The sequence below is a fragment of the Heptranchias perlo genome, chromosome 34, assembly GCF_035084215.1.
Source record: "Heptranchias perlo isolate sHepPer1 chromosome 34, sHepPer1.hap1, whole genome shotgun sequence".
NCBI classification, from domain to species: Eukaryota; Metazoa; Chordata; class Chondrichthyes; order Hexanchiformes; family Hexanchidae; genus Heptranchias; species Heptranchias perlo.
The window spans coordinates 10,821,480-11,097,499 of NC_090358.1; the positions used below are offsets into that span (position 1 = coordinate 10,821,480).

At 42.7% G+C, this 276,020-nt stretch overlaps 2 protein-coding genes across 2 annotated transcripts; one reads left to right on the top strand and one right to left on the bottom strand.

Annotated features, from left to right (window-relative positions):
• Positions 1-34,895: 34,895 nt before the first annotated feature.
• On the bottom strand, positions 34,896-201,103 carry LOC137301780 (cytosolic carboxypeptidase 4). The gene is made up of 23 exons (XM_067971410.1): positions 200,977-201,103; positions 187,705-187,768; positions 184,897-185,043; positions 183,749-183,880; positions 181,995-182,088; positions 176,170-176,207; positions 174,567-174,775; positions 173,066-173,240; positions 172,178-172,260; positions 167,955-168,071; positions 158,910-159,583; positions 154,302-154,379; positions 152,062-152,154; positions 151,429-151,577; positions 139,028-139,115; positions 129,884-130,028; positions 127,583-127,733; positions 122,029-122,209; positions 91,517-91,646; positions 86,316-86,447; positions 83,866-84,042; positions 65,666-65,835; positions 34,896-40,469 (listed from the first exon to the last, which is right to left on the bottom strand). The coding sequence occupies exons 1-23, from the start codon at positions 201,031-201,033 to the stop codon at positions 40,322-40,324; spliced, it is 3,432 nt and encodes a 1,143-aa protein (XP_067827511.1). The 5' UTR covers positions 201,034-201,103; the 3' UTR covers positions 34,896-40,321.
• A 47,316-nt stretch (positions 201,104-248,419) lies between these two features.
• On the top strand, positions 248,420-251,317 carry LOC137301781 (gonadotropin-releasing hormone II receptor-like). The gene is made up of 3 exons (XM_067971411.1): positions 248,420-248,938; positions 249,645-249,846; positions 250,398-251,317. The coding sequence occupies exons 1-3, from the start codon at positions 248,420-248,422 to the stop codon at positions 250,823-250,825; spliced, it is 1,149 nt and encodes a 382-aa protein (XP_067827512.1). The 3' UTR covers positions 250,826-251,317.
• The last annotated feature ends 24,703 nt before the right edge of the window (positions 251,318-276,020 follow it).

A 276,020-nucleotide genomic window follows, 5' to 3' on the forward strand; every position in this document is an offset into this window, starting at 1 on the left:
AAATGTGTTGCTGCAAGGCAGCTTTCATAATTATCTTTGAAAAAAGAAATGAAGGTGCAGCCTACGGCTGCTGTGTGACTATAAGTGAGTGAGGAGATAACAGACTGAGCTCCTAATTTTTATACTAATCAGGCAACGTGATTGGGAGAACCAGCTTTGACGTATAGTCACACACAAAGGGGTGGAAATTGCACAGCACCGGCAGGAAATAGGTTGGCCTGAGGCTCCATTGAAATTGGGCCTTGGGCCTCATTTAAATTAGACCGGCAAACTGCGAACATCTATCGCGCGTCTCCAGGCAGCTCGCTGGTGAAGCAGAAATCAATTTCAGGCCTCTGCAAGGCCAGCAGTGGCCATCAGGAAGGTCCTGGGAGGGTGGGCAGTGGGGGGGGGGGGGGGGGAGGAAGGCAATCGGGAGGAGGCCAAGAGGGGGGGGCCGCCAACAATTTTTGGCAGCATTCCTGCTCGTCCTGGCTCCATAGGAAGGGTTTTGTTTTACATAAAATTTTATAAACTCACCCGTCATTGGTGGCTGCTGAGACTGTGGAAGATTCCTAAGACTGACGCCTGCCCCACTTGTTGATGAATTTTCAAAAAGGGTCCTTTAACAGGCAATAGGCCCCTAATTTATATATTCAATGGGGCCTAATGCCTGTTTTAGGCATCCGCCGGGACACCTATAAAATGGGCCCCACAAATTTAGCAGTGGGACCAATGCCTGTGCAGATTGGCCCCACTGTTAAATTGGTATGCTTTATGCCTGTGGAAAGGGGCAAACACATACCAACTGCTACCCACAAAAACAATTCCAAATAGTCTATACTTTATTGATACAAAACAGTTTGCTATCGCAGTTGTTTTCTGAAATAAATTTTTGAAGGCCTGGATTCAAAGCATAGGATGTTAAATATTTAATCACAGCTAAAGAATTTAATGGTGCGCCACATCACGACAGACAGAGCCAGAAAACTACAGTAATAGAGAGATGCAGCTGGTGATTATACTCAGAGAGATAGTATTGTGGCTGCTTGCATTTGGAAATGTCTTTTGTACAGCAGCCACAACAGCCCAATACTGGCAGTCGTTACTGCTGCTGCAGGCCTCTTAGGGCTGGATCAGAGGCTGCATTTCTGCACCCTTTTCCAGGCCCAGGGCTCTTCCAATAGATGTGATTGGGCCTAAAGGCATGAACCTGTAAATACGAGCAGGTTGAGGTCAGTTGGAGCAAAGCGCAGGTGTCCAGTGCATTGGGGCAGGAAAACCGACCCTGTAATGTTCATAGGTTTCATTAGTCTCTCAAGTACAAAATGAACAGCTCCATATCAGACTTATCACCTCTCTCAAACCTAAGATCTTCAGATATTATCAGTGTTCCTCTGCAAGTGCACCCATACTGGCAAGTAGTGCAGCAGTTTTGGTATATTTTGGCTGCATAATAAGATGCAATGCAATCACATAACTGTCTAAATTTCTCTTTAAGCTAATTTGTTTATCTGCCATTATCTAGGTTTGCTGGGAATGGTATATTCTGAATAATAGATTCAGAGCACTGTACAGTGGCTATATTCCCGATGCTTAAGATTTCAGTTTTCTGTTTTAACTGACTATTTGGTTGCTACAGTCCCACAGAACAGGATGGTCAATCAAGAATGATACAGGGTCTGCATTCAATCAGTTTAGAGTACTGAGCTGAAAAGCATATGGAGCTGTAGGAAGCTGCCTTTTACAGCTTCAAATGGTACGTTTTCTTTCTCTATTTCCTTTTATAACATTCTGATTGATTCAGAGAGAGTTACTTCACATTCTGACATCATGCAGCGTTTGTTATTAAGATCAGTCCGTAACAAACAAGAAAGGACTTCAGAATTTGCAAATGTTTACCCGTGGCCTTATGAAGCCTGCTGCTTGATTGAAGAAAGCACATGCGATCTTCCTGATGTTTTGAGTCCTTTAAGCTGGTCTAGGACTTCCTTCTCAGTTATTTCAGTTATTCATTTTGCTTTGATTATCTTTGATTGGAGCAGGCACCTTTACTCTTATCTTGCCTAGTGAATATTTGGAGAGAGAAATCATTCAGAATAATTACTATTTTGTGCTTATCCTCAATTCAATTCTGTTTACATCTTTTATGGTTCTCCGATTGCCCCCTTACTATTGTACTATGGAAATGATTTTTACTGTTATGTTTTGCCTCTGCAGCTATGTCTTTCTTCCTACGTCTTTGTTTGCTCCTCTAAGCAACCTTTTAACTTGTTTCTGCGTGTTGCTATACTCATCCCAGTGAACCACTTCCTCTTTCTCCTTGCAGGATTCGTAGAGATCATTATTCCTTGTTATTTCACCTGTAATTTGTTTGTTAATTAATTTAGGGTCTTGCATGTTTATTCCGGGCTTGTTGGTTTTAGGTATGTATTTATCCTGCTTGCTGAGCATTATTTCCTTAAAGGTGTCACACTGGATTTCCACTGGTATGTTGTTGAACGTCCCCCTCCAATCTATTCCCTCATTTCAATGAATTTAGTCCTGGTCTTGGATCTGTCCAAATCCCAGATCATGATAAACTTGATCATTCTGTGGCCACTGTCCCCAAAAGGTACTAAAAGTTTAATTTCTTGTACATTGTCAAGATCATTGTGAATATCAGGTCATCTCTTTACATATTCTTTTGTTCTTTTAACATCTTCCTTCATCTCACTGATGATCCTTCATATCACCTAATGGTATTCTGTTAACAATTTGCAGGTTATTCAACTCATTAGCTCTCTTGATGATTGGGCTATCTATTGATTCTCTCCCCTCCTACTTTTTCCTCGCTATATTTTCCAACATTATTAAAATGCCCATTTATCTTTCAGTTTTCAGCTCTGACAAAGAGCTACAATGAAATATAAACCTGTCTTTTCTCTTTATATTTACTCACTAACCTGTTGTACACTTCAGCATTTCCTGTTTTTATTTCAGATTTCCAGCATTTGTATTTTTTTTCTTATTTGTTTAAGACTGCAGCTGTTGGTGAGTAGATATAGCTTTTAACTTTATGCTCTACAAAGATTTGTGCTGTACAGGCAGCCCCTTGTCCCTTGCTGGACTTGCAGCTTCATAGCAATTATTGCATGCTTTCCATCTGTGAATCATCCATATCGGAGATGGTGTTAATATTGTTGACAAATTTGCTCTATATTTTAAGCTTTAGTTACTAATCTCCTGCAGGCAACATTTGGAATTGAGCACCTTCAATGTCCTTTAGACAGAAGAAGAGGAAAGGCTTTTGGCTGCAGGTTGTCATCTACCATCTGTTGATCCCATTTTTGCCCACCTCAAGTATCCCCAGCGAAGCTTACTCATCTATCCCAAGATGCACTATTTTCTTGATCGGTGGCTTTACTTCACAGCTGGGATACAAACCATGCCACCTTCAGAACCAGCTGTTCCCCAACCACAGGTGACATCTATTGAAAATTTGCACTGATTATCTCCTTGGCACCTGAACGCATTCAGCAAAGTACCAGATGGCTATCTGATCACCCTCCAAGCAATTCATTGGTATCGCGCAAGGAACACAAGGACAAGGTTTGGATGCATGACTGGAACGGTCTCAAGCAGAACATTGCTAGCTCAGAATGACATTCCATCCACTTATCAAAAATCCCAGAACTTGCCTGGGTTCAGATCAAGCAGGTTATATAGCAAGTCCAGAGGGACTGAAAATCCAATCTCGTGGCAGGCACCCAAAGCACTTCAGTGTCTGTTCCAAACGGTGCACTGCTTGGGTCCTCCAGCCACATCAAGGGGCAGCCCCTAATTTGAATAGAAGTTGGGGACCAAATGAGGCTTGTGCATAACTCGCTTCAGCACATTGGGGGCCTGCTCCCTGTATTATCGGGCTTGGAGGTGTGAGACCAACATCATACCTGAGACATTCAGCGTGTCCCAGTGAAGGAGGTCAGCGCTGAGGACACTGGGACCCTGCGTATAAGCTGTGTCCACGGTTCATTAGGCCCCTGATTTCTATTCAAATTATGGGATCGCCCTGAAATGCAACTGAATTGCCTGAGCAATAAAAGTTGAATCCTCGCCCGTTCCCCTCACCCTGAAAACTGCTCCACACTGTTCTTTTTACAATGTCCTGGTTACAATCTATGAGGGATCAGTCCTGGTTACAATCTATGAGGGATCAGTCCTGGTTACAATCTGTGAGGGATCAGTACTGGTTACAATCTGTGAGGGATCAGTCCTGATTACAATCTGTGAGGGATCAGTCCTGATTACAATCTGTGAGGGATCAGTCCTAATTACAATCTGTGAGGGATCAGTCCTGGTTACAATCTGTGAGGGATCAGTCCTGGTTACAATCTGTGAGGGATCAGTACTGGTTACAATCTGTGAGGGATCAGTCCTGGTTACAATCTATGAGGGATCAGTCCTAATTACAATCTGTGAGGGATCAGTCCTAATTACAATCTGTGAGGGATCAGTCCTAATTACAATCTGTGAGGGATCAGTCCTGGTTACAATCTATGAGGGATCAGTACTGGTTACAATCTGTGAGGGATCAGTCCTAATTACAATCTGTGAGGGATCAGTCCTAATTACAATCTGTGAGGGATCAGTCCTGGTTACAATCTGTGAGGGATCAGTCCTGGTTACAATCTGTGAGGGATCAGTACTGGTTACAATCTGTGAGGGATCAGTCCTAATTACAATCTGTGAGGGATCAGTCGTAATTACAATCTGTGAGGGATCAGTCCTGGTTACAATCTGTGAGGGATCAGTACTGGTTACAATCTGTGAGGGATCAGTACTGGTTACAATCTGTGAGGGATCAGTACTGGTTACAATCTGTGAGGGATCAGTCCTAATTACAATCTGTGAGGGATCAGTCCTGGTTACAATCTGTGAGGGATCAGTCCTGGTTACAATCTGTGAGGGATCAGTACTGGTTACAATCTGTGAGGGATCATTACTGGTTACACTCTGTGAGGGATCAGAACTGGTTACAATCTGTGAGGGATCAGTACTGGTTACAATCTGTGAGGGATCAGTACTGGTTACAATCTGTGAGTGATCATTACTGGTTACAATCTGTGAAGGATCAGTACTGGTTACAATCTATGAGGGATCTGTCCTGATTACAATCTGTGAGGGATCTGTCCCAGTTACAATCTATGAGGAATCTGTCCTGATTACAATCTGTGAGGGATCTGTCCTGATTACAATCTGTGAGGGATCTTTCCCAGTTACAATCTATGAGAGGTCTATCCTAGTTATAATCTATGAGGGTTCTGTCCTAGTTACAGTCTATGAGGGATTTGGCCTACTTTCAATCTGTGAGGGATCTGTCCTGCCAGTTTCCCCTGCTGCACCCCATTACATAATTCAATATGCAAAAATTAAACTCATTAAAGTGTAAAATTTGAGATTATTCCAGTAAACACGGAGTCTAATTTGGGAATATCTTTTATAGCTGATCCCAGTCGCTGAATATTCTTTCACTTCCGAGGGACAAGCACAATGCAAGCAGCCTGCACAAAAATTGATTTTATGTTGATTGAGAGAAACACTCGCAATATTTGAACTCTCAGTGCACATCATGTAACGGTTTTTTTAAAATTAAAAAACCCACAGAAGCTTGATTTACTGCAGCCTGTAGATTGTCTGTGTGTGTCTGTGTCTCTGTGTTTTTACCATCACCGTCTAATTACGATTCAAGAAAATCACCTTCCCAGGGACACTACTTGAGCTGAGTGGCCTGCAGAATGGAAACATAACCTTTTGCGAGCACCTGGTGTAGGTTACAGCCTTTGGGATGTTAAACTAACTGTACATATTATTCTATTTATTGAATGTACACAACCTGCATTAAAACTGCAAGTGCTGTTTAGGTGAGCTGCACGTGCATTTGATGGTGAGTGTTGGGAATGGCATCTCCAATTTTCCTGCTCAATTCTCCAGAATTTATCACGAGTGTTTTACTACTTTCAGATGTCAGTTCAGCTCTGAGCCCCTTGTGACCAGGCCTTTCTGTACATTCCATGACTGCCTTCGGCACAGGTCGGAACAAATTCCTAACCATTTATTTTTGGTGGAGCCTCCATCAGTTATGCAATTAAAACTAGAACCAAAACAGGAATTTGCAAGGCAGCTAGAGCCTGTGTGTGGGTGAGTCCATGTAACGCTGCTCAGATTGGCAAGTACAGTTTTGTGAATGAAACCAGTTCATACTGTTGGAGCTGCAATTCTTACATAGCAGAATGTGTACTGCAGAGACCTTGAGCAGGCCTCTTTCAGGGAATGACCTGATTCATTTATGATTTGTATTTTTTGAAACTAGCTGTGAGTTAAATTGAGACTTTGTGTTATATGAAGATAATACGGGTGAGCTGGCCTCCAAAGGATTGACTGCTGTAGAATCTTGTCATTTCACAACAATTTCCAAATTGGTAAGCACCTGGGTATTATACAATATTGCAATGGATTTTTATATTACAGGATTGATTTTAACCCAGAGGAATAGGGTGGCCAGGGAGGGGGTGGGGAGGGGGGGCGTTAAGATGGCAGGGGTGACTCATCAAGTTCCTGACACATTCCTGCCCCCCACCATCTTAACTTACATCAGATCGGGCATAGGAGGGCCGCCCACCTCAGGCAGGCAGGAGCCTACTTAACATGGAAAGGTCGCGGCCCCAATAGGGCCAGCGGCACCATGACCCCATTTTAATAGGAATTCATGGGAGCCTTATCATGCCGCTAAACCCACCAGTGAAACCTGGCAGGAGGCCGCAGAGTGGCCAGAAGAGGCCAAGGTAAGTTTTATTTATTTAATTTTTGTGAGGATTCCTTGTGGGCCAGGAGGAGCAGGAGTGCATCTCTGGGCCTCGCAAGGAATCCCTGAGCCCCCAGCCCTTCCTCTCCCTCTCCATCCTACCACCAGCAGCTTTTTGCAGACCCCTCCAACCCACCCAGCACTAACCTTATGGCAGTGACCATTCTCTTGGGTCCCCGGCAGCTTCAGGGCCCATTTTCCGCTCCCACCCATCGGCTCTCACATCATTCCTGCTGGCGTCGACGGGGAGACAGTGCATACAAATTTAAATGAGGCCGGGAATTAAAATGGCCCAGGCCTCACAGTGAGGAGTCTATGGAGGACTCCAGCGCACCCCACCTGCTCACCCATTCCGATTACACCCCCGGGTTAAAATCGACCCTTAAATGTTTTCCTACAGTGGGATGAATTCAATTAAGTGCAAAAATGAAAACAATTATATATAAACGAGTGAATTATCATGAGCATCACATTTTGTGCATTGCTGCAGAATCAATTTAAACTTAGCAGACTGATGTTGACCCCTCTGTATAACCACAATGTACCTGTCTATCCAACAGTATTAGAGCAGAAATCCCTTCTAAGCTGCTACCAATGACAACCTTCTATTTGTGCCCGAGAGAAGCAGACGTGACATCAGCCCCATGGAATATTGCGATTTACGGGTTAGAATCATTGAATTCTCCGTGAGTATATCATTTAATTATTGTGCAATGAGCTCCAATTGAATAATGAAATATTAAACTAAGGTACATTAATACCGCATCTTATCATGTCTCTCAGAAACATCTCAAGTTGATTCATGTACATTGATTCATTGGAAGCATTCACTAAGATGCAGATTTATTTTGGCTTTATCATCGAGATTCTAGCCAACCTTTGACTGATTAAATTGCCTTTTAGCGGCAACTAAACTATTATGACAATTGAGAGACCAGCTCCTGATGCCTTGTGAATTAAAAGAGGAAATTAGCTTAAAGGTGTAAGAGTAGAATTTCTCCACGGATTCCTCGATCTCCTGCTGTAATTTCAGCAGAAACCCCAGACAAATAGCATATACAGCCATTTATACCATTTCTCCAGGGTTTCCACCAATCTTCCGCTGAAGTTATGGCAAGAGATTGGGAGAAGCCCCATGGAAATTACTGGTGATAGAATTAAAGCATGAACAGATGGCTTCAAATTTGGGATAAAATGGGAAGAGATCAGAACTGTGCCTGTAATAATATAACTGTACAGATGCCATACCAAGCACATTGACAGGTACCCAATCATAGTAGGAACACTCTGGTGAAACATGGTCTCAAAGTCACTTGGTCATCCAGTAGGGTTTCCTCTCAACCTCTCTCACTGGAACCAATTAACCCCCAGCCATGATCTCAAAAGACAAGCTTGCTGCCCAGTACACTACGTCAATTTGGATGAGGATTGCCAAATATAAAAGTGCAAAAACTGCACTTTTGTGTACTTCACTATTTCCTTTATAATACAACTGATGAAATATTGGGTACAGGTGCAGCTTAAGTCATGATAAATTCATGTTCCACTGCAATCGCACTATAACTACTTTTTGTTTGTCACAGGCAAGACCATTGGGTTTCAATTTTCACAGAAAAATAAACTGAATTGTGGAATGTGATCCCAAAAAACTACGAAAAATCAGGAAATCCAATGGAATTAAAAAGAATTTAACTTATTCAATCACCTGTCAGCAGTGGCCTTGGTCATGGGCCCCTAATCGGGGCTGTTTATCAATTGTGTGTTATTTTTCGCGTGATCAGTTTTGTGGGCACTGCGTTAGCTTTTTTGAAGCTGTTCATCAGCTTTTGCAAGTTTTGTAGGTTAGTATGTCAGACAGTGGAAGGTAGTCTGATTAGGGCGGGATGTGTGCTGTTATCACCCATACCACTGACATTATGGGTTAAAGGTTGTCTGCACTTCAAGCTGACATTGAGCATGATGCATCCCCAGTGACATTTGAAGTGGTAAACCTGTTATATAGACCATATGCACAGTAGTAGTGTCTCTCATGAAAGCTCAAAGGAGTTTCAGGGTCCAAACTCTAAGATGCAGGCATGGCTGACTTCAACTAATTTGAAAAACAATTACAGGTACCCAAGAGGAAGGGATCATAGATATTGCTTTTCATTGTTCACACAGATCAGTGGATCTCGTGCGCAGCACAGGAGCAGTCAATTGGCACCAATTCTCAACCAGATTTGGGGGGGGGGTGATGGTGGGGGGAGAGGGGGAAGGAGGCAGAGATAAGGGCCTAATGAGGGGCAAATTATAAACTGGAAGATGTGAAACATCAGGCGATGAGTCAGAGAATTTCTTTATTGTTTGCTAATAGGTAGCCAATTTCCAAATGTTTACTCAGCTGACTGACCAACAGGGGAAGTGAGATATTTCTGCAATAAAGAAGAATGATATCAATTTGAATTTGCCTCTGGTATATTTTCCTCATCTTTCTTGGTTCCTCCTACTGACCCCCCACCCCCCAACACACACCCAGCACCATTCCCCAGCCATCAGAAATCTTAAAACAATTTATTTCTGCAGGTTTTATATGACCGAAGACATCTGAGCATTTTGAATCTCCCAAATCCATATGTACACAGAAGTGTAATGCTTTCAATCCCACTGTGATGCAAATAATAAACCACGCGTGATACAGCAGGACAGTTATTCACACTTAAAGCATTTACTTTTTTTTCATTACAAAGTCGTTTTTAGTATAGCTGCAGGCAGTGTTTCCAAATCTCCCTTATAGCTACAGGTACTCTTAGTGATGAATTTCGTCAATATATAGAGTGCTGATATGATTATGGAGCCAGCATTCTGTCCTTAGGAAATCAATCTCACTTACACTAGAAATAAACCTGAGCCATAAACTACAGAACAAATGATTTGATCGTACTATCCTGTTTATCTCTCCTTTCAGCAATGCTTCACTCCTGACACCATTTTTTTTGCAGCTCCTTGCACTGTGTGATGACAGTGATTATAATGAGATGAACTGATAGAGCAATGTCCCTTTCTTATCTCCCCAATACTCATCAAAACATTCTCTTACCCCCTCACATTAGCACCTCAAAATTGTGGTAATCCTTCCCTCCCTCTTCTTTATACAATCTACAGGATTAAACCCAAGTGTGGTGTCACCTACCATTTGATTTATCTCATCTTCTTTCTGTTACTTAAAAATCCTAGTGATACCCTGCACTAGTGATACCCTGCACTGTGGGCCTTAGCGCTTCACCTAGGCTTCGCAATAAAAAAAAGAAAAGCAAAAGAGAGACATCATAACTGCACCAGTAAAAGTGGTTGGAAATCCATTTTGTCTAGTTTTGTGATGTGGAGATGCCGGTGATGGACTGGGGTGGACAAATGTAAGGACTTGCACAACACCAGGTTATAGTCCAACAGTTTTATTTTAAATCACAAGCTTTCAGAGCTTTCCTCCTTCGTCAGGTGAGTGAAGGGTTCTAAAAACGCATAGCATATATAGTCAGAGAACAATGCCTGGTGATTACAGATAATCTTTCCAACTGCCCCCATCACACCTCGGCTGGGAGACGATCACAGCAATCAAAGGTGTCGTTGGTGTTCAGACAGGTTAGCCACGGAAAACATTACATCCCAGTATACTGAATACACAATTGGTCAGATCACAAAGACAGAGAGAGAAAGAGACCCGAAAGGCAGAGAGAGAGAGAGAGAATGTCCAGTTGTATTAAAAACAGATAACTTTTTTTCGCTGGTGGGGTTATATGTAGCGTGACAAGAACCCAAGATCCCGGTTGAGGCCGTCCTCATGGGTGTCGAACTTGGCTATCAATTTCTGCTCGACGATTTTGCGTTGTCGTGTGTCTCGAAGGCCGCCTTGGAGAACGCTTACCCGTAGATCGGAGGCTGAATGTCCTTGACTGCTGAAGTGTTCCCCGACTGGGAGGGAACCCTCCTGTCTGGCAATTGTTGTGCGGTGTCCGTTCATCCGTTGTCGCAGTGTCTGCATGGTCTCGCCAATGTACCATGCTCCGGGGCATCCTTTCCTGCAACGTATGAGGTAGACAACGTTGGCCAAGTCACAGGAGTATGAACCATGTACCTGATGGGTGGTGTCCTCTTGTGTGATGGTGGTATCTGTGTCAATGATCTGGCATGTCTTGCAGAGTTTGCCGTGGCAGGGTGGTGTGGTGTCGTGGACGCTGTTCTCCTGAAAGCTGGGTAATTTGCTGCGAACGATGGTCTGTTTGAGGTTAGGTGGCTGTTTGAAGGCGAGTAGTGGAGGCGTGGGGATGGCCTTAGCAAGGTGTTCGTCGTCATCGATGACATGTTGAAGGCTGCGAAGAACATGGCGTAGTTTCTCCGCTCCTGGGAAGTACTGGACGACGAAGGGTACTCTGTTGGTTGTGTCCCGTGTTTGTCTTCTGAGGAGGTTTATGCAATTTTTCGCTGTGGCCCATCGGAACTGTCGATCGACGAGTCGAGTGTCATATCCCGTTCTTACGGGATATGACGTTTTGTGAGAAGTGAGGATTACAAAACGAATGGGACTCAGAAATGCAGTAAACTGTTTATTAGTTAAACTTTAAGTTAAGGCTGTTAACTTTTCACACTCAATGCCAACTCGCCCCATACATTGAATACTGACTCATCTGCTACACTGAATACTGACTATGGAACTGTATCTCAGCAAGAGGCAAAGCCTTAAGGAGAAAGGGGAAAGGTAGAAAATTGGTTGGAGAAAACGGAGGAGAAAAAAATTCTACATTTGCTGCTGTGCAGATAGCTTGCTGATCTCTGTAACCTCATTCAACCCTACAATCCTCTGAGAACTCTGCGTTCCTCTAACTCTAGCCTCTTGTGCATCCCCCACTTCCTTCACCCCACCATTGGCGACCATGCCTTGAGTCGTCTAGGTCCTAAGTCTGGAATTCCCTCCCTAAACCTCTTTGCCTCGCCACCTCTCTCTCCTCCTGTAAGACACTTAAAACCTATCTCTTTGACCAAGCGTTTAGTCACCCGTCCTAATGTCTCCTTCTTTGGCTCGGTGTCAATTTTTGTCTGATTACACGCCTGTGAAGCGCCTTGGGACGTTTTACTCCGTTAAAGGAGCTATATAAATGCAAGTTGTTGTTGTTGTACCATCCTCACCGCATGAAAACAAGATCTTTGAGGTCTCAATTGATAAAATCAGTGAAAGTCTCACTCCCAGGACTTCTCCTGCCTCCACACCACCCTCTCTACATTTCACCCAGCTTCATTTGGCTTGAATGAAACCAAGGGAAAGGAGCGGCACATTTCTACTCACAGAAGGTCAGAGCCCCAAGTGGATTGAGTTCTCACAGTCTTGCCTAATGATTATTCATAGACCCGCATTCTGATGATCAGATGAAAGAGTTTGGAAGCTCTCTGTGTTCTAGCAGAGTAATCAGTGTTGTTAGTGAGGCTCCCCACTGAGCTGAGACCAGTATTACACGTTTCAACATTATTACTGTCTTAATCACTAACTCCTTTCACACGCAATTAAAAAACTCTTTCTGAGACTCATTTAAAAATCCAATTAATATAATGAAGCTGCTATAACGATAGGTGAAGATTCACAAGGAAGAGGCAACATCTATCCCATGAGCAATATCTTTAATCTTTTATATCCAGTCAATTCATTGGAATAACTGCTGTGCACGCACAATGATGGAACTTGTTAAATGTATATTTACACTATCTCTATTTATCCCTATATATCTAAAGATTAAAAACGATACAGCTGAGACACATTTCCTGTCACATTTCAATCATTACACTATAGCATCATGCTCATTGCATCACACTCTGACATCACTCTCTGACATCACTCTCTGACATCACGCTCACTGCATCACACTCTGACATCACACTTCCATCGTCGTGCCCTCATTAGGCAAATTTCTGTGTCACACTTATAATTTATTTCATCTCAGTTCGAATTTCTTTAACCTGATTGCCAAATATCCAGATGTATTAATTATGCAAATCAGTCAGATCACAAAGCATTTCTTGAAAAGAAAATTCATTTGCCATTTTTCCCCTGAGCCAGCTGACTACATCCAAGTTAAAAAAAAATACAACTGACATGTAAAAAATCAAAGAAAATTAACTTTTCCACTAAATTGCCCAACTCCTGTCGGAAATGTGTTGATTAAACTTTTAAAACAAAAAGCAAAATACTGCAGATGCTGGAAATCCGAATTAAAAATAGAAAATGCTGGAACTACTCAGCAGGTCGGGCAGCATCTGTGGAGACAGGAGGGAGTTCCTCTAAATACTTGTTGAAATTTTTCTTCTGTCCCCCTTTCTCCTCTCAGCCTCCTTACTAAAAACGAAAACCTTTACTTTACATGATTCATAATAATTAAACTTAACTAGGAAATTGTACCTGCTCCTCCTGGCTCCACAAAAATAAAGAGGTATCTTACTTGTGGGCTCCTCTTAGGCCAGACTGCCATCTGATACGGTGCAGAGCGCGCACAACGCACAATCCACCCAGTTCAGTCCTGAAATGGCATTGCGGCCCAATTGACGTCACAGGCACCCACTTTCAATCTATTACATCGTGCTGTGTATCCCAGGGGTTTAAAAAAGGCAGGAGGTAAAAATTAAAAATACACTGCTAAAAGAACATATTGCAATAATCGAGGCTACTCATTTACAGTTTTCACAGAACAACAGAGTTGCATGATTCAAACCCAAAACACTGAAATTTTACTTATTCAGTTACCATAAATCAATGGCCCTGATAATATATTGTGTGTTACGTGGCCTAACACTCCTATTGTTATAAAGCAGCATATCCTCTGAATCACTGTGAGCAACCTCTCAGGAGATTTACTAATTATAAAAATGGTACATCAAGCACACACTTTATCCATTACATTTCAGCCTCTGTCATACTTTAGCATCCATCATACTGTCTATATGCAAATTGCCATGTCTGACTTTCCATTTGATTGGTCAAATTTCATATGTTCCTAAAAGAGCATAGAATCATAGCCCTCAATACTTACGGGGGAGGTGGGGAGGGGGAGGGGGCGGGTGGGTTTCAATTGCAACTTGTCGTCCGCCTCCTGCCTGGCAGCTGGCCAAATGGACAGCCTATCCAGTGGGCGGGAACGCCGGGGGGAGGAGGCCCGCAATCGGTTGGGCTGAGGGGGAGGAGGCTGGCGATCGGGTGGGCTGGTGGGCTGGTGGGTGGGGGAGGGAGATCATAAATGAAAATAGATGGAAACCTCCCTCCCACCTGGTGAATTGCAGGACAAACCTGTGTCCAATGAAGTGCTGGAAGCTGACACGGGACTAAGGAGGACCAAATTCGGTTCCCCATTGCTGTTAAGACTTCAACTAAGGAGTAAACATCTACACAGTCACACAAGAAGGGGGAAAAAATAGGGACTGGGAGCAAAAAAGATCAGAGATGACAGAATGTGTAAGAATTTATAAACTAAATCATCTGACATCAGAAATAAGCTGTGTTAATCCCATCAAAATTGTTCCTATCTCCCCATAATGTGCAGGAAGGACCAAGAAACAGAATGACATTCAAAATATTTATCCTTCTCAAATTTTTGTGTCTCTATCCCCACCCATCTCCTGGGAAATGTCGAACGGGTGAATTTTTGAGGCACCAGGAAGCCTGCAGTGGACAACATTTCCAATTCTTTATCAAGGAGAGTTTGTTAATATAGTGAACACCAACTTCATCTGAAATGGTGGAAACCACAATGAAGAACTTTACACTTGTCGGTGAGGTTTTCCATTAAATCACTATTTTTGTACAAAAATGGAGTGCAATGTTCCAATGTCAATTTATGTTCTCAGAGGCAAAGCTCATTTTTGGCAGGCAAAACGACATGCTAATTATGCACAGGATCCACATGTGATTTGAACACTGGCAACTGTCCAAAAAGGTTTTAGAGGAGAGTGGTGACAAACGATGCAAAATTACGAGGTCAGAATAGATGTCCCCATGTGGGCGGCATTTAGGAACAAAAAGAAAGTCATTACACAGCCAACACCAGCCCCCCAACTCTACACTCAATGCATTCTCCAAGACAAATACCCAGGGAATGGGATGAGTTCTGGGGAAATTTTAATCATGTATGAAGTTCACTTGCAAAAAAGACATTTAGGCCCAAATTAATGGATGTGAGGCTAGGGTTCAGCCTCACTTCCCCCCACCACCCCCCCCCACCCAACCCCCAACCATTCCTGGCCAAAAGATAAACCTACACCTGCCAAGAGGATAGGTTTGTTCATCACAAGGTGTCGTCTGAATTCTGAATGAAATGGATTTGCCAGATAGAGATGAGTAGAATTGTAGACACACCTCCCTCACAATGAAGAATTTAAACAAACTATTTAAAAAGCAACTTCTCCATTTAAAAAGTAAACCATAACTTTTTGCCAGACCTAATGTGAACTTTTCTCGGTGGGTGATAGTGGGAAACAAATTGCATAAAACTTACTTGTTCTCTCATTTTGTTATAAAGCCGGGATACTAAGATGTAACTAGAAACTCAGGACATGCCACCCTCTTCAGGGAAATAGATCAAGTTTCTCACACTGAAAGTATTCATCTGTGCAAGATCCTCTGGAAACTGCAGTCCTGGATCATCTCTAACATATCAGGCACTAGAAGTGCTAAAAGACTCAAGAGAGACATCAAAGCTCAAAAGGCAGGGAGAAGGAAGAGAGAACAGGGATAAGATTGCTTCTTCAGGGCACCAGGGGCCAGTCATCATTAGGTAGAGTCCAAAAGGAAGTCCATCAGGTGTCTGCTTTGGATGCCTTTGCTCCGATGCTTATGACCGCCCACGCTGTGCGTATGACAAGCAAATCCGTGCAGATGAATCACCAAGTCGGTGAGGAATATGTAAACCAGTGAAACCAATGCTGGCACCCTGGTGATGGAGGCAAACCAGTTTAACTGTATTTTTCCACACCCTCTGCAGGGTCAAAACTCTCGTTAATCTACCCGAAGCAATCTCGGATTAAAGACAACTTTCTGCCTGATGCAAGAGATGAGCTTAAATAAAGTTTCAGTATTTATTTGTACAGCTGGAACTCACAGCTCTGGGAAATCAATGTCGCAATTAGTGCTTTCAGTATCAATAAGGGTGGGAAAGTTTCAATGAAACAAGTTTTAAAGACATTGATGGTGATTGGAGACAAGAATTTTTTTGTCAGCTAACTGTTCAGAGAAAAGAAGCTTTGCAGGTCTGACAAGTCTTACAATATCAGGCAGTGTCACTGCAGCATCAACAACCCCAGAGCATTCCGATTCCTGCTCTATCACTGGGTGCACTTGTTATAAAAGCTCAAAAAACATAATTTGGTTTTATATTTAATGTATGAACTCAAATTGACAATCCTCTTCAAACTTTCATTAATTAACTGCTACAGTTGGACCTGCCCTCCCCTGAACACGATGATTGTGTACTCACACTGCCCTCCCTCTTCACGAGGATCATATATTCACACCACCCTCCCCTCTTCACTAGGATCATATTCTCACACTGCCCTCCTCTGAACACGAGGATTGTGTACTCACAATGCCCTCCCCCTTCATGAGGATCATATACTCACACTGCCCTCCCCTGAACATGAGGATTGTGTACTCACACTGCCCGCCCCCTTCTCTAGGATCGTGTACTCACACTGCCCTCCCCCTTCTCTAGGATCGTGTACTCACACTGCCCTCCAGAAGCTGAGGTTAAGATAAGAGGTAGGCAATCTGGTCGCACAGATCACGCATTACTGAATCTGATTGCCTTGACCAAAACCTAAAACAAGTTAAAGAGGAGATATGATTTCTTCCAGCTTATCTTAGATCCTATCCGTGTGAGACATAGTTTAATTGTGGGCTAACTGCAGAGCACCACACCATTAAATTAAATTGCTCTCATGACAAATTCATTTTTCTAGTTATACTAATTATGCAAAGCTCAGTATGTGTCAATGCATAGAGTGCTAGGGCTCACCAATTTCATATCAAAACGTAACACTGAAGACATCTTCACCCACATCATCAGCAAGTTTGGAAAAGCAAGCAGGAGGCCTAATAAAGAAGAGAAGCAAGAGCAAGGCAAAGGAGATTATAGTGTGGATGGCATCTCAGCACTCATACAGAAGGAGACCCACAGGAGAGATGAGTGTGACTTGTGTCACTTATCCCACTTACCTGGATTAATAAGCTTCCTGTATCCTCGGTGAGGCCAGCAGTGAATTGCCAGACCCTGAGAATAGCATCAACCATCTTTTGGGTCAAGGACAGGGCTTCGGAGTAGCAGTGGAAAGAGAGTGCGTGATGGCCTTAGTGCAGCTAGAGGCTATACTGGTCAGGGTTTACAGTTAAAGGAATTTGAACTGAAATAAATGGTACACAACTATGGATAAGGTATACAGATTAGACTCTGGAACATACTGTCAACTAGAATTTTGTTGATAGGGTTAAATGAAGTAAAGTGGGAGGAGGCTCGTGTGGAGCATAAACACTGGCATAGACCAGTTGGGTTGAATGGCCTGTTTCTGTGCTGTAAATTCTATGTAACTTCCAATTGTAGGACAGAGCACGTCGATACTGCTAACGTTATGAACACTGCCCCCGCTATAATTTCTGGGGTCAACGTCATTATAATATCTTAAGTACCAGATGTCAGAAACATCTGATTGGGTGCTCGTCCAGTGTGCAGACAGAGGGGAGGGCGAAAACTGCCTGCTGCAGGTTTTATAGGCTTACAGCAGCTTATAAGTGCAGATGATTATTATTGTGTTTGCTAAAATAAATTTCAGAGAAGATGTTTGGCAGGTCTACAGAAGGGCAGAGATCCCCAAGGTTCACAGATGCAGCAGTTGAAGTGTTCTTGCATGGAGTGAGGCAGGGAAGGCGATCCCCTCTGTTTTTTTTTCAAAAAATATACTTTATTCATAAAATTTGCAGCAGTACATACAATACAGTTGTCATATCACTTTCCAAACGTACACAATACAGATTATACAATTTGCAGGTTACGTCAAGTGCAGTACAATGAACACATTGGACATAATTACAGTTCATGACACTCTAGGGTGTCTCATTGCATCATACTCAACACAGATTATTGCTTACAGATTCATTACAGGTACATTACAGCAATTTGAATTTTACATTCTGCCCGAGGGGGTTTTTCCCTGATTGCAGCCCCTCGGTTTACAATGGCAGGAAGGCTCTAAACGGTTGCCTTTCCCCACAGGGCCTTTGCGGCGGCCGCACCCATCCTCAGTGCATCCCTCAGCACGTAGTCCTGGACCTTGGAATGTGCCAGTCTGCAACACTCGGTCGGGAAGGCGATCCCCTCTGGTACTGAGGGGATCGCCCCAAGGAGTGTTGCCAGCACGTCACACCACCTGCCATCACTAACTCTATCCCTCTCAAGCACCACCTCATGAGAGTGGGGGAGATAGAGAGTGAGACAGAGAGAAATGTATTGGGTGATACTTAAAGCACGGGCAAGCTGGAGGAACTGCTGGTAGCAGCTGAGGGAGGAGGTGTTGCTACTTGAAGGGTCAGGTTGCTTCGTCCTTGGGGTCATTCCAGGCTGCCGCTGGGAAATCACTAACATTAACCAATCAGCTGTACACAAGTGCATTAAGCGAGTGATGGATACATTGTTTGATTTCTAACCACCAGATTCAGCATTTAATTTGATCTCGATGGCCCAGATGGCATTTAGTCATTCTGGAATTTTCCTGTACGTACTGTGCAACATTAAGGAGCTGCTATGGACAGGAGCCCTTGAACGAGACTGCCTCTGTCGCCCTGCATATCGCAGCCACTAATTTTAAACTAATGAAATTCTGACTGCAGCCAACATCAACAAAACCACGAAACTCCACCAGGGACTGCGGCTGACAGGCCTGCCTAATCGTTGCCATGGCAGCTGTCCATTGGCATTTTCCATCAACTGTTTCTAATGCAGTTTTAAATTTATAAAATCTATTACGTCGGATCCTCTGATCTCACTAATGGGGCTGTAACAAATGCATTTAAACCAGACATTTAATGGAAAGGCTGAGAATCAGAAGTTGCCAGCGACTCAGTAACCTACTTGTAATATAGGTGTCATACCTGCTCCATTTGATCAAATCTGCCATATTTTTATTTGTATCCCGTAATGCCAAACAATGCTTCACGTGGGTGGAAGCTGCACACCAGGAAACAGGTACAAACAGCAGAGTTGATGTTAGCCTCCCATCTCCAGGTGGCACTGCAGCTGGAGATTTGCTCTCATCATTATTTTAAAGTTAGAGCACAGACTTTTATTAAATATTTTTGCCAGATGTTTAGGGAGTGTATAATGGCAGGCAGGTTTTGAGGTCAGAATTGGAGTTTAAATATTATACTTCCATATAATTTTGATGAAAGTTTTCTTTTTGATTTGATGAGCATTGATGGTTATTCCCCAAGTGGTGGGAGCAACTGTCCCGCCCGGGGAGGGTCTTGCAATCAGGGAGGGGAGTGTAAGTCCACGGCAGGAGAGGCCTTGGCCCCACAAGGAAAGTAAAAAGAAAATGTTTAAAAACATACCCTTGCTTGCCTCATCTGGCCCCGATCTGCTTCACCACTCGGTTGGTTTGGTGGGAAACTCACCGCGGCTTCCCGCTCGGATTGCCAAGTTAAAATTGCAGTCAGGTCCCAATGTCGTCATATGTAAATAAAAAGTCCTCGCAGGCTGTGGCCAGGTATCCTTACCACCTTCTCAGTTGAGCAGGATAAAATTGCAATCGGTTGGCTCCCACCGCCTCCAGGGCAGGTAAGTAACCTGAGCGATTTTAACTGCCCACCCACCTGGTTTCCGGCTACCGAGTAGGGTTAAAATTGCCCCTTTTATTTCCTGTTTGAATAATAGGGAGTTGCAATTTAGCTTCTTGCTGGTCCAGTACGAGCAGTCGGTACCCAAGTTCCCTGATGACTCACTAGGTGTGTGGAAATTCAGTTCCCAGCAGTGTTTGAAGAGTGGTCTGAGTTCTCTAGTAGTACAATAGGGATCCAGAGCATTCCTTTCTTTGCTGTGTGGTGGATAGGATGCCCATAGGTGCTCGAGGTATTTTTTTCCCTTTACGTCTTCAGCTGGCTTTTTTAGACTGGATCAAAATTTGTCTGAAGACTCATCGATGCTGTGTGTTCCACCCATGTCGTAAAAAACAGATGTTACATTGTATTTGTAAATATCTGCCAATTAATATATTGAAACCAATGAAGTAATAGAATTAACAGAAATAACATTCAAAACAACAAGGTTAGCAATAATAGCCTCCCTTGATAGCAGAAAGGTGCAGATACATACACTAGCAGCCTAATTAACACTTCACACAATAGTCCCTTTGCACAATCATAAATTATTCATAGGTTGAACATGTTATACCAGTGGAGTTCCTGCTCCAAGACTTCAGATAATTGCACATTCTCATAAAATATTTTCAGAACCACTTCTGAGAGGCTCTGCATCCACCAGATTGCAAGGAAAACTTCAGAAATCTCTGGCTGTCCACCATTCCCAGCAAAGCAGCCAACTTTGTTCTTGAGATGTGAGAATTCAATATCTAGACAGATGGGTTCTTGGTTTCATTAGAAACGCACAGTAGTGTTACACTGTGACCCAATGTCATTTGCAGAGTGGGGCTGGGCAAAATCAGGAATTCAATTATGGATGGAGATAGAAGTAACAGAACAAAAACTTTGCTCATGAACAACCTGATCAGCAACACCACAATGCAGCTAGAATTCCACAGTGTCACCTAACAACCATGGATATAAATGCACTGGCTTTAGATAGATTCAGACGAGGAAGCCTACTCAGCCAAACTTTGCTCCTCCATCTAGAAAAAGACATAAACCCTGCAATCAAGCCTCACTTTAATGTTGCCTGAGACTCTGAGGCAAGTGTTTGGTAACAGAACCAAGAGCAACTGCATTCAGGAGGGTCCCACCTCAACTTTCTTTGGGCCTGGTCATTACTAGACAACATCTTAGCCAGGGCCATTCATTGGTCTGTCCAGGTCTTACAGTCAGGTAAGATTCCATGGGGTGTGAAAAGCATAGAGAACATGGAATGAGAAGCAGCCGCTCCTTCCCCACAACATTCACAATCTACCCCATTACAGACTCTACCCCCATCCATGTAATCTCCTTTTCACACCATGTACAATCTACCTTATCATTGACTTTATCCAACCAACTCATTAAATCTCCTTCCCACTCTGTGTATAATCTATCCCATCATGGACTCTACCCAACCAACTCATTAAATTTCCTTTCCACACTATGTACAATCTATCCCATCATGAACTCTACCCAACCAACTCATTTAATCTCTTTCCCACATTATGTACAATCTACTCTATCATGGAGCCACCCATTTAATCTCCTTTTACCGAAAGTTCTGTAAAAATAATTTCTGCTCTCCAAAGGTAATCAAACAAAATTCCTGACTATCTATGCTGACCTGAGAGTGCTGATCATACTGTGTGGAAAGTTTTACTAAGCTTCTAACCAGGTTGTGAATGACCAACAACATTCAAGAAGCTTGACACCATCCAGGACAAAGCAGCCCGCTTGATTGGCACCCCATCCACCACCCTAAACATTCACTCCCTTCACCACCAGCGCACAGTGGCTGCAGTGTGTACCATCCATAGGATGCACTGCAGCAACTCGCCAAGGCTTCTTCAACGGCACCTCCCAAACCCACGACCTCTACCACCTAGAAGGACAAGGGCAGCAGGCACATGGGAACAACACCACCTGCATGTTCCCCTCCAAGTCACACACCATCCCGACTTGGAAATATATCGCTGTTCCTTCATTGTCGCTGGGTCAAAATCCTGGCACTCCCTACCTAACAGCACCGTGGGAGAACCTTCACCACACGGACTGCAGCGGTTCAAGAAGGCGGCTCACCACCACCTTCTCAAGGGCAATTAGGGATGGGCAATAAATGCTGGCCTTGCCAGCGATGCCCACATCCCATGAACGAATAAAAAAAAAATAAGGAATTGGAATTTTATTTATTCAGTACTCCTCCAGTTAATTAGAACATGGCTGATTCCCAGACAAACTAAATCTCCTGACATTAATTTAAAATGAATGAGGAGATCCCAATATCCTTTCATTGAGGGGAGATTGCAGCACCAATATCGGACATGGACAGTGTCAAATCCCAGGGTTAGCTGGGTTCCCCATGTAATTATCCAGAATAACTGTGTAGCTGTTGAACTACCTGAGCTGATGATACCGATTCTTTGAGTGGGGAGAAAAAAGGGCCACAACCTTACCCTGAATAACTCCAGATAAAGAGACCTAGGAATTATATAGGCTGAGACTTTGGTTTTTTTCACTTCTAAGTTCTGCCCAGTGTCTTCTCCACATGCAGATTATAACATCTTGTAGTGCCTCACACAGAGCAGGGAGATTTTTATCTCAAATATCTCCAAATATTTTAAGGTGACAGTACTTGGCTCCATGCCGTCAGTGTAGGGAAGCACTTTATCGGTTTAGGACTGTCCAGTGTTGAGCCGCTCCTCATTGAATGGATTGATGATCCATGGTACTGACCCCTGTGAGGTGATTCGTACCAGTGCACTCATCATTTTCACTGTGCAGTGGAATTGTCCAGGGTTGGCTATGGGATTTGCACGCTTGCAGAGCCAATAACAGCGCAGAATTGGGTGACTACAGTGATATTAGAATGCAGCAAGCTGTTTGGTTAATTCCAGATTCTTATAGTGCAGTGCAATGTCAGCATGGCTCAGTGGTACAATTCTTGCCTCTGGTTCAGAAGATCTTGAACACATAATCTTGGCTAGCACTTGCGTGCAGTAATGAAGGAGTGCTGCATTGTTGGAGGTGCCGTCTTTCAGAAGAGACATTCAACTGAGGCTCCATCTGCCTATCGAGGTGGACCTAAAAGTCCCATAGCACTAATCAGAGAAGAGCAGGGGATTCTCCCAGTGTTCTGGTCAACATTTATCCCTCAACCAACACCACAAAAACAAATGAACTGGTCATTTTTCTCATTGCTGTTTGTGGGACCTTGAGGTGTGCAAATTGGCTGCCACCTTTGTCCACATAACAACAATAAAGTCATTTCAAAAAGTAATTCATTGCCTGTGAAGTGCTTTGGGACATTGTGAGGATGTGGAAGGTGCTATATAGGTGGAAGTTCTTCCTTTGCAGTACAACCAATTTCCAGTCTGGGTCCTTTTCATCATTTCCCTCTCATTAATGTTAACAAAGTTTGCAAAAATATTTTGAGAGATAATATTTGAACGGTATTGTTCCTGAGCTGAATGAGATAAATGGCAGTACATAGACTGATGGATTTTTCATTGTAAATTAGACACACTGCATTACAATATACAGCAGCTTTAATTTCAGAAGTTTTGGAACATTGTTCATCTCGTCCTCTTAATTAGTGGCATTCCATGTCTGGTAACTTTCTCACAAATTCTGGTGAAGTTTCCCAGTGACTAGCTTTGGAAATGGGACCAAAGGGAATAGTTTGCATTAATTATGGAAGGCACTGATCCATAATTTTATCACTGTGTTACAACAAACACCAAAAGCACACACAAATCCACACTTTCCCACTGCAGGGGCTGCCCAGGGGATTCTCATCTTTATTTCACATTGTAATCAAATTCACTGAAGTTGAGAGAAATTAGCACAGGCCAGTAAGATCAGCCATGATCTTTCTGAATGGTGGAGCAGGCTTGAGGGGCCATATGGCCTACTCCTGCTCCTACTTCTTATGTTCCTAAGAGGTGCTGAGAATCTGCTGTTAGCTTCGCTTGAAACAGATTCAACAGACTCACAAGGTAGATGTCTGCCCATCCATCTGTGACTGACCTCAGAGGCGTACACATTGTAAGGAGTTTTGAAACAAACAGAAGTTGTTTCACCCAGAGATGAATAAAACCTGACTCTGAGTGATCAGACTCAAATCTTACAGCAGATGTTTGTGGACTGAAAGTGAGAACATGCTGTTCATTGAATGAAGGGAAGGTTTCGCATAATAGGGAAACACCAGTGAATCGAACAAAATGATTCATGGGCTGGAACAATAATACTAGGAAGCAAATGGATATAAATAAAGCAGCCAAACCCACCCGCTGCACAGACAGTACTATTTAATCTACTTATGGAGGCTGTAGTGGATGGCCAAAGACCGGTATGGTATTATCCCATTTACAAATAAAGTAATGGTATTATGATCATATTGCACAACTGATGAACACTAGAGGTGATATTGAAGGATTGGGCAATATCACTCTGATGCATTGGTATCTGGTACTGAAGGATCGGATAGGATCTATCTGTGGCACTGGTGGCAGAACTAGATTCATAAGAAGATAAGAAATAGGAGCAGGAGCAGGCCATACGGCCCCCGAGCCTATTCCGCCATTCACTAAGATCATGGCTGATCTTTTACCTCAACTAGTAGCATAGTGGTTATGTTACTGGATTAGTAATACAGAGGGCTGGACTAATAATCCAGAGTCTTGAATTCAAGTCCCGCCACGGCAGCTGGGAAATTTAAATTCAATTAATTAAAAATAAAATCTGGAATAAAAAAACTAGTATCAGTAATGGTGGCCATGAAACTACTGGATTGTCGTAAAAATCCATCTGGTTCACTAATGCCCGTTAGGGAAGGAAACCTGCCGTCCTTACCCGGTCTGTCCTATATGTGACTCCAGACCCACAACAATGTGGTTGATTCTTAAACGCCCTCTGAAATGGCTTAGCAAGCCACTCAGTTGTACAATCTCGTTACAGAAAGTCACAATAAGAATAAAACCATCTAGGCACTGCACACGACAAAGGCAAACCTAGACCAGTAGACCCTGCAAAGTCCTCCTCGTTAACATCTGGGGACTTGTGCCAAAATTGGGAGAACTGTCTCACAGACTAGTCAAGCAACAGCGTGACATAGCCATATCTTTCTTTCAGTCAACGTCCCAGACTCCTCCATCACCATCCCTGTGTATGTTCTGACCCACCGGCAGAGGTGGCGGTACAGTGGTATACAATCAGGAGGGAGTAGCCCTGGGAATCCTCAACATTGACTCTGGACCCCATGAAATCTCATGGCATCAGATCAAACATGGGCAAGGAAACCTCCTGCTGATTACCACCTACCGCCCTCCTTCAGCTGATGAATCAGTCCTCCTCCATGTTGAGCACCACTTGTAGGAAGCACTGAAGGTAGCAAGGGCACAGAATGTACTCTGGATGGGGGACTTCAATGTCCATCACAAAGAGTGGCTGGGGAGCACCATTACTGACATAGCGGCCAGACTGGGCCTGCGGCAGGTGGTGAGAGAACCAACATGAGGGAAAAACCTACTTCACCTCATCCTCACCAATCTACCTGTCGCAGATGCATCTGTCCATGACGGTATTGGTAGGAGTGACCACCGCACAGTCTTTGCGGAAACGAAGTCCCATCTTCACACTGAGGACACCATCCAACATGTTGTGTGGCACTACCACCGTGCTAAATGGGATAGATTCAGAACAGATCCAGCAGCTCAAAACTGGGCATCCATGAGGTGCTGTGGGCCATCAGCAGCAGCAGAATTGTATTCCAGCATAATCTGTAACCTCATGGCCTGGCATATTCCTCACTCTACCGTTATCAACAAGCCAGGGGATCAACCCTGGTTCAATGAGGAGTGTAGAAGAGCATGCCAGGAACAGCACCAGGCGTACCTAAAAATTAGATGCCAACCTGGTGAAGCTACAACTCAGGACTACATGCATGTTAAACAGCGGAAGCAACATGCTATAGACAGAGCTAAACGATTCCACAACCAACGGATCAGATCAAAGCTCTGCAATCCTGCCACGTCCAGTCATGAATGGTGGTGGACAATTAAACAACTAACGGGAAGTGTTTGCAACCATCTTCAGCCAGAAGTGCTGAGTGGATAATCCATCTCAGCCTCCTCCTGATATCCCCACCATCACAGAAGCCAGTCTTCAGCCAATTCAATTCACTCCACGTGATATCAAGAAGCGGCTGAGTGCACTGGATACAGCAAAGGCTATGGGCCCCGACAACATCCCAGCTGTAGTGCTGAAGTCTTGTGCTCCAGAAGTAGCCATGCCCCTAGCCAAGCTGTTCCAGTACAGTTACAACACTGGCATCTACCCGACAATGTGGAAAATTGCCCAGGTATGCCCTGTCCACAAAAAGCAGGACAAATCCAATCTGGCCAATTACCACCCCATCAGTCTACTCTCAATCATCAGCAAAGTGATGGAAGGTGACGTCGACAGTGCTATCAAGCAGCACTTACTCACTAATAACCTGCTCACTGATGCTCAGTTTGGGTTCCGCCAGGATCACTCAGCTCCAGACCTCAATACAGCCTTGGTCCAAACATGGACAAAAGAACTGAAATCCAGAGGTGAGGTGAGAGTGACTGCCCTTGACATCAAGGCAGCATTTGACCGAGTGTGGCACCAAGGAGCACTAGTAAAATTGAAGTCAATAGGAATCAGGGGGAAAACTCTCCAGTGGCTGGAGTCATACCTGGCACAAAGGAAGATAGTAGTGGTTGATGGGGGCCAATCATCTCAGCCCCAGGACATTGCTGCAGGAGTTCCTCAGGGCAGTGTCCTAGGCCCAAACATCTTCAGCTGCTTCATCAATGACCTTCCCTCCATCATAAGGTCAGAAATGGGGATGTTCGCTGATGATTGCACAGAGTTCAGTTCCATTCACAACCCCTCAGATAATGAAGCAGTCCGTGCCCGCATGCAGCAAGACCTGGACAACATCCGGGCTTGGGCTGATAAGTGGCAAGTAACATTCGCGCCAGACAAGTGCCAGGCAATGACCATCTCCAAAAAGAGAGAGTCTAACCACCTCCCCTTGACATTCAACGGCATTACCATCGCCGAATCCCCCAACATCAACATCCTGGGGGTCACCATTGACCAGAAACTTAACTGGACCAGCCATATAAATACTGTGGCTACGAGAGCAGGTCAGAGGCTGGGTATTCTGCGGCGAGTGACTCACCTCCTGACTCCCCAAAGCCTTTCCAACATCTACAAGGCACAAGTCAGGAGTGTGATGGAATACTCTCCACTTGCCTGGATGAGTGTAGCTCCAACAACACTCAAGAAGCTTGACACCATCCAGGACAAAGCAGCCCGTTTGGTTGGCACCCCATCCACCATCCTAAACATTCACTCCCTTCACCACCGACGTACCGTGGCTTCAGTGTGTACCATCCACAGGATGCACTGCAGCAACTCGCCAAGGCTTCTTCGACAGCAACTCCCAAACCCACGACCTCTACAACCTAGAAGGACAAGGGCAGCAGGCACATGGGAACAACACCACCTGCACGTTCCCCTCCAAGTCACACACCATCCTGACTTGGAAATATATCACCGTTCCTTCATCGTCGCTGGGTCAAAATCCTGGAACTCCCTACCTAACAACACTGTGGGAGAACCTTCGCCACATGGACTACAGCGGTTCAAAAAAGCGGCTCACCACCACCTTCTCAAGGGCAATTAGGGATGGGCAATAAATGCCGGCCTCGCCAGCGATGCCCACATCCCATGAACGAATAAAACAAAACCTCCACTTTCCTGCCCTATCCCCATATCCCTTGATTCCCTTAAGTGTCCAAAATTCTTCTTCATTCTAATGATAAATTTAAACGTTTTTATATAAAATGTTGCTGGGTTCAAATAGGACAAATTTGAATTGGCTCTCTGGTTACTTGCTGAGACAAGGTAGCCTTGGTAGGAGTGAATGAGATTCTTACATTTGTGTAGATATTCCTAACTGTGGACCAACAAAATTAGATGGAAGGGTTCTTGCGCCATTGGTTAGGAGGCAATGATGGAGTTAGGCTTTCTGAAAAACAGACCAAATTGTAGTCATTAATCAGATAAGGGATGGGAAAAAAACAAGTGGCTTTTCATGCTCTTTCCATCCAGTTCCAGTGTCTATTAGTAAGGTATAGATGCCTGTAATTAGAAGGTTGGGTGGAATCGCTCTGAGATACCGATGCCTGATAATGAAGGATAAGCTAGATTTTTTTTCTGAGGTACCCGTGTGCTTTTTTTTTAACAAAAATATGTGTGAGATAGTGTGCGTGCCGCACTAGTGTGAAGGAGGAGCTCATGCAACTGTGGTCCTCGTGTGAGTGTGGTCCTAGTGTGATTGTAAGACTAGTTTGAGTATGAGTGTGGAGCTCGTTTGAGTGTGAAGTTAGTGTGAGTGTATGGCTAATCTGAGTTTAAGTGTGGAGCTGGGATGAGTATGACACTGGTGTGAATGTAGGGCTCATTACAAACAGGAGTCGCTGCACAGGTCCTGCACACTCTTGGCCCTTGGTGTCAGTGAACAATGGACACTGAGATCAAAGGCTCATCAGGAACCCATAAAATGATGCTGAAACCCACAGCACAAAAATTAGTTATCATCTGCCATTTATTTTCTTACTTGCAAGCATAAAATATACTTTGGATAAATGCTGGTGTGTGTAAGAATGTTGCTGCATGATTGGCATAATGTTAAATTTTCATCATGGTGAGAGAGACCTAAAGAGAGATTCCGAGAAAATCCATAACAGAGAGACCCTGAGGAATGTACGAAAGAAACAGAAAGAGAGGAACACAGAGACTGACCATGGGTTGGATTTCCCTCTGCTATGCTACCCATAGTAGATCCAGTGCAAGGCCTTCATTGAAAAAATTATTTGGGGCATTTCTTCCCCCTTTAAATGGGCTCCCTCACCTTCTGATTCTGCAGTGGGTGTCCCTCTATAGTGCTGCTGAATCCTCCTCTTTGACAGTAGTGGGCTCCATCTTCATGGTGGGGATTCCTCCTGGAGCTTGTCCTGCCTAGGTTATGGCCCCCGACCTAGGAAAGTGGGTCAGGGTAGCACCTAGGAGTTGCACCCTGACCCTCCACAGGCATGAGGAAAATCCAGCCCCACGAAAGGGAGACACTGAGAGAAACAGACAGACTGAGAGATGGGAGTAGCTGTTAGCTTTATTCTTTTTTAGCTACACACAATGCCAGCTGTTATTTTAGTTTTATTCTGGGTTTGGTTTAGCTCCAGGGCTGTAATCAGTTGCCTGCAAGGGCTTTGTAAATAGAGGCATAGAGTACAAAAGCAAGGAAGTTATGTTGAACCTTTATAAAACACTGGTTTGGCCACAACTGGAGTATTGCATCCAATTCTGGGCACTGCACTTTAGGAAGGATGTGAAGGCCTTGGAGAGTGTGCAGAAAAGATTTTAGAATGTTCCAGCAATGAGGGACTTGAGTTACGAGGATAAACTGGAGAAGCTGGGGTTGTTCTCCTTAGAGCAGAGAAGGTTAAGAGGAGATTTGATAGAAGTGTTCAAAATCATGAAGGGTTTAGTTAAAGTAAATAAAGAGAAACTGTTCCCATTGGCGGAAAAGTCGAGAACCAGAGGACACAGATTTAAGGTGATTAGCAAAAGAACCAAAGGCGACAAGAGGAAAACCTTTTTTAGGCAGCGAGTAGTTATGATCTGGAATGCATTGCCTGAAAGGGTGGTGGAAGCAGATTCAATTATGGCTTTCAAAAAGAAATTGGATAAATACTTGAAGGGAAAAAATTGCAGGGCAACGGAGAAAGAGTGGGGGAATAGGACTAACTAGATTGCTCTTACAAAGAGCCAGCATGAGCTTGATGGGCCGAATGGTCTCCTTCTGTGCTGTAACCATTGTATGATTCTATGATCACAGAAGAGTTGCTCAGGCTTTTTTCCTAGATTTAACAAAGATCATTTATCTGTGGTTTTACTGGCCTCAGGGACTGATTTTCCTCTGCTGTGCACCTGGAGAATCCGCAGTTCCTGGGAGCAAAGCAAAGGAAAAGGGGTGGACCATGGTAACCAGGAGAAAACAGAATTTTCTTTGCGCAGCCTGTAATAAGTGGACAGAAGCTTAGCAACTCACAGCACTCCAGAAGGATGGGTTTAGTTTGTATTTATCTCAATTGTAACTGCTTCACCATGAGTCCCTTCATATATAGACAGATGTGACTCATCAACAGGTCAGTTAATTACTTTATTGTATAATTACATAGACCATCATCAGTGGGAAAGGTGCTAAAATAGTTGAAGCAGGTGCCCTGACCAGCAGGGGGTTGCTTCTCTTTCTGTGAGTAAGTGCTCTGCTTTAATTTCAGTAGGATACAGTTTTAGCTCTGAGATTGCTGATGGTATAGAGGTTGAGTCAGACACTATAACAGTGAGGGTACGATCTGTAGGAGGGTGAGATACAGAAGAGGCACCAGCTGTACTGAGTCAGCAGGAGGAACACACGCAGTTGTAAACTCATGTACTCGCGCTGTCGGAGCTAGTTTCTTCTGTAAAAGCAAAATGTTGAGCAGGCTGAGTCAAACTGTGATTTGGATGAGTATTAGGAAGCAGAAGAAATTGGAACAACAGCAGTTGAAGCAACAATGGAGGGGGTTCACAGACTGAATACTCTTTGAAAAACAGTTGCTTTGCCTCAGGTCCTGCCGGAAGCCAGAATCACAGTTTTACGGGTAACCTCTACATCCTTGCGGTCCACCTTCTGGGCCTCAGGGATCTGGGCGGTTTCTTTGGTGAGGCTGTGAAGGTGGAATTTGGATTATGTGCAGCTGATGGCGATGCTGGTCATTGTTAATGCTTGGTTTCATTAATGTATCCAATCTGATAATTTGTTTATTTGTGGATGAGCAAGAGGCAGAAGAGTTGGGGGGAAGGAGAACCAGAAGAACCAAGGGGAAGGAAGGGAAGAGATGCAGAGGAACTGGGGAATGGGAGAAAGGAAGCCAGCAGGGCTGGGATATAGATGACAGTCTGAGGAACCAGGAGAGCGATGACAGCTGGAAAAGTGAGTTGGAAGAGCCAGGAATCATTGCTGCCAATGGTGATGGGTTTAAATGGGTTTGGGATTAGTCTCCTAACATTTAAGAATCTCTCTCCTAGCACTTGATGGCTCTGCATCATTAGGGTAGATTTTCCTGGCCCTTGTGCTTGAGGAACTGAGCATTCCCTGGGCACAAGGTCAGGAAAAAGGGGCAGAGACCCGGATTGCTGGAAAATTGGCCCTGTTGTGCTACTAATTTTCTTAAGTGGCTTAAACATTCTCTCAAGGATGATACCACCTGTTGTGCTACATGTCCCTGATGGTACAATGGCACACTAACCCTGAGCAGTGTTAGGAAGTAGCTACTGCCTCTCATTAGTGCTGCCTGCCCAGTTCACTTACAGCTAATTAGCTATGCCTTGATCATGGAAAGGCATCCTTCCCTTTCCCAAAAGGGTAAATTAGCTCCTACAAACGCCCCTCTCATTTCCCTGAGGGTGGTAGATCAAATTTATTAGTGTGTTCTCAGTTTACCATAATTTATTCATCAATATTATCCTTAAGATGTGTACAGATTGACCAAAACCCTTGGATTTGCACTGGGGGTGTGTAGGAAATTGTGCATTTTCTTTAAGTGATATAATCAGCTCAAATAAAATCTAAATTATTGGACTCAAAGGTCTCGTTAATCAGCTGTCTGTCTTTCTCTGTCTTTTTGCCCTTGTTTATCTGTATATTTTCTGTCTGGCTCTATCTTTCTGTCTGTCTCTCTACATCTTAGCATTTTCACTGTCTCTGGAGCTTTTAACCATCTTTTGGTTGCTAGGTGTCTGATGCAAGTGGAACCCATCACCATGTTTGAGTCTCTGTACCAAACTACGGAGAGTTATACACACACGCACGCACAGACACATGCCATAGTTACACACATTTACCTAACTCCAGAGAGCTTAGATACAAGTTGGTAGAACCAAGGCCTGGGAACTGCTGGATTTTAACCAGCTAAAATCAGGCAGCGTCCCAGCACAGAACCACGGTAAATTTCCTGCTGCTTGTCCAGACAGGACCAACCTACCCATTGGGGCATTGGCTTGTAGGGCTATCTGGAAGTGAGTGAGAAGAATGACAGATCTATCCCTGCAGGCTTTGGCAATCATCGACTGTGCACCTGCCTGGTACAGGCATCAGATCATTGAATCTGCCACAGAGGATTGACTTAGTTCCAAACTTCCATCTCAATGAATCATTCTATTGCCACCCTGACACCAAAGAGATATCACTTTCCTTCCACACCCACCCCACCCTGCCGGCAACGGACAGTCACTGGTTGGTCAAAGCTTTAAACAAAATTGCAGCACTCTGGCAGATAACTGAGCTGTACAGGGTAAAGGTTGTCAGGATTAATTGTGGGGTATCGCGCTATGAGAAAGTACTTGCCCTAATGATACACAAATAGCAACGGGTTTGAGTTTTTTAAAAATCCGATAAGGTTGCTTCATTTTCTACACTGCACTTCCACATCAGGTATAGCATATATGCCAACCTAGAAACATGGCAAAAGCTGACCAGCTCCCAAGAAGTTGACAAAGCAAGAACAACTAGACCATAAGCCTATTACATGTGAAACCAAGTAGTTACCTGGGCTGGTAACTTAAGGTGCAGGTATTCATGACATTCCTTCACTTGTATTCAAGGACTGAAAGCCTGAAGGGGAAAATATAATTAATGAAGGTATAAAATAATCAATAAGGCTAATGGAATGCTGGGCTTTATATCTAGAGGACTAGAGTACAAGGGGGCAGAAGTTATGCTGCAGCTATACAAAACCCTGGTTAGACCGCACCTGGAGTACTGTGAGCAGTTCTGGGCACCGCACCTTTGGAAGGACATATTGGCCTTGGAGGGAGTGCAGCGTAGGTTTACTAGAATGATACCCGGACTTCAAGGGTTAAGTTATGAGGCGAGATTACACAAATTGGGGTTGTATTCTCTAGAGTTTAGAAGGTTAAGGGGTGATCTGATCGAAGTTTATAAGATATTAAGGAGAACAGATAGGGTGGATAGAGAGAAACTATTTCCGCTGGTTGGGGATTCTAGGAGTAGGGGGCACGGTCTAAAAATTAGAGCCAGATCTTTCAGGAGCGAGATTAGAAAACATTTCTACACACAAAGGGTGGTAGAAGTTTGGAACTCTCTTCCGCAAACGGCAATTGATACTAGCTCAATTGCTAAATTTAAATCTGAGATAGATAGCTTTTTGGCAACCAAAGGTATTAAGGGATATGAGCCAAAGGCGGGTATATGGAGTTAGATCACAGATCAGTCATGATCTTATCAAATGGCGGAGCAGGCACGAGGGGCTGAATGGCCTACTCCTGTTCCTATGTTCCTAAAATTGGTAGTGCATTTCCGGGAAGGTGGGGAGGGGAGGGTCCCTTAGAAAAATGTGAATTTTTATATTAAAAATAATGCATTCTGGTTAATTTTAATCACCTTCCTACTTCACAATTCATAGATTTTTTAATCTAAAGAAAGGAAAAACAAGGAGACCAACCAGCCCATCACTTCCCCAAAAGTTACCTCAACAGTCACTCTCTCACATCTCAAACCCCCACTCCAGTTCACAGAGTGACTCTACTCCCTCTGGTCCCTGATCAAGTCCACTGTATCCTGCCCTTTACGCTTCCATAGATGCACTGGCCTGGATTTTCCTTTTTAAGCAGAATTGAGGCACATGTTGAGCATTGCAGGACTTCCGCCCACCCCACAGATTAACCTTTGACCCAAGCCTATTTTATGGCCTCAGGATCACTTGAATGATTTTGGCAACCTCCCTAGGTTTCTGTTGGGGAGTCTGCCTGCAGTGGGAGTGGAGACGAGCTGCAGCAGACCAGTAATGTTGCGACAGCCTCCAAGCTGCTGGTTAAACATTGTCAATTTTTTTTAATTGTTCAAAATTCCCAATGTAATCACAGCTTTTTTCCCTTTAAATTTTAAATCCTCATCGTGGTGCCCATAGTGATGTTACGTGCCAGGAACTAACAGGCATCCCTTGTATCCACTGTTGCTATGACTCAAATGACGGGAAATATGTTAGATGATGCATTTTGCTCATTTGCTTATTATTACAATATACCTACTCATATATGGGCAGATGTGTTGAACATCTCCTGTCATTTCTAGTAGGATGTCCCGGAAGCGACCAAGGTGTTCAAGGAGCCAGTCGATCAGCTCCTGCTCTGTTTCCTGCCCCAGGAGACCCGAAGTTATGCTGGGGAGCTGCTGTAACTCGAGCTTCTGCCCCCTTCTCTCCTTCATTGCCATCCGTTTCCTCTTCCCCTCACCTCAGTGATGCTCCTATACAAGTGCTGTTGTTAATGGAAGGCTGCACTGCCCCAATATGTGTCTTAACCCTAATCGCAGAAGAGGGTTCTCACTCAATCAGCATGTATTTGTTTTTTGCCACACCTACCAACCTGAGGCTACTTTGAGGGAAACAGCCATTTTGAACTGTTCTATGCTGACAAGAAGGTGTGGAAGGTGTCCAAACTCATCTCATGTGGGCCCTTTACAGCCAGCAGACTTGCATCCCAATAGTCAGGGCTAGATCTGAACCAAGGTTTCAGGGGTGAAAGGGCAGTATCTAACCCACTCCACCTTCCAATTGCCCAAAATGATCACCCCCGCCCCGACAGTGGACAGTGCCCCACTATTTTTGGAGGCTGCTAAAACTGGAATTTGTTTCATGTAGTAACGTTGGTGTGGCAGGAGATGGCAGTGTTGCGCTCTGTGAATCAGTTTGTGATTGGTTCAGTCCAAACATTTATGGGATTGGTTAATGCAATAAATGGTTTAAAATTCGATGTGAAAAAATAGGTAATTAGGGAAAATTCACAAGAGGATTTGGAGAAGTTGACTGAACAAAGAAACAAAAAAACAAATGAAAGACAAAGGAGACTGACAAGAAGGGTCAGTGTCAAATAAACTTATTAGATAAATGACAGGAACAAGAGACCTATTAGGTGGGTCTATGGAAGGTTTGTTTGAGAAGTTCACAGAACAGTAATGAGGATTAAGACAAGCAGAAATGTGTGGAGCAAGAGGGGAGGCCTGAATGCTGTGACTGGTTTGTTTAAAAGATTTTATTGAAATTTCCAATAATGTACATTATTGTGAGTGTTCTATAACAAACCTCGCGCTGCATTCAGCTTCTGTGACAGTCCATCACATCCTTACTGGAAAATCTTTTAACCTGGTAAATGTCCACAGCTGGTAAGATCAGTATTACCAGGCGCTTCTCTCAACCCTTTCCACTGCATCAATGTCCATTTAAAGCAGAAGACATACAGAATTGTGCATTATATTGCAAACCTTCTCACCAGCAAATTACATAGGCTTATAATAACCAGCTTCAGTTCACACTCAATGGTCTTGAGGTCTGTCCCACTCCATAATTAGCCCAGCTGTTAACAGCTTCACACTGACTAGACACTGTCAGTGACTGACTGACTCACACCCATACTCTTATTCTTTTCACTCTTTGCTAATTGACACCCGTACAAACATGTACAAACATTTCCTGTTTCAAGTCCAATAGCCTGTCCACTTTTTTCCAATGTCATCAGTCTCCACGTGTATATAACATTTCGAATGTGTTAGTCCCTCCATGGACAGAATAGTTAGCAAACACGGCAACAGATCAGCAAAAGGCAATCTTCAAATATGAGATGGGTGGAGTGCAAAATAAATATACTCCTATAAGATGATAAGGAGGTGCAGCAAATAATTCTATAATTAGTTCTATGGAAATGTAGAGATTAACGCCAAATTGATACTTAAAAGGAAGACATCGGATAAAACTAGAGCTAACAATACTAAAAAAAAATCAAAAGGAATATAGAAAGTGTAGAGAGGAGGTGAAAAAGGAGATTAGAAGGGCTAAAAGGAACAAGGAAATAGTAAGCAGTTACAGCATATAAAAAGTAAAAGAATAGTTAGAGAGTAGAATTGCTGATGGATGAAGGGAAATCTAGTTGTGGGGGATGAAGGGTATGATGGCAAGAGTAGGCCCAAACACCCATGACTCCGCCGCTGTGACGGTGGCAGAACGAAAATGGTGATCCGCCGGTGACCTGTACTTTTGACCCCACCGAAGTATCTGAGGTCAGCACGGGGTCATGTAATTTAAATAAGTCTGGCCTTCCCCATACCACCGTGGATGCATATTGGGCACTTGCTAGAAGAGGGGGAGCAGAGCATGGTGCAGGAGAGCCGCAGAGCATTGAGGCCGCAGCCTGATTTTAAAAATGCAGCAGTGGGTGAGATCAGCCCCTGTATCTGAGGGTCAATCGAAATACTACTGTTTTTATTATTAGTCCAAGACCCAGGCGCCTCTGTGGGCCTCACTTCCGCCACTCCGTTGACCTGTATGTTGCCAGTGTCCAGATCACTTGGGGAAAGGGAGGCAGATGTTGCAGGAAATCCAGCAGGTGACACCATCACACTAGCCCTGCTTCCTTCTGGGCATCAGCCTTCAATATAGCAAATGGAACTTCTACCCACCCCCACTGGGAATTCCCAGCCTTCGATCTTCAGCGTGTACACCCAACATTTCTTGGTCCTGCTGCATTTACCACCCCACCTTTCCTCTCCCACCCCTTTTACACTAGAACTCTGCCCCAGGCTCTGAGGAAATTTGGAGACTTTAAATAAATATTTTGTGTCAGCTTTTACAAACGATGGAAGAGAGAATGTAGGTGTACTAGAGAACGGTATGGAACAACTGTTAATGATAAGTAAAAAAGGATTGGTACTGAAAAAATTAACAGGTGGACAAGTCAATAGGCCTTAACTGCATGCACCCTCGCCGACTGAAGGAAGTCAGTCAGGAGGTAGCAAAGGCTCTGACCACAATTTTTAAATTCTGATTAGATATGCAAATTGTAGAGGGACTGGATGATAGCCAATGTAACACCTTTGTTCAAGAAAGGAGATGTATAAACTAGGTGACTACAGATTACTTGGTCTAATGTCAGTTGTTGTCAAATTGTTTGATTCTATAATTCAAGATAAAGTAGTTAACATTTAGGAATGCATGGGTGGATCAAAGACAGCCAGCATAGATTTGTTGAATGTATGCCGTGTTTGACAAATTTAATAAAGTTTTTTGAAGAAGTGATGATTAGATAAAGTGAATTCAGTAGATGTAGTGCCTAAACATTTTTATAAGGCGTTCAATAAGATGGTTTACGCAAAGCTTGTTACAAAGATCTATGCATATGGATAGAAATTTGGTTGATGGACATGAAACAAAATGTTAGGGTTAATAGGTGTTGCTCGGATTGGCAAAGGGTTGGAAGTGGTGTACTCCAGGGGTCAGCGCTGGGTCCAATTTGTTCTCGATATATATAGATGATTTGGACTTAGGCATAGGGAGCTCAATATTGATATAAACTGATGACACAAAAGTAAGCAGTTTGGCAAACAACGAGAAGGACTGTAAAAGACTTCAGGAAGACGTAGATAGGTTAGTGGAATGGGCAGAGATGTGGAAGATGCAATGTATAGAAGTTATAACATGGAAATAGTGCTTTTAGCCCAACCAGTCCGTGTCGGCGTTTACCATCTATGTGAGCAAATACTTCTAATCACATTTACCCAGCCTGTCCCCATATCCCTTCAATCCATTTTCCTTCATCCACCTATCCAATCTAATCTTGAACTTTGACAGTTTCTGCCTCAACAACTAACACTGGAAGTGAATTCCACAGCCTCACAACTCTGCATGAGATAATATACTTTGAGAGGAAAACCAAGGAATGGGAGTATACACTCAATGAAAGATGCTGAAGGGTATGGATGAACAGAGTACTAGGGAGTTCAAATACATCATTTTCTGAAAGTGCAAATGCAGGTAGATAATGCCATTAAAAAAGGCCAACAGCATTTTGGGTTTCATAAATAGGAGCATAGAGTACAAGAGTAAAGAATTAATGATAAATTTGTACAAAGCATTGGTTACACTGCAGTTCGAGTATTGTGTGCAGTTTTTAGTGCTCCATTATGGTAAGGACATTAAAGCCATAGACAGCATACAGCATAGATTCACCAGGATCCGGCCCCTCTTATTTCCGCACTTAAAACATTTGTCACAATGAAGCCTTTTTTACCCAGAGTTAATTTGAAGGTTACTTGATTGACATCAACTGCTGCACATAATAACAGACTCAATAATGGGCCCCACTGAAGATGCCAATGGAATTGATTTTAATCCTACCTGTCCGAGGGAAACCGGGCAGTAGGCAGTTTAAAACCACAGGTTACTTACCCACTCGGAATTCAACCCTTTCACACCATCTCCAATATTAATTGCAAGGAATTTATGCAAATTGGGATCGTCAATTGGGCCCTGATGGCATTTTAACAGGGGCCGTCAGCTTCCCCGCCAGGCTGAAGCAGATGGACGGCTGGTGGGAAGGACGAAGAGGACCTCCAGCTAAGTCAAAAAATTCTGCGCTCCTCCTGGCCCCACAAGGTCATGCGCAGCCTGCCCTGCCTGGACGCCTCCTTCCCCTTCCCTCCCACTTGACCCTGCAAAAACCCCCTCCCCGTTACTGACTTGGAAGGCAGCGGATGGCCAAGGGCTGCCCGACCTCCACTTGCCGGCAACCACTCTACACCCTCTTCCCACCCATTCCAGGCATAAAGTGGACGGGCAGCATTTAAATGAGACCCGGAAGTTAAAATAGCTGAGGCATGAAACTTAGGCCTGTGAGTGTGTTTCACGCTCGTCTCCTCCCCCACTTCCCTGTCTACCTGGAACCTGCGTCGGGTTAAAATCTATCCCTCTGTGTCATAGTTACAAAATAATCTCTTGGGTGGTTTCTCAACAAACTTTCCCTATAATTGCCTCCAGTGCCAATACCTCAGCTACTTGAACTTCAAACTCAGGCCAGAAGAACATAATGGTAGTTTTATATCTATGAAATAGTGAGTTTCAGGGGATAGTTGGTGGCTCCTTCAGTCACTAATATCAGGACAATGTCTTCTGGGGACACATTGCACCCTGGGGTTTTGGTGTGAGCTATGATACAGCTATCGAAGGGATTGTTCAGGTTTACATACTTCATCTGTGGGTATGTAGATTGGACAGTTAATGACGATTTGTGATTGATTGACTAGAAGGACAGAGTTAAAGTAGGAAGATCCAGGATAGGCTTCTTCCTCCCTTATCAAATACCAAAGTGTCCCTACCTCTCCATCCAACCCTCTAATCAGGACCTGACAAAACACCAAACTCAGGCAGACTGATAGTGGGGCTTGAACCACAACCTGCTGGTTCATCCTCTGATCTGATCTGAGCTGGACCTGGGTGATTTCCTTCCACAAGGTCAGGAGAATGAGCGTCTATAATATAAAACACAGGGTGCAAGGAGCTAGTGAGAGACATCCACACTTTGTCAAGAAATCCCTTTATCAGACTGAGGATTATGGGGTAATTCAACTCTGCTGACGAGACTGCAGGGTCAGTGTTAAATGATTGTTTCTGATATTACAGAATCGATGCTTTATGGAAAATTAAACTTCCAATGAATCACCCAAATAAACCACTCAGCATTCAGGCTTTACCCCCAACCCTAGTTTGTGATTTATTTACATTAAGCCTCTATGGGCCATCTTACATTCTCTGACTCCAAAATCCGCAGCTGTTCCGGCAGACTTCCACTGTAAGGCCGGCAGAAGTCTGCCAGAACGGCCAAAAACTCAGTTAGGACCTGGATACGCTGAGTTTCAGCCTTGTGCCAATGTTTCAGTGATGGCTTTGTGGGAGCAATTTCTGCCCACCGTACATGGCCATCAACATAAGGGGGATGAGAGCCAGGGCAGGGAGTCCCCAAGGCCCTCAGTCAGGAACCCGTCTTAGCACTGGCATAGGAACATGGAAGTGAGGCTCACCTCGGGGTCCAAGCAGGGTCAGGGCCTGGATCACTGAAGATAACAGAGGTCAGTAAATTTTTTAAAGCAGTTCCTGAAACTAGAGCAGCTTGGACCATAATCTAACTGGCATCCTTTCCCAAGTTGGCCAACTTCCTCCCCAGTTTCCAGAAGCTTCGGACAAGGTGGGGAGGAGCGGGGGTTGGGGTGCTGTAGATGCGTCCCCATAAGTGCCAATGGCTCATACAGGCCCTTCCCCCTGAACACCGCGAACCTTGGCGGGGTAGGCTATGGAGTGCTGGGTTTGTGATCCCCACTGATTTTTGGGGCCTCTATGTACAGCCGAAATATAGTGATAAGCAGGATTCTGCAAAATAACTAGGAATTCAAGGACAGCAAAACACTGTGCAACATGCTAACATTGTCACAACTGAAGCAGTTAGTGCGGATAATGTCGAGATCGTCTCGGGAGAGTGAGAGATAAACTGCATTCACAAAGTTTTTGTTCTGTTCCAAATCTCTTTCTGTGTGGTATCACTGGTGTAAGGAATGGCTTTGGGGCAGTAGATCTTTTACCCAAGGTTGGGAGTCCATTCCCAGATTCTGTAATGGACAATCACTTCTTATCAACCTCAAGTTCATCCTCAGAGCTTGCATTGAGCTCGGCGGCAAGGTCGATAGGGTCATCATCTTCCTCGGTGCAGCTGTCTGTGGAATAATCAATCTCCTCTGGGCACGGGGGTTCATCATCTACACTCACATCGCTGTACAGACAAAAAATGAAGGAGAGAATCATTAGTTTCCTTTTCAATTGAAGAAGTAAAACCAAGGTTGCATTTGGTTGTGTGAAGCCTCTAGTGATGTTCTCTCCGTCACATTGTCAGGGTACCAATGAGAATGACCTTGGTCGATACTACAGCAGGATTTACTGAGGCTTTTGCAATAGTTCCAGGATTCCACAAGAGAAATGTAGAGTGTGTGGAAACTCACAGTGTATGTAGGGCAGCTGTGCCTTCCAAGTTATTTAAAAAAAATTGAAGTACCTCATTTTCAAATAGACCAGTTTCCATACTGCAATTGATTGCTCTGAGAAACTGATCGTTAAAATATGAAATGCCTTCCTCCAATGCCCTTAGCAACACCGGATGCCAGGGAAACACCGATGTCCTTTGTGCCCAGCATGGCTAGGGCACAAATACATCGTAAGGTGCATTTCCCTCACTTGCTTGACTTAATAATACCCCCGCGTCCAAGGACAACATAAACTCTAATGGGTGGGGAAAGGATATTTGATGTAGTAGACAGAGGGTATTCAAAGGTGCAGGCAACGGGTATCTGATGTGGTAGATAGAGGGTATCGAACAACAACAAGCATTTATACTTGCTGGCTGCTCCTAGTAAACTTAAATGAGCTTGTTTCTCTGATGGTAGCTTACAGGTTCTTTTAAAAACTTCTTCAAACTTGTATTTTGCAAAGCACTTAAACTACGTCCTTAATAAAACAAAATCCATGCTGTCACATTACTGTCAAATTTTGTAATAAAGTTGCTACAAGGGACAATCTTATTTATTACAACATTCATACGTTATGTTAAAAATCTTTTATTGGATTTCATAACTGCATCTGATGTTAAAAATAACACTCTGCTCCCTCATGGGTCTGGTTATTAAAGGCAGTTTGTAATTTGCAGAACAGGACGGTGCCAGGTCCCATTCCCAGCTTGCGCTGTTAGTTGATCTTAGCTATTGGGGCATTGCCCCTGGGTTAGGAAAAGAAAAATCAATCAGTGTGGATATGTGGGTGTTGGGTGAGGACAGGATGCTCCCACAGTCACACAGCCTGTCAACATTCATTAGACTCACATATCTAGAATGGCCATTTCGATGAGGTGCTGGAGGGTGACTGCTACCAGCTGAACCAGCAAGAGTCAGCACTTCAGGAGAGGAGAGGGAAATTGGTCAAAAAACATAAGGCTGATTTTCCTCCCACCTCCCCTCACGCCGGGTGTTATTCAGGCAGAGCGCACCCAGTGTATACTTCACCTGACCTGATAAGAATCCGCTTTTATTTCCAAATTCAGGTCATTTTAGAAGGCCAAACGCTCCCCCAGTGCAATGTTTGCCTCCTGGTAAGGCCATGTGCCTGGATACAGGGGAGGAAAGTCAATCATTGCTGCAGGCCTCAGAAGCCTGCAACAACAGCGATGGCTGTTGCCTATAGAGTTTTCTGGCAGCTTTCCAAAAAAAGTAGCCAGAAGATCTGCAGCCTCAAAAATCCAGTGCAGTGCCTGCAAAACAAACAGGCCAGTTATTTGTTTGGGCCTTTCAAGTCCTTGCTGCCTGCACCTCTCAGATCCTCTGTGTGAACAGGGCTGGGTGGAAGGCCTAAGTTGCAGTACGTGTGGACGCTTCACAGAATGGTCACCCGCCCTGAGCGAGCAATGCAAAGGGGCAAGAGACCCAACATCAAGGGTTTATGGCCCTTCTTCCTCTGCTTTGCACCCAGAAAACAAGTGTTCCCCAGGAGCATAACAGAGGACTGTTGGCTCCAATATTCTTTCAAAAATTGTCTGCACCAGGATGAGGGATGGCTGACACAGAAATTAGTCATTAGCCATTAGACTTCTCTTTCCATAGGGCCAGCAGGGTGAATATCTGGGCTGTAGGCCTTCTGGCTATTGTTTTTGGTCTGCAGCCAGAAGGCCCAAAGCTGTCAGCCATTACTGCAGCTGCAGGCCCGGGGTACACCAGACTGATTGAAATGGCCTGAACCCGCAAATTCAGGTTAGGTAAGGCAGAACCCATTAGAGCTGTGTTCTGCCTGACTTGCACACAGACTGGGAGTGGGGAAAGTTAGAAAAGTGGTCTTTCTTAGCTTATCAACAACCGAAGTAAGACCAACTAGCTTCTAACTTCCTGGCTTATCCTGTCTCCTTTTTTGAAGAGGGGAGTCACATTTCCTCAGATGTAAATCATCAAATCCCAGTGACTTGTCTACTTAAATTTGAGTAACTTGTTTAGTACCATCTCTCTTGAATAATAATCTTCACTAATTGTTCTTCACCCACTTCTATTGGTTCTACAACCCAATATCCAACTCCTCTGTGAAATTTGAGGGTAAGTTCTTATTTAGTATCCTGAGGCTTTTTAGTAAAGAGACAATGCCTCCTGTCCCTATAATTACCTGCATTCTAGTGCTCTGTGTATTACCCAGCATAACCCCCTTGTCCTCACTCTCTAGCTCCCCCAGGAGTGGATGTCTCTGAGTTTGAGAGAGATGGAGCGAGTGAGGTGCATGCTGCATAGTACTGCCATTGTTGGTTGCTGTGGGCCCTGCTTCTTGGTCTTGCACTACATCTAGAGGAGGCAAAGAAGAAGATAGGTTAGAATGGTTTTCTGAGAAACCGAGCTGACATATTACTTTCAGTAGGAATCACAAAAAAGAGTTTCTTGATATGGTTCACTAACAATTAGTAAAAAAGCACAGTAGGAAGAGATGCAGAACATCATGGAGAACCCTCCTACTTCTCCATCTCCAGCACCCTTGAAGGCCTCCCTCTCCAGGAAATGCAGCACATCCTCCTCACAAGGAATTGACGTCTCAGATTCAAGGGCCTACCACTTGTGGCCAACCCCTCCCTGCTGTAATGAACTGCTTTATCCTAGAAAAAGAAAGCAAAAGCACCAAATTAGCTACAACAACCATGACATGCAATAAAACCCATGTGTTATGCGCCTATTATAGTGTGGTGACCGGTGAATGGAATGCAACAAGCAACTACATTCCATAGGTGGCTTTTCATGGTATGAATGCATATCAGGTTGTAAGTAATGAAACTCTTCCAAGTGAAGACTGGGGGGGGGCAACTTTGACTTTGGGTGATAGAGTAAAACAGGTGATATTGATTCAGCCGCCGGTGGTTCACCTCTCCTGATTTAAAGCAGGAGAGATGTATAAGGTGTGGCTAAATCAATATCACCCATTTTACACTACCACCCAATCAAAATTACCCCCTGGGGATGTAAAAGACACTGCACCACCTTATGGTTATTGATGGTAAGTTATTGAAAGGGGGAGGTAACCGTAAGTGACAAACATGCTTAGTACACTGCATTCTTGGAAGTTGCGGTGGGCTTACCTTGGCTCTGTGATAGCGCTTTTTTCTCTGAGTCAGAAGCCCCACTCCTGGACTGGAGCACAAAATCTCGGCTGATACTTCAGTGTAGTACTGTGGGACTACTGAAATGTTGGAGGCTCCGTCTTTAGGATGTGATGTTAAACCAAGGTCACATCTGCCTGTTCAAGTGGATGTAAAAGTTCCTATGGTACTATTCAATGAAGACGTCCAACATTTTTTCCTCAACCAACACCACCAAAAAATACATTCACTGGTCATTTATTGCAATGCTGTTAGTAGGACCTTGCTGTGCACCAATTGCCTGCTGCTTTTGCCTACAAAAGAACAATGACTACATTTCAAAAGTAATTCTTTGGCTCACAGCTCTTTGGTACATTTTGAGAATGTGAAAAGTGCAATAAAATGCAAGTTCTTTCTTTCTTTTGCCTTGTGTTAAATGGTGGAATTGGCACTGCCTGACCTAGCTATAGGTAGACTGAGGCTAAATACAAGTGAGGCAGTTCAGTTCGCTTGACTGAAGGCTTTCCACAAACAGAAGATACAATAAAGAGACTGAAAGATACAGGTAGTCACCCCTAGTTAGATTCAACAGACAATGAAGAGTGATGAAATGAATAATCCAATTTTTACATGAGTTTACATTTTCCTGCCTTGCTCCCATGATGCTCTCACTTAAGACCAGGAATGTATCACTAACAGGAACCTATGTCTGCTATTGAATTGCTTAGTCTTTTCTACAGCTGATTTACTTTTGCAGCTTTTAAAATCACTTGAAAGATTCTACATGGGTTTTTACTGCTGAATAATAATCCCAGACAGGTCAGTAATCTCTGATTCTAACCTTTTCAAATGTTGTTTTCTGATGCATAAATTCTCTAAACTATGTAAATTCTACCCTTGTCACTATTGTATTTATCCAGATAGACCAGCTCATGTCAGTGAAGTGTTGGGCCCAAGGAGCAGGGAGAGCCTTTTGTAAATCTCATATCCTAGCACAGCCCTGAGTGCGCCCGACACTGCAAAGCCTGAACATAACTCACTTCTGACAGTCTCTTTAATTATGACATTTTCAGTAAAGCGGCTGACAGCATTAGAACTCTAGGTAAGAAGGGAAACCATTTTACAGTGTTTTGTCTTCATGCTGTGTGCAAGGGGTGCACACTCTGAGTGAGATTCAGTATTTAACAGTAATGAACTTGAAACCTTTAAGGAGTTTGATGCCTAATGTGATGTCATTAATTTCTCAGAGCTCAATGATCTCCTAAATTTACTTTGCATAATTTTTGTTCTGCATCCAAATGTCGGGGGCAGAAGTGGAGCATTGTATATTTCATAAATATTAAACAGTTGGGATAAATTTCCATTATTTGCTGTGGAACTATTAACTCCAATCACCTCAACTGCTACAGAATTCTAAACTTCACTGACCCATGTCACTCAGGCCCTGCCTCATTGGGAGCACCGACGCCATGGATGACTGTTGAAAATGCACCACCTGAAATGTTAACTTGTGGGGATGTAATCTTCAAATTAGAGCTAGGCCATTTAGGAGCGAAATCAGGAAGCACTTTTTTACACAAAGGGTGAGAGAAATTTAGAACTCTCCCCCAAAAGGTTGTGGATACTGGAACATTTGGGAACTTTCAAGACTGAGATGGATAGATTTTGTTAGGTATGGGTATCAAGGGATATGGAACAAAGGCAGAAAAATGGAGTTGAGGCGCAGATCAGTCATGATTTAATTGAATGGTGGAGCAGGCTCGAGGGGCAGAATGGCCTCCTCCTGTTGCTAATGTTCCTATGTTTCTCTATTGGGTGCTGTTTGGCTTGCTGTGTATTACCAGCAGTTTCTATTTTTATATGTCAGAGAGGTAGATCTGACCATTATCTACTGTTTGATGAAAATCCACAACACACAATTACTGCAAGGAACTCTACACAAAATCAGTTCCTGAACAGCAACTTAAAATCATAAAGACGGGGAAATGGGATAACTCAGAAACACCAGAAAATACATCTCTCTGATTTATGATTACATAGCTACCCAGAACAATTCAAGTCTAATAACTTGCTGGTGTTTATGTGACTGTTTCTATTGACAGCTTCATATTGTTGGATAAGGTGACTGACGTTGCCAAAGAATTTGAAACCAATCGTGTTTCTCCATTGTAGATCGGCTGCTTCAAAAGTCGCCGCAGTCAGGTCCAGGTCCACGCATGGGGCAGCAAGCGATGTTCTGACATAACGTGTTGACAACTGGGCGTGTGATTATCTCATCATAAGACCAAACATCTTTAATGCTGATGAAACAGCCTTTTTTTTTACAACCTGCTCCCAGGCAGCTCTGATCAACAAAAAACGCTAAGCAGCAAATTACCATCATGGCTTATGCTGGCATGGCTGGGGGGAAAATAAAGCTGCTGGTGATTGGAATAGCAAAAACCCTTGATGTTTTCCTGATGTTGTTACTCTGCCTGTAACCTACAGAAATAACAAAAAGGCATGGATGATTGGTGCTGTATTTGAGCAGTGGCTGCATCACTTTGCCTGAAGCCTAACATCACAAGGCAGAAAAGTCATCTTATAGAATCATAGAAATTACAACATGGAAACAGGCCCTTCGGCCCAACATGTCCATGTCGCCCAGTTTATACCACTAAGCTAGTCTCAATTGCCTGCACTTGGCCCATATCCCTCTATACCCATCTTACCCATGTAACTGTCCAAATGCTTTTTAAAAGACAAAATTGTACCCGCCTCTACTACTGCCTCTGGCAGCTCGTTCCAGACACTCACCACCCTTTGAGTGAAAAAATTGCCCCTCTGGACCCTTTTGTATCTCTCCCCTCTCACCTTAAATCTATGCCCCCTCGTTATAGACTCCCCTACCTTTGGGAAAAGATTTTGACTATCGACCTTATCTATGCCCCTCATTAGTTTATAGACTTCTATAGGATCACCCCTTAACCTCCTACTATCCAGGGAAAAAATTCCCAGTCTACCTAACCTCTCCCTATAAGTCAAACCATCAAGTCCCGGTGGCATCCTAGTAAATCTTTTCTGCACTCTTTCTAGTTTAATAATATCCTTTCTATAATAGGGTGACCAAAACTGTACACAGTATTCCAAGTGTGGCCTTACTAATGTCTTGTACAACTTCATCAAGACATCCCAACTCCTGTATTCAATGTTCTGACCAATGAAACCAAGCATGCCGAATGCCTTCTTCACCACCCTATCCACCTGTGACTCCACTTTCAAGGAGCTATGAACCTGTACTCCTAGATCTCTTTGTTCTATAACTTTCCCCAACATCCTACCATTAACGGAGTAGGTCCTGGCCCGATTCGATCTACCAAAATGCATCACCTCACATTTATCTAAATTAAACTCCATCTGCCATTCATCGGCCCACTGGCCCAATTTATCAAGATCCCGTTGCAATCCTAGATAACCTTCTTCACTGTCCACAATGCCACCAATCTTGGTGTCATCTGCAAACTTACTAACCATGCCTCCTAAATTCTCATCCAAATCATTAACATAAATAACAAATAACAGCGGACCCAGCACCGATCCCTGAGGCAAACCGCTGGACACAGGCCTCCAGTTTGAAAAACAACCCTCTGTCTTCTGTCGTCAAGCCAATTTTGTATCCAATTGGCTACCTCACCTTGGATCCCGTGAGATTTAACCTTAGGTAACAACCTACCATGCGGTACCTTGTCAAAGGCTTTGCTGAAGTCCATGTAGACCACGTCTGCTGCACAGCCCTCATCTATCTTCTTGGTTACCCCTTCAAAAAACTCAATCAAATTCGTGAGACATGATTTTCCTCTCACAAAACCATGCTGACTGATCCTAATCAGTCCCTGCCTCTCCAAATGCCTGTAGATCCTGTCCCTCAGAATACCCTCTAACAACTGCACGTTCCCCTCCAAGTCACACACCATCCCGACTTGGAAATATATCGCCGTTCCTTCATTGTCGCTGGGTCAAAATCATGGAACTCCCTTCCTAACAGCATTGTGGGAGAACCGTCACCACACGGACTGCAGCGGTTCAAGAAGGCGGCTCACCACCACCTTCTCGAGGGCAATTAGGGATGGGCAATAAATGCCGGCCTTGCCAGCGACGCCCACATCCCGTGAACGAATAAAAAAAAACTTACCCACTACAGATGTCAGGCTCACTGGTCTGTAGTTCCCAGGCTTTTCCCTGCCGCCCTTCTTAAACAAAGGCACAACATTTGCTACCCTCCAATCTTCAGGCACCTCACCTGTAGCTGTCGATGATTCAAAAATCTCTGCTAGGGGACCCGCAATTTCATCCCTAACCTCCCATGACGTCCTGGGATACATTTCATCAGGTCCCGGAGATTTATCTACCTTGATGCGTGTTAAGACTTCCAGCACCTCCCTCTCTGTAATATGTACACTCCTCAAGACATCACTATTTATTTCCCCAAGTTCCCTAACATCCATGCCTTTCTCAACCGTAAATACCGATGTGAAATATTCATTCAGGATCTCACCCATCTCTTGTGGTTCCGCACATAGATGACCTTGTTGATCTTGATGGTTAATAACAGTGGTACTCTCATGTGCCTACATCTAAATGCAACACAATTAATACTTTTACCACCAAACATGACGTCCTTGATACAGCCAATGGATGCTGGTGTGATGACAGGGAATATTTGGTGTGAAAAATCATTGCCAAAAATGATTCTCACCTGTCATTTTCATTAGATGTTCTGCAGGAAATCCACACCATGCCTTCATCATGGAGATTCCACTGCCAACTGCTTTTGGTAATGCAACTTCATCCCACCAGCAGAGGAAGCAACTGCATCTGACACAATGAAGGATATCATACAGCACCGACAGCTAGCATTGAAGCAGTAAACCTCTGATGGCTTGAGTTCTCTTGTGACTGACAGCAGTTATGATTTTTGAATCCATTGTTGGTGTTGATAAAGAAGTACTGGGGGTGAAAATGGTCAAGGCCAGTAGCGTAAAATGAACTGATAGCGAATTGGCAGTTCAATTGTCTTTAACATCGAAGCCAATGGAAAAGAAAATCAGGGATAGTTTAAAATGAGCTGCTGGTTCGCTTTCAGCCCGTTTTTGAACTACTGACATTGATCAATTTCATTCCCCAGATGTCTGGATTGCTGACCAACTGGAAACTGTTGATCTGCGCAGAAGGATACAGCTATTACTGGGAGTGAGGGTGAGAAACAGGATCAAGCAAGTGGATCCAGTGAGCAGAGGAACCAGTACCCTCCATGGTTGTAGCATCTAATTATGTGCAATTACTGTGGAAGTGGATGACAACTAAGTCAGATGTCCTGATGGAACTTATCTCTGTGCTAAACAGAGCTGACAATTTTGTGGACTAATGTGGACGAAAACTACAATCACTGAATATTTTGCGAAGTGACTGAACTTTGCAAAGTTTGCACAGCACTCGGCATGGACACGACGGGCCGAATGGCCTCTTTCTGTGCTGTAACTTTCTATGATTCTATGATTTGCCTTTCAATAGTTGCTTTGATGTTTTATGGCATTTTTGAAGTGTTTCTGTAGTGTTTTCATGTGCAATTTCATTCAAATTGCTTATTTCAAACCACTTGGTAATTCAAATTTTTTTGAGCAAAAAGCTACTTTGAATTAAGAGAGGCAGACTGAGTCCATGAAATCTAAATGCACTGATCACTTCAGTAAAACATGCCTCGCAGCCAAGTCTTGAAGGTGAAAGCGTACAAACAGCAGCATCTGGCCACCAGCCCACACAAATATTGCCACTTGTTGAATACAGACTCAGCAAATATTCTCATCTCTCGTATAATGCAGAGAGAGCAATTTCATTCCTCCGTTTCTTCAATTATTTGTAGAATTTGTGGATCAAACAGTGCAGAGGATCCAATGGATTTCTATTAACCTCTGACAGGGGCCAATCCAGCTTAGCAACCATCTGCATGCTTGTAAAGAGTTAGAAAACAATTATTATTTTGCTCAGTGCCAGTTCATGGGAGTCCTTAGAATAGGACCTTAGACTCAGCTTAGTGCTATGTGGTAGGAGTCCCCGGAATGGGGCCTTAGAGTTGGCTCAGTACCAGACAGTAGAAATCGTTGGAACGGGACCTCAAACTCAGCAATTCTGACCCAATGTCATTCTATTGAGCAGGAGTTAAACAGATACTGTCACAACTTTCATTCATTTGTTTTACACATATAACAACTCCTACAAGATGCTTTGTTCCTGTGAGGTCTTTTACTCCAAGAAATACTGCATATGTGTGGGCTCTTCTACATGATAAATGTTTGATACAGCTCCTTTGATATTTTTGTGAATCAAATTTATGAAGCAGTGAAATGTCAGCAATTTCTGGAGCAAATCAAAGTAACAGCATCGAACCTGGATCTCAGGATCAAACTGAGCTGCATCTGAGGCCCCCAGGCTCTGAATCAGGAGGAATAGGGTTGAACCAAGTCTGAGACCACTCTGGCACTGAATTGGGAAGGTGATGCTGAGCTGAATCTACATCTTCAGGTTCCAGATCAGGGGGATGTGGCTAAGCTGAGTCTGAGCCCAATTGGTGGATGAAGCTGAGGTAAGTCTAAGCTCCCAGGCTCCAAATCAGGTCCAATTTGGAGAAATTCAGTTTAGCTTTGATTCCTTCTTCAGAGAGATGCATCATCCCTTCGCATGCACATGCATCCGTATCTTCTCTTTATATACACACCCATACTTCACACCACCTCAGTTTCCTACTATCATGCAGGCACCAGTGTCTAAACTCACACCATCAAGGACAAGTTTCTGCTTGCTGTTTTCAGTGTCTGGATTTAGTCTGATATCAGCAGAGATGAATGTTTCCAATCTTTGGTGGGCTGGAAATGCATTGATAACTTGAGTGTTGGTCATTTGATTGCAAGTGCCATCTGTGCAGGATCCTTTGCAGTGTCTGGTCACTCGCAGTCGTATCCAATCCCTCAGTAGGATCAAGGTTTGGTAGTTATATGCTCTCACCACTCACTGACGAAAAGCAGGAAGGTGCCTGGATCGAACCCAGATATGAGATGAATATCACTCTCTCTCGCTCTTTTTCTCTACCTCTCTCGTGTGTCTATCTCTTCATGTAGGGTAAATTTTCACTTCTATCACCTGGCGTTAATGGGGCGGTAATGGCTTCAAAATGGAGTCAGTAGCCCTACCGCCCCGTCAATACTGACGAAGAGGCCGGCGACATATTGAAAGGGACCTACTGCTGGCCGCCTAAAGGGCTTGCCTATCTCAGGCATTAGGCCCATTTTAATATGTAAATCGGGGTCCTAGGATCCTGATTGCCATTTTAGGTCGGAACTGGTCGAAGCATGCGCCATGCGTACTCCGAGCAATTCAATGGGCGACAGAGCTGAAGAAGCCTAGCCAAGGTAAGTTTGGAATTATTTTTGTAATCTGGGCCACTGCCACCCCTGGACTCCCACACCCCCGCACTCAAGTTGCTGGCAGCAGGGGTGGCCCAATATTCGGGGGCCTCAATCCGGCGATCTACATTGTGATGTCCGTTTAGTGCCCTGCAGCTCGCCGGCCCAATGTTAATGATGCTGGTTCCTCAAAATCGCAGCGTCCTCTTCACCAGAGGTTCAGGCAATTACTGATTGGTCGCCCAAAAGTCAAAATCAACCCCTCTCTTTCTGTCTCTGCACCTGTCATCCTATGTGTATATGTCTCCCTGTGTGTCTCTTTCTCTTTCTATCTCTGTATCTGTCTCTCTCTTTGTGTGTGCCTCTTTCTGACTCTTTGCATCTGTGTCTGTCTCCCTGTGTGTCCCTCTCTGTCTTTATCTTCCTGTCTGTCTGTCTGTCTATCTATCTCTCTCTGGCAGTTCAGAAAAATCTGGAGATATATTAGAGTAGGCACTTTATGCAAGGCTACAGTGTGAGCTGAGTGGGCTATATGCAATAAAGCCATGGCACTGCCCTATTCAAACATCAAACAACATGTTATAAATGAGAAAACATGGTGACAAGCTAGAGAATAAATGGATAATACATTAATAAATCTAAAAATATTTATTCGTCCTCGTGCATCATGATCAATTAATGTCCCCATATCCTAAATTCAAATTTAACCTGTCTCGTCAACATTCAGCTGCTGTGATTTGCTCCTTCTATTGAATAGTTTGTCTCTGTCACCACTAATCAGTGGGGTATATAAACATAAAATAAACTGACAATGACATCGATACAGTACTGGCAGTAAAAGGAGGAAACACATTTATTTGATACAAACGATCACCATGAGGTTTTGTGACAGGTCCTGGTTTATTCTCCAACCCAATGTACGATTAGAGAAGAATCTACGTGCACCAACAAATTCATGTTAACTTCTAAATTCACATCTGCAGAAAAGTCATGTGTTGCTCACTCATTCCAAGGCACACAAAGGTAGATGGGCATTCAGCAGGAAGTCTCTAACTAATCTCATAAATCTGCATTATTGTCTTTCTCCTCCCAATGAAACCCATTCCAGAATTACAAACATACTTCAAGTCCCTTGCTCTGTACTAGCCTCAGGAAAGCAGCTCCACTCTTACATAAAATGCAGTGGCTGAGCAATGTTAGGGAATGATTAAATAGATGCATCATTTTGTAATAGAACACCTGGGGCAGTGCATGACACACACTACAGCCAATTACATACTAACCAAGGTAAACACGCAATGTCTCAGATGTATGCATACTGTCCTGGGTGTACACATGCTGTTGTTCCGAATATACACCAACTGTTCCAGGTGTACACATGTTATCTTGGATGCATACACACTGTCCCACATTCTCCCGGGACAGTGCATGTACATCTTGGTGTGACCCTTGCACTATCCCAGGCCTTTCTTGGTGCGGTGACTCCAATGCGGATAGCTGACTCTGCCCTGAATGATGAGAAAATCTGAGGCACCCCCCCTCCCCACTACATTAAGATTCTTTTAGATATGGTTTGTAAAAACTCAGAGCAGCTCAGCTGTTAAGTTAAAGAGAGAGAGTGCAACCTTGCGAATATGCTGATTAAATGCAGTCTAATCAGGTCGTTTATCAATGACCTGTTACTCAGTCAAGTGAAAGTTCTGAAGGCAATTGCATTAAGGAGCCTTTAATCATCCATAGGCCTTGTGGGACCTGATCAATGATCATGTCTTTGGGGCCCCATAATCCTTCCATCATCATGGTTTCTGATCGTACAGAACTCACTTCAAAGGCTAGTTCCATCTGAACTGCCCTGCATGTCAGTGGAATGACTTTGAAGGACATATGTTTGAAGTTAGCTGAACCCACTTTCTGAAAATGTTGTCTCTTTCCTTCCTCCCACCTCTATCTTTTCGCAATCACAGATTTCTGCCATGCACACAAAAAGAAGAAATCTAAGAGCAGACACATACACACAGAGTCTACATTTATACATTTTCTTTCCCAGGAACACTAGCAATGGTACAATTAGTAACACCATCACCTCTGAGTAAGAAGGTTGAGGGTTTGAAGTTCACTCCAGGAATTTAAGTTCATAATCTAGGCAGACACTCCAGTGCATCACTGAGAGTGTGTTGCATTGTCGATGGTGCAGACATTCAGATCAGATATTAATCTGAGGTGCCGTCTGCCTGTTCCAGTGTTTCAAATAATGTTAAAGATGTCATAGCACTACTTGAACAGGGAGTGAGCCTTTGGCTTAGTTGTAGCCTTCTTATCTCTGAGCCAAAAGGTGCAGGGTTTGAACCCTGCTCTAGACAGTCCCAGTGAGTGGAGACTGGAGTTCTGGCCTTAAATTCAGGGATGGCATCCAGACGTGTCTGGTAGATGTGGATGGCCCCCCTCATCATATGGGTTGTGGGAGCCCATAAAATCCTTTCCACCATACAGGACGAACCACCCTATCGGCTGGTATAAAGATAGTTGTGGTCATGGTAGAAGCATTCACGTTGCGTCTATCAGACTGTTAATCAGCCTACGGATCCTTCCACTACTTCACACTATTCTAAAAGGGAAAGTGTGAAGATACAAAAACAACTATTTAAACAATTCAATGCAAAGTTATGCAAAATATGTGAAGGGCTTTGGTGAACTTTCTGAGAGATGTGATAATGTGATACCGTATACAAATGCAAGTCTATCCATTAAAACAATAATAATTTGAAATAACAATTTTAATTATTCACCTGGGTTCCTACAATTCTCTTCAAATAATCTGAGATATAATACTGTTCACGATTTGCCAGCCTAGGTCCCTGCACCCACCTCTGGGCTGGTGGCTCACCCTAGTATTGGAAGTTCCAACTACAATCGGGGCACTGATACACTAATCTTGAATAGTCAGAGCACCAACTGTAATCAGAAATACCCTCTGAACACTAGGACAAACTCCTTTGAGTTTCCATTTATTTTAATCCATCTGAGATGTTGCTTTTAGGAGTTAGGAGTCAATCCCAGTTGTCCATTACAGTTTAATGTAAATTCAGGGGTCGACAGTTTTACTGACCCCAGGATCGATATTCACAGGTGTGAAAATTACAAATAACAATTCACACACGTTCATGCAAAGCCCAAAGGAAACATCTATGCCCAGGAAGCAGTAGAGAGAAGGGCCAGGAGGCTGATCCCTTGTGTCAGAGGATAGACTTATGAGAAAAAGATTTTAAAAACTTGGGACTCTTCAGTCTTGGAAGGTGATGAATGAGGTAGAACCTTATAGAGGTATATCAGATACTAAGTGGAATAGAAAAGATAACCATGAGCGCTATTTCAAGTTAAATAATGACTGCAAGACAAGGGTATATAAATACGAACTGGTAAAAGGCAAGTTCAGGTCTGTTGTCAGGAAGCATTTAACAAAAAGAATGATTAGACCTGGAATAGGTTCTGGGTAGGGTAGTGGAGGCTACAACTCTGCAATCATTTGAGAGACAGTTAGAGAGTGTGATGGGGAGACTATGTAAGTTCCAATGGAAGGATGAGCTGAATGGGCCAAAAGGCCTCCTTCATCTGTACTTAGCATTGTGATTAATAAGAGTTAATCAGCAGCAGCATGCTGTAATTCGGAATGAATTTGAGAACTTTGCCCTGAATTTAACTCACACACTGCTCCAGAAATGAAACCAAGGGTATTTTAACTTCTGGGCCTCAAATAAATCCGGCTAGCCGACTTCCCACCGGTGCCTGCAACCCTTATGAATTATGGGTTTCCACAGAGCCAAATACATTGCTGTAACTCATTACTGCTTCTGAGGGGTCCTCAATACAGTTTATCAAACATTATGTGCACAATTTCATATGATCTCTGAAAAAAATTGTGCTAAAAGGTTTTGTAACACCTTTATTAGCACAATTTTTTTCAGATATTATCTGAAATCATTAAATAAAATGGGTGTTATTTCTCTGACCAGCTCAGTGTGTGCAGATTGTTACAAAACTTGTTTGTTGCAGAGATGTTCAGGGTTTGTGTATCACCACAATAAACAGCTGCAGAGATTAATGTCTCTGGCATCAAGAAAGATAGATAGTACATAACAGAGGGATTCGTACTGAGACAGAAACAGAGATTCACAAGAGTTTAATTTAGCAGCTTGAACGATTTCTATGAAACAAATCCCTCTTAATTCTTAATTTAATATGTAAAGAACAGCAATCTGTTATTGGATTTTTGTGTCTTATGTTGATTCTCTAACTGTTTGTGCTCTGCCTGTGTTTTGGGGCAAAGTGTAGGTCAAGGAGGCTGATGTGGCGCTCTCATCTTAAACTCCACAGGGTGGGTGACAGGGGGCTATTGTAGATTCTAGGGGGAGGAGGAGGCTCTTACTGTAAATCCCACAGGGTGGAGTGCTTCCATTATAAATTCCTTGGGGGCTGGAGATCCTACCACAAACTCCATGGAATCCCACCATAAACTCAGTGATGGGGCAGGGGGAAAGGAGTCTTCCTCCAAAACTCCCATGGGGAGATGAATGAGGGCTCCCACCATAAACTCAATAGGGAGAATGTAGGTCTTCTGCCATAAACTATGTAGGAGGAGGGGGCTACCATCATAAATTCCATGGGGGCAGAGGGGATTCTACTTTAACCTCAATGGAGAGGGGAACGAAGCTGTACCATAAACTTCATAGGAATAGGAGACTCCCACTGCAAAGTCCATTAGAAGGGAGGCTCCCATCAAAAACATCATTAGGAGGCCAAAGGGGGCTCCCGCTATAAATTCTTTGGGGTTGCAGCTGTACAAAAAACTCCAAGTGGGAGTGGGTTGTTCCTGCTATAAACTCCCTGGTGGATGAGATTCCCTTAATAAACTATGGAGAGGGGCTGAGGAAATTCTGCCATAAATTCCATCGAGAGGGGGGTGGCATCTCACGCTACAAACTACATAGGAGATGGGGATGCCTACCATAAACTCCATGGGTGGATGTGTTTTCCCACCATAAACTCCATGGGGAGAGGCATAGGAATATGCCATCAACTCCAGGGGCGGGGGGATCTCCCACTTTATTCTTCATTTAGGGAATGGGGAATGGAGCACCCCCCCCCATTACTATTAACCAAGTGGGAAAGGGGAGAGGGTTCTATCATAAACTCCATAGGAGAGGCTGGGTTCCCACTATAAACTATATGGGGAAGAATGGGGAATCTATGTGGGGAAATGGGGTACATCATGAACTCCCTGGGGACTGACATCATAAACTCTATGGGGACTCCCATCTTACACTCTCTGGGGATTCACATCTTACACTCCATTGGGACACATCATAAATTCCATGGGGACTCACATCTTACACTCCTTGGGGACTCACATCTTACACTCCTTGGGGACTCACATCTTACACTCCTTGGGGACTCACATCTTACACTCCTTGGGGACTCACATCTTACACTCCTTGGGGACTCACATCTTACACTCCTTGGGGACTCACATCTTACACTCCTTGGGGACTCACATCTTACACTCCTTGGGGACTCACATCTTACACTCCTTGGGGACTCACATCTTACACTCCTTGGGGACTCATATCATAAACTCTGTGGGGACTCATATCATAAACTCTGTGGGGACTCACATCTTACACTCCGTGGGGACTCACTTCATAAATTCCATGGGAAGGATTGCGTCAAAAATGATTGTCTCCCACCATTTGTGTCCTTTCTAGACCCGTATAGGGTAGATTTTGATTTTGTGCCATAGTGTAAAATAGATGATAGCGAATCGGCTTCAATGGAAATAAAATTCGGGAAAGATGTAAAATGGGCTGCCGATTCACTATCTCCTGTTTTACACTATCGCAGAAAGTCAAAATCTGCCCATCTGAGGTCTGCATCTCGTGCTGTGAATAACTATGTGAATCATCTTACACCTGAAAATTGGGTACGATTTGCACTTGACCATAGTAGGGTTTTCATCTGTTTTTAACCGTTTACAACTGGTTTAGATCTGAGCCTGAAAATTGGCCCCAGTAGCTTGCGATGCAAGCTCTTTTTGTTTTTTGAGACCAGGATTCTAACATTCATTCTTTTTCCGTCATTGTAGGTGTGAAAGAACAGCTTGTCAGCATTGCCCGTGGCCCAGAACAAGGTGGTACCTAACAGCATCCTGTGTCCCTATCATCAACGTTTGCACACACCAGCACAGCTACACAAATCCTAGAGGATGCGGGTAGTGAGCTTGAGAAGGTACCACCAGGTGAGTCACAGTGTACAGGTGAGGAGGTCCAGTAGTCTGCTGCCCAAATGGCCACGTGGCTGCCACTACTTGCTCCTGTAGTTTGAGAAATGCAGCAGTGCAGTGAAATTAGGTCACCATGTCACGTTACTGTTGATATTCAATGGAGACAGAAGCTTGGGACAGGCTTCTGGGATACATTAACAGGAGTTCGAGACAGTGGGATTAGGTGCCTAAAGTGGGGATAAGAACCCAGAACATGGAGACTGAGGCCTTGGACAGGTGATTTGGACACAGGCACGGGGTCTTTTGCACGAGAAAAGGCATCTTAAACACAGAAATGACAAAACAAACTTCCACAAGAGGGATAGGACCAGCTGTCTTGTCCTTATAGGAAGCAGGAAATGCATTAAGTATAGCCACCATCCCAGCATCTGGTGATAGCTCCCAATTATTGAAAAGAGGGAAAATTCAAAAGCCTGCAGTAGTACATTTCGCTGCAATCGATCGGTCAAACATAGTGCTCTACTTTCGGTAATATTACTTCAGCTAACCTCTGCTGGCATCACCAGCTGCATCTGACCTGCACTTGTGCCGCAAGCTGTATTTAACGTATGTTGGACCCAAACCCCAAGTGATTGATGATATCACAGAGAATAAAGTCATATCATTACAACCCCCATCCCTGATTATCAAAAAGAATTATAAAGAAGAGTTAAATAAAGTACAAAGCTAACACTCCAGCCATGACTGGAGATGGGTTGGTCCCTTTAAGATAGAGTCTTTCAGGAACAAACAAAACAAATACTGTGTCTTTAAGACAGAGCGTAAGACAGATGTTGGCATTACCACGACTCACCGAGGTGTCGGATAAATCAATCACAGCCCCGTAAATTGATCACACCTCAAACAGCCTGCAGCTGATTAATGAACTTGGGCCCTATCCCTCTGCAGCTCACTGCATGCAAATGGCTTTGATATCATTTATCTTCTGTCAGCGCAGGTGATCAATGAGGTAATAGATGGCACAGCTGGGATTACCTGCACAATAGAAATAGCAGGCAGTATAATTCTAAAACACCAATGGTAAAGAAGAAGCAGGGAAATAAATTACAGCATCAAAGAGCTTACTATACAATAAAAAGCACTAGAATGACTGAAATGTCTTCCTTTTGACTGAGTCAGATCAAGTGTTCTTAAATGACCGAACTGTGAGCAGCTGCTAACTTCCAAACAAAACTCCAGTTTCCAAACATTCTGAAGCTTGAATGACGTTGTGACAATCTCTTTTAAGTAATCTGCTTTACCTGTAACTGGGAGTGTTTTAAATGAACATGACTACAGGTGTGTTACCCTCCACTGTCAAATAGTCTGACATCATTCACTGTGTAGACTCACACATAAAGAATAGCCTTTTGGACACGGTACTGGAGGGCTGTTGGTGTGTAATGGGCCAGTCCCCGAACTGGCGTCAGCATTGTCAGGAGAAATAGAGCTGCAAATTGGCAAAAGGATGTTTTAAATATTTTAGAGGCACACAATTATAATCGGGAAATAATTTTGCCAACAAAACTCTTGGCTTCAACACACCATCATAAAGGGACACTCCATCTGTAAGAACATAAGAAATAGGGGCAGCAGTAGGCCATCCGGCCCCTGAGCCTGCTCCGCCATTCAATAAGATCATGGCTGATCTTCGACCTCAACTCCACTTTCTCGCCCGATCTCCATATCCCTTGATTTCTCTAGAGTCCAAAAATTTATCTATCTCAGCCTTGAATATACTCAACGACTAAGCATTCTCAGCCCTCTGGGGTAGAGAATTCCAAAGATTCACAACCCTCTGAGTGAAGAAATTCCTCCTCATCTCAATCTTAAATGGCCGACCCCTTATCCTGAGACCATGCCCCCTAGTTCTAGACTCTCCAGCCAGGGGAAACAACCTCTCAGCATCTACCCTGTCAAGCCCCCTCAGAATCTTATATGTTTCGATGCGATAAATTGAAAATAAATTTTTATCAGTTTATTTAACACACACACAAAAATAAAGAAGAAAGTAAAGGAGTGCAACCTAACACAAGCTGCGTGACAGGCTGTCCGACTAAGACAGAGGTCCTGATTTCGAGGGCCTCTGCTCCAACATTTGCAGCAATACACTTACTGCCCTGTTTCTGGTCGCTGGTATATTTGGTGGGCTTTTCCTAGGGCAGTCCTGGCTCCCGCCTGTTTCAAGTGGGAGACTACTTATAATATGCTAATCGCAATCATATCATTTATGTAGGACCCCACTGTGATTTTGGGCGGAGTGTGCATCACGCAAGCTTCGCCCATTGGTGCCAGGCATTGAGTGGCCTTAAAGGGACCGCTGCAAGCCGCTCAGAAAAAGGCGTCTCTGCGTTTTTTTTTAAAGGTTTTTATGGGGCTAGGCAGAGCACAAATGCTCCTCCTGGCCCCATAAGAATCTTATGGTCCCCTGCTGGCCTGTCCATACCCATGATTGCTGCTCCTTCTTGCAGATAAAACTTCTGATATGGCTCCACATTAGACCGGCTGAAATTCTTGTCTCCCACTCGATCGGCAAACTGCCTGTGAGCACTGGTTTTGCACTTGCAACTTGCTGGTCGTAAGCAAATGATGCCCAGTGCTCAAAATGGCTCGGACCTAGTTGAAAGGCAAAGACTGAGTGATAGATAAAGAAAAAGAGACAGAGAGAAAGTGGAAGACTGACAGACAGACAGATAGACAGGCAGGCAGAGATGCCAACAAGCTCTCCATTATGACACATAACATTGGAGTGCATGCTTTTGGATTAAACCAAGACTGACATGGTTTACTTCTTCTTTGGAAACTTATTGCTATTTTTTATTTTTAAAGTATAGACATCCTCACATCCTCGTGTATTGCACGAACTGACATGATTACTGTCACAGATTCAAATAAAGGAGTATATTTGCCGGATCTTGTAAACCATTAGGAACACTGTTACATTTCATAAATTCCTTTAACATTGTGTTACTATCACTGAAGGTGATTTTTCCCCCCCTTTACTAAAGTACTGGTACAAAAATAATGAAAGTGGAAAAAATGAAAAACCTCGTTAAGGGCAGGAAAATAGGGCCACCCAGGATTTATTGGGGCGTCCAACCTGATGCCCACTGCAACACATCTGCACTCAATCGTGGTCGTCGGTTCAAACCCCACTGGCTGTATGGAGCTGCGGCTTGATGTGCAGTACATGAGATGTTAATGTAATCTCTTTGCAGAACTAACTTACACTATCAGCATAATAAGGTATAGATGTGGGGCAAACCTCTGCTACGTCCACACACTGTAAATCATACTGTCAGCACATTGATTGTTAGTGCTTTCTTTTTTAATATATTAGTGGTAATTTTCTGACTTTTGACAGGGAGTCTCACCCCTGAAAGCGCATGTCGAAAATCTTAAATAATTCGAAAAGCACAAGCAGTGTGTTCCAGAACATCTGATATGTACTCTCAGTGGGCGAGGCTCCCATCTGGGCCCACAGGTTGGAAATTTACCCAATTGTAATATGGTACTGCACTACAGTGTGACTTCTCGGCAATGCTTTCTGGTCGCCCTTACCTCCAGACCAGTCTTTTTTTTTAATTCATGGGATGTGGGCATCGCTGGCAAGGCCAGCATTTATTGCCCATCCCTAATTGCCCTTGAGAAGGTGGTGGTGAGCCGCCTTCTTGAACCGCTGCAGTCCGTGTGGTGAAGGTTCTCCCACAGTGCTGTTAGGAAGGGAGTTCCAGGATTGTGACCCAGCAACGATGAAGGAACACGATATATTTCCAAGTCGGGATGGTGTGTGACTTGGAAGGGAACATGGAGGTGGTGGTGTTCCCATGTGCCTGCTGTTCTTGTCCTTCTAGGTGGTACAGGTCGCGGGTTTGGGAGGTGCTGTCGAAGGAGCCTTGGTGAGTTGCTGCAGTGCATCCTGTGGATGGTACACACTGCAGCAACAATGCACCGGTGGTGAAGGGAGTGAATGTTTAGGGTGGTGGATGGGGTGCCAATCAAGTGGGCTGCTTTATCTTGGATGGTGTCGAGCTTCTTGAGTGTTGTTGGAGCTGCATTCATCCAGGCAAGTGGAGAGTATTCCATCACACTCCTGACTTGTGCCTTGTAGATGGTGGAAAGACTTTGGGGAGTCAGGAGGTGAGTCACTCGCCACAGAATACCCAGCCTCTGACCTGCTCTTGTAGCCACAATATTTATATGGCTGGTCCACTTAAGTTTCTGGTCAATGGTGACCCCCAGGATGTTGATGGTGGGGGATTCGGCAATGGTAATGCTGCAGAATGTCAAGGGGAGGTGGTTAGACTCTCTCTTTTTGGAGATGGTCATTGCCTGGCACTTGTCTGGCGCAAATGTTACTTGCCACTTATCAGCCCAAGCCTGGATGTTGTCCAGGTCTTGCTACATGCGGGCTCGAACTGCTTCATTATCTGAGGGGTTATAAATGGAACTGAACACTGCAATCATCAGTGAACATCCCCATGTCTGACCTTATGATGGAGGGAAGGTCATTGATGAAGCAGCTGAAGATGGTTGGGCCTAGGACACTGCCCTGAGGAACTCCTGCAGCAATGTCCTGGGGCTGAGAAGATTGACCTCCAACAACCACTACCATCTTCCTTTGTGCTAGGTATGACTCCAGCCACTGGAGAGTTTTCCCCCTGATTCCCATTGACTTCAATTTTACTAGGGCTCCTTGGTGCCACACTCGGTCAAATGCTGCCTTGATGTCAAGGGCAGTCACTCTCACCTCACCCCTGGAATTCAGCTCTTTTGTCCATGTTTGGACCAAGGCTGTAATGAGGTCTGGAGCCGAGTGGTCTTGGCGGAACCCAAACTGAGCATCGGTGAGCAGGTTATTGGTGAGTAAGTGCCGCTTGATAGCATTGTCGACGACACCTACCATCACTTTGCTGATGACTGAGAGTAGACTGATGGGGCTGTAATTGGCCAGATTGGATTTGTCCTGCTCTTTGTGGACAGGACATACCTGGGCAATTTTCCACATTGTCAGGTAGATGCCAGTGTTGTAGCTGTACTGGAACAGCTTGGCTAGAGGCGCGGCTAGTTCTGGAGCACAAGTCTTCAGCACTACAGACGGGATGTTGTCGGGGCCCATAGCCTTTGCTGTACCCAGTGCACTCAGCCGTTTCTTGATATCACGTGGAGTGAATCGAATTGGCTGAAGATTAGCTTCTGTGATGGTGGGGACATCAGGAGGAGGCCGAGATGGTCATTCTGCAATCACTGATGATGACATTATAGGAACATAGGAATTTGGGAACATATTTAGCCCTTCGAGCCTGTTCTGCCACTCAATGAGATCATGGCTGATCTGTGACCTAATTCCATATACCCGCCATAACCCCAAATCCCTTAACATCCTTGGTTAACAAAAATCTATCAATCTCAGGTTTAAAATTAATAATTGAGCTAGCATCAACTGCATATGCGGAAGACAGTTCCAAACTTCTACCACCCTCTGCGGGTAGAAGTGTTTGCTAACTTCACTCCAGAAAGTCCTGGCTCTAATTTTTAGGCTATGTCCCCTAGTCCTAGACTCTCCAACCAAAGGAAATAGTTTCTCTCTATCTACCCTATCAGTTCCCCTTAATATCTTGAAAACTTCAATCAAATCACCCGTTAATCTTATAAATTCCGGGGAATTCAACCCTAGTTTGTGTAATCCCTCCTCGTAATTTAACCCTTGGAGTCTAGGTATCATTCTAGTAAATCTACGCCGCACTCCCTCCACGGCTAATATATCCTGCGTTTTCGATTCATTAATAACAGAACACCAAAATAATTACAAAAAAACTGAAACTAGGTTTGAAAAATGCAGATTGTGTGACAGGTTAGCTGTATTCTTTGTTTAAGAGAGAAAATTACCAAATGAGCACAATGCAAAGACAAACAAGCACAGCTTTCTGAAGCTGACAGACTGCATCTTCCAGAATGCAAAGAGAAACCATTAAGGACATTATTATTTATGAAACTCTTTCTGTGTATTTGCCCACATTTTTATAAACAGTATTATCACATTGGGTCTCTTGCACTGGCTGCAATCAAACTCTTTACAGAATAAACCTATAGTTTGATCAAGAAGGACTCTGTTGTTTATTTAAGTGGTAACATCTGCACCAGGAATATGTGAGGTAATAAACCTGTTCTCTCACTCTGACATTAAATCCAACTGCAAGATGTGTACATAACTATGGACAATCCAGTTTAGGAAATGCAGGTTAACATTGTTCTAAGGCTAAAATAAAGATGAAGTGCAAAATGTGACATTATGGCAAGTGTAAGGAGGTAATGGATGGTATCCAGAGCTGGCAATTCCCAGTCAGAACTGGCCCTTAAAATGGGCAATGTCCAGCCAAGACTGGCCCTTATCCTCAAACAGTGAACAATCAACAGGCAGGTCTTAAAATAATGCTAAAAGCAAAATAGTGCAAATGCTGGCAATCTGAAATAAAAACAGAAAATGTTTTTCTCTCCATAAATGCTGCCTGCCCTGCTGAATGTTTCCAGCATTTTCAGTTTTTGCTTAAAATGATGCTGATTGGAAAATCTAGGCTTTAGAGCAAATTTGTGGGTTCCTTTAAAACTGATTTTTTTTTCCTGTTGTACTCTGACAATATTTTACTTACTCCCTTAAGATTCTTCCCACCACTGCCACGAGCAACAAGTTCCAGCAAGGAGCCAATCCCAAATTCCTGATTAAGTTGATTTGTTGTGCCTCATCAAGTGCCAAATGCAGAATGTCTCAGTTCTGCTCCCCTAATGTTTTACTGAAGTCAGTGCTTGTGGTGCTGCTGCTTAGCTGTGATATGTTCTATTTAAATAGCTTTGTTGTGTCACCTGCCCTGTTGATTCAGATGAGTGGAGATTAATCAGTGTTTCTGCTGTTTTGTCTCTATGCACAGGTTATAAACACAACACAATGTAAAACAGCGCAGCAACATCCTTGGCAACATCTGGACCCATGTAAACAAAATTCTCTGTGATAATCAGTAGAAACTAACTGTACAGCATCCATCGACTCACTGCACCTTCCTAAAAACAACCTAACCACTGTCACTTAATCACAGGATGGTAATTCCATTGTTTATGGGAGAGGGCCGACTCTGATACCACAGGTTACTGATTGAATCATGTGTGGAAGTGTTGTCCAATTGTGTAAAAGGGCAGAGGGCTGTGTCCAACACAATATAGGTTACTGATTCCATTGTGCACATGGGGAGAGGGCCAATTCTAACACAGTACAGGTTAACGATTCCATTATATAAATGGGGAGAGGGCCGATTCCAACATAGTACAGGTTACTGATTCTACTGGGTATATGGGGAGAGGGCCAACTCCAGTATAGCACAGGTTACTGATTCCATTGTGTGTGGGGGGAAAGGGCTGGCTGAGTTTTGCTAGACCCTTGAGCTTTGCTCCTTTCAGGCCCCGGAACCATCGCTTACTCCACATCATTCTTTCTCAAGACCTCACAACTGTGGAACTCCTTATCTCCCTTGGTCTTCCCTTCCCCATACAATCCAAAACCATTATCACTGCTTCCTGATTCATCTAATCTTCTCTCATATTCTATTCCATCTTGATGGTGACCTGCACTATGAATCTTGGCCCTTCACTTAGGTTTCTCAATAATTTAAAAACTTCTGTCAGTTATTTCTTTAAACTGAAAGTGAACACTGCAAATCACTGAGTTACATTGAGCCTACAGCACAGAACAGGCCATTTGGCTCAACTGGTCTATGCCGGCGTTTATGCTCCACACGAGCCTCCTCCCTCCCTACTTCATCTACCCCTATCAGCATACCCTTCTATTCCTTTCTCCTTCGTGTGCTTATCTAGCTTCCTCTTAAATACATCTATGCTATTTGCCTCAACTATTCCTTGTGGTAGTACATTCCACATTCTCACCATTCTTTGAGTGAAGAAGTTTCTCCTGAATTCTCTATTGGATTTATTAGTGACTGTCTTATATTGATGACCTCTAGTTTTGGACTCCCCCACAATCATCCCATAATTATCCAACTAACAAACAATTAGTCTCCACTTACCTGTGTGACATATATCTATCATTCTGGAGCTCATTATCAAAATCAAGTAGAGTGGCATCTTGGGATATCAGCTGTTTGCTACACGACAATGCATCTTTCTTTAGCTTCAGGAGTCCTGTACAGAACTTAGCTCCCATTTCTTCCAGCTCCCTAGTTCCAATCTGGAAACCCTGTCAGCAAAAATAATTTTTCAATTGTTGTCTTGGATATTTATGGCACAATTTAACACATTTTATGCTGCTTTCACAGTCACTTTCATGGATCTGGAGCTGCAGTGCTCATCAGTAAAAAAAGTGACCGGATGGGACTGTGATTTGCTTTGATGCGATGCTTCTTATTCACCACCTGCTATCATTACTGTAAAATGTCTGCTGGCATGAGGGGATGTTCTGCATGACTAAATAGACTGCCATTTATTGTTACCGTTTCTATTTGTGAGGGCTAAACCGCCAATTTCACAAACATGCTGATGAGCTCCAATGAACTCTTGTTGCTCCTCAATGGTGACTCTGTCCATAGGCTGCAGGTCTGACACTCATTTACTCTGCAATTTTACACCTTGTAAAGTAACCATGTTGTGGTTGAACTCCAAGCATTACCCACAGAAGAATCAATATCGGTTTGTGATCATTATTGTTCTGGAGCCACATTTTCCTCTGTTGGAGAAAAATGGGAGAAATTATGGGCCAGAAATCACGCAGAGCAGCATTGCTTGATTTTGAACTTTAAAAAAATTGTGTGCTATCAACCCAGCCTCTGAACAGCGTGAGTTGACGCGCCTGGAACAGTCCGTGAGAATCGAAGACGTGTGCACAAAATCTGTCAGGAAGAGAAGTCAAGCCCACAGATTCAGACTGCATTGCTCAAGCAGGCAAGCGGACTTCATTCATTTAAAGTTAGTATTCTGGATGTCATTGTAAATAAAAAAAATAATTTTTTAAAATAAAAAGCCAAAGAAATAACTGAATTAAATTAAAGAGACAGAAGGGAAAAACAAAAAAAAATTAAATGTTTTAATTTTAAAAAATTTTAATGACCAAAAACTATTAAAATAAGGAGTAATATGAGACTTCACATTTTTAAAATTTAATTTTTAGTTGTTCGGCAGTCATAAGACTAACCGCGCTTTTAAAACTTAATTTAGACCTGGGATTTTTAAGCGGACCTGTTTGATGGCGTAATTAATTACTTTTCAGCTGGGCAGACGAGCAAGTTTGTGCTTTTTCAATGATTTCTCTGATTGCAGCGTGCGATTGCCCTTTAATTCGAAGCTGTCAAATCGTTGGCGAACCAACAGAAGCTCACTATTTCCGCATTTTAGTGCACATGTGCAAATGCGGGAACTTGCTCCTTCGATTCAACATTAAAAATGGAGAGTGCTGTTGAGCTCCTCCGTTATTTCAGAAGCAATTTCTGGCCCTCTATATTTTAATCTAAATATGCAACGTGGTAATGAAATTGTGTGAATGTAGAGTTTATAGACATTTTCAATTCCTGAGAATGTGACCTCATTAGTGGGAACAAAAAAGTAGCCAGTTTTTCATCTGGGCGTGGATCATACAATTTTTGTGAGGAGTGGATTGGATAAGTGCATTGTGCAGATCAGACATGCAGGCACTGGTCACCGCTGAAAAGGAGTAATGTCAACAGGCTTTTGGTGGGGGAAAGAGACAACAGGCATGGCATGGAGTTACAGTTAGAGCCAAAACAGGCATCAATTCTAAGAGGGTGGTGGGAGGTCCAGAAACAGATGTTTTACTTAAAGAAGAGCACAAAAGTAGAAATCAAGTCTATAGCATGTAAAAATCAGTTTCTCTTTTTGTTCATTTTCATGAATCCATTCTTGGAGTTGTTGAGTTGCGCCAAATATGGACAGATAGCGACTCTGAGAAAGGCAGTGTTGTTAATGCACTGCACCACCTGGTCCCTATCAGAAAGGAAAAACATTCATTCATCTGTAGGTGAAGGTTGGAACCCATGCCCCAAAGGAGAAAGAGCAGCAAATAGCACCACTTTATATAATATCTGAAATATATTATATGATTAAATAATATGAAACTGTGATCACAAACAACTCAGGTTTAGTATTCAACCCCCCCAAAATACTGCCTTAATTCTTCATTCTGGCTGGGAGGAGAAGCAGATATCAACACTTTACAGCAGCTCACAGGTAACCTCAGCTACTCTTTTCAATTGACTCACAGCATTGGTGGTAATAGGGCTGTGTGTTTTCAATCTGTTAATGGATGGCTGGTTCTTTCTCATGTGTGCGTTCTACTGGACTGTTAATGAGTTCTTCGGGTCTGTTGGTGCTTTCTACTGGTCTGTAGATCTATTCGGGTTTTTACTAATCACGAAGTGCTTGCTATCAGTCCATTAGTGCTTTCTGCTAATCTGTTAGTACTTCTTACTGGTCTGTTAGTATTTTCCACTGGTATGTTAGCATTTTCTAATGATATGTTCTCTCCACATCTCCCTCCCCAGAGTTCTGCATCTCTCCCTTTTGCTGCAAAAGACATATTGGCTTGATGATGGTCTTTCAGCATACTCGTTCCATAATACTGATGGTAATGACATTGCTGTCTACAGACTTTTTTTTGGCACTCCTTGCCTACTGTTTAGTAAAAGAAAGGAAACATGAAAAAGAACCAGTCATCCATTAACAGATTGAAAACACACAGCCCTATTACCACCAATGCTATGAGTCAATTGAAAAGAGCAGCTGAGGTTACATGTGAGTTGCTGTAAAGTGTTGATATCTGCTTCTCCGCTAAGCCAAAATGAAGAATTTAGGCAGTATTTTGGGGGAGCTTAAGTATTAAATCCAAGTTGCACGTGATCACAATTTCATATTATTTAATCATATAATATATTTCAGATATTAAATAAAGTGGTGCTATTTGCTGCTCTTTCTCCTTTGGGGCATAGATTCCAACCTTCACCTACAGATGAATGAATGTTTTGCCTTTCTGATAGGGACCAGGTGGTGCAGTGCTTTAACAACTCTGCCTTTCTCAGACTCACAATCCGATCCAAACCAATGAGACTTGTCTCTTTAACAGAACAGTGTGCAGCCACAGGCAGCTAAAGTAAAAGACCATAGGGGTAAAATTGGTGTACGCCAGTAGCGCAAAACGGGCTCATAGCGAATCAGCAGCCTGATATGCACATCTGATTTTTTTTCCAATGGAAAGGCCTTTTACTTCTGTATGTAATTTATAAGTCCAAGCCCTTTCACCTCTTGTATCCGGGCATAAGAATTGAATTAAAAAATCAAAGTCTAATAGCTTGTGAAATTTTCCATTTTACAGCTTTTTAAACTAAATAAGACAGCCTCAGTTCCGATCAATAACCACTTAAACGGCTTCAATCTACCAGTACAAACTCCAGGCTGGTGGTTTAGGATGACGGACATGTTTCCTCTGAAGGTATGCATCAGTATTCTGCAGCTAGTGTATTCAAACTTGCATTTAAGATAAACAAGAGACACCACTTAATATAGCTGTACACTGCATCCTAATTAACACTTCATTCAAAGTCGCTGATTCGTGGAAAGGACAAGGATAGCCTGAGTATCCTCCAGAGAGATATACAGGTCATCCTATGGAATTATTTGAATTCCAGTTAATAATTCATTTGATTGAAGAATCACACACAATGCGTATTTCTTGTTAACAATGCAAGAGGAGACAAACTGTATTGTTTCAATTATTAAGCTATTAGTTTCCATTCTTCTGCATTTTAATATACCATTTATTTAACCTGGTTAATGTGTTACTCGTTCACTATGTAAATGGACTAATGTTAAATTTTTCTCCAAGAAACTGAATCTACCTTGTTGTTAACTTTCTATACGAAACGGCAAACCCTCCTCCCATTTAAATTTTGGGTTCTGATACTAGGGGGTCAATTTTCGGATGGCCGAGCAGCTCCTAAAATCGGGGATTCCTGGAGTGGGTCCGGAGCCCGGCTCCAACCTGCCCACTTACGGGTTCCCCAATGACGTGCTTAGATGCGCGCGCAGCCCCCGCATGCGGGACTCCCATCGGTAATCAAAGCCGGCGGGATCCCACTTAAAGCAATTATTTACATTGTTCAGATCGTTTGCAGACCTGATTGGGAGGATATTTAAGGAGGGGTGGGATTTTCATCTCAACAGAGCGTGTTTCCCGTGCTGGGGGAAGCACTCCCGGTTGAAACAGATATGTTGCAGCCACCAGTCAGTGGGAGCTGCAAAGGTCCATTTGACAGGTGGGGGGGAGACCCTCACTCATTGCATGAGGCCACTCTGTCACTTTGGACAAAGTTTGGCCTGCACCACCCTCCTCCTAACACTAAAATTCACCAACTTGGAACCTCAGCCCTGGTGTGCAGACACATTTACCTACCTTGCGGACCCCCTCAAACGTACATCTTCCAGATGGGGCCGCCATAGCTGCAGTCATGACCTCATTGGAGGACGAACAGCATCACCAGCCTCAGCGGCCACGCCGTGCACCTCAGACACGTGGAGCTCCACAACACAGTGCTGTGACACATCCACCTGCACAGCAGGAGAGAGGGCAACCGCAGAGAGAGATGCGTCGCAGAAGGCACTACCCTCGCCACAGGGTCCACAGACCGAGGCTCAGTTTCCTAGACCTCTCTGAGGAGCAGTGCACACGGAGGCTCAGAGTCACTCGATATGTAGTCGTGGACATCTGCAGCCTCCTTCATGCCGAGCTGCTCCCGGCTGGCCCGAGCACCATCTTCTTTCCTGTCGCTGTCAAAGTCACCACTGCCCTCAACCTCTTCTCCTCCGGATCCTTCCAGGGTGCCACCGGGGACATCGCCGGTGTCTCTCAGTCGTCTGCACAAAAAAGCCCTGCAAATACACCTACACCCACTCTGCAGTGACCCAGTGGTGGCATCAGGTGTGGGTCTTCATGGTGATCCTCAGGAAAGGGAATTATTGCACAAACCAGACAAGATTTGCAAAGACATGGCAGTAGTGGTGACAACAACATTTAATGTGAGTGGCAAAAGAAACAAATCTAAATGAAAAACATGATATTCTGTCATACACCCTTGTGCATCCCCTTTGTGCTCACAAAACCTTAGCCTTACGTTTACGGGAACCCCTACGTGGTGCCACCCCTGTGGCTTCAGCAGAGGTAGTGGCAGGTTGCTCTTGTCCATGCCCTGACCGATGAGATGCTTTGCATGGACGCCCTCTGGGTTTCGGTGCCCATAAGGGCCCCTCCAAAGACTGCTCCATCTACACCTGTGCAGGGGCACTCGACCACCTGGAGAGGAGGAGCATTGCAGGTACTGGTTGAGAGGGGGGCAATGGGCGAGACGTGGGAGCGTTTTGAGTGGCGTCCCCACTTCCATGTCCCCTTTCGCCATCATCCCTCTCCTGGGCCAGGACCACATCACTCCTTCCACCCTGCTGGACGACAGTTTGGAGGACTTGTGTGAAGCCTTGGAAGACCAGTTGTAACGTATCTGTCAGCCTGTTTAAGGCGGCAGAATGTTGCTCACCCTGAATCCGAACGGTCGTTGTCAGGGCCTGAATGGACTCATTGTTGAGCCGTGCTTGAAGCTCAATGGAGGCTAGCCTTCCCTCCATCGCAGATATTCCCGCACTTACCCGTGACACTATCTCAGAGATGCCTTCACATCCCTGTGACAGTATCTCGGAGATACCCTCCTGTACCTGTGCCACCATTCCACTCATGCAGGAGTTGGACTCCTCCATTCTCTGCGCGATTGTGGAGAGTGCGCGTGGCAACTGTTCCAGTACGTTGGCAATGTGCTGCTGCCCCTCGATGACTCTCCTTTTCATGGCTGGCCCCCAGGGTTCAGCATCTGGGTCCTGCTGAGCAGAGCCTGGAGAAGAGTGCTCCCACCGATGCGGACTCTCCACGGCTGCCTCTGCCACCAGGGTCTGCTCGTGCACACATGTGCGTGGTGACTCACCATGTGCAACCCCAACTAACTGAGGAAGGGGACCCATCGAGGTGTATCTGCGCTGGTGGATGGCTGGCTCAGATGTGACGATGCCCCTCAGAGGCCGGTAGGTCCTCTGAAGAATCGTCCTCCGCAGTCACGGCAGTCGCAGATGGCCCTGCAAGAGAGCAGAAAGCAATATTAAGCATGTAGACAGATGTGGAGGTGCTGCAGATGCCAAGTGATGTTAAGATCATTCTCTATCATGAGTGCTGAGTGTTAGATTTGTGTCACCAGCCGCTTGTGCGCTCCCAATCTCGGCGTCTGCCACGGACAGGCACTCCAGCGTACGGCTTAATTCTAATGCCTGCTGCTCTGCATCGGTGAGGACCCTCTCCCGGGCATTCTGGCATCTCTTCTCCTATAAAAGCAAAACACAGAGAGGCGTGATTGAGTGATGGTTGCATAGTGACCCGCTGCATGCATTGGTGTGAGTGGGGGTGACCGTGAGGGAGATGCATGGGAGGGTGCCATGAGATTGTATGAGGATTCGGTTGTGTGGTAGAGTTCGAATGGGAACTGAGGCGGTGAGTAAGTGCAGACAAGGTGAGGATGATGGTTGAGTGGATGTGAGGAGTGATGCGAGAGCATTGTGGTGGCAGTGCAGAAGGAATTGTGTGGTGGTGGAGGTGATGTGGAAGACGGAGTGTGGGAGAATGCGTAAGTATACTCACTTTGGCTGACCTGGTTAGGTCATTAAAGCGCTTCCTGCACTGGACCCAGGTTCGGGAGATGTTACTGCTGCTGGTGACCTCCTCTGCCACCTCGAGCCAGGCCTTCTTGGTGGCAGAGGCAGGCCACTTCCTCCCATCCGCTGGGAAAAACGTTTCCCTCCTCCTCCTGACCCCATCGAGCAGCACCTGGAATGAGGAGTCTGAGAACCTTGGAGCAGCCTTGGCTTTGGGCTGCTCCATGCTGTCAATATGGTTCTTTGCTGCAGGAGGAGCATTGGAGGACTGCCCCTTTAAATAGGGCTCCTCCTGCTGACAGCCTGTGATGCGGGTGCGCAGTGCGCCCGCTGCACAGGTCTGCAACGGGAAACTCGGAAGCACACGTAAGTATCTTCAATTAGGCTGTGATCGCATGCAGAGCACACCGATTTCACTGGACGCGTTACCCACGTGCCCAGTCAACCCCCCCGCTGGCAACCCGACTCCCTTCTAATATCGGGCCCTAGGTATTCAACTGCATCAACTGCTCCTGTAAGTGGACCTCATATTCCCTATCAATCAGAGTGTGTCTTTATCTGTCCAATATCTAAATAAAGTAGCAAGACCAAGGGATTGAACAGAGAACTCTTCCTACTGTACTCTGGCTTACTGGAATATACTGTGCGCCACCAAGCGACCTCCTTATCTTCAGTAGGTGGATGAATACACATCCTATCAGACCGAAGCTCAGGTTATAAGCCAGCAGTCAAACGTATTTACCACTAAACAGATAAATGAACAGTAAAGACTACAAACAGTACATTTATAGTAGTTACAACTTTTACTAATCATCTTGAAATGTCAAAATAGTAGGTGTTTCGCCTGAGTTACCTCTCAATATAAAATTGATCATTGAAACACAGTCACTCACTTCTTATGTGGTGAAATACTACCACAGAGCCAGATCCAGTTCAGTATCTCCCTGCTAGCTTAGACTAACCATTGACTGAGACAAAGTTGGCCAAAAATATTCCATTCACAATCCTTTGTCGATATGTAAGAACACAGCCCATGAAAAACTGAATCTTTCATAATTACTTTGAACTGACAACAATTTGCAATATTCAAACGCAGAAAATGCTTGAGGCCAGGGCTGGACCTCCTGTGGGACAGTAAATTTGAACTGAATAGTTTTGTCATTTAAACATATTAAATTGATCAAACCACCTGACTTCATAGCAGCTACTTCTAGCTACATTGTTTGTAGAGAGAAGCCAGTAATGTAGTACCTTAGACCAAAGTGCTCCATTTTTGTCATACCACCATAACATATTCAGAAGGCCTTTGATAAAGTCCCACATGAGAGGTTAGTGTGCAAGATTAAAGCACATGGGATTGGTGGTAATATACTGGCATGGATTGAAAGTTGGTTAACAGACAGGAAACAGAGAGTGGGAATAAATGGGTCTTTTGCGGGGTGGCGGGCGGTGACTGGTGGGGTGCCGTGGGGATCGGTACTTGGGCCCCGGCTGTTCACAGTGTATATCAATGATTTGGATGAGAGAACCAAATGTAATATTTCCAAGTTTGCTGACGACACAAAACTAGGTGAGATCGTGAGTTGTGAGGATGCAAAGAGGCTTCAAGGCGATTTAGACAAGTTGAGTGAGTGGGCAAATACATGGCAGATGCAGTATAATGTGGATAAATGTGAAGTTATCCACTTCGGAAGGAAAAACAGAAAGGCAGAGTATTATTTAAATGGTGATAGATTGGGGAATGTTGATATACAAAGGCACCTGGGTGTCCTTGTACACCAGTCACTGAAAGCAAATATGCAGGTGCAGCAAGCAGTTAGGAAGGCAAACGGTATTTTGGCCTTCATTACGAGAGGATTTGAGTATAGGAGCAAGGATGTCTTACTGCAGTTATACAGGGCCTTGGAGTATTGTGTGCAGTTTTGGTCTCCTTGCCTAAGAAAGGATATACTTTCCATAGAGGGAGTGCAGTGAAGGTTCACCAGACTGATTCCTGGGATGGCAGGACTGTCGTATGAGGAGAGATTGGGTTGACTCGGCCTGTATTCACTCGAGTTTGGAAGAATGCGAGGGGATCTCATTGACACATATAAAATTCTGACAGGGCTGGACAGATTGGATGCAGGGAGGATGTTTCCCCTGGCTGGGGGGCCCAGAACGAGGGGTCACAGTCTCAGGATACAGGGTAGGACATTTAGGACTGAGATGATGAGAAATTTCTTCAATCAGAGGATGGTGAACCTGTGGAGACCAAGTCACTGAATATATTTAAGAAGGAGCTAGATAGATTTCTAGACACAAAAGGCATCAAGGGGTATGGGGAGAGAGCGGGAATATGGTATTAAGATAGAGGATCAGCCTTGATCATATTGAATGGCAAAGCAGGCTCGAAGGGCCGAATGGCCTACTCCTGCTCCTATTTTCTATGTTTACCCCACCCCCACATTAACTATATTTTCATTAAGCTGCCATTAACCAATACCAGGGGTTACAGTAGATCCTGAAGTGGTTCTGGGTCCAATTATATTTAGCAGGTGACATTCACTGGGTGTGAGAGTTCCTTTCACGGCAAGAATGACCAGAATATGCCAGGGTCCAGTGCCTTTTTACAGTCGAATGACCATTTCTCATCCTGTCCCTGACTGTTTTTATGACAATTGCTGCTAACAGTGGATATAGATACTGATGTACTTGCCAATTAATCCAGCCTATTCTCATGTTTAAATGTGCCAAAGTGTTTATTAAACTATCCTCAAAAATACTGATATTTTCAGATTCTCTATGAATTTTCTGATTTGGAATAAGCGTTAAACAATGAATGAAAAAAGTGTCAACTTAGAAGTGCTGTGGTAGCTCTTACAAAATCCAGCAAAGGATGGTACACAAATTACTGGTGAGATGTTTTATGAATAATGTTACAGACATCAGCCACACTTGAAGCAGCTGGTGTTCCCTTGTGCTAACTATATAGAGCGTTAGCTGACTACATCGAGGGGCGATAATAGTGAATCACCCAGTCCAATCCAGCATTATTTCACAGCAAATGTCCCTATGAAATACTTTGACAAGAGAACCATTGATGTGTTTTGATGTTATGTGAACAGCCTGTAAAATGTGTGCATATGGGATTGCAAAGGAGACTGTAGAAGTTGAAACAGCACGATCTCAATATAAAATTGTGATTGCCAACTACACATAAGCATCAATGTGCACACATAGGCAGACAGAATCCAGATATTGATTAGACAGAATCAGTTATTTTCATCCCAACAAACAGAATCAGTTCCACTAAACACATCGTGGAAATTATTACAGACAGGATCAATGTTACTAGCTAGGCAGGACTAGACTCTTGACTAGAGAACTAAGACCACGACCCCAATTAAGGCTTGTTTAATTAGATAATGTAAGTGTTTATAGGTATGTGTACTGATACACAAGGCTGTGTTACGAAGCCAGGTAAGTGGCAGGCTCCACTTCTGGAAAAGCTGTCAAGATTGCCTTCGGTCAGCAAATCTAAAGTATCCACCTACTCAGGAGAAGTAAGTGAAAATGATGGATTGTGTATTAGATACTTATGATGGATTGTGTATTAGATACTTATGTAGTCAGACAAGTCTGTACCAAGCCCTCCAAACTGAATGAGTCTGATGATTATTGTCAGTCCCAAAACTCCCTTACCACAGATTATTCCTGTATTTTTTATGCTTTTTACTATTCTTTCTCTTGTACATCCACAGAACAATGTAAAAAGCCTAAAATAATGAAATCATTTCCATATTTTTGCTAAATAGTAAATTGCCTGAAGTTGGTGTACCTCATTAACCCATTGAGTGTGGGAGAGTTTCAAGAGGCCAGTGAAATGAGAAGACAGCTGTGTGAGTTGAGGGATTTTGGTCTGAATTGAATAAGTACTAAATTATATTTATTGCATAGTTAGTCATTAAGAAAGAAAGGATGAGGATGGCCTTATTAATTATAGACATGATTACAGCTATAGAAAGGAAAGTTTTTATTGACGGTGGTGTTCAGACAGAGTCCATCCGGGGTCAGAAATAGTAAGGGATCCGTTACCATATTGGGAGTATATAATAGACTGCTGAATTGGGAGAAGGAATCAAGGATGAGATTGAGAGAGCTTTGCTGTTGTAACAGAGTTGTAATAATGAAAGAATTTATCCTAAAGAAGGCTGGTATAAGCAAACATTGGTGGTCAAAATGGGGAAGGGGTCTTAGAATGCAACCAAGGATTATTTCTTTAATTAGTAAGTTTCATGTCCAACAATGAGGGCTCCAGTGCTGGATGTGGGTAATGAAACAGAATAAGTAAGGTACCTGAAAGCAGGAAAACACTTGGGAATTAGTTAATTTTGCAATTGGAACACAGTGGCAGCATGACCAGAGTACGTGAGCATATCTTGCATTGGGTGCACATGAAGCAGACCTCTTCAGAGTTTGTGAGGTCCACTCATTTATATAATTATTCTGCACTCCCAAAGCAGATTGGGGTATGCGCTGGGAGTGTGCAAGCCTTGGGGGAGGGTGACACAGCAGCAGATTTAAAGCCTTAGAGGAACTGCACAGTTTTCTTGTCTTACATTTGTTGGTTAAAATGTTGGAAAGGCAATACAGGGATGGTTGAAGGAAGTGGCATCAGCCATGACTGCTTCCTTTACTGAGAGAAATCTGGAGGTGATGCTGAGAAAGGTCCACCAAAAGAGGATTGCCATTTTTGGGGCAGAATGGCTCCTATCTCAGAGGTTTGCTGTCCCAGCTGCTGAGGAAGGTCAATGAAGGATCGCTGGCAAAGAGGACGTCTTCACAGATAAGGACGACATTTATCATCCTCAGGAAGTTTGGCAAGGTAAATATATCTTGCATGTAATGGGATGGTATGCATGCAACAAATAATTTCACCTCAAGCACCTGCACCTTGAATTTGGATGCCTGTTAATCATTTGGGAACCCTACAGCCTATTTCACACTTTCAAAAGACACTGATACATGACAGCTGCCATGGAAATATTCCAATGATGTGGCTCACTTATCAGAAAACTTAGGCCTACTAATGTTTCCATCAACAGTAACTTGCACCCTGTACTCTCATTGACCCATATATGCTTGAGGAAGCGGGGTGGCCACATGCATTGCTATATCAGGGCTATTCAAACTGCCAGCATTTCAACTATTTGTCTATGACTGCAGGAAAAAGAACACAACAGAAGGGTGAAGTGATCAACATGAGGTGGCAATTTTCACCTCCGTGGGCAGAGGTATCCCAATTATGGAAAATTTGCAGGTCCAACTGTAGGACACGGCAAAGTTCCAAGACTGTTTTCCTGTGGAAGCGTAAGTTATGAAGGAAAATCCCCTTGGACATACCCAAGTAACTCTGACAAGGTTTACAGACTTGTGGATCCTGAGCTCACTCACACAGAAACCAACTCAACACAGGTATGCGATCTGTAAAACAGCTCCCACAGGTACACAATCTGTGAAACAGTTCCCACAGGTATGCGATCTGTAAAACAGCTCCCACAGGTACACAATCTGTAAAACAGCTCCCACAGGTACACAATCTGTGAAACAGTTCCCACAGGTATGCGATCTGTAAAACAGCTCCCACAGGTACACAATCTGTGAAACAGTTCCCACAGGTATGCGATCTGTAAAACAGCTCCCACAGGTACACAATCTGTGAAACAGTTCCCACAGGTATGCGATCTGTAAAACAGCTCCCACAGGTACACGATCTGTAAAACAGTTCCCACAGGTACACGATCTGTGAAACAGCTCTCACAGGTACACGATCTGTGAAACAGCTCCCACAGGTACACGATCTGTGAAACAGCTCTCACAGGTACACGATCTGTGAAACAGCTCTCACAGGTACACGATCTGTGAAACAGCTCCCACAGGTACACGATCTGTGAAACAGCTCCCACAGGTACACGATCTGTGAAACAGCTCCCACAAGTACACGATCTGTGAAACAGCTCTCACAGGTACACGATCTGTGAAACAGCTCCCACAGGTACACGATCTGTGAAACAGCTCCCACAGGTACACGATCTGTAAAACAGTTCCCACAGGTACACGATCTGTGAAACAGTTCCCACAGGTACACAATCTGTGAAACAGCTCTCACAGGTACACGATCTGTGAAACAGCTCCCACAGGTACACGATCTGTGAAACAGCTCTCACAGGTACACGATCTGTGAAACAGCTCTCACAGGTACACGATCTGTGAAACAGCTCCCACAGGTACACGATCTGTGAAACAGCTCCCACAGGTACACGATCTGTGAAACAGCTCCCACAAGTACACGATCTGTGAATCAGCTCTCACAGGTACACGATCTGTGAATCAGCTCCCACAGGTACACGATTTGTAAAACAGCTCTCACAGGTACACGATCTGTGAAACAGCTCTCACAGGTACATGATCTGTGAATCAGCTCCCACAGGTACACGATTTGTAAAACAGCTCTCACAGGTACACGATCTGTGAAACAGCTCCCACAGGTACACGATCTGTGAAACAGCTCTCACAGGTACACGATCTGTGAAACAGCTCTCACAGGTACACGATCTGTGAAACAGCTCCCACAGGTACACGATCTGTGAAACAGCTCCCACAGGTACACGATCTGTGAAACAGCTCCCACAAGTACACGATCTGTGAAATAGTTCCCACAGGTACACGATCTGTGAAACAGATCCCACAAGTACACGATCTGTGAAACAGCTCCCACAGGTACACGATCTGTGAAACAGCTCCCACAGGTACACGATCTGTGAAACAGCTCCCACAGTTTACACGATCTGTAAAAGAGATCCCACAAGTACACGATCTGTGAAATAGCTCCCACAGGTACACGATCTGTGATACAGTATCCACAGGTACACAATCTGTGATACAACTCCCACTTGTACACAATCTGTAAAACAGCTTCTACACATACAAGATCTGTGATACAGCCCCCACAGGTACACAATCTGTGATACAGCTTCCACAGGTACACGATCTGTGAAATAGCTCCCACAGGTACACGATCTGTGAAATAGCTCCCACAGGTACACGATCTGCGATACAGCCCCCACAGGTACACAATCTGTGATACAGCTTCCACAGGTACACAATCTGTGATACAGCCCCCACAGGTACACAATCTGTGATACAGCTTCCACAGGTACACAATCTGTGAAACAGCTCCCACAGGTACACAATCTGTGAAATAGCTCCCACAGGTACACAATTTGTGATACAGTATCCACAGGTACATGGTCTGTGAAACAGCATCCACAGGTACATGATCTGTGAAACTGTGCCCCCAAGGACATAAATTGTGAAACAGCGACAACAGGTACATGATCTGTGAAACATTGCTGGCAAATACAAACTGTGGAATGCCATCAGCTGGTACATTATATGTGTAACAGTGCAGGCAGTTTCTCATTGAGATGTATCAGGGTCCTAACATAATAAAGGACAATGACAGAGTCTCATTTATAACCATTGAATTCCCGGTATGCAATTGCTTAACTATTTTGCGATAGTTGGTAAAATAACTTGTTTTTAGGTCCACCTTCTGTACATTTTTATACCAACTACTGAACCATTGGACCCCACAAAGCAAGGCAAATCTTAACAAAGATTTCAACCATAAAATGAATGATGGATTCATTTTCACCACTTGCTGCAAATGACTGGTTGATGTAAGATGCAAAGAGAAAAATCAGATTTGATTCATTAAGCCCCTCAATTATACACAGTCATTTTATTTTCTTACACAATTGATCCTGGTGGTTGTTCGCAGCATAGACTTTGCACTAAGCCCCACGTGATGAGTTACAGATTTTGTCCAGCATAACACGTGCATCAACTGCAAACAACAGTTTACACAGTGCTAACCTCATTCAAACTGTTCATCAAACATTTGCACACAGGCTGCTTCACGTAAAAGAAAGCCTGATCAGAAAAAAATTTGGAGTTTAACAGCAAATTTGCGATTTCCCTTTGTTCACTTAATTAGATGTCTCTTAGAGGAATATTTATCTGCAGCTCCAAATAAAAGGAGCAAAACTTAACACGTTGAAGCAGCTCCTGAGCTCCCGCAATCCACAAAATGCATCGAAGCACCATTGAGTGCTCTGAGCCTTCCAGTCACGAGCCCTTTAAACCCCAAATCCTTCCTAACCCCCACAGCCAATTCCAGAGTTCCCATCTCCTGAGCCATTGGGTCTGCTAAATTCTCACGCCAGAAGGTTAATGGATGTTAGGGTGCCAACCAATCAACCAGCAATCATGATCAGGAATGTTGGTTGATGTTAGTAAACACTGGCCCTTTAGCTACCAGGCACTTTGGGGTAAAAAGTTCAGAAGCAGCTGAAATGCTGAAAAAATGATGCATTTGGTCTAGCTGCCATTTGTATGTAATCCATGCCTGATCTATGCAATAAGATGTGGGGTTGATAATCTAACTCTTGAGGAGCACAACTGGTGCCAGTAATGTTCAGGCGCTTCATGAGCCTGTGAAAAGTGAGATGGCCTTATCCCATAACGTGAGGTCAGCTCAATTGATTATTCTGGTGCTCCAGACGCAGTGCTTACAACACACTTGGAGTGCCAACGGAGGTTGGAGATTAAATTTTAGGTGCCAGCAGTCAGTGAAGGGCTTCTGAGCCAATAGTGCACCAACATGGGTTTCGAGGATTTGGAGAAGGGGCACGGGGTACAAGCAGCAAAAGTAATAAGGGGCCATCAAGCAAGCGATTTGAACAATTTTAAAAATTAGAACCTCCCCTTCAGAGCCCTTTCCAAAAAGGCACTATACAGTTGCAGCATTTTTCAAGCATCCATGGCGGCCATCTAAAATAGACGTTAGACCACTTATTTACATATGTAGAGGGCGTAACGCCTATTTTAGGTCCCCTGGCAGAAATTGCTTTGGAATGTGCAGAGCAGGAGCCGGGCCTGCTCCGCTACAGATTCTGCAGCAGCTGCCAACAAAAGTTAAGTTTTGTTTTTAAACTTTTAAGAATTGTTCAGCCAGGAGGAGCCAGGAGGAGCAGGAATGCTCCCCCGATTCTTTTAAAAGTGAAACAATTAATTTTCAGCTGCAGTGAACCCATGGGAGCTAAGGACATAACACCGTTTCTTCCCCCAGGGATTTACCATCAGGCCACTGCCTGTGAGGCAAGTGGCCCGAAATTCACCTTCATCAAATAGGCGAGTTGCATGTGGAGATGCAAAAGGTGCCAGCGGCCCACCCAAATAACGTCAATGAGGCTCAAGGCCCAATTTTGGGCCTGCCTTGGGTCTTCCGCTTGAGGCACACGCTGCCAGCGCAGCCCTGATTCTCGGCCCAAAAATGGGCTCAGAAGAATTTCAACTCCATAGTATCCAACTAAATAGAGTTCCAGATACAGGGGCAGTTGGGAACTCATCTGCAGTTTCTGAAAACTGTAACACCTATGGATGAAAGTGCTGCCTGGAATATTCCTTTAAAAGTGAAACAATTCATTTTCAGCTGCAATGAACCCTTGGGAGCTAAGGACGTAACACCGTTTGCTCTGCACTAAATCTCATTCATTATTAATGACTCGTGTTCCTATCAAAGTGCCTCAGAAAGTATAAAGAGTTATTGATAGTAGAGTCTCCTGTGCCTCTCACTTTGATATGAAGTATGATTTTCTGAACATGATATCTCACTGTCAGATGTTCAATAAAATGTTTTATTTATGCACCTCCAATAAAACAATAATGTTTTTTCAGAACAATTAGTGGCAACGAACAGTGAGGTCCTGACAAGAGTGTTTTGATATAGAACAATGATTTTTGCTGGAAAGAGGAATTGAATGTTTTTGGGACAAGAAGGTCTCACTGAATGTGTATGCACTGAGGAGACGCTGATTGTCTCACTGAATCACTTCATTGAGGGGGCTCTGCCTATCTCACTGAATGTGACTAAGTTGAAGAAGCTCTCCCTATTTCACTTAAAGATCGGGTTGAGGAAGCTCTGACTGTCTCACTGAGTGTATTTGCACTGAGGAGTCTCTAAGTATCTCACTGAATGAGATTTGGTTGAGGAGGCTCTGATTGTCTCGCTGAATGTGATTGTGATGAGTAGGCTCGCCTGTCTCACTGAATCTGATTGAGTTGAGGAGGCTTTGACTATTTCATTGAATGTGATTGGTTGTAGGAGGCTCTGTATCTCACTGAATGTGATTGGGATGAAGTGGTGCTTACTATCTCACTGAATTGCCCCAAAATTCTATAGGACCAGTTGCCCCAATTTGGGTGGCAGGTGAAAATATCCCAGGCCCAGGTCATCAGGCTGTCAGAGGTGAGACCAGCAATATCCAGGTGTACAACAAAAAAAAAACTCTTCAAAAATCTCCCTTCTAACTCCAGCAATCACCGGTTAAAGATTCTCCAGACTGCAGGAGACAAGGTAGAAGCACTTTTGCCAGTGCCAGCAGATGCTGGAACAGGTACGCCTTGTTTTCTTTCGCTGTGAATTAACCTTGGTGCACTAGGGGTATAAATCACTCCTAAACCGTTCCCCCTCATTAGCACGTATTATAATGACCTTCCAGCAACATCAGCATGCACATTAACAGAAGGTCCCAGACCCAAATCAGAAACGCAGCCATTATAGACGGAAACTTAAGATGAAACAGGATCCATCCTAATTTGCAGGCATCACAAAGTAGAAATGCCATTCCAGCAATAGTGATATGCGAAAACCTTAGAATCATTTAAGAAACAACTGGGAAGATTTTAAGATCTTTTTTGATGAATAAGTTAAGAAGGGCCTAATGGTAGATTTTTGTCTTCACATGCCTGGGTGTTAAGTATTGCCTGGCGCAAGATGTTTGTGATGAGGAGGTTCTGACTGTCTCATTCAATGTGACTGTATTGAGGAGGTTCTGACTGTCTCACTCAATGAGATGGATATTTATCTTAACCACCTGGACAGAGCATTGAGAGGATTGAATGCCTATAACTGAGGCTATCTGATTTTCCTTCCATTTAAATTATTGGAGGAATACTGGGCAGGCTCCCTTAGGGGCCTGTAATCCTCCCCGCCCGATTTTTCATTCTGCGTTCTTCCTAGGCAATGCTGGACATCCAGGCAGTGAAGACAAAAATCCACCCCATCGTGTTTGTGTTGAGGAGGCTCTCACTGTCTCAGTGTCACTGGGATCACAAGATGATTATGAATAAGCAGTGCCATTAGGCCCATCTTAACTCACTCATCCAAAAAGATCTTAAAGTCTCCCCAATTGTTTCTTAAATGATTCTAAGGTTTTCATCTCCAATACTCTATTCAAAAGCCCATTCCATGTGTTAATCACTCTTTGTGTAAAGAACAACTTTCTAATATCAGTCCTAAATTTGCTTTTACTAGTATGTAATTATCTGTAAAATTGACTAATTTGCATTGATGAGAAGGCTCTGACTGTCTCATTTAGTATGATTGGAACAAGGAGGCTCTGATTCTTTCGCTCACATTGTATTTGCCCTGATCACAGCCGCAGTAGGTGCTCTCCATGGTGTAGCTTCGGAGAACCCCAATCTCTCTCCAAACCACCACCCGTGCCGTTGCTTCCCTTGACTTCTGTACCAAAAAGCAGCAACGGTTGATGGCGAATGCTGGGGAAATCTTGTCCAGGATTTTGGGGATGGTCTATGGACAAATTATAAAACAAAATATTTATTTAATTCAACAGCAAACAAGTCAGTAATCAGATACTTCTACCGCTTTGAATTCATATCACAGTGCAAGGTGAGAATGAAGCTTTAATGACTTCTGGAAGAAGATTTCTGCAGCTCAGGTTTCTGATAAAACATGCACAGCAGCATCTGATAAAAATTGCATTCAGAACATTTCAAAGGTGTGTCTTTTAAAGATACAGATTTCTCCATCACCATTTATATCTCTGGCAATCAAGTTGAGAGAGGGCAACAGTTGTTAATGTAACAGTGAGAGAGGGCAATGAAGTCAATGGAACAGTGAGAGAGGGGAGTGTTAATTAATGGAACAGTGAGAGAGGCCAGTGCAAGTCAATAGAACAGTGTGAACGGGGAATGTTAGTGGAACAGTAATTGTTCGATGTTTGTCAATAAAACAGTGAGAGAAGGCACAGTTTGTCAGTGGTGAGAAGGACAGAGCTAGTCAGTGAAATGATAAGAGTGAGTGCTTGTCAATGGAACAATTAGAGGGAGCACATGCTCATCAAACGAATGGTGAGAGGGAGCAGTGCTTGTCAATGGAACGATGAGAGGAAGCATGTGCTCGTCAAATGAATGGAGAGAAGGAGCACATGCTTGTCAAATGAATGGTGAATCATAGAATCTTACAGCACCAAAGGCGGCCATTCGGCCTGTCATGCCTATGTCGGCTCTTTGCAAGAGCTGTCCAATTTAGTCCCACTCCCCAGCTTTTTCCCCATAGCCCTGCAAATTATTCCTCTTCAAATACATGTCGAATTGCCTTTTGAAAGTTCCTATGGAATCTGATTCCACCACCCTCAGGTGGTGCGTTCCAGATCTTAACAACCCTCTGTGTGAAAAAAATTCTCATTTCCCCTCTAGTTCTTTTGCGAATTATTTTAAATCTATGACCTTTGGTTACCAACCCACTTACCAGAGGAAACAATTTCTCCCTACTTACTCTATCAAAACCCTTCACAATTTTGAATACCTCTATTAAGTCTCCCCTTAACTTTCTCTGCTCCAAGGAGAACAATCCCAGCTTCTCCAATCTCTCCACATAACTGTAGTCCCTAGGAACGATGAGAGGGAGCAGTGCTTGTCAAACGAATGGTAAGAGGGAGAGTGTTTGTCAAACAAATGGTGAGAGGGGGCAGTGCTCGTTGAACGAATGGTGAAAGGGGGCAGTTCTCATTAAACGAATGGTAAGAGGGAGCAGTGCTCGTTAAACGAATGGTGAGGGGGGCAGTGCTTGTAACGAATGGGGAGAGGGAGCAGTGCTTGTCAAACAAATGGTGAGAGGGAGCTCGTCAGTAAAAATTTTAATTTTTGTTTTATTTCTATTTTAAATGAGAATCAGTAAACACTGGCCCCATCACATTTGTTATGACCTTTAGTTGCCTTGATTTGATCCTGAGTTGAGCTGAGACAGAATTATTTCAAACAATGCTGTAAAACCATACATTTGCCAACTGGGAACCCAGGCATTCAAATACCAACATATTATTTTGTAAACACTCTCATCGGGACAATTAATCATCATCAGATTGTGTTAGATCATAAAAATCCCATAAAATTTCCAGACATATTCCATCAACATTATAAATTGTATAAAGTACATCCATATTTCATTGTATAAAATACATATATATTCATATCTGTATGGCCACTTGCATTTTGTCTTCTGAGGAATTCTCATTGCTGACCTGCCCTTTATTTCAGAAAGCTTAAAGAATGCGAGCAAGTGACGATTCAGATCAACTGCGAAACATATTATGCCTACAAAGTGCTAAAGTGAGGAGGTTTCAGGTAGTTTAATAATGAGAAGAATTGTAATGATTTTGGATTTTTACACAAAATATTTTCTTGTGTTCGTTTTCATTGGCCATTCCCATAAGTAAATCTCTTGTCCTGTGTGAAAGAGAAGGTGCTTTTACCTACCCAAAATCTAGGTAAATGTAGGAATACAAGCAAATGTAGAGATCAAGCAAAGAACCCTTGTCACTGAGCTGCAGCTTACTGGAATGCATAAAAGGTTGGAGCAGAGATCAGTCCTGCTGGAAACAGTGATGCGAGTTCCTAGTGATTGATTTTTTTTGTGATAGTGTGTTCAGTTTGTAGCCTTCTCTTTGTTTTGAAGTGAAGCTGCAATTTATAAACCAGGAGATATAAACTGAGAATATTTAACTGGAGTGACAGAATATTACAATGATCCACTCTATAGGAAAATATAAAGATGGCACTCACCCGATATCCAATATCCTCTTTTAGTGTTGCTGTGTCGATGCTGGATCCTGACTGCCACAATGTCTCCTTAAGACTGCAGCCATACATGAAGATATTCTTCTTCCTTGAATGCCCGTGGTAGTCACAGTAAACCTGGTGCACATCAAATAAATAAATTCATGAGATCTTGCACAGACAAGAACTCGAAAGGAGCAGGACTGCACTTTGCAGGGGACAGGAAAGGCTCCCTTTTGAAAGTGCATAAAGAAATATGTAACAGCGTGTAACTGTAACAGAATAATAATTACAAAGTAACTGCACAAAGTAACTTCACCTGACGAAGGAGAAAGCCTCCGAAAGCTTGTGATTTTCAAATAAAATTGTTGGACTATAACCTGGTGTTGTGAGATTCTTTATATTTGCACAAAGTAACACAGATTAATGATGATATAGCATCAATCGAACAGAGTAGTAAACAAAGAGTAAGAATCTAATGCATGAAACAAAACAGCAATTCTAGTTTTTTCAAAGTTGGAATGCTGTATAGCGGGCTTTGCGCTTGGCCAACAGTATTGGTCAAATTACATACATGGTGGGATCCCAGCCTGGACTGTGCATCTCATTGGGAGCTCACTGAATGGGAGTAGAGTGTCAGGCACTGCTACAGGTCTTAAAGGGCTACAACAGCCATTTAAACAAAAGGTTTATTTTTGACAGTCAAAATTTGTAGAGAGCCTAGAAATAGGAACATAGGAACAGGAGTAGGACATTCATTCCCATGAGCCTGTTCTACCATTCAATTTGATGATGGCTGATCTGTACCTCAACTCTGTATCCGCCATTAATTCATGTCCCTTGATACCTTTACCTAACAAAAATCTGTCAATCTCAGTCTTGACCCAGCATCCACAGTGTTTTGGGGGAATGAGTTCCAGATTTCTACTACCCTGTGCGTGAAAAAGTGGTTCCTCATTTCACTCCTAAATGGCCTAGCTCTAATTTTAAGATTGTGCCTCCTTGTTCTGGATTCCCCCACCAGAGGAAATAATTTCTCTGTATCTACACTATCAAATCCCTTTATCATTTTAAACACCTTGATATGATTGTGTTTTTAGAATTCTAAAGGGACTGGATAACAGAGACCATGACAAGCTATTTCACCTTGTCCAGAACAGTTGAGCCAGAGGATATGGTTTGCGCCTTTTTTTTTATTCGTTCATGGGATGAGGGCATCGCTGGCAAGGCCAGCATTTATTGCCCATCCCTAATTGCCCTTGAGAAAGTGGTGGTGAGCCGCCACCTTCAACCGCTGCAGTCCGTGTGGTGAAGGTTCTCCCACAGTGCTGTTAGTAAGGGAGTTCCAGGATTTTGACACAGCGACGATGAAGGAACGGCAATACATTTCCAAGTCGGGATGGTGTGTGACTTGGAGGGGAACGTGCAGGTGGTGTTCTTCCCATGTGCCTGCTGCCCTTGTCCTTCTAGGTGGTAGAGGTCGTGGGTTTGGGAGGTGCTGTCGAAGATGCCTTGGCGAGTTGCTGCAGTGCATCCTGTGGATGGTACACACTGCAGCCACAGTGCGCCGGTGATGAAGGGAGTGAATGTTTAGGGTGGTGGATGGGGTGCCAATCAAGCGGGCTGCTTTGTCCTGGATGGTGTCAAGCTTCTTGAGTGTTGTTGGAGCTGCACTCATCCAGGCAAGTGGAGAGTATTCCATCACACTCCTGACTTGTGCCTTGTAGATGGTGGAAAGGCTTTGGGGAGTCAGGAGGTGAGTCACTCACCGCAGAATACCCAGCCTCTGACCTGCTCTTGTAGCCACAGTATTTATATGGCTGGTCCAGTTAAGTTTCTGGTCAATGGTGACCCCCAGGATGTTGATGGTGGGGGATTCGGCAATGGTAATGCCATTGACTGTCAAGGGGAGGTGGTTAGACTCTCTCTTGTTGGAGATGGTTATTGCCTGGCACTTGTCTGGCGCAAATGTTACTTGCTACTTATGAGCCCAAGCCTGGAAGTTGTCCAGGTCTTGCTGCATGCGGGCTCGGACTGCTTCATTATGAGGGGTTGCGAATGGAACTGAACACTGTGCAGTCATCAGTGAACATCCCCATTTCTGACCTTATGATGGAGGGAAGGTCATTGATGAAGCAGCTGAAGATGGTTGGGCCTAGGACACTGCCCTGAGGAACTCCTGCAGCAATGTCCTGGGGCTGAGATGATTGGCTTCCAACAACCACTACCATCTTCCTTTGTGCTAGGTATGACTCCAGCCACTGGAGAGTTCTCCCCCTGATTCCCATTGACTTCAATTTTACTAGGACTCCTTGGTGCCACACTCAGTCAAATGCTACCTTGATGTCAAGGGCAGTCACTCTCACTTCATCTCTGGAATTCAGCTCTTTTGTCCATGTTTGGACCAAGGCTGTAATGAGGTCTGGTGCCGAGTGGTCCTGGCAGAACCCAAACTGAGCATCGGCGAGCAGGTTATTGGTGAGCAAGCGCCGCTTGATAGCATGGTCGACGATACCTTCCATCACTTTGCTGATGATTGAGAGTAGACTGATGGGGCTGTAATTGGCCAGATTGGATTTGTCCTGCTTTTTGTGAACAGGACATACCTGGGCAATTTTCCACATTGTCGGGTAGATGCCAGTGTTGTAGCTGCACTGGAATAGCTTGGCTAGAGGCGCAGCTAATTCTGGAGCACAAGTCTACAGCACCACAGCCAGGTTGTTGTCGGGGCCCATAGCCTTTGCTGTATCCAGTGCACTCAGCCGTTTCTTGATATCACGTGGCGTGAATCGAATTGGCTGAAGACTGGCTTCTGTGATGGTGGGGATATTGGGAGGAGGCCGAGCTGGATCGTCCACTCAGCATTTCTGGCTGAAGATGGTTACAAACGCTTCAGCTTTGTCTTTTGCACTCACGTACTGGACTCCGCCATCATTGAGGATGGGGATGTTCACAGAGCCTCCTCCTCCCGTTAGTTGTTTAATTGTCCACCACCATTCACGACTGGATGTGGCAGGACTGCAGAGCTTTGATCTGATCCGTTGGTTGTGGAATCGCTTAGCTCTGTCTATAGCATGTTGCTTCCGCTGTTTAGCATGCATGCAGACCTGAGTTGTAGCTTCACCAGGTTGGCACCTCATTTTTAGGTACGCCTGGTGCTGTTCCTGGCATGCTCTTCTACACTCCTCATTGAACCAGGGTTGATCCCCTGGCTTGTTGGTAATGGTAGAGTGAGGAATATGCCGGGCCATGAGCTTACAGATTGTGCTGGAATACAATTTTGCTGCTGCTGATGGCCCACAGCACCTCATGGATGCCCAGTTTTAAGCTGCTGGATCTGTTCTGAATCTATCCCATTTAGCACGGTGGTCGTGCCTCACAACACGTTGGATGGTATCCTCAGTGCAAAGATGGGACTTCGTCTCCACGAGGACTGTGCGGTGATCACTCCTATCAATACTGTCATGGACAGATGCATTTGCAACAGGTAGATTGGTGAGGACGAGGTCAAGTAAGTTTTTCCCTCGTGTTGGTTCACTCACCGCAGGCCCAGTCTGGCAGCTATGTCCTTCAGGACTCGACCAGCTCGGTCAGTAGTGGTGCTACCAAGCCACTCTTGGTGATGGACATTGAAGTCCGCCACCCAGAGTACATTCCGTGCCCTTGCTACCCTCAGTGCTTCCTCCAAGTGGTGTTCAACATGGAGGAGGACTGATTCATCAGCTGAGGGAGGGCGGTAGGTGGTAATCAGCAGGATTGCCCATGTTTGACCTGATGCCATGAGATTTCATGGGGTCCAGAGTCAATGTTGAGGACTCCCAGGGCCACTCCCTCATGACTGTATATCACTGTACCGCCACCTTTGGTCGGTCTGTCCTGCCGATGGGACAGGACATACCCAGGGATGGTGATGGAAGAGTCTGGGATGTTGGCTGAAAGGTATGATTTTGTGAGTGTAGCTATGTCAGGCTGATGCTTGACTAGTCTGTGGGACAGCTCTCCCAATTTTGGCACAAGTCCCCAGATGTTAGTGAGGAGGACTTTGCAGGGTCGACTGGGCTTGGTTTGCCTTTGTCGTATCCGGTGCCTCGTGGTCCGATGCCGGGTGGTCTGTCTGGTTTTATTTTATTATGACTTTTTTAAGCGAGATTTTACAACTGAGTGGCTTGCTAGGCCATTTCAGAGGGCAATTAAGAATCAACCACATTGCTGTGGGTCTGGAGTCACATATAGGCCAGACCGGGTAAGGACATTAGTGAACCAGATGGGTTTGAAGGGGGTTAATTCAAAACTAATCTGCGGAATCGATATTTCAGTGAGCGAGTGGTAAATCTATGGAACTGGCTCCTTTGCGAGATGGTGGAAGCAGTTAGTATTGATTCATTTAAATGCAAATTAGATAGATTTCTTTCAGAAAATAACATTTTAGGATACAGTATATGAGTAATTTGAGGTATGATGTGGTAAGTGTAGCATGCTTGGGAGGAACAGGTGACTTTGGACCTATGGTTCCCAAAGCTCTCCACCACTGGGGTTTTCCTCGCTTCATGTATGGGTCTGTTGCAGACTATTTGAGAGATTGATTTCTATGATTAGTCAACAACTCCATTATCGTTGTATCATTTGACTGTCAGGACAGTAGAAAGCAAACTAGATGGACCTTGGTCTTTTTTTGTCTCGCAATTCCTATGTTCCTATGATTAGATCAGCCCTCAACCTTCTAAACTCAAGGGAGTACAAGCCAGGTTTATGCCTGCATCTGTCTTTAAAGGGCCCACATTCCACTTTACCACTCCCATTCTCTTAATATATTTATAAAAACTTTTGCTGTTAGCTTTGATATCCCTTGCAAGTTTTTTTCACATTTCCTTTTTGCACCTCTCATTATTTTCTTTGTATCCCTATGTTGCTTTTTATAGCTCTCCCAGTCCTCTATGTTTCCACTTTTCCTTGCATTTGTGTAGGTCTTTTCATTTCTCTTACCTCATTTGTTGACCATATTTGCTTAACTACACAAGTGCAGCCTTTGCTTTTTTGGGCTATGTAATATCATGAAACAATGGAGCAGCGCAGGGAATAATCCCATGCTTCACAGATGCAGCTGTGGCTGGTTCTTAAAAGTTTTGTTTTAATATAATCGGGGCTTCTCATCCCTTAGGTTTGTCATGCTTCTCTCCCCACTCCTGTATTAAGTTACTGACACTCACCAGTGGGGTCCTGCCGATGCTCCTCATGTAGCTAAGGAGCCCTTTTGTATGATAAATAGTCGGATGAAGGTCAGGACTTGGCTCAGACCACTGTCTGTTCAAGTCCTCTCCACTCAAAGAACAGCGATGGCTAAAAGAAAAATTATTTAAATGAATTAAAAATGTTAATTCTGTGCAACTGTAAGTAAAGTGAGAGACTTCCCTGAACCAATAGTGCTCTAAAAGTGTCAGGAAGTGAAACAGAAACACAACAGACTGTAACTGAATGTTACACAGGTCTAAGCACCAAATGTAACGGAAGATCACTCAGCTCTTGCGGCCACGATACTGAATCCAGGGCCAGATCTGACTGATATTCAGGTTTCTGTAGTCACCAGGCACTAGCATCAATCTAAACATTAAGTGCAATACAGTGATCCATGTCAGACACCACAAAAAAACAAACGTGATCACTCACTGCCCCCACCTCCAGTAAATGCCTTGGGAGAATACACGGTTAGAAATGAGGTTGAGTTTCCCCTGATGGTTCAGTGAGCTTATCCGGTCAGTAGCTGGGCCAAGTAGACCAGAAGTCTCCAGTTTCCATTCCCAGTCTGTGCCAACTGGCGTCAGCAGTCCTGGGCTAAGGAAGGGAACATCAGCCAGGGTATACACTCTTCATCACTATCCAGTGAACGTCCTCCTGAAGAGTGCATATATGTAGAATCAGGTGAGGACAGGATCGGGCTCAGCTGTGACGTTTATTGTGATCAAATAACCTGCTGACATTCACCATCTAGAATCAAATATGAAGAATGACTACTTGGCTGAGGTACTGGAGCATGACCACTCCTCATGAACCATACCCCAGATGCATGACCCCACTCATGAATCGCACCCTAGAGGCAGTGGAGTGTAACCTCCGCTTGTGATCTATTGGTCATTGGTCAATGATACTTGTGCATGACTCCGGTCATGATCCATTCTCATGTGATACTGGAGTCAGAAGCTGGGCTCCTGCCCCAATTTAAAACAAGGGTGTTTTGCAGTTATTTAATTTTTCATCCCAATCTGGAAGCTGCAACCACATGTCCTTCAGCTGAGAAAAGTGGCTGCTGAGTGCATTCTGCCTCCCTTTGAATATTTACAAAATGGGCACAATTCAGGAACGAGATCAAGACCAGCGAGTGTCTCAGGGACGGCTTCCAGCCTCCAGCTTTTGTAGCCCCTGCTGCAGCTTTCAACAACTGAAAGTTCAGCCCAATTTCTTATTCAAGTAATATTTACACTTATAATTCTTTTGAATGCAGTTGTCAAAAAAAATAATTATTTTTTGACTGATTGCTTTCAGTTTTAAAAAAAACAACAAAAAAGAAAAATTAGAAACAAGCAGTCAAGCTCCCCAGGCAGAAAGATTATTACAAATTCCACTTCAAGAAATCTGACTTTCTAATTAAATTATTTCTACTGTTCAAACCAATTTTAATTGGTAATTAGGAGTTTTAAAATTTAATAAGGGGATTTTAATGGAGTTCTTCCCATGTGACTCACTGCCACGGGTAAAATCTAAAGCACATATTTTATTAATGCTCCCCTGCCCAATGTGTGAGGGCAGTGCCCTTCGCCCTATTCCCCCACTCCAGTAGATGTACCAACTCATAGCACTCAACAAATCCATATGCAAACTCAATCTCATTTCTGATATTACACATTAGACAATTGTGCAAATCCTATTTAAAGAGTTTTGTATTTTTTTTCTCACTGTGGAAAAATCAGGTGAAATTTATAATTTATAACCTGCGGTAACAGGTGTGTCAATAATAATGAGTAAAATTTGCACATCTCCTACTTAAAGTCCTTTGTCCATATTCATTTCCTGTGATGAAAATAAATAAATGATTGCTTCTCCGTCTTCTTGTAAAAATAGAGAGGTAATAAAATCTTGGAACGCTTATCAGTATTGAGCAAGATGACACCTATGATTGCAGCCCTATATGAGGACTCCTTCCTCTCAAGCCCTAGCCTGGCCTATTTCTCTCACGTCTTCCTCTCCTCCACTGTTCTGAGGCAACCCTCTCTCTTTGAAAGTTTTTTTCTAAAACTTTTTCTACGGGCTTTCAGGTTAAAAGTTAACTGCTTCTGAAGTTCTCCTGGTCTCATTGGCCAAACCCCACCTTTCTGATTCCAACATTGGCCTGATCCCACCCATTGGTGCCACCATGCCACTGAGGCTCTGCTCTGTCCTGAGTCCATCCATGGGCACCACCGTGCTGCCAAGGCTCTGCTCTGCCTACACTCTGCTATTCTTCACCCACCGCTAGGCTCCGAACTTTCTTAGTTCTCTGTCAGCCTCAACCTCTGTGAGCTAGTAGACAGGCACAAAAAGCAATCAAAAAGGTTAATGGAATGTGGCCCTTTATCTCATGGGGACTGTAATACAAAGGCAAGGAAGTTAGGCTTCAGTTGTACAGAGCCTTGGTCAGACCCCATCTGGAGTAATGCATTGAGTTTTGGACACCGCACCTCAGGAAGCATATATTGATCTTGGGTGGGGTACAACGCATAAATTTGGTTTGTATTCCTTTGAGTTTAGAAAGTTGAGGGGTGATCTAATCGAGGTGTTTAAAACCATAAAGGAATGCGTTAGGGTAGATATAGAGAAGCTACTTCCGCTGCTGAGGGAATCCAGAACATGGGGGCACAATCTTAATACTAGAACTAGGCCATTCAGGAGTGAAATCAGGAAGCACTTCTTCACAGAAAGCATAGTAGAAATCTGAAACTTTCTCCCTAACAGGCTGTGGATGCTGGGTCAATTGAAATGTTCAAGACTGAGATGGTCAGATTTTTATTCAGTAAGGGCATCAAGGGATATGGATCAAAGGTGGGTAAATGGAGATAAGGTAGAGATCAGCCATGACCTAATAGAATGGCAGAACAGACTTGATGGGCTGATTGGCTACTCCTGTTCCTAAGTTACAGGTGCTGTAGGGTCTACCTATACCTGTGAATTGCTGTCACTGGGATTACGGTTCCCCTGTTCTAAGCTGACTTGTGACTAGCTGTCCCTGGTACTGCATTATCGATAACTGTCCCATTAAGCGACAACCCCATGTTCACCTTAGAATAATGTTTTTCTGAACTAAAAAATGTACCATACTCCTGATGCTACATCAGGGAACTGGCCCAAAAGATATTCACTTGGTAAGTATGTAAAAAGGGTCTGAAATTGGGATTAAAAAGTAAAGCTGCCATTGTGAACAAGATGGACAAAACATATCCGATGGCACTATTTCGAAGAAGAGCAGGGGAGTTCCCCCACTAACCTGGCCAACATTTATCCCACAGCCACCATCACTAAAACAGATTATCTGGTCATTATCCCATTGCTGTTTGTGGGAGCTTGCTGTACTTCATTGACTGTAAAGCACTTTGGGAGATTCTGAAGTCCTCAAAGGCATGTTCTTTCTTTCTAAGATGGTGCAGCAGACTCATTGGGCCAACTGGCCTACTCCTGTTTTTATGAAATCTGCATCTAGATGTCTCTCTGTATTTGATGGGTGCCATAGATTGTTGTTGTTGAACCACAGATTTAATGATGCAATGCCTTATCCAAATAACAATTTAATTATTATGAGGTAAATATTCTATGAAACAAACTCAGAGTGCTCTTAGCTGAAGCTTTCTGGTGTTACTTCAAGTTTGTGCAGCTTTTTAAATTTTGGACTAAGTCAGTTAAAGGCTGCGATCACTCTCAGGTCCGTGCTCTGTTTCCACAGGCTGAAGCCCTGAAAGCTTCTCCTCTGCTATTTCTAAATAGCCTGAGGATGAAGCTCCAAATGTCTCTGTTCTCAACATTAACTGGAACATTTCCAATCCTTCTTTGTGCCTACACAGCACAGCATTCACTTCAGCTCTGTGTTTTATGTAAATGAGAATTTATGTGGTGCGTTTTTCCTGGAGTTGATTTTTAGCTTTCTGGCCTTGTACCAAGTGGATTGAAGTTTCTTTACTCTACTGTGTTTCTGGAAAGCCAGTGTCTGAAATACAGAATTCCTGAGCCAACTAAAGCCATGTCTGCAGTGAAACCCAATTAATGATCAAGTTCTTTGCTGAAAATCAAAATCTCAGATCCAAAAGGAATTAAATCAGATTCTAACCCAAACATTGGCTGCTCAGTTTGCAGAGAATATAAAAGTACTACTTTCCATTTGGGGGATGGAATATCGCTTTCTGAGCAAATAAAGCCTCAACTTTCCTGATAGGAAGTTTGTATCACTCGGAGGTACTGATACTCAAATGCTGTGTCTGCAGGCACCATTATTCAACACAAATTTTTAAAGAAATTAATATTTCAAACCAAGACCACAAATGGAAGTAAACACAGAACAGAACACTGCTGATCTGCTCAACAGCAGCTTTCTGTTTTCGATACTCTTGCCCCGCCAGGTTCGTTCTCGCAGCCTTACTGTTCCCCTACTATAGCCTTAACTTTGTAACCTATACATAGAATTTACAGCACAGAAACAGGCCATTCGGCCCAACTGGTCTATGCTGGTGTTTATGCTCCACACGAGCCTGCTCCCACCCTATTTCATCTAACCCTATCTGTGTCCTGAAATCCAAGGGCTGCAGGATTGAGCATTTGGTACATAAGTGACCAGGCCAGCTATTGGCAGATCTGGCCTAAATCCCTCAAACACTTTTGCCACTCAGAACTACAGGTCCTGAAATTCTGCAGCCATTCAGGCAGATTTCTGCTGTAACTTTGGTGGGAGCCTATTGGAATATCTGGAAAATAGGCCAGGACCCAGATGTGTTGGGTCCTGGCTTGGCAACCTAGTTTCCTAGATGGTTTTGCAAGGCAGACCCTCTGCCCACCCACTGACATAAGGGCGCAGTAAGGACAATGGCAGGGACTTGTCAGAGGTCTTGCTCCCTAGGCCTTCAATGGGAGGTTATGCTTGGTGCAGTTATGCTTGGTGAGGCCAGGTGTACCAGCCATTCCACTGGCAGTTGTGGGGCCCATCTGGGGGTCCAGGCAAATATCTAGGCCTCAAAGATCTGGCCAATAATTCTTTTTAAATATTTGAAGTGACCCCCTTTATAAGGGAGCTGTGGGGACATCTACTTTTTTCTTCTGGGGGGATCCCGCACTTCCCCCCCCAGCCTGGGACTCTTCGGCCGGACTCCCCTGATGTGCCTCTAGTCCGCTGAAAACAAAGGAACATAGAAATATAGGGACATAGGAACAGGAATAGGCCATTTACCCACCTTTACTCCATATCCCTTGATACCTTTACCTAACAAAAATCTATCCAGTGAGGGAGCTGGAATTGGTTCTCTTAAGTCTCTGCCCATTTTTTTGAAGTTGTAATAATTCGATGGGCGCTTTCTGTGCCCACCATCTTTCATCTTGACACCATCGAAAGCGGCAGTAAAACCTCCCCCGGCAGAAATCTCACTAGTTCAGCCTTTACCACAGCCAACTTAAAGTATGCCTGTGGTGAGGGCCCTAACACAAGCTTCTCAATGCAGAGTAATTGACTGCGGTTGGAAAAACAGCAACAGTGCAATTGAGAAGTATTTAAAAAGCACAGCTCATCCCCCAATGGAGTGGTTTTTCTACCCACAGATGCATCATAAATGACATGCATGCTTACCCCTTTTATGCTAATGACCATGTCATTGCGATTTGGGACAAGGCCACAAAGCGAGGATATATTGGGGGCTGAAGTGCTGCATTGCCACATTCCTGGCAGAGGAGTAGGAATTAAAGAATTTTGGCTCCATTATGTCTGCGACAGGTATCCAAGGGAAGAGCCAAGCCTTTCAATACAGATATCTTTTAGGTTTTCTTTGATTGATTGGCAGTTCTATTTGAGGTTAAGCAATACTTATTTTTTTGTCCCGGTCAGATTCTGAAAATATTTCTCAGCCTGTCCTGTTCTAAATGAGTAATCCATCTAAAGCTACCAGAGAAAGGTAAATAAGCCAGAAAGACTCAGTGGATGATCAGCTGCAAACCACTACTGAAGGTTAACTTTAAGGGACCTTGTGCCAGGTCCAGTTAACTCTGAGGTGTAATGCAGCAGGTGTATCTTAAAATTCTATTAAATAAAGTATATTTTGCATTTAAAAAAAGGTTCACCTGTTTGTTATTTTCTACCTTCTATGGAGGGATAGTTAAGCTTATAGTTACTGAAAATCTGCCGTACGTAATTGTTACTATTCATTTATCCGTCTATTCTTTGATAAATCTGTTTGGCAGTTTAAAGCCTAAGTCAATGAAATGTTTATTCTACCACCTTCTGACATCAAGGAAGATCATGTGAGGGCTTGTGATATAACCAGTAAACAAAATACAGAGACACGGGTGTCCTCATACATGAAACACAAAAAGCTAGCATTCAGGTGCAGCAGGTAATTGGGAAGGCAAATGGAATACTGGCCTTTATTTCAAGGCGGATCAAGTATAAAAGCAGGGAAGTCTTGCTACAATTGTACAGGGTGCTGGTGAGACCACACCTAGAGTACTGCATACAGTTTTGGTCCCCTTATTTAAGGATGGATATACTTGCATTGGAGGCGATTCAGAGAAGGTTCGCTAGGTTGATTCCGGGTATGGAAGAGTTTTCTTATGAGGAAAGATTGAGCAGGTTGGGCCTACACTCACTGGAGTTTAGAAGAATGAGAGGAGATCTTATTGAAACATATAAGATTCCAAGGGGGCATGACAGGGTAAATGCTGAGAGGATGTTTCCCCTCATAGGGGAATCTAGAACTAGGGAGCGTAGTCTCAGAATAAGGGGTTGCCCATTTTTTTTTTATTCGTTCACGGGATGTGGGCGTCACTGGCGAGGCCAGCATTTATTGCCCATCCCCAATTGCCCTTGAGAAGGTGGTGGTGAGCCGCCTTCTTGAACCGCTGCAGTCCGTGTGGTGACGGTTCTCCCACAGTGCTGTTAGGAAGGGAGTTCCAGGATTTTGACCCAGCGACAATGAAGGAACGGCGATATATTTCCAAGTCGGGATGGTGTGTGACTTGGAGGGGAACGTGCAGGTGGTGTTCTTCCCATGTGCCTGCTTCCCTTGTCCTTCTAGGTGGTAGAGGTCGTGGGTTTGGGAGGTGCTGTCGAAGAAGCCTTGGCGAGTTGCTGCAGTGCATCCTGTGGATGGTACACACTGCAGCCACAGTGCACCGGTGGTGCAGGGAGTGAATGTTTAGTGTGGTGGATGGGGTGCCAATCAAGCAGGCTGCTTTATCTTGGATGGTGTTGAGCTTCTTGAGTGTTGTTGGAGCTGCACTCATCCAAGCAAGTGGAGAGTATTCCATCACACTCCTGACTTGTGCCTTGTAGATGGTGGAAAGGCTTTGGGGAGTCAGGAGGTGAGTCACTCGCCGCAGAATACCCAGCCTCTGACCTGCACTCGTAGCCACAGTATTTATGTGGCTGGTCCAGTTAAGTTTCTGGTCAATGGTGACCCCCAGAATGTTGATGGTGGGGGATTCGGTGATGGTAATGCCGTTGAATGTCAGGGGGAGGTGGTTAGACTCTCTCTTGTTGGAGATGGTCATTGCCTGGCACTTATCTGGCGCGAATGTTACTTGCCACTTATGAGCCCAAGCCTGGATGTTGTCCAGGTCTTGCTGCATGCGGGCTCGGACTGCTTCATTATTTGAGGGGTTGGAAATTGGAACTGAACACTGTGCAGCCATCAGCGAACATCCCCATTTCTGACCTTATGATGGAGGGAAGGTCATTGATGAAGCAGCTGAAGATGGTTGGGCCTAGGACACTGCCCTGAGGAACTCCTGCAGCAATGTCCTGGGGCTGAGATGATTGGCCTCCAACAACCACTACCATCTTCCTTTGTGCCAGGTATGACTCCAGCCACTGGAGAGTTTTCCCCGATTCCCATTGACTTCAATTTTAATAGGGCTCCTTGGTGCCACACTCGGTCAAATGCTGCCTTGATGTCAAGGGCAGTCACTCTCACCTTACCTCTGGAATTCAGCTCTTTTGTCCATGTTTGGACCAATGCTGTAATGAGGTCTGGAGCCAAGTGGTCCTGGCGGAACCCAAACTGAGTATCGGTGAGCAGGTTATTGGTGAGTAAGTGCCGCTTGATAGCACCGTCGATGACACCTTCCATCACTTTGCTGATGATTGGGAGTAGACTGATGGGGCGGTAATTGGCCGGATTGGATTTGTCCTGCTTTTTGTGGACAGGACATACCTGGGCAATTTTCTACATTGTCGGGTAGATGCCAGTGTTGTAGCTGTACTGGAACAGCTTGGCTAGAGGCGCAGCTCGTTCTGGAGCACAAGTCTTCAGCACTACAGCTTGGATGTTGTCGGGGCCCATAGCCTTTGCTGTATCCAGTGCACTCAGCCTTTTCTTGATATCACGTGGAGTGAATCGAATTGGCCGAAGACTGGCTTCTGTGATGGTGAGGATATCGGGAGGAGGCCGAGATGGATCATCCACTCGGCACTTCTGGCTGAAGATGGTTGCAAACGCTTCAGCCTTGTCTTTTGCACTCATGTGCTGGACTCCGCCATCATTGAGGATGGGGATGTTTGCAGAGCCTCCTCCTCCCGTTAGTTGTTTAATTGTCCACCACCATTCACGACTGGATGTGGCAGGACTGCAGAGCTTTGATCTGATCCATTGGTCGTGGAATCGCTTAACTCTGTCTATAGCATGTTGCTTCCGCTGTTTAGCATGCATGCAGTCCTGAGTTGTAGCTTCACCAGGTTGACACCTCATTTTTAGGTACGCCTGGTGCTGCTCCTGGCATTGAACCAGGGTTGATCCCCTGGCTAGTTGGTAATGGTAGAGTAAGGAATATGCCGGGCCATGAGGTTACAGATTGTGCTGGAATACAATTCTGCTGCTGATGGCCCACAGCGCCTCATGAATGCCCAGTTTTGAGCTGCTAGATCTGTTCTGAATCTATCCCATTTAGCACGGTGGTCGTGCCACACAACACGTTGGATGGTGTCCTCAGTGCGAAGACGGGACTTCATCTTCACGAGGACTGTGCGGTGGTCACTCCTACCAATACTGTCATGGACAGATGCATTTGCGACAGGTAGATTGGTGAGGACGAGGTCAAGTAAGTTCTTCCCTCGTGTTGGTTCGCTCACCACCTGCCGCAGGCCCAGTCTGGCAGCTATGTCCTTCAGGACTCGGCCAGCTCGGTCAGTAGTGGTGCTACCGAGCCACTCTTGGTGATGGACATTGAAGTCCCCCACCCAGAGTACATTTTGTGCCCTTGCTACCCTCAGTGCTTCCTCCAAGTGGTGCTCAACATGGAGGAGGACTGATTCATCAGCTGAGGGAGGCTGTAGGTGGTAATCAGCAGGAGGTTTCCTTGCCCATGTTTGACCTGATGCCATGAGATTTCATGGGGTCCAGAGTCAATGTTGAGGACTCCCAGGGCTACTCCCTCCTGACTGTATATCACTGTACCGCCACCTCTGGTGGGTCTGTCCTGCCGGTGGGACAGGACATAACCAGGGATGGTGATGGAAGAGTCTGGGACGTTGGCTGAAAGGTATGATTCTGTGAGTATGGCTATGTCAGGCTGTTGCTTGACTCGTCTGTGGGACAGCTCTCCCAATTTTGGCACAAGTCCCCAGATGTTAGTAAGGAGGACCTTGCAGGGTCGACTGGGCTTGGTGTTTTGCCGTTGTCGTGTTCGGTGTCTAGTGGTCCGATGCCGGGTGGTCCGTCCGGTTTTATTCTTATGACTTTTCGTAGCGAGATTTTACAACGGAGTGGCTTGCTAGGCCATTTCAGAGGGCAATTAAGAATCAACCACATTGCTGTGGGTCTGGAGTCACACATAGGCCAGACCGGGTAAGGACTGCAGGTTTCCTTCCCTGAGTGAACCAGATGGGTTTTTATGACAATCCGGTAGTAATTCCAGATTTTTATTTAATTAATTGAATTTAATTAATTAATTGAATTTAAATTCGCCAGCTGCCGTGGCAGGATTTGAACTCATGACTCTGGATTTTAGTCCAGGCCTCTGGATTACTAGTCCAGTAACATAACCACTATGCTACCGTAAGACGGAGATGAGTAGAAATTTCTTCTCTCAGAGGGTTGTGAACCTTTGGAATTCTTTGCCCCAAAGAGCGGTGGAGGCTGAGTCATTGAATATATTCAAGGCTGAGTTAGACAAATTTTTTGATCAGCAAGGGAGTCAAAGGATATGGGGAACAGGCAGGAAAGTGGAATTGAGGCCAGAATCAGATCAGCCATGATCTCATTGAATGGCGGAGCAGGCTCGAAGGGCCAAGTGACCTACTCCAGCTCCTATCTCTTATGTCCTCCTCCTCCCTCTTCTCCAGTCCAACTGAGGCCAGCCTGATTGACAGGCTGGCCTGTCGGGCGGGAAACAGTAAAAGAAAAACACCTCCTTACGTCAAAATCATAAGGACGTCTAGGAAACCCGTACTTCCTGGTTTCCCGTCAGGAATTCCCCCAACCCCAGACAAAATCATGCCCCAGAAGCAAAAGCCAGGTCCGCCACATACATGGGCGTTAAGATCACTCACACAATATCTCACATAAGTCAATCAACCACGGGGACCAGGGTAGTCTGGACAGACAGAGGATTGCAAAGCTCAGGTTTCATATACCACACTGCCTCCATTTATAGACTGTTATAAGACCATTGCATTTTTCATTAAAAAACTTTATCTCTGGGGCTTTGCTAAAAAAAAGTGCTGACAATTTTTTTTAAAACTACAAATGGAAGGTTCGCTGATAGGCCCTGGAACAGATGTTAACTGTACTGTTAATCAATAACCACCTCATCTCCAGTAGTGCCTGAGAATTACAGTCATCGAAGAAACACACGTTCAATATATGGAACTAAACTTAAAATTAACTCATTTCCAATTCTGTTCCTTTGATCTTGGGCCCCCATGTCAGGTTCTTTGGAAGCTGCAGCTTTCAAATGTAATTAAACAGTCACTGTTACCGTGGACACAGCCGCCTGACTCAGTTCCTAAATAGAAGCTTTGAGTGGCAGTGCCAGCCTTCCTCAGCCCTTCCAGCACCATGTGGGATCTCATTTCTTTTTACTTTTGATTTTTGCTAACGATGATACATCTGTGTTTTCTGTGCCTGCTGCTTCAAGCTTGATATAAACCGTCTGCTTCATGTTTACGAGGCAGCAAACAAGCCAAATTTTCAAATAAAATATTCAAATTTATCGGGTTGAGAGTAAACTCCTGTTAAACCCACAGTTCAGGTCGACTTAAGCACACTGACACATCCCTGTTGTGAGCTGTAAGAGATTGGAACGGCAAATGTTTATCAAGGCGAGCGATAGAGCAGAAGCCTCATTAAAACACAGAGGAAATGCTTCAGAATCCGATGTACGCAATGTGTTAAAGAGACAGTTGGTGTTTTATAGACAAAGCAAATATAAGATTTGAGGCTCAAAATTGCAGCATTGCCAATTTCGGGGTTGTAGCCACCCACGGCATGGACAGACCCACGCCAGCAGTGGGAGGGCAGACCGTGCCATGAATTGTGAGGCAAGCCCCTCTCTCAATTGTAATAAATTCCCAGTGCGTGGAAAACCGGCGCTGAAGCGAGGCACAATTGGCTGGGGAGGTGGGATTTTTCAGCAAGGTTGTAGCTCTTTAAAGGACTACTGTTCGCACTTAGAAGGGAGCGGTTCTTTATGGATTGGGGAAATAGATTTTCGTGGATGTTTTAGTGAAAGTTGCAGTACAGCCAAGGGGTAATGTGGGTGAATTGACATTTTCAGGAAAAGGCATTAGAATGCAAGAGGTTCAGCAAAGGAGGGCGGTGCTCTTTAGAGTGAATGGCCATCCTCTAGTGAAAACAGAGTGCAAGCTGCATGAATGGAGGTAGCAGAGAGACTGAATGGAGTCTCACCAACCCATAGGACCCGTATACAAATAAAGAAAGAAGTTTAATATAATCAGAAGATGTCAAAAATCACTTTTGCCATATATTATTAATATTGGGATACATTACGTAATGCTGGAACAAAAAAATTGAGTTGCAGCATCAGAAAGCTAAGCAAAGCATACAAACATGCTTTCTTTTATTCTATACAACTCCAGAAAAGTTGTGAGGCACAAATTTTCCATGGCACACAAATAGCCTGCACTGAGAAATCAAAACGTCTTCTCTGAACATCCACTGCCACCAAAACCTACACGCATGCTACATTGGATTGCACTCACACAATGAAGGATGTGCACTGGCCACAGGAGTGGTTGTTTGTTTAAATGTTTCTTCTTTATGGCTAGGAGGCTGTTATAAACAGGAAAAAGAGAGAAAAGTTCTTCTGCACAGATTTGTCCAAAAATGCTCTGGCTTAGAAGCCACTGTGGTTCGAAGGTCACCCTGGTTTCAGTGCCACTTCAGTTCGAGAACGACTGTGGTTCAAAGGTCACTGTAGCTCGAGGGTGATGGTGGTTTGAAGGTAATCATGGATTGAGGGTGACCGTGGCTCAAGGGTCAATATAGCAAAAACGAGGGTAGCAATTTTAACCTAATTTACCTGACTGAAGTCAATGGAGAGTAAAATCGGGTGGGTTGCAAAACGGGTGGCCGATCCAATCCCATCAGTTTCCCGCCGAGTGGGTTAGATTAAAATTACCCCAGAGGTATTTTTTTTCTAAAGTTGTTTTGCTAGCTGTCACTTTAAAACTCAGTCACTATGCAAAGGAAGTTCAACAGCGAGCTAAAGTCTACCCAATGCAGTGTTGCAGAGTGTGTTGTTATAGTTTCCTTGGCAATAGGTTTTGCAGAGAGTCTGACACAGAACTTTCAAACATATACAGACTCCATGATTGGTTCAGTTTGTCTTTAACTGGCATCTCCTTTTGAATCTGAGAGGCTAGCTATCCAAAACACATCCTAGCCAACCTGGTACCAGGATATAAAAAAGCAAGGGTTTTTTTGGACCAGTTAGTTTGAGAATTTGTTGGGCAGTTGGATATGACCCTTGAGTTAAAGCAAAAGTGAAATAATCCTCTCAGGTTTGGCAGTTACCTTGAGCGATCTCAGGAGGAGAAACTTACAACAGTTTTAGAATTGCAGTTTTATTTCAAATGAGATCTCATGATACTCTAACTGCTCTTGAAGATGAAAGGAAAATATTATGGCAGCACCTATTAGCAAGTACCAAATATAGATTTGCTTTTCATTAACTGGTGCATGTTAGTGAAACCTTCAAGGCATGGATGTGCACTCTCAAAGGTTTGGAGAGTTGGATTCACCCATAAGAATGATCTGAAATACGAATGCTGAAATTATCTAGAATAAGGAGGTTTAAAAACAGGTAAGAATGTAACAGTCACGTTATTGCTACAGAGCAGAAAGAGCTGCTAGCAGGTCCTGCAGCTTCACTATCTCCAATTAAACCAAATTGCTCCAGTTTAAAATAGGCCACAAAGTGAATCAATTTTGAACAAAGTCAGGAAACATTATGGGATGGTGTATGAACATTAATATGTTCTTATATTGTTTGAACAATTTCACCTGATCCTGGAGCACTGTGGGAGAGTCTGTGGCATTCTCTAACTTTGTTTAAAAATTAGTATTGTGGTTAAAGACAGTACGGTGTTCTCAGATAAATCCATTTTTAGAGACACCCAGAAAATTCCCTGATCCCACAACTGGAGAAGAGAGAAAAGATCAAAAGATATGACTCGAACAGAATATGTTGACGGGCATCTCGCTCACGGAGCTCGTAGATCCCTCACCGCAGGGCTTTCACTTTCTGCTCTTGGTTTCCATTAAATGCTAATGGGGTAGAAATTAGTTTACGTTGCGCCCGTTTTTCAGGCATAAAATGGAGTACCAATTTAGCAGTGGGCCAGCTTGCGCCCAATCTGCCCAAGCATTGGTCCCACTGCTAAATTTGTGGGGGCCTTTTTTTAGGGGTCAGGGAATAAAACTGTTGGTAACAATTACAAAGGCTGTTCATATTTCTATTGTGTATATTTCAGCTTTTGCAAAAGTTACTTTGGTAACAGAAATGCCTGACAAAACGCAAAGCCTGGCACTGTAAATGTAAGGCAGGCAACCGATTCTGTGGCTAAGTGGCACAGCTTTCCAACCCCCATTTTATGTCTGGCAAAGAGGAGGTGGTGCTGCAAATGAGGTGGTAGAAAGGATGGTGACCCTGCTTATCACTCCAGGGCACCTCTGTATAGGACAGCATTGCAGCATCCTTGGAGGAAGGCAGAGGGAGAAGACTTGAGGACACAGCTGGTCATTACAGCCACTAGCATTGCCAGGTGTATGGCACATGATAGCTGCAGCTGTCCTTGCAGTTAATGGCACAGTGCTGCATCTGGCTGCCTGTGGACCCGCAGCCTGTATATCCACTTTTTCGTTGATAAGTAAGTGCACCTCTGCATTTAAATGTAGTTGTGAGAGTACCAGCGGATGGGTGCAATCTGTCTCTGGTACAGCATCTTTCCAGTGGTCCCCTTCTTCCTCCAAAAAACATAAGTAAAGGAGGATTCCCATTAGGAAAACCATTGTCCCGATATTGTAGACTTACTAACAAAATGGTACAAAGCTTTCTGACCAATTAAGTGGAAACAGGAAAGAAACAAAAAGGGAAAAAAAAGGTTCAGAAATAGCCTCAAAATGCAGTTACAAATCTTACTGTTGGGCTCTTTAAATGCACAAGCACAAATAGCATCCCTAGCAGCCCATTTTATACAGGTCAACAGATGTCTGAGTACTATATCCCATAACACTGGTAAATTGTGTGCATATCAATGGCTAATTTTAACATAATTAACTGCAAACCCAGTGGCTACTTCTGGTGCAAGAATAAAACCCAACCAGAAAACTAAATGGGAGAAAACCTGGAGTAACTGATCTGGCCCATTTTTTAATTGGTTACTTTAGTCTGTTAATCGGATGAAACTGATCAGAAATTCTATGTGACTGCTTTCCTTGAGAAGCAGTAAATGGTTCAAGATAACAAAGTATACGGTAACATTTCTCCTTTCTAAGTTGAGATCTCTCTCATCGCTACCCTTTTGATTTATGCTCAGTTACCACAATCGAGGAGAAAGGTTCCTGACACGAGCACCTACAGTATCAAGTGTAGCAGTTAGCAATCACAACCAATTAGAGTTAGCCCCTCAGCAATCATCATGGGGGTATTATCATTCTGGCAAGTTTTTATAGAAACAATAAATAATTTTGCTAAAGTAGATGATTTGGTAAAAAGAATTGATTGTTGCTGCCATCATGTGGCTTGAAATTGCATTACAGCCATTTGCTCAAGAACCTGTCCCTTCTCATAGATGTGATAAAAAAAATTGCAAATTCTCAAATAAAACAGGACTCACAATTTTCTGTGTTTATCACCTGAATGATGAGCCTATCGGAAACATCCCCAGCTTTAGATGGTTGAAAACCAATTTTATTCCGGATTTTGTCTTTTTGGAACATTTGCACTCATCAGCCTGGTGGCTGTTAATGTCAGAGAATGAAACTCATGTGATTTCAACAATAACAACTTGCATTTATACAGCACCTTCAACATAGTAAAACGTCACAAAGCGCTTCACAGGAGCATTATCAGACAAAATTTGACACTAAGCTACATAAGCAGATATTAGGACAGGTGACCAAAAGTTTGGTCAAAGAGGTAGATTTTAAGGAGCGTCTTAAAGGAGGAGAGAGAGGTAGAAAGGCAGAGAGGTTTAGAGAGGGAATTCCAGAGCTTAGGGCCTAAGCAGCTGAAGGAATGGCTGCCAACGGTGGAGTGATGAAAATCGGGAATACACAAGAGGCCAGAAATGGAGGAGTGCAGAGATCACGAAGGGTTTCAGGGCTGGAGGAGGTTACAGAGATAGGGAGGAGTGAGGCCATGGAGGGATTTGAAAACAAGGATAAGAATTTTAAAATCAAGGCGTTGCCAGACCAGGAGCCAGTGTAGATCAGCGAGCACAGGGGTGATGGTTGAATGGTGTGAGTTAGGTTACAGACAGCAGGGTTTTGGATGAGCTTAAGTTTATGGAGGGTGTAAGGTGGGAGACCGGCTAGGAGAGCATTGGAATAGTCGAGTCTAGGGGTAACAAAGGCATGGATGAGGGTTTCAGCAGAAGATGAGCTGAGGCAGGGGCAGAGAAGGGCGATGTTAAGGGGGTGGAAGTAGGAGGTTTTGGTGATAAAGAGGATATGGGGTCAGAAGTTCAGCTCAGGGTCAAATAGGACGCCGAGGTTGCAAACGGTCTGGTTCAGCCTCAGACAGTGGCCAGGGGAATCGATGGCTAGGGAACGGAGTTTGTGGCGGGGACCAAAGACAATGGCTTCAGTCTTCCCAATATTTAATTGGAGGAAATTTCTGCTCATCCAATACTGGATGTCAGACAAGAAGTGTGACAAATCAGAGGCAGTGGAGGGGTCGAGAGAAGTGGTGGTGAGGTAGAGCTGGGTGTCGTCAGCCAGGCACTCAGGTCAGGTACAGCAGGTGTTAGATGCATAGTAAAGTGCTTTATATACTGTTCTATCAAGCACTCCCGGATCAGAGATCAAGAACCACCTCAGGTCCAAGAGCCTGACATTGACAATCAGCTGCCTTTCTCCTGTTTGATTCCTGCCTCTGGGGAAACACTTAACCAAACCGTCTGACTGATAGCCATGCACTATAGACAGCCCATTATAAATAGGGAAGTACCTTGGTAAGAAGAATTAGGTTGATAATAACAATTTGGATATCTGTGCAATAAATGTGTTGGCAACAGTTTATGCCATGTGCAAAGTCCTTTGTTACAGTAGTAAATAAATTATTCATGGGTATGGGGTTCATGTGGTACAGCAATTATTCATGGAGTGTAGGATTTGTGGGCTACAGAAATCATGGAGTTCAAGAATTATTTGTGGTGTGTAAGCTTCATCAGGTAAAGGAACTATTCATGGTTTATGGGAATCGTGAGGCACAGGATTCTTAGGGTACAGGAATAATTCATGGAGTTCAGAATGCATGAGATAGAGAGATTATTCATGGGATATGGGTTTCAAGGAGTACTGGATTCATGAGGTACAGGAATTATTCATAGGGTACAGAATTTGTGAGATATGAGATTCATGGTGCAAAGGATTTGTGGGATACAGAATTCAAATGCAGGATTCATGGAGTATAGGAATTATTCATGAGGTACTGGAATTATTGACGGTAATGGGGTTCATGCAATACAGGAATTAATCATGGTGTACAAGATTCATATGGTGCTGGAATTATTCATGGTGTGTAGGATTCATAGTCTGCACAATTTGTTTATGGGGTGCAGGATTCAATCAATACAGGATCCCTGGGGTACAAAATTATTCTTGTGATACATGAATTATTCATGGAGTACCACAATCATAGGGTACAAGAATTATTCATGGAGTACAGGATTCAAGGGGTACATTATTTATTTGTTACAGAATTCATGCATTAGTGATAGGTAACAGGATTCAAGGAGTTGCAGGGTCCACGCGATACTTGAGGTACAGGAAGTATTCATGCAGTACAGGAATCATTCATGAGATACTCGATTCAGACGTTGCAGGAATTATTCAAGTGGCATATGAATTATTCATAGATAACGGGGTTCCAGGGGTATGGAATTATAGAAAGTGTATGGCACCAGCATTTACTAAATATCAGGTTATACATTTGAACTGACAGCATGAAAACCAAAACCCTTGCTAAATACTGACATTAATTAATTGGACTCATGCAGAGGCACTAGCTCCAGCTAAATCAGAGCCACACTTTGTGGCGATCTTAATTATGGGAAAATGAACTTGTCCTTTTGCCTCAGATTTCCAGTATTTTTCTTTCTGCCTCAGTGAAACCTTAAGTCGGTGTCACTGCCTGGATCGCTCATGTTGGTTAAGCTTTACAAAGGTTTTAGCTGAGTTTTTCCATAGATGAAATTATTTTGTAGCAGGCACTTGGGCCCTGTTATTACTCTATACAGTGCCCAAACTACCCCAATTTTTTGGGCACTCCTAACAGGAAAAATGGCAGAGAGATGCTGTGCCCACATGGTGGTGCTCCGATGAGTCCTCTGGACTGCATCTCAATGAGAATGGCATGCAAATTAGGGTCAGGTGATAGCATCAATGCATGTGACCAATCTTCTTGTGTTCCTCCTAGCTGCTAGTCAGATGCAGGCTGCCCCTATGAAAGTTGGTGCTGAGAGGCTGCTCCACTTAAAAGGCCAGACAGTAATCAGTCCAACAAACATAATTCTATATTTGGAAGTATGCTGGGATCACATTAAGATAGATTTCTTGTTGCAAAAGAGTGTGACTACTGTGGCCAGTTTATTGTTGTGGGCGCTGAGGACAGTTTGAAGCCCACTAATCCTGTTTGCACAAAGGGGGTCCCACGGGGGATACCCTTATTTGAAGCTTCTGTTGAGAAGAAGAGAAAGATGAATGGGAAGCTCTTTTTGGAAGACTTACATTTATATAGCGCCTTTCATGATCTCAGGATGTCCCAAAGTGCTTTTACGACCAATGCAGTATTTTTAAAGTGTAGTCACTGTTGTAATGTAGGAAACACAGCAGCCAATGTGCACACAGCAAGGTCCCACAAAAAGCAGTGTGATAATGACCAAATAATCTGTTTTAGCGATGTAGGTCGGGGGATAAATATACTTCCCTGCTCTTCTTCAAAATAGTGTCATGGGATCTTTTACATCCACCTGCGAGGGCAGACAGGCCCTCGGTTTAACGTGTCATCCAAAAGACGTCACCTCCGACAGTGCAGCACTCCCTCAGAATTGCACTGGATTGTCAGCCTAGATTTTGTGCTCAACTACAACATCATAGGAGGAGGAGGGCACCTACTCCCTACTACTGTGGTGTCCCAACAGAACCTACATGGACTTTACTGCGGAGCAATGTCTTTGGAGAATGGGGTTCAGCAGGGATGTAGTATGGTAATTCTACAACCTGCTTCAGAAGGATTTGATGCACACTGTAGGGCCGGCACGGCATTATTAGTCTCATTAAAGGTGTCCATGGATTTGAATCTTTTTGCTTCAAGGCAAGGGCTCCACGCCTGATATAACTAGCATTAGCTAGTCAGCAGTGCATTGGTGCATTCACTAAATGTTCATCAGAGCTAGCCGATATATCACTTTTTCCATGGAAACCAGGGATGAGTAAGCCCAAGCACTTGACTTATCCCATATGGCTGGCTTCTTCAAGTCCATGGAGTGATTGATGACATGCATGTTGGCCTTCATGCTCCTCTGTGGGGGAGTGCCCCTTATATGAATGCCTAGCTTGTGTGTGACCATCGGCATAAGATCATGCAGATGAATACGAAATTGCCTCGTGGCTTATGATGCCTTCTTTTTGAGGCAGTCAGTAGTCCCTCCCATTGTTTTTGGATGATCAGCAAGTTGAAGGATCAGTTCCTGGGGGACCACGTAAACCTGCTTTTGCTGAGGCCCATGACCCCTCTGTGCCATCTTTAAACTGCAGCAAAGACAAAGAACAAGTAGAATGAAGCCCATGACAGCCATTCTTCAAACACACAAAAGGTATGCTGAAACAGCACTTATGATGCCTGGATAAGTCTTAGGGCATCTTGTTGTATCAATCGGCCAAAGGGTCCAGGGATCATTGTCTTATGCTGCATTCTCTACAACCTGATCATTGACAGAGCCATGGACCCAGAGAAGTGCAGGAAGAGGAGGAGGGAGGTGGGAATCAGAAGAGAACGAGAAGCTACCATCACCTATTACAAACTACTAGAGCCAATTGGCAAGCATTAACTGAAACAGTCCTGAAAGAAGCTCGTCAATTACCACAACCACCACATTCTTTGTACCATCTTCTCTGACCCATGAATTTCTACATCAGTAACCACAACACCCAGAAGAAAGTAGTATCCCTGTCCTAGCAACAAAATCCCTCTGCCCGGCACTTACACTGGATGAACAAATGAAAGCTCCGAACACAAAATGTAATATATCATGTCCTTTGTTCTCCCACATCGACAGAAATGTCACTAAACCTTGACCAAAGTTATTGAATTCTTTGAAGAAGTAACAAAGAATAGACAAGGGTAATGTAGTAGATGAGATATATTTGGATTTCCAAAAGGCCTTGGATAAAGGTACCGCATTGTAGACTCATGACTAAGGTCAGGGCATGTGGAGTCAGGGGAAATGTAGCAGAATGGATAGCAAGCTGGCTACAAAACAGAAAACAGAGAGTAAGGGTTAAGGGTAGCTACTCAGACTGGCAAAAGGTGGGAAGGGGTGTACCACAGGGATCGGTGATGGGATGGTTGTTGTTCACAATTTACATTAACGATTTGGATTCCGGAATCAGAAGTACAATCTCAAAATTTGCGGATGACACCAAATTGGTGGATATAGTTAGCGGAGCAGGCTCGAGGGGCCGATTGGCCTACTCCTGCTCCTATTTCTTATGTTCTTAAAGGAAGAATGCATCAAAATGCAAGAGGACAGTAATAAACTTGCAGAATGGGCAAGTAATTGGCAAATGAATTTCAAAATGGATAAGTGTGAGGTGATGCATTTTGGTAGGAAGAATAAGGAGGCCACATACTGCTTTTTTTAAAAATCATTCATGGGATGTGGGCATCGCTGGCAAGGCCAGCATTTATTGCCCATCCTTAATTGCCCTTGAGAAGGTGATGGTGAGCCCCCTTCTTGAACCACTGCAGTCCGTGTGGTGAAGGTACTCCCACGGTGCTGTTAGGTAGGGAGTACCAGGATTTTGACCCAGCAACGACGAAGGAACAGTGATATGTTTCCAAGTCAAGTCAAGTTTCTTGAGTGTTGTTGGAGCTGCACTCATCCAGGCAAGTGAAGATTATTCCATCACACTCCTGACTTGTGCCTGATGGTGGAAAGGCTTGGATAATAAGAATTTAAACAGGGTAGAGGAGCAGAGGGACCTAGGGGTACTGATACACGAATCATTAAAAGTAGCGATGCAGGTTAATAAGGCCATAAAAAAGGTAAATTAAGCACTAGGGTTCATTTCTAGAGAGATAGAATTGAAAAGCAAAGAAGTTACGTTAAACTTGCATAGAACCTTGGTTAGACCACACTTAAGAGTACTGTGCACAGTTCTGGTCTCCGTATTATAGAAAGGATGTAGAGGGTGCAAAAAAGATTCACAGGGATGATACCAGAACTAAGCAGATATCCTTATCAGGAAAAGCTGAACAGACTGGGGCTCTTTAGAAAAGAGAAGGCTAAGGGGTGACCTGATATAGATCTTTAAGATAATGATAGGGTTTGATAGGGGTAGACGAAGAGAAAATGTTTCCACTTGTGGGGGTGTCCAAAACTAGAGGTCATAAATATAAAATAGTCGCTAATAAATCCAATAGGGAATTCAGGAGAAACACCTTTACCCAAAGAGTGGTAAGAATGCGGAACGCGCTACCACAAAGAGTAGTTGAGGCAAATAGCATAGGTGCGTTTAAGGGGAAACCAGATAAGCACATGGGGGAGAAAGGAATAGAAGGGTATCCTGATAGAGTTAGATGAGATAGGGAGGGAGGAGGCTCATGCGGAGCATAAACCAGTTGGGCCGAATGGCCTGTTTCTGTGCTGTAGTTTCGATATAATTTGATGTAACCTACTGTCTGCTCCTATACTCTTTCCCTTCCTGCATGTTGTGCTCTGGCAACTCTGCAACCATGGCAAGCAAATGGAATTTCCCTCCTGCCTTCCATTTCCTCAAGCAGCATCTCCGCTGCTTTGCCATAAAATCAAGAGGCCTGTTTCTTCCTCGAGTGATGCCTGCCATCTTTCTCCTTAAAATTAAAGTGACAACTTCTCGGCAGCCCTAACAAAATTCAGGCAGCGACGATAATCTAGCAGACTCAGTTTGGTCACCTTCAATAATCTGGCATGTTTTGTTCAGGCAGCAGTAATGGAAAAAAAAGTAATCTTCCAGCCACTGTGCCTTTAAGTTGCTACAGCTCCTTTGTTCACCAAATGGACGAGCATTCATTCACAGGCATTGCATGTCCACATTATGTAAATGAACTACGGAATGAAATGCCAGCACCGTCTACTACTTCTGGGCATAGCTCGCTTCTGGTGCAGGAGCCCAAGGTGCATTGAAGAGAGGAATATCAGAGCTAAACATGAGACCCTACTCTAGCATATGGTGCTGCGGTCAAGAGCGCCTTATTGTTACATTGAAAGGCATTTTCTTTTAATCTAAGTGGAGATTTTCCGCTTGAACATTCCCGGAAAATTGCACCTAGGAAGCCCATTATTCTCTGACTATTGAAATGAACGTCCAGAAATTCACAGGCTGGGATGTGCAATTCCTCAATATGAGCTCCCTGCACATACTGGGGGTGTCAGAGTGAAAGAGCACCATTGGAGACCGAAGAGTTGGTCCCAGGTGCTCTCGGCTGTGGTTGGCGTGAGGTCCAGAAGACAGTCAATACTCTGGTTGGAATGTAACTGAGGAATTAAAAGACTCGCATTTTTACAATACCTTATCACATTGCTCTGAAACATTCCAAAGCATTTCATATATAACAACTTGCATATATATAGCACCTTTAATGTAGTAAAATGTTCCAAGACAATTCACGTAAGCGTCACCAAACAAAATTTGACACCGAGCCACATAGGGAGATATCAGAACAGGTGACCAGCAGCTTGGTCAAAGAGGTAGGTTTTAAGGAGCGTTTTAAAGAAGGAGGTAGAGGTAGAGTAGTTTAGGGAGGGAATTCAAGTTTAGGGCCTAGGCAGTTGAAGGCACAGCCGCCAATGGTGGAGCGATTAAAATCAGGGATGCACAAGAGGTTAGAATTGGAGGAACGCTGAGATCTCGGAGAGTTGTAGGGCTGGAAGAGGTTACAGAGATAGGGAAGGGCGAGGCCATGGAGGAAGTTGAAAACACTTATCAAAATTAGAAATTATAATGGGATGAATAAGATTTTGTGATTCAAAAAAGACACAAATTTTGACATAACAGAGAAGGGCTTTGTTATTACGAGCGTGGAACTATCGGGGAAGTTACTGAATTAATTACTGGGTTATTACATCTGCCTTTGAAGTAACAACAATGTAGGTTCACTGGGACTCAGAGCAGTGACTGCTGCGGGCACCCTAATATATGAAACTGTGAGATAAAGAAACTAAATTAACTGGAATTTTGTTGAAAGAAGGAAGAATTTCTTAATGGTCTGTGAAAAGCAATCAACATTTTCTTTGCCTGAAACCCGATTTTTCCACTCTCTACAATTAAAAGCAAATAAAAAGAGTCACAGATTGCTAACTCCAATGAGATAGACACATCTGCATTAACAATTTATAATAAGCCTGAAATCATTTCTAAATTAATTGTGGTACAATAAAATGGGCCGAAGGCGCTCACAATCACGTTGGGAATCTAATTTCAATTTCTATAATTCACCTTGAAATGAATCTACATGAACACCTACATGAACTAGGTTGAACACCAATTAATGAAATCAATATAATTCACGACTTGATTAGACCCTGGCTAAACAGTGCAGGTCAGCTTTCTATGCACTCCTAATTACTGCCGGTATGTTAGAATGGTCGAATGTCGCCACGGCAATGCTTCGTGATGCAGCCATACTGACAAGAGGAAACCGAGAAATATTTAATATTCCAACTCGATCAAACTTTCACACATGAAGGTAGCACAGTAACCAGAATTCTTAAGAATTTTAATTCCAGTTTGCAAGAACATTTATGCTTTCAGATGCAGAAGAACTTCTTCACTGAGAATTCCTGGAGTCAGTCACAAAATTGTTTTTATGTTATACCCTCATCTTATTTAGGTCCAGTACAGTATATTTCTAGAGTGTACAGATTGAGGGTTCAGTACAGTGCAGGCTGTAGCATTCTATGGTTCAAATGTATAACTGATTAGGTAACTAAGTTACAAACCTCACTGATACTGAAAGATACAGGCTTCACAGATGTAATAGAAAAAAGAACGTGCATTTCTACAGCATCTTTCATAGCCTTGGGACATCCCAAAGTGCTTCACAGCTAATCAATTATTCTGAAGTGTACTCTGTTGCTATGTAGGCAGATGTGGCAGCCAACAGCAATGAGATCAGTTAATCTGTTTCGGAGGTTGACAATTGTAAACAATTTTACAACACCAAGTTATAGTCCAACAATTTTATTTGAAAATCACAAGCTTTCGGAGGCTTCCTCCTTCCTCAGGTGAATGTCAAGAAATCCTCGAACCTTTCGCATTTATAAATCACAGAACAATACCTGGTGATTTATAAATGCGAAAGGTTCGAGGATTTCTTGACATTCACCTGAGGAAGGAGGAAGCCTCCGAAAGCTTGTGATTTTCAAATAAAATTGTTGGACTATAACTTGGTGTTGTAAAATTGTTTACAATTGTCAACCCCAGTCCATCACCGGCATCTCCACATCATGTCTCGGAGGTGTTTGTTGAGGGAGGATTCCTCAATAAACACCCACGAAACAGATTAACTGAAGCACTTTGTTCTCTGTTCCTATAATCTCTGATTGCCAATTCTTTTAGATTATAAAATGTTTATTTTTTATTTTACTTTCCACAGTAAATTTGCAGTATTTGGCTAAGATGCAAGTATTTAAGGATTTGTTCTTCTCTCCTCCCTTTTTCCCCTCATTTATTTACATTATGAAATATATTTTATCACCTTTATCTTTCATAGTAAATTAGTAGTTTTGCTGAAGTTGTCAGTGTGGCAATGCCCAGGAAGGCTTTTCTCCATTGATAAGTCTTCAATGACCATCACCTGAGCAAGTGGTTATTTGTCATGGTCCGGGCCTGGATGACTGACTGACACTGACCATAATATGAGATCAACGTCAAAATATCTCAAACATCCCCCCTTGACCCTATTGCAAACAACAAACTTCCTCAGTGACTCAAAAATCCTCATCACAAACAAAACTGTGAAGTTCAGAATTTTAATTTAATGGCTTAAATTGTATAAAATGCTAAAAATTGAAAACTTTCTACCTTTGATTGATTCAAACTACAACTCCCATGATTCATCTCTCACAAATGTGTGTGCATTTGAGAGAAAGAGAGCGAGAGAGATACACACTGAAAATCTATAACCTCCCAGTTTTCTGCCTGGTTGTTATGACATGTGAGTTGTAATTATGCACTGAGTATTGCAATTCTGCAGGAACAGAGTGGAAACTAGAACTTGCATGATGCATATTTCTGTGTCTCATACTTACACAAAATGTGTCTACAGCAGCTGGAAATCCCCAGTACCCAATGCCCAAGTAAAATTTCCATATCAATCTACAAGTTCCAGACAGTCAGGTGAACTGATGTGGGATAAACCTCTTGCATGCATTTTTAACATTAAAAGAGCAATTTTGTTAGTGATTTACTTTTCAGAATTGAGTAACTTTTTATGTTTGTTATGCTATTACTGCTATTATTATCTGTATACATTGACTTGATTAAATAATGAAAATGATAACTAAAACAGTGTGAAGAAATTATTTTAGTGATTTGATTGGTTAGTCTTGTGGTAGTTGCTTGTCAGCTTGGCACAGATAGTAGCAATCTTGCCTCCGAGTCAAAATGTCGTGGGTTCAAACCCCACTTCAGATTTAAGCATATAATCTAGGCTAACACTTTAAGTGCAGCACTGACGAAGTGGTGCATTGTTGATGATGCTGTCCATTGGATGAGATGGCAAACCTAGACTCCTGTCTGCCTGTTTAGGTGGGTGTGAAAGATCCCATGAGACAATTAAGAGAAGTGCAAGAAATTCTCCCAATGTCCCGGATAACATTCCAACACCAAGAAACACGAAAAGAAAGATGAACTGGTCATTCATCTCATTTGCTGTTGTGGGAATTTACTGCACTTCTAAAAGTAATTCATTGATTATAAAGTACTTTGGAATATCCTGAAAGATGTAATAGGTGCTATATAATTGTTGTGTTCTTCTTCTTCTCGGTCTGAGAAAACTGAGGAATTTGTTCGATTTTCGGCTAGCCACCCATTTTTCATTGATAGTTTTTTCTACTTTTAACTTGCTGGTATTTACACAGCCCTTTATTTATTTGGTAACCGGTGGTCATTTGAGCCAATTACAATTTTATTCACCCAAAAGATTTATGATGCTTTAGAAGTGTGCGCTTTTGAAAGGTGTAATGCCGCATATGGGATCTATATGCAAGATTTTTAATTTTAAAGATATGAGGGTTGAAATTAATCTTCGGCAGTAGCACTAAATGACTTCAATGGAAAAGAAAATTGTGCGGGGCGTAAAACGGACTGCTGATTTGTTATTGCCCATTTTGTGCCACCGCCGAAAACCAATTTCACCACCACGGAGACCACGGCACAGAAATTATGTCATAGACTGGAGAACCCAGCTCACCTGATTATGTAGATCTGGAGGAATGTTCATACTTTTCAACTCAGCAACACATATATTTGATTAAAATCCAATAAAATGCATCACTAACCTTGACCAGGTTAAAAGAATGGGCGGTACATTGATTGGAAACACTGGATTGCAACTGTACTCATCACTGAGTTACACATTCTTTGGAATGCCAACTATCCAAGAATTATAGGAGCAATCCTCTCAAATATATTAGCTCAGCTCCAATATTCATCCAGCTGCTTTTGGAAGGGGTTGTAAATTTTTTCAGAGTGGTTCTTAGGAAATATGAAGCCTTCAAGTCATTATCCATTACAGATTGTCTGACAGAAACTGTGGAGGGTTTAGAAACAGAGGAACCACATTTATAACAGGAAAATTAAACTGACAGGAAGCTTTAGTCAGTTTTGAAGTTGGGGTTCAAGGCTAGGTTGGGGACAGGACTGGGAAGGTTTGGGTTGGTGGGCAAGAGTGGGGGAAGCAAAAGAGGCAGCTGAAAAGATGGTCTCTATCTTGGTGACAAAGAAGTCCATGAGCTCCTTGCACTTGTTGTTAAAGGTGAGGGTGCAGGGGGGAGGGATTTAAGGAAGCAGTTATTAATGAATAAAAGGAGCCTGCAGTTATCTTCATCCTCCAGGATATTCCTAGAGTAAAGGTGTTATAAATTGGATAGCCAGGTGGTGAAGGATAGAATACTAGAGTCTAATCTGCAGTTACTTCACACCTTTATTCACAGAGATCCCCATTACCACCACCACATCATCCGATATCAGCTCTCTTATAAATAGATACAAGAGAGTTCCCAATTGATATGCACCACCTGAATACAATTAAAGCTAATTGATATAAATCACATGGATACAATTAACAGAAAATTATGTTGTCAGAGAGCAATAATGCCTAGTAGAGTTTGAGGTGGTCCAGTAGGATCTGGGGATGGATAGCTAAGTCAGTTGTGTAGTATGCTCAAGTTTATGCCCCTTGGATTTTTATGAATTAAAACCGACCTCTTTGACCAAACTTTTGGTCACCCGTACTAATATCTCCTTATGCAGCTCGTTGTCAAGTTTTGTCTGATAGCATTCCTGTGAAGTGCCTTGGGATGTTTTACTACGTTAAAGGCACTAAATAAATGCAAGTTGTTGTTGTTGAGAAAGATATTGGTGAGTTGGTGTTGTTTGATGGCATTATTGATGATTTCTTCTATCACTTTACTGAAGATTGAGAGTAGCCTGATAAGACAGTAATTAGTCAGGTTAGATTTATCCTGTTTCGTAGGGAGAAATCAGGGTGGAGCTTGGGGGGTGGTAGACAATAACAATTTTAAAGGAAAGGCAAGAGTGGTAGAATGGGATGAGGGGTGAAGTGCTCGAAGGAGGTGGAGATGCCAAAGGACCGGGGCAAGAGACTAAAGTGTGACTTGGTCATAAAGGCCATGCCACCACTGTGATAGTTTGGGTAAGACAGGTGGTGAAAAGTGTAGCCATGCAGGCAGGCTCCGGTAGGGGGCAAGGTGTCACCACCTGTGAGCCAGGTTTGAGTCAAAGCCAAGATGTCATTATGATCATCTCCAATAAGGTTGGCAAGGAGCTTGTTCACAAGCTAGTGGACATTCTGAGAGAAATGCATAGAGGGGCGTTGATTGTTAATCCACCAGTAGAGTCCAGGGGTAGTAGAACAGGAAGGAAGTTGGTGAGGTTAGCCCCTGTAAGCCACACTGTGTGGGAAGGTCAGTGACAGAAGAGGATAGGGCACTTTGAGTTACTGCTCTTAAGGAGGCAGCAACAGGTGTCATGATGGGCCCATTGGAGAATACCAAGAGAGGCAGAGAGAGTAGCAGTGAGCTTGATCAAAGGGAAATCCAAGCCTGGGACAGTGACAGGAGAGGATGAGGCTGAGGTAGGGATGAGTGAGAGGACAAAGATGAGAGATGGCAGGGCTGGATGAGGAGAAGTAGCGGAGACAAGGGCCCAAGAGGGGCTGAAAAAGGGTGAAGATGTGTTTGACTCAGGCCTGGAGCAGCAGGCCTGAAATGTGGAGACAAATGGATATAAAAGGAATTCCAAGTTACATAGGCATGGCAGAGGGTAGGTGAGACATGCAGTGGTTGTAGACTGAGAGCAGGGAGGAGACAATATGAAATAGTCCAAAGTTAAAGTCTAGGGCCAGAAGGCCATGTTGGGATGAAGTCCACTTGTGGATAATGTGGGGTCAGCTTGGAGCAGCCAATAACCAATGACCAAGTTTCGAGTCTATGGTAGAGAGGGGATAGATCCAGGAGATGTTGATGGAGGAGAGTATCAGCTGAGGAACCCTGGAATATATTTGGAAACTCTGTTTTCCAAAGGCAATGTTCAGCTTTTGTCCAAATAGTGAAAAAGTAATCCACTTGAATCACTGGTCGGGAACAGTCTTCAATAAATGAATAATTTCAAAAACTTTGTGTAAACAAATTGAAATACAGCCCAAAGGCAGGGTTGTGTGGCAGCTGCTAAATCTGAGGTGTGACAGGCACAAGCACTTTTTCAATTTTTATCACATATAAAGGAACCATGAACCACATAGTCTTTTCAAAAAAGTGCCCAAAATTTTACCCACTCCTCACATTCGGAGCAATCTGCATTCAACTACTTCCTTTTAATACAAGGATCATATTTAGTCATTTGCAGAACTATACAAGCCCAGCTGAAGTCCAGTTCCAGAGATGAAAGGACAGTATGCTAACCTACTGCGCCACTACAATGGGACCTTATGGTTTTCTTCAGACTGTTTCCTGTGAGAAAGCCCCTGGTTATTCCTCATCATAAGTTTGGCAGCTTCTGAAGATGATTAACTGAATGGAGTGCAACAGCAACGAGAGTGAAACTCCAGGTACGGTGTGTGAACGTCAGTATTTTCAATGGTGAGAATAGTATTGGACAATCACTCACTAATTACAGAAACCCAGCCCTGGGCTTTTCAAAGGGCACTCACGATCAATCACAGTAACAACTTCCCCAAGGCTTCAGCATTCATCATCTCACTAAAATTCTTTAGTATTTCTCCAGTGGGGCTTTCCTTTATTTTGTAGTTTAATAGAGGTAAAATATCCACCTGTTCATCAACTTACTTAACCTTCTTCAATATTCTGCCGAGAACAGAAATCACCATTCAGCTGGGTGTAAAATCCCAGAGTACTAACTGAAGCTCAGTTACTTATCTCTCTAGAAGCACCAAGTGCCAGAGATGAGAGACAATCTATTAATGTGTCATTATTAAACTAAGCATAGTTCAGTGTGTTTAACTAGAATCAGTCACTGACACATTCACTCCTACAATTTTCCCAATCCTGAAAGCTGTTTACTTCTCAACAGGTTGAGCCATGTCATACTGAATTATTGTAAACAATTTTACAACACCAAGTTATAGTCCAGCAATTTTATTTTAAATTCACAAGCTTTCGGAGGCTACCTCCTTCCTCAGGTGAACGATGTGGAAAGCTTGTGAATTTAAAATAAAATTGCTGGACTATAACTTGGTGTTGTAAAATTGTTTACAATTGTCAACCCCAGTCCATCACCGGCATCGCCACATCATACTGAATTATGATTCTTTTTGTAGTTTCTGCTCTTTTCTTAGTTAATATTGGGTTACTCAGTCAGCACACGTGGTTCACAGTTTAAAAACATAGAAGCTCTTGAGGATAAAAGGGAATGAGTGTGCCAGTTTCAGGTTGGTGTGGAAACTGTAGGAGGGTGTTACAGTCATACATACATCAGAGGCCTTTTCTGATTTCTATCTCGACAAGAAAGTTGTAAACACTAGGCACTATATCAGAGCTCAGGGTATAGTGAGAGTGTAGTATGGTGAATGTTTTAGTAAGGGAGCTGTAGACAGTGTCTGTTATATCAGGGCTTGGGTACAGTGAGAGTGTGGTTTAGTGAATGTTTTAGTGAGGGAGCTGTAAACACCGAGCATTATATCAGAGCTTGGTTACACGAGTGAATGATCTGTTTTTTTTTAAATAGTGAAAGAGCTTAACAGAAGTTGCTTCTCAATGATGGCATAGTAATAACATCTTTCTCCTGCTGCTTCTACTCACCAGCCATTGATGACACCATCAGGGTTCAGCATAGGAATGATTTTGAAGATGTAGGATTCACGCAGGCTGCGAGCAACGGGGTTATTACTCACGAGAAATTCCAGTGTCCCCTTCATGACCCAACTTGCATTGCTCTCCCCAGGATGGACTCGGGCCGTCAGCACCACATATTGACGATTCCCTGGGAGATACAGCAGGGTAACTGTTCAGCATTTATTTTAATCTCTGGTTCAGTTTATCATTTCACCTCAAAAATATTTTACTGGAAGATTGTGGGCACAAAACAACATATCTAATTTGCCTATTGGGATATTTATGGGAGTGACTTTCTTTCCCTGCACTGCACACTGTGGGGAGGATTTCCAACTTGCTGTTCGGTTGTAGAATTGGTGTTGCAGATCAGCCAAAGTCAACGGAAATAAAAATTGGGTGGTTTCTATAACAGGCGTCCAATCGGCCCGGGCAGCAAGTTGAAAATTTACCCCAAAGTTAACAAAACTATAAAGTCCTACTCAACCTCCAGTGTCTCAAGCACTTTCTCTGGGAATGATTACCGTAGCCTAGTAAAGATTTTGGGCTCTTCTAGAGAACATATGTTGGTTCACGCCACTAGGGGGAACAGGATGGACGATCTGCCCAAGTCCCCAACAACCAGAATGTTACACCCCTGTTCAAAAAAGGGGAACGGGATAAACCCGGTAACCACAGGCCAGTCAGCCTAACATCGGTGGTGGGGAAACTTCTAGAGACCATAATCTGGGACAAAATTAATTGTCACTTGGAAAAACATGGGTTAATAAATGACAGCCAATATGGATTTGTTAAAGGCAAATCGTGTCTGACAAACTTGATTCAGCTCTTCGATGAAATAATGGAGAGAGTTGAAGAAGGTAGTGCAGTGATGTCGTGCAAATGGACTTTCAAAAGGCATTTGATAAAGTGCCACATAATACACTTGTTAGCAAAATTGAAGCCGAAGGGATTAAAGAGGCAGTGACAACATGGATATGAAATTGGCTAAGAGACAGAAAGCAGGGAGTAGTGGTTATTAATGACCTGGACCTGGGTATACAGGGCATAATTTCAAAGTTTGCAGATGACACAAAACTTGGGACTGTAATAAAGTGAGGAGGATAGCAGACTTCAGGTGGACATAGACAGACTGGCAAAATGGGCAGACACATACATGGCAGATGAAATTTAATGCAGAGAAATGTGAAGTGATACATTTTGGAAGGAAGAATGAGGAGAGGGAGTATATTTTAAATGGGGGTGCAAGAATGGAAAGAACTGGGGGTTTACATACACAATCTTTGAAGGTGGAAAGACAAGTTGAGAAGGCTGTTAAAAATCATACGGGATCCTTGGCTTTATAAACAGAAGCATTGATTACAAAAGCAAGGAAGTTATGCTAAATCTTTATAAAACACTGGTTAGGCCTCAGCTGGTATTTTGTGTTCAATTCTGGGTACCACACTTTAGGAAGGATGTCAAGGCCTTGGAGAGGGTGCAGAAGAGATTTACCAGAATGGTCCAGGGATGAGGAACTTCAGTTATATGGAGAGACAAGAGAAGCTGGGATTGTGCTCCTTAGAGCAGAGAAGATTAAGGGGAGATTTAATAAAGGCGTTCAAAATCATGAAGGGTTTTGATAGAGTAAATAAGGAGAAACTGTTTCTACTGGCAGAAGGGTCGGTAACCAGAGGACACAGATTTAAGGTAATTGGCAAAAGAGCCGGAGGTGAGATGAGGAGAACTTTTTTTGCGCAGTGAGTTATTATGATATGGAATGCATTGCCTGAAAGGGTGGTGGAAGTAACTTTCAAAAGGGTACTGGATAAATACTTGAAGGGGAGAAAATTGCAGAGGTATGGAGAAAGAGCAGGGAAGTGGGACTAATTGGATAGCTCTTACAAAGAGCTGGCATGATGGGCCGAATGGCCTCCTTCTGTGCTGTAAGAGTCTATGATTCTAGCTATTCTCTTCCCTCTTCAAAATCTTCTGCATATGTGTAGCACCTTTGACATCCTCAGGGCATCCCAAACCACTTCATAGTTAATTAATTACTTTTGAACTGTCATCACTGCTGTTGTAAGGACCTGCAAACAGCAAATAAGGTAATTGATCAGATCATCTAGTTTTGGCCAGGATATTGGGAGAGCTCCCATCTCTTCTTTTAATAGTGCCATAGGATCTTTTACATTCACCTGAACGGACAGGGCTTTTGTTTAACATTTCATTGGGAAGACATCACCTTTGACAATGAACCACTCTCTCAGTACTGAACTGCAATGCCAACCTAAATTAGGAGGGGAATTTTAACTTTCCCCGCAAGGTGAGCAGTTAAAATGGAGAGGCTCCATTATCCGCTCCGTTCCCGCCGTTCATGTCCTGGAGTGTGGTTTGAACGCACAACCTTCTGACTTAGAAGTGAGAATGCTACCACTGAGTCAAGTTAACACTATGTAATCAATTCAAATATTGATAGCTCAAATCAACCCATAGTAAGGCAGCAGATAATTAGGTTTAAGCAGTTGCTAAGCAGTACCTAGTACTGAACAGCTGAAATGAAGTAAATTAAAGTCTAAATGCAATAAATAAAAATATAAGCACTTTTACTCCAACCACTGAGGCTTAACTCCACACTTTCCTGGCTTTTCATACTGCATTGGACTTTCATGGCTCAAGCAGTACCACACTAGAATTATAGGAGTATTACCACACTGGATACAAACTGGCATTAAATAGACAGTATCACACTGATGTGCACTGGCGTTAGATGGGCAGATGTAACACTGGACATTCAAAGGCTACTGAAGGTTACCACACTGGTCAGTTATTCCCTCTTGGGTCTTTATGCTAATTGTGAAACTCAGATCTTTTCCCTAATGATTACATTATTTTGTTCAATTTTTCAAATCCTTGGCTTTTATGTATCACGTCCCCAGTGACTGGGGCTGATGTTGTTCAAGGCTTATTCAGTAAATAAGGTCAGGGGCTGAGTGAGAATCAATTTTCTAAAAGTGCTGAGCCTAATGAAATGGATCATACTGATATAATTGTTTTGGTGTCTGTATGTTTTTGGGGTTCAGAGTTTCAGGCTGGAATTGGCAAAAGGAGCTGCGTGCTGATGATAAAAAAACTTCCTCCATTTTTCTTTATTCGTTCATGGGATGTGGACATCGCTGGCAATGCCAGCATTTATTGCCCATCCCTAATTGCCCTTGAGAAGGTGGTGATGAGCCGCCTTCTTGAATCGCTGCAGTCTGTGTGGTGAAGGTTCTCCCACAGTGCTGTTAGGTAGGGAGTTCCAGGATTTTGATCCAGCGACGATGAAGGAACGGCGATACATTTCCAAGTCGGAATGGTGTGGGACTTGGAGGGGAACGTGCAGGTGGTGTTGTTCCCATGTGCCTGCTGCCTTGTCCTTCTAGGTGGTAGAGGTCGCAGATTTGGGAGATGCTGTCGAAGAAACCTTGGCAAGTTGCTGCAGTGCATCCTGTGGATGGTACACACTGCAGCCAAGCTGCGCCGGCGGTGAAGGGAGTGAATGTTTAGGGTGGTGGATGGGGTGCCAATCAAGCGGGCTGCTTTGTCCTGGATAGTGTCGAGCTTCTTGAGTGTTGTTGTAGCTTCACTCATCCAGGCAAGTGGGGAGTATTCCATCACACTCCTGACTTGTGCCTTGTAGATGGTGGAAAGTTTTGGGGAGTCAGGAGGTAAGTCACCCGCCGCAGAATACCCAACCTCTGACCTGCTCTTGTAGCCACAGTATTTATATGGCTGGTCCACTTAAGTTTCTGATCAATGGTGACCCCCAGGATGTTGATGGTGGGGGATTTGGCAATGGTAATGCCGTTGAATGTCAAGGGGAGGTGGTTGACTCTCTCTTGTCGGGTGCGAATGTTACTTGCTACTTATCAGCCCAAGCCTGGATGTTGTCCAGGTCTTGCTGCATGCGGGCAGAGAAAAGTGAGACAGACTGAAGGAGCTAGTGATCTTGTATTTCACCTCACACCACTGTCACTGAAATATCAATTTTCAGAACAAAACAGCATGCAGGTTGGGTTGAGGGGAAAGTGATGTATAAATGTGGTGCAGCAGTTTGATATAAATCTGCCGCAGAACCGACCACAACTTCTTTCGTTAGGCAAATAAGTGTAGCTCCAGAGTTCAGGGAGGGCCAATAATATAATGACAGCATGAAATATGTCACTGCAAAAAATGCAGCACATTCTGTGAAATGTTTGATAGCTATTTTCCATATAATTGTTTGTGGTCATATCATAGTCACAATCATACATTAAAGCATTTTTACTGACAAAAATAATTTCAAGTAGAAGGAAGGAAACAAATTTTAATTTTCCTGTAAGTTTTTCATTGACCAACAGGTTGGCAGATTTCGATGCTGAAAATGGAATACATTCAACTTCAGGCATTAAGCAGCAAAATACTCAGGTACAGCACAGGTTAGATGCAGGGTAAAGCTCCCTCAACTGCCTCAACAATGTCCCTCAGCCCGATATTAGAAGAGCATCTCCTATAGTACCAGTGTAACATATTTCCATTTTCCACACACTAATAGCACCCCTGCCACTGTCCAGCTGAGATCAGCCAACCCAACATAGACTGGGACTCAAGCCTGGGACTTTTCTTGTCTGTGTAGCTAATTACTGAATAATCTCACTGAGCCTTTGACGAAGCCCAAGGTGACATTTAACCTAATTGTCTGGATTCAAACTCAACTTCCACAGGTGAAAAAGCAGTGTACTAAATCACAGTGTCACCCAGTTCCTTTAACCTACTGCAATACTCAGTGTCCATTCAATCTCTCTAACCAATTGTATCAACCAGTCCCTGTAACTCACTCCATCACCCAATATCTCTAACCCACTGCATCACCCAATGTCTGTACCCCACTGCATCACCCGGTTCCAGTAACCCACTATGCAACCTATTCCCTCTAACCCACAATGCCCCCTCCCTCTAACCCAGTGCATAACCTAGTCCCTCCAACCCACAATGTCACACTGTCTCTCTAACCCATCGCATCACCCAGCTCTTTAACCACTGTGTCACCCAAGCTTTCTAACCCAGAGCATTACCCAGTCCCTTTAATTGACTTGGGTGAATTATTCAGTCCTGGTAAGCGTAGCACTCGCCGCAAAAATCTTCATTGGCATTATGATGGGCGGGAATGCACTGTTACACCACTGCCAGAATCTTCACTTGATTCTACTCACGGACCTGCCCCAATACAACAAGAAATATGGAAAAAATATATTGGAAAACCCAGCCTCACATGTTTATTTTAGTGGAATTTGCTGCCCTGAGCAGTGAGTTCACTCTTATGCACTGAAAAAGTAACAGCTGCACCCACAAGAAACTCAACCCCATGAGGGCAGGCTGCAATACCGAATAGAGCAGCACATAACACACCTACACATCAGCTTGGTGAGATACACCAAAGTTCTAATCAGTCCCTATTCACAGTTAAATGCATCGACTAGAAAACAGTTCTGCATGGAAAGCAAGAAATATGTTGATTACTTACAAAATTGATGCAGCTGTTCAGGTTGGGATCCAGGGCTGGCAGTAACCGTGATCACTGGGCAGTTGTTACCCCCTAGTGTGGAGCACAATATCTGGTGCCTGAAATAAACCTGATCAGGGTTCAGTGACTCCTCAAGGAGGTGCAGGTGAGTCTGAAACAAGTATAGAAATGAAACCTCAATATAAATGAACTGTGTTAGATTTCCTTGCCCATTAATAGATTTATCAATCCTCCTGGAGCCAAATGCTATACTTCAGCTGAGTGAATGGGCTGGTGTAAAAAAAGTTGCATCTGAAGTCCAGTGAGCGGGAGTCTTGGTGTGATTGTTACCTTTGCTACTGTCAGTGGCTCATTATTGAAAACGACTTTCAGTCGTAACTCACACTGCTGATGCGGATAAAGTGTTACAGGCTGCAACAGGAAAATTCTTTGTGTAATGGCCATTGTATGAGACATAAGCTGCTGGTCATTGGTTGACTCACTCTCACATGAGTGACCACTTGGGGAGGCACAGCAGAGCAACTGGTGGCTGCAGAACCGTACCCAGCAAGGGTTAGCACCTTCAGAAAAGGAAACAAAAAGTGGGGGAGAAAACTGGCTAAATTAACATGGATCAGGAAGACTAACTGAACTACTGTTGCTGACTGAAGATTGCCAGAGGACTTGCCCCGGTTATGTCTTTTGGATGAGATGTTAAACCGAAGCCCCATTTGCAGACTCAGGTGGATGTAAAAGATCCCATGGCACTATTCGAAGAAGAGTGGGAGCCTTCTCCGATGCCCTGGCTACAAATTATCCCTCAACTAATACCAGCAAGAACCGGTCATTTATCTTGCTGCTATTGTGGGACTTTGCTGTGCACAAATTGGCTGCCATGTTTCTCTATGACTGTCACTACACTTCAAAAGTACTTAATTGGCTGTGAATGCTTTGGGATGTCCTAAAGTCATGAAATATGCTATATAATTGCAAGTTCTTTCTTTCTTTACTGATTGAACTTGGGGAGGGAGGGGAGCTGTGCACTGTGTTGACACTGGTATCACTCTTGCCCCAGCACCAGGTGAGTCTAAATACAAGCCTTATTTCCAGTTAGAGATCTGCAATGTTGCGTCACTTCATTTTACAGTCACCCATAAAATTATTTAGAAAGAAATGAAAGGACCAGCTTCAATATCCTGAATATATTAGCACTGCACAGCACAAGGGATTCAGAATAATTTGTCACCATGAACTGGAACAAACTAAAATGTCCTTTTAGTCACATAAATTTTTTATTGTGAAACAAACACAGATTAAGATTTCATTCAAATATCATTTTACTTGGAAGAACGAAATCCAATTTTATTTTGCAGTGAAATGTAATCTAAAATACACCTGTAACAAATTCTTTTGTAAAAATAATGGCTGCTCTCACATTGTTCTGGCTCACTTTCCAAATGATTAAAAATCCTTCGTGTCACTCAGTGCTCAATGTACTTAAGAGATAGCTGATGGAAATTTGATTTTCACAGAGCATCATTTTAAAGCATCATGCTAAAGCCACAGCTTGGTGGCTGGGGGAGAGGTGTCAGACCTGAGTACAGTTGCTAGAATTGATGTCTGAGCCTTAGGACCAAAGGAAGAATCTAAAAATTCAACAGAAATGAGCCAGCTATGAGTTCACTGTCGGACCCAGCGGTCTGCTGGCTGTTGCCATTCCGGGGGTTAAGAATTTCCCTTAAAATGTGTTTATGATTTTGCGAGAATGGACCATGTGTTCATGAATGCATTTAACAATGTTGATACACAAGTGACCAGAGTAATTCCTACCTCCCACAAAGCTCTTGCTGAATAGCCTAGGCATATGTCAGCATTCCAGAAGGATCTAATTCCAAAGTATGAAGAATATATAAAAGTAAAAAAAAAACTGGAATTAAACAATACACTGGGAGCCTGGCTCCAGTGCGTCACAGATTACCAACTGTTAAGTGATATCACAATGGCCAGGGCAGCAACGCAGAGACATTGATGTCGGGGTGACTGGCAGCCAGTGAAGCTGATGCTGGAATATGTTTGAATTTCGCTCTTGCAGTTTATGACACCAGCAAACTTAATTATTGCTTTCCACAACAAAGTAATTTATATCTTGTTAGTGAAAATTTATTTCCATTTTCTAATTTGATGTTTTACCATACAGCGTGACCCATCTAATATGGTTATAGGACTTTCTTGTCTGGCCACAATACACAAGTGGACTGTTCTGTAGATATGGTCACTGGGTTTTATTGCAGTACTTTTTGACGTTATAAAAAAGTCACAAACCATTAGTGTTGAGTAGGTGTGTGGGTAGTGGTATGCCAAGTAGCAGACATCCTTCGAGTGCAGGAATGTGATGGTGAAGGTCAAGGTGTAGTAGGATGTTTCCTTCTGTCCTCTTGCAGCTGCACCATATGTGCAATAATGATTTCTGAGGAAACAGAATAATGTTCAGCTTTATCAGTGCAAAGAATCCATTTGTTCTACTTTGTCAAATATTCTTTCAAATAATATTACAGGCAAAATGATTAATTACACTTGACAGGCATGTACATTTCACAGATATGTATATTTCATTGGTATCCATGTACATTTTGTACCTATGCACATTTCACTGGTATGTACATTATATAGGTATATACATTTCACACATGTCACTTACACATGTATGAACATTTTATATGTTCATTACACAACCGTACATGTCAGACCTATGCAGATTTCACATTTATAATTTTACATGGATTTACATTACACAGGCATGTATGTTACACGTGTATGTATGGTACTCATGTGTAGAATACACAGTGTAGTCGTTATTGCATTGACTAGTAACCCAGAGGTTATGAGTTCAAGTCGCACCATGGCAAGTTGTGAAACTCATTAAATCTAGTAATGGGCTGGCACCAGAAAAAAATGACCATGAAAGCTGTCAGATTGTTCTAGAAACCTAACTGGTTCACTAAAGTCCTTCACGTAAAGGAATCTGCCACCCCTACCCAGTCTGGCCTACAGCTGACTCCAGTCAAACATTATGTGGTTGATTCTTAATGCCCTCTTTAAGTGGCCTAGCAAGCCACTGAGTTGCACAAAGAATCACTACCAAGAAAGCAGCTCACCAACCACCTTCTCAAGATATTGGTTGGGTAGCCTTGCTAGCATCACCCACATCTCGAGAACAAATAAAAAACACATCACACCTATGAACATTACCCAGATATGTCCAATTCACAGGTATGTACTAAAAGGTGTGTACATTACACAGACATGTACATCACATAAATATATACATTTCACAGGTACGCACATCACATATGCATTCACATTGCAGACATGTAGTTAACACATTAGCTAAATTAAAGTGCTAACTCTTACTGCATTTTGTTCGAGTAAATATTAATTTCACTTTCTAAAATGTTAAACTGTAACTGTTTAAAAAGCAGTTCTATTTAAAAAAATTAAATTGGCATAAGCAATTCTAAAAAAAATGAAATTCTGAAAAAAGTGGCAGCTACAGGATCATTTCAAGTGTTGCATTTTGAGAGATCACCACATTAAAACCCTGCGTGATCCAAGGTTATCAGATGCCTGTAATTGATGATGCGCATAGAAAGCAAACCAAAACCTTTCATTATGCCTCCAGAGCCAGTGACAATGTGAAAAATAATTAAATATCCCAATTCTCTTACAGAAGGTATTAAACCATAACAGTGCTGCACCATTCTTTTAAAATACTTTCATTAAATGTTAAGGATATTTCATATCTAATGGGCCTGATCACAGTAGACATTGAGCAGATTAAGATGATTTAGAACATGCCATATGTTTAAAACCTGTAGCATCAGTTAAAATGAAAGAAACATTACAACATAAAATCAAACATCTCTCAATTCCTGACTCATGGGATTTCCGGGATCATTTTACAGAGGCAATCAGAGATAGCAATTTGAAATGAATTCTCCACCTTTCCTCACTCACCCAGAGATGCCCTTTCCTGCTTTTGCTCATTTTTACATTCCAGGCTGGAAACTAGTCACCAATATTAGTAGATGAACGCTGGGTGTGGTCAGTTGACAACCTTGTCTGTCATTTTTACAAAAGTGTTAACCCATTTAAAATAAACAGGTTAGCAGCTCCATTAAAAATGGCAAAGGAATATCTCACAAACACATTAAATGTTCGTCCACTAAAACTGTCAACTGTAATTTCAAGGCTTGTGTTGTTCTCACCCTGTGCCACCATCTGCAGAATGCCTTTGTTTGATTATACACTCCTCACCCTGTTCCACGCCATGGGTTAGTCCGGTAACAACTATGGTTACAATCATTTGTGGCTCAAGAAAGTGCTCTATTGTTTTGCTGCTAGATTAGTTTCTATCCATCTCAATGGAGCAAACAGCGGCTGGTCATCCAAATCTAGAAGATGATACACAGCAGCCATATTGAAAGCTGCAAAGTGTACAACTGTTGGTAACTTTACACCAAATTACCAACGTGTGAGAAATGAAGCTCCAGGTTTTATGCTTCTTCTGCAGCTATTAATATCAATTCGTATTTCCAGTGTTGATTTAACACATTCCCGCTGTGGAATTCAAAACACCAATTCAGCTTATTGGGGTGGAGTGAACGAACTTAACTCACACTGCATACTGCATATTTCAAATTTTAAACTGGCAGAGCCCTCTAGCACTAGAAATCACAATCCAAATAGGTTGTGCGTGTCAAATATTTTCTGTTAGCTAGATACAAAATGAGTTTGCACTGCCTAGCAATGGGTGAAAAGACAATTTGCTGTCATCTGAAAAAATTCTCATTGTAGTATGAGGCAATTTGTGCAACAAACACTGTACTGCATTATAGCAACAATTTTACTGAATGGATAAATTGGAAATGGATGCAAGTAAAATGCTTATGTAAAGAAAATAACTTCTCTATTGCAATTGGCACCAGCCACGCAACCCTGTGATGGCCAAAGGATCCACAGGAGAAAAGAACCAGATTACTGAATGTTTCAGAAATGGTTATAGTTACACACGGGGAAGAGAACAGGCAAAACGCTGAAGGTTTGAACTCTATGTATGAAATGAGATTGGAAACTGACCTGAAAGGGAAAACACTGCAAAGAGAAGTGAGAAAAATAAACTTTTTACTTTAAAGACTACATAAATATTACAAGTAAAGTACCCATTTGTACTATAAATCTATTATATATTAATATAAAACTCATTACAACCTTAGGTAGTATTTGTAAAGAAAAAAAAAACTTTATAAAAATGTCCCTGTGTGCAATATTTACAATGCCAGTGGTACAGTTCACGACTGGGATAGGGAGGATTTTCCTAATCCTTGCCCCAAGGGAACACCCAGTTTCCAAGAAGCAAAGGTCAGAAAAAAAGGGACAGAAAAAACGAGACAGAGACCTGTAGAACTAGGTCTTCGCCCCTTTAACATTGCCCCAGGATTTCGAAAGCTTTCCTGAGGTGGAGGAGCTTGGCCTGTGCCTAAAGTAGGTGCTTGCCAATTGCTGGCATTCAAATGGGTGGGAGGGGGCATTTCAGCCTCCCCATTTCTTTGATTGAATGTTGATTGGGCACCCCACAACAGAAGCACCCAGACAACATTGTACTGTGGCCTGCCCCTGGACTCCTATTGACTGGAGGGTCTACAGGGGTCCCGTCGTCAGGCCAAAGACTTGAGAGGAGGACTCCTTTGAGAGCTTTTACTCCGCAGGATGCCTTAGTCCAATCTCCATCCAGTCCTGACACACAACTACAGGCCTCAGGAACCTGCTAGCTACAGCTCACTTTCCTGCCCTTTGTATCACCAGGGGTGGGCCTGCATCAGGGATTTGCCTGGGACAGGAAATCTTGGTGATCTGAGAACTGGGCAGAAGCAGCACACTGCAGTCATAGGCTCTTGTCTAGGACTGGGGAAGGGAGGGGGAATCTGCCCTAATATGTACATCAAATGATGTAAAGTATACTGTTTAATTTATTGTACAACATATGATCTTTGTTGTGAATCGATTTATAGAATATTGATAACGGAGCTTTGAGAGAACCCATTGCTCAAAGGATTTTCTACGGTGATGCTCTGGCTGAAGGACAAACCTTTGCGATAGGAGCACTGGCTGGTTTTGCACTAGTGTGGTGAGCAGATTAACTAGAAAGCCAACCTGCTCCACCAGCTGTATCAGCTCAATGACATCGTATTAGCTGATCTCCTGTGGCGGTGCTGATAGCAAATCAGATGATACGCTGTTTGAAAAAGACAGCAGCGGTATAGGATTTAATGCTGCTGATAAAGTTACATCCCTATAGGGCTGTAAAATGCATTGGTGAGGCAAATGAATGATAAGGTCATTGAGAGTTTAATTGCCATTCAGACTACAGGACACAACCTTGGTTTTGTTCGTATTTTTTGAAGTGCGATTGCTAAAGTCAATTAAGAGGATGCGGGCATTCTGCATTTTCTGTTCTTGGGGAGCTTCTCTGTATATGGCAAATGATTGTCTTTTTTTCCTCTTGAAATGTGACACACAAATTCAAAAATAATATTTAAAGCATGTCAAACTGAAATGCACACTATATGTACCATTTTTATTATATTATAAATAGATTGTGCAAATTTTCCAGGTCAGTGTATGTCTTGATACTTCCAGCCTGCACATTGTCCTTGGCCAGATGAAACTGATATCTATTGCCTTAAGGCTCTGCGTGCTATTGAAGTGACAGCATCTATATTTCTTGAGGCACCAGTGTGGAATATGGACCCTGGCTGGTGCATCTTTGGTGGCTGCTATTGGTTCCCCATCACCTGGGGACTCAACACTCTCTTGGATCTCCTTGTTTTTCTCCTTCCAGATGGTAACTCTCTAAGGGTCGGATTAATCAAACCTGGGTGAATGTAACTCATCTGTGGAAACACCAACAACATAGTTGTAAGATTAAGCCTTTTACGTGTCATTTTTTTCAGTATATACAACTTACGCTTAGATTAGGTATTTTTAACATAGAAAACATAAATCACTCATGATTAGGTTAGGCATCTTAATACATATAACCTGCTCACTCTTATAGAAATTAGATGAAGCATTATCACAAACAGCTAAAAAGATAAATGGTCAAATTAAACTACCCATAAGGCAGAGGGATATAGTTAACAAAGGATGCTACTGAAACTTGTTTTTACAGCAGTCTGTTCAAGGACGGGACGAAGGTTCTGAGGGACACTGATAAGGGAGGCCTACATGTTCTATAGTCTGGAACAAGTGAGATAAAAGACAGGCAGCTGTGGACAACCCACTCTAACATACATGACAGGCTTGCTATAAGATAGTGTGTTTAAACTCTTGAATTCTTGTAGAAGTTCAGGACACAGGTTAGGCCACAGCAGGAGTACTGTGTGCAGTTCTGGTCGCCACACTACAGGAAGGATGTGATCGCTTTGGAGAGGGTGCAGAGGAGATTCACCAGGATGTTACCAGGGCTGGAGCGCTTCAGCTATGAAGAGAGACTGGGAAGATTGGGTTTGTTTTCCTTGGAGCAGAGGAGGCTGAGGGGGGACATGATTGAGGTGTACAAAATTATGAGGGGCACAGATAGGATGGATACTAAGGAGCTTTTTCCCTTCGTTGAGGGTTCTATAACAAGGGGACATAGATTCAAGGTAAAAGGCGGGAGGTTTAGAGGGGATTTGAGAAAGAACTTTTTCACCCAGAGGGTGGTTGGAGTCTGGAACTCACTGCCTGAAAGGGTTGTGGAGGCAGGAACCCTCACAACATTCAAGAAGCATTTGGATGAGCACTTGAAATGCCATAGCATACAAGGCTACGGACCAAATGCTGGAATATGGGATTAGAGTAGACAGGGCTGATGGCCGGCGCGGACACGATGGGCCGAAGGGCCTCTATCCGTGCTGTATGACTCTATGACTCTATGAGATCTATGAGGTGACGTAACTCTACCCGAGGAAAGAATGGGGTAATTGTCGTTTCTTTTCTAGTATGCTGTTGCTCGAACGTTGTGTATACTATACCTATGTTAAGACTTGTCATACAATAAACAGTCAAGTTGCAACCATATTTGGTGTCAGATTCAAATTTTCTATTAATTGTTCTGAACTACACATGCAATGGAAGTACAGATCTACTCAGACACCAGAGTGGCACAAAATAATTGATTCTGTTCCAGTATAGAAGAGTAATGTACAGGACATTATGCATGTGAGTTCAAGTTTTTGCAAAACATTTTTTGAGAAAGAAATTAAAGATAGTATTGTGAGCACTGCTTTCACACTATTACCATATAGGACATGTTAAAAATGAAACTATCTGGCACTTACAAGATTGTTTTGAGCCTGAGGACATGTAGTCTCCTTTGCGGAGTAGATTGACATATTTTCAAATCATCCACTCATGGCAAATAACTTTTTTTGGGGTCGTCATAGTTTCCTTACTGTGATGTGGCTGTTTATTGTACTCAGTTTTCAACTTTGACAGAGTTTAGGAAATCATCAATATGCTTACAATGATTTTATGCCTTGTTTGGAATGTATCTAACTGTGCAGCATTAGCTGTAACCATATGCAAAGCTGTATGAAGCATTTTAAAATCTAGTTTGCAAATAGATCCTAACATTAGTTAGGAACGCAGTTCATTTAATGAGTTAAATCTTTTCAGGCCAATACTTTCTCCTATGAGTGATTGAGGATTTGCCAAAAGATGTGACTTTGTCTTGCAAGGGCCTGTTTAAAGGATAGGGTGAAAAGGCATTTTTAAGAGGGCAACTCCACCCTAATTATAGTTCTGGAGCAGCTGAAATGTCACATTTTGTTGCAACAAATATACTTTCATCCAAGTGAGCAATTTTCATAGTGTCAGAAAAGACATACATAGTCACATAGGTTTTAAAATAATACAGTGAATACACTGTAGTCTTCCTTGAGCCAATTACCTGGGAATTTGGAAATGTACATGCATCACCCACAGTGAGACAGTCAAATGTGTTTTCACAGCATCCCAACAAGGTCTGGAGATTGCTTCACTTAGTTCCTGCCAAGGTTAGACATGGGTCTTGCTGTATTCCTTAAATAAAGACTGGGAATGATATGGCCACCTTCACTTTTCTATAAAGGAATCAAGTTTATTGATGGAGTCACACACAAACAAGATTTAAGATATTTCGTAACTCTCACAGATGCAGATGGGAGGTTAATGGCTCTAGTTCATAAGGTTCCAGATCGAAGTCAGTGATCTCCATCACTGAAATTGCTTCAGTCACAGGTAGAACAAAACATACAGGAAGTGATTTAATACATCCTGGAACAATGACATAATTTCTTCAGAAAAGTGTTCATAAGGCATGATTTCTTTTTTGAAGCCCAGGTGACCTCATTAGATGTTTTTGATTAAGTTACTGACCTTATGGATAAGAATAAGACAATTATGTTATTTCCTTGTATTTTCAGAAGACATTTGGCAATGTCCCACATAAAGCTGACTGCACAAGGGTCAGGCCCATGCGATAGATGGAAATACATTAAGTTGGATAAAAGAATGATTAGTTGAAAGAAAACAACAAGGAATAGTAAAAGGGAAAACATCAGGCTTGGAGTTGGTTGTTATTAGTGTGCTGCAAGGATCAGCATTGGAAGCAATGTTGTTTATTATTTTTTATCAATGGCATTAAAACAGGTGCAGTGATTTATAGACAGATGTGACTTGTAATCCATATTTTCAGTCATCATGCTATTGTTTGTCTGCAGAGTGCAGGATGATCCACAATGACCCTATCGAATGTGACCCTGGGAGACTAAGAATCACAGGTGCTGCAGTTCTCGAGATTGACAGGCAAGTCCACTGATTTCCTGCAGCTTCATCACCAGAATGATCCATCAGAGCTCAAGATAAAAAAGACAAGAATCTCTGAAATCCGGTGTCCCTGTTCCAAGATGTGACTGACAGATGTGCAGTCCTCAAGCAGTCAGCGCTAGCATGAGGCATCAGACCTCCCAGTCCCACTCATATGATCCTACTGCAATCAAAATGGGAAGAATGGAACATGCATTCAGCTGGATGTACAGGTGTAATGAGGACCCTCACTTTCTCTCTCCCCAAGCTATCTTTATGATTTTTGATTTTCCATTGTTAACATGTTGGCAGAAACTGACAATTCTAATAAAGGGTCCCCTCTGAATTTTACCTGTCTTTCCTCTCTCAGATTTAGGAGCTTCAGGCTTATGAGTCATGTGCCAATCTCACGTTTCCTGTATGTAAATCTAGAACTTGCTGATCTCACAATTGATTGGACAGCATCGTGTGAATGCTCTCACAGGTGCTGACAGACTTGCTGAGTATTTCCAATATTTTCTATTTTTATTTTAGTTTTGCAGTTTTTCTTTTTCTCTCATACCTGCGGTAGATTCCAATATAAAATGGTTAGCAGTGATAATTCTATTTTAAACTCTATTCCAGTTAAAAATTAGTGCAAGTCCATCTGAAAATCTCCCCAACCTTCAAGCAATAATGTGGATTTCATTCACTTCCACTAGACCCAGCAAAAATATTAATACTTTAATTTTAACTGCTAAAGATTTTCCATTAAAAATCTTTCTTTCCTTTTCTCTGCTCCAGGTTCCTCACACCCTTTAAATCAGAATGGAGGTCACTTTAAGCCTCAAATCTTTCATCAGTAGTCCATTAGTGTGGTACATTCTGGAAAATGCCAGTTTCTCCTCCTGCATAGAACACTTGGCTAAACGAGCTAAAACTGGTTGAAACTGTGACCTTCATTTTGGGAGTTATGACCTCTTCCGTCTGTACTGTTGCTCTGTCACCGTGAGTGCTGCTTATAGTTGCTGCAAGCAGTCTTGATAAAGGAATGCTTACAGAATGACAATTAGGAGAATAAGGTTGTGCCCCAATATTGGCCGCAAAATATGTTTACAAAAGCCATGAGAGAAGCCGGTAGCATCCATACAGAAAAGGCGGGAAATGGGATTAGAGTAGGTAGGTCCGGTGTATAGCTAATGATGACACAAGCATAATGAGCTGAAATGGTCTCTATCCGTGCTTAAATTTCTATTCTGTGACGTAGGTACCACAAGGTGAGTGGGCAGTATCAATTTAATGATCAAAGAGGAGCGGGCAGGGTCCGTACAGTGACCACGGGAGGAATGGGCAGTGTCCGTACAGTGCTGACAGAAACAGACATTCCATGTGACTAAGCTCATTTTCCTAATTCCATACTTGAAATGCTGCTGGAGTTGGGGGTCAAAGTTAATATTAAGGTAGGACCGTCAAGGATCACCAGCCCAGATATCACAATATAATCACGCATAGCCCCAGAGATGACCAGCTGTACTTGAATTTTATTTGTTACTTTGCATCTAGCCCAAACATTATAACAGATAATATAAGAAGGAAATGTACTTGTAGTAGTAGATATCAGAACCCACGCGAACCCAACGTGCTCTTCCACACAAAGCTTCATGGACTGAATACATCACCGGCTGCATGCCTGCAACACAGCACATACAATAGTCCTGTCAATGTTTATTTAAGTTATTACACAAAGTGTATTTGACATCAGTGTTTATCATCTATTAGAGGAGAATTAAATCATATCATTCTGAATTTCTCTAATAGACTACAATCCTTACACTTTCCGTAATCCAGCTTCCTTGCACTTTCAGTAATCCAGCTCCCTCATACTCACAGAAACCCATATCCCTCACACTCGTGGTAATCCAGCCCCCTTGCTCTCTCAGTAATCCTTCACATTTTTGATAATGCTCCTGTACACTCTCAGAACCTAAGTCCCTTCCACTCTCAGTAGCTCTGTTGATTAACAGGGACTTGTAAAGAGTTGATGCTCACTACATAAATACAAGTTCTTCTTTCTTTAACAGTAATGTCTAAGCTAAAGTTTCTTCAGACTCAGTTTGGAGTGCTCAGCCAGGTTTCTTTAAAACGAAAAAACAAACATTTGAAGAACTTCCTTCCAAATTTGCAAAGTCCATGCTACACCAGGTTTTTTTTAAAAACTTCCTGACTCACTTTAAAGCAGAGGGGAAAATGTGAAACTCGAGATTTCTTATTGAGTGATGGATACAAGCGTTACAGTGTCAGACCTTCGATTTGTGTTAATATCTGGAACATACACAATCACTTTAGTCCAGTCATTGGCATAAGTACTACAGATGTCTCTATAAAATGTTATGTTAAGAGTTCCTACTTCAAATTTGTGAGCAAACACTTTTGCAGATATCACACTGTTGCCTTGTTCTGAAAACATAGTATTGCTGAAACATCTTATTTTATGGAGAATCTTGAAATTCAACAGTTTATTCCTGGTTCTGGTGGTGCTACACTAATTGTCACCCACATTAATATAGCTACGTCACATCTGTGAAACCCATTTAAAGTATAAATGATTCAATTTGGTATTAAATTTGGTTTAACATTTAAACTATGGAATTTGTTCTCAACGGTTGAATTACATGAATATAAATTCACTTCAGCAACAAGATCCCCTCAAGCTGCTGAATTATGAAACTGCTGTAAAACTAGACACAGTGTGAAATATGAAAACATGAAGGAAAGTGTCTAAAACCATATTAAACTGCAGCACACTGCGCACAGATCAACAATGTGTTTTATTTATGGGAAAGTGCAGGTGGTGTATTGAGTGTCTCAGTGTTACAGTGTATAAATATTTATCATCATAATTCATCTTGAACTATAAGTTCAAAGAAAGTATAATACGTGCAAGCATATGAATCAAAAAAATATGCATCTTACACAGAATACTTACAACAGCAAAACTATGGGGAATATAAACTGCACATGACATGTACCTAAAGCCACAGTACATAAAGCTGCAGTACCCAGACTATCAATTTGACCAAAGGAACAGAACCTGTTCAAAAAAGCTTCTAATATGTATGAAAGTGAGTATGAGAATGTATAGATGCTCCTTCAATGTTTCGATTAAGCACAACTGGTTAGAACCTTGCTGGGCTGCAAAATCATTGGGGATAGAACAACCTCATTCAGCAACTAGGCTTTTGGGTGTGGTTCTATTTGGAGCCGAGGGCTATGCTTCATTAAAGAGTACAGCCTGAGCAGTATGAATGGAGATGGTAAAGACTCATCAATACAGTTTCACCTGTGCCTTAGAGCAGGTGAGAAAGAATTTTTTTAGCCTATGCAAGGTCGCCAGGGTGCAAACATATGTTAACACCTTAATAGATGGTCTTGCCCAAACTTCTTTACTGGTCCCCACTGCAAACTTGATACAGTCTTGCATTTACATAGTGCCTTTAATGTAGAAAAACGTCCCACGGCACTTAACATAGAAGGAGAATGCAGGGAACTTTGCCCATGGTTGATCTTTGTACAAGCACAGGCATGCTCATTTTCTTCCATTTCAGTGTGCCATGTTATCACATCACAATACTCTTTGTATTGGCCATTAATTGTGCCAAGTATTAATCTCCAAGAACTATGCCAGCACAAAGTTCCATAGAGCTGTGTATTCACAAACTCACATAGATGGCTGATGTCTTGGGCACTTTGGTAGAACTCATCTTCTCTCACAATCTTCTTTCTCACATATGTCCCAATCATGTCTGTTTTTCAAGAGCAGGCTGCACATAACAGGAGGTAGCACTTACAGGCAGCAGAGAGGGTCACCAAAGCTACAACCCTTGACTCTGTGAGGAGAAGACCATCAAAATTATGGGCATGAAGGCAGTAGAGGGAATAAAAGATGATGAATTTGGTAGCCTCTCCTAAGTTCATGGCTACTATCTTTGCTTTCCATTGCTTATCTTCTTATTTACTCACTCACTTATTCCATCAAATAGGCCCACATTGTAGAATTTCAGTGTAACACAATATAATCCCATGCCATTGCAACTATATTTCAAGGAGTTTCTTATTGCAAGCATTGTAAAGTATGCAATTCTGTTCCATTAGGTGCCCATGGGGAAGTGGCAGCTGAACCAAGTATACAACCTCAACCAAGCACCTCACACTCTGTATCATCCACTCCTACGGTGACTTGCAGGAGGGAGCACTTGGTGAAGCACTAATCATGAAGGACAAGGAGAAAGTTCAAGTGAAACTGCAGGAGATGCAACTTATAGGCAGAATAGCTGGCTCAAGACCTCCATCAGCTGCTGTACCCAGGGATTAGGTCCTCACAGTGTCTGCATACAAAGGTTCTTTGGTAAATCAATGTCAACCCTTCATGGAGCTATTTGAGATTGTGCAGTTTGGGACATCCATGTAGGAGTCCACAACTCAAATCTGTTCAGTGCTGCATGGGCATGTAACCAAGCTCCAGTACACCATGGGAATATGGACAGTCTGAGGTTTTCAGCAATGCAGAATCCCTTGGCCAAGATTTTAAGCCCAGGATTAACTTCCCTCTCAGATGCTTTGACTAGTGCTATGGAGACCTTGAGCTTCAATCTGTAGGATTCAATCTGGATTGATGAGTTGGGGTATCAAATTGAGACAACCGTAACACAGGGCTTCAATTATCTCATTGCTGCCCAGAAGTGTGTTCCTACCCAGATCTCTGCTTATTACTCAACAGCAGAGGAATGATAGGAGGTAGCATGGATCTTGAGGATATCTCTCAGGATAATGCCATATCCCAACCTGGCTACCGCCAAACTTAAATGACTACAGAAGAGTCACCGATCGTACAAGACCAGGCAGCCACTTCAACACGAGTACTGGCACCTTTACTTGCAGTGTATCTTCGGACCCAGCAGGAAAGATTGGGCCACCTCCATCCTAAGAGGCTAGCACTGACATCAGCAGCCAACCATCTCACCTCCTTCTGCCATAGAGGGAATACATTGAAGAAAACAAGGTTAGAAAGTGGAAGATACATAATCACATACTTTGACTAAGGGGAAGCAAAACGTACTGAAGACAGAGAACCATACACTATATGTGAATATGTTGAGAGGTTGATTCACCTGTTGGGGAGAAATTAGGTTGTTTTTTTATGGGTACTGACATACAGTTGGGAACGAGCCTTGGCTCAGTGCAGCATTCCCACCTCTGAGTCAGAAGGTTATGGATTCGAGCCCCACTCCAGACAGCCCCAACGAGCAGAAGATCAGAGCTCTGTCCTCTGAATACTGGATTAACATCCAGAAGGATACTTGTGTCCATTGGAAGCAGAGTGCCCCCTCCATCACATCAGCCCGATACTCCTGGTAAGGGTTGTGAGTCAGGCTAACAACCTGTCTACCTAAAAAGTGTCTCCATTATGCAAACAACCTAGAGCAAGATCTGCTGAATGTAATAGCAGTGGAAGAAATTGGTTGCCTCATGTGCTGCTAGGCATAGAAGAGAAAGATGATGAAGAATAGCTGGGCCAATGTAAGGAAAACTTTATTTGGCATCAAAACTGGCCACACCTGGGAAGCACTATTATTCATCGGCAGCAAAAGGATATTAATGTTGGGCAATTGCATCCTGTCTGATGACTACAGCAATCTGGGCAGCTTGGTTAGCACGCAATTCTTCTGTGATTGGCTTCATTTTCTTCAACTTCTTGCTGCTTCATCACAAGGCCCCTTTCTAAGATAACCTTGTGCAGCACACAGCAGGCAACAATAATCTACAGGCTTTGGCTGAGCTATGTTAAAGCACTCCCCCAATCATTCAAAGCAACAGAATCACTGTTTGAGGCTGCCGAAGGTGCATTGCTCTACAACTCTGGTGGGTGCATTGGCCAGACTGTACCTCTCTTGTTGGATATCTCAATTGTGTCATGAGCCATGGCTGCAGTACATATCCTTGGCTCTCCAAAAGCCATCCTTGGAGTGTTCTTGGCCCTCCAAATAAGGCTGGCACCATTGACTGCCACAGGATGAATGGATTATGGGTTCTGTCAAGGAAATGAGCATTCACATACAAGATTTTCTTCCTGTGATCACACACCACCAATACATTCATTTTTGCATCTGGCTGCTTTCCACAGTTACCTGCTTGACATAACTGTGAACTGAAGGGATGTGATAGAGTTCTCCCACACTTGCCAGGAAGGAGACGAAGTTCAAAGCAGCTGTAACTTTGGCAGCTACTTATAGAGCCATCCAGTGCTAGAACTTATTTTCAAGTCTGATTGGAGGAGTGTGCTGTTTGGTAATGGCTTCCTTTAGGGAACTAAGTCGGTGCTGGCAGGTTTCTTCACAGAGGCCCAGATAAGAGACCCTGGTTTTGTACAGACAAGTATCAGTGTAAGAATATGTCTGAATGATCTCTCTCCACCTCCAGAACCTGCAAATAGAGAGCTATGCCGTAACAATGCCCATACCTGGATGCTAATGAGCTCTCTATCAACAACAGCTGTACGAACAGTCACTGACAAAAGTTGCAGTACAGTTTTAAGAAGCTTTCTGGAAGGGTTTAGTAACTTCCTTTCTCCATAAGATCAAAACAGTGCAGAAACAATTAATTACTAAGAGTTATGGTTGTGTACCTTTAATAACAAGGACCAAACTGAAGGAAACAGTCCTCTCTCGCAACGCCTGGCTTATACAAGAGCTGCTCACACCTCCCAATTGCATTGTGGGAAGAACTTTCATTTACATAAAATTGCAGGCTATAATAAGCCTGGCACAGTGTCTGTGTGCACCGTCTGGTTGCTGAATGGGGGGAATGAAGTGGAAGGGGAAGAGTGCCAGGGTGCCGTGGATGGGACAGCAGAGTGCTGCTGTGAACCAAAGAAAGAATGAGAGAGGAGTGGCAACAGGAGCAGGAAAGGTGCAGATGGAGGAAGGGGAGTGCCCTTGTGAGAAGAATGACTGTTGAAGTAGCCTTTGGAGAAGTGATTCTCTGGTTGGTCTCCTGAATCTGGATGCACCCTAACTTCGGCAGAAGATACATGGAAACCCCGGAAAACTGGAATAATTGAAGTTATGGCAGATGATGGGGAGAACTCTCAGGGAAATTCCACCCCCTCGTTCCTGATCCAACCTCCATAATGACATTTCTCACATGGTTGCAAATTGCTGACCCGATTAAAATATAAACGAAACCTAAAAACATACCACTAAAACCTTGCCCAGTACCACAATGACCAGATTAGCAGGTCCATAGCAATTTGTTTACATCGGGGAAAGCATCACTGGATGGTTACTGACTTAAACTCAACTCACATGGAGGTGTGCACAGTACACAACACCACAAGCAATGGAAGCTATTTTCACCAAACAAGGAATACCTAAATGTCTTTACTGACAATGGTCCACAGTGCTGACCTCAGAGACTTATCAAACAATTGGATTTAATTTATACAAATTCAAATCAAATTACCCATCACTGAATGGACTGATGGAAAGTCAATAGAGACTTAAAAAAATCAGATAAAGAAACCAAGGAGCAGTGGGATATTGTGCATGGGTCTTCTCTCCCACTGGAAAACAGGCTACCACTTATAAAAAGAGACAGAATAGATTGTGAAAGCTGCAGCAGATTATCAAAGTTCTTCCTTCACCTTGCATTTTAAATCCTGTATTACAGGATGGATGTAGTGACCAAGTGTTTGAGTACAGTTTTTAAACAAACAAATCCAACAGCATATGAGAACGGTGAAATCACTTCTGCAGAATTTTAGCAAAATTGCTGGATAAACCTCATTCTCCAACCTTTTTTTGTATTTATTTGTTCATGGGATGTGGGCGTCACTGGCGAGGCCGGCATTTATTGCCCATCCCTAATTGCCCTTGAGAAGGTGGTGGTGAGCCGCCTTCTTGAACCGCTGCAGTTCGTGTGGTGACGGTTCTCCCACGGTGCTGTTAGGAAGGGAGTTCCAGGATTTTGACCCAGCAACGATGAAGGAACGGCGATATATTTCCAAGTCGGGATGGTATGTGACTTGGAGGGGAACGTGCAGATGGTGTTGTTCCCATGTGCCTGCTGCTCTTGTCCTTCTAGGTGGTAGAGGTCACGGGTTTGGGAGGTGCTGTCGAAGAAGCCTTGGCAAGTTGCTGCAGTGCATCCTGTGGATGGTACACACTGCAGCCACTGTGCGCCAGTGGTGAAGGGAGTGAATGTTTAGGGTGGTGGATGGGGTGCCAATCAAGTGGGCTGCTTTATCTTGGATGGTGTCGAGCTTCTTGAGTGTTGTTGGAGCTGCACTCATCCAAGCAAGTGGAGAGTATTCCATCACACTCCTGACTTGTGCCTTGTAGATGGTGGAAAGGCTTTGGGGAGTCAGGAGGTGAGTCACTCGCCGCAGAATACCCAGCCTCTGACCTGCTCTTGTAGCCACAGTATTTATATGCCTGGTCCAGTTAAGTTTCTGGTCAATGGTGACACCCAGAATGTTGATGGTGGGGGATTCGGTGATGGTAATGCCGTTGAATGTCAAGGGGAGGTGGTTAGACTCTCTCTTGTTGGAGATGGTCATTGCCTGGCACTTGTCTGGCGCGAATGTTACTTGCCACTTATGAGCCCAAGCCTGGATGTTGTCCAGGTCTTGCTGCATGCGGGCTCGGACTGCTTCATTATTTGAGGGGTTGCGAATGGAACTGAACACTGTGCAGTCATCAGCGAACATCCCCATTTCTGACCTTATGATGGAGGGAAGGTCATTGATGAAGCAGCTGAAGATGGTTGGGCCTAGGACACTGCCCTGAGGAACTCCTGCAGCAATGTCCTGGGTCTGAGATGATTGGCCTCCAACAACCACTACCATCTTCCTTTGTGCTCGGTATGACACCAGCCACTGGAGAGTTTTCCCCCTGATTCCCATTGACTTCAATTTTACTAGGGCTCCTTGGTGCCACACTCGGTCAAATGCTGCCTTGAGGTCAAGGACAGTCACTCTCACCTCACCTCTGGAATTCAGCTCTTTTGTCCATGTTTGGACCAAGGCTGTAATGAGGTCTGGAGCCGAGTGGTCCTGGCGGAACTCAAACTGAGCATCGGTGAGCAGGTTATTGGTGAGTAAGTGCCGCTTGATAGCACTGTCGACGACACCTTCCATCACTTTGCTGATGATTGAGAGTAGACTGATGGGGCGATAATTGGCCGGATTGGATTTGTCCTGCTTTTTGTGGACAGGACATACCTGGGCAATTTTCTACATTGTCGGGTAGATGCCAGTGTTGTAGGTGCACTGGAACAGCTTGGCTAGAGGTGCAGCTAGTTCTGGAGCACAAGTCTTCAGCACTACAGCTGGGATGTTGTCGGGGCCCATAGCCTTTGCTGTATCCAGTGCACTCAGCCGTTTCTTGATATCACGTGGAGTGAATCGAATTGGCTGAAGACTGACTTCTGTGATGGTGGGGATATCGGGAGGAGGCCGAGATGGATCATCCACTCGGCACTTCTGGCTGAAGATGGTTGCAAACGCTTCAGCCTTGTCTTTTGCACTCATGTGCTGGACTCCGCCATCATTGAGGATGGGGATGTTTGCAGAGCCTCCTCCTCCCGTTAGTTGTTTAATTGTCCACCACCATTCACGACTGGATGTGGCAGGACTGCAGAGTTTTGATCTGATCCGTTGGTTGTGGAATCGCTTAACTCTGTCCATAGCATGCTGCTTCCGCTGTTTAGCATGCATGCAGTCCTGAGTTGTAGCTTCACCAGGTTGGCACCTCATTTTTAGGTACGCCTGGTGCTGCTCCTCATTGAACCAGGGTTGATCCCCTGGCTTGTTGGTAATGGTAGAGTGAGGAATATGCCGGGTCATGAGGTTACAGGTTGTGCTGGAATACAATTCTGCTGCTGCTGATGGCCTACAGTGTCTCATGGATGCCCAGTTTTGAGCTGCTAGATCTGTTCTGAATCTATCCCATTTAGCACGGTGGTAGTGCCACACAACACGTTGGATGGTGCCCTCAGTGCGAAGACGGGACTTCGTCTCCACGAGGACTGTGCGGTGGTCACTCCTACCAATACTGTCATGGACAGATGCATTTGCAACAGGTAGATTGGTGAGGACGAGGTCAAGTAAGCTTTTCCCTCGTGTTGGTTCGCTCACCACCTGCCGCAGGCCCAGTCAGGCAGCTATGTCCTTCAGGACTCGGCCAGCTCGGTCAGTAGTGGTGCTACCGAGCCACTCTTGGTGATGGACATTGAAGTCCCCCACCTAGAGTACATTTTGTGCTCTTGCTACCCTCAGTGCTTCCTCCAAGTGGTGCTCAACATGGAGGAGGACTGATTCATCAGCTGAGGGAGGACGGTCGGCGGTAATCAGCAGGATTGCCCATGTTTGACCTGATGCCATGTTTGACCTGATGCCATGAGATTTCATGAGGTCCAGAGTCAATGTTAAGGAGTCCCAGGGCCACTCCCTCCTGACTGTATATCACTGTGCCGCCACCTCTGGTGGGTCTGTCCTGCCGGTGGGACATGACATACCCAGGGATGGTGATGGAAGAGTCTGGGACGTTGGCTGATGATATAGTCTAGCCCATGTAACTGTCACAAGGCAACACTTACGACAGCAATTATGTTACTTTAGGGGCATTAATGGCACATGAAATTGACTAGTGAGCCATACCATTGGCTCCTTGCCATTACTGCCATTTCCAGGGTTTTCTGCCAGAAGTGACTACAGACATTGAATATATCTACTCAAATATGGGTGGGTGTATTCAAAGTGGACAGTAATGATGGAGTAACAACACATCACATTTTCTGTTACTACCACCATAGCAACATTGGACGCAAGTAGTGGCAGCATGTTACTGGCATCCAGTGTTCCTGAAGACCCGGTGAAAGGCCCTTTAAAATTTAACTTTGTCCCTGAAGGAGTGAATTGATCACGGAAATTCTCCAAGATCATCAGCACAACAGATAGACGAGTGAAGGTCTCACAAAAACTGTATTTATGGCAGTGTAGCTGCCTCAGAGGAAAATACCAGCAACACTGTCTAACACTGATCCCAGCAGAAACCACTAAAACCCACATTAGACTGTACAATAAACCCCATTATGCCTATTGTATAAATAGCACAAAGGCCAGACAACATACCTATGACAGAATAGGGAACTCTCTGCATTATATTTTGTATGACTTTAGATAGAAGGATAAATGCGATTTAAAAATTGGCTGCAGCCAGTTGTATCTCTGGGCAAAGCCCATTGTTTTTACGGTACTACTAACCATACCGAGAACTGGCACAATCACACTGTGGCAATGCAGATGTCTATACTGGATGGATTTTCTGTCAAACTCTCTAATGAGACATTATTTAAGTCAAAAGTTGCATTATGGCTGGAACTGGCTGTTTGAAATGTTAAAGTCTGTAGATTAGCATACTGTGGAATAGACAAATTCAATTACTTTGACTATGGAGCCATCAAAGTGCAGTATTTGCAGAAAGTTGTTAACACCTGGGCAATCATACCCCACCTCACAAGGTATGACAGCTAACTCAAAAATAATGACTATAACTTGAAAGTATTCCCAAAGCATAAATTGCAGCTCTGATAACTCAGCTTTCGTCCTGTCTGAAGATCTGAAGTCCGTGGACAAGAAATCCACATCATCCATGTACAACTACACATCAAGAAGGCGTATGAAGGACTCCCACTTACCAGGCTGTGTAAGAAGTGTGTTCTAAAAAGAATATTTTAATCCTTGTGGACTGATATATCAATGATGTATGAGTTGTGTTAAGAAATAATTTTCTGGAAGTTGTTCCAGACTAAGTAAGCTGATCGTTTTGTGGCCTTATTTACAGCAAGGAGCCGACAAGTGGGTGGAGGACAGAAGTCCCATACTAATTAACCAGTGGACAATTCACCAAACCGCATGATTACTCAAGACTCACGAGTTGGGCATTATGCAGTCTAGAGGATGACAGAGAAGTGATTCCGGAGATATTAAATGTTGTAACTACAACAAGATGAGACACAAATCAAGCAATCGCTGGTCCATGAGGGAGTTGAGGGCATGGCCTGGAAGACTGCTGTGAGACTCTACATTGTCAGGAGCTGTATAGTGATAACAAATTCACCGAATATGCTGCAGTGTTTAGACCCGGCCACTGTGGGCATTGAAGTCATAGAATATGGTTCAGTACCTACACCTGACCACTGTGAACAAGTGGCCAACAGAAAGCTGCTTGACACAGGTTGTAATCTGATGCTGATACATCTGCATCAGTTTCCATAGAATCATAGAAGTTACAACATGGAAACAGGCCCTTCGGCCCAACATGTCCATGTCGCCCAGTTTATACCACTAAGCTAGTCTCAATTTCCTGCACTTGGCCCATATCCCTCTATACCCATCTTACCCATGTAACTGTCCAAATGCTTTTTAAAAGACAAAATTGTACCCGCCTCTACTACTGCCTCTGGCAGCTCGTTCCAGACACTCACCACCCTTTGAGTGAAAAAATTGCCCCTCTGGACCCTTTTGTATCTCTCCCCTCTCACCTTAAATCTATGCCCCCTCGTTATAGACTCCCCTACCTTTGGGAAAAGATTTTGACTATCTACCTTATCTATGCCCCTCATTATTTTATAGACTTCTATAAGATCACCCCTTAACCTCCTACTCTCCAGGGAAAAAAGTCCCAGTCTGTCTAACCTCTCCCTATAAGTCAAACCATCAATTCCCGGTAGCATCCTAGTAAATCTTTTCTGCACTCTTTCTAGTTTAATAATATCCTTTCTATAATAGGATGACCAGAACTGTACACAGTTCCAGAGGGCAGAAATGCCCATATTCTTATATTTTAGAGGCAAAAGAAATACCCTTGGCCAAAGTGTGGCTAGAGTGTCCGATCTGGACTGGTGAGAAAGAAGTGGGAGTTTTAGCATCATTGCAGTGTAAGCATTGTTGGAGAACAATTTAACTTAATATCTCATCAGCCTGTGCAGTCACCAGAGACCAAGCTAGGACTGAGAAACAGAGACATGTCAATGTGAGATCAATGCAGCCAGCTGCAGTGGACAATGGTGGCAATTTTGGCAGGTATCGAACATGTAAGTTCCAAAAGACATTCAGTGCTCAAAAGGGTTAATCTGCGCTATTTCATTTCAGTGATGTGTGTCAGTGGCAAAATACTTGCTTCGGGTGTTTTTTTTTAAATGCAGTTCACTGTTGTTGCGACTAGTTTACTTTGAACATCAGTTCACTAAACTGAATCAGGTCTATCAGGCAGTGGACCAGCTGCATTAGCATTGCACACAAGGGGGGCATGCAAGGGAGATAGCAAGTTATGTATTGGCAGAAAACCCAAACTTGTAACAGCAGCTTTTGTAATAACCCTGTGCAACATAATCTGACCACTCTTTGTCTCAGCAGGCTCTTGCCTATTATGTTGGGGCAGATGGTGTTGTTTTAGGCATAACCCCTGGAAAGGAACAAAGAGGAACACGTCCTCCAGCTCCAATTTTTTTTTTTTTGCTTTGGTTAGGTCCTCTCTCCTTGTCCTACACCCATCTCCTCCTCGCTCCCAGCTCCCCGCTCCCCCCACCCCCCCCCCCCAGCCTCACTTCTAATCCCAGCAATGACACTGATGTCTCCCCTAACTCTCTTTATGTGATTGCGCCTCTGCTGAAGCCCCAGGACCACAATTCTAACCACCATCATCTAACGTTTGAAAGCAGAAACAGAGTGACCACTGCAGCTGGGAGATTATTAAGTGGAAAATGTGGAGCTTTGTAATGCCTGTTACTGGTTTTCAAGTCACAGCCAAATATTAAGAGTGCAAGCTTCAATTATCACATGAAACAGCAGCTTTGTGACCTTGCACACATGGCTTTGGACATGACATTCTATTTTAAAGGGCCCGAGATGTTGAATTCCTGTACCCAGGATCTTTGCTTCTTACCATAGTTGAACTGGCTATTTGTCTTCTCACAGTTAATAATGTTGAATCGATATGGGATTCCAGCTTTCATGCCACTGATCTCAAAGTAGAACCACTGGTGCTGAAAGTCTGTGTTGATGTCAGCATTCATAATCAAATCATATTCATATCTAGATAGGAATAGAAAATAATGACATTTATTAAACAATGGAAGCACTGCTCCTAGACTGCAACAACTCTAACCTGAACAGAGATTAACAGCAGTAAAAATATGGGCATTCTGCCCTCCAGCTAATCGTCCACACACAGCAGCCCCGTCCATGAGGAACACCTCATTTAGTTCCTTCATTTAGTTATAATTATTTAAAAACGATGGCCAATAATAAAACATTTTAAAAACTATTTGTAGTAGTGGATTATTTTCCCCTGAAAATACAATGCCACCAAAGCTTTGTACCCCTATGGTTTTGTGGATAAATGGCATTAAGCCAAACAAACCAGAAAGTTCCAGGTTCAATTCCTGGTCTGGGTTGAGTTGGCTTACCTTAGACAGGCCAGTGGTAGGAAGTGTTACAATTAGCTTCAACGGTTTCACTACATACACCAGATTGCATTATGAATCACATACTGTTTTGTGCCCTGTTTCACACTTACTTGCGAATTTGAATAGCTTTTCGAAGATTGCCTGACTCAAAGTTTGAATAGAATTTCAGGGAAACGTCATCTTCTGATGTAACCAATGAAAGACTGTTGTAAAAAAAACAGAAAAGGTTGATAGGAACGCTACTTGAATCCGAACTAAAAATCATACAGGGCCAGATTTTGCTGTACTCACCATTTTTCATGTGCAAATCAGACAGTAAGTTCCAGCGACCACATATGTGCAGCTAAACACAGAAATCCGGAAGTTTATGGCCGAGATGCAATGCTCCTCCAAAAGCTGCACGAAAACAGCATCTTGCTGTCTGGCTTCCCGCTCAAATGTATTGAATGGCGTGAAGTTCCTGTACTTACCTGATAGATACGAACTAAACTCACCAAAAAAAGTTATATCAAATCATTTCTAGTCTAAATACCATTTTAACAGTGTGGTGTGAAGTCTCATTCCATCAGATTTTAATTACTGTTGGACACTAAAAAAAATTAAAACTTTTATTTTACTTTTTCTTTGTCTCTTTTATATGTCTCTTAATTCAATCTTTCTTACTCTCTCTTTATTTTGCTTTCTGTACCTGATTTGGCAATGAATTTACTATTCTAACTTATACTTCCCTGGTTCTGACTCCGCGCTGTTATTACGGAGGCTTCAATCTGATTGGTTAAGGAGATACACAGCTGCTTGCCCTGTTCACACAGGTCCCAGATGCCATGTAGAGGGCACCGCACTTTTTGGATCTTTAATTTCCAGGAGCTTGCCATGCAAAATCTCATTGGAAGTCTATGGGCAAGTGCAAGTCTAACAATCAGCGCCGCTCACAGCAAAATCTGGCCCAATGTATCAATAGGTTCCACTGAACACACGTAATCAAATGGCCCATTTTATAAAACAATTGAGTGTCTTACCCAGGGCTTTATAGCCTGGTTAGTCACACCATTGTGAGAGTAATGCAACATTAAACAGCTCTGCATCATTTTGTAGAATTATCAGGAATGGGTTTAATGGCATGCTAAAGCAAATGGTAAGAACATATGTTGAATATTTGTATACTGGGAAGTATCACAGGAATAGAGTTCTTCCCTTTTAAGTTACTATACTGGTGATATATGCAGACAGTTACAGGACACCAGCAGAACCTCTTGAAAATGGCGGAGAACTGGTTGTGCCAGGTCTCTGCCATTTATGGGAGTCCCCTGTTGACCTTGAAAGGGGTGGAACCTCTGTCCAACTCTTAAAAGGCAAGGAACATAGCCAGGGCGGGGACTTCCCAGGCCCCACCAGTGGAGTTCAAGTCAAACACATGCCCTGGACCCCAGAAGAGGAGAATTTTTTTTTTTTAACATTGACGGATCAGCCTCCTTACCAAAGGGGCTGAGGGGACCATGGCTGGGGTCAGGTGGGAGCCTGGGCAACAAACCCCTTCAGACAGCCAGTATATTTTAAAATATTGCCTTGTTGGTTACAGCCTAACTTGAGGTGCCTTTAAGGACAGCCCGTTAGGCCACATATAGACCTGGTTTTCCTGAGTGTAGCCAGTGCCGGCTGCCTCAGGGCAAACCAATCTTGCAGTGGGGGCCTCAAATAGGCATTAGTTTGCATCTGTAAATAAAGGCTCTAACACCTGTTACAAACGTGGGCACTGCACACCGATTTTCTAGCCTTTACCAATATGGCCAGCGGCACACTTGCGACTCGTAACGAGCGTGCACTTCCTGCCCGCCATATTGGAGGTTCAGGAGGTCGTTTAGCGCCTGAAAATTCGGCACTGTGCAGCCGAATGTCTAGGCCGTCAAGTTTAAGGGTGATACTTTGCAGAATTCCTAGGCGTCACCCATGGTGTTCATTCCTAAGTATAAGACAACCCAAGTCTGTATAGTTTACTGGAAATTAAATGATAAAAGGAAGCTGATGTGTGCCATTTGCCTCACAAAGAGAAGACCCGCATGAAACGTAGGGCACCAGGTGTCCTAACAGTTGCCGGACCGAAGGATAGTAACAAGTCCCATTAAGTAATACAAATACAAAGAAAGACTTGAAAAATTGGGGCTGTTTTCATTAAAGCAGAGGACATTTAAGCAGCTGGTGATCCTGTCCTGTTCTGTCGTGCACATTTATTTTATGCTTTAATCTGGTGCATTGCATCAGCAAAATGCTCAAAAGTTTTAACAAAATTATTCTTTGCAATCTGGGATTCGAATGAAGCATCATGTATGGGATGGATAGTGGATTGACCAACCTTTCAGTATCAAAAATGACCCTGTCCAGAACATCCTTAGGGTTGACTAAACGTTGAATATCTTCAAATATTTTATCCCTGAAACCAAAAATATGTACAAAGTTTCAAAATTATTTCAGTACAAGCCAATAAAAATGAATTAACAAAGGCATTAACTCCTGGTACTTTGGCCAGGAATTGAAGATCAATTGGCCGAGAATCTGAGATCTAGCAGCCAAGAATTCAACGTCGATTGGCCAAGAACTCCAACTTCCAGCTCCAATTTTCAATAATGGACTCAAGAGTCAAAATATGGGAGGGTTAGTTGATTAATATGATCGGTCCCACTCATGTTTAGCATGTTTTGCAACTACAATCTGATAATGCATTCATTGAATGTGCTACTGACTTGAATGGTACAGCATCAATCCTGCCACAATGTATTATACTCACTGGTTTGTAATGTCCTCATGGGCAAGAAATTAACATGGGGAGATCAATTTCTAGGCATAATCTCCGATCTCCTCCAGAGGTGCTCCCCAGTGCCTGCAGCTTGTGAGATGGCCGACAGCTGAGTCCCTATTTTGCATTTCGCGACTGCAGTACCAGTTTGGCCCTGATCACTTTCCACCCCATGAGAATTCATTACAGGTGGGGGCTGGAATGGTATGAACATGGTGCCAAGATAAGAAAGAACACCATCATCTTCTGCTCCCTCCATTCTGCCCTTGTAATCTCCATGTTACTGTACCTGCTGGCCTGTCATCAGAAAACTCCAAATTAGCAAGGACCATGTTGAAGTCCCTATCAATGATTATCTCCATTTGGCAAAGCTGGTTAAATAACGTGTCCATGAAAGAGCTCTGATTGCAGCCAAACAGCTGCCTGGCAGCAGTCTAAGAATTGATGAGAGACGTAAAGACTGGCATTACGGGCTGTACAGTGAGAGGCTGCGTTGCAGATGTCCCTGGAGGCACTACTCACTCCTCAGCAGACTATGAAATTTCAATGCTGTGCAACAGAACTCTACACATGCAGGTAGTAGACTCCTCCACTCGAGGCTTTTAAGTAGGTTTCCCAATGACATAAGCAATCTGTCATGCTACTAATCAGCCTCTTAATTATCAAAAATGTGATGAAAGGAGTTGTCAATAGTGCTATCAATGAGCATTTACTCACCAACAATCTGCTCACTGATGCTCAGTCTGGGTTCCACCAGAACCAGTCAGCTCCAGACTTCATTACAGCCTTGGTCCAAACATGAGATGCAGGAGCTGAATCCTAGAGGTGAGGCAAGAGTGACTGCCCTTGACATCAAGGCAGCATTCGACCATTTGTGGCACAAAGGACCCCTAGAAAAACTGACATCAGTGGGGATCGAGGGGAAATTCTCCAGTGACTGGTGTCTTATCTGGCACAAAGGAAGATGGTTGTGGGTGTTGTAGGCTAATCACCTCAGCACCAGGACATTGCTACTGGAGTTCCTCGGGGCAGCGTCCTAGGCCCAACTATCTTCAGATGATGGGCTATGCAGTGAGAGGCTGAGCTGCAGATGTTCCTGGAGGCGCTACTCACTCCTCAGCGGACTGCGGAATTTCAATGCAGTGCACCAGAACTCTACACATGCAGGTAATAGACTCCTCCACTAGAGGCTCTTAAGTAGGTCTCCCAATGACCATAAGCAATCTGTCACTGTTTTTTTAAAGTCCCAGCCATGGAAGTCAGGATCATAAGGTCAGGAGTGGGGTTTTCGCTGATGATTGCAGTGTTCAGCTTCACTCGCAATTCCTCAGACAATGAAGCAGTCCATGCCTGAACGTCATCCAGGTTTGGGCTGATAACATTTACGCCATACAAGTGCCAGGCAATTACCATCTCCAAGAGAGAACCTAACCACCTCCCCTTGACATTCAATGGCATTATCGGGGCCAAGCACCCCATCATCAACATCCTTGGGGGATTACCATTGACCAGAAACACAACTGAACCAGCCACATAAATGCTGTGGCTACAAGAGCAGGTCAGAGGCTGGTTATTCTACAGCGAGTGGTCACTTCCTGGCTCCCCAGAGCTTTTTAACTACCTACAAGGCAGAAGTCAGGAGTGTGACAGATTACTCTCCACTTGCCTGGATGGGTGCAACTGCAACAACACTCAAGAAGCTCAACACCATCCAGGACAAAGCAGTCCGCTTAATCGTCACTTCACCCACTAGCCTAAACATCCACCCCATCCACCACCAGCGTATCATGGCTGCAATGTGTACTATCTATAGGATGCCCTGCAGAAACTAGCCAAGGCTTCTTCAGCAGCCTTCTCAATCCCACAAACTCTACCAACCAGAAGGACACGGTTGGTAGATGTCTGGGAACACCACCATCACCTCCATGTTCTCCCAAATCACATACCATACTGACTTGCACATATATCACCATTCCTTCATTGTTGCTGGGTCAAAATCCTGGAACTGCCTACCTAACAGCAATCTAGGAGCACCTACACCACACGGACTGCAGTGGATCAAGAAGGCGGGTCATCACCAGCTTCTCAAGCGCAACTAATGATGGGCAATAAATGTGCACTTTGCCAGCGACGCCAATGCCCCGAGACTGAATTTTTTTAAAAAGAGCATTGGGAACCAATCCAATGGAATGCTGGATGGAATAATATGAAATAAGCAGCCTTACAATTGCAAATGAAGCACTCCAACTTTTGTTCACAATGCGCAGTGGCAGTAACACTGGGAAAAAGATACACATGGCAGCTGACAGAGAGTCCAAGCTTTGCATTCGGTGAAAGCTTAGATATGTAGGTCATGTATAAATATTGTTTATTTACCACTTTCACTGAAGATTTAAACAAAACACACGGGGAGATATTTTGCATATTGTGAAATTTTGCACATTCAGCTTGGTCCTTTCCGACAAATAATTTTAGTAAATAGAAATTCATGTACCAGGGGGATGAGCAATTTCCTGATATGTGCTACTGGCGCTCTCCCCTTTGTTTGCACTGCATAAAAAAAGAGAAATAAGTTTCTTGGGTTTGAAAGTATGCCTACCATGTACGTTATGGGCCACTGAGTGCCCCCATAGTGTGGTAACAAGCCATAGAGACCAGTAGTGGCACCAGCCAGTGTGGTACTGAGCAATACAAACCAGAAGGTCCCACAATCCATCTCGTGTCTGTTTTTTTGTTCGGCTGATCTCAGTTGGAATACTCCTACTGGCTGATTTTAGTGCCATTTCTCTCTCCCCAATAATTGTTGATTTATTTACATCTGTTTAATAAATGGTGTAAAATGTGAGTTTTGGGTAATGCTGGTAAAAGTAAGGTTAATGATAACAGGATAAACTGTCAGTTTACAAATTCAACCCTATGTCCAACCCTCTTCGCAAAGCAGAAATTACCACTCTAATGGTACTTTGCTTGTGGACCCTCCCTGTCAGTGACCTAGCAAACAGCCATCTTGTTTGAGGTAAATCTACCCTGGACTTCAGATTGAATTATAATTCTTTACTTTTCTGTGGAGTTTGCAAAAGTTTATTTGTCAAAAGGTTTGGTTAAATCCCATGCTCATTTGAATTAGGTTACACATATATAAACACATTTTAAGTTGGAAATGCACTGTGCAATTCATTTGCTTTAGATGTGTCTGACACAGTCACTGCTTCAAACTGCAGTAATGTCCATTCTACCACTATTCCCATCCTTTATCTTAATTTACTAACTACTAAAGAGGCCTTTGGAGTGAGCTTTGGCTCAGTGGTAGCATTCCCATCTCTGAGTCAGAAGGTTATAGAGTATGATTCCCCTACAGATGGTCTGGCAAGCAGAAACAAAAGTTCTGGTCTCTGGGTTGACATTCAGCAAGGTCCTCACATCTGATGGGAGTGCAGCAGTGACCCCCTTCCCCCCCATCGCATCTAGCTGGTTCTTCTGGTCGGGAGTTATGAGTCAGGCTGACGACCTGTACATGTAAGTGGGGACGTTGAGACAACCCACAGCACAATCTTTTTTTTTTATTCATTCAAGGCCAGCATTTACTGCCCATCCTAATTGCCCTTAGAGAAGATGGTGGTGAGCCACCTTCTTGACTGAGTGGCTTGCTCGGCCATTTTAGAGGGCGATTAAGAAATCAACCACATTGCTGTGGGTCTGGAGTCATATATAGGCCAGACCAGGTAAGGACATTAGTGAACCAGATGGGTTTTTATGACAATCCAGTAGTTTTGTGGCCACCATTACTGATACTAATTTTTTTAATTCCAGATTATTTAATTAATTGAATTTAAATTCCCCAGCTGCCATGGTGGGATTTGAACTCATGACTCTGGATTACTAGTCCAGTAACGTAACCACTATGCTACCGTACCCAGTAGATCTGCTAGCTGTAAAAGCAGTGGAAGAAATGGGTTGCTTCATGTACCGCTAGACACAGAAAAAAAGGTCATTTGGTGTCATTCCTGCTGGACTGTTTGTGAGTGGTTACTTGCTGCTCAGCAGTAGCTGGGAGTACATTGAATTATATTAGAATGTCACAGTACAGTGAATAATTTAATGTCTACAGCATTAAAAGAGCTAAACAAACGGAACAGAATAAAGCACTTCATAATATTAATGCTTTACCTTTGAACTCCACACCACTGACCCACCAGTGGCTCCTGATAGGGGGGCGGGATGTGACCCCAATAATCTGGAAATGCCAATGTTTTGTAATCGGTGGCTGATTTTGTTTTCTCCGCCACAGTGGTGTAAACATATGGATCATGAAATGGAATCATTTCTTTTCGCATTTCTAAAAGTTTATTCCCAATATCCTGAGGTTCATGCTCTCTGCCAATAGTCCAGCTTTGACTGAGGGACCTAGCACATTCTTTGCCAGCAACATTTTGTGCTTTGGTGTTCTGTAAATCTTGAAAGTGTATGCTTATTTTTGATGAATGTGCAGAGGGGCAGTGCACATTCAAATGCATTTCCTTAATTTTATGCTTTGAAGGGTTCAAAGTGCATCCATCGCTTGGTCCTACTGGGCGAGTGCCTGAATCTTGGATGGGTGTGCAATAATTCTTTTTCAATCCTTTGGATCCACTTTCCCCTCCATTGTTGGATGAAGCCTGAAATGTTTGATAAGTTCTTCTGTTTCCAAACGAGTTGTGTGGATTTGGTGAATCTTCCTCAACAATGTCTTTGCGCCACTCTCTGGGCTTCTTGCATCTGTGAGGCCCTGACGTTGTGAAGAATGCTGAACATAATGTATCATCTTGACTGCTACTTTGGTCATCCGACATTGGGTCTAAATCCTGCATAAAACAGAATATGTGATATAATAACTACTAATATATATGTTAGAATTAAGAGAAAATTAAGAAAGTTGCTGAAGTGGGGTTTATTGTAGGAAGTTTTCTGCAATACTCTGGATGTCAGAGTTGAGATCCAGAAAACTTCATATCGAGTCTGCCTCATTGGAACAGAAGACTGATCATGAGAGAGAGGAAGCAGAGACTGTGGAATGTTTTGGCATACAGAAGGACATACAGCCCATCATGTTCTGGCCAGATCTTTGCTAGAGACCGATCCAAAACTAATCCCACTGTCTTGCTTTCTCTCCATAGCCCTGTATCATCATCTGCTTCAAATATTTATCCAATTTTCCCTTAAAGGATGCAATTGTTTCTGTCTCCACCACTTCCTGTGGTAAAACAATCCACGTTCCACCAACACATTGCTTAAATAAATTTCTCCTAACCTGTGTTCTCAGTGCAGAGTTAAACATTTACTGACAGGAAATGATAAATCAATACAATTTTAACAAACCAGCAGCAGGTACCCTGAAATATCTGTTGCAGAAACTTCTCTGCAGTGACAGAATTGTTAGTGAAAGAAATTCTCAGTAAAATGCGACTGAACTTTCTTCATCGAATATAATCCAATTAATTCTGATTAACGGACCCCACACTTGTGCTGTTTGGATTCATTATAAAGCAGTATAGCATCTTAATTTAAGAATAAATGTTTCTTCAGACAACAGTGCAACTAATCAGTAGAACTATTTAAATGAATTTGACAGTATCCTCATCACATACTCCCCCTTGGACTAATTAATTTCAAACTCAATGACATTTTGCTCAGACAGATTCCTATACCAGTCATTAATTTAAAAATAAAGTACCTAGATCTCACACTTCCTCAACATTATCATTTCCAAGTTAAAACAAAAGAACATGACAATGGGCAGAAGAACAGTATCTTGGCAACAGTCTTCTACAGATCAGTCCTCACTGTGTGATCCCCAGCAGGGGATGAGGGGCAATTCAAAATTTCAGCCCAAGTAGGATTGTGAAACTTACACCTGGAAGGTTGGTCCATTCAAGTGGCAAGCAGGCTTGAGATTTCAACCATAATGCTACACTTGGGACGCCAATGCTGCTATAGTGGCTAAATTGCGCTTTGCTCTTTCTCTGCTGGTCGTAGATCAGGGGCAGACTACCCCCAGTTAAACTAAGAGCTGAGGCTCATAATGCCATGTCATTTAAAAAGAGGCTGTGTGCTCTGCAATAATGCAAAAATTGTTTGTTTGGTAAAAAAGTGAAGTTTTCTGCTGCACTAGGCGTGCACTGCTGGCCACAAATGTTTGGACAGCTAGAGAGTGTTGGAGGGCACCATCCCTTTCAGCAGTACAAGGGTCCCATTTGGGATACCCAAAATAGGTATAATTTGATGCAAGAGCAGGAAGACGCATAGGAAGCAATCTTGGATGTCACGGAAGTGAGATATCACAGGAGAAATTACCCAGTCACCAGAATTTATTGTCCCTGCCAGATGTTTCAAGACCTTATCAAGGAGCAGTGCCTTCATAGGCTGATTCAGCAGGGAGGTTGTACAGGAACTTTATGACCTATTACAGAAGGATTTGCTTCCATGCTGCAGGGCACACACGGTGCTGCCACTACGACCTTAGAATCATAGAATGGTTACAGCACAGAAGGAGGCCATTCGGTCTGTTGAGTCCGTGCCAGCTCTCTCTAAGAGCAATCCAGCTAGTCCCACTCCCCCACCCTTTCCCCGTAGCCCTGCAAATTTTTTCTTTCAAGTATTTATCTAATTCCATTTAGAAAGCCATGATTGAATCTGCCTCCACCACCCTTTCAGGCAGGGCATTCCAGATCATAACCACTTGCTGTGTAAAAAAGTTTTTCCTCATGTCGCCTTTGGTTCTTTTGCCAATCACCTTAAATCTGCATCCTCTGGTTCTCGACCCTTCCACCAATGGGAACTGTTTCTCTCTATCCATTCTGTCTCGACCCCTCATGATTTTGAACACCTTTATCAAATCTACTCTCAACCTTCTCTGCTCTAAAGAGAACAACCCCAGCTTCTCCAGTTTATCCATGTAACTGAAGTCCCTCATCACTGGAACCATTCTAGTAAATCTTTTCTGCACCATCTCCAAGGCCTTCACATCCTTCCTAAAGTGTGGCGCCCAGAATTGGACACAATACTCCAGTTGAGGCCGAGCCAGTGTTTTATAAGGATTCATTATAACCTCCTTGCTTTTGTACTCTATGCCTCTATTTATAAAGCCCAGGATAGTGAATGATTTTTTAACCGCTTTCTCAACCTGCCCTGCCATCTTCAATGACCTGTGCACATATACCCCCAGGTCTCTCTGTTCCTGCACCCCCTTTAAAATTGTACCCTTTAGTTTATATTGCCTCTCCTCGTTCTTCCTACCAAAATGTATCACTTCGCACTTCTCTACGTTAAGTTTCATCTGCCACGTGCCCTCCCATTCCACCAGCCTGTCTATGTCCTCTTAAAGTCTTTCAATACACTCCTCACTACGCTTCCAAGTTTTGTGACATCTGCAAATTTTGAAATTGTGCCTGTACACCCTGGTGACTCATCTACTTTAAGTACAGCCAGCCTTTCTAGTACCTCCTCTATCAATTTTTAGCCCATCCACTATCTCAACCACCTCCTCTTTTAATGTGACTTTGGCAGTATCTTCTTCCTTGGTAAAGACAGATGCAAAGTATTCATTTAGTACCTCAGCCATGCCCTCTGCCTCCATGAGTAGCTCTCCATTTTGATCCCGAATCGGCCCCACCCCTCCTCTTTATACCCATTTACTATTTTTATGCCTATAGAAGACTTTTGGGTTCCCTTTTATGTTAGTTGCCAGTCTGTTCTCACATTCTCTCCTTGCCCATCTTATTTCCCTTTTCACTTCCCCTCTGAGCTTTCTATATTCAGCCTGGTTCTCACTTGTATTATCAACCTGACATCTGTCATACGCCCCCTTTTACTGCTTCATCTTACTCTCTACCTCTTTCGTCATCCAAGGAGCCCTGGCTTTGGTTGCCCTATCTTTCCCCCTCGTGGGAATGTACCTAGACTGTACCCAAACCATTTCCTCTTTAAAGGCCTCCCATTGGTCTATTACAGTTTTGCCTGCCTATCTTTGACTCCAATTTACTCGGGCCAGATCCATTCTCAACGCACTGAAATTGGCCCTCCTGCAATTAAGTATTTTTACTCTAGATTGCTCCTTGTCCTTTTCAATAATCTAAATCTTATGATACTATAGTCACTGTTCCCTAAATGTTCCCCCACTGACACTTGCTCCACTTGACCCACCTCATTCCCCAAAACCAGATCCAGCAATGCCTCCTTCCTCATTGGGCCAGAAACATACTGATCAAGAAAGTTCACCTGACACACTTCAGAAATTCTTCCCCCTCTCTGCCCTTTACATTATTACTATCCCAGTCTATATTACAATAATTGAAGTCCCCCATTATCACTACTCTATGGTTCTTGCACCTCTCTGCAATTTCCCTGTAAATTTGTTCATCTATATCCTATTCACTAGTTGGTGGCCTATAGAATACACCCTGTAGCGTAATGGCACCTATATTGTTTTTTTAACTTTAACCAAATAGATTCTGTCCTTGACCCCTCCCGGACATCCTCTCTCTCCAGCACTGCAATATTATCCTGAATCAATACTGCCACCACCCCCCACTTTCTTTCCTTCCCTCCCTATCTTTCCTGAACACCTTGTATCCAGCAATATTTAGTACCCAATCCTGCACTTTTTTTGAGCCAAGTCTCTGTTATTGCCACATCATCATATTGCCATGTGGTTATTTGCTCCTGCAGCTCACCAACCTTATTTACCACACTTCGTGTGTTTACACACATGCACTGTAGACCTATCTTAGACCTTCTTCTATTCACTCTCAGTCTGATCCCACCTAATACCTTACTATTTCTTACTCTAGTGCTATCTGTCTCTCCCATTCCTTTGTGCACATTGTTCCTCCTTTCCAATGCTACATCTTAGTGCCCATCCCCCTGCCAAATTAGTTTAAACTCTTCCACTAGTGAAGTTCCCCACCAGGACATTGGTCCCAGTTCTGTTGAGGTGCAACCCGTCCGGCCTGTACAGGTCCCACCTCCCCCAGAACCGGTCCCAATACCCCAGGAATCTAAAGCCCTCCCTCTTGCACCATCTCTCCAGCCATGCATTCATCTGCTCTATCCTCCTATTTCTATAATCACAAGCGAATGGTACCGCAAGTAATCCGGAGATTACTACCTTTGAGGTCCTGCTTATTAATCTCTTTCCTAGCTCCCTAAAATCTGCCTGCAGGACCTCATCCCTCTTTCTATCTACGCCGTTGGTACCAATATAGACCACAACCTCTAGCTGTTCACCCTTCCCCCTCAGAAAGTTCTGCAGCCGCTCAGTGACATCCTGGACCCTGGCACAGGGAGGCAGCATACCATCTTAGAATCATGTCTGCGGCCGCAGAAATGCCTGCATGCTCCCCTAACTATAGAATCCCCTACCACTATTGCTTTCCCGATCTTCCTACCACCCCCCACCCCCCTCAACCCCGGACAGCTGAGCCACCCGTGGTGCCGTGGACTTGGCTCTGGCTGTATTCCCAGAGGAACCTTCGCCCTCATCAACAGTTAGAAAGTGAGATGCACTCAAGGGACTCCTGCACTACCTGCCTGGTCCTCCTTGTCTATCTGGCGATCACCCAGTCCCTCTCTGCCTGCACTCTCTTAAGTTGCAGGGTGACCACCTCCTGAAACGTGCTATCCACGTTGCTCTCAGCGTCGTGGATGCATTGCAGTGACGCCACCTGCTGCTCAAGCTCTGAAATCCAGAGCTCGAGCTCCTCCAGCTGATGACACTTCCTGCACCCATGGTTATCCAGGACACGGGGAGCGTCCTGGAGTTCCCACATAGCACAGGATGTGCATTCGAAGGGACTGCCATGCCTCTATTTATTAGATTACTAACTCACTTAGCAGAAATAAACTAAAGACTTAAAATACTCTTATTATTAATTTACTGACTGCTTATTTACCCCAATTAACCTACCCCTTTTTAATTTTCCAGCTCTTTGTTTAAACCAATGCCATAGTTTAGAGGGAAAAAAAGGGTAATACTCACCAACCAATCACCTTGATTTTTGTTTTTTGCTTCATGACATTTCTAGGGGCTATGGTGACATTTCCAACATTAGTCAGTCAGCAATGCGTTGATACATGCATCAAGCCACCGATCTTTTGTTTGCCGGAGTCAATCGGTACATCTTTTTTCCCCATGGACCATAGCGAACAGCAAGCCCAAGCCTGAGGCTTGTTCCACATGGCTGGAATTCTCCAGGAGGTGATTGATAGCACGTTCTTCTTTGTGCTCCTTCTGAGTGCAGTGCCCCATATATGAATAACTGAATAAAACCCCTTGCGAATGTCCAGCTTGTATGTAACCATCGTCATAAAATAATGCAGGTGAGTATCAGATTCCCTAGCAACACCCACAGTGCCTTCATTCTGAGTCAACTGTGACACCATTAATTGTCTAACACCCATCAAGTGAAGAGGTTGCTCTTGGGTGACCAGGAATACCTACTGCTGCTCTGGAGCATGATTCCTGTGTGTCATCCTCAAGGACCAAGTGGAGCACAATTACAACCAAGCCCATACCGCCATCACTGAGCACATGATACACATGCTCAAAACAAAATATGCACTGCCTGTACTAGTCAAGTGGCATCCTGCTATATGATCTTGACAGGATCATCACTGTGAGCTGCATTCTGCAATAACACAGCCATTAACAGAGGGATGCACCTGAAAAAGCGGGAACGAGAGACGTCAGGACAGGAGCTAGAGGACGTCCCTCTGTGGCCAGAGGAATCACCACAAGCTGAACAGTTGTTAGTTGCAAAAGCTATTAACTAGACTTTGGTTGAGGAAAGTTTCCTGAACACCACAAGAACCTTACTTATTTCTACCTTCCCCACCATTGTCCCTATCCCCCGCAATCAAACAGCATTACTCACATCCCCTACTTATGTCCCAGTAATAATATTCTTTTTCCAAAATACTTGGGTTACGTCAGCTTCAGAAATAAAAGTTTGTCCAAACTCCGCATCTTCTATGCCAAGATTATTTATGTAAAAAAACCCAAACACAGCACCTGCTCACAAAGTGCTCTGCTTTCCAATGACTGTGTGTGCGTGTGCGTGTGCGTGTGCGCGCGTGCGTACCTAATCTGACGCTTTTTCTCATTACAGCCCCAGTGGCAGCTATGAGGTGGCTGCCAGCTGACTGTCAGTGAGAGGTTCCTGAGATTGAAGTGCCGCTTGACCTCTGTAAACACAGACCCCACATGGGCCTTCTTCAGGCTGCTGGAGGGAAGCCTGGCCCTACATTCTTTCAGACTCCTGTGCAATCATGGGGACGGAGTGGGATCAGTTTGCTGTGGATGTGTTGTCGTCAGGACAAACAGCAACACCCTCCCCGATGGCATCAATTTGAGGCTTGGGCTATTTTAACTCCCGGGCCTCATTTACATCCCACTAGCTAGCTGCCCACCAGAAACGTGGGGGGAAAAGGCAGCTCGCCACTGGTTAAAATTGCACAGCCTAATGGCCACCCAGTGACTGGAAGCTAGGTGGAGGGAAGGGGTTTTCAGCAGAATTTCACAGGTAGGAAGATGGAGGGGAGCCCAGAGCAGCAAGGCCAAGACAGTCCTTGTGGTGCCTGGAGCAGCACTCCTAAGGAGGCCAGCTGCGATTAAAAGATTTGGGTCCTATTGACATAATAGGATCCCTATTTGCATACATGTATGAGGCTCCCACGAGAAACCGCAATATTAAAATCCCCACGGAGCGGCTAATTAGTCTGCTCCTTTTTGACTGCCCCCGCCTGGTTTCTGCTGGCCAGGAGGAGTTAAAGTTCACCCCCCTCCTATAATTCATTCCAGATTCATGACATATTCAGAGCTTAATGAAAAGCTGCAAGTGAGGGACCAGCTGGGATCTAAATCTAGGAGTTCAAAAGATGTCAAATTGCAACAGCTAAACAAGTATTTTATAACATTTTAAAACCGACGATTAGATTCCAACCCTGAATTTATTCTGTGTTATGTACACCAGTGGATTTCCCCTGAGGCTGCTCTCAGATTTCTTTGAATTGGGCTTATTTCATTTTTGTACATGCAGCAGCTCATTTGCTAGCTCACCACATGCTTCTGGGTAGGTACAATTGTGTATTATAACAATTAAAGATTACATTGCTATAAAAAAATTGAAATGTTAACAGTCACAATCTCAAGAGCCAATTAAATTTGATGTTCTATAAAATAAAAGGAAGTGAAAAGAAAATTACAATTGTATTAACAAAGAGTGGCACATATCCTCAGAGGTGGAAATTACAAGGAGGGACCAAGGAATATTAGAAATGATGAATAGGGAGGTACCAGATAGGCTGAGGCATTAAAAGAGGACAAGGCACCTGGCTCAGATGGACAGCACAGTAAATACAGAAGGAAGTGGCTAATTAACTTGGTCACACTTTGAAAGCCAATTTTAGAGATTGACTAGAAACAGAAATAGTGCCTGGGGATTGCAGATGAGCAATTTATAAAAAAGGTGCATAAAAATACTCTGGAGACTACAGGCCAGCAAACCTGACATCTGTATTAGGTAAAATATTAGAGGGCATTCTGAAGGAAGGAATAATGAAGCATGTACAGAAATATGGTCTAACTTTAGGCAGTCAGAATGGCTTTATGCAAGGGACGTCATGTCTAAGAAGTTGATTGGATTATTTGAGGAGATAACAGACTTAATGGATAAGGGGAATCTGGCAGTCATATTTTTAAGATTTTAGTAGTTTCTGATACAGTGCCACACAGGAAATTGGTCAACAAGATTGAATGGCATGAGATAGTGGGGAAGCTTCTGGAACAGAAACAAAATTGCTTGGCTCAGAGGAGGAAAAATGTTTTCCAAATAAAACGAAGAAATATAAACTTATGCTGGACTAATCAGAAAGCTCTCAGTAAGAAAGGCACTAGTTACAAGAAATGTTATACCCAAATGAACACATATAACTTCACTGGGGGTCTTTGTTCTGTTTCCTGAGCCTGAATTTCTTACCGCTAATTGACTTCATCATGTCCTCAATGCCTCATACTGATCACAAGAACTATTGATGCCGCTGGATGATGATTAAAGGTGTAGACATTTTCTTCATTATCAGCGCTGACCATCAACAGTAAACAATCTTTTAGTAAAATGATTTAATATTCAAAGTGTTAATCAGATAGTTATTGAGCAGTAGGAAGCTCTGTGAACCCACCTGAAAATACCCAAAAAGTTCTGGACAAAGTCTTTCGTACTGTTTCAGGTCCTCCACAGTTCTGTCAAATTCTGGATTTGGCCTCAGCCTTGTTAAATCTGTTTCTAGATCATCTTCCTTAAACAAATAAGTGGAAACATATTCAGAATTAAGATTAATATTTGCATTTATCAAGCATATCATTACATTGAAACACCTCTAAGCACGCCACGCAATTAATTACCTTTTGGACTGTTATGTATGCAAACATGGCAGCTATTGTACATCAGCCAGATACCCCAAACAGCTTTCAGATGAATGATTTTTATATTGTTGAAGGGAGGAATGTTGGCTAGGACACTAGGAAAATTCCCTGCTCTTCTTCAGATAGTGCTATGGAATCTTTGACATCCAACTGAACCAGTGGAAGAGGCAGATGTGACCTTGGTATAATGTCTCATCTAAAGAATAGCACTTTCAACAATGTATTAGTCCTCAATACTGGAGCGTCAGACTATATTATGACCTCAAACCCCAATATGGGGCTTGAGCCCACAACCTTCAGAAACAAGAGTGCTGCTGAGTAAAGCTGACATACAAATTAATGCAAATGTGACTGGACATTAATTTGTTTTCAGGCACAATACTAATCTATGGCTGGGAGTTTGACATATGCAGCATTTTTTTTGCATCCAGTAATTTGCTCATATGGTATCTGGTCATTTCTTGCACTAGATGGGGCAAAACAAAGGTAAATCTGCAATTACAACTATTCCTGTGAATTGTGGTGATTGTGATTCTCCTTAATGAGCTTTGAATATACATCAACGGTTTACTGTCCACATGATGATGAATGTCAGTTACAGAGGCAATGATAGCCCTGTCAGTATTTCACTGCAACTGCTGCTTCTTATTGAGGGAATTATTTTGTGAATTATTTCAAGGACTTGGCAAGAGATGTGTTCAAGACTGTTGGCACTGGTTATTTTAAGGGTGTTTGCTACTCCCATGTCAACTTCAGCTGCAACATTCTTTCCAACTTAAGCAAGTTTATTTCTTTAAAATCCTTTGGGTAGGACTTGGCTGACAATCGTACAGAATATTTGCAACCTTCAAGTTGCAATTCCTTTGCCAACAGTAATTAACGTTGGCTTCCACCTCTTGCATCCAGGTTCAAATCTAAAGCAGACAGAATAAAGTCCCCCTTCTGTGCTGGCTTTAAGGTAATTATGCAAAACAGGTCTGTTTTATTACTATCCTCAGAAATATAAGAGCGAAAAATCTCCCATAATTTGTCACTAATTGGCATAATTTGAGGTGCTTGGAAGAAGAGGAGGAAGACCACAGGAGAGATGCTGGCAGATTGTTAACACAACAACTTGCATTTATAGTGTCTTTAACGTAGTAAAACGTCCCAAGGCGCTTCACAGGAGCGTAATCAGACAATTTTCACAGGAGCGTAATCAGATAGATTTTAGCAAGGCTTTTGACAAGGTCCCACATGGCAGACTGGTCAAAAAAGTACAAGCCCATAGTATCCATGGGAGAGTGGCAAGTTGGATCCAAAATTGGCTCAGTGGCAGAAATCAAAGGATAATGGTCGATGGGTGTTTTTGTGACTGGAAGGCTGTTTCCAGTGGGGTTCCACAGGGCTCAGTACTAGGTCCCTTGCTTTTTGTGATATATATTAACGATTTGGACTTAAATGTAGGGGGCATGATTAAGAAGTTTGCAGATGATACAAAAATTGGCCATGTGGTTGATAGTGAGGAGGAAAGCTGTCGACTGCACGAAGATATCAACAGACTGGTCAGGTGGGCAGAAAAGTGGCAAATGGAATTCAATCCGGAGAAGTGTGAGGTAATGCATTTGGGGAGGGCAAACAAGGCAAGGGAGTACACAATAAATGGGAGGATACTGAAGGCTACTACAAGGCTACGGACCAAGTGCTGGAAAGCGGTATTAGGCTAGGTGGCTCATTTTCGGCCGGCGCCGATACGATGGGCCGAATGGCCTCCCTCTGTGCCGTAAATTTTCTATGATTCTATGATTCTAAAATTAACTTGACACCATGCCAAAGGAGACATTAGGTCAGGTGACCAAAAGCTTGCTCAGAGGTAGGTTTTAAAGAGGGTCTTAAATGAAGAGAGAGAGGTAGAGAGACAGAGAAGTTTAGAGTGGGAATTCCAGAGCTTAGGCCCTAGACAGCTGAAGGCATGGCTGCCAATGGTGTGGCAAAGGAAGTCAGAGATGCACAAGAGGCCAGAATTGGAGAAACGCAGAGTTCTCGGAGGGTTGTAGGGCTGGGGGAAGTTATAGAGGTAGGGTAGAGCTTGTGTACACCTGGTGGTACCCACACACCTACACATGCTGAGATGACCATATCTTGCTTTGGTAGATGATTAGTGCATATTGAGGGCTCCAATTCCGAAGGTAGGTTGTGACATTAAACCCAATGGCACAGTATAAGACCCTAACTAACCATTATGCTGGGCAGTTCTTCAGAAGCATCTCAATCACAAAATGTCATTATGCATGAAAGAATGCATGCCACAGTGATCATGAGCCAGCAAAGCTTGAATGATCTCTCCCACCAAGATGCCACCAACCATATTTACACACATTGTTGTATCTATCTGGCAATAGATGTGGGAATATGTGTTCACAGGGTCTGCGTCAGCAGAGAGCCAGATGTAAGGACACCTGCTCCTAACATGCATTATAGGGCTGGCACAGAACCAGTGAGCTGTGACTTCAAGGTTGCACAAGGGATTTCTTTTCCCTTCATTTTTGTCTGTCACTTCCTTATTCCATGTACCTTCAGCCTAGGCAAAAGCTGATAATGGGTTGAGTCTTTCTGAAGGCTTTCAGAATTTTTGTTCGCCCTTTTATTGAGACACTGCCCTTTAATTGTGCCCATCCCTTTAAATTTCACTTAAATGCAATTTTCCACTCCCAGAACTAGTTTCTCCCTGCACCTGCCCACAAGTGCACCTGCATGTCTGAATGATTATGCAAATAAGACCTAGGATATTTGAGCGATACTAGTAAATTACTATTCAGACAGGATTATCACCAAATGGCAATGGATATATAGTAGCTTTGTGATTGAGGTACAATACTTGGATCTTTAAAATTCAACAGAAAATAGGAGCAGATATTGGGCTAGGATATAGCTTGACAAATAATAGAATTCTGATTATGATGCAAGAGTTGCAAGAAATGAAAATAAGTTTGTTAACAATTCCTTCTTTTGGCCATTGCATGTTGAAGTAGTCTTGGAAACTAAAAGTACAAACGCAAAATTTAGCTCTGTACCCTGCCACCCTTACAGATGTCAGCTTGAATCTCACCCACACACCCTTAAATAAAAGAATGAGAATGCCATTGACTCCTTGTGCCTTAACAAATTGACTTCAAAATTCTTGTCTGATTTCACATGAGATCCTGAAACATTTGCCTGAGGAAGGAGAAAATCTCCGAAAGCTTGTGAATTTAAAATAAAATTGCTGGACTATAACTTGGTGTTGTAAAATTGTTTACAATTGTCAACCCCAGTCCATCACCGGCATCTCCACATCTTCACATCTCTTAACATTGCCTCATCTTATCTTATGGTAAATTCACACTGAGTAAATTTGTTGTCGGTGCAAAACCGCTTCACACCATTGCTACACCAGGCATATAAATCCAGTATTAAAGCACGAATCAACTCAAAGTGAAGCGGGGTGGGACTCTCTCCTCCAGGAGTCTTGCTCTGCTTTGTTCAGGTGTCAGATCAAACACGGACTCCAGATACAGGCTGCATGTACACTATAATTGCACCATCAGTATGAAGCAAAACTACTTCATGACAACGATTCAGTTGTCCTCCTGCCTTATGTCCCCACAGACATCCTGTGTTCCCCTAACATTGGGATACATCTCGTCCCCACTTTCTCCACTCAGTCATTGGTAGTCACTCATTCAGCCATGACACTTCTACCCTCTGGAACTCCCTGCCCAGTTCCCTCCACCCTGCCCCCTTCAGCCTGGATTTAAAAACCTCCTCAAAACCCTTCTCTTTGTCTGTGCCTTTGGTTCCCATCTCAACTTCTCCGATTTCTGCTACATTTACTTCATTTCTGCCTCCTTATTGTGAGGAGCATTGTAGAAATGTAAGTTGTTATTATAATGTATTTGCCAGCTACACTTGAAACTAGTGATTGTAAAAAAAAAGTCTTCAAATTATTCCATTTCCTTACATCATCATTGCACCCTGGTTGCTCATTCTCAGTGCCATCTTCATCATCCTGCTCTTCATCATCTTCTTTGACTGCAGCATCCTCTGTACAAACACATAGATCTGTCAGCCTAGTCCCAGTCACTTATCTCCACAATTTACATAGCGTTGATTATTACATTACCTGGCATTAGCCTTACTTTTGGTGATTTTGGGGTTCTTCTTCTGATGACGATGGGGTCTTCCTTCTCATAGTTATAGGGCCATGCTCTTTGTGAATATGGGAGTCTGGCCTTTCTGTGCAATCATATGCAACTCACTCATTGGTTTTGGCACGTGCATCTGGACCCCAGCTACAAAAGGTTGGACATCCCTGACATACAGTACCACTTACAATACAGGGTGACATATGGTACTACCTATATTACAGGCTATGGTACCAGTGGTACAGTATACTACAGGCTAACATACAATATTGTCTATCTTACAGGCTGACATACAGTACCACCTATACTATGGGCTGTGTTTAGAGATGAAAGCATTCTTAGTTGCTCGATATACTTCTGAGATTTCAATATTAGGTTCAGGCTCATGACCACCTCAATTCTAGGCCTTTATATTGAATGTTTAACCTAAAGTTTGAAGAAAGACAGTTTTTGAGTGTTAATGTGATCGAACCTCAGGCCCATGAAGCATGGCAACAGCTCCAAACCAAGACAAACTGACGTTTATACCTCAGCTCAATACCATCACAGAGTGCCACTGGCATTAGATATTGACGGCCACACTAACCAAGTGAAGATTATCAATGGTGATGAAACTAATGTAATGGTACAGCATAAGTGAGGCCAGCTCCTTCCTGCTCCATAAATAAAATAACAGCAATTCAGGCATATCCACGGGATCTCACCTCGAGGAGGCTCACTGGGACACTCCAGTGTCTGGGAGTCAGCTGCGTTTGGTAATACAAATGAATAGCAACTTTTGACAGTGCGTAAAGGGAGATGGTGTTTTGGATAACACTTCCGCATGATTTGTGTGGCCAACTTTACAACAGGGTGTAGGTCTGTACTAGAGCCACAAGCCTAGAGAAAGAAGAGACCAGTTTAGTTTCTGCAGTTACTCCAGTGTCTCAAATCAATTAATTAGCAGCATGGAGATATAGTCCAATCTGCTCATGGGTTCACTTTGAATACTGGTTTTGGAAACAAGATAATTTTTTTTCTCTTGCTAAGCTCCTACAAAGCTTATGTTATAGCCACAGTCATTTTCATTCAGGCTACAGATTTTTAATTTGTCGTGTGACCAGTTGATAGTCTGATCCTCATTGCTGTAAATATTAGCAATTAGCAGTTATTGACTCATAGATACAACAAACTAGAAAACTAGCAAAAACTGATCAATAGCTTCAAAAATGCTGATACAGCCCCCAAGAAGAGGATCCCTCAAATAAAAGGCATGAATAAAGGCCTATCACATGTAGGGATACATTTTATGATTCTGCATTGCCGGCACAGACTCGTGCAATGCGAGCACGCCAGGAATTCAACCATGGAGATTAGCATGGCCAGTGTACAGTTACAATGCCATATTTTTTTTAAATCCAGTGCTGAACTTGGTGTAATGAGCTACATGTCAAAACAGGGCTGTGACAAAAAAACATTTTTGTCGAAGATTTAGACAGAGGTGGAGAAGGAGTCTGAAATGAAGGAGAAAAGATAGAGAGATTGAAGTGAGAGAGTTTGAGACATAGGTGAAGATGAAAGAGCAAAACAGTGAAGGAGGCTAGTAAAAAACAGAAGGAAAGAGACCTTTTTTTGCACTTACCATTACCAGTACTCTTAATTAGGGGAATGTGAAGCTGAGAGTGTCCTGATGGGGCCCAACCTGAGAAAGTTGGAGAACCACTGAATCAGATAGTTTTGTTCAAATTTATTGCCAAGAATGAATATTGGCTTGAGTAAGCTTTGAGCAAAGAGGAGTGGGTAAGGCATTGGATAGGCCGGGCATTGTATGGGCAGGCTTCTGATTTCCGATGAGTTAAAAGATCTTTTATTGTACAGTATGGTACATGCCATTGAGCCTGGAGTCACCAATTCGGTTACAAACTAGCTTGTGTTGAGCAAGTTTCAGGCGAAGTCAAACCAAATAATGAAGCAGCTCTCAGGGTTGCAGTAATGTCAGTATCTCCTCCACCTCTGACTTTTCAAACCTTTTGGAACTTTTATATGGTGCTGCTTACAGCTACTGCCCATCCCTCTGTTGAGATCCTACTCTAAACCTTCCAATTTTTTTCTGATTAAAGTTTAAGAAACAATTTGGGGTGAGAACAAGGTTCTGTTTAAATAAAGTCGTATTTGGTAAATTGTGAGGAAGTTTTATGTTATTTTCTCAGGGCTGATGCAACCTACCTGTGAGGTGCTGAGCAGGACTCTCATCCCATCTGCCTCTAGAAAGGCTTTCTTCCCCATCTGGATATTTGTGATATTTTTAATGCAGCTGAGAAGAGCTTTGTGAATGGGAATGTACTTGTTCTGCGTATCTCCTTGGTGCCAATCCTGATACAGTTTTAAGAGCCTGTGGGTGTACCCACTGTCCACAGCTCGTCTGCTGTTCCATTCTGAAACAAATAGTTCAACAGGCAATCAGATCTCTGAGAAATTCTTCCGTACACCTAAAGCAACTACCTATTTTCCAGACAGTAATTTGTAAATTAGGAGGATATAAAAATAAAATTAAAAACTGACTGGATCTGTAAAGTCAATGATTGATCCTAGGGCCATCTTGGAGCTCTGGCTCTTCGTCTGATTAATGGACAACAGTGTCACCCTGTGGAGTAAGAGTGTAGCTACACCTCAGCCTTTGTATAATGCAAGCTACTGTCTATTTATAGTACTGTAACATATACACAGACCCCTAATGAACACAATCTTTTATCATATAACCACAGTCCATTTATCTCATGCAGTGTGTGGTCGATGTAATATTTACAACAATTGTACTTGTGCTGAAAATAGCTACAATCTTTACATTTCTGGACTCAATTGGCTGAAAATGAAACATTTGAGCTGGTTTTCAACCAATAAAGGTCAATTTTTGAATGTTGCACCTAGGATCAAATGGAGAAGCAGTAGAAATGTCAGATCGCAATTTACACATGCAGCTCAGCACCTGCCAGCAGCTTAAAGACAGGAGAAAACTGAAAGAGGAAGCAGAGTTGTTGGAAAGTAAAACTAGAACCATAATCATGGGAATGGAGTGGTGAAATTAAAAGTGCAGTCACTTGACAGCGATATTAGTAGCGCAGTCACGGGATGGGATAGTGAGATTAGAAATGAAGCCATGGAACAGGACAGTAAGATTAGAAAAGATCTTGGATTTATACAGCATCTTGTACATCCTCAGTATGTCCCAAAAAACTTTAAAACCAATTAATTACTTCTGAAGTGTAATTACTGTTGTTTTGTAGGCAAATGAAGCAGCCAAATTACACACAGCAAAGCCCATAAACAGCAATGAAATAAAGGACCAGTTAACCTAGAAGTGCAGCCAGGGAGCAGGACAGTTAGAAGCACAGTCATAAAGGGGATGGTGAGATTAGAAGTGGGGTTGCAGGATGAGACGATGAGATCACAAGTAGTTATAAGATGGGAAGGTGAGTTTAAAAGCGCAATCATGGGATAATACAATGAAATCAGAGGCACAGCTGCAAGATGGGAAAGTGAGATTAGATGCACAGTCATAACATGAGTTGATGAAATATAGAGAAACAGAATTGTGTCCAAGAAACTTTAAAATAACAAACTTGTATACATGTTAATAACATTATTGTTTTCAATTTAAATGAATACAATAATTTACCTGTTCCTGAAGAATAAACAAGGTAGAAAGAATAAGTCTTGCTTCAGACAAGAACGTAGATTCACAGCATAAAACAGACGTCTACAGATTTTAAATCATTTTACTATATATTTTATAAAAGGATAATGAAACATGAAAGGAATAAAAACTTACTTGATTTCAGTAAAGCTGAAAGAGCTTCTGTGGCTGCTCTAAAAATTAGAATTAATATTCATTTAGTGTGCAGACTGCATCAAATAAATGCATCCAAATGTATACTATCACTCTTTATAAAAATTCCAGTCGCTGCTCAGACATTTGGGAAGACAAAGGGCTCTTAATTACTGAATTAAAGAATAGAGCTATAACACAGATCCAACAATGTACCTCAACCCAGATTCAGAGGAGCTCTACTGACTGCAATAGTCTTATCTTTCTATTTCACACATAAGTTGTTTCATGTTCTCTCTAAATGAGGCTGACAGTTTAATCCTGAATTTGGACATTTTTCGGCCATGGATTCAGACCCAAATGAAACTGAGTTTAGAAGATCCAAACTCATGTCAAATAGGATTCTTACAGCCAGCGAACAGAAGAGCCCATTATTCCATCAGTCTGGAGTTGATTGGAATCCAGGTCCCATTCTAGAGTGGAAAGCCAGGGTGTGACCACTAAAACAGAAGGTAGTAGATGACTGAATCCCTCATTAGGTTAACAGCCATCCATCAATATTGAATGGATAACGAAAATTTGAAAGTGGCCAGGATGCTTGTGATAGAATGTGATGGTTCTAGTCAATTAAACAATGGGGAAGATTTTGAGACATCCCACCTGGAGGAAAAGGGGCAGTAATGCCCCCAAAATGGTATCTTAACATCCCATTCCTGCCAACGGTACAGCCGATGCTATATTCCCAAGGGCCTACTGCTGGGGGCCTGAGTCAAGCGCAGGCCCTTTTAATATGAAAATCAGGGTCTTGAGACGTATATAGGATGTCGATTGCCATCTAGGCTCTTCTTCAACTGAGCCGTGCACACTCCTCACAGTTTTAGCTAGCGGTCCAGTTGAAGAAGAGCCTAGATGGTAAATTTTTATTTATTTTGTGAGGCCAGAAGGAGCAGGTGCTCCCGAGAACGGACCTCAATGGCCTATTTTTTTCTGCTCTGTGCCGTTCAATATTCTGCCCACAGCCCGCTGGCCCTACGTTGATGAGGCATGGTACTCAAAATGGACTGGACCTCCCGCTGACATTATCAGGCAACCAGCCAGCATGCACCGCTGGCCTGCCATTGAACACCATTCGAGTGGGTGGGGGGGGGGGGGGGTGCGGAGGGGTATCTACCCAATAACTCTTAGACAATTCATTACACATTTCCATTGAAAGATAGTCTATGATCCTGAATGTTAACCCCTTACACACTGTTTTTAGCCAAGAAGAATCCAAATCAAAAACGGAATACAGGAAAAGTACATTTTTTGTCACATTTTCCTACAATTTTAAAAATAAAAATGTATCAATTGGGAAGTTAAAAACTATTTAAGATTAACTAGAATGCAACAATTTAATGTAAAAATTCAAAATTTGCCAAAAAACCATGCCCTCGAGCCTCCCTAGAGAGGCATCACCAGGCACATTGGAGGGGGGTACGGGAGAAGAAAGTGCAGCATTTAGAAGCAGTGTATATAATTTTAGATTTGCTGACTAGTCTTGCTGAAAGACTGGGATAAAATCCTCATCCAACAGTGTGCGGTGGTGGGGGGGAGGGGAGAGGGAAACAGGGAATGAGGCTGAAAACAGATGAAAACTGACCAGATCAGGTGGGGAGCTGGATTGGATCAACAGTTTTTCTTTTGCTACATTTTTATGTATGGCCACACTATGGGATTGTGACGTGCCAAACATTAAAAGGATTATTGTTATCAGGACTCGGTAGCTTGCAAGCCACAGATTTTCATTTTAAACAAATGGGCAAAAAGCAACATCGAACAAGTGGAAGGTGAAGTTTCACTGCAACCTTTCCTAGCACATTATTTTCAAGAGTTTAAATCATTGAACCTGACAGAGAAGGTTGAATATGAAATCAGGCTTTCATATTCAATTTATTCTCCATGGCAGTATAGAAAAGCGCTGTTGAATGACTGATCACATCCTCATTACCTCCTTCAGGCAACACCTCTCTACCAGCCCCATTCTGGACTCAGTCACTGGGAGATGCAACAGTACCACCTGATCAAATCCTCCCTCTGCCTACTCCTACTCACACCGGAAGACTGACAATGGCAGCGGCCAGTTGCAACTTTTTAATTGCAAACTCTGGCCTCCAGATTCAATCTAGCAACTGTGGCTAACACAGCATCACAGACAGGCAGCGGGAAGCATCTCTAATGCAGCCAGATTGTGTTCCAGTTATATTAGCATACACTGACTTCAGTTTTCAGGATCAAATTCCTAGGCATTTGAGCTCGTCAGCAGCCACTTCATGTAAGAAGATGGGACCCAACATGGCCAATCATTTACTTATAAGTCAGTCTCCGCACTGTATTTATAGGACAGAAGTGGCTTCTTCATTTTAGTGGCTTCTTGCCTAAATGAGTCTATATTTATAGCATGATATTTAATCCTTCTTATGAAAAATGTAGCGCACCAAAGCAGAAGGCGAGGACACTTTTGGTGGTGACATGTTTTGCTTTGTAGACTCCTGTATCTTCCACCTAATCATATATTTCCGTGTCTCTGGAATCAGTGCTTCTGTTCCTCTCAGTAAACTGTAAGCACAGCAGAGCCCTTCACCTCTTATGTGTCGAGAGGGATCTTGTTACAGCGACTGGGTCAAATGCCAGTCATCAATGCTGTTTTAAAAATGAGCCCGACTGCTGTCACTTAGATGCCAAACATTCCGCCCAAAGGACAAGAATGTCTCAGAATATTAAATGAATGCAAAGGGAAGGTTGGGGTTCATCACACAAATATGTTAATCCTTTACTGAATTTTTGTAGATACTGCAACACGCAGCTAAGTTTTCAAACTCTCAGTACAAAGGGGGAGTAATGTGCATTCATTAAGAAACTGGTCTAACGTCCCTAGCTCAGCAGGAGTGACAGATGCGATGGTGACCCTATTGTATTTACCATTGGGCCCTAAATAGGTGAGAGGGAGAGACAGACAGCAGCAGATGGACAAGAATGGGCAAGTATCTATACTCTGTCTCTGAATTCAACTGGCAAGTCTGGCACAAGGAGGAGTGGAACTTCACTTGTTTCTAAATTTGAATTATCTATGTATTATCTATAATATATTGAATTATCTATAAAAAAAAATTGCATATGGAGCACAGATTCAGTCTACAAACCTTGCTTTCTGTGTAACAATTTTGAGTTACATTTTTTATGTTACCACTTTACATTGAAACTGCCTATATAAATACTTATAATAGAGAAACACCACAAGAACATGGTCAATATAAGATTTTTCTATAGTAAACATTGACATCAGTCTGTTGATGAACCAATTGAATTACTCAAAATGGTACTTGAAAAGACTTTTATCTGCCATTTTTTTCTTAGTAACTGAAATTTTGAATGTCTAAAATAAGGTTTTGAACAAAATAAAATAATCAAAAGATGCATATTTCAAAATAACATGATTAAATTTAAACATTGAATTTATTTTGTGGCCTTTAATGCCTTCATTAAAGTTTTTACTTCAAGGAGTCAGCCTCTCTCATAAAATCTAGGCTTTGCTGGATATTTTTACCTCGACATTTGGAGAGGCCTTTTAAATGTATCTATGGTTTCTGAGCATGTGCACTTTGCAAAATTTCCCAGCTTGCAATTTGTGCATCAAGAAATTGAAGAGTATCAAGGTGTATTAACTCTTCTTGTGAGGATTTGAGAGTTTGACAGAAATTGGAGATTAAATTCTTAAAGCTTTATTTAAGGCAAGTGATGAGATTTATTTACAAATGTCATTTCTATTATGAATTGCTTATACAGACAACACCTGTGATCAGCAACATCTTTGATTATGGTTTCTTTGTTGATGGTTAGAAAAGAAAACAAAAAAATTGCTAATTGAAAATGGATTTCTTTTTTAGTTGCTCACCTTTTTATTACATATTCAGTTGAAAAATTTCTCAATAGCTTAAGGAATTTTTATTATAAAAAGTTGAAAACTATGTAAACAATGAGCTGTTGAGCATTTAATGAGCTCATTTTTGTTTGTCTATGGAAATTTATGTTTATTAAATACTGCTTAAATTGGCAAACTTACTAATGGAGCATTCAGAGCATTCTTAAAGCTTTAAAAGAAGCTTTAAGAATTCAATCTCCAATTTCTGTCAAGCTCTCGAAAGAAGAGTTAATATACCTTTTTACTCTTCAATTTCTGTTGATACATTCCCCCCCAGTACTTCCAGATCCATGCAACCCCAAATACTGCCAGACTCTGACAACCAATGCCCCTAGAATCCTCCCCCTAGATTTCCTCCCTCCCTATTTACAATTCCTGGGACCCTCTCCTAATACTCACAAATTCCTAAAGCATATCCCCAATGCTCCCAGATCCCAGAACTGCCATCAATGCTCTTAAACCTTGATATCTCCCTGCCCAATGCCCCAGATCAAAGAACCCCTCTCCAAGTGATTCCAGATCCCAGTATGTTCCCAAGTGTTCCCAAAGCCTCCCTCTCAAGTGTTACTGGGACCCCCTCAGTGCTCCCAGGTGCTGGGATCCTCCTCAAAATAATGCACGACACTGAAATGTAATTTTATTTCCATCAGAACTTGGGCCCCCTTCCCACTGCTCCCATATCCCAGGGCCACCCCAATGCAGATAAGTCAGTGTCCCTGGTAATACTACTTAGTATAGTACCCCTGTTCTTATAAAACCTCTGACTCTCCATTAGCAATGCCATGGGGAATATGCTATTTTTTAAAATACACATAATACCTGAAACATAATATTCGTGATTCTTACTACAATGCCAACAACATCCCTTTTAAAACTACCATCCCTTTAAATGTGTAGCAGCTCTACATACACAATATAAACTGGTAAATAACAAATTGGTAAATATCAGCTAATAAATAATATAAAATAGATTTTAATAATATAAACTGGCAAAATATAAACTGGCAAGTAGTATACACTGGCCAAACAATGTACACTGGTAAATGATATAAACTAAGACATCATAGAAATTGGAAAAAAATATTAACCATTTCATAATATCAACTGGTAAATATAGATGAGTAAATACTAATCAATCTCCTGTGGCATTGCACATATGGAATCAAGACCAAGTGTACTCTTAAGATGAAGCAGGGTTAGAGGGCGAGGGGATAATTGGACCAGGGCTCACAATGTAATTCAGTTTCCATTTTAAAGTCCTACATTACGTCCTTGTTTTTATATTTACATTATAAATTCCGACATCCACACACTTATAATGGAAACTGCCTATGTAAACTTGTCATGTTGTAAGCACATCCTCCCACCTGTAGCAATGCTGCAACACATCACATGTAACTACAGTTTGACAAGTTTATTTAGGAAGTTTCCACCATAAATGTGGGCATAGCAATTTAGAATCAAAAAGCTAACAGGAAGTGTGCAAGATGTAAGATTTTTAATATATCATAGATAAATAACAGAAACTAGTAAATAATATAAATTGGTGAATATCAATTAATAACTAATAGAAACTTGTAGATAATATAAACTAGCAAATATCAGCCAGGAAAAATATGGGAAACCACCTCAGCTACTTTTCCCTAGTAAGTGGCACAAGAATCTCATGTGTGAGATTTGAGTTAGGACCTGCTCCAGGGCAGAACATGATGGACTTTAATACTAAATACTATTAATGTTTGTTTGATCATCGCAGTGCATGAGCTGAAAACAAAACCATTCAACCAAGCAGGAAGAGGTGGCCCTGAGGCAGATTGTGCTCTGAAGATTAGCACAGCACAATCACACTGTGGCAGGTTTCAATCCTTACCTTATAGCCCTTGTGTTCCTGGTTGTGTATGGAGATATCAGTTTAAGCAGGAGTCCCGTAATTCCACTCTTACCCAGTGCAGCACCAGTTGCAACTGTAAAGGCGGCATGGAACATACCAAATTTATAAACAAATTCTGATGAGGTCGTAGTGATATCACGTACTTGACCAAATTATCAGGGAAATCTAGTACTGACATGCAAAGCAGCTTAATACCTGTGTAAACTGAAGTTTCTGCACACAATCAGGAACGCAAAGATTATCAGGTAAGAATTAATCCCTGCCTCAGTGTGTTACAGCATAGGAATGGGCCATTTAGCCCATCAAGTCTGCACTCATGTTGTTTCCCAAATGAGCCACCTAGTCTAATCTCATTCTACGACTGACTTGTTTTACTTTTGTTTAATAAATAGGTATGTCAGTTAAGGCCTAAAATAAGCTCTAGTGTAGTGTCATTGTGCTACCTTCCGGAGACAAGGAAGACAGTACCAATAGCTAAGATAATCTAAAAAGGGATTCTCTGTTCATTCCCTGGGCATACCGCCAATTTACCTAGCTATCTGGGCAAGTGAAAATACTCTCTAGGAAGAAGGGCAAAGAAAATTGAGAAGTATAACAGGTCACCTGCTACCAGTGCTATCAAAACTACTCTGAAATCAGCCAGCAGGAGGCGTGAAAAGAAAGCCAGCATTGACTCCCGTGTTGATGCTCTCCCCTCCAACCAGGGAAAGGCATCAGGCCTTGGTTAACCAGGGAAAGGCATCAGGCAGCTTAGGGGTCAAATGTATACTAGATAAAACTTCCTTGGTTCAGACATCTACTGAATACAAGCACCTGAAATCAGACCAGAGCAGCATATAACTGCCCGAGATCAACATTAGCCAAATCAATTCCCTGGAATTGGACATGTACCAGATAAAACAGGCTGTGATCAGATGCACATTGGATGCAAGTGTCAGGGAATGGACACATACATACTGCAGAAGGGCAATGTGAGAAATATATAATAGATTGTTATCACAAGACAACAACATCAGGAATATTTAACAGCTTTGCAAAGCAATATCAGAAATAATACTGAATAATACAGAAATAATAAACAGCTATATACTGCAGGAGGGTAATATTAGAAAATTATAGATGTATACTGAAAGGGGCAATGTCGAAAGCCATACTTACATAATTAAGACTAGAACAGAGGAAACATTTATGTTTTATATTTTTTAAACTGAAAAAAATATATATATATATGGTCAACGTATGTGAAAATTGAAATTGATGTGGGAAATGAGAAAGCACCTCTGTAAGTAGATTTGTAACAAAGTATTAAGGACCACTGACATCCTTGATCGAAGGATTAAATGGGTAAGAGATCACTACAGACTCTTTAGTTAAAATTGTTGTGAAATATTCACTTTACAAGAGGTCAGTGTTTTCCAAGATAACTGAGGTGGGAACACTCACTCATACATAAAGGTATATACACAACATGAAACACAGAGGAAATGCTTCAAAGACACTGACAGAAATGAGGACAGCAGCACAGGTGTATTACCAGAGACAGCTAATGTGATTCAAATCTCTCAACAAGCTCAGGAGGTACGATCATAAGAATCGCATTCCACTAAAACTGATGCCAAAAAGACAGAAATACTGGAGTCCATTATAAAGTTGTTAATTATTATAGGTTACACTAGGACTTCTCAGACCAAGTCATTTAAAGTTTTCAAGTTTGTGACTTCAGTGACACTTACCTCTAGAAGCATAGATCTTGAGAACCCACAGACAGGAAGTGACGTACTTGGGCTGCCATAGACTGTGCTTCAGCAGGTTCACGGTCTCATTTATGGCTCCAATTTTTTGAGCTTTCTGTCCAAACTGCTTGTCTGTGACAAAATAACAGATAGTTTTATAAAACCACTGATTCAGTGACAACAAATCATGCCTCTATTCAGTGACCAAAATGGCACTGGGACAAATATTCAGAAGTCTATATGTGACCACTGTGGTGTTCCCTGTCTCTTTTCTATCAAGAAAGTAAATTGTTATAGAATCACTGAATGTAAGAAGCCATTTTGACTCATCAGGTCTGTGGTGTTGTTCTTCTCCACATTTCTGCTCGCTCACCGTACACCTTAATGGTCCTCTTTTTCAAACAACTTGTTTTTATATCCATTTTATAAAGGGGTGCTCTAAACTGTACACAATATCCAACTGTGGCCTAGTTAAGGTCTTATACAAGTTCAACAGTACTCCCCTGCTTTTACTTTTTATGCTGCTAAATACAAAATCAAAGATTCCGTTCCCTTTTTTGTGTACTTATCTGTTTATGCTGACAGCTTGAATAATCTCTGTTTGTTTACTCCATTTGAAATCTTACCACTTAAAGCAAATTTTCTTTCCCTACTCTTGCTTTTAAAATGTATTACTTCACGATTTTCTACATTGAACTACATCTGCCTATCCTACTAACTTATCTCCTGCAGTCCTTCACAATATTTGTCACAAATTGTCATATCCCCACTTTGGTGTTACCTGCAAATTTCAATATTGTTTTTCAATTCCCAAGTCAAGATGATTAAATCAATATAATACATAAGAGCAGCCCCAGCACAGACCCCTACAGTGTTCCATCCAAACAATAGCTTCCCAATCCAAGAAGCTTCCTTTTACCCGTATGTTTTGCTTTCTGTCCTCTAGATAGAGAGGCTGCCATATGCCATTTTTCTATGTGGCCACATTCCACATGCCACTATATTTGCAATAAGTCTCTTGTGTGGTACCTTGGCAGATGCTTTGTTGAAAATTCACACATTCATTGCATTTCCTTTCTCTCTGCTCTGTTGTTTCTTCAAAGTTAGAGTGCCAAAATGGAAAATACAACATTAACTCGGTTCCTTACCTCTTTGTCCAACTTTGACAATCAAGTGCAGTAAAGGCAAGATGACATCATAATCTGGAGGAAATATTCTGGTCACATTCACTAGTGTGTGCAGCAATGCCTCGCTGCCTCCCTTAGAAATCATGTAATAGATCCGTCTGACTGTACCTGAAACAAATTGCAAATTCAAGAAACATAACAACAACTTGCATTTAAATAACACCTCTGACATAGTAAAAAGTCCCAAGGCGCTTCACAGGGGCATAATCAGACATAAATTGACAATGAGCCAAAGAAGGAGATATTAGGACGGGTGACAAAGCTTAGTCAAAGAGGTAGGTTTTAAGCAGCGTCTTAAAGAGGTGGAGATATTTAGGGAGGGAATTCCAGAGCTTAGGGCCTAGACAGCTAAAGGCATGGCCACCACTGGTGGGGTGAAGGAAGTCAGGGATGCACAAGAGGCCAGAATTGGAGAAACGCAGAGTTTTTGGCAGGTTGTAAGGCTGGAGGAAGTTACAACAACAACAACTTGCATTTATATAGTGCCTTTAACATAGTAAAACATCCCAAAGCACTTCACAGGAGCGATTTTCTAGAATTACTAGAATTCCCTCCTTAAACCTCTCCGCCTCTCCTCCTTTAAGACGCTCCTTAAAACCTACCTCTTTGAACAAGCTTTTGGTCACCTGTCCTAATATTTCCTTAGGTGTCAAATTTTGTTTGAAAATCGCTCCTGTGAAACACCTGGGACATTTTAATACGTTAAAGGTGCTATATTATTGCAAGTTGTTATTGCTGTTGTCATTTGTAGGGCTGGAGAAGGTTACAGAGATAGGGAGGGGCGAGGTCAGGCATACCAACCAAGAAAACTAGCAAAAGCTGATCACAGTTTCCAAAAAATGACACAACCCTCAAAAAGCTGACAAGTCAAGAACAGCCCCGATTATAAGCCTATGATGTGTGAAAACAAGTAGTTATATGAATTGTACCTTAAATACTTGGTATACACAACATTCCTTCACTTGCATCAGGGAATAAAATATAAGCACATAAAAGTCTTGAGCGGAAAATATAAATGTTAAAGGCACAAAATTGGTTGTGCAATTCTAGGGCAGGTCTATCGGCATGCTCTCCTAGAAATCTTTAAATTTTTATAATGAAAATTATGCATGCTGGTAATTTTAAGCTTTTTTACACTTAACAATTGATAGATTTTTAATCAAAAAAAAGGAAAAGAAAACTAACGTTTGGATTTTCAGCCAACCAACCAGATCATCTACTCAAAAGCTACCTCAACAGCCACTTTTCCACATCTAACCCCCTCAGAGCTAATGCTGGGTCTCTCTCTCCCTCCTCTATCCAAACGTATCTCTCCTAGCTTCTCCCTTCTTCCCTCCCAAAGCACCATTCCCAGACCCTACTCCTTTGCTCTCTCCTTCATTACCATCCATTTCACCCCCACCCCTTCCCTCTCCCTTCAGCATGACTCCTTGAGTCCTGTGAGGAGGAACCCTGTTCTCACAAGAATCCTGCGACCGAAATCATTTCCATTAGCAACGGGACTAGGTAGAGGCAGCAATGAGAGCAAAGGTTAATTCTGCACTAATATTTGTTAGAAGACGCTGACACATGGACTGTGTCCCCAAACACTGATGTCAGAGTGAAATTCTGACAGTTCGTACGTATGGAGACAAACAGACTTGCATTTATATGGCACCTTATCACATCTGAGAAGCATCTCAAAATAGTTTCACACAGAATTAATTACTTTGAAGTGCAGTGGCTATTGTAATGTAGGCAAACACAGGAACCATTTTGCACACAGTAAGACTCTACAAACAGTATCGAGGTGAATCACCATTCATCCATTTTTAGTGGTGACGGTTGAGAAGGGAATGCTGGCCAGGACTCATTCCCAGATGTTTCATTTTCTTGACTGGCTTTGGTTTGAGTTAGTTTCTTTGTGATACATTGTTTTATTGTGTATGAGCAGCCTGATGTAGTAAGAAGTGAGTTTGTGCTTGTAGTTCTCCACATGCTCAATTTATTTTCTTAGCATGCTGTTATGGAGAGGTGCCAGTAAAGGCTGGGCACTTCCCCAGCCAGCAAATCAAAAATTACCCAGTCCTGCACATCTCTTTGGGGCAGCCTCAGGCCAGGTCATCCAGTGACAATGTGCGGTGCAGGCAGCCCGAAGACAAGAGAGAGGCAGGTGACAGATAGATTATGAGTTCTCTGCTTTGTTTTAAGGTTTTTTTGTCGAGTAAAGTGGTTTTCAAAACTCCCCATCAGGTCTGCAAGTAGAGTAATATAGAATGATATGGTTAGTGAAATAATTAGCATTTCCTGGCTATGTACTTACAATGCAAAGACACAAAGGTGAACATACCTTTCCTCACCTTCAACTTCATGTCCATTAATATCAAATCAGCTAATTGAAACTCATTTTACAATCTAAAATTAGGGAACAAGCTATTTTAAAGAGATCAAAGAGTGGGACAGTGGGGCTGTGTATTGCAGTTCCAGCCAGCTGTCTTTTGATATGAGTTCCAGTCTCAACTGTGCTACCAGGGAGAATATTGAATGGATGCCAGATACTTCCCGTATACAGGGAATAACAGACCACAGCCACTCTCACATAATTAGGGAGACATGTGCGCAACTTGTGTAAAATTCCCATCTCAGCTCAGCTGGAACCACCGCATAAAAACTGAAAAAAAAGAATGAGGACAAAATCCTGAATTAAGATTCTTTACCCTAAACTAGTGTTATCCCCATGGCTTCCATGTGATTAGTGAAATGTGATTGAATTTTGCGTCACATACTCACCAGCCGACAGTAATTCATCCAGAATTTGTAGGATGCCGAGAGTACTTTGCATATCATGGGAACTCTGCAACAAAATTAGGTTAAAAAAATGAAACCTAAACAGGATTGTTTTGGTCCTTCCACCTCTGTGCACAGTAAAGTTCCCCGATTCTGTCCCAAGAGATAACATTAAGGAGCCCCCCTCCTCACATTGGGACTAGGGAAAACAAATCAGCTCCAGGTCACTGTCTCAATGTGCAGTCAGACATTCTCCCTCATCTGCAATGAATTTTATTTTTTCGCTCTGTTAATCGCAGTCCAAAATGTCTAAATTGGGTTCCATTTGCGAATTCGGTGACACTCATGCCAAGAGTAGATTATAGTAATGGCAAAGCCAGAGCATGAGACAAACACCGCCTGCATTATTGGAATTGTTCTGTTGACATTGCTTAGTGTCAGTCACACAAACCGCCCTCACACTTTCGAAACTTCTGTACCGTTTGCTCGCGAGCGCCCCAAGATGCGTTCGAAATGCCCTCTGCGCGTGCGCAGTCAGTTGACTGGCCCTGATTCTGGAACCGTCGCCGTCTCGCCCGACTTCTCATCCGGACCAGACAGCGACAAACTGCACCGGTTTTTAGAGGGAAGACGGTACGAACAAAATCAAATCATTGCTGCTCTCTGGAGACTAGCCAGTGAAGTACACATGTTGCATGCAGGCCAACCATCTTTAAAATAGTTTGGCCCCTGATTTCAAATTGTCAATGAGCTTCAATTTACAGATTTGCTATTAATGAACCATGGAGTGGTGATAGGAACATAGGAACAGGAGTAGGCCATTCATCCCCTCGTGCCTGCTCCGCCATTTGATAAGATCACGGCTGATCTGTGATCTAACTCCATATACCCGCCTTTGGCCCATATCCCTTATTACCTTTGGTTGCCAAAAAGCTATCTATCTCAGATTTAAATTTAGCAATTGAGCTAGTATCAATTGCCGCTTGCGGAAGAGAGTTCCAAACTTCTACCACCCTTTGTGTGTAGAAATGTTTTCAAATCTCGCTCCTGAAAGGTCTGGCTCTAATTTTTAGACTGTGCCCCCTACTCCTAAAATCCCCAACCAGCAGAAATAGTTTCTCTAAATGGTGATGATGATGAGGAAGGTATGTTCACCTTTCTGCTCTCTTTGCACTCAAGTACACAGCCAGGAGACAATAATCTTTTCACCAACCATATCAATCCGTATTACTCCATTAGCAGACTTGGTAATGGTTTTTGAGAGACACATTTTCATACTGAGGGTCAGAATTTTGGGGAGCTGGTCAGTGTGTCAGCATTTACAGCCAAAAATCAGCCAAGCCAAGGCCCCTTACCCCCAGTCCCACTCCTCCTAAGATGGCTAATGTACCAGACAGATCCCTGTGTCACTCACAGCACTAATGACTGGGATTGCAGTTTATGTATGCTTTAGGTGGGAACTCTTGCTGGAATGGGAATTTCCATCCACAATATACAGAGAGTTCAAACCTGGCCATTGGTGCTGAGATTGATGCAGAGAGGAGATAATTCATCTGTTCCAGTGCATTAGGCACTGGGCTCAAGTAGGAGCAGATGACAAATGGATTGCAGTGAAAGAGAGAAGGGGAATGGAGGATAGAGGGAGGGAAGAATAGATGGCAATGAAGGGGAGGGAAAGGGGTGCATGGTAAAGAAAGGGAGAAGGGGCAGAAGCTAAGTGCTTTGGTGGGAAGAGGGGAAAAGCTACGAGTAGCATCTTGGAGCGGGAGAGAAAGGAGAGTGCCTTTAATTGGGTTGGAGGGGAGAAAAGCACAAAAATTTAAAGTAAAGAAAAAGGCATACACTAAGTACATAGATAATAAAGGAGAGAATGACAAAAGGGAATAAGAGGAGGTTCGGAAAGAAGTAAAAAAAACAATTAGGAAGGCAAAGAGGAACATAAAAAGAAATAGTAAAGTATTCTACAAACACATAAATAACAAAAGTAAAATCAGAATAAGGATAGGTGCCGCTGAGGGATGCACAAGATATACTCACAGGTAATGATAGCGAAATGGCAGAAATATTGAATCATTACTTTGCCTCAGTATGTACCAGAGAGACTAACAAGGGGGATATGACATTAGAAGAGAGATCAAAAAAGATTTAAGGACATTTAAGATAGCTAGGAGGGAAATAATTTCTAAACTAGTCAAACTTAGAGAAGATAAAACCCCTGGTCCAGATGGATTGTATCGAAAAGAACTAAAAGAAGCAAGGGAAGAGATAGCAGAGATAAATATATAATAGATAAATATATATTTATAAAAATTCATTAGAAAAGGGAATAGTGCCATAGTGCCAGAGGACTGGCAGACAGTGAATGTTATTCCTACGTTTAAAAAGAGAGAACAAGTCTAGACCAGTTAGCTTAGGATCATAGAATGATACAAGACAGAAGGAGGACATTCGGCCCATCATGACTGTGCTGGCTATTTGAAAGAGCTATCTAATTAATCCCACTCCCCAGCTCTTTCCCATAGCCATGCAAATTTTTCCCCTTCAAATATTTATCCAATTCCCTTTTGAAAGATACTATTGAATCTGCTTCCACCTTCCTTTCAGGCAGTGCATTCCAGATCATAACAACTCACAGCGTAAACTTTTCTCCCTCATGTTGCCTCTGGTTCTTTTGCCAATTACCATAAATCTGTGTCCTCTGGTTACCAACCCTTCTGCCACTGGAAATAGTTTCTCCTTATTTACTCTATCAAAGCCCTTCATGATTTTGAACACCTCTATTAAATCTCTCCATAACCTTCTCTGCTCCAAGGAGAACAACCCCAGTTTTTCTAGTCTCTCCACGTAACTGAAGTCGTTCATCCCTGGTACCACTCTAGTAAATCTCCTCTGCACCCTCTTTAAGGCCTTAACGTTCTTCCTAAAGTGTGGTGCCCAGAATTGGCCACAATACTCCAGCTGGAGCCTAACCAGTGTTTAATAAAGGTTTAGCATAACTTCCTTGCTTTTGTACTCTATGCCTCTATTTGTAAAACCCAGGATCTCATATGCCCTTTTAACAGCCTTCTCAACTTGTCCTACCGCCTTCAAAGAGATGTGTGCGTGCATCCCCAGGTGTCTCTGTTCCTGCACTCCCTTTAAAATTGTACCATTTTGTTTATATTGTCTTTCCTTATTCTTCTTACCAAAATGAATCACTTCATACTTCCCTGTGTTAAATTTCATTTGCCATGTGTCTTCCCATTTCATCAGTCTGTCTATGTCCTCCTGAAGTCTGTTACTATCCTCCTCACTGTTTACTACATTTACAAATTTCATGTCATCTGCAAATTTTGAAATTATGCCCTGTATACCCAAGTACAGGTCATTAATATATATCAAAAAGAGCAGTGGCCCTTAGCAAATTTCATAACCATGCAGCCACTGTCCCTTTAATCCCATGGGCTTCAATTTTGATAACAGGTCTATTATGTGGTACTTTAATAAACGCCTTTTGAAAGTCCATATACACAACATCAACTGCACTACACTCATCAACCCTTTCCCATACTTCATCAAAGAACTCAATCAAGTTAGTCCAACATGATTTGCCTTTAACAAATCCACGCTGTCTTTCATTTATTAACCCATATTTTTCCAAGTGGCAATTAATTTTGTCCCAGATTAGAGTTTAAAAGTTTCCCCAACGCCGACGTTAGGTTGACTGGCCTGTAGTTGCCAGGTTTATCCCTCTCCCCTTTTTTTGAACAGGGGTGTAACATTTGCAATCCTCCAGTCCTCTGGCACCACCCCCATATCTAAAGGAGGATTGGAAGATTGTGGCCAGAGCCTCCGCAATTTCCACCCTCACTTCACTCAGCAACCTAGGATGCATCCTATCCAGACCGGGTCTACTTTGAGCACTGCCAACCTTTTAAGTACCTCTTTATCTATTTTTACCCTATCCAATTTCTCTACTACCCCTCCTTTACTGAGAAATTGGCAGCATCCTCTTCTTTAGTGAAGACAGAGGCAAAGTACTCATTTAGTATCTCAGCCATGCCTTCTGCCTGCACAAGAAGATCTCCTTTTTGGTCCTTAATCAGTTTAACGACGGTGGTAGGAAAAATAATGGAATCTTTACTCAAAGATGTAATAGAAAAACAACTAGAAATTGAAAATATAATAAAGAGTAATCAGTACAGATTTCAAAAGGGAAGGTCATGCTTGACCAACCTTATGGATTCTTTGATGAAGTAACAGAAAGAGTGGATAAGCAGTAAGAGTGGATAGTAGATGTAATATATTTGGATGTTCAAAAGGCCTTCGATAAGGTACCGCATAGTAGATTCATGAGTAAGATCAGAGCATGTGGAGTCAGGGGACAAGTAGCAGAATGGATGGCAAACTGGCCACAAAACAGAAAACAGAGAGTAGGGATTAAAAGTATTTACTCAGACTGGCGGATGTGGGAAGTGGTGTTCCACAGTGCTGGGACCACTGCTGTTCACCATTTTCATGAACAATTTGGACTCAGGAATCAGAAGCATAATTTCAAAATTTGCAGATGACACCAAATTGGAGGGTATAGTTAATACTGAGGAAAACTGCAACCAAATATAAGAAGATATTAATAAACTTGCATAATAGGCATGTAAATAGGAAATGAATTTCATTATAGTTAAGTGTGAGGTGGTGCATTTTGGTAGGAGAAATAAGGAAGCCACATACTCCTTGGAAAATATGAGTCTAAATAGGGTAGAGGAGCAAAGAGATGCAGGGGTACAGATTCACAAATCATTAAAAGTAGCGATGTAGGTTAACAAGGCCATAAAAATGCAAACAAAGCACTGGGGTTCATTTCTAAAGGAATAGAATTGAAAAGCAGAGAAGTTATGTTAAACTTGCATAGAACCTTGGTTAGACCACACTTAGAGTACTGTACACTGTTCTGGTCTCCATATTACAAAAAGGATATAGAGGCACTGGAGGAGGTGCAAAAAATATTTACAACAACTTGCATTTATGTAGCGCCTTTAACATAGTATAATGTCCCAAGGTGCTTCATAGGAGCATTATCAAACAAAACAAGAAGGATACCAGAACTGAGAAGTTATAACTATCAAGAAAGATTGAATAGGCTGGGGTTCTTTTCTCGAGAAAAGAGAAGGCTGAGGGGTGACCTGATAGAGGCCTTTAAAATTATGAAGGGGTTTAATAAGGGTAGACGTAGAGAAAATGTTTCCACTTGTGGGGGAATCCAAAACTAGAGGTTGTAAATATAAGATAGTCACTAATTAATCCAATAAGGAATTCAGGAGAAATTTCATTACCCAGAAAGTGTTTAGAATGTGGAACTTGCTATCACATGGAGTAGTTGAAGCGAATAGCATGGATACATTTAAGGGGAAGCTAGATAGGTACATGAGGGAGAAAGGAATAGAAGGTTATGCTGATAGAGATAGATGAAGAAGGGTGGGAGGAGACTCGTGCAGAGCATAAACACCAGCATGGACCATTTGGACCGATTGACCTGTTCTGTGCCGTAAATTCCATGTAATTCTATGTAAGTTATCTGCCTTCAGTATTTTCTCTTAAGGCTTTTATGTTTTTTTCTTCCTCCAATACAAACGAAGGAATGTTGTGTATACATGGGGCCCGATATTAGGAGGGCAGCGGGTTGGCAGCGGGGGGTCGACTGGGCGCGTGGGTGATGCGCCCAGTGAAATCGGGGAGCTCCGCACACAATCGCAGGCTAATTGAAGCCACTTACCTTTGCTTCCGGGTTTCATGCTGGAAAGCTGCGCAGTGGGCGGACTGCGCATGCACAGCATAGGCTGTCAGCTGGAGGAGCCTTTTTTAAAGGGGCAGTCCTCCACTGACTGATGCCGCAGAAAATAGGAAGAGTTACAGCATGGAGCAGCCCAGGAGGAAGGCTGCTCCCAGGTTTAATGATGCCTCACTCCAGGTCTTATTGGATTGCGTGAGGAGGAGGGGGAGGACAGAGATCATCCCCCCGGCGGGAGGGAGGAAGTGGCCTGCCTCTGCCACCAAGAAGGCCTGGCTCGAGGTGGCAGAGGAGGTCACCTGCACCACCAACATATCGCGCACCTGCATACAGTGCAGGAGGTGCTTCAATAACCTAAGTAGGTCAGCCGAAGTGAGTACACCTACTCATTCCTCTACGCTCCATCTGCCACATCACCGCCCCCACCCCACATCTCCTTCTGCACTGCCAATACTACTTTATCACATCACTCCTCACACCCACTCAAAGCTCATCCTCATCTTACATGAACTTACTCACCTCGCCAGTACTCATCCCACCACTACCACTCAACCCAATCCTCATACAATCTCATGGCTCTATCTCATACTCACCCTCTCATGCATCTCTTTCACGGTCAGCCTCACTCAACCTGCCACTACCTGTGCTGCAGCCACAGGGCATGCATCACATATGTGCAGTAGGAAGCGTAAGGCAAACATGTCGTGAGCATGAAGGGGATGCACAAGGGTGTTTGAGGGTTTGTCATGGTTTTTACTTATATTTAATTTCTGATCAACTCACATTACATATTATATTGTCACCACTACTGCCACTTCTTTGCGAATCTTGTCTGGTTTGTGCAATCATGCCCTTTCCTGAGGATCACTATGAAGACCCACAACTGATGCCACCCATTGTGTCACTGCAGAGTGGGTGTAGGTGTATTTGCAGGGCTCTTTTGTGCAGACGACTGAGAGACGTCGGCGATGTCCCCCGTGGCACCCTGTGGCGAGGGTAGTGCCTTCTGCGACGCATCTTTCTCTGCCGTTGCCCTCCCTCCTGCTGTGCAGGTGGATGTGTCACAGCACTGTGTTGTGGAGCTCCACGTGTCAGGCGTGGACAGCGAGACTGGTGATGCTGTTCGTCCTCCGAGGAGGTCATGACTGCAGCTACGACGGCCCCCAACCGGAAGATGTACATTTGAGGGGGTCCACAAGGTAGGTAAATGTGTCTGGACCACCGGGGTAAGTGTGCAAGTTGGTGAATTTTATTGTTAGGAGGAGGGTGGTGGAGGCCAAACTTTGTCCAAAGTGACAGAGTGGCCTCCTGCAATGAGTGAGGGTCTTTCCCCCCCCTGTCAAATGGACCTTTGCAGCTGCCACAGGCTGATGGCTGCAACACATCCATTTCAACTGGGACTGTTTCCCCCAGTAGGAGAAACAGTCCCAGTTGATCTGAAAATCCTACCCCTCCTAAAATATCAGGTCTGTAAACGACCTGAAGTGCCTGGTTAATTACTACAAGTGGCACCCCGTGCGCATGTCAGCACATCACTGGGGAACCTGGAAGTGGGCGGGTTGGAGCCGGGCTCCGGACCCGCCCCGGGAATCCCCGATTTTCGCAGCCCCCCCGCCACTCGGGGGTGCGAAAATCGAGCCCATAGTGTTTAAGTTACAAAGTCCTTATATGTATCTTTTTTTTGCATGTCCTGGCTGTTCTTGAGTTGTTGGTCTTTTGGAGATTGTGTTGGTTTTTTTTAAACTTTTGGTCAGCTTTAGCTAGTTTTCTAGTTTGGCATGTGTTATGGTTTCTCTTCAGATTTGCAAACTCCCACCACTCAAATTCAAAAAAGGATCTGTCAAATATAAATAAACAGAACCAATCACACAGCATTGCTTAAGTTTGAATTATTGCACACTCCTCTTGCTTATTTGATTGACATTGCCAGCTAATGAACAGCTCCGTCAGATTGTGGGTAGTTTTGTGCTGTGGGCTCATACTCGGTAGAAATTGAGTTGCGGCCACCCAACTTAATTTCATAGAGGGTTCATATAACCAACAAAGAGCTTGCATCCCATTGGTTTGTGCTGGATTCTTCATTAAAATGTTACTTCTCATAAAGACACAGTGACAGATATAATTGCACTGCTTGTCTGCTCTTTTTTAATTAGGATTTGAATGTCATATATTGCACCTGTCTCATGAGCTTACTCTTTGCAATAGTTTATGTCTCCAGGCTGGGGCCTAGATTACTGAGCAGTGAAATCATTTAAAACAGGTGCACCAAAATTATGATCAAAAGTGATTTAATTATAATCAAACATTTCTGCACCTGTCCCATCGCCTCTCTGTATTATTCTTTATCCATTTTTCTCCCTCAGGCATAACGTTTGTGAAGCATATGAAGCAATCTGTCTTGTTTAGGCTTGGTAGATGTCTCTTTAAATCAGGCACTGTACAAGAAGGTTTAAAAAAACATCTGCAGCCTCGTTCCATATGTTGCAGAGATAACAGGCTTGAGAGAAAGTCTAACATAATTTTCAAATATATACAACCTTCATGATTGTTTCAGTTATGGATATCAAAGCCCTTTTTTAAAAAAATGAGGCTGGCAGTTTCTTATTTCCAATGAGTTTTCACAACCTATTGAGTATAAAATGGGGCAAATTTGAGAATTGCTGTTTGAGTGGAATTGAATCGAACAAAATGAAATCTTCAGATAAAGGCAGGTAGATTTTTAGCTAACCCCCTCATCTTGTAAGGGGACAAGAATTGAATATGAGAGTAAACTAGCAAGAAATATAAAAACAGATTGTAAGAGCTTCTACAAATATGTAAAAAAGAAGAGATTAGTGTAAGTAAACATGGGTCCCTTAGAGGCAGAGACAGGAGAAATTATAATGGGGAATAAGGAAATGGCAGAGACGTTAAGCAAATATTTTGTATCTGTCCTCACAGTAGAAGACAGAAAAAACATACTGGAAATAGTGGGGAACCAATGGTCTAATGAGAGTGAGGAATTTAAAACAATTAAGATTAGTAAAGAAAAAGTACTAGAGAAATTAATGGGACTAAAAGCCGACAAATCCCCTGGACCTAATGGCCTCCATCCTAGGGTTTTAAAAGAAGTGGTTGCAGAAATAGTGGATGCATTGATTTTGATCTTCCAGAATTCCTTAGATTCTAGAACAGTTCCCATGGATTGGAAGATAGCAAATGTAACTGTGCTATTCAAGAAAGGAGGGAGAGAGAAAACAGGGAACTATAGGCCAGTTAGCCTGACATCAGTAGTAGGGAAAATGCTAGAATCTATTAATAAGGACGTTGTAACAGGGCACTTAGAAAATCATAATACAATTAGGCAAAGTCAACACTGTTTATGAAAGGGAAATCGTGTTTGACAAATCTATTAGAGTTTTTTGAGGGTGTAACTAGCAGGGTAGATAAGGGGGAACCAGTGGATGTAGTATATTTGGATTTTCAAAAGGCATTCGATAAGGTGCCACTCAAGAGGTTGCTACACAACATTAGGGCTCATGGGATTGGGGGTAATATATTAGCGTGGATTGAGGATTGGTTAATGGACAGAAAATAAAGAGTAGGGAATAAACAGGTCATTTTTGGGTTGGCAGGTTGTAACTAGTGGGATGCCGCAAGGATCAGTGCTTGGGCTTCAGCTGTTTATAATCTATATCAATGACTTAGATGAGGGGATCGAGTGTAATGTATCTAAGTTTGCTGATGATACAAAGCTAGGTGGGAAAATAAGCTGTGAGGAGGATGCAAAGAGGTTGCAAGTGAGTGGGCAAGAAGGTGGCAGATGCAATATAATGTGGGGAAATTTGGTAGGAAGAATAGAAAAGCATAATATTTTTTAAAAGGTGAGAGACTAAGAAATGTTGGAAATCAGAGGGATTTGGGTGTCCTTGTCCATGAATCACAGAAAGTTAACATGCAGGTACAGCAAGCAATTAGGAAGGCAAATGGAATGTTAGCCTTTATTGCAAGGGGGTTGGAGTATAAGAATAAGGAGGTCTTGCTGCAATTATATAGGGCTCTGGTGAGACCACACCGGGAGTACTGCGTACAGTCTTGGTCTCCTTATCTAAGGAAGAATATATTTGCCTTAAATAGGGTGCAACGAAGGTTCACGAGATTGATTCCTGGGATGAGAGGGTTGTCCTATGAGGAGAAACTGGGTAGAATGGGCCTATATTCTCTGGACTGTAGAAGAATGAGAGGTGATCTCATTGAAATGTATAAAATTCTTAAGAGGGCTTTTTAAAAAATTTGTTCATGGGATGTGGCGTCGCTGGTGAGGCCGGCATTTATTGCCCATCCCTAATTGCCATTGAGAAGGTGATGGTGAGCCGCCTTCTTGAACCGCTGCGGTCCGTATGGTGAAGGTTCTCCCACAGTGCTGTTAGAAAGGGAGTTCCAGGATTTTGACCCAGCGATGATGAAGGAACGGCGATATATTCCCAAGTCGGGATGGTATGTGACTTGGAGGGGAACTTGCAGGTGGTGTTGTTCCCATGTACCTGCTGCTCTTATCCTTCTAGGTGGTAGAAGTCGCAGATTTGGGAGGTGCTGTCGAAGAAGCCTTGGCAAGTTGCTGCAGTGCATCCTGTGGATGGTACACACTGCAGCCACTGTGCACCGGTGGTGAAGGGAGTGAATGTTTAGGGTGGTGGATGGGGTGCCAATCAAGCGGGCTGCTTTGTCCTGGATGGTGTCCTGGAGGGCTTGACAGTGTAGATGCTGATTGGCTGTTTCCCCTGGCTGGAGAGTCTAGAACTAAAGGTCACAGTCTCAAGATAAGGGGTCGGCCATTTAGGACTGAGATGAAGAAAAATTTCTTCACTCAGAGGGTTGCGAATATTTGGAATTCTCTATCCCAGAGAGCTGTGAATGCTCAGTCATTGAGTATATTCAAGACTGAGATCGATGTATATTTGGACACTATGGGAATCAAGGGATTTGGGGATAGGGCGGAAATGTGAAGTTGAGGTAGAAGATCAGCCATGATCTTAATGGCGGAGCAGGCTCAAGGGGCCATTTGGCCTACACATGCTCCTATTTCTTATGTTCTTAAGAAGGAGGGGAGCTGTATATACAATTGTTGTTTATAAAGAAACCGATTAACATAAAGATTCACAATCTTTTATTGTTTTCCATTTTAAAGAAACAGATGACTAAATCTACTTTGTTTCCTGCAAGTTTTTTTTGATTTTATACGTTCTTCCCTTTTTCAGGCTCTTGCCACCTTTCCACCTCGCCGAGGATCAGGTTTTGGCCATTTAGGCTCCAGTGCCATATTCCTTCCAAGACCAGCCACAATTGTTGCCCAGTCCTCCTTTATGTTGTTCTTCCTAAGCCTTTTCTTGCTTCCCAGTCCATTCTCCTGGCCACCCCACTGACCTTTACTGCTTCTGGCAGCTGACCCAATGCTCTTTACAGACTCTCCAACTAGTGTTCAGCTGGTGTTTATGGCTTTTCAGGGCGCCCCCGTAGCCTTTGTAGCCTCTCTAGTTGCCCCAGTATTCTTTGCAGAAAATATTTCTAAACCACTGTTTTCTTTTCCTCCAGTAATCAGTTCATTGCCTCTATAGAGGGGAGCAGGAACCCTATTTCAGTTTTTATTTACTCATTCCCTCCTCTGCTCCTTCAATTTTTGTCTCTACCCACTCCCTCTGCCTCCACCTCCTACTTAAATTATCAATTTATTGCCCCGCCCCCGGCTAGTTTAATTTTTCCCTCTGCCTTCTCTCTTTCTAGACGTTCCCATCTATCATACTTTTCTTCACATGTTCTCCCGGCTGCCTTCTGGCCAGCTGCTCCACTGGTGTTCGCAGCCATCCCTGGCCACCTTGCTGAATTTTGAGTCCATCCTGCATGGTAGCCCCACAACTTAAATTATTTATTTATTTCCCCCCCCCCCCCCCCCACTGCTTAAATATTTGCCTCCACCCTGCGCCCTCTGCCTCCAGCCTCTACTTAAACTATTAATTTATTTTCCTGCCTACCACTTACATTTTTCCCTCCTCCCCACCTCTTCTGCTTCCATCCTCTGCTTAAAATTTTAGCCCCATTATCATCTTGCCTGCTGCTTTAATTATTAATCTTTATCAAACAACATAGCCCCTGATTTTTCATGAACAATGCCACAGGAAATCTACGAATACATTATTAAAATTCTTGCATAAGATGCACACCTCCTATCCATAGCCTTTACTTCCTGTCGCCATGATTTTTGGTCATGCTAATTCTTAAAATTAGAACTAGGCCAATTAGGAGTGAAATTGGGAAGCATTTTTTCACACAATGGGTAGTGGAAATTATAGAACTCTCTCCCCCAAAAGTCTGTGGATGCTGGCTCAATTGATTTTTGTTGGGGAAGGGTATCTAGAGACATGGAGAAAAGGTAGGTAAATGGAGTTGAGGTACAGATCAGCCATGATCTAATAGAATGGTGGAACTGGCTCAAAGGGTTGAATGGCCTACTGTTTTCCGATGTACATTCTCCACTTATAACGGGCACGTTTGTGCAAATGCGATTTGCCCATTATACACGATGGCTGGTATAACGCGGCAGCATTAATAAAATTAAAAATCACTGCATGAATAGCATTGATAGCTGGACACAGTCTAGACTAACACTGTTATTAACCTAAACATTTGCCAGAAAGTCTTTTAAGCTTTTTTACCACCTCCATAGCTGGGCACAAGATAAGAGAAATAACATTAACTGATGAGTAGTTTTTTCGCAAATAACCAACAATTTGATTAGGAATAAAACAGTGAATGCCATTTTAGAGAAATTTGGAATTATAATTTTTCCTACAAGCAAAATAATGCTACTTCACTCAGTGAACATTAGGGCCAGGAATTTCCTCTATTTCTCATCTATTGCAACAAGGTGATTGAGGGCCGGTATATCTGCCATAGGCTGATGAGGGATCCTGATACCAGAGTAGGGGTATTACCCCCTTTAATAACCTCGCAATTAAGAGGTAATTGCTACTGGAGTGGGTAGAGACCTCCCCCAGCCAGATGAGCATAAAAGAGCGAGGTTCAACAGAAGTAGGAGAACTGGAAGAGGCTGAGAGTTGGAGAGTTTTCTTGGGCCTGCTGAATCTAATATACTGTGCAGTTTTGTTTTGTGTTCTGTAAACTATAAAACGTGTTTTAAGAATGGATGATTCTAGGACTATTGTTTGTAGGATGGTAGTGCCATGTAACAGTATAAATAATAATTTTGAACAATTTCTATCTAGTTTATTATGTTTCCAAAATATGTCATCTATAGCAACATGCAGATATATAATCCCAGTTTGATTTAATTTAAGTATGTACAAATATTAGTCTCTCACATGGAAATAATTTAAAAGAAGTATTACCTGGACCATTAGATTAGGACAATACAATCTTTCTGAAGTTTGAAGCAGTTGAGAAAAACTGTACCTATGAACCTGAACATAAGAGATTCTGGAACTTTTTTAAATATCCTGAAAAAGGCATCTTACCGTAAGTGTTGAAAGAAGAACTTCCAAGCCTGTTGCATTTCCTGAAGCAGAAGTCATCTCTGCCTTGGTCTCTGAGAGAGACAGAAAAAGTATTTCAACTTTCAAAGCAGAAGCAAAAGAGCGCTCTCTCTCTCTCATTTGAAATTGCAGAGAACACTGGACAGTTGCTTTTGTGGGCAGATCAGAGGTTGACATCACTTGTCTTTGGCACAGAGGGAGGTATCAATTTTCTGATGTAAAAATTTTGATGAGTGCTGAATATAAAATAGCAAAGTGCTGCACACTAAGCAGCCAGCGGTATGCACCAAGGAATGCCCCCACCAAGGAACAAGAGAAGGACAGAAAAGCTGATCTGGCAAACTCACTGCATTCCCAGCTGATCTGTTTATCACTCCCAAAGGGAAACAGCGTCTCCACTTTTCCATCAGCGTCTCCAAATGAAATTAGACACAACAAGCTCCACAATGTTGTCTTTCGGTAGAACTAATGTCAAAATTTACTTGTGCTGTCCTTTTTAACCCTTTTCTCTTCTTTACCAGAACAACCGTCACAAATTTTGAACAAGCAACAAAATCATTGAAAAATCAGGCGGGGATTGTTATTGTCAATCAAAATGCAAAGTGTGCTAAGTGGCAAAGGATAAACAATATGATAAAGAGCTTTAAATGAAACTACAGCACAACAGAAAAAAAGGTAGTGTATAGGAGAGTCAGTGGCTACATAAGAGAAGATGTTTTTTCAATTGTTCAATGAAAGACAGTAGCCCTGCACTGACTCCTAAGAGTCTCCTGCTGAATCAGGGATGTGATGTATTTGCTGTCCTTTGTAATCAACACACCAAAAAAAATTACATAGGAACAGGATTTCAGCACATCCCAAACGCTTCACAATCAGTGAAATACTTTTGAAGTTTAGACAATGTTGTCATGTTGGGGAAATGCAGCAACCAGTTTGCAAAAAGCCAGATCCCACAACCAGATAAATGACCAGATAATCTGTTTTAGTGATGTTGCTTGAGGGATAAATATTGGCTAGGGCACTGGGAGAACTACCTGCTCTTTTTCAAATAGTGCCAAGTGATCTTTTACATCTACCTGAGATGGCAGACGGGGCCTCAGTTTGATATCTCTTCTGAAAGACGGCATCTGCAACAATGCAGCTCTCCCTCAGTACTGCATATGACTGAAAAAGACCATTTACATCCATCTGCCTGATCCCCAAATTCAAAAAATACCATGTTATACTGTAAAGTAGATTTTCTGCCATGTCTCGCTAATGAACATATCACATGGAGGAGAAGAATGGAAATTAAATAGTAGGCCTTAGATATACAAACTGTCCAAACATAAAGTCTACAATTTTCCATCTGATTTGCTCTGCCAGCGATGGAGGTTCTTGTTACTTGCCAGCGACGGAGTTTCTTGTTACTTGCCAGCGACAGAGGTTCTTGCCATTTGCCAGCGATGGAGGTTCTTGATACTTGCCAGCGACGGAGTTTCTTGTTACTTGCCAGCGACGGAGGTTCTTATCACTTGCCAGCGATGGAGGTTCTTGTTAATGCCAGCGATGGAGGTTCTTGTTAATGCCAGCGATGGAGGTTCTTGTTAATGCCAGCGATGGAGGTTCTTGTTAATGCCAGCGATGGAGGTTCTTGTTAATGCCAGCGATGAAGGATCTTGCCAGTTGCCAGAGTTGGAGGCTCTTACCACTTGCCAATGATGGAAGCGGTCATTACTTGACAATGATGTAACCTTTAGCTACTTGCCAGCAATGAAGACTAGTAGACAGCACCTTACATTTAATTTAATTTTATGCATTAAAAAAAGTTTGACCAGCAAATGGGGAGACACAGGTTCCAAATCTAAAAAATTTCCCTTTTAAATTTTAAAAATTGTTTCCTTCTGTAGCAGATGATGCAAGACTTTTTAGTTAATTAAAAATCCCTATATGACAAATCAGGGATTCAACCACATAGGTGACATTAGTTATTTTTAAATTAACAATTAAGAAACTGGATTTCAATGAGAATAGCCCTAAAATTCCTCCATTCTGGGACAAATAAATCGGAGTGGGCAAGGTAAGAATTTGGGACAGGACCTGGTTACGTCAAGTCGCTTTTTCCGCCAGTCAGATATTCCTTGGGGCGGGTGTACAATGTGGCTGGCACAGATGAGCGAGTTACTATTACTCCATGTAAATGAGGAACAAACGTCATATGACATATTTTTCTGAATTTGGCCCTTAGCAATGCTGGACTTGAGAGACACATAGGTGGCCCTTATGATCAGCAGTGCTAAGGGCCCAGGAAAATAATTTAAACTCTAAAAGAGCATTTGATTATTTCCAGGAAACCAGCCTCCAGAGAAAGCAACTCCATTTTTTAATCTATTGATCATCAGGAGCAGGTAGGTACTGCTGGTCCACTTAAGCGGCCAGATTCTGCTGTTAAATCCTTCCCCCTCTCCCCCCCCCCCCACCCCAGCTGAGGTGGACAGCCTAATTGCACAGTTTCTGACATGTACGTCTGGTGCAACGACACTTCCTTATCTGACATTTACTAGGTTGTGTCTTTACATAAAAAGTTAGTTAAGGATGGGAAGAGGAGGAGAGGAAGGGAGAATATGGAGAGGAGAGGGTGGCACAGGGGAAGGAAAAGAAAGAAGAGGTGGCGAGGAATGGACAAGGAAGGGCTGGGAAAGAATGGGACAGGGAGCGAATGAATGGGCATACTACTCAGTGAATTGTTGGGAAGGGAAGAGGAACCGAGTCATATTCTTTGACCTGATACTATTCTTTGGGATTAAAGTTTTATGTAAGTGGTATAAACTGTTTTTCAGGATTGAATATATGATCTTGTTCATATGATATAATTTGCAGAAGTGACAAATAATTGGCTAATAATGCTGTGGTGGTAAGAGATCAAATGTATCAATTGCAGACAAAGGTTCACAAGTTCACTACAGCAGTGAGTAGCTGTAAGCAGTGCTAAGCTGAATAACCTTTATTTCATACACTTCATTCTGAAAGCACCACTGCAACACCGACAGCTAGGTCACCATGTTCAGAAATTTCTTTCAGCAATGAACATGGATTTGTTCTTTGCGTGTCCTAAGAATTATAAACTATCAAGGGTAGTCTTTTGTTTCTGTTTTTACTCTTGCTTCAAATCATACATCTTTCTTTAGATGAGAATATGCAGAACCATATAGGGATATCTTCATGCAGCCCACAAATTCATCGATACTGTAGGGCTGATAATGTGACCATCGGGTATGGATGCTCGAGGTGCTCAGCACCCCAAAATATGGCTTACCAATGTATAGAATGCCGAGATCCTGTGCACAAACTGTGTGCGAGGCTTATTAAGACCCCAGGAAATATTTAAATTCGAAGGCCTCCCCATAATACAGTCAGAGCATCTAAGTGCTGAGTTTGAAATGGTATCTTCAGAGGAGGTAGTGGTATAGAAGAAAAAAACTGATCCAGGTTGGCCCTTTTTTTGTTATGGAGCCATGCTTATTTATCACACCTTCATTTTTTTCAAATCAAGCAAGGGCACTTAACCCCCTAGTCGTTGCAAACAGGAGGAAAAAAAAAATCACAATGATCAGACATCCAGGAAGCCTTACTTTGCAGGCCCCGATCTCCCAGCGCATCGTGCATTATGCACCTAAAAAGTATTATAATAAACAGTCCCCCACAACATGGTGTGAGGTCAACTCATTTGGGTGCACACGAGAGCAGCAGCTGATGAGGGGCACTGTGCCAGGACCAATGTGCAATTGAAGTAGGACAAGTCAAAACAGCTGAGTTTTTTCTCATCCTCAGAAATTATGCCTTGATCTGGCATGAATACCGGTAGCAGCCCAATGAAGAACTGAGCAAAGTCATCAAATGGAGACAAAAAAATCCAGTAACATGAGTCACGGATGTCAAACCTGCAATCCAGTGTGGTTATATCAATCTGAGTTAGTTCAGAAATACCACAACCATCTTCAAAGATTTTTATAATATTACTTAACCTTTTTTAGGTATGTGGTAGTGGTGAACTAATGTTTTTTTTAGACACGGTGTTAAAGTGCACAGGCGGTTAAAAGCATCCGTCTGTACTACAATCTTTACAAGGGATTAATCTGAATGCAGATGGACAAATTCAGCAATATGATGGGGAGTTATGAAATGGCATATAAAGTGGAGTGAAGTGCTTTAGCTTGTTTCTCATCCCGCTGCCTATATAATTTCAAATGATCCCAAATCTTTCAGCATGCCCATAATTTCCCTGATGTGTAGCTGATGAGTAAGACTCCATAGCAATAGCATGCATTTATACAATTGGCCCAACTTCAAATTCATACTGTTTTGACTTATAATTGATTATACAACAGCAACAACTTGCATTTATATAGCGCCTTTAACGTAGTAAAATGTCCCAAGGTGCTTCACAGGAGTGTTATCGAACAAAATTTGATACCGAGCCACATAAGGAGATATTAGGACAGGTGAGCTAAAGCTTGGTCAAAGAGAGAGGCTTTAAGGAGCGTCTTAAAGGAGGAGAGAAAGGTAGAGAGGCAGAGAGGTTTAGGGAGGGAATTCCAGAGCTTAGGGCCTAGGCAGCTGAAAGCACAGCCACGAATGGTGGAACGATTAAAATCGGGTATGCGCAAGAGACAAGAATTGGAGGAGCGCAGAGATCTCGTAGGGTTGGAGGAGATTACAGAGATAGAAAGGGGCGAGGCCATGGAGGGATTTGAAATCAAGGATGAGAATTTTAAAATCGAGGCATTCCCAGTCTGGGAGCCAATGGAGGTCAGCGAGCATAGGGATGATGGGTGAATGGGACTTGGTGCAAGTTGGGATATGGGCAGCAGAGTTTTGGATAACCTCAAGTTTACCTCAAGAGGGTGGTAGATGGGAGGCCAGCCAGGAGAGCATTGGAATAGTCGAGTCTAGAGGTAACAAAAGTATGGATGAGGGTTTCAGCAGCAGATGAGCTGAGGCAGGGGTGGAGCCAGCCGGTGTTACGGACGTGAAAGTAGGTGGTCTTGGTAATGGAGTGGATATGTAGTCGGAAGCTCATCTTCTGAAATTTCTAGTGGTTCAAGGGAAGCACATGATTATATCCCAGTGGGTTTGGAGAGGATAAATCGTTCACCTCGTTTTAACTGCCGCCCCCGCCTGGTTTCCACCAGACGGGGGGAGTTAAAATTAGGGCCTATGAGTGCCAGTCTCATACTGATGGGGAGGCACAAAGCAGAGCCTAGGGGATTCTTCACAGAGTGGGAGGGGTGTTTTTCAGTTGGTAGGCTTTCCTCACACTTATTTTAATGATGTCTATGGGTAGTCCAGCATTAAATAATTTGATCCAAGCAATGAAGCTGCTGTAAACTCCTTTACTCCTGAAACACTGCAGTAACTCTATATAGTGTTTTGTAGAACAACTAGCTCAATAAAACTCATTGCAGCCACAGTTAAGTTTTGCATTTGATTGAAGAACATAAAAAATAGGAGCAGGAGTAGGCCAATCGGCCCCTTGAGCCTGCTCCACCATTCAATAAGATCATGGCTGATCTGATCCTAACCTCAAATCTAAATTCATGTCCAATTTCCTGCCCGCTCCCCGTAACCCCTAATTCCCTTCACTTCTAGGAAACTGTCTATTTCTGTTTTAAATTTATTTAATGATGTAGCTTCCACAGCTTCCTGGGGCAGCAAATTCCACAGACCTACTACCCTCTGAGTGAAGAAGTTTCTCCTCATCTCAGTTTTGAAAGAGCAGCCCCTTATTCTAAGGTTATGCCCCCTAGTTCTAGTTTCACCCATCCTTGGGAACATCCTTACCGCATCCACCCGATCAAGCCCCTTCACAATCTTATATGTTTCAATAAGATCGCCTCTCATTCTTCTGAACTCCAATGAGTAGAGTCCCAATCTACTCAACCTCTCCTCATACGTCCGCCCCCTCATCCCCGGGATTAACCGAGTGAACCTTCTTTGCACTGCCTCGAGAGCAAGTATGTCTTTTCTTAAGTATGGGCACCAAAACTGTATGCAGTATTCCAGGTGCGGTCTCACCAATACCTTATATAACTGCAGCAATACCTCCCTGTTTTTATATTCTATTCCCCTAGCAATAAAAGCCAACATTCCGTTGGCCTTCTTGATCATCTGCTGCACCTGCATGCTAACTTTTTGATTTTCTTGCACTAGGACCCCCAGATCCTTTTGTACTGCAGTACTTTCTAGTTTCTCGCCATTAAGATAATAACTTGCTCTCTGATTTTTCCTGCCAAAGTGCATAACCTCACATTTTCCAATATTGTATTGCATCTGCCAAATCTCCGCCCACTCACCCAGCCTGTCTATATCCCCTTGTGGGTTTTTTATGTCCTCCTCACTCTCTACTTTCCCTCCCATCTTTGTATCATCTGCAAACTTTGATATGTTACACTCGGTCCCCTCCTCCAAATCGTTAATATAGATTGTGAAGAGTTGGGGACCCAGCACCGACCCCTGCGGAACACCACTGGCTACTGATTGCCAGTCCGAGAATGAACTATTTATCCCAACTCTCTGCTTCCTGTTAGATAACCAATCCTCCACCCATGCCAGAATATTACCCCCATTTTCTGCCTACATTCTAGTTTATTTATTTTCAGGGGAGCCAGTTTGGTGAGTTATTGAGCTCAAGAGTGTTTGAGAGCTGAAATAACCAACAAGCTTGAATCTGACACATACGGGTGGTACGGTTGGAATCAGTAACTCCTCCAAGCTAATTGGCTCATTGATCTCATCGGTACTAAATCTTTAAACCAAAATATTCAAAATAAATGAACAGAAATCAATAAGAAGTTGTTGAAGTTGCAGTTTTAAACTTAAAAAAGATGCCCTGCAGGTAAAAACATAAAACATAAAGGTTTATAGTGATTCTTACTCTTTAATCAGGTTCAATTGTGCCATTAGTAAGAATTGATTAGTAATGATTTAGTGTTATGGAACTATTTAATAACAAGCAGGTTATGATACAAATGTTTTAAATCAAATGGGGTTCATAGTAGAAATTTAACGCTGTTCTTTGTACAGAGTCTGCCTTATTGAAAAATCTAAGCAACACTGACATAGATTCCATGAGTATCAGAACAGCTTGCAAAGGATTCTGTGATTGAATTGGTGCCAGTAAGCTTGGACTAGCTGGAAGCCAAGCTGTAATGTTGCATATTAAAAACAACCTTACCTAGAATGTCCTCTGACTTTGTTGGTATAATAACATTAAATCTGTTCCAAATAGATGGAAGAGCATGAACTCCTGAGAGCAGCTTCTGAGTAGTGGGTGTGTTTCCTAGATGCTTAAGAGTATCAGCAGAGCTGGAGCAGGGGAGGTGTGGGGCAGGGACAAAGCAAGGTTGAGTATGGCTGGGACACAGTTGGAACAGGGCTAGAGCAGGAGTACTATAATGAGAATATACACTGTGCAATGTTTGCCTATGATGGTTTCTGCAGGGGTTAGAGGCCCTAATCAATATACCTGACCACCTTCACTATGCAGATGCTTGGAATTTTATTGATCACATTTATCCACATTTTTCTTTCTACTCCATTTTCACACCATTTTCTTCCTGTGCAGGTCACTTATCATCTTGCATATTCCACTAGTGGGGAAGGAAGGAGGCAGGCAGGCAGCCAGCTGCACATCAATCATAAGTAGTGGCACAACTGAAGCCCTACTAGTTTTGTACAGAGTCCTGCATTCCTCATGAATCAAAATAACACTGAGATGGACTCCAAGAGCGACAAAGCAGCTAGACTGTCATCAGTGTGTTAAAGAAGAGGAACAGTCACTCCTTTAGATACTGTGATTACAGAAATGTCTGCTCAAGAAATGGTAAAACCCACCCAACCAAAGCAAGCGAATAACTCACACCCAAAACCTTAATCAAGCCCAATCTCAGCCTGCCACTTTGACAACTTCAAACAGCAACAAAAAGATGACTTATTGCATTCCAATGGGTCATAAGAGATAGAAGGCTAATGGCTCTATTCCAACCCAGACGGAGATCATTCCAAATGTAAGTATAGATCTGGGGTGTACTTCATTGATTGTAAAGCACATTGGGATGTCCCAAGGTCGTGAAAGGCACTATATATATACAATTTATTTATTTCTTTGGGGTAGTCTCAACCCAACCTTTATTATTTTAATTGTACAAGTTAATACTACAGTACTAAAGCTAATCCTGACAATTGAGTAGCTGTGGGGCCGATAGTGTGCCCAAAAGAGCTAAACCCACACCGTAATGCAAAATCATCTCATTTACATATATTGGATATGCTTAGCATGTAGCGTCTGATGTGCTGGGAGCACCTTGGGGGTTGAAAGCTTGAATATCATTTGTGATATTAATTCATTATATTTAATGGTAAATACCTAAATCCAGTGGCCGGAAGAGCTAAAAACTTAGAGATCAGAAAAGTTTTACGTAATGTAGAATATGGCACCTGAGATTCAAATGCTTCTTTTTATATTAGTTCATTCTACAGCACGTGAACGTGTAGGCAATTTTATCTCAGTTGCTGAAAATGACTAGCAGGGAAAATTCCAAAATATTGCCAGCCACACATAGTCCATCCTGGACTCACATTCTAATCTTATGCGGGGCCAACATAATATGCCTAGGTTAGTCAATCATTACCTTCCTCTGCTGAAGCAAGCTGACAATGCCTACTATTGTGACCACAGTCCTGTTTGTTTCAGTAATTTGTGGCTGCCTGACCAGTTTCTAAGTGTTGCTAAATATAGAAAGTTTCTGCATACAAAGATAAGGATCCTTTTGCAATCATCAAGTGTAAAGCAGTATGACAACAACTGTGCGATGATATTATTGTTTCCATTTTTTTTAGCTTAGCTCTGATCTCAGATGATACTGGTGGCGTTATTCATGTTGTGATTTAAAATTCCCTATACTGCAGACATCATTGATGTTAGCCTTTCAGAGTCCCATACCAACACCATCATTCATGTTGCTGTTTCAGATTTCCTATATCACTGCCACCATTGATGTTGCAGTTTGTAATTCCCCATACCAATCCTATTATTCAAGTTGCTGTCTCAAATTCCCGATACCAGTGTCATTATTGATGTTGTTTCAGCTTAAGTGGGTTTTGGATCCTTAAATCTGAAACTTGCTTTAAACATTCTTTTTATCTATGTGTTCCCTCCTAAGTTTGGAATGAGAAATTACCACAACTGGTCCCCCAGATACGTCCCTCAGTTTATTTCCTAAAGTAGCCACTCAGCATCACACGGTCTCTGGAAGATGTTCTGATATCTCTCTCCAGGCAAAATGTTCCCCTTAAATGGCACTAGCAGCTTCTCAGCACACATGCAACATGAATACTTTTCAACAGCACATCAGAACAAACTTCTCTTCACTTCAGCACTTTGTCACTCGCAGCAACAAGAGGATAGTGTGCAATCCTGGAGTCAGTTAAGTGCATCTTCCTTCAGTCACATTAGTTACTAAAATAAAAAGTAAAACATGTGGAAAAATGTATTTTGAGACTTCCATTTGCCCCAAGAGAGAGGAAATAAAAATATTTTCTTTTTTTTTTTGCTTGTGTGCTGCAGTGTGATCAGCTCTCAGACTAGTTTCAAGTAGGTTTAAAAGTCCAAAAATTGCAAGGCTGCACTGACAGCACAGAGTTCCATTGGCATGGGTAGGGAAATCAGGCTTGCAGTTTTGTGGGAAGGAAACTGGCCAGCTTTCAGGAGGCTGCACTCCTGGGATGTTACTAAAATTGCAAAATATCCAGGAGGAGTACAGGACTTGTGTTGCTCGAGGAGAGAAATGTTCAGCTCAAGGGCCAGCTGGCTATACTCTATAGCATGCATGGAGAGGAAAGGTTTCTGAAAGACACATTCCAGAATCCATAGAATTTTACAGCATAGAAGAAGGGCATTCTGTCCATTGGGTCTGTGCTAGCTCTTTGAAAGAGCTACCCATCGAATCCCATTCCCTTGTCCTTTCACTCTTTTAAGTTTTTGTTTTTCAAATATTTATCCACTTCCCCTTTAGAATCTATTATTATGGATTCTGCATCCCCTCTGAAGGGACATTCCAGATCCCAATCACCTGTGTAAAACAATTTAATAGAGGTTTTCAACATTTTGAAGGGAAATATTATTTTCTCTGGTTGGGAATCAGTGACAAGGGTAATCAATTTAAAATTATCACTGAGAAAGTGAGAAAATATTTTAGGAAAAATGTCTGCAGAGAGCAGCTGGAGCATGGAATGGCAGACCATTGCATCTTTTAAGGAAAGTGTAGATAAACCTTTGAAGCAGAGGAAGATTCAAGGCTGTGGGCAGAGAGCAGGTCTGGGGAATTAGTCTTGAAAGGCTGCAGCAAAGAGGCAGCACAGACACAAGTGGCCTTCAGTGCTCTAAACTTCTCTGGTCTAAAACGGATAGCAGGGTTAACCAAGATAAATATATAACCAGCTAAAGGAGGTCAAAAAAAACTGGTCAGGAGAGCTAAAATAGGAAATGAGGCTAGAATAGCAAGGAATATTAAAAGAAATATCAAGGATTTCCACAAATATATTTGCAGCGAGCAGGTAAAAATGGAATTGGTGGGGATATTAAAAGATCCCAAAGATGACATAATAATGTTGATTCCCCAATTGGAGTAAGGAGCAGTACTCGCAGGGAACGTAGATCAGGAAATGGACAGAAAGTGATGGACTGTTAACCCACAAGGGATAGTAAATAATGCTAAATGATTTTTTATTTTCTCTGTTCAGAGAGGAGACCATGGATGTTCTCCCGTGTGGAAATTGAATTTCCTGTCAGGGTGGAGGAAGGACGAAAAGAAATGGAAATTTCAGATAGGATGAGGAAGTTAAAAGAGGACATGGCACCTGATCCTAACGGATTTCATACAAAAGGTACTTAAAGAAGTGACTAGCATATTCAGTTACATTCTTGTCCAAAAATTGGAAGATAACATACCTACCACCACTCTTTAAAGGAGGGTATGGGGATGACCCAGGGAACTACAGACCAGTGAGCCTAACATAAAAGCAAAACATAGTACGGCTAATTTTACAAATGTGCGCTCTCTTCAAGGAGCCTCACCCAGTGGAAGTGTATATCGGAAAATAGCAGGTGTGCTTATGATTTTTCATATTAGTGTATGAAAAATCACAGGGAGTGTGCCTGCAATTTCCCAATGGGCAAGTCTCCCCACTAGGAACATGTATTCATAAAATCAGCCCTGATATATTAACTGGAAGTTTTGCTGCTAGAGACAGTTTCCCCTCGGTATTGAAGAAATGCCAGTTCCATCCTCAATGCTCCGAAGGTAGAGATCTCCAACTATGGCCTCTTGTGCATCCCTGATTTTCATCGCTCCACCTTTGGCAACCATGCTTCAGCTGCCTAGGCCCAAACCTCTGGAATTCCATCCCTAAACCTCTCCGCCTCTACCTCTCTCTCCTCCTTTAAGTCACTCCTTAAAACCTTACCTGTTTGACCAAGCTTTTGGTCACCTGTTTCTAATATCTCTTTACGTGGCTTGGTGTCAAATTTTGTCTGATAGCCCTCCTGTGAAGCACCTTGGGATGTTTTTACTACGTTAAAGGCACTATATAAATACAAGTTGTTATTGTTGTTGATGGGGAACTTAGAGGTGATGGTATTCCCATGCACCTGCTGTCCTTGTCCTTGGTGGAGGTGCTGGTGATGAAGCCTTGGTGAGCTCCTGCAGGACATCCTATAGATAATACACACTGCAGCCACGGTACGTCAGTGGTGGAGGGAGTGCCTGTTTAAGCCAGTGGATGCGGCGCCGATCAAGCAGACTGCTTTGTTCTGGATAGTGTTGAGCTTCTTGAGTGTTGTTGTAGCTGCACCCATCCAGGCAAATCAAGAGTATTCCATCACACTTATGACTTGTACCTTGTATGTGGTAGAGAGGCTTTGGGGAGTCAGGAGGTGAGCCACTCCCTGCAGAATACCCAGCCTCTGACCTGGGCTAGTTGTCATGGCATTTATGTGGCTGGTCTAGTTGAGTTTCTGGTCAATGGTGACCCTCAGGATGTTGATGGTGACGGACTTGGCAATGGTAATTCCATTGAATGTCAAGGAGAGGAGATTATGCCCTCTTGTTGGAGATGGTCATTGCCTGACACTTGTGTGGCACGAATGTTACTTGCCACTTATCAGCTCAAGCCTGGATGTTGTCCAGGTCTTGCTGCTTATGGGCATGGACTGCTTCACTATCTGAGGAATTGCGAATGGAGCTGAACATTGTGCAATCATCAGCAAACAGCCCCATTTCTGACCTTATGATGGAGGTAAAGTCATTTATGCCAGGTATGACTCCAGCCAGTGAAGAGTTTCCCCCTGATCCCCACTAACTTCAGTTTTACTAAGGCTCCTTGTTGCAATACTCGGTGAAATGCTGCCTTGATGTCAAGGGCAGTCACCCTCGCCTTACCTCTGGAATTGAGCTCTTGTATCCATGCTATGTGTACTGCTGCAATCCTATTTGCAAAATTTGGCACATACCCCTTCTTTTGGTTGAAAGAATCCAGTAGTAAAGAAGTTCAAAGTTGTGGTCATCTTTACAGCCATTGACAGAGCCACCCCTGTCAAGGAGCTTGTCTAGCTTGAGAAAACAGTATGTGACTGTCTCCCTAATGAAGTGCAGACAGATGTCCTTAGACATGTCTAAAGCTTGGTTTGTAGACATGAGTGGTTGGGCAAGTGCAGTTGCAGCAATTGGCTTCAGATATATATGAACACTATCTCTTGACTCCTTCCTCCTCCAAAACCAACAAATGCAGAGGTATACCTAGTTGGATGCCCATCTTCAGAATTATGGTTGTGATAAATGAAGTTGCAGCTGCCAACAAGCCATAGGTGAAAATAGGGGACCACAAAAGAGTCCAAAATTGCAAACCTAGGGCACAACTGAAACCAACAGTAAATGTAGTGAAAACAATTTTAAAAATGAATAATGTGTACTGCAGCAAAACAAAGTTCTATACCTAAATATTGCACTCCCTCTTAAGAATGCAATATCCAAAATGGCTGAAGATGCTTTTGGCACTTAATAACTTCAAGCATTGCCAATGCTGAATATAGCAAATGGCACCAGCCAGTGATTAACACAGTTTTAGTATCCTTAACGAGGTACTACACAAAAAGTGCAACTGCCCTCTGTGGCAAAAAACATGGCCTGGTCACAGAATGCTATTTTTTGCGTATCAGGCGAGCCGCGAGAAAGAGGCCCCAAGTCCTGCTCACCCAATTTTCCACCCCCTCCATTCACCTGAACACCACTGATACTATAGGCACATCTGACTACATAATCGACCCTGTAAATTCACGGGCATGATCGACTATATCTAAATCAAATCAAATGATTGCGTACTTACGTAGGCTCCAGATTCAATGCTTTTATTGGTTTAAAAACTATTCCCCGCTTGCATCTGGTAAGCAGGTTCCTCTGATCTCGTCATAATCCACATTTGCCTTTTTTTGTTTCCTATTTAATTACGAACTCAAGGTGAAAATTAATTTCAGCTGGATCAAAACACTAAAGATCATACATGTAGATTAGAGGTGCTCCCTGGTGCTGTGGGAATCAAGTGAGTGTCTCCTCTGTCCTCCAGAGATTAATTGTACTCTGGGACAATGTACCACAACTTGGGCAGCAGATACAGATGATGGTGGCAGGAGCTCATGGCTGGAAAATCTGCTTTGCTTTCTGCCATTTATGGACCTAACAACGTGATGTAGAAAGGTTAACAATGAAAGGGTAATAAATTTTCACCAGCTCCTTTCATATTGACTCACTAATTAATGATGACTGTCATAAGTACAGTTATGTTGGGAATGGAAGTATGGTATGTGCCTGTGACAGAAATAGCAGTAGGTGAGGCCATGTTACCGACTGCTCTATTTTTAAGAACAGTGCGATACACTAAGGAAAATAATAAATCTTATCATTTATTTCCTTTGTTACAGTCAGGTTTAATATAAAAAACAAAATTAACTTTTCAATGAAACAAGATATTTCCACTCATTAAATATGGAAATCTTCAGCATACTCTGCAACAGCGCAGTCACAAACAAGGTTTGCTGCCAGGCCTCCTTAATGTAGCAATGATGCATTCAAATTTTACGCAAGTCGGTAAACTACACACTTAATTTGCCTTCACACAAGGTTATTTTACATTTAAACAAGATAGCAGTAAAAACAGGGAACAAGCACCCCTTCAGGCTCCATGACCTTCTCTCTTTAGTCTTGGTTGATTATTTTTAGCATTAATCAATGGGAGTAAAAAAAAAGCAATGCATAACCTAATTATAGCATTAATACGAAGGTTAACATACAGCCTTGCAATTTATTTTTGGTTAAGTCTTCTGCCCTCACATAAAACTGGTAAGCTTGACACCCCACCATTGTGACTCAATGCTATGAAGACATGAGGGGTGCTAAATTGGGCTGTGCAGCACCCGTTGTTTCGGCGCTACGCGGCCTCTCAAACATCCAAGATGGCGTCTTGGCTGCGCAAGCATGTTTCCAGCGTGACGTATGCCGGACGCCATCTTGGTAAAGGAGTTAGCGCATGCGCAAATACCGAACGCCAGAAGCATGTAAAGCAAGGAGAAATTGCGTGCAATCAGTGTGCAACGCTGATTTAAAGTGATGGACACTATTTTGGACCTTGACGCTCAACTCAATGCACTGTCTTAACCACGCACACCTGAACGTGACTTAGAGTGGCTGGAGGACTCCCCACCAGCACAATTTAAAAGGGACCTTGCAGGATTTACAGGTTAGTTGCTGGATTATTGCTTCTGGCTGCTGGACTTCCTGGCCTTGAAAAGTTTCTGAAGTGACAGTGAAGAAAGATTTTTTGGACTTCTTTGGTTCGGTTTTCCTGCCTCTTATTTTTTTTTTACAATTTGCTGCTGATTTTTGGGGGGCTTTTTGTTCACTGCCTGCCGTTTGAAGAAGTTGCTCTTTGAATGGAAAAAGCCCCTGCTGGGAAGAATGAACATTTTGGTCCATCTGGTCCCAGAGTACAAAAGCAGAATACACAGTTCGCTACCCACATCTATCAATTGATTTTCTCACCAAATGCCTGTCCAAATCCTTCTTAGAATTACTGATGTGTCCTGAGAGTGTGCAAAGCCCCATGCAAGGTGTCATGGCTAGCATGGAGGAGCCCATTACTTGTATCTGTGCCAGGAAGTTCCTTCCCCCATGCACCTGTGCTACAAGACGTCCCTCTGCAGTTGCAGCGTGTTCCAGCAAAAGTGGATTCTGGCGCAGGCCAGCAACACCAACTTACTTTGTCCCCCTTTATTTTCTGCTGCAAATTGTGGTGGATAGTGACTTTGGTGTCCCCAAAATCCCACCGAACACTTGCTCGTGGGGAGGCTCTATGCCATCAGTGGAAGCTCAGATAGATACATTATTGCTCCTTATTTGTTCTGCTTCCTATTTTGGTATCATGTACAAATTTGTACATTTTCCTTATGACATTCTCGTCCAAGCCATTAATATATATTAAAAATAGCAAGGGATCTGAAACTGCTTGTAACCTCTTTCAACTGTGACAAGTTATTGTTTATGGATATCCTCTGTTTATTGTTTTTAAGTCAGCTTTCTGTCCAATGATATATTTTACCTCCTATACTGTGACTCCTTGCGGTAAATTTTAACCCTGAAGAACGGGTGGGTGGGCAGTGAAAACTGTCGGTTTTGGGAGCGGGACTGCATCCCGGCTCCAACCCACCGACTTCACATCTGGGTGCACGCGCCCTTCTGAAACCCGGAAGTCCCACCAGAACTTAAAAGCCAGTGGGACGATATTTAAAGGGCCAATTGAGGTACTTAAACTATTTAAAGATGTTACATTTTTGTGGTTTGAAATACACAAGCCATTTTAACTGCTTCTGAATGTGTCTCCCTTGGCCTCCGAAATACGCTATGGAATCAGAGGCGAGCTGAAGCCGGCACCGATTTGGACCTTTAAACCAGTGATTGACATATGTAAAGAAAAGGTGAGCTTTTGCAGGAAGGCAATCAGTTGTCTCAGACAAATCTTTGGCTGGGAATTCTTTGTGTTTAGTCTGAGATTTCTTGGGTCACAATCAGAATTCTTGTGCTCACACATATTTACCTACATTTTGGACCCCCTCAAACTGATACCATCAGGGTGGGGAGGTGCTCAATAGATTTATTCTGCAGTACATCTGAGGAGGAGCGACATAACCATCTGCGGCAGGCACTGCGTGCATTTCTGGGAGTTACAGCTCCACAAAACAGAGGTGCGTCACAAGGACCTGCAGAAGAGCAGAGAGGGGACCAAAAGAGGGGCCGAGGTCGCAGGAGGCACTGCCCATGTGAGAGGGACTACAGACAGAGGCTGAGCTTCCTGGACCTCTCTGAGGAGCAGTGCCTGCGAAGGCTCAGATTGAGTTGCCAAGTGGTCGCAGACATCTGCAGGCTCCTTCATGCAAAGCTGCTTCCGGCTGGGTCTGGTGGCTATGCATTGCCCGCCGCAGTCAAAGTCACCAGTGCCCTCAATATCTTCACCTGTGGATCCTTCCAGGGCGCCACCGGTGACATCACTAGGATCTCTCAGTCATCTGCACATAAATGCACACGACAGGTCATGGATGGCTTGTTTGCCAGGCATCCGACTACGTCAACTTCCCCATCAACGACATCAGCCGGACTGAGAGGGCAGTGAGTTTCCACTCTTTGCAGGCTTCCCACGGGTAGAGGGCCTAATTGATTGCACACATGTAGCAATCCAAGGACCTGCACATGAGCCAGAACTGTTCATCAACCGAAAGGGATATCACTCCATCAACGCAAAGCTGGTTTGTGACCACCGAAAAAGGTTTCTGCAGGTGTGTACCAAATTCCCTAGCAGCTGTCGTGATTCCTTCATTTTGCGCGAATCCAACATCCCTGTCCTCTTCCACGCACAAGACAGACTTAAGGGCTGGCTCCTTGGAGACAAGGCCCTGCAGACGTAGCTCATGACACCTCTGAGAAACCCACCAGCGAGGCACAGCAACAGTAAGACAGTCACATCACCATCAGGTCAGTCATTGAACAAGCCATAGGAATGTTCAAGATGTGCTTCAGGTGCCTGGATCAATCTGGGGAATCCCTTCAGTACTCACCGGCGAAGGTGTATAGAATAATAGTTGTGTGTTGCGTCCTGCACAACATCACTCAACAGAGAGGATTACAGGCGGATTACATCCCATGTGCTCATGAAGCATTCACACCTGCCATCAACATTGAAGAAGACAAGGAGTAGGATGAGGATGAGGAGCAGCAGGACGATGGGTAACCCATCGGCACAGCAGCAACACACCTGGCTGCTTGAGGTGCCGGGGAGTCACTCATATTTGATATATTCTCATAAGGAGATCTGCAAAGTGAAGATAGTGAAGTACTCAGACCACCTGGAACGAGCACCACCCCCACCCCTCCATTTGCACAAAAATGTGTGGTTGTAAGACTTTCACCCACTGTAAACTCGCAAAATGGGTGGTATCGAGTCTTGCCGTTCATGATGAGGGACATGCAAGGGCGCTTTCACAAAAAGGACTCAAGAATGGACAAGATGTGGCAGTGGTGGTGACAAGTATAACATTTATTGTGAATATAAAAACAAGAAATGAAAAACATGGCATTTAGTCAGACACCCTTGTGCATACCTTGGTGATCACAAAACCTTTGCCTTCCTCTTCCTACTACTTCTACGGAGTGCATCCCTTGTGGCTTCAGCAGAGGTGGTGGCAGGTTACTCAGGTCCTGCCCTGACTGCTGAGATGCACTGGGCCTACACCCTCTGGGTTTTGGAGCCCACGAGGGCCCTGCAAAAGACTGCTCCACCTGCACCTGTGCAGGGGCAGTCTTGGTCATCTGGAGAGGAGGCAGCATTGCTGATACCAGTTTGTGGGGGGAGGGGTGGGGGGGAAACAGGAGAGACATGGGAGGGCTTTGAGTGGAGTCCCCACTTCCATGTCCCCTTTTGCCATCATCCCTCTCCTGGGTCACTCTGCTGGACAACAGCTTGGAGGACATCTGTGATGCCTTGTAAGGCCACTGCTAATGTATCTGTCTGCCTGTTTAAGGCAGAATGTTGTTCACCCCGAGTCCGCACGGCCGTTGTCAGGGCCTGAATGGACTCATTTGTGAGTCGTGCTTGAAGCTCAATGGAGGCTGCCATTCTGTCAATCACAGATATTCCCGCACTTACCTGTGCCACGAGTCCACTAATGCTGGAGCTGGACTCCTCCATCCTCTCTGCTATTGTGGAAAGTGAGCGTGGCAAGTCTTCCAGTACATTGCAAAGGCGCATCTGTACCTCGATCATTCTCCTTTTCAAGGATAGCTCCCGGGGTTCAGCATCTGTGACCAGCTGAGCACAGCTTGGAGAGGAGTGCGCTCACCGATGCGGACTCTCCACCGCTGCCCCTGCCACCAGTGTCTGCTTGTGCTCACTTGTGAGTGGTGAATCACCAGATGACAACCCAACTAACTCTCTAATAAGACCCACCACGTCGTGAGCATCTGCGCTGGTGCATGGCTCGCTATGATGCGACGGTACGCCCTCAGAGGCATGGAGCTCCTCCGATGAATCGGCCTCATCCACATCGTGTGCATCTTCATCACTTCTTGAAGGCCATGGAAGAGAACATACAGCAATATTAAGAATCATCACAGAAGTGATGTTGCTTTGAGCATCCTGAGGCGTGCAACAGATCAATCATTGATGACATCAATTCATGATGTGTGTGCAAGATGTTAAAGTTCTGTCACCAACCGTTTGCGGGTTGCCAATCTCACCATATTCGACGGTCAGGCATTCAACCATGCGGCTGGGATCTAGCACCTCCTCCTCAGCCTTTGTCAGGGCCACCATTTGTGGAGGGCCCCCTCCAGTCCTACTCCTCTCGCGTGCATTTTGTGCTCTCTTTTCCTACAAGGGGAGGAAGAACCAACGTGTGAATGAGTGAAGGTGACGTGTTCACCCGATGGATGCATTGCTTTGGGTGAGGCTGACAATGAAGCAGATGCATCAAACAGTGACCAACAGACAGATTCATCACATTGCATGAGGATTGGGGTGAGTGGTCAGTTCAAGTGCACAGAAAGTGAAAGTATGTTGATGATTAGAGTGGGTGTAAGGAGTGATGTGATGGTGTACACTTGGCAAGACAGAGTGAGAGTGGGGGGTAATGTACACCACAGGATGTAGGTGAACCAGTAACTGTACTCACTTTTCCTGACCTGGTCAGGTCATTAAATCACTTCCTGCATTGTACCCACAACCTTGCCACCCTGCTTCTACTGCTCAGCTCCTCTGCCACCTCTAGCCATGCTTGGTGGCAGAAGCAGGGCGCTTCCTCCGGTCAGCTGGGTATAGTGTCTCCTTCCTGTTCCTGACACCAGCCTGTAACAACTCCAGAGATGAGTCACTAAAGCAGGGTGCTGCCTTACACCTGTGATGCTGTCTTACACCTGTGATGCTGTATCTCTGCGTAGTCCTCATTTCTCCCTCAAAATCCATGCTTGCAATGGCCCTTTAAATACTCCAGTTACCAGCACGTCATTCGGGTGTGCAGTACGCCCGCTGTGCAGCTTGGAGACCCGAAACCTAGAAGTAACATTAAGGGTTCGAGAAATCGCACGAAAAATTTTCCCAGTTTCCCACCCGCTTAGTATCAGTTTAAAATTTACCCCCTTATCTTTGTCATTAATTACCATAGTGGAATTTTGTCAAAAGCTTTCTGACATTCCAAGTATATATCAGTTACATTTTCCTTGTTCACCCTGTCATTACAAACTTTGAAAACCATCCCCATTAGCTCATCATGACATCTCTTTCCTGAATCCAGAAAGCTTTGCTTTTCCAAGTGTTCATGCATTAGACCTTTAAAATTCACTTCAAAGATTTTTCCCATAATTGATTTTAAACTTATTTTTCAGCTTTGGCTCTTGAGCCCATTTTTTAAAAAATGGAAATATATTCCCCAGGAATATTTCCCAAATTTAGTGAACTCACAAAAATGTCAATTAAAGTTTCACAAATTAAGCCACAAAGACCTCCTTGTTTCAACCGAGAAATGGGATTATCAATCCATTAATGTACATTCCCAATAGTTCAAAGGCTACTTTATCATGTAATCCCCTGGTTTGAGAGACTGAGGGAGAGAGAAAGACTGAACCACAAAAGTGTGACGACCAGAAAGTAAGTTCTGAAGGGTGTTATACTGTTTGTAAAGAGATTGTCTACATTGACTGCTAGTGGTGCAAATTGTAGATTTTAAAAACCTGCTGCTATTGTACATAAGCTTGTGCTATTGTGTGTGTGTCCAACATGTATCATTTCTGTAAATAGAGGATAGTTAATTCAGAATCTGAGCCCATCTCAATTGTGTCATGTTGATAAATCCATCTTCCTGATGGCTTAGAGAGAAATAAAGCAGAGTGAGAACTAGTGATCTAGGATTGTGTGAGCCCTAAAGAGTATGTGGTCACTGCAAGGGTGAAAACCCCAGATCTGCAGCTTCTGGTTTGTAGGGGACAAGATGGTCTCTTACAGGAAATGAAGTGAGACCATTGCAAGAGGGAACGAGTCATTAAAATACCCTTAAGTTACAGTGCATTATGAGAGATTCCTGTACTGTCATATATCATAATGTACACAATTCACTCTGGCTAACCATTATACATGACATGTTATTTATGAGCTGTGATATATAATACATTGTAAAGGTTAGTTCTGCCCAATTCCTTTCCTGAAGACCTGTCTGTGCATTCTGGATTAAGCAGATGCCTATAGTAGATTCACTAGTACAGGTCAACTGCAGGGAACTAAATGACTGAGCAAACACAGTTGTCACTGTCAAGATCAAAAAGAGAAAGCGGTATTGCAAGACAGTCTTTGATATGTAATCCAGTTGGAAATTGTAATGGTATTTTCCACAGATGCAGACCTGAGAGTACAAGTTGAGATCTGTCCATCACTAAGAGATGTAACAAGAGATGTTATCTTAACTTAGTATTTACCATCCTCAGAATAACTGAGGTGGATTTAATGACAGTCCATGGTGCAGAAATAGTGAAACAATACAGCTTGACAATATTTTTACAGTAATAGAATCCACAGCACAGCTGAATATGTCCTGTTATACAATATGGTGCTTCTCTGGGTCAGATCAAGAACTACATACATAACAAATAGCAGCACAACAAGCATTTTAAATAAAATCTGTAGCAGTTGACAAAGAGCATAATGGGTACTTGAAATAGAAAAAAACAACTGACATCCATAATTCTGGTCACTGCGCTGCAGAGATTGTTCTTTGAGATTTCACTACTGCTGTCAGGAGTCAGTCATGTTCTTTATTTTTCCTTATGCATTTCCTAGCACATGTTAATTATACACGGCATGGGGAATTTATGAAAGATGCTTACTGAAGAGCTCAACGGTCTATTTATCTTGTGTATTTTTAACAATTATTTCAAATTCAGAAGATGTTTCTTAAATACACCTTCAAATCTTTGAAGGTGGCAGGACAAGATGAGAAGGCTGTTAAAAAACATATGGGATTCTGGGCTTTATTAATATAGGCATAGAGTACAAAAGCAAGGAAGTTATGCCAAACCTTTATAAAACACTGGTTAGGCCTCAGCTGGAGTATGGTGTTCAATTCTGGGCACCACACTTTAGGAAAAATGTCAAAGCCTGAGAGAGGGTGCAGAAGAGATTTACTAAAATGGTACCAAAGATGAGGGACTTCAGTTATGTGGATAGACTCGAGACTGGGGTTGTTCTCCTTAGAACAGAGAAGGTTAAGGGGAGATTAGATAGAGATGTTCAAAATCATTAATGGTTTTGATAGAGTAAATAAGGAGAAACTGTTTCCAGTGGCAGAAGGATCGATAACCAGAGGACACAGACTTAAGCTGATCGGTTAAAGAGCCAGAGGCGATATGAGGAAACATTTTTTAACGCAGCAAATTGTAACGATGTGGAATGCACTGCCTGAAAAGGGTGGTGGAAGCAAATTCAATAGTAACTTTCAAAAGGGAATTGGATAAATACTTGAAGGGAAAAAAATTACAGGGCTATGGGGAAAGAGCAGGGGAATGGGACTAATTGGATAGCTCTTTCCAATTGGATAGGCCTAATGGCCTCCTCGTGTGGTGTACCTGCTACAATACTATGATACATTCAATTACATAAATCGGCGTCCAACGATACTGACATTTCACGCAGGTATCTAATAGCATGGTCAAAGACACATATTCAAGCAGTTAGGTCCTTCAGCATATTCTGTACCTTATGACGACTCTGGTGTTTTTACAGCTGTGACTTGTCCGTTGGTATCCCAATTTCCAGTATATTTTCTTTAAGCCTTTCTGTGTTTTCAGTAACCAACAGCTCCAAAATGTTGAGAAGTCTAACTGAGTTTCAGTTGCCAGTGGCTGCACCTTATTATTAAGCCACATAATTAAAGTAAAAGCAAACCTTTTATCCTGATAACCAAACTTCATTTTATAATTGAGCTGCTCAACACAGACCAGTACCTGCTGTCCTTCCTCTAGTTCTCTGGAATTAAGCATTAGAGCTGATCATTGCCCATCAACATGGGACGCATATTTTTCCATGCATGAAAATATACAAAGAGACTAATCCTGGTTTTAAAGTTTAACCTGCAAGCAAAAGACAGAATCCTAAGGGCATGACTATTTTAATTGGATCAAAAAGGGTAGCACTGGGTACATCAGTGTCACCAGACAGAAACTGACACCGCAAGTGCCCTCTCAATCTGAGGAGGGAACCACTAATAAAACAGTCTTACACAAGGTCCAATCAAACTAAAAGGAGCATACAGTTTACGTCCTGCAGTGCCCATCAATCAAGGAAGGCCTCAAGTGTGGGCACTCCGGGATCCCTCTCCAGGGCCACAAGGGCACAGCAAGAACGCAGAAGAGAGGCAGGCAGCTTGACGCCGAAAGGCACGTGAGGCAGCTCTAATGGAATTTGTGTCATCAAAACTTGTTTAAAACAATTAAGTCTGGCACACTTTTCCGGGGAAAAAAAAGGTGTTCACCTGTGCACCCTTTAACAGAGGACTTTCCCCAATAATTGTTGATAATGAAGTAATGGATTTATTAAAGGTTTAACTTTCTGTTCATTCCTCTTCTAATTGAAAACTATTGTTTACCAAGTATATTAAGTGGTACTCATTAGCAGTGGCAGCTGCCCATTTTTAGTTTATAAACATGGCCTATTTTGGCATGTGTTCCTCTTAAAGCTAAGCAATTCTATGGACGCTAAATTGGGAGCTGAAACAATGGACGCTAGATGGCCTCCAGGAGATCCAAGATGGCGTCTTGGATGCGCACGCACGCTTCTAGCGTGACGTGCGCCAGACGCCATCTTGGTAAAGGGCATGTATAAGTAACGAACACCGGCATCATGTAAAGTGATTTAAAGTGATAGACACCATTTCGGCACTTAACGCTCCACCCAACGCACTGTCCTAACTGCGATCATCTAAACATGTCTTAGAGTGCCTGGAGAACTCCCCCCACCAGTGCTATTTAAAGGGACCATGCAGGATTTACAGGTTAATTGCTGGATTATTGCTTCTGGCTGATGCATTTGTAACTGTTTTTGGAGGTCCTCTATACTTGAATACTAGGACAAAGGATCATAGCATAACATTTAGAGCCAGGACATGCAGGAGTGAAGTCAGGAAACACTTCTACACCCAAAGGATGGTAGAGGTTTGGAATGCTCTTCTGCAAACGGCAGTTGATGCTAGCTCACCTGTGAATTTTAAATCTGAGGTTGATAGATTTCTGTGAACCAAGGGATATTAAGGGCTATGGGGCTAAGGCGGGTATATGGAGTTAGGTCACAGATCAACCATGATCTCATTGAATGGCAGAACAGGCTTGAGGGGCTAAATGCCACTGCCACTTGTTGCCTCCTGTTATGCACCACCTTCTCCTGCAAGAAAGCGGGTGATCTGGGTGATGTGCCTGTCATGGTTGAATAGCTGCCAGTGTGTGTGGCCTGTGAGTTGTGGGTGGGCGGCTTGCGACAGTGGTAATGTGTAAGGGTGAGAGGAACCATCTGATTGGAAGATTTGCGTACTTCTGGAAAGAGTTTGTTGGTATGTGGGTAATGGGGGGTCGTAGTGCATGGAGCAGTGGATGCGGCTAGTGGTGTAGTTGGTAGGAGATGCCAACTGACAGTTGACCTCACTCACCTTGACCACTTGTGTCAAAGCATTGAACTTCTTCCTGCACTGCATCCGTGTTCATGGTGCTGTGCCCCTGGCATTGACTTTGTCCCCTGCTGCCTCCCACTGTCTTTTCAGCATGTGTCTGAAGGGCCTCTTGCCACCCCCCCCCACCCACCCCGCTATGGATATAGGATGGCCCTCCTTCTGTCCATCTCTCGCACCAAGGCCTCTAGTGCATCAGCAGAGAACCTGGCTGCACGCACTCTCACAGGCCTGGTACCAATGTGGACCAGCAGATTGGTGAGGTGTGGCATGCAGATTGAAGGATGTGGGATTTAGTGGCGCACAACCTTTATTCAATGTTTTAAAATAACTCAATAGTTTATAAATATCGGGACAGGACCTGCATCTGTGTTTTACGTGTGCAATGTCTGATCTCCATTTAGACTCCGTGCAGACAGCAGACTGTTATTTTTAGCAAAGTTCAGGTACCTGCTACCTTTAAGAAAGAGAGACAGCCTGCCTTTAAGAAATTCGGGCTCCCCCTGCTGGTGGAAAGTGCAAATGTCTTTGAATTCTCGTGTCAATGCAGGTTTTTAACGCTTGGCTGAGGTGAGTGCTGAGGCAGGCCGAATGCCTCATCCTACCTGCGACGGAAGCACCAGGCGCGCGTTATTGGCGGATCGCGGTACCCGCGCCCGGTTTCATGCCTTATCCAATTTAACCCCCACTCTGTCTAAACAGGTTTGCAAACTGTCACTCCTCACATATGCCATATGTCAACAACTGTGTACCATCCATCCTGGCCAAACACAGGAGCCCTGAAAACCCACAGGGTAGCACAGCCACCCTCCAGTACTGACCACATCAAAGTTCATGGGGTCAGGAGACAGACATTCATTTGACTGACATTGGTGTATCTAGGGTGCACACCAATGTATACATGGCAGAAGGTCCTGTATAGGTGGCCCAGCTTGGGGTGAGGGCTCCCTTGGAAAAACAACTCAGCTGTTTCCTGTAGCCCCCCTCATAAAGTGGCTACTTTTAATCATTTTTTTAAAATTTGGCTCTTCGGGGTTCAGACATTGATCTTGTTGGGTGGATATACCTGACTTGACAAGACATAATTCCACAAAACACTATGCTGGGTGCTACTGAAGACCCGAGGCACAGTAACTCCTGTTGTAGGGAGGCCTTGTAAAGGGTGGGGGGAGGTTCTGGCCCCACAACACCATCCTTGAAAGTTGTGGCAAGGTTGGAACTTGGTATATATAGGCCCCGGCCGAATTTCTGGCTGTTCAGTGTACTCCTGGCGAAGTTCTGGTGAGAGTGTGCCAGAACAACTACAGATTCTCACAGCCATGAATTTTAGGACGCATTACAGTTACAGTTCAGTATCTCACAGCAAACAATAAATGTAATTCAAAAGATGTTAAAAGTCAATGGGGATAAATTGGACCTTGTTTTATCCATTTTATGGGCATAAAACGAGCACAACAAGTCCCAATTTCAGGGACCAACATCCTGCAGCCCCAGGACATCTGGAGAATGTCCAAGGCCCAATTCTGGCCGGCTTTGGGCCTCCTGGTTGGGGCGCGCATTGATTCTAGGCCCGAAAACAGGCACAGAAGAATTTCTACCCCAAAAGCTTCATTATAAACTTCTTCGTATATAAGAATGTGCACAGTTCAACTTCCCATAGTCTTAAGCCACAGATGACTTGGCTCTATTTTTACCTTTGGAAATGCTAATCTATTAATAGTCTAAACATTTTTTCTTCTCTGTTTTTCAAACACATTGGTGTTTTTGCAAGGATTCAGATGCTTTAATTTATAAATGTCCCAATTATAAATGTTCTTAAACTATCCTGTCTTATATATAAAACATTTTCTTAAATAAAATACATTTGTTTAGTATGATAACATACTGCACAGGGACTCTTCTAAATATATAGGAAGGATATTTTATACAGTAAAAATAGTTGACAAGTGTTTGTTATGTTCAGATCAATATACAGCCCAGGATTTTTAATGTATTCCCAAGTTATATAAACTGCAGATGGAACTGAATATTGATTAACAACATTTTAATCATTTTTCACAATCCCTTACTGTCATCAACCAAGGTCTTTGCCTGTCAATCTTCAAACCAAAATGAAAGCAAATTATATACCAGGGAGCCATGAATGCTCAAACAAAAAATAAAATACTGCAGTTTCTGCAAGTCTGAAACAAAAACTGAAAAATGCTGGAAACACTAAGCAGGTCGGGCAGCATGTGTGGCAAAAGGAAAAAAAGTTAACATTTCAGGTATATAACCATTTGTCAGAATTGGAAGATATTACAGATAAACAGCTTATAAGAAAGAACAGGGCATGGAAAAGGGGGCAGAGACTAGACATAAAAGAAAAGAAAAAGAATGATCTGCAAAGTGATTAAGTGAATAACAGGAGCTGGTTAAATGACATAAGTGATAATAGCATAAGACAAAAGGAGGCACATTGAGAGAAATTAAGCATTTCTTGAATATGTGGTCTGCCCCTCCCCCCTTTCCTTTGCTCTGTTCCTTCTTATAAGATGTTCACCTGTAATATATTCCAGTTCTTATTAAAGTTTATGTATCTGAAAAGTTATTTTTTTCCTCTTTCCACAGATACTTCCTGACATGCTGAGTGTTTCCAGTATTTTTCTGCTTCTGTTTCAACCATGATAGGCCACTCACTGTTAGTACAAGAGAATATTTTAATTCAACAACAACAATTTGCATTTTTATAGGAATGTAATCAGACAAAAATTGACACTGAGCCAAAGAAGGAGACATTAAGACGGGTGACCAGAAGCTTGGTCAAAGAGATAAGATTTAAGGAGTGTCGTAAAGGTGGAGAGCGGAGAGACAGGCGGATTGGTTTAGGGAGGGAATTCCAGAGCTTAGGGCCTAGACGGCTGAAGGCACAGCCACCAATGGTGGGGTGAAGGAAGTGAGACATAGACAAGAGGCCAGAATTGGAGGAATGCAAAATTCTCAGAGGGTTGTAGGGCTGGAGGAGATTACAGAGATAGGGAGTGGTCGACCATGGAGGGATTTGAACATGAGGATGAGAATTTTAAAATTAAGGCATTGATGGACCGGGAGCCAATGTAGGTCAGCGAGCACAGGGATGATGGGTGAACAGGATTTGGTGCAAGTTAGGATACGGGCAGCAGAGTTTTGGATGAGCTCAAGTTTATGGAGGGTGAGAGATGGGAGGCCGGCCAGGAGAGCATTGGAATAGTCGAGCCTGGAGTTAACAAAAACATGGATGAGGATTTCAGCAGCAGATGGGCTGAGGCAGGGGCAGACACAAGCAACATTATAGAGGTGGAAGGAGACGGTCTTGGTAATGGAGAAAATATGGTGTCGGAAGCTTAGCTTAGAGTTAGATAGGATGCCGAGGTTGCGTACAGTCTGGTTCAACCTGAGACAATGGCCAGGGAGGGGGATAGAATTGGTGGCTACATACCTTTTTCTGAGCATTTCTCGATTTATAAAAAAAAGTACCACTTTCCATATATGTCAGCTATCTATACTGTCTTCTGCCCAAAAAGGGAGGCAAGCAACTGCTACACAGGGAAAGCAATATCCACATTACCGTTCTGTAACCTGCTATTCTTTCCATGCTGAAATTATGTCTGTAGTCCAATTGCAGTGCCTGCTTACAAGAGCACATTGTGCAAATGACAGAAAATTAGCATGGAGAGCTGACCTCACTTAAATTCACATGATTAGCTCATTTAAATAAATGGAATATGCTCCCTGTACCAGACATCTGAAAAATCTATCCCCTTAGTCCCAACTCTCTACCCTTTTTTTCAAATAGTTATCCACTTCCCTTTTAAAACTTTTATGGATTCTGCCTCCACCATTGTTTCTGGTAGAGCATTTCATGTCTTAACAACCCTTTCCGTAAAAACAAAAGTCTCCTAACCTCTTCCCTTTTTTTTGGTGGTGATCTTACCATTATGCCCTTGAGTTATCAACTCACTGACTAGAGGAAATAGCTTTTCCCGATTTACCTCATCAAAAGCCCTCATAATTTTCAAAACCTCCATTAGATCTCTTCTAACCTCTGTTCTAATAAAATAATTACTCTTCATTACTAATTCATTTCACCCTATTATTGACTTAGTAAATCTCTTCTGTACCCTCTGCAGAGCCTAGACATCTTTAATAAAGTAAGCTGCTCAAAACTGGACACACTGGGCCAATTTTCCTCTTCATAGCACCAAAGCTGTAGGTTCACCTTCCTGCCCCTGTGGCTGCATTTGTTTCTCTCAGCAAATCATGAAATTATCTAGCACACAGAAAATGCAGACAATCTTCAACGTTTTCTTGGGACTGGACAATATTTTGTGATTCATGGATGCCATGGGATGCCTAAATGAGTGACATCTGTTAGGCCTGCACTTTTGGGAACTCAGCCACCTGGAAGAAATGTTGCACCATCTCAAGTTGTTGCCTCAATTCCTTAAAGAAAGTGACGTAGCTGTTACCTCCTAATAAACAAGGCTTCAGTGAGCTTCTTTAATGTATATCTGAGTGATCTGGCAAATGTCCCGCGTGATGGCTTGAAATGAGCCGGTAACATAAAAGTTCTAAGCAGTGGTGTTTTTCACCACAATTGGCAAGACTCCTCTGTGCTGGATGTAGTCTGTAGGTAGGCTCCAGTCGATGACATAACTCAATGGCAGCCTCCCTATTGAAGCACGGAGAGTGAGGGCAAGTCTTTTCAGACATGCTCAACTAGTCGTGCCTGATAACTTAAGTCCCGGTTGCCTGTGGGGCACCAGATACCTGAAGTGCAGGTGCACCTGCCTTTCCTCCCTCTACAGAAAGTCCTCTTCCTCTTCCAAATCCAGGACAGCCTTGAAGAAACAGAAAAGAGTTGATATACAGTCAGGCAGACTGGTACATCAAAGAATAATTGGCAGGACTTTCAGTTAAAGGCAGCTCTTCATCCCCTACATGAACAGTCATATGGTCTTCTCTACACCACACTTGTCCAATACCAACATGCTGGCCCAAATTCCTCCCTCCTTTCATTACTATCCTTACAAGTTAGCCCCCACCACGAGTATTTATATCTTGTCCTAAAAGCATGATGCTCATGTTGGTTGAAGCATGGCAGTTAGGTGGTCTGTTCCTGGTGTGAATAACCTGGTATAAAAACAGTATAGACAAAATATGACTTCAACATTAAAATTTAAGACTAGGTTCAGCCCATGCCAGAAGCACATATCATGAAATTGCTCACCGCCACCTGTAATTTTCTGTCCATTCATTTTAATGGATAGAAAACCTTGGGCTGGAATTGTGCTCCCAATTTGGCTGACCTGACAATGTCATTAAACTTCTTTTGTCATTGTCTCCAATTGTACAATTGGTTGCTCATGTCATTCACGCTGGTAGCCATCTTCTGCCATTCTCATTGGGTTGCTCTCCTGTGCCTCACTTCCTGCAGTAGATTTTCTATGACCCCACCTAATAAATGAGATGCTCTCTGCTGCTATATACATTGAGAATCACCAAAGGAGCTTGCTATCTTGAAAAGCCACAACCATAAGGGCTTCCCCTTTAAGCTATAGCACATTTTTAAATCTTGCAGCTGTATCCTATTTCCCACCCCCCAATAACAATAACTTGCATTTATATATCACCTTTAACCAAGTAAAAACATCCCAAGGTGCTTCACAGAAGCGTTATCAGACAAAATTTGACACCGAGCCACATAAAGAGATATTAGGACAGGTAACTAAAAGCTTGGTCAAAGAGGTAGGTTTTAATACGAGATATGAGAACTTCTAATCATAGGCATTCACAATAATGCTAACTGGTCTCCGTTACATTAATGAGGCTGACTCCAGAATTACAAGCGACGTCAGAGCACTAAAAGTCAGACGAGTGTTCTTCCCACATTTTCTGACTTCTGCTTGAGCTAACTTATAAGTGGATGGTGGACTACATAGAGTCATAGAGTTATACAGCACGGATAGAGGCCCTTCGGCCCATCGTGTCCGCGCCGGCCATCAAGCCCTGTCTACAGATCTACCAGTTCGTTCTCAACTCTGAACAATTCGAAGGAAGAACTCTAACTGTAGTAAAATAGCCTCTGTTATGTATACCATGGAAGAAGACTCAAGAACCCAACAGATATTCCTTGAGGAGGGTCTTTTGTGAACAAAACAAATGGTTTGTAAGTCCTACAGTGGCAAAACCTTTGAGGAGTAAAATTGTAATAACTTTTAATCCTCATAAGGAAGACTTCCAATTTTCTTGATGTGGAGATGCCGGTGATGGACTGGGGTTGACAATTGTAAACAATTTTACAACACCAAGTTATAGTCCAGCAATTTTATTTTAAATTCACAAGCTTTCGGAGGCTTCCTCCTTCGTCAGGTGAACGATGTGAACGATTTTCACATCGTTCACCTGACGAAGGAGGAAGCCTCCGAAAGCTTGTGAATTTAAAATAAAATTGCTGGACTATAACTTGGTGTTGTAAAATTGTTTCCAATTTTCTTGCCCTCTGAGTAGTGGATTGATCTGATTTCTCTAGTCATTGCCTTTTTTTTTCTTCTGCTTCATTGTGTTGTTGAATTTTGTAAATAAATGTTGGTGTTATTTTGATCTGTATGACTCTGCTCTTGTACTTGATACTACTATTACTTCAGAGTGATATGAGAATATAGCAGGCTCTACACTTTTACCAGTAAGCAGTTTATTTCAGTTGGGTTAATTGTTAGACTCAGGGTGATGCAACTTCTGTGAGAGCAGATAGTGTAAAATGCATAGCTTCCATGTTCACAAGGAACCAGGTCAGGAGGTGCTGTGAAACCATTAGAAAGCAAAACATAAAAACTCCTGTACAAATGACTGAAGTGAATTAAATAAGAGACCTGGAAAATATTGTGTACATTAAGTTGGCTGAACAGTCACTCAGTAAAATTCAGCCTTCAAAGCATTCATTCACCTGATGAAACAGTGCATTGCGTGTATCTGCTTCATGTCAATGAAACTGAAACCAACGCAGCAGACATAAAAATAATTACCAAAGATGGATAGGGATCAGTAATGTGAGGGTCATTTGTGTTCTAGGGTTCTTAACACATTATTCTATTACACTGATACATAAACTATTCTGAGACCGTTCCCTTCACCAGAAGCACACACAAACATTATCAGCAAAACAAACACCAAGTGATTTTTTTTACTGGGTTGTACATCCTGAATTCAGAGAAAGTCTAAAATTTACGATCATCAGCCATGCCCTTGGATTTTCCTTCGGCAAGCCATACAGATAATCAAGAAAGTTTAGTGACACTGTGGACACCTCATTTGGCATTTTCCAGTATTTTTTAACAGGGTCACATGATTAATTTCATTAATATTTTTGTCTTTTTCTGGGATGAGGTGAGTGTAAAGGCAGTGTTGTTGTTAAAGCTTATGTTTAAACACCATCATGTGTAAATGACAGTTAGAAAGGCCTGCACTATTTTTCTGATTTGGCTGTTTTCTTTGTATATTTGACCAAAGATTGAATTAACTAATATTAATTGTGTTCTCTTAATTCCTAGTATTGCAACAAATATTACAATATAAGCTTCATCTTATTTACCCTATTCACCCACCAGTTGGATAACTGGTATACTTGAGCAAATCACTGATGTAACCTAAAATGTTGGTTTAAAAAATTGACTTGACTATTCCTATGCTTTCCTGGCTGATCTCCAATTCTGCACACTTTGTAAACTTCAGTTCATGCAAAACTCTGCTGCCCATATCCCATCCTGCACCAAGTCCCAATCACCCATCATTTCTGTTCTTGTTGACTTAGACTGGCTCTGGGTCCCCCAACACCTCCAATTTAAAATTCTCATCCTCGTGTTTAAATCTCTTCATGGACTTACCCATCCTTATCTCTAACATCTTTCAGCACTACAACCACCCACCTCTCCCAGAACTCTCCGTTCCTCCAACTGTAGCCTCTTGTGCACCCCTCCCCTCCTTTCACCACACCATCGGCAGCTATTGCCTTCAGCTACCTAGCCCCACACTCCAGAATACCCTCTCTAAACTCCTGCACCTCTCCATCTCCCTCTCCTCCTTTAAGTCCCTCTGTAATATCTACCTATCTTCGACCATGTTTTGGCTCGATATTCATTTTTGTCTAATTACGCCCTGTGAAACACCTTTGGACATTTTTCTTTGTGAATGGCACTATATAAATGCAAATTGTTGTTATTATCTTTCAATCCTCTAATCATTATAACCTTGCACTACTAACTGCAAGCTTCTTACCAGCAGATCATTTATACATTCATATTAAACAACCTACAAAATGCTTCTTATCTGCAGAGGATGTCAAGCTACATGAAAGTGGGCACTGATAGAGTACTCCCTGGACTGTGTCCAGCAAGGCTTATCATAAGCAATATCTAAATGTAAAGCATTGAGCCAATACATTGGCACATCTCTCTATAAAGGAAACCACATGAATTTCCTTAGCTTTACCACCTGATTTGAGGTGTCCAGGAAAGGAAAATCAGGTGAAATCTCTGACAGAAATGCACCATTTTTGTGATGGATGGATGGATTGGAAGTACTAGACTCAAACAAGTAGAGGCCTTGTTTTAATATGTATTTGGGAGCATGCCAAGCCTGCACTCCAGTTGCTGTAGGATACTTCGGCCTAAAAATTGGGCCACATCGTGCCTGTTTCTCAGGCACTATGTGGACAAAATGGCAGGCAGGAAGTGTGCCGCCCTTCATATTGGGTAAGGACAAACAAGAGGCATCTTTTACCCACGCCTGAAGCAGGAGTTAGGCCCTTTGCAGATGCAAGTAAGGGGCCCAAAGCCTGCTTGAGGACCCCATTGCTAGCTGCACTCAGGGAAACCAATCCTACAGAATGCATGCAACAAAAAAGGTAAGTTACTTACCTCTGAATGTGGAGCCGGTAGGAGCCCGACCCCATATTTAACCATTCAGATTACATTGACTTGTTCTGACTCTAAAAATGTCAATGTGGAATAATCATCTGATAAATACTAGGCTTCTATTCAGTTCATTGGGGCCAAATGTGTTCTAATTTTCTCTATTGGCTGTATGTTGGGTTGTTACTTTTGTCCTGCTAAAAACAATTGATTTCTCAAGTGTTGCAGTTTAAGTTACTTGCCATCTCAAAGTCAATGGTTCAGAATTTGCTGAAAAAATAACGGCATGTGAAAGATGCACGTCGTTATTAATGTGAAAATCGGTAGACAACTTGTGGCGAGGAAGAGATACGTACAAGTTGCTGGCTGATTTGCTGTTAGCTTAGTGAAAACGACATCTCGCCATGAACTTCCCCGTGATTTTCATGATGTTACTGCATTTGCATATTAATTACCCATTAAACTTGCCACATAAAGTTAAGTCTAGTAATTAACAGTGTAAGTACCCTTTAAACAACATGATAATTGTTAATGACTGCCAATCAACCTCTCTTGTTCAGAAATTAAAACTGTGGAGTTTTACTCCTTCAGGTTGTAAATTGTTGTTGGAGATTTTAAAAATGTCAAATTTAAAATTTTTAAATGTTTTTCTTACTTTTCCTTTCTGTCTCCTTTTTCTCTGTCTCTTAATCCAAATCTTTCTTTCCCTCTCTCTATTTCTCTTTCTGTACCTGATTTGACGTTGAATTCACCCACACAGATTCACCCTCCTTCTCAGTCCTTCCTCTGTCTAGTTCTCAATCCTTTAATCACATTGGTTAAGGAGATACACTGTTTGTCCCATTGTTCACCAAGCTCCCAGATATCCCTTTGCCCTCGCTGCCCCATTATCAGCTCACACTTCCAGCAACTTTGTGGGCAAAATATTTTAAAACCTTAACATGCACAAACAAGACTAATGGGGCACACAGTGCATACCCCGCTCCAGCAAAATCTGGGCCAATATGTATTCCAACTATTTTGTGGCAATGTTCTAACCATCTCACTGACCTTCAACAGTGGATATTTCAGTGTTCAGGCTTAGGAATATATCTATAATACATTAAAATTCTTACATGGATCATGTTCTCCATTGAAAAATGCTATGTAAACATTTCTTTTCAGAATTACCATGTTAAAATACCTACTGTTAGCTGTTTCATTAACTTATGTTTCCCTGTGACACCAGTAGGTCGCACTCTAATAAGGGTTCCCAGATTAGTTTTAAGACTTAAGTGTCACCTGCCTCTAACAGCACAACATGATGCTGTGGAGCTTGCTCATTCTGTGCCAAAGGCTCATTCTGTGCCATCAGCTGTGTGGACTTTTGATCTTTAAAAATTTAAATGTGAATACTTTACTGAGGGACTGCTGCAGTGTCGGAGGTGCCATCTTGAGACGTTAAACCGAGATCGTGTCTATCCTCTCAGGTGGACGTTAAAGATCCCATGTCACTATTCGAAGAAGAGCAGGAGAGTCCTCCCCAGTGTTCTGGCCAATATATATCCCTCAACCAACATCACTGGAACAGATTATCTGGTCATTATCTCATTGCTGCTTGTGGGACCTTGCTGTACGCAAAATGGCTGCCGCGTTTCCTACATTACAACAGTGACTACATTTCAAAAGTGCTTCATTGATTGTAAAGCACTTTGGGACGTCCTGAGGCTGTATAAATGCAAGTCTTTCTTTTAAATGTGTTTTTATCAGTTGTTTTTTAGTTGCTGCTGCGAGTGAGCCTGAATTTTCCCCCCTTTCCTGCAGTAGAGTTGTCAACCCTCCAGGATTGTCCGGGAGTCTCCAGGAATGACTGATTAATTTCCCTGGCGCTGCTGCGAGCAACCTGGGAGAAAATAGGGAAGTAGAGTTGATGGGCAGCACTGGTGCATCAATGAGAAGAGGTGGAGTTTTGATGGGTGCGCATGGAGACCAATAGACACGGGACGGGGGCAAATTTTCGTTAGTAAGTTAGGGTCTGTTGGAGCCTGTGTGAGCACCGTAGGCAGTAAAGTTCCAAAATAATACCTGTCCGTATTTTGGCTGCAGCAGTATAGGAACATAGGAACAGGAGTAGGCCATTCAGCCCCTCGTGCCTGCTCCGCCATTTGATAAGATCATGGCTGATCTGTGATCTAACTCCATATACCTGCCTTTGGCCCATATCCTTTAATACCTTTGGTTGCCAAAAAGCTATCTATCTCACATTTAAATTTAGCAATTGAGTAGGTAAGTACTTTGTGTAACTTTTCTATTCCAATCAGTTCCTTTTCCATTTTCCTCCCTCCCCCTTTCACTGCATCTTTTCCTAAGTCTGTTGCCTACCGGTGAGGGAAATATGAGGTCATTTTGGGAATGAAGTGGGTGGAAAGCTGGACTTTTTCTTCCTCCCGCTGAATACATTTTTCTACAACACAAAAACAGGCTATTCAAGCACAGTAACTTTTCAATGCATTAATGGCATTATGTGGCTCCTGCAAACTGCTATCTTCAACAATCCATCATGTGACCGCAACTTGACCTTCACAGCTTGTACCCTCTGAAGAGCTCAGTGATTCAATCCTTCCATTTTTTTCTCAGGTTTCAGAATGGGTGAATGTAGGAACAGAGCGTGCTTCAATCAAGCTAAGTCCCCGTCACTAATGTAATTTTCCTGACAGCAAGATTGCCAGGATTAATAAAAATCCTTCTCAGCGTCCACCCAATAAGTATCCTGGAAATAGCTTTTCTACTGAGCTTTGAGTTGTAGGTGTACAAATATAGCATTGAATCAAATGCATTTTTTACAGTTCAAAATTGAGCAACATATCCATTGCTTCGCTGCAAGTGGTGAACACTGCAAGCAGATTCCTATTGTGATGATGTGTTTTTAAATGCTCTTAGCTTAAAAAAGAGTTCAGAGTTCTCTCTGAGCTGGTGAGTAAAGCTTGACTATATCCTGTTGATATTTTTACTTTAAATGTGCCTGATTGTAATTCCAAGTTTCCTTTAGTCGACTAAAATTATAAAAATGAAGCAAATGCTGGAAATCTCAAACAAAAACAGAAAGTGCTGGATAATGCAAGCATACCCCCTTCATTCAACCATGAGGATATTACAGATGAACAGCTTGTAAGAAGGGACAGAGTGAGAGAAAATGGTGTGAGGAAAAAAGGGAACCACAGATACAAGAAAAGAAAGAGAATGAGCTGTAAAGTGATTAGGTGAAGAACAGGTTAATTGACAGCAGTGACAGTGATGTAAGACAAAAGGAGGCATGGTGAGAGAAATTAGAGAAAGAAAAGACATAGTTAAAGCAGGTTGGCTAAGTTGGATAAGGGGAGCATGCAAAATTTAAAAAAAGACTTGCATTTATATAGCGCCTTTCACGACTTCAGGATGTCCCAAAGTGCTTTACAGCCAATTAAGTATTTTTGAAGTGCAGCCACTGTTGTAATGTAGGAAACGAGGCAGACAATTTGAACACAGCAAGGTAAACCAGGCAAAGTGCTGCAGGCTCCAGGGGCACAAGGACCTAATGGAAGAAGATAGCAGGTCAAGACCAGGTGTGCAGGCCACCCTGCTGGAGATGTGCAGATAGGGGAACCCCATCCCAAGAACTAACCCAAAAGCTCGAGGAGCAGCACCTAATCTTTCTGCTAGGCACTTTGCGGCTGTCTGTCCTTAATATTGACTTCAACATCTTCAGGCCTTAACGAAAGCTCCTATTTTCTCACTAACAGTACATGCTGGTAATGTAGGAGGTCTGTACCAACACTTCCAAAGATGGGGATGGGAACAGGTAATATCTTCATATTCTGATGGAGGGCTATGCCTGAAACATTAACATATTCCTTCCTTTACAGATGCTGCCTGACTTTCTGAGTGTTTTCAGCATTTTCTGAGATTATAAAGAATTGATCACCTTTGATTTCACGGAGGTGGTGGGAGATCAGAGAGCGCACCTCTCAGGGGTGGTGGGCAACCATCCATGGGGGCACTTGGGGAAATTTCCCAATCCTCATTCTGACCTGCCTGAGATTAATCTCTTAATCTACAGCATTTCATTTTTTAAAATGATCATGATAATTGGGCAATGTTTAATGATGTCTAAAAGCCTCAAATCTAGTGATCTTGATGTAATTTTGTTGTTGAAAACATAGCAATCAAATTGAAATAACTTGAAAAAGCGGTAAGAATCTCATGGCACTGAAGATGGTAGCAGATAGCTATAAAATAACCAGCTTACTGTTGCTTCTGCTGCCAGCTGGTGGCCCCAAGTAGGAAAGGCAGACAAGCATCAGCTCTGAAAATGTGAAAACATGGGGGGAGATTTTTGTCTTTACCGCCTGGGCATTAGGCATTGCCTGGGTGGAGCGCAGAAAGGGAAATCTGTTAACCATCACTTCCAGGGATGGGAATGGGAACAGGTAATCTGACTGGGAGGATCATGTGCCCATTACAGAACCCGTTGGATTTTCCTTCTTTTCATTTCAATGAAAGGAAAATCAAACAGTTTCTGTTACCTGTGTGAGATTCTCACCTGCTAGATTTGCCTTTCTGCACTCCCTCAGGTGTTATCAAGATTTAAATCTACACCACGGGCTTTTAAAAGGTACACTATTGTGTCTTTGGGTAGGCTCAGTTCCTAGAACAGCCTGGTTTGTAAACTTGGTTTCTACTGCGACTGTACTGGCTTCTGGGAAAGTCTGTGCTACAGCACGAGCTATTGTGATATGTTTTTGCAGGCCCGATTTGTTTGGTTTGTTGTTCCCTTCTCCTATTCTTCCCATGACTCCTGAAAGCAGTGACTCATATCGATGTACTGCTTCACAGTCTGACAGCTCTTTGATGCATCGCCTAATTGAACACCCTTCATTATTGAGCCTAGGCAGTGAGTGTCAGCAGGCTCTTTGATTTTACAGAGTATCTCAGTGAAGCCTGATCCTGCCCTCATCCGATGTATACTTGTGGGCGCTTTCCATCAGGATTCACTGAATAGTAATCAGGAACAGGAGGCCTGATTGATTTTTCCCCCCTTCCCTACCTTGGGGACATTGTGACCAATTGCAGCACCTCGATGACTGCCTCAGCTGTGGTCAGCTAATTTATCATAGACTACTTTTTAACATTTTGATGTTCTTTGTACCTCCCCCAGCCCAACATGACCCACCCCGCTAGTTGTGTTGGCCTCGGCCCCAGGTTACAAACTCAGACCGTACCAAAAGTATTTTTAACGGGACTTTGCAATATACAAGAAGGTAGCCTATCATTTCCGGAGTTTTATTTTAATAGAGACAGAAAATATTTCGTAATGCCTAGATTTTGCAAGTGTGTAAAGGGATGGATTACAGTTCATGATGCATAGTTAAAAGCCAAAGCTACGACTGTTTAATTAACTGGCTAAAGAGTGAGATTGTTTCAAGTATGACACCACTTCTTGTCTTATTAAAAATTGATCTCCCCTACCCTGGTCTCCATCTTTCTGCATCGCGCCACTCCCTCCTCTTGTGGAGTTCCTCTCCTCCCCCCACCCCACCAGCTGTGAATCCCTCACACCTCCCCCTCCCCCCCATTGTAGTCACAGTTTCTGTCGTGCCTGAAATTCGCAAAGAGAGCACAGCTGAGTTCCCGGTCTAGCTTTATGATCACGCTGGTGATCTGGAATGGTGGCTGATAGCCGCTTATGGAGTGGTACTAGGCCTCTGCCCCATCAGCCACCTTTCTGGTCTGGCCTTTTAACCCCACCGCTGGCCCCCATATGTCTGGTCTTGAACCCCATTGTGTTCTCCCACAGCTCCTCCAGCCTCAATCCTCAACTGCCCAGTCCAGCTTTGTGTCATTAATTGACTCCCACGGCTACTGCTATCTTCTCATTTTATAGCTTCCATCTGCTCCTGTATGTGGTATGACCCCGAAACCTAGTGTCATGCCCTGTCCTGCGCATCCTGAAACCCTGTCCCTTATGTGTGGCCTGCGTCCTCACTGCTTTCTCCCATCCAGGGAATACTCCAGCTGTGTTGCCCGGCTGCCTGGTCTGAATTCCAGCTGTTTATGACTTCCTGTGGCTTCCAACTGCTTGGCCAAAGTAAAAAGAAATTCAGGCCTCAAGCCTGGCTGCTTCAGATGTTAACCACTTTGAGATTGTCCATCCTCCCTGGCACTGTGAGCTTTTACCCTCTGTTAACCTTCTCCCCCAGCACTGGCAATGTTTGCCCTCAAGCCCTTGTCACAATTTAATTTTTTTAATTCATTCTTGAGTTGTGAGCATCTCTGGCAAGGCCAGCGTTTATTGCCCATCCCTAGTTGCCCTGAAAACTGAGTGGCTTGCTAGACCACTTTAGAGGGTAGTTAAGAGTCAACCACATTAGTGTGTGACTGGAATCACATATAGGCCAGACCGGGGAAGGACGGCAGGTGTCCTTCCCTAAAGGACATTAGTGAACCAGTTGGAGTTTTACGACAATCCAACAGCTTCATGGTCACTTTTACTGATACCAGCTTTTTATTTCCAGATTTTTTAAATTGAATTCAAATTCTCAAACTGCCACATAGGATTTGAGGACATCTTCCCTGGATTATTAGTCCAGGTCTCTGGATCACTAATCCAGGAAAATAACCTCTACACTACCACTGGTGCACAAGATTGATGGCCTTGGGGTAAATTTTAACCCTCAAGAGTGGGTGGGTTGGGGGCGGGTGGGGAGTAAAAATACACCTTTTTCAAAGCAGAACGGCACCCCGACTCCACCACGCCTGCTTCTGGGTTTAACCCAGGCAGGTTTGTCTGCGTGTGGAGAGCAGACACCAGGAAGTCCCGCCCCCACTTAAAGCCGGTGGGACGATACTTAAAAGGGCAATGTACCTCATTGACATACTTGAGATACTTAATATTTTGTATATTGGAATAATAAAATGAATTTAACCTTACCTGTTCGGGTTTCCCATTGCTTCCCATTCTTGTCAGGTGAAAGCAGGCAGGATCCATGAGGTGAGTGCCTTTATTGCACTACTTCTGGGCCCAGAGGAGCAGGAGTACTTCATCCAGGCCCAACAAGCTCACAAGCTCACCTGACCAACAGGACCCCCGAGATCGGCCACCCCCCTCCACCGATGATGCCCCCCAATGGTGGACCCCCGTGGTGGACCCCAACCATCTCCAACTCTTCACCCAACCTCCAGCGACCTCCAATCTTTTTCTCAGCTCCCCGATCTTCTTCTCAGCCCCCCGATCTCTTCCTCAGGCCCCCAATCTCTTCTTCAGGCCCCCAATCTCTTCCTCAGCATGCTGATCTTCTTCTCAGCCCCCCAATCTCTTCCTCAGCTCCCCCCCGATCTTCTCCCCGGCCTCCCACCCTGATCTTCTCCCAGCCACCCCACTCCCAATCTTCTCCCCAGCCTATGATCCCTCCCTCTGATCCCCTGCTGTGGCCTGCTGTAGCAGGCCTTCTTGGCCGATAGCCAACCAGCCTGTCAATCAGGCTGGCTGCTGGGCATGAAACCCGGAAGTGCCATTGATGGGCCTTATTAAGCTCGCAATCATAGATTGCGACCTGCCCACTTACCTTCCGGGTTCTGCACCCGGAAATCTTCCCCCCACCCCACCACCGCTCCCTTCCGGGTTGGAAGTTAAAATTTATCCCCTTGAATTATGTTCCTTCTGAGCTCTATAGGCCTGCAGAACATTAAAAATTTTGATCTGAATTTATTTTACATTTCATTTAATGAGCCTTAAAGAGCACATTATATGAAATTTAAAGTAAATTCATATTAAAATCCTTAATGTTTGTCCTTTCTTTAATGTGCTCATAAATTTAACAGCAGTCGGGCTCTACCCCAAGCTGCCTGCTGCTGGAATAAAACAAGTGTGTGTAATGCTTGCCTGGTTGTATGCTAGCCGACTGTGCCACTAATTTAACAATACCTACCTATCCACTGCCTCACTGGAATATTTAAGTTTCCGCTGGCCATGCTGTTGCCTCCAACATGCTACCTGTTTTGGAAAATACCACATGCCCTTTGCTGCCATTGCCTTTCTCCCTGGTTGGTTGGTGGTTGGTGCCTCTTGTAGTTCTGAACACCGCTTCCCAGTCCTGCTTCCGCACTCGTCCATTTTAGTTTCTTGCTTGGAGAGAATGCTGCTCGGTAGAGTTTCACTCTTTGCACGTTGCATGTGTGCTAACGCATGTCTCTGTGGGTACTTTGGACATACTGTTGCATTGTTTAATTCGGAAAGAAGTTTCCTTGGCTTTCACTTAAAAGATTATGATATTTGAAGGAGGTTTTTGGCAGGTTCTGCCTGTTGTTTATTCAGGACCTCGTGTGCAAATAATTTCTCCCACTCTAAAACGGTCCTATCTGCGGAGCCATATACATGTCATGAAGCTTTCTATCAATATGCACGTTTGACTACTCCAGGGATTGATGAGCAACATAAATTTGTAGATTTCTTGCTCAAGATCAGTGAAGGCAGAGAAGTGAAAGTTCCTGAACTTGGTTGTGACTTTATCCATGTTTCTGATGAAATCCGTTTGTGTGAGTCTGAAGGTAGAAAATCTGGCTGAGGTGGTGTTTCCTGATCTTCAGAATAACTGGAACATGTCTACCTCAGTGCTGACTGTTGCTGAAAAGACTCAGATTGCTCAGTTCCCAGTGGAATTCTTCAATACATAATCACCACCTGGAATTACATTGTAATTTCTGTTGTTAGTTTTTGAGTGATGCATATGAGGTGCTAATTTTGGGGTAACTTTTGTTATTCTGCTTTCTGTGGGGAGTACTAAGCAGTGGGAATTATGTCAGAAAGGCTTGCATGCATTGAGCATAATTTTCTACCAAGTTCAGTTTAAGGTTGGAAAATTGTGTGTGGTGTGCACATTTATTGGAAATTTGTGGTCCTACAAGGTTTGCTGTGTGACAAGGTGAGGATCAAAATTATCTCCTTTTGCGTGTCTTTTAACTGCACTTTAGTTACAGGCCAAAGGTTGCACTGTGCATTGAGTCTACACATTTCACGTTGTTTTCCTGCTAAGTAATGTCTCACTGCTCTACGAAGTTTCACTGTGCTTCGGTATATTTTCCAGTTGGGCTGCTACTTTGTGAACACAGTTCCATTTGGGTCACTGCACTGCTGCAGATTGAAATACGGCACCTTTTGCTCTGTTTCACTGGATTGCATGTTTGGCTGTTGGCTTTTGCACTTTGCAAAAGGTAGATAATTATTTCTCTTCAGTTCATAGCAGATATTGATCCTTTTATAGGAGGTGGTGGATGGGTGTGTGGATTGCTTGATGTTCTATGTGACAGACAGATCCACTTTTGTAATTTTAAAGGTCACAGAGGTATGTGGTGAGTGAGATTTTCAGCAGGGGAGAACACAATACTGGCCACTGTGCCGGCTGTTCGGTGGAGTAATTGAGAAGTTGCCCAGGCCTTCTTTCTCCTTTTAGTCTTGTGTATTCCTGTGCTTCACATGTTTATCCACGCTTCACATTACTACAGTAGTCTCTGCCTCAAGTGCTTCTTGCAGCAAAGCAGTCCATGCTCCAACAACTGTCTGTGGTATATACCTTTGTGGCATAGGGAGCTGTGCCCCACTTTCATGTCAAGTGCAGATCTCAGTTACTTTTGAAGGTTCATGTTATCAAATTTATTCCAACTGTGGTGTTTCTTTTGGGAAATTTGTTTGAGTTTTTAGCCAAGCTTTATATGTATTATTGCATATCCCTATAACTATTTTTTGTTTTCTGTTTGGCCTGTGTGTCTGTTAATGAACTTATAATTGGATGGTGGTTTTCAGAGTTTCATTTCAGACTTGTGGCTTAATAGCAGACATGGAAGCTGTATAATGGTTCATTATAGCGGAATACTTGCTTTCTGTAAAAGGGTTGGCTGACGTCTCATTGATGTCCTAAGGTGTTTAGTGTTCTTTTAAATGTGATTAATGGGCGGTGGTGCATTTGCTTTGTATTGGTGTGTGTGCGATAATTTCTGCTGCAGAGTGTTTGGTATCTGCTAGGAAAAGCAATAATGCATTTTACATCTTTCCACATTGTGATATTTCATCTGTTTATTTGTCATATGAATCATGTTACTTCTGGTTTCTGTTATGTACTTTTACAGAGTTTACATCATCAACTGCATTTGGTTTTCACTCGGTGTGTGCAATGCCACAGGAGATTGACAATTACATTGTAAATCTTAATTGTTTTGCAAATACTTGCAAAGTCCATGCAAAGGATTTCCACATGCATTTGTTGTGGATGACATTGTTGTCTACTCATCTCCTGTGAGGGGGAATAATTGAAAATCATATGAATTCATTCTGATGGTTAAGGTAATTATCAATAATTACAGATGAATTCTGATTCTGATTACTTTTCCACTGGTGGAAGAAGGTATCTCCCTGCTGAAACTTTTGTGGCTCATTAGCAGAAAATCCAGCAACAATGCTTTTCCACCCATAACCTGGGAGATACCTCCACCCCACTTTGGTGTAAAGAGCAGGTATAGGATCCGCCCCTCCAAATTACCTTACCAGGTAGCCAAGGTTGTGATTCTAGCCTGAAAACATTCAGCTCCACTACTAGTTTGCCAGTCATTATGTACATGCTTCCTACTAGCTACAGGTTTGAACACTGACCACTGGGCCAATGGGGGCATGTGTGTACTTATCACGAGACTCATAAGCAGGAACCTGACACTTTAGGTCACTAGGGATCAGACACATATTAACCACTGAACTACCAGCGATCAGAAACATACTGATTGCTGAATAACTAAACAAAGTAAAAACACAATAGACCACAGGAATCATCTGGATCCTTACTGGACTGATAGATATTCTAGATGTACTATATTCAACAATCAAGTATTAGATGCCTCACAATGGATCACTGGGGACTCCACAATCCTGACTAGACCACCATGGATTAGATGCTCTCCCCCTCACCCCCTTCCACCCCAATCCATCAGCTGATGAATAAGATAAAAAACTTACCAATGTTGCTGTGCCATCAACCATGCAGAGGGCAGTTGCTCATATGCCATCTATTAAACCTGTGGCAAGCTAAGGAAAATAGTGGTGTGGACTCATAGAGAAAGACTTTGCTCCTCTGTACAGTTTTTAAAAGACAGGCTGGCCTGGACCTGAAATGGTCTGACTTGAAGACAATGGAGGTATTCACAAATTAACCCAGAACTGACCGATTTCAGTCGTAGCTAGCTCATTTTGCTTGCTCAGTGTTATAGTGTAGAATAAGTAAATAGTAGAGAATGTGCTTTCTTTCGGATTAGAACATCTTCAGCCATTATTTTCATAATAATGAGCTTCCAAAGAGGACATGAAATTTAAAAAACTACCACAGAACATTGCTGTCGTCTTCCATAAATATCCCCCCAGCTTTTTGTGTGTTAATTTATCCATGGCAACAGCTTGTACATGGAAGAGGGAGTGGCTAGGCTGAACTGACAGCACATAGACACAGAAAGATTTTTGAGTCCTCTCTTCAACTGATAAAAATAACTTTCCTTAGATTCTCTGGCCTGTGTGCTGTTGGCTCACAGATCAGAGACTTTCAGACCTACATTCTGAGTCATGATTTGCAATGACAATTAAATCATGACTGGGATGAAAAAGCAGGGAAAAGTTTAGGTGCCTGGAATCTGGAATCTACCAGAAAGGGTTCGCTCGGCTCATTGTAAGTAACTATATTTGGCATTGTAATTAGCATTATGATCTAATACTGTAACTGTACATTGCGATGATCTAATATTGTAACTATGAATTGTGATAATCATCTAACAGTGTAATTATCAACTGTGATAATCTGATAAAGTAACCAATTCACTGTCACAATTGTCAGTAATGTAACTGACAATGTGATAATCGAATATTGTGACTATTCAATCCAATTAAAATGTAGCGATTTTTGATAAATCTAACGCTGTAACTTATTGTTATCTAATTCTTTAATAATTCACTGTAGTAATCATCTAGTAATATAATTACTAGCTGTGATAATTTAATATAGTAACCTGTGTAATTTGTGATTCAAGTTTAACAATTTTTTGATAATAGACTAATATTGTAACTAATCAATAATCTAATGTAATAACCTGACTTGATTTTACAAGTTAACCAAAATCCCTTAGAAAGGTATTGCATCAGAAAGAAAATAAGATGGTATATTTAGGATAGCTGGAACGGTTGCCTTAATAACATTATCTAATTGTTTATCACCCTCCTTTCTAGTTTGATTTGGTCAACAGTGTGTGGTAATTAACAATTGGTGAAGATAATCAGACTGGGAGGAGTTACAGTTGTAATGAAAGGGTTGTGAGTGTGATTATTTTAGCGCAGTCAACTGCCTTCAATTATTTCCTATTTGTCACTTCATGCTACATGGAATGAATTAAAAGGACTGCTTTCTTTCAGTCATTTGTTTCTTTTCATCACCAAAACAATGTCCATTAAAAATTGTTCGATGCAGTAACTCACCCTTAATTATGTGTTTGGATCAGTAAGTAATGAGCAATTGAACATATTGTATGATTTAAGCTTTGGGTGACTAAGTTTAATTAATAATTGCTTATTTCTAATCCCACTGAACAGAATTACCTATATTTTGCAGGCATTTGTTCCATTTGGTGTAAGACCCCAGTTCAAACCCACAAAACCAAATGCAGTCCACAAAACAAACAAAAAATCAAGAATAGGTGATGATAAAGATCAGAGGTCTCCACAGAGCTGGATCACATTTTATTCATTATGTTAAATGCATTATTTTTCTCAAACACAAATTTTAATTTTAATGTCAATCCTGAAGCCCTCAGTGCCCTTGGCAGATGCAACATTCAAAAGGTGTTTAAAGGTGGTGATGAGCACTCACATCATTAAATGGGCACTGCACCCACAGTGACTGGCATTGGCCAACAGGCAACTGCAATGAGATTTTCAGCATCCCATTAAGATACTGACTGGTTAAAACTGGTATTAAGAATAACTATCGCATGGTAGCATAGTTCCCAGTTCAATGTCAAACACTGTGGCTTTTATTCATTGCTAATAATAATAATTGAAGATTAGGTACAAACAGAATCGTGGAAAGGACCACAGCACAGATTTCAATTATTACATTTTGATGAGATAACAACTTTACAGATACAAGTAGTTGCTCAGTTTTGTTAAGATTTTTAAGCCCTTCACCCATTGTGCATCTATTAATGGCGTTAATTTGAATACAATTCCACGGAGACAACATGAATAATTACCTTACAAAATGAAATAAGTGCTGCACATAGCATGCTCATCACATAAAGATAATATCTGATGCCACAGCTTTCAAGGCCAGCAGTCTTATATGACCGGATTTTTAAAAAAGGGATTATACTGAACAATAGAAGAGGGAGGAATATTTAAGTATGGGGCTAACGGCTAATGGGGGTGATATTTGTCTGTGTAACCCGAGAAAAGGTAAATCATAGGCTATTTTTCTCAATTTCTTATACTGACATTCTAATAACTTAAAGATATACTACCTCACTTAAACCTGAAGGTTTTCAATAAACAGAAAGTGTTCATTTCTGTAATGTTATTGCTAAGGAATAACTTAGTGCATATTTTATGAGTTAAAGCCCTGTGAGACAGGAGTGCCTGGTGGGAATGTGGATGCAGAGGTCAGCTGACCTGTGCACCCAAATTTCTGACATGGACTCCCAACACACAAAGCTCTGCGCCAAAAGTACTAATTCATCAAATCGACCCCAACATCACTGAAGCAAGGGGTCAATAACATTATTTTTAAACAAAAGCAAAATACTGCGGATGCTGGAAATGTGATATAAAAACTGAAAAGTCTGAAAAACACTCAGCAGGTCAGGCAGCATCTGTGGAAAGAGAAACAGAGTAAATGTTTCAGGTCGATGCCCTTTCATCAGAACTGGAGGATGTTTGAGAGGAATTTTTAAGTTATTTTTAACATGGGGTAAGTTTGTCTATTTAGTGGTCCTGGCGCAGAGCTTCTTGCAGTGGGACCCTATAGCAGAAATTCAGGCATGTGCCTACAACATGTAGCTCTGTGCCAGGAGTGCTAAAGATAAAAATATAACAATAAAGTGTTATTACTAGCATCCTTTATTCCTACAGACAATGACGGACACATTGGCATTTATTAATCAGTCGGAAAGAGTTCATATTTTAGAGTTTGGATTCTCCAATGTAAGCCCCACTCCTCCGGAGCCTTGGATTGCTCCAGCATTCACTGTGGCAGCCAGAGTCCGAGTAATTGTGACATTCTGTTTCTTCATCGTGTCCATGTGCAGCAACACAGCCGTTCTGCTCAGCGTCATCAAGAAAAGAAGAAAATCGCACATCAGGATTCTGATCCTCAGCCTCACCATCGCTGACCTAATGGTGACTGTTTTAGTGATGCCACTGGACGCAGTTTGGAATACAACCATCCAGTGGTACGCAGGTGACATGGCATGCAAAGCCTTGAACTTCCTGAAGTTATTTGCCATGTACGCATCAGCACTTGTCCTGGTGGTGATCAGCATGGATCGTCATTCAGCTATCTTAAACCCATTCAGCTTTACTAGTGCCAGTCACAGGACCAAGTTAATGCTTTCCATGGCATGGATTGCAAGCATGCTCCTGGCGGCTCCTCAGGTATGCTGGCTAGGGGATGGAATGCAGTGTGCAGTGAGCAGCTTTAAAAGTTACTACAGCTATATGCATGCTCATCCTCCTATGTACTACAGCCCACACCCACTCTGCACAGCCTGACATCACTGACTACACCATCCGCTCCCCACAGCCTGGCATCACTTACTACAGCATCACACACCCCCACAGCCTGGCATCACTTACTACAGCATCACACACTCCCCACAGCCTGGCATCATTTACTACAGCATCACATACTCCCCACAGCCTGGCATCACTTACTACAGCATCACACACTCCCCACAGCCTGGCATCATTTACTACAGCATCACACACCCCCACAGCCTGGCATCACTTACTACAGCATCACACACCCTCACAGCCTGGCATCATTTACTACAGCATCACACACTCCCCACAGCCTGGCATCACTTACTACAGCATCACACACCCTCACAGCCTGGCACCACTTACTACAGCATCACGCACTCCCCACAGCCTGGCATCACTTACTACAGCATCACACTCCCCACAGCCTGGCAACACTTACTACAGCATCACACACCCCCACAGCCTGGCATCACTTACTACAGCATCACACACTCCCCACAGCCTGGCATCACTCACTACAGTTCCCACTCCCCGTAGACAACATGTTAATGTCAAGAGCAGCATTTACAAATAGTAACATCCCCTCTCCATTTCTCAGCTCTTCATTTTTCAGGTGCAAGATGTCCATGGCATGAACTTCACCCAGTGCGTGACCTATGGGAGCTTCACTGAACACTGGCATGAAACCTTCTACAACATGTTTACCTTCATCACCCTGTATGTCATACCTCTCACTGTCATGATCATCTGTTATACCAGGATTCTGTGGGAAATAAGTAAGCAGATGAAAGAAAACAAAGGTGAGGTTTGAGTATTTGCTCCACAGTTGTGCAGTTTCCTGTGTTCTATATAAGCGTGCTCTATAGCTTTAGTTTTATAAATTCTGTGGATGGTCAGCAATTCATGGAGAGTGCACCAACAATTTCCTAAAATGTGCTCGTGGCAGACAAAGCTTTCACCTGAAGCGTATCTTCATAAACCCTCTCTATCCTATCACTATATGTTGTTTTCTGTCTATCTCAAGCGGTGTTTTATATACAATGGGGTGGAGAATGCAGGCCTGGCATGGAGCTGCCAGGACCACTGCTCCACAGGGGCTGATCTTACACAATAATACGCGGTAAGCTCATTTAAATATTTCTGTGGCACTTCCGGCACACAGAAAACTAGAAGCGCTTTAGGGGTCAGAGGTCAGGGTGTTGGGTTCCAGAGCACACACTGTAGTTGCTCAGGATATCAATACTAAACAGGTTAACATTGTAATCATAGTGTAAGGACAGCTCAAATAATCTCACTTCAATCTGTATCTGTTTATACGGCTCGGGTATTGATAGTGAGATTTATTTTGCAGCAACAATATCAAGAATGCATAATGATTACGTATTGAAGGCACGAATGAAAACCATTAAAATGACCATCATCATCGTTGTATCTTTCATCATCTGCTGGACCCCATATTACCTCCTCGGACTGTGGTACTGGTTCAAGCCGGACATACTGAAGAATGTGCCAGAATACGTCAATCACGTACTGTTTTTATTTGCCTTGCTGCACACCTGCTCAGATCCTGTCATATATGGATTCTACACCCCTTCTTTCAGAGAGGGTATCATGACATGTTGGAGAGGGATAGGAACAGGGTTCACAAGGCATGAAGCGAGACATGTTGGAATGCCAGCCACTGTCAAATCTCTACGAGGTGGTATAAATGGCAAGATCCTTAATCACATTCAGATGGTCTCTGTTATCTCCAATGGAACAGCTCAGTCTGCCTTTTGAATGAAGCTTTCTAGAAATTGAAACCTCTGTTTTAATTGATGTAGATTATTGGGTTGTTGGTTCAAGCCCCTCTCCAGGATTTGGGCACTTAACTTAGACCGACATTTCCATGCAGTAGTGTGCTGCATTGTTGGATACAATGTTCTTCAGGTGAGACATTAAATTGAGGTTCCCTCTGCCTGTGCCAATGGTTCAGGTGGACATTACAGATGCCATGGCACTATTTCCCAATGTTCTGGCCAACATTCCCTCCTCACCAACACCAAAAAAATAGATTAACTGGTCAGCCACCTGCTTGCTGTTTGTGTGATGGCTGCCATGTTTGCCTACATAACAACAGTCACTGCACTTCATTGTGTGTGAAGCATTTTGGATCTTCAGAGAGTTGTGATTGAGCACTGCATAAATGCAAGGTTTTCATTTTTAGATGTTGTATTTGTGTGAACTGTTCCAGATTATGTTTTTGAAATAAAAAAGGTGAAGTTAACATCATCATTAATATCTTGTATCAATAAATTTGTTGGCATTTACATGCTGCAGATTACTGTTGAATGGAAACTGTTTGCATATGTCATCTTGACCTCAGAGATGACTGTTTAATGAAAGTTAATTTTCATGCTTATGAGCCATCAATTAAATAATGATCAATGTAAATTTTTTGCAGTAAAAATAAATTAATTCTTATTAACCTTTGCATGAATAATACAGAAATTATTTGATCAGAAATGTATCCGTTTACACTATTCAGCTAGGAACATGAAAACTGTGACACAAGGCCATCTCCAAACACAAAATTGAGCTAGAATTGTGGTGGGATAAGAGGCTGCAACACACCTTGAGAACCAATGTTGGATCTAACAACAGATATACTGCATTTTGCACACATTCTCCACAGGATAACCCCCCACATACACACATACATATATACATACGACACAGACTTTCTCTCCACAGACATCCCACTATATACACATATAGACTTAGACTTATTCACCCATATGTCCACAAATAAATATTCTCACAGATGTTCTACTCACCCATAGACCTAAACTTGCTTTCATCTAAGAAATTATGGCTGATCGGGAATATGATCCAGTATTGGCTGCCTCTGGGCAAACCAATATTGCAGAGGGGGCCTCAAACAGACATTAGACCCCTTATTTGCATATGCAAGATTAGGGCTCATGGGATTGGGGTTAACATATTAGCATGGATTGAGGATTGGGTAATGGACAGAAAACAGAGAGTAGGACTAAACGGGGCATTTTCCGGTTGGCAAATTGTAGCTAGTGGGGTACCGCAAGGATCAGTGCTTGGGCCTCAGCTGTTTACAATATATATCAACGACTTAGATGGGGGGACAAAGTTTGCTAACGATACAAAGCTAGGTGGGAAAGTAAGCTGTCAGGACTCAAAGAGGCTGCAAAGGGATATAGACAGGTTAAGTGAGTGGCAAGAAGGTGGCAGATGGAGTATAATGTGGAGAAATGTGAAATTGTCCACTTTGGTAGGATGAATAGAAAAGCAGAATATTTTTTAAAAGTTGAGAAATTAAGAAATGTTGGTATTCAGAGGGATTTGTGTGTCCTTGTACATGAATCACAGAAAGTTAACATGCAGGTACAGCAAGCAATTAGGAAGGCAAATGGTACGTTAGCCTTTATTGCAAGAGGGTCGGAGTATAAGAGTAAGGATGTCTTGCTGCAATTATATAGGGCTCTAGGGAGACCACACCTGCAGTACTGTGTACAGTTTTGCTCTCCTTACCGAAGGGAGGATATACTTGCCTTAGGGGGGGTGCAACGAAGGTTCACTAGATTGATTCCTGGGATGAGAGGATTGTCTTATGAGAAGAGATTAAGTAGAATGGGCCTATATTCTCTGGAATTTAGAAGCTTGAAACGTATACATTTCTTAGAGGGCTTGACAGGGTAGATGCTGAGAGGCAGTTTCCCCTGGCTGGGGAGTCTAGAACTAGGGGTCATAGTCTCAAGATAAGAGGTCAGTCATTTAGGACCAAGATGAGGAAAAATTTCTTCACTCAGAGGATTGTGAATCTTTGGAATTCTCTACCCCAGAGGGCCATGGATGCTCAGTCGTTGAGTATATTCAAGACTGAGATTGATAGATTTCTGGACACTGAGTGGTAAATTTTAACTCAAAGCCTGGAAGAAGGCAGGGTGGGAAGATTTCCTGATGGGACATCTGGAAGTATGGGTTTCCCAGACGTCCTTACGATTTTGATGTAAGGATGTATTTTTTTTGTCGGTTTCGCGTCCGACGGGCCAGCCAGATTGATAGGCTAGCTGTCAGTCAGAGGGGAGAAGAGCCAGGGAGCAGATGCGAGCAGGTAAGTCTTAGATTGGTGGGGGGGGGGGGGACGGTCATGGTGGGGAGGGGGGTCAGGGTTAGGGATCATCGGGGGGTCGGGTGTCAGGAGTCATTGGGGGGGTCAGGGGTCATCAGGAGTCATCACGGGTCAGTCATCGGGGGGGGTTGGGGTCATCGGGGTCAGAGGTCTTTGGGGTCGAGGGTCATCAGAAGTCATCACGGGTCAGTCATCGGGGGTCGGGGATCGAAGGGGTCAAGGGTCATCGTGGTCGGTCATCAGGGGCAGAAATTGTGGGGTTGGAAATCGTGGGGAGGGGTCGCTGCACGTAGTCTTGTTGAGCCTGGGGGAAGCACTCTTGCTCCTCCGGGCCCACAAGCAGTGCGATAAAAGCACTTACCTGCTAAGCCGGGCCTTCTCGCCTCCTCTCATGTGGCATGAAGCAGAAGGCCCAGGAATCCCAGCCCCCAGGAGCTAAAAGCTGTAAAAACGGAGGCCCGCAGCCTCCTTGAAAGCTTTCACTGACCGACCTGCCTCCTAAGAGTGGATTGGTCTCCCACTGCACGTCCCGCCTAATTTAAAACCAGAAGTGGGCGGGTTAGAGGTGAGTTGGGGCTGGGTTTTAGTTTTTTACAATTTTTACCTTCCCATCCGCCCCTAACCCACCCGTTCGTGGGGTTAAAATTTAGGCCTAAGGGAATCAAGGGATATGGGGATCGGGTGGGAAAGTGGAGTTTAGGTAGAAGATCAGCCATGATCTTATTGAATGGTGGAGCAGGCTCGAGGGGCCGTATGTCCTACTCCTGCTCCTATTTCTTATGTTCTTATGTTCTTAAAGGGTCTAATGCCTTTTCAGGCGTGAGCCCTGGATGTCTTTTTTTGCCTACACCAATATGGCGGGCGGCTCAATTCAGTTTGTAATGAGCATGCACTTCACTCCCACCTTATTGGAGGCCTAGACGCCCCTTTAGTGCCCAATAAACAGGCGTGGCACCATCAAATATTTAGGCCTAAGTGCCTCTATTCTTTATTTTAGAAAAACACAGTTGAATTGATCTTGTCCTTGTTGGTAAATCTCTCAAGTGAATGTTATCATAAGTATAACTTTGATACTGATAGCCTGTTTGGTTTTTTCTTTATTGTGTGATGAAAACATTAAAGACATCAATATAATAAAAAAGTAATCTCATTGAGATGGCTTCTGCTCCCTCTGTGTGAAAGTAGAAGGTGAATCGTGTGGTGGAAAATGGGATTACATGGGAAAATGTGACAGGAACCTACAATGTTTACACGAGGACCCACTGGATACAACAACTAATCAGCAGAATCTCCCGGGAATCCGCAGACCGGGTAATAACACATATGGCCCCTGTCATTCATCGTGGCCGGGGATTTGTGCAGCCAGTCTGAGAATTTTGCTGAAAACATGAAATAAAAACAGAAAATGTTGGAAATACACAACAGGTTGGGCAACAACTGTAAAGAAAGAAGATGGTTTAACATTTCACATGTAGATGCTTCATTAGAAATGTTCTGACTAAGGGTCTGCACCCGAAATGTTAAACTGTCATTTCTCTGATGACATGTAGTTCCATCGTTTTCTGATTTAATTTTGAATTTCCAAAATTTGCAGTTTCTTTTAATCTCTGCTGAAAATATGTCAAGAAACTTGCAGTGCAACAGATGTCAAAATAATTGCAGCACAAACCTTTGCACCAAAGTATTCAGACTTTTACTTGAATTTCCATTTGAACTGTGATAAAAAGAAGTCACTAGGGCTGCTCGGCTCATTTGGTTATGGTTTTGCATCATAGCAATGTCAATACTGTATTGGTTGTGCATTCCTCGATATAAATTTGATAGAGTTGCCTTGCAAGGCTTTTAAAGCTCAACAGCAAAACCAGGATCTGTAAGTGTCTAATGCATAGTTACCTGAAGGAAAAATAACATAATTCTTTTATGCATTAGCCATGGACTCCAGGCCAACATAAATAAGATGGTGCAATACAACTTCTTCACGTCACTACCATTAGCTGTTGCAAGCCGTACCACATTACTAGATTTCCCACTGCCACACTCTCCAGTCAAACATTAAGGGGTAAGTCGCAAATAAAAGCAATTAATTAAACTAATAAGCACACCCATCCCAAAACATTTTCACTTACGTGAATGTATTATGGAAGATTCAGAAAGAACAATTGCTAATCAAAAACTATGCCTTCACATAACCACATACAAACCCATTACTGATAATCCATGACAACAAACAACTTCATATTACTGTTATCAGACCAATCACATTAGATAATTAATATCTGGTATAGTTAGTATTCTATATAAATAGTATTTGCTATAATTAGTGCCTTATGTGCTCCAGTTAGTGTTCTATGTGGTTAGTACGTGTTCCAGTTAGTGTTCCATATGTACGAGTAATAGTAATTCCTATAGTTAGTGATTACATAAATAATATGTGTTAGTTATTATTCTATATCAATAGTATTTGCTATAATTAGTGTCTTATATAGCTAGTATTTGCTCCAGTTAGTGTTCTTTGTGGTTAGTACGTGTTCCAGTTAGTGTTCCATGTGTACGAGTAATAGTAATTCCTATAGTTAGTGATTACATAAATTTTATATGCTAGTTATTATTCTATATCAATAGTATTTGCTAGTTACTATTCTAGATAAGAATTATGACACAGAAACAAAGTTCAACATGAACAGAAAAACAAAGCAAGCATGTAAAAAAATAAACAAATAGATTATAGTTTGAGCTTTGATTTAAACTTCCCAAACCAACTCCCAGCAGGAGACATCTGGCAAAGTTAACCTCTGACCCCACACTGCAGTGGCTATGCTGCCTTGCAGAATCGGCAATCTCCACACACCGTGAAGACTCAACCAAATTGCCAATATACTGACTGAATCACTGTGTCCAACAACACTAGGATAATATTTCCGCTTGTGCGCTCACGGTACGTGTCAGGAGCACATATGATCCTGACATTTGGACGATATAGATGGGTTGGTCAGATGGGCGGAACAGTGGCAAATGGAATTTAACCCGGAAAAGTGCGAGGTGATGCACTTTGGAGGGACTAACAAGGCAAGGGAATACACAATGAATGGGAAGACCCTAGGCAAGACAGAGGGTCAGAGGGATCTTGGTGTGCAAGTTCACAGATCCCTGAAGGCGGCGGAACAGGTAGATAAGGTGGTAAAGTAGGCATATGGGATACTTGCCTTTATTAGCCGAGGCATAGAATAAGAGCAAGGAGGTTATGATGGAGCTGTATAAAACACTGGTTAGGCCACAGCTGGAGTACTGTGTGCAGTTCTGGTCGCCGCACTACAGGAAGGATGTGATCGCTTTGGAGAGGGTGCAGAGGAGATTCACCAGGATGTTACCAGGGCTGGAGCACTTCAGCTATGAAGAGAGACTGGGAAGATTGGGTTTGTTTTCCTTGGAGCAGAGGAGGCTGAGGGGGGACATGATTGAGGTGTACAAAATTATGAGGGGCATAGATAGGATGGATACTAAGGAGCTTTTTCCCTTCGTTGAGGGTTCTATAACAAGGGGGCATAGATTCAAGGTAAAAGGCGGGAGGTTTAGAGGCGATTTGAGAAAGAACTTTTTCACCCAGAGGGTGGTTGGAGTCTGGAACTCACTGCCTGAGAGGGTTGTGGAGGCAGGAACCCTCACAACATTCAAGAAGCATTTGGATGAGCACTTGAAATGCCATAGCATACAAGGCTACGGACCAAATGCTGGAATATGGGATTAGATTAGACTGGGCTTGATGGCCGGCGCGGACACGATGGGCCGAAGGGCCTCTATCCGTGCTGTATAACTCTATGACTCTATGATGAAAATTTGCATTCCCACATTGTGATCTACTGTCCATTACTTTTAATAGGCTGAAATCATGGACTGGGACTCTTCAATTTTACTGAATTTATATCCCAATGTTCTTCCAAGGCATTGTGCCTCAATTTAAGGAAGCCTCTTTCACTTTTGTTTGTATGAATATTTTCAAAAATTAACAATTAGCATTAGTCAGTCATTATATAAAGAGAATACCACAGGCAACCTAGTGTGATACACCATTTCAACAACTGGTGAACTGAACAGCCAACAATTTTGCAACTTTGTTGCTTGTGTGCTCTCCAGCCAGTTCCACTTTCTCTTTAAATGTATGCAGCATGCTCCATAAAATGTTAAGAAAAACAGCGAAGGCCACATTATAGCTAAAGATCAACAGTTAGAAAGTGTTTAAGATACAAGCCTAGAAATAACACTGTGATATTGGCTAATGAATGTTTAATACTACTTATACAGAACAGCAACTGTAGCAAATATTGGTTCTGTAGAGCCCTCACTGTAGGAAACACTAACTATGTAAATAAATGCAAGACTAATCGTTGCAAATACTAGCCAGACAGAGCACTAACAGAACAGCACATTAATCATGTAAAGCACTCGCTACAGAAGTGGTGGCACTTTCACCTCTGAGTTAGTAGGTCATGGGTTCAAGCCTCACTCCAGAGACTTAAGCACATATTCTAGGCTGACACTTCAGTGCAGTACTGAGGGAAAGCTGCACTGTTGGAGGTGTCATTTTTGAATGAGATTTTAAATCAACAGTCCATTCTGCCTGCTCAGGTGGATGTAAACGATTGCATGGCACTATTTGAAGAACAACAGGGGATTTCTTCAGTGGCCTGGCCAATATTTATTCGTCAAAGAACATCACTAAAACAGATTATCTACTCATTTATCTCATAGCAATTTTGGAACCTTGATGGGTGCAAATTGGCTGCTGTATTTGCCTACATTACAAAAATACTTAATTGGCTGTGAAACGCTTTGTAACATCCTGAAGATGTGAAAGGCTCTATATAAATGGAAGTTATTTTTTTGCTTACCTTCCTTCATCTTCCATTACTCATATAAACCTCAAGCTTTTAACATCCCAGCTTGGCATTACCTAATCATTATTTCTTGATTAATTTTGAACTTATCTCCTACTCTTTTCAACATCGACGAGTTTGGTCCTTCATCGAGGTCTCTCAATAAAAGAAGATTAAAGATTAAAATTTTCTGCAACATCATTATTGGCATCAGTTTTTGCAGATCAATAATTAAGCACAAACTTACAGGAGTAACACACAGCTTCTCTTTCTATTTTTTCCAGATACGGCTCAGATCGCAGCCCAGGAGACTTGTAGACCAGAATGTTCCCAGGAATTTTGTCAGGCGAATCCTTCAGAAATCTGCTCTGCGAGGTATGTTTCAACTTTGTTGGCTATGTAGTTTCACTTCTTCCAGATTATGCTTTCTGAGAAGAGCTTTCTGCTTAAATATGACCATTTCTTCGCCAGGTTGTTTGGCTTGGAGAGGAGACAATGGTAGCAGGTGTGTCAGTAAGCACACCTCGTGCAGCGGCTGCTTCGTAATCCAGGAGCCGGGCTGCCCACAGGGGTGTGTTGATGGAGACTTCATCTGCATCTTTGGAAGATGTGTTCAAAATGAATTCAAAAATCCTCAGGAAGCCCCATGTCACCATGTAAGCCATTTGGCCTAAACAAAATACCTTTTTTGTTTTTTAGGATTTTTGATGAAAATATTAACGAGATGTTGCTGTCAAAATCAGGACCTATTATTCCAATTGGTCATTCAGTCCCCTGGGATGTGGAACTTTCGTTAAGCCTTTCCAACATTTTCTCCCATAAACAGAAACCTTTACAAAATTCTAGTGGGCTCTCCCCTGTTTAGAAGACAGGATATCTAGTTTGTATTAGAAAGTTGAACTATGACCAAAGCACAGGGAAGATTGGATCTCTGACCACTTTGTAACCCTTTGGGAAGTTTCTGACCTGGCTTAGGTTTATGCTCCAGTCTTGGCTCAGATTCTAGTTTGGCCTTTTATTCCAGATATGTCTCTTGCTTTGGTTTGATTTGCAAGGGTACTTTTTGAAACGCTAGCACTGGATTAATTACAATCCTTTAAAGGTTTATGTTTGTTTTACAGGATGACGGAGGGTGATATTTTGTTTGCTTTGTTCCAAACTGTCCATCTGGTTGATTAGAAAGGCGACAAAGATGTGAATGTTTGAGAGAGGAACAACCCTCAGACTGAGCTAAGAATGGTGTCTCCAGATGAAAGTCATTTGGTTGAAAAGCTGGTTAATTCTGATCTATAAGTGCACACATAGTGCAAAATTTGCTTTAAGCATTACAACTTCACTGAAATTATCTGTAAAGTGTAATGAACCAATTATATAAAGTGCATTTACAATGATTGCAATCATAACTCAAAGGTGTAATGATATTGATTGTTATTGTTGAAGTGCAAAAGGACACAGTATCTGTTAGGCTGTGGGGATGGCCTCGTTAGTCACAGGAATAGATAGAGCTGCTCTGTATTAAAGGAGGCAGCTATCAAATCTTGGGTTCCTGGTAAAGACTAAGACCCCAAAATTCCCAGAGTCCTACTCTGCCTCACATTCCCCCAGTGGAGCAGAACTTCCAGCTATCCAGATGGGAAGACGCACACACCACTCAACCTCCCAAGGCAGGTGAACAATCACAGGAAAATCTCCATGACAATAAAGCTGATCTTTCTCTTGACCTTTGAAGGCAATCAAGTTGAACTCTAATAGGTTAGCTTTTGATAAAACAGCAGACAAAGAAATAACATACGACTGTAAGTAATTACTAATATAGCACAGTGTGATTTCGAATCCAGTCTTAAAACCTACACCATTCAAGTCTGACAAGTTGCATTGCACATGCCTCATTAACAGTCCAGCAGTGCAGGAACATGTTCCCTAAAGCACTTGATTATCATTGGGCCAGATCTTACTGGAAAAATAAAGGTGTATAACTACGTACGGTATTACTAATGCGCAAATCGGCCAGCAAATTCAGGGGATTAAGAGCTACGCCATGAGTTGCGAATCTTCAGAATTTGCTGGTTGATTTACACTTCGAACAAATGGCAACTGGCCCTTAGCCTCCCCGTTATTTTTAAGAACTTGCTTGATTTGCACATTAGTTGCCCATTAAACTCACCACAGAAAGTTAGGGCTGGAACTAAACTGCGCAAATACCTTTTTAACGACGTGATAATTGTGAATGCAATGCCAATCAACCTCTCTGGCCCAGAAAGGGAACAATTTAAACTGTTCACTCTCATTCCTGCATGTAGTCAATTGTTGTTAGAGATTTTTAAAATGTCAAAAACATATTGCACTGTCGATGGAAGATTGAGCAGGTTTCATTACAGCCATGTGATCCTCCTTGCCCGATTTTCCTCTATGCACTCTATCCATTACTTGCTTTACACCAAGTTCTGAAGAGGAAGCTCTGCCCCTGTATCCCAGATAATCCCAAGACAAAGACACTGGATCAGGAATTTAACCACAGTCTTCACTTGTAAATACTGATCTTTTCCTCGTCCCCACCTACCCCACTATCTACTACCCATTAAAATGAAAATCAAACAATGTCTACCATTCACCTCTCCCCTCAAAAAGTACATTAGAAAACTATAATCAATGAAAGAAAATGATACTATTATTTAAATAGTTTTAATAATGATGTTAAGCGTGCTGTTGATTGGCATCCACTTGATCCTAGGAGAATTAGTTTGCAAGATGGTTAACACAGTATAATGAGGGGATGGAGAAATTCAGAATGGGATAAGATGTGCTAGTGTGGAGCAGGAAAAGACCAGAGAACAGATTTGGAGGAAAAGCAGAGCGAGAGAGAAAATGGGCTGAAGTACAGTGAGATGAGCTGGGCAGAGAAAAGTGAGTGGATGAGCAGAGAGATCTTGATGAGTTGGGTGCTTCAGGACGGCCTGGGGAAGAGCAGGATGAGCTTGGCCAGAGAAGATGATGCACATGTGAGCAGATAAACATGATTGTATTGAAAACAGGACCATCAGTCACCCCATAACATTGTGGGTCTAAAATTGTAAACTATAGTCACCTCAGTATCAACACTACAGCTATATGAAGCAAACAATAACAACAACTTGCACTTATATAGCACCTTTCACATCCACAAAACATCCCAAGGCGCTTTACAGGAGCGTTATCAGACAAAATCAGACAAATGTAAGATGACGAACAGGCTTGGGGCAGCTCATGAGACTGCAAATCAGGAAAAAAAAAATAGGAATGATGAAACTTAGCAATTCCTGCAATATCGCTCTAGCTGAAACTTCAGACTGAGTCCATGAAAAGAGCTAAGAGCTTCCCTGGTTGTTATGTATGGTAACAATTCATTGGAAATATTGAACTGAGGAAATCTAAAATGACCACATTTACTATGTTGCTACAAATGATGACTGGAGACATACTTACTGTCTGGAACCAGGCCACATTAACTCATAAAATGAAGGAAGTTTCTCCATTTATTGCAAGTGCAATAAAACCAGTTTTATAACATGACAACACTCATAATTGTTCAGTGTTCTACACAGTTAAAAAATTTCAGTTATTAGATAACAAATGGCATAACATTTTTACCAGAACAGATGAAAGTCCATTAAAATGAGCCAATTAGCTGGTGTGGCTGTGGGTTTCTAATAAATACATGGCAGTTAGAATGGAGCTCATTCCCATTTAGGGCACCCAGCTCTCCCAGGTCAAGCTTGACAAAGACTTTGGCAGATCCCTCCACCCTAACAATGTTTCTTAACAACAACAATCTGCATTTATATCGGGCCTTTAATGTAGTAAAAGATCACAAAGCGCTTCAGGAGCGTTATCAAACAAAATTTGACACCGAGCCACATAAACAGATATTAGGTGACTAAAAGCTTGGCCAAAGGGAGCATATTAAAGGAGAAGAGAGAGGTTGAGAGGTGGAGAGGTTTAGAGGGGGAATTCCAGAGCTTAGGGCCTAGACAGCTGAAGGCATGGCCACCAATGGTAGGGCAAAAGAAATCGGGGATGCACAAGAGACCAGAATTGAAGCAATGCAGAGTCCTTGGAGGGTTGTAGGGCTGGAGGAGGTTACAGATAGGGAGGGCGAGGCCATAGAGGGATTTGAACACAAGGATGAGAATTTTAAATTTGAGGTGTTGTCGGACCGGGAGCCAATGTTAGTCAGCGAGCACATTAACCCCAATCTTAGAAGATTCATACTTTTCTGAACCCTCTCCAATTCAAAATTTCACTAAATATTCCAATTGTAGCCTGGAACAATAGGGTTGGGAAAAAAATAATTTTAGCTTGAGATCAAATACCTTGCAATGCTCCATTCTGCTTTATTAATTTTGATGACAATCTTGCGTTAACGAGAACATTTCTATGATTCTCAATAGTCAGATCCAAAATATTTTGCTTTTTATCTTTGCCAATGAGCACTGATTTGTTGTGTACACAATTCTCATTTCCTGTACCAACGTGTACACTTCATGTGACAATGTGCACTACATTATATTTTTCCACATTAAGTTTTATTTGCTATTCCTAAACCCAGCTGCAAAACTTGTCCAGGATTCCTTTGAATGCTCCATATCCTGTACTCTTGTGAGCTGGCCATATAGGTTAGTTTCATCAGTAACTTTGATATTATTTAGAATTTGATATTATCCAGATCACTTGTGAATAACATAAATGGCACAGGACTCTGAAAATTCCCTCCAGTTTGTTATTTTGTGACCTTTGTCTTTCTATTGCTAATCTAGTTTTTATTCCAAGTAGCTATTTTGTCATTAATTCCACGAATGTTTTTTATTCTTTAAAAGTCTGAGTTGCAGAATTTTAAGGATATTATATCAGTGTAGTTATACTGGCAATATAACAGTCACATTTCTTCAAACCAGTAGCTCAAAGAGCTAGTAAATATATTTAACTGTGACTAAAGGAAGAACAAACACTAACCATAATTAGACGAGCCATGCAGGACTGGCTCCTCAAATCAGCCAGTAAAATGAATTGGATTATATTGTAATCTGTTTCTAATGAAACCATGTTTAACACAGAAGAAGTTCAAAAATTCAATATCAGTAGTCTGGTGAGTATGCTCTTCCTTTAATAAGGAACTGATCTGTCAGCTCAGGTAAGCTGCCTTGATGTGATGCAGTAGGTTTGATGCCATGGAGAAACCATAAAGTCTGAGTTCAGCTACAGTGATTGATTCAACTCAGTTCAAAGTCATTGCATTCTTAAGAAATTCGAAGGCTGCTCCAGAGAAGATACTGAATCTTTTGCAATCTTTAGGATGGGAGGCCAACCTCAAAAATCACTGCAAAAAGTATAACGAAACTGGAATCAACATAACTGAAATGCCCTGAAATTGCTGAGACTGGAGAGAGTGGAAAGCCTGATCCGTGTCCGCCTACATCAAGTGGTCATTTCTGGGGGATTTCCTAAGCTTACCCAGGAAATTCCATCCATTCTGTCCCTCAAAAGGCCTCAGCGGAACTCATACCGGCTGAGAGCTGGCATGAGCACTGCTGAGGTCCCAGAAGCTCCTGAGATAAAGGCAGATGCCTTTTAAGCACCCATCCCAGGAATTTGGGACATGATCTGCATCGTCAGCTGGGGGCGGACAACGGTTCCAATTCACCCCGGTTGTGCCGGTGGAGCAGACCCCAGGAATTTTGTGGCCCAAGAATTTTAGTCAACGCACAGATCGAGATTAGCCCCATTTTGATGGGGAGCAGTGGTTGGCCTCACGCATGAAACAACCGCATGGCTAATTATTGACTAAACAATTGGAAGTCAGTGCACAGCTTTTCACTGTAAGTGGGTAATAACTTCACTACTGCAGGATAAGGGAACAAAATCAATAGAATATTTGTTCTCTAAACAGGCTTATTGAAAGCAGGTAATTTTTTCTCTATAGAAGGAATCTAATTAGTTATGAGGTCACCACTGAAGAACTTTTTTCCTTTTCCTGTTTATAATTTTTGTTATACATTTATTTTCCTTTCAGGTTTCTCTGCATTTTACCTCATTCCTCCGGCCTAGGGTCGCCAACTCTGGTTGGATGTATTCTTGGAGATTTCATCACATGACCTCTTGCTTCCAACTGCCCCACCCAGTCAAACAGCCATTGTTCCCATTTCCAATGTTTTTATAACCAATAAACAAAAGTTTTTGAAGAAAATGAAAAAAAAAACAGTTGTTTTAATGCCCCTACGATTTTTCTCCTGGGTTGCTTGCAGTAGTTCCCAGGAGATTAATAATTAATTCCTGGAGACTCCAGGATAATCCTGGAGGGTTGGCAACACTCCAGCCTCTCAGCAATTCCAGTCGGCTCTGAGGTGTGCAGAAGCAGATCAGAATGACTTGCCTTGTAGTTTGCCTTCAATCCTCGCAGTGAGGAAGTAGCCAGTCCGTATCCACCACCTCTCCAACTCCCTGCCAAACTGAAAGAATGAGGAAAACGCTGCATCTGCAGATAAAAGAGCTGCAGGAAGGGTTCCAGCTTGCATTGAGAGGATGGAATAAAAACAGAAAATGCTGGAAATACACAGCAGGCCCCTCAGCATCTAAAACAAAGATTGGTTAGAGTTTTGGACAGAGATATGGTCGATGTTTTGATGAAAGGGTGTCCTTTCTCTCTCCAGATACTGAAAGACCTGCTTTGAATTTCTAGCATTTTCTATTTTTATTTTGGATTTTCAGCATTTGCAGCTTTTTAAAATAAAATTTCTCCCCAATAAGAAGATGACATAATCATTTCACTGAACCATATATAAATCAATCTGGCCTTTTCCCAAGAAAATGGTACCTGTCTCCTAAAGAGACATTAATGACACATTCACTTCAAAGGCTGAATCCAGTTCTATTGCACTGTGAAGTGTCATTGAGTCCCACCTTGAGAGGATCTCTCACTGTAGCAAGCAGCAGACACTGATGGAGACAGTGGAGATGGAATAAAACTGATAGCGTTTATTCATTCAAGGATTCCAGGAGACTTGCAAGGTCAGACACAGGGGGACACAGGCCAGGTTGCAATCTCTTTTGCTTTTATAACACAACAGCTAAGAGTTTAACTCGTAAATAAGACAAATGAAATAGTAATATTGGTAAGTAATTGGTGCGTCTGTTTTGGTAAGAATCAGCTCTGGAGCAAGTGAGATTATAAAACAACAACTCCTCATGTAGTACTGGGAATATAAAGTTAGTTCTCACAGTGCAATTTCTGTGAGGAAACATATTGAAATAATCTTGTTTGTTACAAAGCAGGTTACACAGGACATAGTGGCTATAACATTGGGTTTGGACACTATACAAACAGTGCACCAGGTTCTTCTAATTACTCTGGTTGATTAATAATTTATTATATATGAATGTACCCATTTTAGCCCAATGCAGTGTCACACCTTTCACCTGACCAACAATGATGATTTCCATTAAATATTTAATCTAAACTGTTGAATGGCTGTTTAATGCCAAATTTCAGTAACTGATAAGTTGTTTGTATAAGATATGTAAAAATCTTACATATTAAATACATATATAATAACAGTTTCAGGTAGAAGACATTTGTTCCATCTAGCATACCTATCCACAATATTCCCTTGGTGCATTTGTAAGTGTTTGAAAACTTTGCTCGTAGAATCACAAAATGTGCCAGCACAGAAACAGGCCATTTGGCCCATCGAGGCTTTTTAAATTTAAAAAAAATCAAGGATATGGGTGTCGCTGGCAAGGCCGGCATTAATTGCCCATCCCTAGTCGCCCTTGAGAAGGTGGTGGTGGGCCTTCTTCTTGAACCGCTGCAGTCCAGTGTTTATTTTGATATGAGCCACCCAGCCTAAACCCACTCTCCATACTGTTTAACATTTCTCTTTTCAAGCAACTATCTAATTCTCTTTCAAAAGAGTTTATGGACTCTGCTTTCACAGCGGTTTGCAGCAGAGAATTCCACATTCTAACCACACTCTGCATAAAGACATTTATTCTAATGTCCCCTTTTATTCTTTCTGTTAATATCTTAAATTTGTTACCATCTCGCTAACCGGTAGAAACAATCTATCGCTAGTCACTTCATCTGGAAAACCTCTATCAGGCCACCCCTTGCCCTTCTCAGCTCCAGTGAAAAAATCCGTAATATATCATGTCTCCCTTCATAACTGTAACCACCCCCATCCCTGGTAACATCCTAGTGAATCTATGCTGCATCTTTTCCATTACTTTTATATCGGTCATATAATAGGGTGCCCACAACTGTGTACCATATTCCAGCTGTGACCTAACTAAAGTCTAGTACATGTTCAGAATTACCACCTTGCTTTTGTATATTATACAAAGTATACTGATACCAACATTCCAAGAACTAATAATAATTTTAAAAATACAACCTTCAGGCTTTAAAACGCCAGCTTACCATTATCTAATCACTACTTCTTGATTTACCTCATCCCTTTTGCTCATTCCAGCCTTATCTTGCACTATGAGCCTTGGTCTTTCACCTTGGATTTTCAATAAAAAATATACTGAGATTTGCAATTTATCTTTGTCAGTGTTACTGTACCCAAGGGTCAAAGTGTTAACTGACTGCCTGAAAAGCTCTCATATGTGAGAAAATGTTTTCCTTTATTGATCAGTAAATGGCACCAAGACAAAATAGTCTTTGGTAACAGCAGGGAGCTTAAAAGAAAAAAACAGCAAAAGCTGTAAATCTGAAATATAAACAGAAGATGCTGGAAATACACAGAGGGCCAGCTGCTTCTCAGGAGCTGCAAAATTAATATCGGCTAATTCATTATCTGTTAAATTTTAATCAATGTCTCCAGACAATAAATGTTTAGTGTTGATGAACTTTAGTGGCCCAATCAGATGACACGGCCAGATGTAAAATTATCTGCACAATATAACAGTCAGTGAAACAACCATTAGCATTAATTTATTATATCTCGACTATCAAATGCATAGCGTCCTCCAATCTATTTAAAAAATGAGTGAATGCGATGCAAGCAATATTAAGCAGAGATCTCTCTCTTTTGAAGGGCATAATCTCCCAGGCAATTTGAAATGTTTTATTATTTTTGCTGAATTGTACAAAAGCCAATAAACCACCGAAAAAAACTCATGGTACCACAGAATCCATCACATGACAACACATGGCAGCACAATCAGCTTTTTAAAAATTTTGTAATATATTTGTATCAAGGATCATGCACCTTTACTGTCTACAAACAATACTTTTCAATCTTTCGCTCCCCACCCCTAATTTTCTCCCCTCCCCTGCCCCCCTTTCCACGGGCTCCAGGCCTCTGGTAGCTCAACCAAGTGGCCACTCTCCTTGTGTGAGTACAGATGGTGGGTGTCATAGCTAAACAGTAAACTTTTAACCCTTATTCAGATAGTACAGGCAATCTCTCAGACCCAGAATGATGCACAGTATCAATTGGAAAATATTGAAACTTTCTTTTTAGGAATCCTCAGTTTAAAGATAATTTCTAAAGAATAATTTTAATGCAAAAGCAAAGAGTGGCCACCTGCATTTTTTTTAATAATACTTTCAAACTTATTTATTTTGTGTTGTACAAAAAATATACTCACATGTTCAGGACATTGTATAACACTTATGCTTCATGTCAATCTACACAGTAGGGCAGGAATATTCCATGACAGAGCCAAGATCATCTAGTCAGGGAGTTTAGGGCACATTGAGAGAGGTGAGAGGAGTTTCATTAGACACTGAGTTGAGGCCAAGGCAGGTTGCTGTGGAGAGCGCTGAAATACTGGGGCTAGCCCGTTCATCAATCAGCTCCGAGATTACTCGGGCTGTGTGGGTTTAGAGTGAGTCAGTGACTGAGTGAGTGATGGGCTTGCAGGAAGGCAGCCCACAAGTCCACATGCATTCCAAGCATTACTTGCTACTGTTGGTATTTTATCAAATGTCTCTGGCTTGAAGAAATCCCATATATGAGCTGTGCGGCTGCGGCCAGTTAAAGCTACCAATGCTGTTCTTTTACAGAAGGTTTCTAATTAAAATTGAATGATTTGCTGAGAATGAAAGACAGATGAATTAGCTGGAGAGAGCTTTTAGACAGGAGAGTGCCTCTTGTACAGCATAAGGCACAAAAGTTCCTTTGAAATCAAAGTCATTAGGAGACAGCGATGGACACCACAAGGAGGGTCCAATGCCACGGTCATACTGAAAGCAATTTGCTTTGGTGTGACAAAAGTACACTTTAATCACATGCTTGTGTTTTCAAAGACCTAATGAAAAAGCACTTTAATCAGGCAGCTGTTAATTTAGAATCACAAGGACATGATTCATATTTCTTATAGTCCAAACAGGAGCAAGGTAATAGGGGTCTATAATCAAGTTGCCTAATGAGACCGACTGGGTTGTGTACTGCTCTTGCGTCACTATTTCTAAATAGTTCATACAATTCAACATAGTCTGAGACACTGATATGATTTAGATTTATTTCATTATGCAGATTTCCTAGTTTGGTTGGACCATCTATTGTTTCAGTGGTGCCCTTTTCTAAAGGGAGGCATTGTAGTGCTATCTTTGTCGTGGTGGCATTGGGTATCCAGCACTACCCTATCAGTCCTTATCAAATTAATCATGAGACATGACTTAGGACTGATTCTGATTATGTATTTAAGTACTGTAAATGGATAGCCTATTTTACCAACCAGACCATACACAGCAATTCCAGGGCATGGTGATCTCTATTTTATGTATTATACAATTATATCAATATACCACGATGTGGAGATGCCGGTGATGGACTTGGGTGGACAAATGTAAGGAATCTTACAACACCAGGTTATAGTCCAACAATTTTATTTAAAATCACAAGCTTTCGGAGATTATCTCCTTCGTCAGGTGAGCGATTTTATTTAAAATCACAAGCTTTCGGAGATTATCCCTATCAGTCACCTGACGAAGGAGATAATCTCTGAAAGCTTGTAATCTTAAATAAAATTGTTGGACCATAACCTGGTGTTGTAAGATTCCTTACATCAATATACCACATCAGGGCTATAACCTCATGGGTCAAGAAAGAAAGAACTTGCATTTATATAGTACCTTTCATAGACATCCCAAAGCACTTCCCCATCAACGAAGTACTTTTAAGAGGTAGTCACTGTTGTATTGTAGGCAAACCAGTCGCAGGCTGACCAATAACATTGGAGTTCTAGATTAAGTTGCTCTTTGCATACAAAAATCTCTTATGGAGGGATTTTTACCATCAGGACTTGTATTAAAAATCAAAATTTCAAAGAAATCTGAACAACACAGACTTTGTTTTTTTCCGATCAACTTTTGTTATCTTTTTAAAAATGTTTTTGCTTAAGCTGCTACTGGCAATATCTCCATAACCTCTGACCACAGCAACGGTGTATATTAAGATGTGGCGGTGCTGAGTTGGGTTGGGGCCTGACCAAACTACTCCCTGTCTTACATAGAGGCAGCCAAAACTAATGAGACCTGCAAGACGTACAATTGTAATGCAATAATTTCTTAAACCCTGCTAAGGATTCAATGCGGGGGGAGGTGGGGGAGCTTTAATTAAACTGTTCTCTATCCCCAAATTCACACTGACTGATTTGACAGCTGTTCTGCATTTCTGACTCAATTTTAAAATGCTGATTGCACACAATTTATTTCTGTTTGAATTAGAGTCATTAAGCTGATTCAACAAAAAGCTCGTGAGTCACTGCAACACCACACCATCATACCCATGTTTAAGCGGAAGGCAATAGCATCAGCCAACAATGGAGCCAGCGCTAAGAAGAAATCCTGTCACACATTCAAAGAACAGCGGCTAGATTAAATTGTAGAGGCGGAATCTCATGAATCAAGAAGCTAGATCCGTGTACAACTGAGGGAGATATTCCAATATAATGCAGATGTGGGCTTGATCTGCAAAATTTATGCTGGAGCAAAAATATCAGGTGATTCCTCCACTGGCAAGAAATGGGAAGACAGATGGAAGTTAGGCTATATGAAGAGGCATTTATCAAGCAAATCACATCAATCTGCTGTGGTTGTTTTTATAAACAGAAATTCTTTCCCACTGGGGTTTGGCTTGTGGAATATGTTAATAGAAACTGCTGCTGACAGAGAGAATAGAATGGACCTGATGGCAAGACAGCGATCGAAGCCAGAAATAAAGATTCTCATAGACAATGTACTGCTTGGAGTACAAATGAACAACTCCATGCACTCTGTGCAACATATACACGACCATATGGCTAAATATCTCCAAGTACCAGCGAGCTGGCGTAGCAAAAGCTATGCCTTTGAATTTTTGGAATCAATCAACAGTGTCGTCCAGACTGAAATTATGTCAGAGATTCGCCAATCTTTATTTTGTACACTTATTATTGATGAGAGCATGGATATTTATTTTAAGTTCAGGGTAGCGGCTTCTGCAGTGCGCAAGACAGTGTTTGGTGGACTGTTAAGTTAACTTCTTGCAATGCACCGGCTATTACAAAAGAACATAAGAAATAGGAGCAGGAGTAGGCCAATCGGCCCTTTGAGCCTGCTCCACCATTTAATAAGATCATGGCTGATCTGATCCTAACCTCAAATCTAAATTCATGTCCAATTTCCTGCCCGCTCCCCGTAACCCCTAATTCCCTTTATTTCTAGAAAACATTATTCAGGGTATATAACAAACAGAACAAATGTACATAATGGATAATTGTGAGGCGAGCTGTCAAGGATTTTTAATTAAACAAAACTGGTTATAGAAATTTCAGAAGTAAACACTGCCACCAGAGGAATGGGGACATCCTGATTGAGACCCAGAGTCTGTAGATGACAGGCCAGATGATAGAGAAGAGGGTGACTGTCTCTGGTTCAGATGTTTTTCTCTTCTGTCCCTCCCATTACAACAGCAATCAAAGACTTCTACACTCTGAATCAGCTGGACATGATAAAAATGGTGATGTTCACTTCAGATGGTGCTTCTGTCATGCTGGGAAAAAACAATGGCGTTGCCACACGGCTCAAGCAGTCCATTCCACATTTAGTAGAGCAACACTGGATGGCCCATCGAGAAGATTTGGGAATAGTTGATGCCTGGAACTAAGTGCCAATGATAAAGGAAATAGAGACATTGCTGAAAACCATTTATACAGCCTTCTGCAGATCTTCAGTTCAAAAGGAAATTGCAAATGAGGAAATTGAGGAAATTGCAAATGTCACAGAATGTGAAGCTGTGTCCTTTCGACCTCTATATGAAGTGAGATGGCTAGCGAGACATTTTGCTGCTAGTGCTCTGATGCGCAATTACGATGCTCTTCCTCAATACTTTGAGCATGAAAAAACAGAGAACAATGATCCAGTTGCCAAGTATTGTCTGAAGAAGCTCTTTGACTCTACTCACTGTATCACCATAGCAGCATTGCATGATATTCTGTGTGAGCTTGCAGAATTGTGAAAATGCTTTCAGAAGAGCTGTTTAACAACACTCAAAGCTGTCCAGTTAACGAGGGCCAAGATCCGCAGGATCAGAGGACAGTTTCTGGGAAAGACAGTCTTCTGGTGCAACACAGTGAAAAATCTAATTGCATCATGCACAAGAGATGAATCATTCATGGGAGATTCCATTCTGACATTCGTATTCCTACTATGTGATTATCTGGAAAATGAACTCAATGAACGGTCCACTTTCAATTTTGCTTCACTTGCGCCACAACAAATCAGCTATGAATTTGGCACTGAGAATATTGAAAAGCTGGTTGACAAATACAGACAAACCCTGATCCTTGGTCAAGTCAGGTCTTCCGGGCAAAACATCATGGATGAGATGGAGCTCATTGTGAGCCAATACAATGACTACAAGTACTTAATTGCAGAGAAGATTGAAACAAAGTCATTGAAAACATTTCAGAACATGGTAACTTTCAGTCTACAAAATGCAGAACGATACAATGTGGTTTCACATATATTTACTAGTGAATATATGTGCAAAGTTTCAAGCTTCAAGTGCTGATTGTGAGCGTGGCTTCAGCCTTATGAATAATATAAAAACGAAATCACAAAACGGTTTGAAAGAAAATCACCTCGATATGCTTATGCGGATCAAATCTCATCTGTCAAGTGGTAGAGAAGTAAACCTGGACAAAATATATAAACGCTGGAAGAGTGGGAGAGACAGAAGAGAAAAACATCTGAACCAGAGACAGTCACCCTCTTCTCTATCATCTGGCCTGTCATCTACAGACTCTGGGTCTCAATCAGGATGTCCCCATTCCTCTGGTGGCAGTGTTTACTTCTGAAATTTCTATAACCAGTTTTGTTTAATTAAAAATCCTTGACAGCTCGCCTCACAATTATCCATTATGTACATTTGTTCTGTTTGTTATATACCCTGAATAATGTTTTCTAATAAGATGTTGTATTCAAAATTGTGATTTTTTTTTATGGTGGCGCACACAGCCTTTATATTGGTACACAAACCCAAATTCATTACGCGCATGGCCGAAAAAAATTAGAGGCAACATTGGATGGGACATCTGAACCAACATTCTGAAGACAATGATAGATCGTTTGACTTTCCAGTGACTGTTCATACTTATTGCTGCTGCAACAGTCCTATTCATTTGAACTCAGCGGGGGTCTTGGGGGAGAGGGGCTAAGTCAGTTTTGACCATAAGCTGACACTAGTCAGGTTTTTAAAAAGAAACACAGAGAGTTGCTAGAGCCAGAGGCAGTTAGCAAAATGCTGCAAGGTTAAAAAGACAAGAGACTGCAGGAAGAGGAAAATCTGTCCTGGGCTGTAGATCAAAATGCAGAGGAGTTATACTGTTTAGATAAGACTATCCACTGAAGTAGGATAGTATAGCTTTTTGTTATTTTTATTTCCATTACGTTATGTCTCTTTGTTCTAGACCCTCAACCACTGGAAACCGTCTGTTTCTATTCACTTTGTCCAATCTCTTTATAATTTTAAACACCCCACACTCTGTTCTGTTCTAACAAAAACAATTTCAGTTTTTCAAGTGAATCAGCACTGTACCCTCTATATTGCCTCCACATCCATTCTATAGTGTGGAGCCCAAAACTGCACACAGGACTCCAATTTGTGCTCTTAATATGGTTTTATATAGATTTACCACTACATCTCAACTTTTATATTTTCTTAAAAAAGCTAATAGAATACTGGGTTTTAAGACCTTTGCCGCTCAAGCATCGGCTTTTAATGTCTTGTGAACCTGAAGCCCCAAATCCGTCTGCTTTTCCACATTATCCAAACTACTCCAATTCAAACTATAAATTTTAGTTTTGATTTTTTAAACCAAAATGTTACCACCTCTTACTTACTGACATTGAATATCATCATCCACTTTTTTGCTCATTCTGCCATCTTATCAATATCACCTTATAGCTTCCTTTGGTCCTCAGGATGAATTGCTACGCCTGCTATTTGAGTATCATCTGCAAATTTGGACACCACTCCCTCTAGCTCTACATCCAAATCATTGATGAACAGAGAAAACAGAAGCGACCCCAGAACAGAAGGCCATGGGACACTTCTGCCACTTAAAAGCACTGAGAAACTGCCCTGGACTTTTAACCTCTCTTTCCCCCCTTCAAACTAACTTTTAATCCGTTTTCCAGCCTTCATCTAATTCCATACCCCTTAATCTTCTCCAATAGTCTCCTGTGTTGTACCTTGTCAAAGGCTTTCTGAAAGTCTATCTCGACCACATCCACTGCATTTCCCCCATTCATATCCGTCACCTCCGCAAAGAACTTTATCAGGTTTGTCAAGCATGATCTTCATTTCTGAAAGCTATGTTGGCTGGTTCTAATTATTTTCCCTTTATCTATATATTTAGTCATTTCATTTTTAATTAAAGATTCCAATTTTTTTCTCTACCACAGATGTTAATTAACTAGTTTATAATTAGCCGGGTTAGCTCGGTCTCCTTTTTTAAAAATTGATATTTTGTCCTCTGGCACACATCCATTCTCAATAGAACACGGAAATATTATTACAAATAAAAACAGGAAATGCTAGACAACACTCAGCGGTTCAGGCAGCATTTGTGGAGAGAAACAGAGTTAACGTTTCAGGTCGATGACTTTTCATAACAACTGAAGAACAAAAGAGAATTGTTAAATGTGAGGTGGGAGCCCTGAGAGGAGAGGGCTCTGTTCTGATGAAAGATCTTCGGTCCAATACGATAACTCTGTTTCTCTCTCCACAGATGCTGCCTGACCTGCTGAGTGTTTTCCAGCATTTCCTCTTATTTCAGATTTCCAGCATCTGCAGTATTTTGCTTTTGTTTCACTGAAATATAATTTCTTGGCTCTCTATTATTTCCTCCCTCTCATTTCCCTCAGGATCCTTGGACGTACCCCATCAGGTCCTGGTAATTTGTCTTCCTTTAACTTAACTAACTTCTAACTTATCCCTCTTTCTCTTTTTTAAACACTGATGTGAAGTACTGGTTAAATATCTCCGCCAATTTCTATTTATCCTCTACTAACTCACTGTCCTCTCCTCCCAGGTCTCCCACCTCAGATTTAACAATTCTCTTTTTACTGATATATTTGTGGAATACTTTACTGTTCTTAATATTTTTGAGATTATCTCCTCAAATCCTTTGCTTTCCTTATCCCTCTCTGAACCTCTTTCCTTATTTTCCCATATTCTCCCTTTTTTTATATACCTATAGGACCCATATGCCCGCCTCAGTTTTAGTTTGTTTCTAACCTGTTTATTTATCCACTACATCTGAAACCTTTTTGCGCTACAAATGGCTGTCAGTTGTGTCAGGACATACGACAAATGGCTGTCAAATTAAACTTTGCTGACGTAAGAACAAAGGAAGGCCAAGGATATGAAAGGTCATTCAGCCCATCGAATGCCTCCAGTATCCTAATTCTCCAATTACAGTATCCACACTCATGTTGAATATCCCCAATGGTTTTGCTTCTACTACTCAGGCCAGCAAATTATTCCCACTTGTTAACCTTTGAGCAAATTCTTGTGAATATTTGTTAAAAAATCATCACATCCATTTAAATTTATAACTGATTTCTTTTCCTAACAATCTACTGTCACTGTATGAAATCTGAAGAAAAGTGAAATAATTAGAGTTATATGTCAAGAAAATATTTACCAATCCTGAAGACAAAAATCCCAAATACTGCCTGATGGTGAAGCTCTGATTCATCAGTGACAAAGAAAACTTAACACAGTCCTATGTGATACATCACCTTGTATTTTCTCCCAGCAACCATAAAGGAAATTCATAACCACCAAATATTTCTCAGAAAGTAATCCATTCTTTTGTAATAAAAGTAATTCATTGAAATCTGACATCTCCAAAATTGAACTTGACTTAACAATACTATTTCCATGACTCCGATCACATTAAGTGTCTGTATATTTTAAACCACAAATTGCTTCGGGAGTTCAGTAATAAGATAGTTTATCAGATAGAAAATTGGATTGAATACTGAATACACCATCTAATCGACAAGTTGACATAATTAGTTATTCCTGCCCACTCCATTAGGGCATGGTGGAAAAATATTGAAATCCCTTTGTCTCCAAGCCTGTCTTTTAGTTTGCTACCAGTTGCGATTACTCTTATCTGGGCTTCAAGGTTTCTCGACCACCAGCTGCCTGCCTCCTGTTATCGAGACAGGTTGCAAAGTAAAACCAGCCAAAGGCTAGCTAAGCAGCAGTAAAGACAACAATAGGATTCACAAGATCTCAAGGTCCTGCAACATCAGGTTAACTAATAATATCATGAGATCAAGGAGGGTCTTGCTACACAAGTTCCTTTCCTATGTGTATAAAGGACAGAACTAGCAGGGAGTATTTTAGAACATTCTCGGAGCGTGACCAGACGGGACTGCTCAGATAGTGCAGCAAGAGTCGAGGGATTGATCACC

Excerpts from the sequence above, each read along its gene's own strand:
- LOC137301780 (XM_067971410.1), bottom strand. The coding sequence starts at position 201,033 with ATGACTTCTGCTTCAGGAAATGCAACAGGCTTGGAAGTTCTTCTTTCA. Across the intron at positions 176,208-181,994 it reads AGGAACACAAGGGCTATAAG|AGCAGCCACAGAAGCTCTTT; the intron begins GTAAGGATTGAA and ends TCTAATTTTTAG. Across the intron at positions 122,210-127,582 it reads TGAACAGCTGCATCAATTTT|GGAATCGTCAATATGTGGTG; the intron begins GTAAGTAATCAA and ends TGTATCTCCCAG.
- LOC137301781 (XM_067971411.1), top strand. The coding sequence starts at position 248,420 with ATGACGGACACATTGGCATTTATTAATCAGTCGGAAAGAGTTCATATT. Across the intron at positions 248,939-249,644 it reads TGCTCCTGGCGGCTCCTCAG|CTCTTCATTTTTCAGGTGCA; the intron begins GTATGCTGGCTA and ends TCCATTTCTCAG. Across the intron at positions 249,847-250,397 it reads GCAGATGAAAGAAAACAAAG|CAACAATATCAAGAATGCAT; the intron begins GTGAGGTTTGAG and ends TTTATTTTGCAG.